This window comes from Trachemys scripta, chromosome 3 (assembly GCF_013100865.1).
Source record: "Trachemys scripta elegans isolate TJP31775 chromosome 3, CAS_Tse_1.0, whole genome shotgun sequence".
NCBI classification, from domain to species: Eukaryota; Metazoa; Chordata; order Testudines; family Emydidae; genus Trachemys; species Trachemys scripta.
This window is the reverse complement of record NC_048300.1, coordinates 93086227-93341465: the sequence shown is the minus strand read 5'-3', so window position 1 is coordinate 93341465 and position 255239 is coordinate 93086227. Positions and strand designations below refer to the sequence as shown.

The 255239-nt window shown below is 41.9% G+C and overlaps 4 protein-coding genes and 1 pseudogene across 16 annotated transcripts; 3 read left to right on the top strand and 2 right to left on the bottom strand.

Moving 5' to 3' along the window:
* The first annotated feature begins 19032 nt into the window (after positions 1 to 19032).
* AKAP12 (A-kinase anchoring protein 12) lies at positions 19033 to 144263 on the top strand. 3 transcript variants are annotated; one of them, XM_034765422.1, is made up of 5 exons: positions 19033 to 19344; positions 89497 to 89614; positions 126299 to 130410; positions 130471 to 132620; positions 140498 to 144263. In XM_034765422.1, the coding sequence occupies exons 1-4, from the start codon at positions 19219 to 19221 to the stop codon at positions 132610 to 132612; spliced, it is 6498 nt and encodes a 2165-aa protein (XP_034621313.1). In that variant the 5' UTR covers positions 19033 to 19218; the 3' UTR covers positions 132613 to 132620; positions 140498 to 144263. The 3 variants fall into 3 exon arrangements, with proteins under 3 accessions (XP_034621313.1, XP_034621312.1, XP_034621315.1); XM_034765421.1 differs by having other exon boundaries at positions 126299 to 132620; XM_034765424.1 differs by lacking the exons at positions 19033 to 19344; positions 89497 to 89614 and adding an exon at positions 104618 to 104888 and having other exon boundaries at positions 126299 to 132620.
* Positions 121124 to 121283, top strand: LOC117875674 (annotated as a pseudogene).
* Positions 144264 to 156311: 12048 nt separating the features above from the next.
* On the bottom strand, positions 156312 to 166260 carry ZBTB2 (zinc finger and BTB domain containing 2). Its single transcript, XM_034765420.1, has 3 exons — positions 166072 to 166260; positions 161690 to 161872; positions 156312 to 159294 (listed from the first exon to the last, which is right to left on the bottom strand). Exons 2-3 carry the CDS (start codon positions 161860 to 161862, stop codon positions 157932 to 157934), a joined length of 1536 nt encoding a protein of 511 aa, XP_034621311.1. The 5' UTR covers positions 161863 to 161872; positions 166072 to 166260; the 3' UTR covers positions 156312 to 157931.
* A 17793-nt stretch (positions 166261 to 184053) lies between these two features.
* Positions 184054 to 223611, bottom strand: RMND1 (required for meiotic nuclear division 1 homolog). Of its 9 annotated transcripts, none has more exons than XM_034765414.1 (12): positions 223537 to 223611; positions 212475 to 212983; positions 203230 to 203338; positions 198644 to 198719; positions 197498 to 197537; positions 194968 to 195068; positions 193589 to 193695; positions 192624 to 192688; positions 191919 to 191995; positions 190624 to 190744; positions 184851 to 184967; positions 184054 to 184291 (listed from the first exon to the last, which is right to left on the bottom strand). In XM_034765414.1, the coding sequence occupies exons 2-12, from the start codon at positions 212967 to 212969 to the stop codon at positions 184259 to 184261; spliced, it is 1341 nt and encodes a 446-aa protein (XP_034621305.1). In that variant the 5' UTR covers positions 212970 to 212983; positions 223537 to 223611; the 3' UTR covers positions 184054 to 184258. The 9 variants fall into 9 exon arrangements, 8 of the variants coding, with proteins under 8 accessions (XP_034621305.1, XP_034621303.1, XP_034621306.1 ...); XM_034765412.1 differs by lacking the exon at positions 223537 to 223611 and adding an exon at positions 223449 to 223504; XM_034765415.1 differs by lacking the exon at positions 223537 to 223611 and adding an exon at positions 223449 to 223503 and having other exon boundaries at positions 212912 to 212983.
* Positions 223544 to 233400, top strand: ARMT1 (acidic residue methyltransferase 1). Of its 3 annotated transcripts, none has more exons than XM_034765417.1 (5): positions 223544 to 223634; positions 226543 to 226648; positions 227933 to 228174; positions 229846 to 230011; positions 231058 to 233399. In XM_034765417.1, the coding sequence occupies exons 1-5, from the start codon at positions 223594 to 223596 to the stop codon at positions 231823 to 231825; spliced, it is 1323 nt and encodes a 440-aa protein (XP_034621308.1). In that variant the 5' UTR covers positions 223544 to 223593; the 3' UTR covers positions 231826 to 233399. The 3 variants fall into 3 exon arrangements, with proteins under 3 accessions (XP_034621308.1, XP_034621309.1, XP_034621310.1); XM_034765418.1 differs by lacking the exon at positions 223544 to 223634 and adding an exon at positions 223696 to 224377 and having other exon boundaries at positions 227937 to 228174; positions 231058 to 233400; XM_034765419.1 differs by lacking the exon at positions 223544 to 223634 and adding an exon at positions 223696 to 224414 and having other exon boundaries at positions 227937 to 228174; positions 231058 to 233400.
* Positions 233401 to 255239: the final 21839 nt, after the last annotated feature.

Sequence of the window (255239 nt, the reverse complement as noted above, 5' to 3'; positions counted from 1 at the left end):
TCGGGCAGCCCCCATGCCTCCGGACCCTGCGCCGCTGGAGCCCGGGAGGGGAAGTGCCCGCCAGGGGAGGAGCAGAGCCACCGCGGGAGGGGAAGTGCCTGGCCGGCATTTTCCCGGACATGTTCGGCTTTTTGGCAATTCCCCCCAGACGGGGGTTTGAGTGCCGAAAAGCCGGACATGTCCGGGAAAAAGAGGACGTATGTTAACCCTACTTTACATAATCCTTGCTGCTCTTCAACATGGCTTCCATCCAAGAGAATATAATTAGGGAAACAGGGATTCCAACAAAACAGCCACAGGGACCGCCTCAGAATGATTTGTAGGGTGGAGAGTGACCCCCATGAAAAGGTTAATTTGAGAAGCTGGTAAGTGCATGTCATGCTCTCAGAGTGTGAGCTGCAAATGAGTCTGGTCATCTGATGTAATAACTCTAATAATGTGTCATTGGCTGTGTGTCCTGTCACTTGAAATCCTACATTGGAAAGCTTTACATAAGCGCTTCCCTAGTGTACAACTCAAGTAAACTCTTAGGATGGGATTTTCCAAAGCACTCAGCATTGGCCTACCTCTATCCACACTGAAATCAATGGGAGATTTACCATTGACTTCAATACAAATAGAATTAGGCCAGTGAAAATGTTTGAAAATCAAACACTTACTAAAACACAGTTTTTATTTTTCTTACTACCTTGTGGACTTTGTATTGCCATTACTCTCAACTCAACCATTTGTAAATTATCAAACTGGCCAAAGTGATTTATTGTGCTTCTGAATCATGTATTTGATTTATGAAGAGTTGGCTGATGCTCAGCAGAACAGTTCCGGATAATGATTGATAATAGCTTTATCACTGCTGTGACATTGTGCTGGACAGATTTTTTTTTTTTTTTAGCTTCACAATCACAGGATGGCTCTCTAATTTCTTCCAAGCACAGACAAATGCAACAGTGACTTGTAGACAAGCAAAGCCACTGTTTCTCTGGAGGTAAATTATAGAGTGACATCCACACCCCAGAGAGAAATTGTTTATCTTTCCTTAGATGGCTACTTGTGTACTTGGAACACACATTTCTCTCCAGAAGTTTATTGCTTTGTCATAACCTCTAACCCTGCTAGTAGAGTAGCTTTGCATAATGTGAATGTTAGCTATAAGGACTCACTTCCCAAAGGTGGGAGTACAGAGCCATGGCTGAGATGTGTCTGTACCTAGCTGATTTCTTGCTATGTAACAGCCTATATGGGGGCTCTAATGTATGCTAAGCACTGATATGGTGCCTGGACAGCCACAGGCTCATGAGAGGAGGATGGATCATAATCATGATGATGACTTAAAGCCACTTTTGCCTCTCTCACCCTGGACTTTTGCCAAACAGTCCTCTGGTCAGACTGGAAAACTAGAGTCATTGCCCCTAAAAAAAGAACAGGAGTACTTGTGGCACCTTAGAGACTAACAAATTTATTAGAGCATAAGCTTTCGTGGGCTACAGCCCACTTCTTCGGATGCATATAGAGCCCCTAAAGTAGCCTTCCAGAAATATACATACATTTGAATCTAAGCTTGCATGTTTTGAATGACCATGACAGTGCCCAGGATAAACCTGTGTATTTGGATTTGCCTCACCAATCATTGCAATGGCAGCCTTGAATTGCTAATTGCACCTTTAATGGCCCTAGCATCTTTAATATTAATAAGATTGGTGCACCTAGGCTTGTAGCCAGCCAGATAAAGCAGAATCAATTTCTGTCAGCAATGCTTCCACTCCCCTCCCTGCCCTGACACGCACTCACACACACTGAGAATTCAGTCTGCTAATTATATTACAAATTGCAGGGACAGAGACAGACCAATGATTAGCAATTCAACCTGAAAGTGAACACTGGCACAGCAGCAAAAGAGATAATCAGCAAGACTGGTTAAACCTCTTCAGTTTATTTTGCATTAATTTTATAAAGCAAATTACAGTGTATTTGCAAAACCCTATGAAAATGACCTCCCCCCCCCATTTATCCTCCTTTTCCTCTCTCTCACCTTTCTGTTTCTCTCTGCTTCCATTTCCTGCCTCCCCCACTGCTGCCATATGTCTCTCCTCCTACCTGCCCCATCCTTCCTTATATTTCCCTCTCTGCTGATTTCCCTTCCTTATACTTCTCTGCCTCTCTTTGTTTCTCACCCCCTCTTCTCTTCCCTCTCCCCTCAGTAATTTTCCTTCTTCACTGGAGACATATAAAATATTGACTTCCAGCTGAGTGAGGCTTCACACAACTGCTGCCAGTTAAAGCAGGGAAAGCTTCCTGTTGGTTTACCTGCTACAAGGATGCCAGGTTGAGTCTTTATCTTCATAACGAAGGTCAGCTGCACTCATAAGAAGTCCAATAACCAAATGGGAATCTTTGTTTAATGTTAATCTGCTGTAGCATGTGCCCACCAGTTGGTAAATACAATTGTTGTCTCCCTTCTGTGCTATTGCACATCTTTCCCCCAACCCCCTCTGCTGCTCGTCTCTCTCGGCCCTGTCTACATTAGAGGTTTTTTGTTCAAAATATCCCACCGCTGCTACCAGCACTTCAGTTCCACTGCTGTAGGTAATGTCGGGAGCCCACAAATATATGGACTGTTGGCTGCCCAACAGTGTTTCAAGCGCTGTGTTGGTAAGATTGATGCTTAAAACACAGATGGTTGGTCCACACTAGGGCTCCAAACACTGGTAGAGCTGGAATTGGTCTTGGCAACAATGGGAAATTTTTATAAATATTTTCAAATGCAAATAAAGCCAGAGTCAGGATATTTGGCTCTATTCTCAGGCTCTACCCCAGGCTTCCTTTGTGACCTTTGGCATGCCTCTGAAGCTCAGTGTCTCAGTTTCATCATATCAGTGTTTCCAGGCTTTGTTTATGAACCACCTCGAGAGCCTCTTGATTTAAGATGCGGTAGAAGAGCAAATTATTATTATTTTTATTCTTTCTCTGCCTCTCTGCTCTATTTCCTGCCCTGCTTCTTTGCAACTATTGGACATTTAAAGAAAACACGCTTCCCAGTGAGCAAGTTCTCTACAAATGTGGATTAGACTAAGAGGTAAGAGTCCTGAGGTCACTCCCAAAGCCAGGTACCCACCTGGCTGCGTGTAATGCTGTTGCTGAGTTTCAAGGATGATTTAGAAAAAAAAATACATTTTTTCTAATTAACATAAAAAACAGTGAATTCTGAAGATCACGAGAAGATCATATGGTTTTCCAAATCCTGCCGTTAATTAATAGTGTTTTCAGTTGTGCTTTTAGAATCTGCAGTTTGAATCAAAGCAAGAAAGGGTGGAGAGGAGAGAAAAAAAAGATTATAGAAAGAAGATGACCTGCCTGTGCAAATCTTAGTTAATACAGAGAGGCCTTGATGTGTCCCATTCCATAGCTAGTTGAGAGAGACAGAAACTTTTTTTCCACTTGAAGTTCAGGGAACACCCCCAGTTTACAAGGGAGTAATATTTCTGCCAGATATGAAAGCAGTTTCTAATCTGCTTTGACCTTGCTCAGAAATTCAAGTCCAAATGTAGTAACACAGAAGCTGACAGGTCAACCAAAAGAATTTGTAGGGGGAGGAGGATCTTACCCCATCTCTTCCCCCTCCCCCCCCACTTGAACTCTTATCAGGATTGTTTGAAATGCAATGGTGGCTCAGCTGGCAGTAGAAATAACACCAGCTATGTTTATTTATTCTTGCTTTAAAAAAAAAATTATGTGGAGGGCAGTTATTGGACTGATCCAGAATTTACTCCTGCTCTTAAAAGCCATGTATATTTTTTACAGTTTTACAAACATGTAAAAAAATTACCTTTTTACATGTTAAAAATTGAGAAGTTTAATTGCACATTATTATTGTTACGATGAGTTAGCATTTACGCTGAGCCATAACTGTGCAGGATGCTTTAACCGTGAATGGACATTGCCCCTGCCCCCCCAAGGAGTCTATAAACAAAGTGCCTGATCCTGCAAACATTTATGACTGGTTGTAGTGGTTAATAATGTGAATAGTTCAGTGGGATTTACTGCCTGTCGTGGTGAAGTCAATCAGACTACTTATGATAGTAAGGACTATGTCTAGTGTTCATAGTGCTAGAAGCCTTTAGGTGGATGAAACATAACATGACAAGAAATGGCATCAGGCAAGGGAGTGGGAGTGAGGTTTCTATAGTATTCAGTTAGTATTTCCTGCAGCCTTGTATGCAGTATTTGTTCCATTTTCTTTTATTAAGTGGATATGGGAGTTTGAATCAGTGCTAGCATCTTGCCATCAACTTTGTGTTCTCTTAGCAGAACTAGGTTTTTTGTTTCTTTAGTTAAAGACCAGTTTAGGAACCAATGAGAAAGTAGGAGATCATTCTCATCGTTCCAGTAGTTTTATAATAATCAATAAATAAAATGGTGCCTTCTTCTTGGACTGTCTTGGACAAAAATAATTTGGGGCTGTAGAAATAATCCACATATGCCCCCTCTTCTGCTTCATTACTGTATCATCTACACGTATGCACACGCATATAAATACACACACATACATTACATTGGCCCTAGAAACCAATTTTTAATGTACTTAACTATCACCTTGATACACTGAATTACAGATTTGCTTCAGCAATAATTTTAAATGTCTGGAGGTTGCTTCTTCACTTTAAAAGTGATAATAAAAAGCAGCCCTTTTCACTTCTGCAGACAAACATTTTGACAAGTGATCGAAGGCTGTCAGAGCACAGGGGAAGACTGGATGCCTGTTAATGCTTTACCAGTCAGGGTATGTCTACACACAGAGTTTTTGCGTTGTAAGTTTCACCGGTAATAGGGAACTGGTAAAAGTAAAGCGCTGGTTTGGGTACTCACTCAATTCCTCAGGCATCAGAGAGTGTTTACACTACCAGCACTTCCATCGCTGATGAGAGCAGCGCTGTAGGGCAGCTATCCCACAGTGTTTACACTACCAGCACTTCCATCGCTGTAGAGCAGCGCTGTAGGGCAGCTATCCCACAGCTATCCCACAGCTTGATAGGGCTTGTGGGAAGGGGGCGGGGATGAGCGGAAGGCATTCTGGGTCCCTGCTCAGTGCCCCGGCCTGCCCTGCTTCATGTCTCAGGAGCCCCATTACTACCTGGTTTCTTTCCTGGCTTTTTTTTTAAAACCTCCTGCTGTCTGGCTGCTTTCCCCGCCACATCTACAACCAAAGGAAAAGGGAGCTTCAAACTTCCCGGGGCTTACAGGGGGAGGGGCGGAGGTCCGTGCGTCAGAGCAGCGGAGATGCTGGCCAGAGTGGTCGCTTTTGGAACTGTGGGATATGCTTCTGAGGCCAAAGAGTGTTTACACTTGCATCTGAAGAAGTGAGGTTCTTACCCACGAAAGCTTATGCTCCCAATACTTCTGTTAGTCTCAAAGGTGCCACAGGACCCTCTGTTGCTTTTTACAGATTCAGACTAACACGGCTACCCCTCTGATACACTGGTGGAACGTGTTTTCACTTTCACAGCAGTACAAAAAGAATAGCGGTAAGAACTGTATGCCTCTCGTGAAGGTGGTTTTCTTTTTGCGGTGAAACTTCTGAGTTTCACCGCAAAAAGTCATTAACAAGTGTAGACGCTCCCACGGTTTTAGCACAAAAAAAGGGACTTTTTGCGCTTTAAATGGTAAGTGTAGACATACCCTCAGTAATGGTGGGACTGTGCTTTCTGCTAGTCTGGCAAAAACTGTAATGTGGACTATTCCTCTTCGCTTTTTTCCTCACTCCCTCTGTCTTTTCCCCACTCCAGAAAATGCTTTGCTGTTCTCGACTAACCCACATGCAGCTCACTGTATTCACTTCCCAGATTATTACATTTAAGGTACTGGAAATTCAGGAAGTCTGATTCTCAGTTTCCACCACATCAAGAACACAAAGGAAGTTTAGGCCCTTAAACCCGAAGATACCAACTGCTTCTGCACTAACTGCAGAGCTCCCCAACGCTCTCAGCCCCCAGGACAGCACAGCTCCAAACAGCCTGCATTGCCAAATGCTCACTCCATAGCCACAGTCCTCAGAACCCCACCTCAACGGGATTCCACATTTTCAGACAGGGACAGTATTAACTTACCTGCTAAAGTCCTGTGGGCTTGGTGGGGTGATGACATTGTTTAGATGTAGAGCATTTCCCTGCTGCATGTCCTCCTTTACCGCTGAACCTGAATCCCACAGAGCACCTACTGAAGGGCTTATATGGGGGAAACAACGCAATAGAGAACTTCTACCAACTAGATTCACTGTTCCCCTGGAACACTGTACTAGTGACTCATCTCTCTTTCCCTTAGGAACAATAAGAAATTAGCTTACAGATTAGGTTCAGGACCATCCAGCCTTTCTAAGTGTAGTTCCAAGATGCCAAATGATGTCATCTGAAAACTGGCATAGTGTGGAGATGTTTACTAGATGGCACATCTGTCATTCAAATGTACAGCCTCTACCAAAGGAAACTTCCATTCAGGCCTGAAATTCAGCTTGTGTTACTAATATTTCTCTTTAAATTGCACACTTATGGTAAGAATAATTTATTCAATATGCATCCGACGAAGTGGGCATTCACCCACGAAAGCGTATGCTCCAATACATCTGTTAGTCTTAAAGGTGCCACAGGACTCTCTGTTATTTTTTACAGATCCAGACTAACAAGGCTACCCCTCTGATACTTATTCAATAATATGTCTCTTCTCTTGAACATTTCAGAAGCTGAAATGTATTGGTTTTTGTTTTTTTTAAAAACCTCTGAAATTTGTCTGCAGTAGTTAGATCTAATGAACTAATGGATGATTTTCTCACAGCTTGTTCTCCAATTTTATTCCTTTCCAATCATATCCTTCACATGGTCTTGGAGAATGTTGGCTACAATCAGATCTTTTATTTTTCTTCACTTTCTTCCGTTTACGCATTTAAATTCCGCTTCTCAGCATTTTTTGTTCGATTGACAGACACTTATCAACTTTCTAGGTGCATGTTTGTTTCTCATAGCACTGTGATTTCTTACCATAACTGGCAATGTCTGCAGGTACCTAAAGCTAACAGTTAGTTGGTGATGACAGCTGATGATCTCTATATTCTGAATCCATATCCATGGTCTGCTCCATTGCACCTTCACATTTCTAGGGAGTACTTATATGTTATATCTACATCAGACTTTTCTGCCAAACATATTCCAATGTCAATACCACCAGTGCAGGTTCACTGTGTATACCATCACTGTAGATAGGGGTTCAGGCAGCTGCGGAAGCTTTAAGCACAGTGACCCAGATCCTCAAAGGTATTTAGGCTTCTAACTTCCACTGATTTCATTGGGCGTTCGGAGCCTAAATACCTTTAAGGATCTGGGCCAGTGTCACCTAACCCTGCTTATAGACAGTCTAGATCAGGGGTCTCAAACTCAAATGACCACGAGGGCCACATGAGGACTAGTACATTGGCCCGAGGGCCGCATTTACTGACACCTCCCCCCGCCGCCCTCGGCCCCGCCTCCCTCGGCCCCGCCTCCACTCCACCCCTTCCCTGAGGCCCCGCCCCTTCCCTGCCTCTTCCCATCCCTTCCCTGCCCCCATTCCAACCCCTTCCCCGAAATCTCCATCCCAACTCCGCCCCCTCACTGCCCCCAGGGGGTGCAGGAGGGGTGTGGGGTGTGGCGGGGGCTCAGGGCAGGGAGTTGGGGTGTGGGATGCAGGAAGGGTGAGGGGTGCGGCAGCGGGTCAGGGTGCAGGGTGCGGCAGGGGGTTCAGGGCAGGGGTTGGGGTGCAGGAGGGGTGCAGCAGGGGGCTCAGGGCAGGGGGTCGGGGTGCAGGAGGGGTGGAGCAAGGGGCTCAGGGCAGTGGATCAGGGTGCAGGAGGGGTGCGGCAGGGGGCTCAGGGCAGGGGGTTTGGCTGCAGGAGAGGTTCAGGGGGTGGACTCTGGCCCCACGCACACCAGGGGCAGGACAGGCTCCTTGCCTGCCTGCCCTGCCCCCGCACCACTCCAAGAAGTGTCCGGAACCTGGGGAAGGAGGGGCGCAGGGTGTGTGTGGCTGTTGCTTCAGGCACCACTCCCAGCAGCTCCCATTGGCCGATCAGAGCCACTCTAGGTAAACTCTGGGAGAGGGCGGGGGGCCGTGAGTTGCTCATGGGGCCCGCGGGCCGCTTGTTTGAGACCCCTGGTCTAGATGACCTGGTGCTTCAAATGCAGTCAGCAGTTTGTCTTGTTTACAATAGTGCTGCCATCGTTGCTACCACTGGTGGAGCTGCACAGGTGATATCATTGCTAGAAACTCTTAGGAAAAAAAGGCTTGTGTGGATACGTCTCTGTCTACAATACCCTAACTTTTAAACCAGATGAAGAAAAATATCATGCTTTAAAAGAGTTTATATCTACACTATAGCTCTAAAAATTTGTTTTCAGTTGTGTGGAAGAGCTTGTGAACCCTTCCATGGGAGTCTTCTGACACATGGTTAATTTGAACATAATAGAGTTTGGATGTGGATTGTACTTTAATTATTTTTCTGATCTTCTGTATTACAATATTTGATACCCCTGCCTTTCTCAGATGATACTTTATTTATCTTTTTGACCATTTTATTATACACCTCTACTCCAGTGCCTGTATATCACTCAAAAATTTCATTATTCACAAAACTAAACATCTGCTTCCTCACCTAAAAGACTTTTATTAAGTAATTATGTTGTGTATAGTTTATTTCTCTCTGTTGGCACCTAAAGTGAGACTGCCGACTAAAAATCTGCTTTGCCATATATATCAACACAGATATGAGGAGATTAGGGTTATTCAAGATAGAGAAGCCATATGTTGGGACAACAATGCAAAGATCCAAGGCCTTTAAGAAAATCAAATAATGTGGAAAATATATATGTCCACTTATGGCAAGACCCTCAGCTCCATTTAAGATATTGTAAATATCCGAGTAGCAAGGGGTCAGAATAAATTAGCTAATTTGTAAGTAAACCTTAAATTATTTTGTTCAGTTTAAACTACCTCGCTAAGAGATTATAGCTGAAATAAGAAAGGCAGAAAGACTGGGGATTTAGCTGTATTTTTATTCACAAAATTGTTTTTGTCCCGGGTGATGGAGGTTTTGGAGTGTTGTCTCACAGAGAGTCCTTTAGTAAAGAGAGTCATGGAAGAGCTTGCCAAGGGGATAGTACTTCCTGTTTTGTTAGGGCAGGGCAGACAGAACATAGAGTCCATTACATTTAGGATAAATTGTCCCATCTGAAATGTGGGAACAGACAGTAATGTTTAGAGAAGGCAGGTCAAAGGTAGAGACATGTAAGAATTTGAGCATCATGTGGTGTTATCTGGTTTTATGGAAAAGGAGCACAATCTGATCCATATTAAGGAGACTCCTCCGCCATACAATGGCCCAGTCCTGAAACTCTTACATGTATGAGTAAGAATTACTTACATGAATGATGATTGAAGGACCTGTTATGTCATGGCTTGTTATGTGAACCATCCGCAACATCGTCCATGGAAAAAGATCTTCACCAACAGAAACAATCGGGAAAATGAACTGTTATTGATTTCAATGCAAAATAAATTGCATACAAATAATCTATGTTAAAATTTGTTATTTAGATGGCAAAGTCAGGAATTAAAAAGTTAGGAAATGCCATATTTACAGTAGCCCATACAATGTGAAAGCAATTCTTTCACTTCCAGTCTCCCTGACAAGGCCTTGTGTAATGTCCTACCAATTAGAATGTAGCAGGTTAATGCATATAAAACAGTCGCTCCCTTTAAAATATGCTGCTGACTTTTGGGGCCTGATCCTGCATCATTGAAATGAATGGGAGCTTTGTTATTGACTTCAGTGGCGCAGGAACTCTCAATGGACTGAGGGAGACCTTGCTTACTTTGCGATGGGCCACAGTGGCAATCAGGCTGGAGAGCTCTGTGACATCTGGGAAAAAGCAGCTGAGGATAGAGAGAAAGCAGCAGCGGGTGGGGGAATAGCGTCTGCCAGCTCCACCACCCCCAGTGGAGTTTGAGGATAGAGAGTGACCAACAGAAGCAGGTAGGGAAACAAGGTCTGTCAGCTCCACCCTCAGTGGCGTCACAGCTGTTTGGGGGTAGGTAAGTGTTGTATTAATTGAATATTGTTATGTTCTTAGACTTGATGAACTAACAGGTCTTTCTCCCCCCTCTAGCTTCTATGATCCTAATTTTGAACAGGAACAAATGATTTCCATTACTTTGCACCTGCAGGAATCATTTACACCTGTAAAATTTGGATGTACGGCATTGCCAGATTAGAATGGTAGTGTTTTACACCCACCTTGCACAGGTGTAAACAGCTGCACAAGGCATAGCGCAAGGGAGAACCCAGAGAATGAGGTTCCCCAGTAAGAGGGGGAAGCAAAAAGTACCTTAGAAAACAGTGATTAAACCACAGGAGAAGGTAGTCTGTGCATTTTGTTAATAATTAAGGGCCCAATTCTGCCCTCATCCACATACTCACATTAATTAGTACCTTACTACAAGAACAGTGCCACTTATTTCAGAATTTTATTTCAGACTTGTGCATTAAAGAACTCAGATTAGGCCCAGTCCTACACTATTAATATCCATCATGTTGTGCAGTACCTAGTTAGAATATCTTTGTGCCTGACAGTTAAAACAAGGGTTCAGCTTCTCTCTTATCAAAGGCTCTGGGTTCTTTGCAGTTTATTAGAACTAAGTTATGTCACAGGGATTCAAGCATTCAATGGCTCAGACCACCCTTCTCCAACCCCTCTCCCTGCCTAATGTTCCTATGTGGTTTATTTTGATGCATGTTGTGTGTGCATTTGGGGAGTGAGTTGTGAGTTCCAAGGTTGGATGTGTGCTGACAAAGATCTAGAAGGGGCTGTCCTCCTGTTTCTCCTTGCTGATTTGTCATTGGAAGCAGTCTCCTGTTCTGTCAGCATGTTTCACTGGAAAGTGGCCTTTAACCTTCAGCAGCACACTTCCCTCTATCATTGGCAGTGCACCTGATGCCATCAGCATGCCCCATCAGACAGAGAATTGATACCCTTCTCCATATTAATTATGGGGGTCCTCTCTAACTCCCACAACAGCTTCCTTGAGCTGCAGTCTTGGAAAAAGAGAGGGTGATGGTAAAAGATTGTATGAGCCCAAACTGTTTCAGCAACAAAAGCTGCTACAACTAAACTACAACACCTATATCTACCACGGGAAGTGATTCTGACCCCTGACATCACTATTAGGATGACTGAAGGGCATACCACCTAAAATCAGGTAGAAGAGGTTAGTTTGAAGGGGGGAAATGATTACAGTAAATTAAAACATGGAAACAAATAATGTTGTGGGGGGAAAAGATTGTGGTTTCACTCCAAATGAATTCTGAGGCAATAGTTATAGGATCAAAAGAGAGAGCAATTTGTACGACAACAAGGCATACAATCATGAATTTTGGAAGAAGGCTATAAAAGTCACAGACCCTGAATAAGGAAGCGGCAAAGAAGAAGAAAAAGAGATTTTGGATCAAAAACACTTTTTAAGACCCAGATTCTGCAATCAGAACTGTAAAGGTAGACTGTCAATCACATCCGTGCAGAGCTCTATCAACTTTAGTGAGGTTCTCTGTGGGTGCAAGGCTTTGCCTGTATGGATCCATTTTCATGATCAGGGCCTTTATTTGTAAAGCAGATACTGCAGTGCTCACTTTATTTCACAACAAACATTCATCAAAGTGTTTCTCATTCAGAACCACAGAGGTCAAATCTGAAATTTTAAAATGCAGTCCCTTTTTTAAGTTATCGAAGCATAAAAATATGACAGCTATTTTCTTAAACCATGCAAACCATCATTTTCTCATGCTCAGATCATTTTAAAAAATGAATGGATTTTCTTCACATTTTCTAAATTTGTCTTTGGAGTAAGAGCAAGCCTGAGAAATTGCAGCTGAAAAAGTAATGTATATACTTGTTCATAAGCCGAATATTTTTGGTAAAAAAGTGAAGCATCAAAGAGCGGGGGTCGGTTTATAAACAGGTCTACACCAAAATGTGATGATTTTAAACTCTATGGAATTATTGAATTGAATATCTAATACATTGTCGTTTTGTTTACCTGGAGTGTCTGCAAGCATGGAGCCCCTCAGCTCTCTGTGGCCGCGGTTCTGTTGTGCGGTGTGTAGTTGATGATGAGTATTTGCTTCAGGCTGGAGGGCTGTCTGTAAGCAAGGACTGGCCTGTCTCCCAAGGCCTGTGAGAGTGAGGGATCGTCCTTCAGGATAGGTTGTAGATCCTTGATGATGCGCTGGAGAGGTTTCAGTTGGGGGCTGAAGGTGACGGCTAGTGGTGTTCTGTTACTTTCTTTGTTGGGCCTGTCCTGTAGTAGGTGACTTCTGGGTACCTGTCTGGCTCTGTCAATCTGTTTCTTCACTTCCCCAGGTGGGTATTGTAGTTTTAAGAACACTTGATAGAGATCCTGTAGGTGTTTGTCTCTGTCTGAGGGATTGGAAACGCTAACCCAGGAACCAAACCCTGCAATAAACCCCGTTGCCAACTCTGTCCTGTAGTGAGTCGGTATTGGTGAACCGGGAAGTGGGCGGGCTCACCCGCCTACTACTAAAGGCCCCTCCCCCAGCCTAGCGGGAGGGACCACTGGACCCAGAAACCAAATGATTGCTTGGGACAACTAATAAAAAAACAGGGAGCGAGGTGACAGTTAAAGGTTCAAAATCAAGGAACCGGATGGGGACACCGAGCAGAGAACCCCGGACAGCGCCCACTGCTCCTCAAAGGTGGCAAGGGAGCCAGCGGACGCTGCCCAGTGGAATTCCGCCCGGAGACGTGAGACTAGAGAGGTACGGAAGTAGGCCCCACAGTCGCAGAGCACCCCCTCGTCCAACATCCTCTCCCTGGTATTATAGATGGTGAGTTTGGCCAGGGCCAGGAAGAGGTTGACGAAGAGGTCTCGCGTCTTAGTGGGGCCACGGATAGGGTGTGCATAAATGAACAAGTGTGGGGAAAAGTGCAGCCAGAACCTCAACAAGAGGTTCTGGAGGAGCCGGAACAGGGGCTGCAACCTGACGTACTCGAGGTAGGCGTGTGCCAGGGTCTCCCTCACGCCACAGGGTCGGGCTTCCTGTATCTTTCAGGACTGCAAGGGCTGCCGGGCGAGACCCTGCAGCCAGACACGGCACTACCAGCAGGTAGTGAGTCGCTGTGGCTCCCCGCCGCCCCTGAGCGGGTCGAGCTCCGGCCAACTCTTGTACAGTCCGCATATCTATTCAAGGGACACCATCATAGGACCCAACCACATCAGCCACACCATCAAGGGCTTGTTCACCTGCACATCTACCAATGTGATATATGCCATCATGTGTCAGGAATGCCTGTCTGCCATGTACATTGGCCAAACCGGACAGTCCCTACACAAAAGAATAAATGGATACAAATCAGACATCAATAATTGTAACATTCAAAAACCAGTAGGAGAGCACTTCAGTCTCCCTGGACATTCAGTAACAGACTTAAAAGTCGCCATTCTTCAACAAAAAAACTTCAAAAACAGACTTCAACGAGAAACTGCAGAACTGGAATTAATTTGCAAACTTGACACAGTCAAATTAGGCCTGAATAAAGACTGGGAGTGGCTGAGACACTACAAAAATAATTTTCCTTCTGTTGATACTCACCCCTTCTTGTCAGCTGTTGGAAATGGGCCACATCCACCTTGATTGAATTGGGCTTGTTAGCACTGATCCCCACACTTGGTAAGGCAACTCACATCTTTTCATGTGCTGTATATTTATACCTGCTTCCTGTATTTTCCACTCTATGCATCTGATGAAATGGGTTATATCCCACAAAAGCTTATGCCCAAATAAATTTGTTAGTCTCTAAGGTGCCACAAAGACTCCTACTTTTTTTTAATATTATAATAATTCATGTTGTACTATATGTTGGTCTCTGCTATTCTGTGTAGTATTTCAAATACAGAAAGATGACAGGATAGGATAAAGAGCTTGAGAATGTATATGTTACATCACCAGTTTGTTCCATGTCTGTTAACATGCACAGGTTCCACCTTTACCCTGGGGGAACCCCACCTCCACCCACACACTGAAGGAAGTGCTGGGAGCTGGATTACAGTAGCCAGGCTGTCAAGGGCTGCCACAAAGTTCAGGGGGAAGTACAGCACATTGGGAACTTGAGTGAGTTTTTGGGACTGAACTCTGAGTAACTACCTTGGGAGCAAACCTTGAAGGAAACTCTGAGTGCTAGGTGGCTTGTTTCTTGCATGTAGGAGCATTAAACCCATTAATTTTAATTCTGAAATGCTTTGGGATATGAGTTCAAATCCAAATCCCACACCAACATTTGGACTCATCATCCCCAGTGCTGACACTTCAGAAGGGTTAGCAGGAGAAGGGAGGACCCTTCACAGTTATAGTATAGTACAGTAAGAGCTTGTTTCTTCTCTAGAAGATGGTCACATCACAGACCTTAGCTCTCTCAATCTTTTTCACTCTGACTGGGGCTGGAGGGTTTTGTATGGAGACAAACTTTTTCAGGTGTTGGCCCCTTTAAAACTGGCCAACAGAATGTCGTCTTTTGAAGAGATGAGGGTTCCAGTACAGTTGAGACAGGTGGATTGGGCTGTGTCGGCAGATGGGCTGTGGATCCCTGATCCCACCCTCCCCTAGGGGAAACCAGGCAGGAGGGGCAAAGCTTGGAGGAAATTTACAGTGAAAGGAACCAGAACAAAGGCAAAGTGTTAAAGAGAATCCTCAGAGGAGGAAAGACCAAGGAGACAATAGAAAAAGCGAGCAAGAGACAGACGGAGAAAGGAAGGCAGGGAAGACAGGTGAAGTGAAAATGTAGATATTATTGCTAGACAAATCCTGTGCACTCTTCTCTAAAGTATTAGTGTTTATATAATATAAAGTTGTGACCTTGATCATTGCTAAGTTCTGGTCCCTGCTCTGCCACTCACTCCTTGTGTAACTTTGAGGGGGGTTAGCCTCATTATAGTTCAGTTTCACCACCAGTAGAAATGGACATAGTACCCATCTAGCTCACAGAGTAGTTGTAAGGCTGTTTGTAAAGTACTTTGAGCTCTTCAAAGTAAAAGCACTGACTTAAGTTTTCACAGTATTATTATTGTTGCTATTATATTTGAATCCTTATGAAATTAGGTATTTTTATTTACTAATCATGTATATTTTATTCTTAATCAACGGTAAATAAAGGAAAATTAACAGACCAATTGCTCGTTTTGAAAATGGTATTTAGTATTAAGAGCAGTATTATAGTAATCAAGTGTTACATTTTTAATAGTTATTTTGAATATGTCTGACTTCTAATTAAAAAGCTGTCTTTTTAGCTGTTTTGCCTCATCAAATTGTCAAGATAGCAGATTCCTTTTCAATTATTCTTTAGCATTATATTTAAGACATTTTTAAAGTAATCATTTAACAATTAGAATATATTACACTTGAGTTTCTCTTAATATCAAGGTTTCTGTTGCCCATTTCTTGTTGCTCTGTACAAGTTAAAGATTCCTTGCATGACCATTCCTGAAACTAGTAAAATAAATCCTTGCTGTCTCAAATGAAACAGGTTCTAATGTCTAAGGTTATATTGAAGGGCATGTAATGCCTACTGTGTTTTTTACACAGTCACTGCTGTGCTAGTATTTAATTAATTATGCAGTAATGCATTTTGACGTACCTTGAATATGAAAGGCAACTCTGTAAAACCAAATTCTGCTCTGTTGAATCCAGATGAGATGAAGAGATTTTTTTACTCTCCCTTTAGAACTCATGAACAGAGTTGAGATTAGTTTAATAAAATGTCCCCCCAGTTGTAAAACTAGGGCATATCATTCTGATGGGCTATTTAATTTGAGAAAATTACTTAAAACAAAAGGAAAAATATATTGTTGCCCTGCCCTCCTCTACCCCAAAAACCTCTCATATTCTTGGGAAAACGACAATCCAGTGTTACAGTGACACAGTCACTGTGGTGCTAGTAATTAGGAACAAAGTGACGTTAAAAAAATTAGAAGAAAATTTTAGGAGGTGTGGCAGATTTTATGTCCTCCTACATGGCACATTTCACCACCAATGTTATTTCCCCTTGACAGTTGCTATTATATATGATAAACGATCCAATACTAATTTCCTTTTGGCCAAAAAAATAAAAGGAGAATTAAAAAAAAATACTTAATGGAATCAGTTGATAGCTCAGCAGCACAATGGACTCCTGCTACCATATACAAATGTGGAAATAAATGTTGGTATGAAGTGGAGAGATTTCAGTTTCAAAACAGGAAGTGTTGATCCCTTTGTGATGATGTAAGACAATTATTTTATTCTATTAAACTCAAATGAAAAGACTGATGTAGATTTTAATCATTAACTAATGGGTATTGATGCAGTGGAGTGACAGTTGCTCCAATTGCCATTAGAGATCTTGTACATTTTGAATTGTTTAAAAAAAAGGACTGACTAATGGGCATAAAAATAGTTTTAAAAAATGTATGCCTTGTTTTTATGACTAAGCTGGGGTTTATCTGAAAGAAGATTGTTTTTAACTTTTTACACTGAATAACTTTATACTTTATTCAGTTTATCATTTGTCTGAGATGGGCTGTAAACTCTTTAGGGGAGGGAACTTGTCTCATATGTTAAAACACAACATATACTTACTGTGTTCTCTAAATAATATTGAGTTTATCCAGCAGGCTATTTGGCAGATTCCATCTGGTATATTTTAATATAAGTATTGTTTCTCCTTTGATATTGATACTTTTTGAAAGTACTGAAAGAAGGCATGCTTAAGTATTTAATATGCTGGTCTAGCTGCTGTGGCATGGGAAAGGAAGTTGTGTTTGTTTAGTATCAGGACAGAAAATCCCATGCTCGTTTTGTTCACTGCTGCAATTTAACCTGGCATGAATTAATACAAGAGAACCTGTTCTGCATGAAAAAAAAAAATCTGTTTATATTTTTTCTGAAGTTGTATCTAAAGGTTTGGGACCTTGCTTTGTTGGATTTGTCACTAGCTTTCAAAGAAGCAGCAGTTTTTCAACATGATATCAGGAGAAATTTTACTCTTTTTTTTAAACCGTGCTTTACATTTCAGAAGCTCAGCAAAGGCAAGCAGAAAAAAATGTCTTATTTCAATGAAAAATCTTAAAACCATGGTCTCAAAAAGATAAGCAAATCATGGCTATCTTTAAATTTTCATTTACACTGCTTTATTCTGCACAAAGCATGATCCTGCAAGCTGACCCGCATGGGTAGATCCCTGCAAACACAGGGAGCCCCTCTGGCTTCAGTGGGGCTCCACATGGCTATAAAGGGCCTGTGCAGCTCAGCATGCAGGATCAGCGGTTAACCTACTGTATACTTCCTCATTTGATAGCCTATGTAAGTGTATGTATTGAAGCTCTCAAATGAGGATGTATACAGTAGGTTAACTACTATCCAATAACTGTTTACTCACTTTGACACTTTAAAATCAGCAGAAGTTTGGAACTCCTGACCAAACATCTAGTTTTTTAAAAATAACTGCTACAGTGCTGTCTCCTTAGATAATAATAAACTGAATAATCCCCACTTCAGCCACTAGTTTCTATTGCTGTTACTCTACTTCCCCAACCCCTTCATCTTTCTAATGTGGAGGGCTTGGTTGTGTTTTACTGAAAACATTATGAATGTGGGATTCCTTCCTTCCTTCACTGTCTGCAGCTTATTTCAAACCATGAGATAAAATTTTCCAAAACTGCCTAGATTAAAGGTTTGTTTCCTTTGAAATTTAATCTCCAACCACCTAGTTCTATATTATTTATATTACTGTAACTCCTAGAAGCTCCAGTCATGGACCAGGACCCTATTGTGCTAGGGTCATCTCTACATCTACCAACTGACACTTACTTACATAGTGTTTTTTTTCCCCAAAGAGCTACCAAAATGGGTCACTGAACATTGTACTGTGATCACTTCACTTTACCCATTGCTGAAATGAGGTGGAACACAGCAACCATTCTGCGCTAACAGCATGATGATCCATCATTGTAGGTGAAGTACTTTTTCAATTGAAAATGCAGCAGAAATCCAGAAAAATGTGTATATAATTACTCTAACTGGAATTCAGTCAACACATCTCAAGTGTCAGTTCCTACATTATGAAAAGTACCAGGGGATCTTTTATATCTGCAAGTGAACAAGGTCTTAGTTTGAAGTCCCATCTGAAAGACAGCCTTACCAGCATCATTTCAGTAGTGTCTGCTGAGCTAACAGTGCTACCACTGTGCAATGCATCTTTCAGCACCTACATTTTCTTTGGTAGTCTCTCAGCTATGTAATGAGCAGGCTTGATGCAGCATAGTTCAAGGGGTTCTTAGACTGTAAGCCCTTTGGGGCAGGAACCATGTCTTCATATGTGATTGCACACATGCTAGTTCAATTGGGGCCCTGCTCCTGGATGGGTACATTGCAACACAAATGTAAAATAACAAATCATTTGACAGGATCACAATTTATTAATGCCTCAGTTGGCTTGACTGCATCAAGCCTGTCCTGATCTTCTTACACCACAAATTCGGTGCTGCGCTGGCTGATGCCTCCAAGAGAGCAGCCACCTTTTCTTTGCCTTGTCCTTGGCTGGAGGGAAGATAAGAAAGGCTTAGTCAGAGACCAAGGGGCAGGAAGGGGGAGCGCTGTGCTTGTTTAGCTGAGAGCCGAAGGTCAGGCACACTCCACAGCTCCTTTCTTTTTGCTCTCGGGGATGGAACTAAGGCCCAGTACTCCAGTACCATGGGGGGATCTTTCATCCCCCACCTTCGCCACTCACTGAAGCGATAGCCTAGGAGCCCTGGCTAACCTCCGCGCTGGGGAGCAGGGGCTCGGCCACGGCTGGGTCTCGTCCTCCTTATCAGCCGGAGTGGATGCTGCAAGGCGTGTCCGGGGCTCTGCTCATGTGATGGAGCCAGCGGGAGAGACGGGCGGGGGGACAAGGGAGGAGGTGATTTTTTTAAAGGAGTTGGCAGGAAGCGGGGCTGGCTCCTTCATTCGCAGGCTAGGCTCACCCTGAGCAGGAGCGGCCGGAGCCCGCCGGGGGCTGCCGGGCGGACATCCCCATTGTTACCGGTGCTGGGCGGACTCCCCCAGGGGCGAGCGGACAGAAGCGGGGCGCCGGGAGAGCGGCAGCCGCACACACCGACATGGGCGCGGGCAGCTCGGCGGAGCAGCGGAGTCCGCAGGACGCGCCCACTGCAGCAGCGGAGTCCGAGCCTGCCAGTCCGGAGGCGGCGGCGGCGCCGCTTGAGCAGCCCGAGGACCCCGCCAAGGTACCAGCCTCGTCCCTTGCAAAGCGGCGGGGCTGAGCCCGCTGTGTGCGTGGGGGGGGGAAGGGGGCATTCCCCCCCTTACACCCACCCGCCGGCCGGGGCAAACTTCCCGCCCGCCGGCGGCTGAACACCTGCCTCCGGCACCCGCCCCTCCCCGCGCGTGGGGGCGGCCAAGTGTAGTGCGCGGCGCGGCGCTTTCCCGCAGCGCTCTGGGGTTGGGAACTGCGCTAGCGGCGGCTCCGGCCGCAGTCCTCAAACTCCGCCCGCCCCCCGGCGGCCAGCCCCGCGCCTGATGCGGCCCGCCAAGGGGGCCAGGGCCGGGAGCCCCCTTCCTCCCCCACGCGCCGCGGCTGCTGGTAAGCTCGGGCGGGCCCTCTCCTGCATTGCCCCTGGTAAGCGCCTCGCTCACCTTCGGGCGCTAACTACATCACATTGCATCTGCTCCCTGCAGTGCAGCTGGCTCCGCTCAGCCCGCGGGGGCAGCCTCTCGGGGGGAGGGGTTACCACAGACCCACCCTTCTTCAGCCCCTGCGTATGTGTGTGCTTGTGGGGAGACCCCACCCAGTACCCGGGGCTACAGCCGCCTGACTGCGGTGCGCTCCTGCAGTCAGCGCTCAGTGGTACCCCGTGCTCGTGCTGCTGCTCTCTGCAGTCTCCTCTCCTCCCCACGGAGGATGCAGGTGGGAGGCGCCTCTGGTCTGTGCGAAGGAAAACCAGCAAATCTATGGCTTTTCCAGCCTCTCCTGCCTTGACAAGTTGGTCAAACTCGACAGCAGCCTTCCCTGCCTCCCCCCTCCCCTTTCCCTACGTTATGACAGCATCTGTGCTGAGTAAACACCCAACTGGAGATTCTCACATCGTGTCATACATGTGTGCAACATGTACAATTTGTAAACTAAAAATAAAGTTGGCAATAGTAGTTAGTCCCTAACGGTAGTTTCCATAATCCTTAATGTATTCCCATAGGAAACGTAGTAATCAGCTAAAGTGAACCAGCACAGATGAGAATGTAAGTGTCTTAATAGATGTGTTGGAGAATTGCAAGAAATTATTTTAATGTGTTTGCGGTTTACAGTAAGTTATGAACGAATACATTTTCAATGTGCTGGAACACTTTCTTGATGGGGGGGTGATGGGGGCGGGAGAGAAATTATGTGCATCAAGGATGTTTTCATAACATTAGCTTCGTTTTTAGATTGTTCTATATAACAGAGGGGAAAAACTACGTATTGATGCAGAAGTTATCCAACTTTTCTGGTTCTTCAGAGCTGGGGGTCTTTAAAGTATGAGCATTCAAAAATTCTTTTAATCTAATGTGTGGGTGTGAAAGCTTGAGAACTGGTTGTGGCTTGGTTTCCTTAACCTTGTGATTCTGATTTTAGCTTTCAGCTACAATTTTCCATAGTTCCTGGCCTCCAGTAGACCTTGCTTGCATGTTTTGACAGATTCAGTAGTGCACATTAAACTTTAATAGCTTTAAAATCAATGTTAGTTTATAAGATATTGTGGTATTTTGCGATAGTAGTTTTGTATTCAGAAGCCAAAAGTTTACAGCGGGCAAGATGATTGTTGTGAATCTTTTTGGTAGACATTAATGGCAGAAATAATTAAATATTTCTGAAATATCTGACAAAGGTGATTGAAGACAACATTACTTTACTCTGGAGAGGAAAAAATCCTGAGATGGTCAAGCCAGTATCTTTTCAAATTATATGAAAAATATGTTTCACAGTCAAGATAATGTTAATATCTAAGAAGGGACATAAAATTCATAATCATTAATCCAATTATCAGAATAAAGACAGGATAAAATAATTTTAGGTAATCTAAGTAATGCCCTTTTTGTAGAGGGCCCAAGGCTATCTAAAAGTAACTTTACATATATATTTTTAAATTGTTTTTTTCCATTTTTCTCCTTAAGAAAAAATTATTTCTAATTAATAGAATTAATCTTTTAATCTAGAAAAAGCTGTGAAAAAGGAATCCTCCTTTATACTTTTAACTGTTTTTATTAATAATAGTTTTGTTTTATTGATAATGGTTTCATCTCTGTAAAATACTATTTTACAAAATTTAATTTAGGTCTAATTTAACAGTTTTGTCTTGCTTTGTTTTCCATAGCCTGATGGAAGATTTCTTTTTCATGAGCTTTAGCTTTGTTCCCTTTTGTAACCTCACTCCACTAAAAATCTCACCTACAAAACATCTTGTTCGGTGCTTATTACAATATAAATAGTGTACACTTTTGTACAGTATACAGAATACTACAGTAAAGTAGTATATAAGTGCATAGAGCATTTTTTTCATATTCATTCCATTCAACCCTTTCAAACTGGGAAATTACCAGACTATTATGCTCGTATTTCTTTTTGGTTACAACCTCTTTTACTGTTTAAAAATTCAAAACTATTAGAGAGCTAATTTGTTTACTGAAGAGCTGCTAATATGACAACTTTAAAGGAATGATCTTTTTGAGTATGTTTTTATTGAAACACATCAACTGAAATTTTGCAAGCTGCTTTTTAAAACTAATCCAAATTGAGTGAGACTTGGCAGGTCAATTACAGGCCAAAGCACTTGGAAAATCAACTCTTGAGATCCTGGTTAGGGCCCAATATTATTTCAAAATCTGACAGAGGTTTAATTTTAGTTCTTCCAACACTTAAAATGACCCAGAACATTAAGTCATAGTTTCTCAGAATTTAGTCTGGTCCTGTACTAGATCAACATTTGTCTTGCTCACTTCTAGAGAGTGCCACATTCATATTCTGGGTTGGGTGTATTGTTGCAGGCACCACAGGATATCAGTTTTCACAATATGCTAATATAATAATCTTCAGTAGTGCAATTCAGCCAGAACATGAGTACAAAACCATTATATTGTTTTCAAATGTTAGAATTATAATTGAAGAATTAATAATTAATGCAACTACAATTACTCAGTATGATTTCTGTCCAGTCAAGTAAGTAGTAACATGATAGTGGATGCATTCATCAGCCAATATATATTTTTTTGTCTTATCACATCCATGGTGTGCATATATTTGTTGATGAATGTAGGAGAAGTATTTTAAATGTAACTATAAAATATTAATCTGTCAAAGTCAATAGTTCCATTGTTACTATGTTTATTTGATATGGTACATCTGCATAGTATAGAGTTATAGTTGCAAAATGTTTGACCGCATAGACAATAAAAAACAAAACCTTTTATTGTCTGTAGCATCCAAAATTTTGCAACTATGACTACATACTAGCCTGTAGATGTATCAAATAAACATGCTACACTATGTGTATGAGGAAAGAGTTTTTACAATTTCCCTAAGGCTTCCCTTCTTTTCCTCCTCCTTTCTTTCCCCTCCCACCTGCTTGGTGGTAGCAGGTTTTAAAAAAGAATCTGCTGCCAGTGGTATTGCTCAGCTTAGTTTTTTGGCAGTAGTATGTTTTCTTGCTATTTATTCTTTGAATCCCACTACTACTGCCAAGTGGCATAATGGGATCATCAACAGTGAGTTCTCTTTTGAAGTCCAACTATTATCCATTGTTCTGTTTTATAATTTCACTTACCACATGCCCATCACTTCTGCCTCATTTATATCACTAAATCACAATTAAACAAAAGTTAAGTCTTGTGTTAGTTTTGCCATTGACTTCAATAGGTCCAATTTCACCCTATGACACACTGGTACTGACAACCTGGTGATTGCATTGGTTTCCCCACCCAAATATTTCCTAGAATAAGTCTACGCTAAAATAAATAAATTATTTTTTTAAAAAAGGTGTATCCTTAACTCACATTAGCATCTTGGATTAAAATAGGGGAGAAGACATGGTAACTGAGCTTTTAACTCACGTTAACAGTGCAAGTAAAAGCCTATAGAGGGAAACTGAGGTTGAACTTGAACTGCTCATCTGAGTTGCCATGTCTTCACTGCTATTTTAACCCAGATTAGCTAAACTGAGTTAAGAACACACCTGTTGTTGAAGTATTGTTGTACCCCTATTATAGACAAGGTGAAAGTGAACCTTTGCACCTCACATTTAACAAAACTCTTGCTCTGTTGGACCAAGCTGGGAGGTGAATTCCAAAGTCAAAGACTTTCCACCATGAAAGCTCAGCCTCTGAACACTCATATCTAGGGGCTATTGGCAAGAATACCTTTGCTGGTTTCATGGTATATCTACACTATGGAGACTATACTGGTGTAGCTATGCCAGCATAACTGCATAGTGTAGATGCAGCCTGCACTGACAAAAGTTTTTTTTTGTTGGTGTAGGAACACCATCTCCACAAATGAAGTTAGCTACTGGAGAGACAAAGTGGATGAGGTTAATATCTTTTATTAGACCAACTTCTGTTGGTGAAAGCTTGTCTCTTTCACCAAGAGAAGTTAGTCCAATAAAAGACATTACTTCACCCACCTTATCTTTCTCATATCCTGGGACCAACACTGTAAACAGTGAAGCATTCTTCCATTGACATACTGCATCTATACTGGAGGTTAGGTCAGTATAGTTGTGTCACTCAGGGCTGTGATTTATTCACACCCCTGACCAATGTAGCTGTGTTGACCTAACTCTTAAGTGTAGACCAAACATCAGTTATGGCAGAGGTACAGAGCAATGTTTGTTAGAGTACTTGTATAATGTGCTCGGTATGGTCAATCCCACTAACAAAATGAGCCATTTCACTTTTTACAAGTGTTTTTTAAATGTAGTCCCTTGCAGAGTACATTACATAATCCAATTATCTCTTAGATATGGGAAGGGAGACACTCAAAGAGATTTTAAATTTCACAGCTCATATACATTTTAGTACCGTATATACTCGTTCATAAGCCAAATTTTTTTAGTAAAAAAGGGAAGCACCAGAGAAGGGGGTCGGCTTATGAACGGGTATAGAGAGGGAGAGGTGGGACACAGCCCCTCCCCCCAATAGAGGGAGCAAGGAGAGGCAGCACAGCCAGCAGAGCCAAAAGGGAAGAGGCGGGGCCAGAGTCTCTCCACTTCTGGCCAGGCTGCTCTCCCCCTAGCCTCTGAAGCAGCTGTAGCTCTGGGGCTGGCAGGCTGTGCCCGTGCCGCTCGGCCCTGCCCCCCAGAGCAGGCTGTGGCCACGCCGCCCGGCCCGCTGGAGCACACTGCGGCTGTGCCGCCCAGTTTGGCCCACTGGAGCAGGCTGCGGCCACGCTGCCCAGCCTGCTGGAGCAGCTCCAGCCAGGCCAGAGACATCCTCTCCTGGCCCTCCCCAGATAAGGTGGGAAGGGATGGGATGTGGAGAGTGTGGGGGTCCCGGGCTAGGGTGGAGTTATGTGGGGGGTGGTCACAGGGGTTACTCCCGTGGCCCCCAGCTTCTCCCCCCAAAATTTCCCCATGTTGCTGTCCCGGCCCATCAGGGTTAGCAGCTGGTGCGCCGGGACACTTTGTTTACTTAGGTTTACCGCCATGCCTGTGGATGCTCGAGGTAAACAAACCATCTCGGCCCACCAGTGGCTTCTCCTGATGGCCCAGGAGCTAAAGTTTGCTGACCCCTGAATTATAGGGTCGGCTTATGAACGGGTCATAAAATTTTCCATTTTTACTTATCCATCTTGGGGGGATCGTCTTATAAACGAACTGGCTTATGATCGAGTATATGTTTTGATACCACTTCAAAATTAAAATTAGAATTTACCATTTAAAACTAACTATTGTTAAATAAGTGCTTAATTAAAAATACCCAACTGTATGAACATGCCATAATGATTTGGCTGACCGTGGCTGTATAGTCCAGATGTACATTGGCTAGGAGAGGTATATGGTTTTCAGGACCTTCATCAGCCAACCAGACAGACAGTAGCATTCATCCAAACTGCTGTATAAACACCAATGAAGTAAAACCAATAGGATTATCTTTAGTTATTAGGAATCCTGTTAAACAGATCAGTATAATATCAGAAGGTTTTAGTGAAGCCTGTTATTAATCTATTACATATATTGGCTTCTATATTTGAACTGTGTTTTCTGACAATTTATGTAGTAAAGAGAGAGAATACATGTGAAAATATAGGTCTTTGTTTAAAATTTAGACTAGTAATCTCAACTGATCTTGGTGATATGGAGTGTAAAGAAAGGGGATTGCAACAGTTTAGTTGGGCCTAAAAGGGTCATTGTGTTGCTCTTGAAATTCAAGCTACACTCTCTTTATATCTTCCATGTGAGTGCACAGTAATTTCTCCGCAAAGCAATTAAACTGTGTTTGAAAGAAAAGTGTATTTTCGTTTTTCTTCATTTTCTTAGTTATCAAACATCTACAGAATTTTTTTGATGAAGTGGGATTCTTTGTGGTATAGACTTATAAAACTATTGATTTGTGTGAGGCACTCAAGTGGGAGAGGCCAAAAAGAGTAAGAATAGAATTATGTAAACTATTTTTCGGTCTTTGAGTAATAATGGAACTTATCTACAGAGTATATCTTATTTCTATGAACAGTATATTTTGATTCTTTCAAGAAGAAAGAAGGACAAAACTTAAGTGAACTTTATGGGGTATTATATTCTCTTCAATTCTGAAAAGTATGAAAATAAAGTTACTGAAAAGACTGGAGACTTAAGATGCTGTATGTACTGGAAAAGTAGGCAAGTTTAACTATAAATAGATTTTAAAACTGATCTAGTTAAGCTGATGCAAACTTCTAATGTAGACTCACTTAAATGGTTTAACCTTTGCTTATATCAATTTAGCTTAAGTGTGTCTGTGTTAGATTTTTTTTTTTTTTTAATTGATTTAGTTAAACAGGTGCACTTTTCTACTAAGGGCAAATCCTAAAGGACCAGATCCTCAACAGGTGTAAATCATTATGGTTTCACTAAAGTCAATGGAACTACACTGATTTATACCATCTGAGGCGATAGCTTCAAAGGGTCTGTTACCCTGCAGATACACAAAACTCCCCATTCGTTAGGAGATAACATTATTTTAAAGAGGAATTTTAACACTACAGCAGCCTTAGGAAAAAAGTCTATTTTTAAAAAATATACTCATCTACTATTACTCTGTATGCCACTGGTGTAAATGAGGTGAAATTGTTTGTATGTCAGATGAAGTCCTTAACCAAAACTTGTTTTTCTTGATTTTGCAGTGAATAATAATTCTGTGTTTGACATTTAAATTATTGTGATGTCACTAACAGAGTTATGACTTATGAAAGGATATATATTTATGTCAGAAATGTGAAAGTTCTTTTCCTCCACCGTGAACATTTCTTCTCAGCCTCTTCCCTGAGCATTGCAACATATAACTCTTAGTCTTCTAGAAAATCACTGGAACAACAATGGGATCCACAAAGCCTGAGTTAGGCACTTAGGCTCCCTATTTAATGCAGGGGAGAGAGCAAAGCACCTAAAATGCAAGTTACAAAAGCCAGCACGCTAGCCACAGGAAACAGCAGGTGAAGGTGTTGGTGATAGTGCCCACCTTATACACAGTGGACAGAGTAGTTTTTGGAGTGATATTTTTGTATTTTGGAGAAAAGATGTGCTTGTCAAAGGCTCAGCATCCTGACCCTTCAAGGTTCTGGACCTCTGCTCCTTCAGCTAAGTTGTAAGAACTCCTGTAAACATTCCTGAGCCCCAGAGAGGTCCTCCAGCAAATTCCTAATGGTGAAAAACAAGGAAAATAATTTTTAAGTAACAAAAATAAGTTCAGGTCCTCTCCTCCCCCAGGTCTTTGCTCTACATCATAAAAAAACCCAACGAACAAAAACAAGCAAGAGCACAAACTTAACTTTAAAAAATCCTTTTGTAGTTTGTTGTTTAAGGTTCTGCTCTGAAAAGTGACTAAGGAAAAATGGTACTGTAGGTTCCGTATTTATAGTCATCACTGATTCTGGAACAAGATCAGTCAATTCACAAGGAAAGAGATTTGTTTTTGTAACCTCTAGCACTGTAAACTCTACCTGGTCTCTGAAAGTGAAGCTGTGTCCTATCATTCTCATGCATCATCACTATTAATAAAGTTCTTGCAAGATAAATTACATCTTCATTGACACCCACTGATCCCTGAAAGTAGCTGAAAAGACAAATGGTTGGCTTTACAGTATACTACACAAAGAGTTTTAGTCTTGTAAATGCACAAAACAAGTGGCAGCTAGCAAATAAACAACTACCAACAAACTCCCATTCCTCTGACATCATTACATTTCCATCTGCACACATTGGTAATGTACCCTCATCAGATACCCTTACCCACTTGATAGGTAACGGAGGAGTATATCTCCAGCAGTCACTCCCTAAGGCTGTAAAAAGCAACAGAGGGTCCTGTGGCACCTTTGAGACTAACAGAAGTATTGGGAGCATAAGCTTTCGTGGGTAAGAACCTCACTTCTTCAGATGCAAGTAATGGAAATCTCTAGAGGCAGGTATATATCAGTGTGGAGATAACGAGGTTAGTTCAATCAGGGAGGGTGAGGTGCTCTGCTAGCAGTTGAGGTGTGAACACCAAGGGAGGAGAAACTGTTTCTGTAGTTGGATAGCCATTCACAGTCTTTGTTTAATCCTGATCTGATGGTGTCAAATTTGCAAATGAACTGGAGCTCAGCAGTTTCTCTTTGGAGTCTGGTCCTGAAGTTTTTTTGCTGTAAGATGGCAACCTTTACATCTGCTATTGTGTGGCCAGGGAGGTTGAAGTGTTCTCCCACAGGTTTTTGTATATTGCCATTCCTGATATCTGACTTGTGTCCATTTATCCTCTTGCGTAGTGACTGTCCAGTTTGGCCAATGTACATAGCAGAGGGGCATTGCTGGCATATGATGGCATATATAACATTAGTGGACGTGCAGGTGAATGAGCCGGTGATGTTGTAGCTGATCTGGTTAGGTCCAGTGATGGTGTTGCTGGTGTAGATATGTGGGCAGAGTTGGCATCGAGGTTTGTTGCATGGGTTGGTTCCTGAGTTAGAGTTGTTACGGTGCGGTGCGTGGTTGCTGGTGAGAATATGCTTAAGGTTGGCAGGTTGTCTGTGGGCGAGGACTGGCCTGCCTCCCAAGGTCTGTGAAAGTGAGGGATCATTGTCCAGGATGGGTTGTAGATCACTGATGATGCGTTGGAGAGGTTTAAGCTGAGGACTGTAGGTGATGGCCAGTGGAGTTCTGTTGGTTTCTCTTCTGGGCCTGTCTTGTAGCAGGAGGCTTCTGGGTACACGTCTGGCTCTGTTGATTTGTTTCTTTATTTCCTTGTGTGGGTATCGTAGTTTTGAGAATGCTTGGTGAAGATCTTGTAGGTGTTGGTCTCTGTCTGAGGGGTTGGAGCAGATGCGATTGTACCTCAGTGCTTGGCTGTAGACGATGGATCGTGTGGTGCGACCGGGGTGGAAGCTGGAGGCATGAAGGTAGGCGTAGCGGTCGGTGGGTTTTCGGTATAGGGTGGTGTTAATGTGGCCATCGCTTATTTGTACGGTGGTGTCCAGGAAGTGGACCTCCCGTGTAGATTGGTCCAGGCTGAGGTTGATGGTGGGGTGGAAGCTGTTGAAAGCATGTGGAATTCTTCCAGGGTCTGATTCCCATGGGTCCAGATGATGAAGATGTCATCAATATAGCGTAGGTAGAGAAGGGGCATTAGTGGACGAGAGCTGAGGAAGCGTTGTTCCAGGTCAGCCATAAAAATGATGGCGTATTGTGGGGCCATGCGGGTGCCCATAGCAGTGCCACTGGTCTGGAGGTATATATTGTCACCAAATTTGAAATAACTGTGCGTGAGGATAAAGTCACAGAGCTCAGCAATAAGTTGTGCTGTGTCATCATCAGGGATACTGTTTCTGACAGCTTGTATTCCATCTGTGTGTGGGATGTTTGTGTAGAGAGCCTCTACATCCATGGTGGCGAGGATGGTGTTTTCTGCTACAAGACAGGCCCAAAAAAGAAACCAACAGAACTCCACTGGTCATCACCTACAGTCCTCACTTTCACAGACCTTGGGAGGCAGGCCAGTCCTCGCTCACAGACAACCCGCCAACCTTAAGCATATTCTCACCAGCAACCACACACCGCACCATAACAACTAAATCCCTTAAAATTGCCCTGTCCCTAATAATCTTTCTTTCTCTGTCTAATCATGAAAGGGAGATATACCCTTCAGAGTTCCTTCATTGGCTTTGCATTGGTGTAACTAATAGGTCCTACTTATGTGCAGGAAGAAACAGAATCCAGTTTACTACCCCTTGGCTGTGTTGGCTAACCTGGGATTGTGGGTGGAGTTATGGTACAGTGTCACTGCTATTTTTCCCCCACTATGTCTTCTGAGCTAGGCAATAACTGCTTCTGCTGGTATTTTATAGAGATACCAGCAGATTTGAACAAGAGCTCTTCTCCCTCTGAAGCTGTTTGACAGAGGACTCCCCTTCACCCAGTGAGAGAATCCAGAGACTGCGTTAAGAATTAATCTTTTATTCTACCCTTCATTCTTACTACCTCTCTTGAGGCCTTCAAACCTACTATTCTTGCCCAGCACCCAACAGTGGATCTAAGAATGTCCTGTCACTCTTTGGGAGGATGGGCTTTAAAGCTATATCTACATTAGGGAAGCTTTGCAAAAAAATTCCTTCCCATCCTAACACTGGTTCAACTTCACTACTATTAGCAACACTAGAAGCCCTAGGATAGATGGACCACCAGCTGCTAAAATTATTGTCAGTATTGTGTCATCTAAAACTACTTGGAACAAGTCAAATTGACATGATACTTAAAATGCTCGTGATTTATTCTAGTGCTCCCAATGTTCTTAACAGTGGTGGGTTGAACTAGTGCTAGCAACAGTGCAAGTTTTTTCAAGGCTTATCTAACATATCCTTGTTTAAATATATTTTTCTTGACAGGGATTTTTCTGTTTATATTGAATATTTTTCTTTGAGAAAATGACATCTGAATTTACATCTGAACTCTCGTGGGGGCCAAGATATGGGACCATGTGGTGTCTTTACATATAGTAAATGGACACAGTATAGTTATTTGTAAGCTGTGTTTTGCTGAAATGAAGATGGGTACTCATTGTAAACTTTAGTACATATGCACTTCTTGAATCAGAACCAAAGAGCCTTCTGTTCTATGTGGAGAATCACTGTTATTAGACAAAGGACCAGGATAATTTCCTTGAATATGCGCTGAAAGTATGACTAGAGATTCCCAGCCATTTGTGTAGCTGTGCCTGATAAACAGTCTTTCCATGATGGGGAGGAATGCAAGGAATGCTTAAGTGCTCTTGGATGTAGGTCATGGTTTATAAAGCTTTGCTTTAGTGAATAGAAGTTCCTCGGAAAGTTCTTGTGATCCTTGAAGCCTGCTATTATCCCTAATATATGAGATTAAATTATAAATCTAATTGGGGATTGAATAAACTTTATCAACTTCTAGGGATTTTGACCATGACATAGGAAAATCTGTAACAGGTTACTTGGTTTTATTCTGCTTTCGCTAAATAATAAATTAATAGAGGAATGGTAATTCTCTTCTTTCTATTATTTGCAAAATAAAAGGATTGAGAACTCTTAGTACAGAAATGATTAATTTGTTTTGGTTAATTTTTTTAAAAATAAAGTTACTACTATTCAATAAAAAATAAATCTCTAGAATGTTCTATAGCTGGGGTCAGCAACGTTTGGCACGTGGCTCGCCAGGGTAAGCACCCTGGCGGGCCGGGCCAGTTTATTTACCCGCTGACGCAGCAGGTTCGGCCGATCGCGGCCCCCACTGGCCGCGGTTCACCATCCTGGGCCAATGGGGGTGGTGGGAAGCTGCGGCCAGCACATCCCTCGCCCATGCCGCTTCCCGCCGCCCCCATTGGCCCTGGACGGCGAGCCGCAGCCAGTGGGGGCCGCGATCGGCCGAACCTGCCGCGTCAGCAGGTAAATAAACGGCCCGGCCCGCTAGAGTGCTTACCCTGGTGAGCCGCGTGCCAAACGTTGCCGACCCCTGTTCTATAGAATGGTACTCAACTGGGGGAAAAACACTGTATGTCTGTGGAGAAAAATACAGGACAGAAAAGAACTGAGTACATTGGATATGGAAGATCAGTTTGTCATCTCCATTGGAATTCCTATACAGTCTTATATTTCACAGAAGACAGAAGCAATAATTAGGCACCAGTTCCAAATTACTAGTATCAAACTTACCTTTTAATGTCAACACTTTTATTTTTGTCTGATCCCTTAAGGAGTTTTAAGAAGATACTCAACAGAAGCATTCTCAAATGTTTGTAATGCTTGTAACAGCGTAGCAAAGCTACTCCAAAAATATTTCACTTTTAATGTTTTCATTTAGTAATGTCTTCTTGTCAGTAGAAGTTAACCAGTGTGGCTCTTATCTAATCTGGGGGATAAAGGGAGGCATGGAGGAAGTCAGGAAATCAGAAATGCAAGAACAAGCTCTAATGATCTTTAAGAGCAGTTTATTGTCACCACCTTTACAGTACTTAATTTTTAGAGCTAAGCTTCTGAGCAAAAACCACTATATCCGCTCAGACTTTCACTATTTATAATCTTTACCGTATTTACTGCAGCCAAAGACAATTGGACTACTGTGGAGTTAAATGCTGAAATTGATTTTACTCTTCAAACTCTTTCCAGATTCTGCTATGAATACTAGTTGTATTGTAACTGTATCTGAACTCTAATAAAGAGCTGGGTCAGGTCAAATGGCATTTGCATGATCAGAGTTGAAATTCTTCTTCAGCCAAATATTAATGTCATCCAATAGTTTGGATTGTTTGGGGACTTTTTGTTTTTGTTTTGTAATGCTCATGAAGCATAGCAGCTTTGTGGTTGGAGGTGATGAGGACACATTCCCTTCCTTAAATCAATGCACGTGACCATGTCTCTGAATCGCTAATCACTATCTTTTCTGGTAATCAAGCTCATTGGGGTAGGGTTTTAAATGAACATTCAGTAGATGCTGTACTAAAGTGCAACAAAATCTGGCAAAAAAAGTGTGTGTTGCTTTTCGGAGGTGGAACAGTGGAGTACTTTTGGAGGTTATCCAGTTTTCTTTTAAAGTAAACTCTGTTACACTTTATAAAACTTGATTCTTAGAAAACCTATATCTTAAGCCTAAATTAACCTGCTCTGTACCATATTTAACTGGTGGTATAAGGTAAATGCTGCATGTAATGAGAGTTCTTCCCTTGAATGCCAGAAAATGGCTTTTCTTTTTCAGAAGCATCTGCAGGATTTCTAATGCTTGTAGTATGTAAATTCTTTCAATTTTTAAGAGGGCTGGAAGAGATCATCAAGTCTTGAAGGTTTTAGAATTTTGATAGGTACTACAGAATGATCAAACCACCTTGAGATTCAGGTTCCATCTTCTTGTCAGTGGTGAATGGCTTAAGCAGCTTTATTACCAATAGAGAGATTAACTACAATGCAATTGCTTTTTTTTGTTCAAATCCATTTTATTTCCTTTCAATCCCTGATGAAGAGTCGGCCTGTAAAGCTACAGGAGTTGTTCCCTTGCTTTTTGCCAGTCAGCAAATGTTCAGTATGACCAAAGCCATGGTGGTAAAAAGATTAGATTAAATATTGCTCTCAATATTTCTGCATTTAATGCACATATATTGGAAATTAGGAGACATAATCAGGTATTAGAGTAATAATAGGTGATTTGAACTACCTGCATGTAAACTGGTCAAATATTATAATGGGGCAAAGTTTAGAGAAGCAATTTCCAACACGTTAAACAATTGTTTCTTGGAAGAGTTAGTTCTAGAGCAAACAAGAAGAGAGGTTATTCATAACGTAAGTAATATTAAGGAGCTGGCTCAAGGAGTAACAACAGTTGAGCCACTAAATAATAACAAAAAGCTGGCCAAACCCTTAGCTGAGCCAGAGTTCCTCTCTTTTTTTTTTTTGGTAAGGAAGGATGTAATCATTCTTGGCTACTGCTGCCACCTGGGTAATCAATATCTAACAAGAACTCTAAAATGGTGGATCTGCTTTGCAGTGAGTGGCATACACCATCCAGTCTCTTGTTTCAGCATTTTACACAGAGCTGAAATTCCAGACAGGACAGAGAAAATGGATGCTTTTACTGCTAATCAAAATAATTTTTGGCCTATGCAAACATGTGCTGTGGTAGGAACCAGGTGACCATTAATTCTACACTTACTACTTCCATTGGTAGGTATTAATTCTGTACCGCTTACAACCCTTATTACTAAACAAGGCCTTATATCCCACCAAGCGGTTACATAAGTTTGGACTAGATCCAGCTCTCTCATATTGCAGGCCCAAACTCCAGTCATTTAGTCACATGTCTTGCAAGAAGAAGCTGCCGTTTCTTTGTCCTTGGCTATGCTGTCTGTAAAATGAATCTTTTCATGTACAGTAACCCACTATTCCACTGTCAGGCATCCTCCTTCTCTGGCTGGTTCACATAAAATAAAAAACTTCTTCTGGTGACAACTAATATTGTTAAACTTGTAGTGCAAAGGGTAGAACTGTGATGGAGTGTTGACATGAGGGAGGTGGTTCAAACTCTGTTAAAGCTCCAGGAGTGGATGGATGGTTACATGGAAATATAATTTAGAAAGGGTGGGCCTGTGGTTAAGGCATGTGACTGTCACCTGGGAGAACTTGGTTCTGTTCCTGCCTCTGCCACAAAGTGCTGTAAGATGCTGTGTTGTTGACACCCACAGTGTTGCAGGTGGCTGCTAACTGTACGTTTTGTAACATGCCCACACAGGAGGCAGCAGAATTAAGGTTGCATGAGAACTGTAATTCTGGTATTTCCTAATTTTCTAGTGTATGACTTTACCTACATAACTTTCCTTTTACATATGACTGAGGGTTCTAATGTATATGTAATATATTGCTGGCCAGAGTGGTTAACCAGTATTCTGGGTCTTGTAAGATTTGTTTCCATTAGGAAGAGAAATGGATGAGATGAATAAAGTATTTCTTAGGTGCAATCTTGTTTATTTACAAAGAATGTACACAAAGTCATGTATCACACAACTACAGTAGAAACAAACAGAAGGCAGTTTCCTTGCTCAGAAATCCAGATGTGCCCCAAAGAGCTCTGTCCCTCTGCTCTCTCTTTGGGATGCTCTGCTGCCTCTCTCATTGTCTTTTGGGCTCATACACACACAGCTGCAACAATCAATCTATTCACCCCAGTGTTTGCAACTAGTCCCGGGAAAACCTCTAAGGCATCTCGTTTATAGAGCACTTCTATAACAGTGGTTAATTTTTTGTAGAATAAATTAATTGCATCTATGTTTACAGGCTGACAACTTCTTATTGGCTAAACTCATGTACTTTTTAAAATAAAGGTACTTTGGTAGCAGATGTATATTTTATCTTGTCACTGTTTCTTGATCAATCAAGACATTTTGGAATCCAAGAATGAGTTATTTTACTTCTCAGGGAAATTAATAGATATACACAGACTATTCTAGTCTAATTTATGTACGTATTATGGCAAAAAATGTTAAAAGAATGTTAAAGTTTCAAAGTCTAACACTAGCAACAGATGCCACTAATTTAATTTAAATTATCTCAGCTGGGAGTTGGGAGTTCTGGGTAAATTGTAGATTGGCATTTTAAATGTTTACAGCTAAGTTTTAAAGTCAATGGCTGTTAAGCTGATTGAATCTGCAATATTTAAATCATTAATATTTTAATTGTAAGAGCTAGAAACATAGTTATTAGAAACCAAAGAGAGCCTGGACTTTGAGAACTACAGGAGAAGCTGTCTAATTGCATTAAAACTGAAGAATTGGTATATTTATCATGCCAGTAGACTTAGATTTTTCTAGCCAAACGTAACAAAAAATTTGAGTGATCTTGTCCTTACATTAGCACTGACAGATTATCAGTCATACTATTAAAAAAGTATGATGCAAGGCTAGTGTATATCTTACTCCCCATTATGATTCCTTTTATAATAACCATCCTTCTAACAGCACCTCTTCTGAAGACTGACTATCTGACTCCCACAGATGGTGTTATGATTAGTATGCAGTTAAATGGCTGTGGTCAGATAAAGGTTTCGATTAAATGATGGAACTCTTTTCATAAGAGCTGGAAATGAATACAGACTAAAGTGTGCTGTTGATTAATGCCAATGAAGGTCACCTATCCCATTTGTTCTAATGTTAGGCTTAATTTCAAAACAGTTCTGATAGTTGACTTACTTTTATAATCATTTTAAAAAATTTACTGGCAACTACTGTTAATTCATTTTTTGTTGCCTAAATAAATAAATTAATTGGTATACAATTTGTTATATGCATGAACAGTGAAATTGTCCCACTACTGATTATATATTTGACAAAGAAGTTGTGCAAATCTGGTTATTAAAGCCATATTAGGCACATCTCTATTTGCAAATTAATAGTTCCTGAGACTAATTACAGTTCAAGTCACTGATATCGTACGCAAGTTCACTAATAGCTTATTTGAATACAGCACTCAATAATGTTTGTTGCTTTTAAGGATTAAAAGCTACATAAGTTGGTCAACATGTTCTCTTCACTTCTCCAAACCCCTTTGAAATAAAGCTGTTGTCATGAGATCCTCTATCTGTTACAGGAAAATAGGTTCTAGGTACCAAGAACATAAGTGTACTTTCAGAAGCTTTAGTTTGATGCTGCACTTTGTGTGCTCTAGGTAATCTATATAGTAACTCTGTGAATCATCACTTAATAAAGGCCCATGATCAACTGTGTATTTAATTGCTTTACTGTATGAAATGGAAAGATAATTTTCAGAGCAGAGTGAATTGCTTTTTCTCCTACTATTTCACATTCTGTCATAATTTATTCTTGATATGAACAAATATAGCTATTTTTTAGGGGAAATGTAAAGGATGTTGATAAATTATTGTTCAGTCTACGAGGCATTAAATTAAAAGACGTATGGTGAGGAATGAGAAAAGGAAAGCCCCTGGCTCATGGGATTGGTAATGACCTTTCAACTTTTAGTTTTTCCAATTAACCCAAGTCTGCAGTAGTTTTTAAAGTACACTTGGGTTTTTTTCTGTGTAGGGTATTACTGCTCAAGGCCAAGTTGAGCTTCTTATCTCTTCCCCAGTCTATCAGTGGTGGGTGAACCCCAGCACTGGGGAGGCTAGCCCACCGGTCCCACCCCTTCTGCCCAAGGCCACGTCCCCTGCATGCCAGAGCCCTGAACCCCCCTCCTCAAAACAGGAGAAGCCCCAAGTGCCTCCCCCGCCCCCGTGACCACCCACCCACTCCAGCCACACAGACCAAGCCCCTGACCGACCACCTGCCCTTAAGCGCCAGGCCGAGCCACCAGCCACCCCAAGTGCTGGGTTGGCCCCAGCGCCAGGTTGAGCTGCTGACCCCCCTGCCTCTGACGGCCTTTCCAGGTGAGTTGCCAGCCTCCCCACCAGTGCTGGGCCGAGCTGCCGGCCCCCCAAATGCCGGGCCAGCCCCAGCGCTGGGCCGAGCCACCATCCCCCCGAGCACTGGGCTGGCCCCAGTGCCAGGCTGAGCCTCTGGCTGCCCCCCCGCCACTGATGGCCCCCGCAGCCGAGCCGCCGGCCCCAGTGCTGGGCCGAGTCTCTGCCCCTCTCCTCCGAAGGCCCTATCCCGGCCAAGCTGCTGGCCTCCACCGTGAGCGCTGGGCCGCGCCGTTAGTCCCAGTGCCCGGCTGCGCCTCCTCACTCCCCTGCCTGCCGCTGACTCCCTGCGTTCCTCCTCACTCCCCCGTCCCCAAGAAGGAGGGACACGGGGAGCAGCAGGGACCTCCAGAGGTGGGGGAGGAGTGGAGGAGACATGGCAGGCACAGACAGGCAGGCAGCAGCAGCAGGCGATGGGGGCCTTAGGGAAAGGGGGGGGCCCCAGTGGCCCAGGTGTCCAGCAGCGGGTTGGCGGCAATGCCAGGGAAGGTTAAGCCTTCCCTGACCTATTATACCCACCACCCATGCAGTGGGCACTTTTTCTAAGAAACATGCCTCTACCTGTACTACTCCTGGGGTGGAACTCTGGAAGTTCACCTCATTGTAGACTGGATCACCAGGCTACACCACCTCCTATTCCCACCATGCTGTCATGGTTACAGAGCAGTGCCTTACACCTCTTTGCAGACCCTCACAAATGCACCCTTCCAGTGACAGGTTTCACTGCCTTCACCTCTCTCTCTGGGTGGGACCCTGTGGTTCTATAATACTTGGACTGGATTCCAGCATGGCAGCCCCATTGCTTCCAACCATGGAAACACAACAGGCCTAACTGTATTTGACACCTACAAACCTTCCAAGAAACTGTGACCAGCAACTGATTAATATGATTCAAAACAGCTCCTTCCAAACAAACATGTTGTCTGTTCACCTAAAGGTACAAAGCAAGCAGAGAAAAGGTTTAAAACCACAAAACGGCTAACCACCAATGCCTTACCTAAGCTATCATTTCTTTGCAAATTTAGGAAGTTTCCACTTAACCCAGACACTCACACTGCAGGGCCAGGAGAGGCAGTTTCCCCTACTGCATGCTCTGTCTCTCTTGTCAGCGCTTCACCTCAAGCATCTATTGGCAATTCCCCCTCCTACGTGCCCCCTCCAACACCTCCCTCCTTTTCTTTCTTCAGAGCGTGCTTTTAACTTTTAAACTCAAGGCTTTGGACTTGTAACTTTCAGCTTGTCCAGCCATTGCTCCCTAGCTCCCTTGAAGTTTTACCTTATCTCTGACTATTGTTTTGTTGTTCTTGCTTTTCCTAATAGCCTCTAATAATTGATCTCTGTGTAGTCCAGTGGTCCACAAACTGTGGGGCGGGCACAGAGGAATGTTCGGGGGGGAGAGGTGGGCGCAGAGGGTCCAGGCCAGCACTCCACCTAACAGCCTGGATGATCCATGGTTAGACCCTTGAGAAGAGTGTTGCTACAGGGAGGTTCAGGTTGTGCTGTTAAATAGTAACTACAAGAGCTTCTTACCTGGCCAAGTGGAAGCAATTCTCTATCTGGTCCTGACAAAGTGAGATTTCATTGCTCTGTGCTTCCATTCAGCATATCCTGGACTGTCTGTTATTCCTAAAGCATAGGAATAATTGTTGATAATTGTTCTGTTTTTTCCAATAAGATGTCAATAAAATTTTTGAAGGGACTGGAATGGTTGTACCCTCAGGAACAGGTTCTAGTTCCCACAGGGGACTTGAACTTGGTATTGTCAAAACTTATGGACCCTCCATTTGAGCTATTAGCTACCTGTTTCTTACTATCTTTTTTTATAAAGTTGGCTGTTTTGGTGGCTATCACATCAGTCAGGAGGGTGGGTGAGCTAGGAGTTCTAGTGCCCGGTCCTCCTTACAGTTTTCTTTAAAGATAAGATTTATCTGCATCCTCATCTGAAGGTTGTTTTGGCAGCAGTGTCTAACTTTCATATCAATCAATTGATTTATAGGCCGTCATTCTTCCCAAAGCCAAGTTCGCATAAAGATGAAGAGAGGCTTCATTTCTGGATGTTAGAAGAGCCTTAGTATTCAAGCAGTTTTGGTTGTCTTTGCAGCTGCTCATAGCAAACAAGGACGGGATGAAAGGGTTCCCAGTCTCTTCTCAGAGGATATTGTCTTGGATAGCCCTCTTGTATTTAAGATTTCCCCACGAAGCAGAGTAACAGCACATTCAACAAGATCTCAGGGAGCTTCTGCAGCCTTTCTGACTTAATGTGCCTATCCTTGATAGTTGCAAGGGAGCAACCTGGCCTTCAATACACACTGTTGCATCCCCTTATGTCATCTTTCAGCAATCTAGAGATGATGCCAGGTTTAGAAGAGTAGTCCTTCAGTCTTTACTCAGATAGCACATAGTATCTGTCAGGTACCACTGGGGGGGAAATTTCCAACAAATGTGCACTGCGCCTAGAGTAGAATGGACATGTGCAACACATCTTGAAGAACAATAGTCACAGAAAGGTTAGTAACCATTTTTTCACAAGGTTCTGAATACAGCGGTGAAACTGACTAATCTTGTTTAACATTGCTCTCATGCTTGACAAAGGTATAAGCAGCTGTAGAAATACTGGAGTTGTGTCTGACAGTGAATCAGTTTGCAGCCAGTTCATGTTTGGATGATTATTCTCACAAGCCTAAGGGCCATAGTAATTTAGCTTTTATTAAGAGGGGAAAAAAAACAAAACACAAAATATTGATGGATTGAGCACTAACCCTTAATCTGGATATATTCCCAAACCCTGCCTCTGCACTGCATTATATTCTCTAATAAAGAGGTGTTGTCTTTAATTTTTATGCAGTTATCAGTATTCTGGTTAGTCAAACATTTTCTGTCAGAACTGCTTGCATAGGTAACCATACTTCTGGCATTTCCTAATGTTTGAGTACTTAGCTTTGCAACATTAACCTTCTTTTAATGTATGTGTGTCTGTATAATGTAGTGCTTTTATAGGTCATCAGAATATTATATAACATTAAATCCTAACTGTACTCATGTAAAGTGTGTGAATAAAAATTATTCCTATTTTACATACGTGGGGTAAATCGACACTCAGAAAAGAGCTTTGTCCAGTACCCTGGATTGGAAATAAAAAGTCCAGTATTCTGTTCTAGGTTCTGCCACTGATTTGCTGTGTAATCTTAGGCAAGTGGATGAGTCTCCGTGCCTCAGTTTCTCCATCCCTAAAATAGGATAATAATGTTGACGAATCTTGGTAAAGTCCTTTGAGATTTATGAAAGAAAAGGGCAGCATAGATGGTAAGTATTATTAGTAGGCAAATCCCATAACAAGTCTTTGCCAGATCTCGAATTAGAATTTACAAGTTTCTATCTACCTATCTCTTGCTCAAACTACTATACTTGCTGCTTACTAGATTTGTGTTCAAAAGATGATTAAGTTGCAACAGTATTACATATTAACAATTAAACATCACAATTCTGACCCTGTGGTTTTGGAAATCAATTTATTACTACTGCTGAAAATCAAGTGATTTTCAGCAGTAGTAATAATTCTAACAATCAACTGTTTTTGCATTTTTCTGTAGACTGAAGTGAATTTTTACATTAAAAGGCAAAACTCTTGAATTGTAGTCTTGTAATGATCTTCTCCTTCCCTTCCCATCTTCTCCCAAAGCCACAGAAGACTCATAATTAAGGCCCTGAGAAAATCACAGATTTTTTTTTTTTAATTCATGAGTGTCACAGGTATATGTTTGAATTTCCTGGGATATGCACTGCCACTGAGTTGCACCCCCAAATTGCTATAATTTTTTCCAACATGTGAAAGACAGAAGCAGGCATCCCTGCTTCCATCTCCCTGCTGAGGGCACAACTGCTCCTGGGGGGTTAAAGGGCCATTCCCGTCCTGGAGAGGTAAGGGACAAGGAGGTGGTGGCTTGTTCTATTTTGTGGAGAGGGGAGGGGCAACACTCCGGAGTGGGCGTGTCTCACCACATGGTGCCTGCTGATCTAGTTCAGTCTGAGAAGGGAAACTGGGGCTTGTTCTGCACTTAACTCCAGCCCATGTCACTGCTGCAGCTTCTTTTCCTGCCAGCCTGGAGAGGGCAGCGCTGACAATGCAGCCATTAGGAGTCCTGGCCCAGCCTTTCCTGCTCCACAGCAACCACTGGGAGGTCAGGGGGAGACACCCCAACGGGAGCTGGTGAGGAGCTGAGACTGGGATCCATCCCCCCTACACACACCCTGATTCCTCACACACCTCCTCCTGATCCAAGATGCAGCAGCACTGGTTACTGTGCTGGCTGTGGTGCAGGGAGGGATCCCAGTCTCAGCCCCTGCGGTGTCTCCCTTGGGCTTGCAGGAGGCCACTGTTGGGCCAGCTGGGCCAAGGCTTCTATTTACCATGTTGTCAGCACTGCTCTCTCCCTGGTAGCTGGACAGGAAGGAGTAGCAGTGGCCTGGGCCGGAGCTGAACACAGAGTGAGCTGTGACTTGATCCCTACCCTAGGGTGGCCAGCACCATGTGGTGAGATACCCCACCACCACCAAGCCACGGCCACCCACTTCCCCCAGGTACTCCCTGGAATAGGCCTGGCAATCACTTCCCTGACCCACTGTAGGATGAGACGGGCCTGCTAACCCCCAGCCAGCAGCTGTGCCTTTAGTGGGGAGGCGGAAGTGGGAATGCCGCTGTTGGAAAAATCATTGTATGGGGCTAATTTCACAATTTCCATGCAGTCCATGAAATTGTGATTTACACAGGGCCTTATAATACAGATGATTTTTTTTAAAAGAGCACTTTGAGCTCTCACCCTCTTTTTTGTTTTGCTTTATTTTAATGGCACATAGAAGTCACTGGAAAATGGAGTTAACGCCAATCCTCCATGATTGCTAGATTGTCTGGTGGAAATAATGTAGAGTTAAACAATATATTGTATTTCTTTTCTATGTTGTCCTAACACACTTGGTTGTTGTGTCATGTGCATGGTAATACTTCCCTTTCTTTTAAGTTTTTCTTAATAAGAAACTGATACACAAGGGAAAATGTTGTCTCCTGAAAAGGCATGTATACAACACCAGGCATAGTACTGAATACCCAATGGGAAAACTGTTAATGCTGATTGGAGAAGCAAACTAAGGTTTTTGGTCAATCTGTATGGAAATTGAATCTGTGGTGCAGCTGTCCTCTTACTTTTTCTACTAATGACCTCAGAAAATAATATGATCCCTTGTTGTGATCTATTTAGTTGATGCAGGCAGTAAAAAACCAAACTGAAAGTAATGCATGTAAATACAGAATATGTAATATTCCGTATGAAGCAGCACACACACTGCAAGCCTGGGAATACTTTGCTTAGTCATATGTTATGGAGTTTTCAAGTATTTAGCTTTTAGGAAAATTTGGAGATTGGTTACAGATTATGCTATGGCCTGATACAATTCTGTTTGCCAAGGAAAAATAAAATTTCCAAAAAGGTAAAGAAATATATTTTAATCAATAAGACAATGATAAATGAATGTGTTGGGCTTTTTCTATCACTAAACGGGATGTAATTTGACAGTTTAAAAAACTCCCAAAACAAAACAGCTTTGAAACCATTGGTGAGTGAGTTGTTCTATTTTAATTTAACAACTACTTTCATTTTCCCTATAAAACTGTTTTGAAAAATTCATTATCTAAAGATACCACTCCTGGGTCTCTGCGATCGAGCATGAGACTGACAGAACTCATTAAGCACTTAGGACTTGATCCAAAAGTCCACTGAAGTAAATGGGAGATTTTCCATTTATTTGGGTGGGCTTTAAATCAGGCCCTTAAAGTTCTTTTGGCCCCAAAGGGCAATGGTAGCAAGGTGAAGCTGTGAGCCAGGCGGTCTGCTGTGTATCATGATCACCTGCTCATCTTAACTGCTGCTCTGGGAACTTTTTAGTATGTCCCTTGTTGGTCACTGTAGCCCTGTCTTTACCAGCTGCTGCTGTAGTTCTCCCCACAGAATTACAGAACTGTGAAATCTGTGTCTTTTGTGTTTTGCCACTGTACTGTGGTGCCTTATTTTGTTTTTTGCTGCAGAGCCAGTAACTTTGGCACTTCAGCAACAGTTTAATAGTAACTGACTTTGTGCTTTGGTGCTATGGTTCTGTTGCTTAGTATCCATGTCAGCACTTTGGCATTTGTTGTGGTTATAGGACTATATTAGATGTTATGTTGCACTCCATGGGTAGTGCTATGTTTTAAGTGCCCCGATGCTGTGTCTTTTGCTCTCTAGCACTCCAGTTCAGTGCACCATCTCAATTTCTGTGGAGTTTTGTTTATTTTTGTTTTTTCTTCTGTTTTAGTTTTTTTCTGTTGCGAGATGTTCCCCTTGTCATTCCTTCCTCAGAAGCAGGGAAGATCACTCACTGACTTCAGACCCTGTTGATAAACAGTCCAGTGTTTGTTGTCTCATTTGCTTCAGAGTAAATCACAATATTGTGAGATCCCAGATAAGTTTGTAGCTGTTTCCTCAGGGGCTGAGAAAATGTAGAGAGTGCCTCTGTTTCCCACTCAGAATACTCCAGTGAGATTCTGGTAAGTCTGCTGCAAGGCTGGCCCAAAGAGTAAACTCTTGAAGCTGGAGTCAACCAATACTGCCAAATTCTGTGACTGCCATGTACGTAAACTCAGCTTTTTTCCCCATGCTGTGCCATCTTTGGAACAGAGGGCTTTGTCAACACTTTTGGAGCCCTGTTACTTGAAGCTGGTGGTACTGAGCTCTGGAGCATTGGCCGAAGAGGCCAAGACATGGGGTGTGAAGAGAGAGCCAGCAGGTCTCTGACAGACCACTATCATAGCCCTGAAATCCAAGTGCCTTTATTACAAAGCCACCTGATTTCTCCCTCTTTCATATATGGCTTTGAGGTAGAGAGGGAGATGGTGATTTCCAGTACCGGTACATACATCCAAATTCATGGAACTTGTTCTCTCTGTGTGCAAAACTAATCCGGTCTGCTGGGAGCCTGGATAGGAGGGAGCTTTGCATTGCATTGAGAGGAGGAAGTGTGAGGAGAAAGGTTTGGTGAACAGTGTACAGCAGGGGTCGGCAACCTTTCAGAAGTGGTGTGCCGAGTCTTCATTTATTCACTTTAATTTAAGGTTTCGCGTGCTGGTAATACATTTTAATGTTTTTTAGCAGGTCTCTCTCTATAAGTCTATATATAATATAACTAAACTACTGTTGTATGTAAAGTAAACAAGGTTTTCAAAATGTTTAAGAAGCTTCATTTAAAATTAAATTAAAATGCTGATCTTAAGCCGCCGGCCTGCTCAGCCCGCTGCCAGCCTGGGGTTCCATTCACCTAGGCCGGCAGCGGGCTGAGCGGGGCCTGTGGCCGGAACCCCGGCTGGCAAGGGGCTGGCAGCCAGAACCCCAGGTTGGCAGCGGGCTGAGCGGGGCCGGCAGCTGGGACCCCAGCTGGCAAGAGGCTGGCAGCCAGAACCCCAAGTTGGCAGCGGGCTGAGCGGGGCTGGCAGCCAGAACCCCAGACTGGCAGCGGGCTGAGCGGGGTCGGGACCCCAGACCGGTGGCGGGCTGAGCAGGGCCGGCACCCCAGACCAGCAGTGGGCTGAGCGGCTCAGCCCACGCCAGTCTGGGGTTCCATCCGCTGGCTCCTGCCAGCCAGGGTCCCGGCTGCCGGCCATGCTCAGCCTGCTGCCGGTCTGGGGTTCTGGCTGCCGGCCCCTTGCCAGCTGGGCTCCCAGCCACTGGCCACGCTCAGCCCGCTGCCAACCTGGTGCTCAGGGTGGGGGGTGGGGATGTGCGGGGGTGCAAGAGTCAGGGCATGGGGTGTGGGGAGGCTGGGTATGTGTGGGGAGTGCAGGAGTCAGGGCAGGGCGTGTGGGGAGTGCAGAAGTCAGGGCAGGAGGGCGGGGGGGGCTGGGTATGTGTGGAGGGTGCAGGAGTGAGGGCAGGGGGTGTGGGGGGCTGGGTATGTGTGGAGGGTGCAGGAGTCAGGGTTGGGGTCATGGGTGGGATGCAGGGAGCTGGGGTGCAGGGGTCAGGGCAGAGGGCTGGGGGCGTGTGAGGGGTGCAGGAGTCAGGGCATGGGGTGTGGGGGGCTGGGTATGTGTGGAGGGTGCAGAAATCAGGGATGGGGTCGTGGGGGGGGGGATTCAGGGGGCTGAGTTGCAAGGGGGGTGCAGGGGTCAGGGCAGAGGGCTGGGATCAGGGGGGTGCTCCCAGCCCCCTGAGCGGCTCACGGCAGGGGGCTGGAGGGATATGCCCCGTTCCTAACCTCTTCCCCCTGCCTCTTCTCCGCCTCCTTACCAGTCTGAGCAGCGAGGGCGCTAGGGCTGTTCTTCTCTCCCTCGCAAGGGCCATAGGCGGCAGGGAGGAAGAGGAGGCGGGGCTCGACACAGCATGCTGGGGAAAGAGGCGAGCCTGCCATACAGCAGCAGCCGGCAGGACCAAGCTTGCTTCTGCCCCCTGCCCTTGCCAGAGAGAGTGATAGATTGCTTCTGCGGAGAAGAGCAGACTGGGTCGGGCAGGATTTTTAATGGCATGCTGCTGCCTGCCGGGGTCCGGCTCAGCCCGCAGCTGGGGTTCGGCAGCGAGCTGAGTGGGACGCCAGCAGCGTGCCATTAAAAATCGGCTCGCCTGCTGTCTTTGGCACGCGTGCCATAGGTTGCCAACCCCTGGTGTACAGGCTGGCTGGGATCTATGTGAGCTTCCTGATTGTAGACTATCCAGCCAGCCCAACAGTTACAGAGCTGGGAATATGTAATAACAGGTCTCTACCATGTAATTCTGTTTCTCCCCTGCTTCCTGAATAGCCCTGCTGCCCTAGCCTGACTTAATGTCAGTGGTTGTCTGGGAACTGTGAAGAGAGGAGTTGGAAGGAGAGAGGTAGTAGGCTGTGCAGTAGGGCCAGGGAGACCGCATCAGAGAATGGAAATACCTCAAATTCTGTCTCATCCATTAGCTTCTCTTGGCATATGTAAAATTTGGTATGGCAATATGACCTGGGGTTCTGATATGATGGGGGAATAACTTTTGATCTGCATAATTTTTAAATTCCAAAAGTGGCTTATTTTTGAAAAGTGGTGCTAATGTAATAGCATGTTACTTTGTAGGGACTCTGCTTATAAAGCAATAATGAGGCTAAATTCAAAACTGGATGATTTTTTGTTTGTTTCATATGCTCTAGAAATGTTTTCTCAAGAAAATGTCTGAGAAAACTCAATTGCCCCATTGTGAAAAATAGGAAGCCTTGGTTTAATCATTAAATGTAGTGGCAGAGGGGATTTTGATCCTGTTTGAAGGGCCTGATCCAATATGTGCTGAATTCAGTGGAAGATCTTCTGTTGACTTTAATGTAAGTTAGATCAGGCCCTCAGTGCAATCCTAACTACACCTCTACCCCGATATAACGCGACCTGATATAACATGAATTTGGATATAACGCGGTAAAGCAGCGCTCCGGGGGGGCGGGGCTGCGCACTCCAGCGTATCAAAGCAAGTTCAATATAATGCAGTTTCACCTATAACGCAGTAAGATTTTTTGGCTCCCAAGGACAGCATTATATCAGGGTAGAGGTGTAATGAATTTCCACTGATGTCTTCATACATACATGCATACATATATACACACAAACAAAAATTGGGCAGTTTTCAAAATATTTTTGTTTTACTGTCTATCACCTCACTTTATTCTAACCCATTTTTCTGTCATTAAAAACTATTTAACCGGTACTGAAAAAAAGCTGTTTAAGATTGGAGGACTGAAAAAATGTTTCCAAATTATTTAAGTTTTATCCAGAAAAGGCTATTGTTGGAAGGATTTCCTTGTCAAAACTGAGTAAATTTATTAAATTAAAATTGATCTTATGGGATGTTAAATATGATGGTGTCAACTATGTATATTATATTATACATTCATTTTTAAAAGAGTTATGATTTGTCACTTTTTTCTTCATATTTATGTTTGCAGTTGTTGCTCTTTGTAGGATGGTTAGAAACCACCCCCCTGAGTTCTTAGCAATAAAGTTGATGATTTAGGCCCCAATCCTGAAAATACACACATGCTTAACTTTAAACAGGTAGGTAGTGTCATTGAACTCTATGGGGCTACTCCTGTGCATAACGTTAAGAGCCTGCATATATGTTTGCATGATCAGAACTTTAAACTGTAATCATGCATAGTGTCCAATTAGAAAATCTTTCCGATTACTGATTCTTAGCAAAAATAGGTTCCTGGTTTCTGGTCACCATGGGGCCAGATTTTCAAACATATTTAGATGCCTAAGTGAAATTAGTCACTTACTACAGTAAATGACATTGTGACATATTTATAAAGCTTGAGTTGACCTCAGAAGTTAAATGTCTTTCTCCTATTTTGCATATAATTTAAAAAAGCAGCACCCCTTTAATTCATTAATTTGAGGAAAAAGCATTTTTAATTTATTTAAATTACTTTCAAAGATTATGTATAATCTTAGGCTTTAACATAGGTTGCCATGAGTTCATATTTAATTTTAAACGAGGTTATTTTTAAAAAGGAAAATATACTTAATTTAAATTAAAAAAAATCTGGTTTTTTTTTTTTTGGTATTTTAATTATTGATTTTTATCCATGATGGCTTGAAGACCAGCTGAAATTTCTTGCATTTGTTGAATGGCCACATGGAAACTAACTAAATAAAATACCCTCTTGTCTGTAAGGCTTTTCTTTCTAAAAATGTCTAGGTTTCATTTTGTCAATATCGTTATGAGTAATGTTGCCCTTGTCAGGAGGAGAATTGTGATAGCATTAGCAAAGTTGAGTCTTCAATGAATTTGGAGAAACTCCTTGATATTTTTGTCTTGCTAAACCAAGTTAAAATTCATTGGCTAAGGGCTTGGGTCAGCCACTTTTTAAAAATACATACCATTTGAATCGTTACATCAAACTTAAATTGTAATTGTATTTACTTGCACATAAACATTCCTAGCTTTCCTGCATAGACAGTGCTGCATATTTCTTTAGCTAGCCTATCTCTTCATAGTTTGGATGATCATGTAGTATTTTTTAGCTGATCTGAGCAAAGGTGCATGATTACAGCTGTCTTAGTAAGCAGTTCTGATAAGGATGAGGCAATGCAGTTCCACTCTGTCTAGCTCTTCAGCACACTCTTGCAGTTATTCAGTGTGACCTCCTATTGTGTATAGTTTGCCTAGCATCACACAAAGAAAAAGGATAGCTTAACAAAACTGGGAGTGGCTGATTTTAGATTACGAAATATGATGAACTATCCAGGAGTCTTCAATTGAATATTTGTTGTTTTTTTTCCACTTTAAAAAATCTTTCATTTGGTTAGGGTCTCAGAAATTTTTCTAACGCAGACTTTTTTCCTAAATTTATAATATAATATATATTATATATGATATATAATATTTATATGTGCCAGAAGATCATTTTTATGTAAAGATATTGCATAACCATTTTACTTTTTTTATTTTAAATAACATTTTAGTAATTTTTAAAAAGCAGAAGACATCCTTTCTTTGCTCCTCCCAGCCTCCCACCAAACACAAAATGTTCATAGTGTAATTTTTAATGCCTTTTCCTTTGTCAGGGTTAGGAAGAGGGTAGGACAGGGCTGGACACTGGGTAGATCTGTGGGAGTTTCAGTGACCCAAACTTAGATTTATTTAAAAACTTGGCTTGATTGTACAAGGACTATAAAGTAACTAAAACCCTGAAAATAAAGATGAAAGAAAATGGATCCTCCTTTTCGTAGTGGCAACTACTTCTGCAGCTGTTTAAAGGTGAGTTGATTCCAAAAGCTTGAGACTCAGAGAGGACTGTTGTTTGTGGATTTAGCTGTAAAATATGGTTATTAATCTGTGACTTCAGGGAATTTGTCAGTATCCAGTAATATTGATATGCAGAGCAAGAGTGCTTATTCATCAAACTCCCATGTACATTTATATACAAAAGAGAGAATGGAATGTCCTCTTGCACTTGTAAAATCAAATTTATTTTCAAGCAAGCACACACAAGCAAGGGAGAAAGGGTGTGGTTGGAAAAAGAGCAGAAACCTCTTTGGGGTGCCCTGTTTGTTTTTGTTCTGTTTTCTGTATTAATTATATCTTTCTTGGTATTTATTTCAGAATTGTTCTAGGTGTTGGTGGGGGAAGCCATCTCAGTTACATCTGAAGTTTAACTCAGTGGTAGGATACCAAACTCACAGCCATTGGCAGAGGCAGGATTAGAATTCAAATCTTCCTGGTTTGCATAAGTTCACCCCTCTGTGCCTCAGTTTCCCCCACTTGTAAAATAGCCAATGATTAGGGCCCTACCATCCACAGTCCATTTTGGTCAATTTCACAGTCATAGGATTTTTAAAATAATAAATTTCATGATTTCAGCTATTTAAATCTGAAATTTCATGGTGTAATTGTAGAGCTCCTGGCCCAAAAAGGAGTTTGTGTGTGTGTGTGTGTGAGTTTGCAAGGTTATTGTAGTGGGGGTTGTGGTAATGCTGCCCTTATTTCTGTGCTGCTGCTGACAGTGGCTCTGCCTTCAGAGTTGGGCAGCTGGAGAGTGGTAGCTGCTGGCCAAAAGCCCAGCTCTGAAGGCAGAGCTGCTTCCAGCAGCAGCACAGAAGTAAGGATAGCATGGGTATGGTATTGCCACCCTTACTTCTGTGCTGCTGCCGGCAGAGCTGGGCCCTCAGTCAGCAGCCGCCACTCTCTGGCTGCCCAGAAGTAAGGCAGCTCAGAAATAAGGGTAGCAATACTGCAAACCCCCTAAAATAACCTTGTGACACCCGCCTGCAACTCACTTTTGGATTAAGATCCACAATTTGAGAAATGCTAGTCTCCCCCGTGAAATTTGTATAGTATAGAGTAAAAGCACACAAAAGACCAGATTTCATGGGGGGAGATCAGATTTCACAGTTTGTGACTTGTTTTTCATGGCCGTGAATTTGGTAGGGCCCTACCAATGATACATCTTCAGGAGCTGTGACTGTATATTCCCATTTGAGGGAAATGCTGTAGATTTGTTAGTGTATCCCCAATAAGTCAAGACTATAAATACATAGTTTATTCAGGTTTTTTCCAAAAACACATATGAAGATATGTGTGTGGGGGGAGGGGGGATTCAATAATTTAAAAATAAAGCCCTACATTTTCCATAGGGTCTCCTTTCTTTACCAAATCTATGCAACGCTTTTTGGTAGCACTTCAACATTTTATATTCCATGTTTATTGCAGAAACATCCTCTACATTCAGAACGTGGAGTGGTAGTTGAACTTGGACAATACATGCTCTGATTAAAATTTACTTAATAATCTTTTGGTTTAATATTAAAATGCACATTTACAATTCAGGCCTTAATTTTTTGTCTTCACTTAGTAAAATGGCAGGTACATTCAAAGTACAGTATTCACCAGATAGCCAGCATTCTATCACTTTTGTATTCATCAGAATGTTGTGTTTTAATCCAAACCTTGAGTGGGAAGGAGAAGTTCATGCCTATCAGCAGCTCTGAAGATAATGCCCTGACAACTGTCAGTCTTTCCCTTGGTGAGATACCCATGTGAAGTTGCACTCTATATGATTTTATGAAAGTATGCTGCTGAGTATGAATATAATGTAACTAAAATATGCTTCATCCAAAAGGTCTCTTGTAAGATATCATTACAAAGCTTATAATCTACTGAGTGTGGTCATCCTATTTGTATAAATGTATCACTCTTGTATCTGAAACTAGAAATATGAAATATAACTTTGAGGGCCTACTGTAATTATGCAAAGTGTGGGCCATTAATGGTGGTTTGGAATCTTGATGGCTGCCATCAACCAAGACAATTGACTGTGGATGACTCTGTTTGCAGGCAGGCCTTCCTGTGAGTCAGGCTGGGAGGAATGAAGGCTTGGGGTGTCACAGGACATGTGACCATGTCACCTGGTACTGAAATCCATCTTAAACCTGGTGCTTTTCCATTTAGAAGGGAGGGTGGGGACCCAAAGAGACAAAAGATTCCCGCCTTGTGCCAAAGCCACATAAGGGGGTGGAACCGAACAAAGGGGGCTGCAATCATGAGAAATCCCTGAGCTACCACCTGAGCTGGAACAAGGGCTGTACCAGAGGAAAGTATTGTGCCCAGACTAGGAAGGTGTCCAGTCTGTGATAGAAGCTTATTGAAACATTTCTGAGGGTGAGATTTTATCTGTATTCTGTTTTATTACTGTATTAGTCATAGGCTTGCATGTTTTATTTTATTTTGCTTGGTAATTCACTTTGTTCTGTCTGTTACTACTTGGAACCACTTAAATCCTACTTTCTGTATTTAATAAAATCACTTTTTACTTATTAATTAACCCAGAGTATGTATTAATACCTGGGGGGAGGGGCAAACAGCTGTGCATATCTCTCTATCTGTGTTATAGTGGGCGAACAATTTATGACTTTACCCTGTATAAGCTTTATACAGGATAAAACAGATTTATTTCGGGTTTAGACCCCATTAGGAGTTGGGCATCTGAGTGTTAAAGACAGGAACACTTCTTAAGTTGCTTTCAGTTAAGTCTGCAGCTTTGGGGCATGTGGTTCAGACCCTGGGTCTGTGTTGGAGCAGACGGGTGTGTCTGGCTCAACAAGACAGGTGCTGGAGTCCCAAGCTGGCAGGGAAAGCAGGGGCAAAAGTAGTCTTGGCCTATCAGTTGGCAGCCAGAAGGGGGTTTCTGTGATCTAACTCATCACAACCCATTTGAATGATTGATTTTGAAATTTGATGCTTCATGTTATTCATGCTAAATAGCAGTGAAGGGATTAAGGTTATGTCTACACTTTGAACTCGGGTGTAATTCCCAATTTGAGGAGACATATTGGTGCTAGCTCTGATTCAGCTAGAGCACTAAAAACAGAATGTGACTGCGACATGCCCTGAGTATATGCCTATGGTCTTGGACAGTACTTGGAAGGCGAGCCCCTCACACCAGTCAGGCTGCTGCAGCTATACACTATTTTTAGTGCTCTAGGTTAACCAGAGCTAGCACGAGTATGTCCCTGCAGGCTGGGAATCTCCACCAGGGGAGGTACCCACAGGTGGGTCTCATCTCTCCCCCAGAGTGGCCGTGCAGGGGAAGAAGAAGTCTTATCCCTCCTCAGCCCAGCCTGGCAGATAGGAATCTCCAACGTTCCCCGCAGCATGAGGGAGGTCAGACCCACCTCCAGGAACCTCCCCCAGATGCAGAACCCAGCTCTGAAGGCAGTGAAGAATTGAGGGTGGCAATCCAACACTCCCTTACAACAGCTTTGGGACACCCCCCCTCCCCCATTCCCTTATGAATCAGGACCCAATGGTTACAACACCTTGAAATTTCAGATGTAAATCGTGAAACGGACCAATTTTAAGACTCTGTGGCTGTGAAATTGACCAAAGTGAACCGTGAATTTGGTAGGGGCCTAGTAATGGGAAGCCATCAGAGGTGTTTGTCTGCTTTCCTTCCTACATGCAGGTCAACTAATAGCTGAATTAACCCTCTCCTTGAAAGTCATATAAAAAAGTAACACCATAACAAACAGACAATACTCATAAAATATTACAGGTAGCTTCCAATTCCTTCACAATGAACACATTGAGAACTATGATGAAAGGTGCTATAACAGGTCTGTAAAAATGTACTAGATAACAATTTGCCAGAGGTTAATACAAAAATATGGGAAAGATCACAAGTTATGTCCTGGAGTACTGTCTGGAGAGAGAAACCCACTCTTCTGACCCCATCCTATCTATTGGGAAGGTGGTGGGACTGGAGGGAAGGAAGGAAAATGTGCTGGGCTTCCAAGGAGGGTGCTTTCCCTGGACCTTGCTTGGAGGATCTGAACAGCACTAATAAAACTGATTTATTGTCAATTTTACTCTATGCTTGAGAAAATTATAGGTAGCCAAGGAGCAAGTGGTGGCTGTTGGAGGAGTGGGGGGTGGAGGGGGAAACCAGCCAGTTGGTGGGGTCTCAGGGCACAATGCAAGCAGAGCAGGCCCGGACCCCTTCTGAGAAGGGGCCCGTTTCCTTGGTGCTAATGGTGCCATTATAAACCCGGCACTGACCGTGACTGCTCTGCTCACTGTTTTGAACTTGGCTGTCCTGCAGGCAAGAGTCCCACCCCTCCCTTTCAAAGCTCCGGGAAGCGTTGACAACCCTCTGCATGGAGAGCTCACAGAACTAGAACAGGAGTACTTGTGGGATTAACACATTTATTTGAGCATAAGCTTTCGTGAGCTACAGCCCACTTCTTCAGATGCATAGAATGAAACATATATTGAGGAGATATATATATACACATACAGAGAGCATGAAAAGGTGGGAGTTGTCTTACCAACTCTGAGAGGCCAATTAAGTAAGAGAAAAAAATTTTGAAGTGATAATCAAGATATCAAACTGTCTGTACTGGGTTAAGAAGTGTGAGAATACTTACATGGGGAGATAGATTCAATGTTTTTTAAATTAAATAAATTAATAGAGATATCCTATCTCCTAGAAGTGGAAGGGACCTCAAAAGGTCATCAAGTCCAGCCCCTTGCCTTCACTAGCAGGACCAAGTACTGATTTTTGCCCCAGATCCCTAAGTGGCCCCCTTAAGGAGTGAACTCACAACCCTGGGTTTAGCAGACCAATGCTCAAACCACTGAGCTATCCCTCCCAACCATTCCCAGGCTCTATTCAAGCCTAAATTGATTGTATCTAGTTTGCATATCAATTGAAGTTCAGCAGTTTCTCGTTGGAGTCTGTTTTTGAAGCTTTTCTGTTGCAAAATTGCCACCCTCAGGTCTGTTACTGAGTGACCTGACAGGTTAAAGTGTTCTCCTACTGGTTTTTGAATGTTATGATTCCTGATGTCAGATTTGTGTCCATTTATTCTTTTGCATAGAGACTGTCCGGTTTGGCCAATGTACATGGCAAAGGGGCATTGCTGGCACATGATGGCATATATCACATTGGTAGATATGCAGGTGAATGAACCCCTGATGGCATGGCTGATGTGATTAGGTCCTATGATGATGTAATTTGAATAGATATGTGGACAGAGTTGGCATCGGGCTTTGTTGCAAGGATAGGTTCCTGGGTCAGTGTTTTTGTTCAGTGGTGTGTGGTTGCTGGTGAATATTTGCTTCAGGTTGGGGGGTTTTCTGTAAGTGAGGACAGGTCTGTCTCCTAAGATCTGTGAGAGTGAGGGATCATCTTTCAGGATAGATTGTAGATCTTCGATGATGTGCTGGAAAGGTTTTAGTTGGGGGCTGAAGGTGACAGCTAGTGGTGTTCTGTTATTTTCTTTGTTGGGCCTGTCTTGTAGGAGGTGACTTCTGGGTACTCATCTGGCTCTGTCAATCTGTTTTTTCACTTCAGCAGGTGGGTATTGTAGTTTTAAGAATGCTTGCTAGAGATCTTGTAAGTGCTTGTCTCTGTCTGAGGGATTGGAGAAAATGTGGTTGTATCTTAGAGCTTGGCTGTAGACAGTGGATCGTGTGGTGTGTCCTGGAGGCATGTAGATAAGTATAGTGGTCAGTAGATTTCCGGTATAGGGTGGTATTTATGTGACCATCGCTTATCTGCACAGTAGTGTCCAGGAAATGGACCGCTTGTGTGGATTGATCTAGGCTGAGATTGATGGTGTGATGGAAATTATTGAAATCATGGTGGAATTCCTCAAGGGCTTCTTTTCCATGGGTCCAGATGATGAAGATGTCATCAATGTAGCTCAAGTGGAGTAGGAGTGTTAGGGGACGAGAGCTAAGGAAGCGTTGTTCTAAGTCAGCCATAAAAATGTTGGCATACTGTGGGGCCATGCGGGTACCCATAGCAGTGCTGCTGACTTGAAGGTATATATTGTCCCCAAATGTGAAATAGTTGTGGGTGAGGACAAAGTCACAAAGTTCAGCCACCAGGTTAGCTGTGGCATTATCAGGGATACTGTTCCTGATAGCTTGTAGTCCATCTTTGTGTGGAATATTGGTGTAGAGGGCTTCTACATCCATAGTGGCCAGGATGGTGTTTTCTGGAAGATCACCGATGGATTGTAGTTTTCTCAGGAAGTCAGTGGTGTCTCGAAGATAGCTGGGAGTGCTGGTAGCGTAGGGCCTGAGGAGAGAGTCCACATAGCCAGACAATCCTGATGTTAGGGTGCCGATGCCTGAGATGATGGGGCATCCAGGATTTCCAGGTTTATGGATCTTGGGTAGCAAATAGAATACCCCTGGTCGGGGTTCTAGGCATGTGTCTGTATAGATTTGTTCCTGTGCTTTGTCAGGGAGTTTTTTTAGCAGATGGTGTAGTTTCTTTAGGTAATCCTCAGTGGGATCAGAGGATAATGGCCTGTAGAATGTGGTGTTAGAGAGCTGTCTAGAAGCCTCTTGGTCATATTCCAATTTATTCATGATGATGACAGCACCTCCTTTGTCAGCCTTTTTGATTATGATGTCAGAGTTGTTCATGAGGCTGTAGATGGCTTTGTGTTCAGCATGGCTGAGGTTATGGGGCAAGTGATGTTGCTTTTCCACAATTTCAGCCTTTTTTTTGTAGTGCTGGTAGGGAGGATTCTGTGGGTTAGTATGCAGTTCAGGGGTATGTTGGAAATATTCTTTGAGTCGGAGACATCAAAAGTAAGATTCTAGGTCACCGCAGAACTGTATCATGTTCGTGGGTCTGGAGGGACAAAAGGAGAGGCTCCAAGATAGGACAGACTCTTCTGCTAGGCTAAGAGTATAGCTGGAAAAATTAACAATATTGTTGGGTGGGTTAAGGGAACTACTATTGTGGCTTCTTGTGGCATGTAGCATTATCCTCCGATCCCACTGAGGATTACCTAAAGAAACTACACCATCTGCTAAAAAAACTCCCTGACAAAGCACATGAACAAATCTGTACAGACACATGCCTAGAACCCCGACCAGGGGTATTCTATTTGCTACCCAAGATCCATAAACCTGGAAATCCTGGATGCCCCATCATCTCAGGCATTGGCATTTTCTGCCTGATTGCCTGACGAGCCTCCCAAGGCTTCCATTCCCTGGCTTTGGACCAGTCCAGACTCCTGGCTCTAGGGCAGCCCTCCAGGAAGACTACTTCAGAGTCGAGGCTTCCGGGCTCTCAGAAGTGCTTGGCTTCCAACCTGGTAGGGTGCCAGCAGTCGGGGAGGTAAAAGAGAGGACTTGGAAGCTAAATTTAAATTACTAGGAAATCACTTCGGTTTAGCAAATGTATGGAAGCTTTCTCTGAAATGCTTCTTTTTCCCCATGTTGAGCAACTTTAGAACTTCAAAAAGAATAGGAGTACTTGTGGCACCTTAGAAACTAACAAATTTATTTGAGCATAAGCTTTCATGGGCTACAGCCCACTTCATCGGATGCATGTAGTGGAAAATATAGTAGGAATATATACACAGAGAATATGAAACAATGGGTGTTACCATGCACACTATAAGGAGAGTGATCAGTTAAGATGAGCTATTATTAGCAGTAGAGAAAAAGAACTGTTTGTAGTGGTAATGAAAAGGGCCCATTTCCAGCAATTGACAAGGAGATGTGAGGAACTGTGTGTGGGGGGTGGGGGAGGGAAATAAGCATGGGGAAATTCCTGTCTCATTCCTAAATGGTCAATTTTCAACATGTAAAATGGGTAATAATGGGATGCCCAACAACTCTGTACTAAGACTGGTATATTTGATTATTATAGCGCCACAGCACCACTATAGTTAAGGTTGCATCATGACTTTTGTTTAAAGGTCAACCTATCTAAGTCACCTAAAGTTGACATGCTTAGTTGGATTCCTTTGATATTTGGTATGCATCAGGATGGGTGCAGTTTATGTCTACTGACCCAAATTTCAGGTAATTTGAACTAGGGTGTGCGGAGATAAAAGCCCAGAAAAATATAGCTATTTTTCAAAAAGTTTCTAGATGAGTGTTTGGGGTTTTTTTTCTTTGTTTTTCATGCAGAGCTAGAAATCGAACTATTTGATGTAATGGTCAAAATGGTCTTAATCTGTGAGTTTTACCCAATGTAGTGCATGGCACCCACTAAATCTTTGGAGGACCCGGATTGAGAATGGTATTTTTAAAATGTACATTTTTACAGTGCACATGCATCAAAAGAAAAAAATGGCTAGAGGGTTTCTATTTCCCCCTTCCACTTTATATGCTTTAACAGTCCGACTCTTGTAAGTGCTGTAAAATCTGCATTGTTACTTGGATTGCTTTGATATTGATAGCATTAGTGATCCAAATTTTGAGTCTTTTGACTGAGGGATTCCTGTACGAGTCCCACCCAAAAAAACACCTGGTTTCCTTCTGTTGTTTTGTACTGTTAAACTGAGAGGTACTAATGATTGGTAAGGCTACAATTTTGTCAAACTTTTTAGTAAAACTCATGGAGAGGTCACAGGCAATTAACAAAAATTCACGGAAACCGTGACCTGTCCCTGACGTTTACTAAAAATGTCCATGACAAAAAGGTGGAGGGAGGAAGGTCCAGCACCCCGCCCTTGCTCTGATTGGGAGCTGCGGCCCCTGCCCCATGGCTGGGAGCTTGGATGGACCCCCGCCTGTGGCGGCTGGGGAGCTGAGGGTATCCCCTGCATCTGTTGGGACTGGGGAGTTGCGGGGGATCCCCCCACATTTGTGGGAACTGTGGAGCTGCGGGGGATCTCCCCTCGCACCCGCGGGGGCTGTGGAGCTGCTGGGGGATCTGCGTCCACAGCGGCTGGGGAGCTGACGGGGGATTCCCCCGCCATACCCTGCAGCTCCCAGCCAACACAGGAGATGGGGGTACCCTGCAGCTCCCAGTGGCTGTGGCCTGAAGTCACGGAGGTCTCTGTAAGTCACGGATTCCGTGACTTCCGCAACCTCTGTGACCAAATTGTAGCCTTAATCATTGGATGACCCCACATATCATTGAGACTAATGGCTGTGACCTCATCCTTCAATTAACATTGCTAAGGATAAGTTAATCACGAGCCCCCACCTAACACAAAAGAAGTTTTAGAGTGAGCCCTGGTCTACACCAGTGGTAAGCTGGAGCCGGTTTGCACTGGTTCAGCGAACCAGTTGTTAAATTTAGAAACTGGTTTAGAACCGGTTGTTAAAGAGGTGGGCAAATTCCGGCCCACGGGCCGTCCTTGTCCGGCCCACCTGAGTTCCCGGCTTGGGAGGCTCCCCCGGCCCCTCCCCCACCTTCCCCCGTCTCGCAGAGCCTCAGCGTGCCGCGCCGCCGGCACCAGCGCTCTGGACCGCTCCTGGGCAGCTCTGCAGCTCCTGCCACTTTGAGCGGCATAGTAAGGGGGTGGGGCTGCGATCTCCAGTGGGCCGCGCGGCATCCATACACGCTGCCCTGAGCAGCATGGTAAGGGGGCTGGGCCGGGCTGGGGCTGGGAGGAGGGGTTGGCTAAGGGACAGGGAGCGGTTGGAGGGGGCGGAGGTTCTGGGGGGGCGGTTAGGGGCCGGGGAACGGGCGGGGGTTGGGTAGGCGTGGGAGTTCCGGGGGTCTGCAGAGGTTCTGGGGGGGCCGTCAGGGGACGGGGTACAGGGGAGGTTGGGTAGGCGTGCGTGGGAGTTCCGGGGGTCTGTTGGGGTGGTGGTGGATGGGGTCAGGGCAGTCAGGGGACAGGGAGCAGGGCGAGTTGGGTAGGGGGTGGGGTTCTGGGGGGCAGTTAGGTTGTGGGTTCTCGGGATGGGGTAGTCAGGGGACAAGGTGCGGCGGGGGGGGTTGATGGGTTGCAGGTTCTGAGGGGGGTAGTCGGGGGCAGGACGTGGGTGGGGGTCAGATCGGGGGGGACAGGCTGTTTTGGGAGGCACAGCCTTCCCTACCCAGCCCCCGATACAATTTTGCAACCCTGATGTGCAAGGCCGGCTTTAGGAAGTGCAGGGCCCGATTTGAACAGTTTCGACGGGGCCCCGGCGGGGATGACTAAAAAGCTTGTACTCACTGGGCGGTGCTCTGAGTCTTCGGCGGTACTTCGGCGGCGAATCCTTTACTCGCTCCTGGTCTTCGGTGGCACTGAAGGACCCGCTGCCGAAGTGCCGCCGAAGACCTGGAGTAAGTGAAGGACCTGCCGCCAAAGTGCTGCCGAAGACCCGGAGCAAGTGAAGGACCCGCCGCCAAAGTGCTGCCGAAGACTCTGTTGAGAACCGGTTGTTAAGATTTTGGCAGCTCATCACTGGTCTACGCTACAAACTTATGTTGGTATAATGACACACCTGAGCAACACAGTTATACTGACCACACTCCTGGTGTAGATAGAGCTATGTCAATGGGAGGCTTGTACTGTCAGTATAGCTGCTGCCTGTCAGAGAGGTAGAGTGTCTTCACTAAGCGCTACAGTAGCTCAGCTGAACTGGTGTGTGTGTGTGTGTGTTCCAAGATCTAAGGGTCCTGTACCACTGATCACTACAGGAGTTAGACCCCCCCTCCTTACCCCGGCTTCTTCATGTGAGCTGGGTTTTGGGACTTGCCCTTCTGGGAAGGTATGAAGTCCTTCTCTATCTCCCTTCCCCTCCCCCCTCTTCCCCCAGGATCTGGGGAAGTCCTGCCCTTTGGGTGGAGAGCTGAGAACAGGCACAGTTCACGCATAGCACTGGCTCTAAAGCACACAGGAGGGGGATGGAAACACCCACTGAGGTGAATGGAGCTGTTCACATGTCTCAGAGCTATTGTTTTGGGTTGTATTCATTCCCATGGCGATCTCATTCACATTGAGATCAACAGGCCACTTCACACCTTTCAGAGCCTCCCATGGTGCAGATGAATGTGCAAAGGTGCCCTTTCCCTCCACCACTGCTCTGTCCTTTCATTCTAAATGTGCTAAAATCCACATGCTTTTATCGATTTTCTTGAAATGTGCTATACCTTGTGAGAGTGCAGAATAGTGTTTTGGCAGTGAATTTGCTGTGTTGTTGTAGCCATGTTGGTCCCAGGATATTAGAGACAAAGTGGGTGAGGTAATATCTTTTATTGGAACAACTTCTGTTGGTGAAAGAGACAAGCTTTTGAGCTTGCACAGAAGAGCTCAAAAGCTTGTCTCTCTCACCAAAAAAGCTGTTCCAATAAAAGATATTACCTCATCCACCTTGTCTCCGTTCAAGTAGTGAAAGCCGGATAGGAAGCCAAACTTAGAAATACAAAGGAAGAAGTGTTAGAGTGTGATGGTAAAGCCTGGATTTGTTAGTAAAGAACAGAAAAGAGAAGTCAATGATAGTGCCAGAATTGCTAAGCTGTGTGCACAATGATGTGCCAATGATGATTGAGAACAGGAAAGAGGAGAAGGTTTAGGAATCAAAATAGGATTTCAAATTTTGTTGGTGTTTGACTTAAGTGTGTTTGGTCTTTAACTGGATTCTAAGAAGTGTTCATATTCAAGCATTTTGTTCATCTCTTTCATTAAAGTTAAAAACTTACCACTGATCACTAGAAGGAACCATTAGCTTTTATTTTGTTCACTTGTATCAAGCACTCCTTGACCATGAGAGCTATGTCAATAGAGACGGAGGTCTTTCTGATACAGCTGAATGTACATCCCAAGGCTAGGATTATTCTTTAGGTGTCATGTTCAGTCAAATATGTTGGCAGTCAAATTCCATTAGGCATTACTTACACAGAAGTATTTTCATAAATCTTAAAATTGGGGTGTATTTTTGGAAGACAAATATTTGTGAAAATCCATCAATAAAAGAAATCTAAATCTGTTTCCAAATATGCTATAAAACATTGCTGAATTCTAGAAATACCATAGCCTTGTTGTGCATTCTTTTGTTAATACCTGAGACAACTGACAAAATTAACCTTTGAGCTTTATGCATGAGCCCTATACTGAATAGTGTCTGTAGCTTGTTTAAAGACCCGTACAAACAGATGGAACTAACTGCAAAGATAAAACAATAAAACTGACTGCACACAAAATACTTTCAAATGCAAAAAGTAAACAGTGAAAAAAGGGAAATAAGTTAAATCACTTTAATTTATAGTAATCTTAAGTGCCCATTGTACCAACAGTAGGCAACAAATGTCCAAACAGAATCTTTTTTTCAGATGATGGCACCCTATTTTAAAATTAGCATATCATGTTGTAATTATATGCTATTTGGCATTACGACATACATCATCATTTTATCAATTAATTGCTGCTATCAAGCATACAAAGTGTAAATAGGGTATATAAAAGAACAGTTTAACAAGGTTCTATTATTGGAGCTGAATTTTTAATTTTTTTTTTAAATAATCCATGCCATTTTGGTACTGCTGTTTTCTTTTTGCTCTTCATATAGAAGACATTGAAGTCACTTGGTATCTCTTTATAGATCTCTCCTGCTGACATCATCTTCTCTTGATGCTGACTGTTTTTTTTAGTGCCAAAGCTGGAATAGCATAGTATAACATGCAAGCCAGGGTGAAAAGCAGTTTGCTGCACATATTCTACAAAACATAGTGATTATTATTGGACAACAGGCAATAATAGGAAAACTTCCTTCCATCCCTCCCTCCCTTACCTTAATTTTCAAAACCTAAAAGTATACTGCTGTTGCCATGAAAATCAGACAACAGTGCTAAATGCTGCCAATGGTCTGGAAGAAGACTTAGCTGAAGAATGACCACTGACTGATTCTTGGTCCAGTTAGGTATCAGAGGGGTAGCCGTGTTAGTCTGGATCTGTAAAAAGCAACAAAGAGTCCTGTGGCACCTTATAGACTAACAGATGTATTGGAGCATAAGCTTTCGTGGGTGAATACTCACTTCGTCAAATGCATGCTATAGGGTGCCACAGGACTCTTTGTTGCTTGGTCCAGTTAATATCTCTCTCTGTCATCTAGCTATTCAGCAGTAACTATTCTATGCCACCTGTTCCAGGCTTTGTCCCTGTGTAGACAAGCCCTTAGAACAGTAAGAAGTTGTGCAAGCATTGACTCTCATCATGGAGGAACTGAAGATGTTTGTGGTTTGTTTTAAATATGTTCAGTGAGATTATTTTGATGAGACACTTGAAAACATGGTGCTTAAAAAGAGTTAAAATACTAATGGTGAGAGAGAACTTGTAAATAGCTTTCTATAAACATTACATGTTTGTGCTAAAATAATCTTCTGGATGTAATGCCTTTATTTGTTGTCTGCTCTGTTAGATTGATGTCCTTTTGCCTCCATTCAACTTGTGTCATGACCTACCTACCTGATTTAGAGTACTGTCAGTTTTCTTCTACATAAAATAAAATCTGTCTTCAGTAACCACAAAAACAGCTAGCAGAAATCATTTGCCCAGTTGAAAGATCAACCAGAACTGTATTGGAAATCACTAAGGATGCTAAAAGGTGTTTTAAAACAAAGAATTATCTAGTGTAATACAAATTTCACTGTCCTTTAGAAAAAGTTGCGAGTTTGGTCACTTGTTTTGATCTGACAGCTTTTTGTGTGTGAAAGAGACATTAAGTGATAAATTGGTATCTTTTTTTGCTGATTAAAAGATGTAACATAAAATAGCAATTAAATAGATAAATAAAATATCATTATACCTATCATTGATATTGTTCTTTTCATCTGTAGATCTCAAAATGCTTTAGAGATGAGGGTAAGTAGTATTATTCCCATTGTACAAATGAGGAACCACTTGCCCAAGATTACACAGCAACCACAGTACAAATGTGAATTTATATATATTAATAAGCTTATATAATATATAAGCAAGCATCATGTCTAATAATAATGTATGTATACTTTCAATGTGAGAGACCAGTATATATGTAAAATAACATTATCCTAAACAAGGGAATTTAAATAAAAAAACATGTTTCCCAGGAAGTTGGGATTTGCAAAATATACAATAGTTAAAATTTAAATAAATGTAATATTCAAGTTTCCCAGAACATGGAACGGTAGAAGGGCTTGTCAATGTCCCATATTTCAAAAGCTCATGTTAAGTATCACCTTTCTGACATTTCCCCCCCTCCCCATCAAAACTCAAATTTTTGATGAAAATTTTTATCGAACTCAAAGTTCAGGAAATTTTGACCAGCTCTACATGTGTGTTTTTTACCTCCTCAGATGAGCAACCACCTATTCCAGACATTCAGTGAACAGGTTGTTTATACTGACTGATAAGTTAGGTTCATGAGAAGTTTCTATTATTCTTTCTTCTAAGTGGGGCTGCAAAAAGGCAGTGGAATAGCCAGATGCCTGTGATGTTGCAGCTATCCTCAGCATTGCTAATTAATAGTTCTTGAGTCCTGGCTGGAGAGTACCCAGGAAAGACGAACACTGAGAAGTTGGAATTGTTCAGGTAAGAGACGGAGAGTCTATGGAGGTGATGATCCTGTTAGGTGCTCCTGTACTACAGTGATGAGATTGATAGTGCGGAGATCCGCATACCACCTAGAAAGCCTTTCTGTAAGGAAGGAGCTTATCCAGGCGTTGAGGGGAAAAGTGATTGAGGAGAGGAAGAGAACGCATTTTTATAAGGAATTCTGACTTTAGTTTGGATGTGAAAATTAGATCATTCTTTTTATATGACATGACATTGTCTTTTCTTCCTCTGCTTGGGAGAGACTCCTTTGCATGATTTCCCCCCACCCTACACATTCACATTAGGGGAAGCTGCATAGGCTGCTCTGCCTTTCCAGAATCTGGGTAATCTGTGAGTTAGCTGGATAGAAATTGCTTGTCATTGTGTATGTGCATGCTTATAGTGCAGTTCTACTCTGAAAAGTGCCTATGTGAAAAATAACATCTTACTCAGGAGATCTGCTCCTAGCATGTATTCAGAGACCTATCTGCTTACTGCAGTGGCAACAGTAAGTTACATTTACTGCTGTTACCACCTGTCAGTCCTGCAGAAACAAACAGGTAAATGAGAGTGAATTGTGTTCTTTTCTGACTCATGCACTGGATCTGTTTGTGACCCAGGGAGCCCCTCAATGCCAACTGGCAGAGGGCACATCATAACATATATCAGGCCCAACATCCTCATTGCCCCAACTCACTATTATCTTAACCTGTATCTAAAAGGTGTCATGTAAAGTATCATGTGTAAACTGATAACATACTGGTCATTAATATTAATGAGCAGGCAAGGCTTTTAAGACACCCTACCATAGACAAAGGAATGTGGTTCTGCCTGCTTGAATGTGTCTCCAGTGTAAATTGAGCAGGGAGAGGCAATGAAATTACATGCACATGCAAGGTAAACAAAGCCATCAGGCAAACCAGTGGGGGTGGGGGGTTGGCGAGCTAAGACTCTTGATGGGGGACGAAAGCTGCCTTCTACCTCCTCCTGAAGCCAGGTCATTGAAATATGAAAGATACAAGCAAGGACAGAGAGCCATTTTGGTTTCCATTACTGGGCAGATACAAAGTCCAGAATTCTTGTATATCTGGGAAAAGTAGTACCTTTCACCCAAAGGGTTGAAAGTCTCTGGAAACTGAAGATAGGTGAGAAACCTGCTTACACCAAGACAGTAACTTACTGAAGTTAAATTTAGTCACTGGAAAGCCTATTTTGTTTGTAACTTTTCATATCTCTTTCACGCTTACTAGAAATCACTTATTCCTATGTTCTTTTCTAATAGACTTATTTTTAGTTTTACCACAAAACATCTCAGTGTTGTGTATTTCAGCTAAGTGTGGGCCTTCAGCTAAACTAGCAGACTGGTATATATACTGTCTCTTTGGAAGCAGAGAATGTAATATTTTCTGTGAGGGTCTAGTGAGAGTGATTGGATCTGCAAGGGAGGCAGTTTTGGGAAAACTCAAGGCTGGAAGGGCTGTTGGTTTCACCCTGCAAGGAGTAACCAGGCTGTGAACATGCTTGCTGCTGGTATCAGGGCTCTGAGCCAAAGCTGCACAGCTCAGAGGCACTCTGGGTTACAGGGCAGGTGGTGACAGAACCACTTACTCGTCCGGGTTGAACACCAAAGTGGCACACTGTTGATTAAGGGTTCCATTTCATGGCCATTTGTGCAACACCATTCTCTTCAAATGATGCCTTCATTTACAGCTGTGCAACACCACTGAAGGCAGTAGGGTTCTGTAATGGCATATTGTAAGGACTGTGGAGTTGCACAGGTACAGATGAGTTTGAAGGATGTAGAAGATGCCTGTGTTGTTTTATAAATATTAGCTGTCCATCTATTTGTTTGATTGTGTTTGTGGTGGTTGCTATATGATTACTAAGGGTATGTACTGTATATACTCGTTCATAAGCCAATTTTTTTTAGTAAAAAAGGGAAGCACCAGAGCAGGTGGTCGGCTTATGAACGGGTATAGAGAGGGAGAGGTGGGACACAGCCCCTCACCCCAACAGAGGGAGCAAGGAGAGGCAGCAGAGCCAAAAGGGAAGAGGCGGGGCCAGAGTCTCTCCGCTTCTGGCCAGGCTGCTCTCCCCCCAGCCTCCAAAGCAGCTGCAGCTCTGGGGCTGGCAGGCTGTGCCCGTGCCGCTCGGCCCTGCCCCCCAGAGCAGGCTGTGGCCACGCCGCCCGGCCCGCTGGAACAGGCTGCGGCCGCACTGCCTGGTCTGGCCCACCGGCGCAGGCTGCGGCCGCACTGCCTGGTCTGGCTTGTCGGAGCAGGCTGCGGCCGTGCTGCCCAGCCTGCCGGAGCAGGCTGCGGCCAGGCCAGAGACATCCTCCCCTGGCCCTCCCCAGATAAGGTGGGAAGGGATGGGATGGGGAGAGTTTGGGGGTCCCGAGCTAGGGGTGGGGTCATTTGGGGGGTGGGCACAGGGGTTACTCCCCTAACCCCCAGCTTCTCCCCCCCAAAAAAATTCCCCACCAGTTGCTGTCCTGGCCCGTCAGGGTAAGCAGCTGGCGCACCGGGACACTTTGTTTACTTAGGTTTACCTCCGTGCCTGCGGACGCTTGAGGTAATTAAACCATCTCGGCCCACCAGCGGCTTATCCTGATGGCCCGGGAGCCAAAGTTTGCTGACCCCTGAATTATAGGGTCGGCTCATGAATGGGTCATAAAAATTTCCCATTTTTACTTCTCCATCTTGGGGGGGGGTCGGCTTATAAATGAACCGGCTTATGATCGAGTATATACGTATTCACTGCAGAGTTAGTCCAGGGTAGTCTACCAGTGATGGAGCATCCGACATGGGACTCATCTAACTGTGTCCACAGTTGTGCAGAAATGGGAAATCTCATGGTTCTGAGTGGTACATTAAACTGGCCTTCTCTGTGAATTCATTTGCAGGGTGCGCTCTCAAGCTCCCTCTCACTGTCTGTGGCAGTGATAAGAGAACAATCCTGAATGTAAATAACTTCCAAGGAGAGTTACTCATTATTAATGCAGACTATTCTGAAGGCAAAAGCAAATAACATTTGGCAGCAAGAACTTTTAATGAGACTGTCATTAAGGAATTCAGTCTGCAGACCACAAAGTGATTCATCATCAGACTGACTTCTCTGTCTCTCTGTTTGTTTCTTGTCCACTACACATAAAAATATCATTTTGGTACATTTCCCCAAATTATGGGTCTTACTGATACTACTCCACAGCTTTACCAGAAGGCTGATGTCAGCTTCTGGGCAACTGGCAGTATGGGAGGAGGATTTCTTAGAGTCATAGAATAAGGCCAGAAGGGACCATCAGATCATCTAGTCTGATCTCCTGTACATCACAGGCCTCCACCAGCACCTGCACACTACACCCAACAACCAGAATTAGACGAAAGAATTACAGCCCACAGGAGACTAGACTATTATTTGCTACAGGCAGAGAATAAGAGGGACCGAGGTGCACCAATACCCAATGACCGCACAATAGCAGGGAAATGATTAAGTGAGCAGATAATCCTGGCAAATTACCTGCACCCACACACTGCAGAGGAAGGTGAAAAATCCCCAGGGTCACTGCCTGTCTGACCTGGGGAAAAATTCCTTCCCGGCCCTGCATAGGTAAGATTGGTGCATGTAGATCGTTTGTTTTGTTATGCTTTGATTTCTACTGTTGAGAATAAACAATTGAATATCTTTTTTTGAAAAGGCTATTTCATGGTGGGGAGTTCCTATTAAGTACTTATAGGGCAGGGCCCCCATTGCTATAGTATCTGAGTGCCTCACCATCTTTAATGTATTTATCCTCACAAATCCCCTATGAAGTAGAATCCCCATTTTACATTTACAGGGAATTGAGGCACAGAGCGGCTAAGTGACTTGCCACACACAGGCTCTAGGCACCAGCAAAGCAAGCACATGCTTGGGGCAGCCCATTTGCAGGGATCCAGCATGGGAGCTGAGAACCAACAGGGGGCCCTGGGATCTGTAGTTCCTTGGTTAGCTCCTTGCCTATAGAGCCAGCCCTGGAGCAGGGAAACAACTACATTTCCCAGCATTCTCCTGGCCGCTACCAACAGGAAAGAGGGAGAGGGAGTGAGGTAGCTGAGACCTCATGCTGCAGCCTGCTATGAATGGAGAGCTGCACTGTGAGTAGGGATACCATATTTTAGGGTTACCATATCTAACAAATAAAAAAAGAGGACCCTCCACGGGCCCTGGCCCCGCCCATTTCCCCACCCCCCAGCCCCGCCCCATCTCCGCCCCTTCCCCGCTCTAACTCTGCCCCCTCCTCCCTCACACTCCCAGCCACGCGGAAAGGGCTGCCCGAGCTCTACCGGCTTCACGGTTTGCCGGGCAGCCCCCAGACCCTGCGCCCCCGGCCGGCGCTTCTCCAGCGCAGCTGGAGCCCAGGAGGNCTGGGAGGGGAAGCGCCCAGCCGGGGGTGCAGGGTCTGGAGGCTGCCTGGCAAACCGTGAAGCTGGTAGCGCTTGGGCTTCGGGCAGTCCTCTTGCCTCCGGTCCCTGCGCCCCCAGCCGGGCACTTCCCCTCCCGGGCTCCGGCAGCGCAGGGTCCGGAGGCATGGGGGCTGCCCGAAGCCGGTAGCGCTCGGCTCTTAAACAGAGTTAGGGAGGAGCAGAGCCGCCGCGGCCGGAGGCTCTGCTCCTCCCCTGACTCTTCAGCTATGTTTAAGAGCCGAGCTGCCCCAGTGCTACCGGCTTCGGGCAGCCCCCATGCCTCCGGACCCTGCGCCTCTGGAGCCCAGGAGGGGAAGTGCCCGGCCGGCGGCTGGGGTCCGGAGGCAAGGGGGCTGCCTGAAGCCCATAGCGCTCGGGCAGCTCGGCTCTTAAACAGAGCCGAAGAATCAGGGGAGGAGCAGAGCCGCCGTGGGAGGGGAAGTGCCTGGGCGGCATTTTCCCGGACATGTTCGGCTTTTTGGCAATTCCCCCCGGACGAGGGTTTGAGTGCTGAAAAGCCGGACATGTCCGGGGAAAAAGAGGATATATGGTAACCCTACCATATTTTAACATTCAAAAAATAGGACACTCCACAGGGAGGGAGGGTAGCCCCACCCTGCCACCATCCACTCCCTCCGATTGCCCCACAGAAACTCCAACCCATCCAACCCCCCCGCACCCTGTCCCCTGATCACCCCCTCCCGAGACCGCTGCCCCTAACTTCCCCCCAGGACTCCAGCCCCTATCTAAGCCTCCCTTCTCCTTGTCCCCGACTGCCCCCTCCTGAGACCGCCCCAACTTCCTCCCTAGGACTCCACCCCCTACCTGTCCCCTGACAAATCCCCGGGACTCCCATGCCTATCCAACCGCTGCCTGTCCCCTGACTGCCCCCGCAACCCCCGACCTATCTAACCCCCCCTTCTCCCTGCTCCTGACTGCCCCCCCCGAACCATCCAACCCCTAGCCCCCTTACTGTGCCACTCAGACCAGCATGTCTGGCTCCACGCAGCGCCAGACACACTGCTGCATACATGCTGCCGTGCTCCCCCGTGGAGCCACAGCCACCCCCACCCCCCAGCCTTCCAGATTTGAACACCTCAAAATTCAGGAGTGCTCAAGCTCAGTTTGGGCAGCTGTTATTTCATTTCTCCCAAATCAAATATACTGATCCACTGTAACTTGCTATAGAAAAAGTAGGATAAAATGGAGCAAGAAATGCTTCCCAGTGGTTATTAGGACTGGAATTGCTATTTTCAACAGCCATTGCCTTTTTGTTTGTTTGTTTGTTTGTTTGTTTGTTTAAAAGGAAGACAGTGATATTGCATTGGCAAATTCCCCATAAAAAGAAAGAGTGGAAGAAAAGAATAATAAAGGCACCTCAACTTCTCATTTATGTAGGACAGTCATATAATATGTATCCAGATATCCTCCAATCACACAAGCTGAAAATTGTTCCACTTTACTGCAATTCTGTAACCATATGGGAACCAATCCTGTCTGTGTTCTGTGCACATGTAAAATTCAAGCTAATGACCTGCTGTGGGAGCGAGTTACCAGTGACCCAGGGCTGCGGCGGAAGGAGAGTGCAGGTGGGGGAGAGGGGGAGAGAGCCCAGGGCTGGGGCGGCAGGAGGTGTGTGTGTGGGGCAACGGTGGGGGGGAATGAGGGAGCCCAGAGCTGGGGCAGCAGGGGGTGTGGGTGGGTGGGTGGGGAGAGCCCAGGGCTGGGGCAGCAGGGGGGTGCAGTGAGGAGCCCAGGGCTGGGACGGGGGGCAGCCAAAATTTTTTTTTGCTTGGGGCAGCAAAAAACCTAGAGCCGGCCCTGGCCACACAGGAAGTCTGTGGTAAGCAGGGACCTGAACCCTGGTTACCCAAGCCCTAGGCTAGTACCCTAACCACTGGACCTTCCTTTCTCTTTCTTCCTATGTCATTGTGTTCCCACTGGTCACAGAGCCCAAAGGGAAGTCATGCAGGGAAGTCAAATCCAGTCAAGTTTGATGAGGTATCACAGTCGGTACACAGGTGAGCTGGCACCCTGGGGATCCAGTCTAAAGAGTGGGAGAATGGCAGGATTCCATCCCAGAGAGGGCTTGTCACCAGGAGGAGAGATTGCACTCAGAGGGGTCAAAGATGCAGATAACCCTGAACTGTGACCAAAAAAATCACAGCTTGACTTTCAGATCCAAGACTGAGTTTGTCAAGGTTGACAGTTTAAAAAAACAAAACACATTTTCCCCTTATAAACTGAGTAAATTTGACCTGTACGTCATTGAGACACAGTAAATGTGGAACTCCACAATGCTACTTTACCAGATTATTTTTCATAATAGAAACACACTTCAGGGTGTTTCTTCCTTGCCTCAGACTTATTTAGAGCATCAAACTGACTACTAAGAATGAAACTGGCAAACAAACCTGGTGTACATTAGAAAATTGAACTGGTTTTAGAGGTTTATTTTGCAATTGGGCCCCCTAAACTAGTATTGAAAATTGTTTAAGTGGTAATGTACACAGTATAGTTTCAGAATGAGTGACTGTGACTTGGTTGCATTATCAAAAATCACTTTGATGAGTGCCACATAATCAATGGATATGGCATAAGTTGCACTGATGTACTGTGACAATGCCTATACTGAGTGTCAGAGGAGTTAACTCAATTCTAGGAGTAATTCTAGTGCCTGATGTTAGCAGAAAAAACAGTAGAACCATTGGAATGATCTTATCTGAGGAAAGATATGAGGTCTAGCAATACTTCCTGCTGTCTTCAGAGATCACAGGAATGGTCTATTGTAGGGTGACCACCTGTCCCTAATTGGGTGGAACAGTCCTGAAATGTACATTTCAAGTCCTGATCCCGGGCTGGATGACTCTGGGACATAATTTGTCCTGGATTCCCTGCAGCGCCACTCTGCACCTGCCTTGAGGATTGGGGCAGTGCCAGCCTCTTCCCGGTGGATGGAGCTGAGGTGGGCCTTAGCCCCCCTCACCAGGAGGCCCTGCCCCCTCCTCTTCCCCCTGAGGTCCCGGCCCTGGGCAGGCCAGAAATTTTGAAATTTTTGTTTTGAATTTTCCTTTGGAAAAAAATTTTTTACATAGGAAATTTTTTTTTTTCAAGCAGCTGTGCTACAGGTGTGCCCATGAGCTGTGCTGGAACAGCCACCTAAAGGGAAACTCTTTTATATGTGGCCTCCAGAAGGAAATGGCAATAGTGAAATATGGATGAGGCACAAGATACCCCTTACTGGAAGCAATGGCTTTAAAACATTGAGCTTCATACGATCCTGGCTTGGTCACGTTCAGGGGCCCAGACCAAAGAGTGGGGATCTATTCCAAATGTATCTTTGGAAAATTACAGTTTCTGAGTATCAGAGGGGTAGCCGTGTTAGTCTGAATCTGTAAAAAGCAACAGAGGGTCCTGTGGCACCTTTAAGATTAACTTACTTGCATCTGAAGAAGTGAGGTTCTTAACCCACGAAAGCTTATGCTCCCAATACTTCTGTTAGTCTTAAAGGTGCCACAGGACCCTCTGTTGCTTTTTACAGTTTCTGAGTAGTAACTTGATTATCCTACCTGTGCCTTAAGACCAGCAAGTGTCTGCTAGACAGTAAATATTTGGGGGCTATGTCTTTTCCAAAGAGGTTACCAGCTGAGATATCAGAATGTCTTACTGTTTGAGTGCCTGACAAATAGCAGCTGTGACAGTCTTATATCTGCTGTTTAAACAGCTGTGTTCTGGTGACAAAGCTGAATCTGTCTTAAAAAATAAGCATGCCTCCCATTACTGAATGGTAAAACCAAGCTTACTCAAGAACCAGAGGAAAGTCCCCAGACTGTCTAAGAGCCCAAATACTTATTGATTAAAAATGACTCAAGTTTGAGGCTATTTGGTGTGAATGGTGTAAGCAGGCTTTAAAAGGGGAGAAGTGCAAGACTGTCTGACTTTCATTTACAGGACTGAGTCTTCTGTTTAGCCAAGTGATAAGTTTAAGAATCTTCTTGTGTAGTGACTTTTCTTAAATAATCCACATTCTTATGGCAGATACAGGTCTGCACCTCTGCCAAAGCAAAATGTTTTGGAGACTCTGCTACTTTGGGTGCTTCAAGATGATGAAATTCCTATTGTCACAAAGATCTCTCCCAGCACAGGGTTTGTTTGATCTTATAATTCTTATGCTATATTTTAAAATTACAAATCTCCATACTGGGAATAGATAGTGATGAGTGGTCCCTTAAAAGGCAAATGAGGGCTAATTAGTGGGGCCCTTCCAAATTCACGGCCATGAAAAACGCATCCCAGACCGTGAAAGCTGGTCTTTTGTGTGCTTTTACCCTATCCTATGCAGATTTCACGGAGGAGACCAGCATTTTTCAAATTGGGAGTCCTGATCCAAAAGGTAGGGCCCAACTCTGCAAGCAGCAGCACAGAAGTAAGGATGGCAATACCATACCATGCCATTCTTGCAGCTCTGCCTTCAGAGCTGGGCTCCCAGCCAGCAGCCGTCGCTCTCCAGCTGCCCAGCTCTGAAGGCAGAGTCGCTTCCAGCAGCTGTGCAGAAGTAAAGGGTAGCAGTACCGCGACCCTCTCCCTAATAACCTTGTGACCCCCCCAACTCCTTTTTGGGTCAGGACCCCTACAATTACAACACCGTGAAATTTCAGATTTAAATAGCTGAAATCATGAAATTTACACATTTTTTTCCATTTAAAGTGCAAGATCTAATGTAGATCAGACAGAGGCATTTTTATCACCATAACATCTAAATCATAGTGGTAAAGGCAGTGTTGCCAATTCTCATGATTTTGTCATGAGTCTTATGACTGGAGTCAAGTGGATATGTGATGATTTCAGCCTTCATTCTTAAAGAAAAAGTAAGTTTCTAGCCCTCATGGCTGTGGAGAAAACTTCAAAATGTGATCCCTAAAGGCTCAAAAAGCAGAAGGCAAATAAAAAAGAACAGCAAATCTATTATTTTTATACAATCTCATGATTTTAAACCCAGTCCCATGATTTTTGGGGCCTCTGATTCATGAGTTTTGAACATATGGGATTGGCAATACTGTAACGGTAACAGCACCCAGCCAACACTAGAGCTTGCACCATTACAGAGAAATGTTTGAGATCTGGCTGAAATTTTTCTATTAAAAAGATAGTAAAAAATAACCTTTTTTCAAAAATTTCAAGAAAAAATCCGTTTTCAGTATTTTCAAAGCATTTTTTTATTTTATGAAATAACACATTTTCAGGTTTTGTTTTTTCAATTACATAAAAGTATTATCAATTTTTTTATTCCCCCGCACCCGACCAACTCTAAATCTTAACCATTTTTTTTTTTAAAGGAAGACAAGAGCTCTGTGGGCAGAAATATTGACACTAGCTATAAATTGTGGAAGAGAGGGAGGTAGGAGGAGAAACGTAGACTCCCGCCTTAAGTGTGCACTTAAAAGAGTCAGAAGTGTCACCAAAAGTACTATCAAGATACCGGATTGGATTTTTACTCCTTTAGGCTCCGATACCGCAAATCCTGACTATAGGACTACTCATTGAAATTAATGGGAATAATCATGGTAGTAGAGTTAAGTACCCGCATATGTATTTGAAGGATCATTGCCTTATTTTAGCTCCACCAAGAATATCTACTGCCTTGAGCACCTTTTATTGAATGATTTTGTGCTGAGCCAGGCAGACTGCTAAGAGCACATAAAGTTTAGAAATGATCTAAATTCATTTTTAAAAATGTTGCTATTTAAGGATGGTTTTTTTTTAAAAATGTGACAATGTGTGATAGAACTGCAAATTGAATAGCTCGTCAACAAGTGAGCTTTAAAAATCAAACGGGGGGGAGGGGGTATTGCAGTACATTCCTGTTACTTTGGTCAGTTGTTCAGACAGCTGGATCTGGCTATTTTAGCAATCTAATGTAGAATCAGTATAGAAGGAGTAAAAGAATGAGGCAAAATTAACTCTGGTGTTTTTGGGTCTGGTATGAGGAATCATTGGAATAGGTCTGGGTCTGGATTGAGGAATGTTGGGAATGATGGTGATTAGTAATGGAGAAGGATGTGGTTGCATCCTGCTTCCCCATTGAGAATAATTAAACTTGCTCTATCACCCAGTTATAGGCCACGAACCTTTTATTCATTCCGGTACTGTGACATATTCATTTTTCATTTCTGTGTGCTGTTTGTGGAAGAGTGTAGTAAAGTCTAATGATTTGCATTACACACAATAGAAAATAGTGTGCTGATTGTAGTTGGCTGCATCAGGAACTTCAAGGGTTTGTGTAATAGTCCGTGTGTATTTTAAGATTCTTAACTTGACATCTGTGTTTCACTTCGTTTTCTGTGGTGGGGTGTAAGGAAAGGATTAAAAAAAAACCTTGTTGCACATGATGTATTATAGTGACACGATAAAAGCAGAAACATTACATCAGTGAAAATCCTTTGTCTTGAGAATGAATAAATTGAAGGACCAATGAACTGAATAACCGGTTCTCTTTAGTTTCTTATATATGTGAGACACCACACTCATTATCTGTTTCATAATCCCAGAAGAGCCATGAATAGGTCCCTCAGAAACCTGACAGATGTAATAACTGCATGTGTTTGTCTCTGTACCTGTAGATATATATGCAGAACTGAACTAATGAGACTCCCTCCAATCCTCTTGTTCTTACCCTTACTTTTGTCTTGGAAGTTCTCACTCATCTCCCAAAACTTTGACTTCATTTATGTCTAAACTATATAACAATTCCCAGTGGAATTAGAAACACTGTTGACTAAATTAGACATAACTGAACTAAATTGCAGCTCAGATCCCTTCAGAGAAATGAGGCAGTTAATGGGACTGGAAATTGAAATTAGTTTCTCTGAAGTACTAATTCAGTGGGACAGACTGCACTGACCCACAAAGTAAGGACTGTGAGAGAATACATTCATAAAAGAGCCTGTGCAACTTTCCCTGAAAAGAGGATCTGCTTTAAAAAGCGAACGTGTCATTTTATGTCCTTCTTTTTGTCTTTGCTATAATTATTACAAAAATATCTATATTCTAACATGAGACTAGTTTTTTCTCCTTTGTGGTGTGTGCTTTTGTTTTGTTTTAATTATTGTTTACAGAAGTAATTTTTTCTTTCTTTTTTCTTTTGTTAAGCAAAGCATTTTATTTGAAAATCTTAAAATTCAGCTCTCCTGGTAGGCAAGAAAATTAGTTAAGAACAATACATGTGACAACTTTAAGTCAAAAAGGAGGGGTTGGGGAGAGAGATCTGAGAAAAAGAGAGTAAGAGGAAAATATTGCACTGGAAGATGAGAGGAAAAGTAGGGGTACATTTAAAATCCAATCAACTTTAAAAACACCAAGTCCATCCTATACTGAGATTTCTTGTCAATTTCTAGTTGCTAGAATGATGCTCTGATTCTAAAGGATTTGAATAGCTGAGATGATAAGAATGAGAATTTCCCCTCACTGAAGTAAAAGTTACTATTAATCTTTCATTTATTCAGTGCTTCTCAAACTGGAGGATCTCAAAGCACTTTACAGATTTAAACTGATATATGCCAAAATCATTCAATGGCCAAAATTCAAAAGTATCTTTGGGGTGAAACATTGCAGCTGTTTATTAGTGTATGGTTGCACTACCCAGCAGCTTAGGATGGAATGGAAAAATATTTCCATTTGAAACTTCAGACTTTAAATTTAGGAAGTAAAATGTAATTACCAGATATGATTTTGGTTGAAACTCTGAATTAATACTGTTATTCTTGCAGAGATTGCCATGGATCATGAATAACCACATGAGGTCACCTCAGTTTTTTATTTTATCCAAAAGACAGCACTTTCAGCATCAGATTTCCCTGTTATCACACAGTAATATTGGTTCTTCTTCAAGTGATTGTTCATGTCCATTCCAATAGGTGTGTATGATTGTCGGAAGTTTTTACCCTAGTGGTACCTGTCGGGTTGCCTGTGGAGCCCCCTGGAGTGACGCCTTTGTGGCGATGTATATACATCCCTGCCGACTCACCGCCTGCTCAGTTCCTTCTTAGCGCCAGTGATGGTCGTTGGAGCAACTGGTCTCTTGCTTTAGCAAGTGCTTCCTAGTGGTTTTCTCTGTATATAGCGGTTACCCTTCATCTTAGTTAGTTAGTCAGTTAGTTGTTAGTGTGTTTAAATTGGGGGGTTCCCCCCAATATTTTCCCCCATCACCGGGGCATGCCGTGGCCCCAAGGGTTTAAGCTATGCGATAGGTGTGGTAAGCCAATGCCCAGAGGGGATCCGCACGCTGCTTGTCTGAAGTGCCTGGGAGAGGGTCATTTTGCAAGACAAGTGCACCTTCTGCAGAGGCTTCTAGCCCAGAACTAAGAGGGAGAGAGAAACTATCACCTCAAGCTCCTCTTGATGGAGCCGGCGCCCAGCAGCCTCAGTACACAGTGCGACTGTAAAGAAGAGACTAATGTTTAGCTATCTTTGTAAAGTGTTTTGAGAACTACAGATGAAAAATTACTAGGTAAGTACAGAGCATTATTGCTATCCACATTTTTCATCTGGAGTAACTCAGGTACAAAGGCTCTGTAATTAAATATGCATTTCTTCATACTGACAGTATATTCGTTAATTACATGGGCAGTGTAAAATTTATTATGCTGTTAACTAATAATTTTCTTAAGTGGTTGGGTGTTGTAAATTATACTGTAGGTGGCAACAGTGTTTTCACTTAGCAACCTTAACTTGGTTTTCAATTAAAGCTCTTTGGTTTTGGAATTGTGGAAATAATTGCATTACTTCTAGTAATCAGACATATCAGGGCAGTATTTCCTAAAGTGGGAAAACAAGATAGTAGAATTAAAAGCATATTTATCAAAAACATATCTGAGTATGACTTCAGTTGATAGAAGGAAAAAATATCTTCTGCATAATAGAACTGTGTCTAAATATATGGCAGTTGAACATAGTTGATAGCTCATTCTAATGTTATGTAATCTTTTCACATTATAGGAGCATTAACAATGGGTGCCTGCTGAAAAAAATGATATTAATTTGTTTTCCCAGCCCTTTCTCCAAACAGTCACAAACCAGAATTCAGAGTAGCAGCGTGTTAGTCTGTAGCCTCAAAAAAAAAAAAAAAGACAACTCCCACCTTTTTATGTTCTCTGTATGTGTATATATATCTCCTTACTGTATATTCCATTCTATGCATCCGATGAAGTGGGCTGTAGCCCACGAAAGCTTATGCTCAAATAAATTGCAAAAAGAAGAACAGGAGTACTTGTGGCACCTTAGAGACTAACAAATTTATTAGAGCATAAGCTTTCGTGGACTACAGCCCACTTCTTCGGATGCATAGAATGGAATATACAGTAAGGAGTAAATTGGTTAGTCTCTAAGGTGCCATAAGTACTCCTGTTTTGTTTTGTTTTACAAACCAGAATGTGAGTGTTGTATGTAGTGTATCTTTAATTGATAGTAGTCTAGTGGTGTGAGTCAAGTAAAGAGAAAAACACTTTCCATTGTTTGGTGTGTTAATTAAAACCTTTTAAAAATGTACTTTAGTTCCACAAAAACAGAAGTGCCGAGATTTAGATTAACATCTTTGTAAAGGGCGTGTGCATGGTTTGTGGTGATTGTGGCTATGTTTAATTTTATTTTATTTTGCTGAATCATGGGAGGATAGCCTGGACTCAGAGAGCAGTCTAGTAGATCCATTCAGCTGATTGGTAATCATAGGTTAGAGCAGTGGTTGTTGGGCTCAGGACCTATTTGTTAATTTTGATGATCTGTTGCTACTCAGCAAATAGCTTTTGTGCAAAAAACATCTACCTTACTAAATATTCTAAACCACAATATATAATACAGACTTTAATGTAATAAGTATGCAGGATGTACTATAGCAGAGGCTCCTGTCCAGCGAGGCTGGCTGGGCTCAGCTTTCCATTCCAGCCATTGTTACTTACAGGGTTGCAGCCATCACTTTGGTTTGGCCTGGCTCTCCTAACCTGGAAGGGCAGCCTAACCTGATTTGTGTAAGTGACATTGCGACCTGGTGCATAGGGTCTCATCATGACTTCACTCTGCCCCTCTGTCGTGATGACAGGGAGACCAGCTAGGCCAAACAATGAGCAGTGCTGCAACCCCATGAATCAGATTGCAACACCCAGAGAGCCAAGCCCAGCCAGCCCTGCAGGACTGGAGCCGCAGGAGCCGCTGCCACAGGGTGGGTTCTGCAGCACCAGCCCTTTCTCCCCTCCACCACTAGGGTCCCCCTCTCTACTGAGGGTAGGACCTGACCCCTCTCCCCAGACCTGATCTCCTCCTTCCTCCCGGGCCTACCACACAACAAACACTTTGACACATTGAGGCAACCCAATTTTGGGTCGCAACACATGGGTTGAGAAACCATGGGTTAGAAGTTGGCAGTTTGGATCTTTACTTGTGATTCAAGCTTCATAGCGACAGCAGAAGAGCAGACTAAGAAAATACACTATTTTTTTAAAAAATGGATGGATCAGTGTATTATTCAAATGAACCTTAAACTTTCACTGCCAATTAAATTGTACTTTTGTTTTTTTGCCATGTTTTCTTTTTTTACTATGCCATGAGTGATTGTCTGAGAAGAATGTAGAACGTGTATAACGCTATCCTCTTCCAGGATTTTTGAAAATCCTTTTGCAGTGAGTTTTGTCTTTATACTAGTAAGCTATTTGCCACAATAAAATGATATCCACTGCAGGAACTGGATCACCTCAATTTACTTAACTAAAAATCTTATTCCATCAGACCTGCTGGTTTAAATGAGGGCAGCTGTGGATGTGGGGTTCACCACTGAATTCTGTCTGAAGTAACTCAGGTTTGCTTCAGAGAACACTGCAAGCCCTCTTAAGCTTTGGAATGGAGATGAGCTTAATTGGGTTAAGTCTGTGAGGTAAAGGAGTTATATTGAGGCCCAAGTGTTTTGGTGAAGGGTTAGCTGCTGGTTTTGTTCTACCTGTAATTTGTGGCAAAGGTACCGATGACATATGATAGGTGCTTTTTTATATATTTGTAGGAATTCAAATTAAATAAATAAATATTCCATTATACTTTACAGGTGCCCTTCATGTAGGCGTCAAGAAATCTCCTCTTCTGAAAAAAAATCTTCTTTAATTTAATAGTTTAAAATAAACACTTACTAAGGCCAACTCTTGTAATTTTTCTGATCAGAGTATACCCTGGTCTCGCTACTGTACTTTCAGAGGCTTATAGCTCATTCTTCCATAAACAGTGCTTGGGCTGAAATTTTGCATTCCTTGGCCAGACTTTGGAGGACTTGGAATGTGAGGACACAGCTACAGCTCAGATTTCAACTTCTAGCTGTGATGTCTCATTTCCAGACAAAATGCTGCAGGAAAAAGAGGTCAGTGAGGACCTGTTATTTCTAATTCCAGCACAAAAAACATACTTTCCCTGGCACTTCCAATGTATAACCAACGACAGTGCATAATTTTATGTCATCTAAAACAAATTCAAATTCACAACAATGTCTCCGGCCGCATACTTTTCTATCTACAAATAAACAAATGGTAGATTTTGAGTGCACGTGTGTCTATAGAGAATATATCTTAATTTAGCTGTGATTGGAGTTAAGGTTGTGTGTTTGAGTGAGAAAAGAGGAAAAGGAAACTCAAGAGAGTTTGTGGTGGTGAGGAGTCTGCAATATTTGAGTGTTATAATACATGAATTATTATTGCCTTGTGGTTTCCTTGAAATGTAGAGATGGTGGTAATTGAATTTTACTTTAAGTAGCCTTAATTCTGAGGGCCTAAAAATAAATGCATGTGCATGAGCGTAACTTGATTCATGAGTAGTCCTATTGGAGCCAATGAGTCAACTCATTTATGTAAAGTTAAACATGTATATTTGTTTGATAATTAGGTCCTTGGTTACCAATTTTATTTATTTGTTATTTAATTTCAATTCTGAATGAATGGTCTGTACAAATGATATTTAGCAGAACAAATTTAAATTTATTCAAGCAAGCTTGGTACAAAGAAATTATGAAAACACCTTTTTAAAAGTATATAATATCCTTTGGTAGATTTTCATTCAAGAATCTCAAAGTACTTTACAAACATTAAGTCAATACTCCATCTTTATTACTGCCTTTAGTATGTTACAATGGAATTTAAAAGCCTAAATTAATTCTGTGTAGACGTGCAAAAGTCTGCAGTTCCTCATACTCAGGAGTACTACTCATTCTAAGGGGCCTGTGTTTTACATTTGCAAACAAGAAAATGTGAGAATTGGGAATGTAATCTGAGTGTTGAACCCTTCTCTATTTCCCCTCTTCTATTTAATATCTGGTCTCAGCATGTAATGAAAACTGTGAAGCCAAATTATTCCATCTGTGGTATTATGCTACATTGGTATCCTTTTTCATAAATCTTGTAGCTGTGAAGGGCAGTTTTGAGAAGCCTTGGAACACCACCAGGTGGAATCAATTTGACTTAATTAAGGGCTTTTCAACAGACTACCATGAACCCTAATACACACTTTTTTTTTATTGAGGAAGCCTAGAGTGTGTCAGTCAGAGACAAGGTGGGTGAAGCAATATCTTTTATTGGACCAGCTTCTGTTGGTGAAAGAGACAAGCTTTTGAGCTACACAGTGCTCTTAGCTCAAAAGCTTGTCTCTTTCGCCAGCAGAAGTTGATCCAATAAAAGATATTATTTCACCCACCTGGTCTCTCTCATATCCTCAGACCAGCGCAGCTACAACAACACTGCAAACAACAATGGAGCTTTCTCAGACAGAGGTTTGGCAAATAAGTGGGTCATTGAAATAAGAGGCAGACTTAACACCTTTACCAAGTGCTTTGTATGCTGATTTGAGATTCCATTGCAACAGGATATTTGTTAATCCAAAGAAATAAACCTTTCAATTCAAAAGCTTGTTTTAACTGGTTTGGGAAGGATTTTTATCATCCAAAGTGTTGTTCCTTTTTCCACCCAGTTTGGTGCTTCACACATCCAGAGATTATTTTGTTCTTTACTTTGTTTGAAAGGTGGCATTTAGCAAAGGACCCTTCATTTAATTAGCAGGTCTTCAATGTAGATGTCACATGAGTGTGACTAGGTATTGAAGGAAATTATATGTGACTAGGGGAATTTTAAACGTCTGCTTTATCTACAGGACAAACTGACAAAACAGGGGAGGTGTACACACCACAAAGCTACTTTTGGCGGCAAAACTCTGCTGTTACCTCACCCATTTTGTCTCTCTAATATCCTGGGATCTACACGGCTACAACACTGCAAACAACTTTTAAAACAGAAGCAGTTTGCAGTCACTAACCGTATCTCAAAGCTCCATTTCTAAGGCCTTGTCTACACTACAAAATTTTGTCGGTAAAAGTTATGCTCCCGAAGCAGCCTGCTCTGCCTGCCTGCCTATGGTTCTGTGATTCCCTCTGCGTTCTCTCACAGCCTCCTCAACTGCCGGGAGCCGCATCCTGAGCAGCTCTGTGAGCTCTCAGTGCTGAGGAATGTCAAAGCAGCACAGCAGTCTATTCCCCCTTCCGTCCCACCCCCCACTCCGGCCCCGCAGCACAGTCTGCCTGCCCCTGTATTCCTAGTGCAGGGCAACAGGAGCATTCCACGTTAATGATTTAATCTTTGAAAGGGGAGGGGTGCATGCCTGCAGGGTAGCAGAGATCAAAACAGTGAGCAGAGCAGTCAGGGCTGGAATTGTGGGATACTGGGGGAGGCCAGTTATGTCGACAAAACAAGCAGCAGTGTCTACACTGACACTTTGACACTTTAACTTTGTTGCAAAAGCTTTATGCCTCTTGTTGAGGTGGCTTTATTTTATTTATTTTGGGCCAACTTCTGTTGGTGAGAGAGACAGCTTTGGTGTGACCACCGTATGGAAGAAGTCAAAGACACTTAGGTTATGTCTACACTCAAGACCTTACTGTGGTACAGCTGTACCAGTGCAGCTGCGCCACTGTAAGATTGCTCTTGAAGCCACTCTATGCCGACAGGATGGAGAGCGACATAGCACTGTGCACACTACCACTTATGCCAGCAAAATGTATGTCGTGTTTTTTCACACCCCTGAGCGACATAAGTTGATTCCGCCTGGTGGTGTTCCCAGGGTCCTGCCATTCATAGCTACAAGATTTTTATGAAGAAGCTCCCCAACCCCAAAGAATCTCCCTTGGCTGAAGGGAACAAGTCACTGACATGGAAGGCCAAGAAAAAAGCCCACAGAAGGCTGCCTCCAAACGATAGACTCAAGGAAGAACCTCAACTAATTGCCTAAGGACCTGCAAGGACCTGGCTTCCTGACATTGCTCCACACCCCAGGATTGTGGCCCAACCCTTCCATATCCTGGGGACCATCAATCCACAATAGGGGTCTGGACAACTGACAGACCTGCAGTAAAAGAGCACCCTGGACAACCAGTTAGCTATAGCAAGACCATGAACTGCTAAATTTGGGGTTCTGATGTAGGTCAGGCCCTGGATAGACCCCCAGCCTCCTCTGAAACTCCTCATGCCATTGTGTAAGGTAAAAAGGTGTGTGGTGCAAGTCTCTCTTGGTAGTGGATATTGATTCTAGTAACCAAGATTCCATAGGGCTGGTGGCATCTGCTCTAGCACTGCCGTGGCTTCCGGTGCTAGTGCTCTGAATCAATCATTGACTTGCAACTAAGGGTATGGTTACACTGGCAAGTTTCTGTGCCACAAGTTATACCACTTTTATTAAAACACTGGAATTAAACCGCTGTTGCGTGTCCACACTGCTCCTTGTGACACTGGAGCGCATCCAAATTAGCAGCTCTTGCAATGGCAAAGACAGCAGTGCATTGTGGTAGCTATCCCACTGTGTAACTGGCCACAGGGTGCTTTGGGAAGGGTTTGCAATGCCTCATGGGGCAGGCACAGCATCACATGATGCGGGTTTCCCAATCCCATTGTTGCATGGGCATCCTACTACATTGCCAGCTGCTTTTCAACTGAAGTTGGAGGGGGCAGGGGAATGTGTGATAGGGAGTGTGGGGGGGAGGGGGAAGAGAGACAATGTGTTCTGGAGGACAGAGAGTGTGCCAGCATGCTGTCTTGTAAGTTCAGACCGCGGCAGGAAGCAACCAGTCCTGGGGGAGGGGGAGGGAGATAGGGTGACCAGATGTCCCGATTTTATAGGGACAGTCCCTATTTTGGGGTCTTTTTCTTATATAGGATCCTATTACCCCCCACCCCTTGTCCCGATTTTTCACACTTGGTGTCTGGTCACCCTAGAGGGAGAAAGCCCGACATCAGCTCCCGACACACACACCCACACACACCCTCTGTGTTCATGGGACAGCTCCGGAGGCCAATTACAGCCCTGGAGCCTCTGCACAAATAGCCTTATGACTCTTGACGAGGTGGTTTTTTTGCAGCGCTGCAACTCAGGAGTTTCTACGTACAAAGTGGCTTGGCAGTGTGTACACGTCTGCAGTTTGAGCACAAAAAGCTGCTTTACTGCGCAGAAACTTGCCAGTTTAGACAAGCCCTGAGAGAACATCCGCTATGCCGTTGTTAACCCCAGGCACATGCTTGGCCGTGAAATGAATATTGCATGAATGTTTCTGTTTGGTGTTGTTAATTGTTAAACATCTCTACACCAAAGAGAGAGTGCTTAAGGATTCCATGCAGGTGGGGTCACTACTTCCCCTCCCTATGAAGGGCTGCTGTGCCCCATGCTAGGAAGGCAAATCTCTCACTTTCACAGGTGGTGGGGAAGACATGAGCAAAAATAAGCCCTGGTGTCCTGTCCTTAAATCCAGCAAGAGTGGAGTTATATGCATTCCAGCTGCTGTCAGGGAGTACAGAGGAGACAGACTGAGACAAGTCTCTGCTGAGATCACAATGTGCACATTTGACAAGCATGAACCATTTGGAGCAAGTAGGACTCCATTTCTGGGGTGGTTCTGCTCATTCAGCACCCGAACTGCACTCCCCGTGCTCACTTGAGGGCACACAAGGAAAAAATTCCAAAGTTGAGCCATTTCCACCATTTAGGTATCTAGTAATGAGTGTTCAGTTCATCTAGCAAATGACTGGTGCACTCACACAGTAGCCAGGTCCATGAAACACCCATCTGACTGGAAGAATTCTTCACTGGCACTGACTGATGTGCTTGAGCAGGAATGGTATGCAAGGACAGAGATAGATATACTGAAAGTCATTATTAAGGCATAGTCTAATAATCCAGGCGTTGGCTACAGAATGGGGAAGCTACCACCTACACTAATGCCTTGCCTTGAGGCTACAGTTAGGACATGGGGCTCAAATTCTCCCATTTAACAGACCAGACTGCAGCCCAGCAAAGCTGAAGCCTGCATCATGCTTTGGTGACACGTTCAGTCTCATGAGCACTGAGGGACAGAGGTACATCAGGAAAAAAGAAGAACAGGAGTACTTGTGGCACCTTAGAGACTAACAAATTTATTAGAGCATAAGCTTTCGTGGACTACAGCCCACTTCTTCGGATGCATCTTTGTTAGTCTCTAAGGTGCCACAAGTACTCCTGTTCTTCTTTTTGCGGATACAGACTAACACGGCTGTTACTCTGAAGGTACATCAGGGGCTACCATATTCATCCATATTCACAGAATGGCAGAAATTCTAATGTAGAGGCAGCTCCTAACTTGACAAGCAGAGTCACTTTGGCTCTATAAGCAAGGGTTCATTGGAGGGGGATGTCTCTGCTGAGACACTACCTTCTTAAGCTAAGCTTACAATCAGATCAGTTCTGCAGAGTCTCACATACAAGCTCCTTCCCGCCAGTGTTTGCTCAATGGATGATTATCACAGGGCTTTTCTAACATCATTCACTAGATAATCTATTCATACCTCTATTGTCTTGGTTTCCATTGGCAGGGTGGGGCTCAGCAAGGTGAGGGAGTAGTCATTTGCCTTCCAATTGCAAATGATTGTTCTCCTTCAGCTTGTACATTAGAATTTAAAAGGCTGCATTCTCCTGGACAAAGATTCTTGAACTTAAGGGGGAGGAACAGAGATAATGAGTATGTTCAGGAGTGGAAATGTCCCATCTTTGGAGTGAGACACATGATACAGTCTCCACAGTCTAAGGTCCTAACTACAATAAGGAAGTTTGCCCTAGTGTAATTATGTAAATGTGCAAATCCCATAACTAAAGTGCATCAGTCTGAAGCAGTGCTTTAATCCATTAAACTGCTGTAGGAAAGGACCGTGAGTCTATATTTGGAGTGGAAATGGACACTTCCGAATAAGTGTCTGATTAAAACAATCTTGTTGCCCACATCTCATCACCAGCAATATTAACACGAGACATACTACCTATGGCCCATGATGGAAGGTTTCCATTTTCACATCCAAAATTTCTACGTTGTACTTATGTATAGGCTACAAGCATTCCTAGTGTCTCACAGGAGATTAGGGAGAGACCACAAGCACAGACAAATGCACAAATAGAAAGGAGATCTGTACCAGGAGCAAAAACCAAGCCAGGGAGCCCCCAGATCAGGACGATCAGCCCAGCAACCACACTGCCCTGCTGGAGCAATAATGGGCCCATGGTAAGAACCAACTAAATTAGCACAGAAAGACAGAGTTACCAGGTAAAATCCACCCCACAGGTAAGGGGCAGACTGGGCTCACTCACACATCCAACAGCAGCTGCCACCAACTCAAGTCCTGCAGACCTCATGGGCATGGCCCATAGCCTGAGGCAGCCAGAAATCTCCGCCTGGGATCTGCCCAGGTCATGGGACTTAGCCCTCCCCTCCCAAGGAATTCCTAACCTCACAGCCTCCCCGAGACCTGGGAGCACACAGGAGAGGGGAGGCATCCTTTACCTTGCCGCCAGAGTTGGCCCACAGCAGCTTCACACGGGGTACCACAAAAGTGAACCACTCTGGGATAAAGTGATTCAGGCACAGTCCCACCAGCTTGCATGCCTGCTGGCCCACATGCAGCATCAGGAGGCAGAGCCCAGGGAGATTGTCCCACTGAGTCCTCATCTGGATGGGCACAGCAGAGAGGGTGGGGAAACAAGCAAACAGGACATGTTCCTGAGTACCTAGCTCTGATCATGGATCTAAATCTTGTGCCAAATCTCATGAGATCTTTTGGCTCCAAATCCTGTGCTGAATCCTGCAAGATCTCAAGCCTACCCCAGAAGTCCCATGGAGGCTAGAAATCCCACAGGACCTGGCCCATTCTGTTCTTTGTACCATCTCCCATTGTGGGAGCTACCAAAACACAATCCTTGCCAGGCAGAGGGGCTCTCTTTGAGCTTACACAGAGCTCTTCAAGAGACACAATCAACTGGATATTTAGTTAATTTCAAAAAAATTAGTTAAAAGTTTCAGGTACCATCCTAAATCTCTCTGCCAACTTTTGTGCTTTTTAATAAATTTATTTCATTTTTTTTTTTAAATCCCTCTTACTGTGGAAGACCCACAAAAACAGGTTAAATTGCCTATATACAAAATACTGTACAAATTACAGAAGCTGAAATAGGGAGATTTTTTTTCTTTAATTGTGCCATTATAGTAATTTTAGGTGTTATTTGTAATGAACAATATTGGGGAAAACATTTCATGCAGAAATATGACTGAGTGACCTTTTACTTTTATATTCATTCACTTGTAATTTGTTCCTAGACAAAGGTAACATATGTTAATTGCCTTATGCTTAATTAAAAATCAAGCTGTAAACCTAGTTAGAAAGAATACACAGCTTTGGTCATTTACAGTATTCTAGTCCTTGAACTGGTGGATACGCAGTTACATGCCGCTATGTGTATCCTGCGTATCATCTCTGGCACCCTGCGTCCGACTCCACTCCACAGTTCTGAGCAATATTGCTCCTCCTCATATCAGACGAGAGGTTGCCCCTGGCAAGTACTGGAGAAAGTATGCACCAACTGAAGCCTGCCGCTGCACAATAACCTTTTAAAACCACCAGCTGCATGGTTGCCGTCACATCACCCATTATGGTCTCATCCTCCACGCCAGGATGTTAGGGTGGAAACACTTTGGGGAGAGGAATGGGATATCTGTTATAATCCCCAACCAGTTCCTCGTTGCTCGCCTGGTTTTGACCTGCCCCGGTACCAATGGTCCCTGTTGAACAGGTTCGGGACCAGGCAAGGTCTCTGTGCAGCCAACCAGTATTGCTGGGGCCTTCGTTACAGCCCTTTGTGTAGCTGTGGCGCGACACAGCCGATGACGCACATTGTCGATGAATGCCTGCTGACTAGGTTCAGCAGTGGCCTAGAAGAACTGCATCACACCACTGAACATGCCATCGCTTGGCTAGACGACTATGCACATGCTAAATAAATAAATTCCTTGAAGCAATATAAATATTTTTTTCAGAGAGGTATAGTCTATATACATGACTGGGAACCGAGCTCTCCTGTTCTAATCCTGGATCTGACACAAAGTCCCTCGTGAGACTTCCCTACAATAGGAAATTGGGCCCCAATCTTGCAAACACTTAAGCCCATGCCTAATTTGACTACGAGTTGTCTCACTGATTTCAGTTGGAATGGTTACAGTAGTAAAGTTAAGTACCTTAAACATATAGCAACTGTGGTGACGACGCAGGAAAGGAAACGGAACTCCAGGTCTGTGGTAGCCGAAAAGCCCCTCTACCTCCAGGAACTTTTCCTGGGGTTTCTTTACTTACTTTGTTTACAACACTTCTTAGTGGTTACATTTCTGCGCATAGAAAAGCCAGGCAGTATACATGCACATAAGATAACGAACCCATCTCTTGAGCGCGTGAATGCCAGCTGCGAGGAAACAATCAAATCAGCCAAATAAGTTTCCCAAACACAAACGCTGGATTGAAGGTCACTCCTGCCTCGTTGCCATGGGAGCAGTTTGCCGCGCCCGTGGGCTGGCGATTCGGGAGCTATGCATTCCTACAAGCAACAGTGAAAGTTGTTAGGTAGACATGGGTATTCTTGCTACCACTGTGTCATCTAGACTTGCTCTTAGTGTGGTTAGATGAGCTGGTGGAATGAACATTCTGCCACCAGTGGAGCTGCCTGCCCCAGTTGCAGTGTAGTGGTTGAGGTTTCCCAAAAACTGCAGTGTAGACTCCATTGACATCTTGCCTTGGGTTAGTTTTCCTCGTTTACTCAACTGCAAAATGGGGATGATGAATGGGCATTGTGCAACAAGCTGGGTCTAAACTCTGTAGTAAAGCACCTTCGTTTCTCTGGTACTTCAGTGCTAAATTTAAAAAATGGAAGGTTTAGCTGACTGATTTAAATATGAAACTGAATAATACAAATATATTGTATGTTATTTTAGTTTATTTTACTCTGCCCCAAAATTTCCATGGTCAATATACCTCATGTATTTGAATTGACAAGTCAAATCTCCATTGTTGATGTTTAAGGCTACATTTTAGTCACGGGTATTTTAGTAAAAGCCATGGACAGGTCTTGGGCAGTAAACAAAAATTCATGGCCCATGATCTGTCCATGGCTTATACTATATACCCCTAACTAAAACTTGGGTGCTCTGGGGTAGGGTGAGGCCCAGGGGTGCTGCAGGTATTCAGGGGTAGGAGGCTGGGAGTGCCATGGATGCTTTGGGGGCATGGGGTGGGGACAGGCCTGCTGCTGGGGCGGGGGGAAGGGGCGGGCAGCAGCGCATAACCCGGGACCCCTGCTGCTGCTGCTGAGTAGGGGTTGGTGGGGCTGGCAGGCTCCCTACCCGGCTCTTCGCCTCCACGGAAGCAGTGACACATCCCTCGGCTCGTAGGTGGAAGCGTGGCCAGGGGGGTCCATGTGCTGCCCTAAGTGCCAGCTCCGCAGATCTCATTGGCTAGGAACTGCAGCCACTGGGAGCTGCGGGGGCAGTGCCTGTGGGTGGAGGCAGTGCGCAGAGCTAGGAGCTAAGGGAGGGACATGTCACGGCTTCTGGGGAATCCCCCCGAGGTAAGCGCTGCCCAGAACCCTCACCCCTTCCCATGCCCCAGCCCTGAGCCCCCTCCCACATCCAAATTCCTGTGGATGCTAGGGGGCAATGGAACGAGATTGCCCCAGCAGTGCAGGCTGGCTGGGGGTGGGGATGCCCGAGCTGCTCAGGCGGCCCCCCGGTGAGCTGCACCAGCCGCTGCAGAAGACCTGGAAAGTCATGGAATCTGTGACCTCCCTGACAGACTCACAGCCTTTTTTATGTTGTCTGGGAGAAGGAGAAACAGCTGGTTTAGGCATGTTGGCAAGGATCAGTTGGAGCTTTTATAATCCTGGAAGGTGTGAGAGTGGTTTTCATTTTGGATACATAGCGATTGGTTGGGGCTTAAGGGTTTTTTTTTGGGGGGGGGGGTGTCATGTGACAATCTTGAAGAAAGGGCTTGAACTCCTAGATCACCTCCCAAAAGTTGCTTCCCCAACAGCTGACATGGCAACAACGTTGTTGACATTTTAAATGATCATTGATCTCCAGAGCTAACCCCCTACATTCCCCGAACTGAATGCTGAAAATCAATCTCTGAGCTACTGTTTCAGGCTGTTTGTAGACCCAGGAAGAAACCACTGCATCAGTCAGATTCAGTTCACATTCAGGAGTTTTTCTTCTCAATCATAAGTATTAGAATCTTAAATTATTTCTTAAATACAAGGTTAGATTCTGCTGCACAATTCTGTGGCAAGATTATGGGTTCTTCAGTAAATCCTATGCAGCAGACTAACAAAATATATGATCCCAGATACCTACTTCTCTCACAGAGGTGCTTTGGTGATTGAATGATTTATTAAAGTTTAATATTAATATCTTTAAAAAAGAACAGCGCTATGTAAGTGTCTAGTACTTCTATTTCCCCAAATCCATATGTATATAAAAATGAATTTGAATGTGAAACTATTTCTAGGAGAAGTGGTGAATTTTTTTTATTATGTGAAAGAAGAGAAGGAATGATACTTTGAGCTTGAAAATTATAATTCATTTTATCCTTATCCCTCTCTTTTTTTTCCCCTTCCACCCCACCCTTGTCAATACAGCTTTTACAGAAGAATGGACAGATATCCAACATTAATGGTATAGCAGAAGAGCAAGTGGAGCTAAACCTCCAGCCAGGGGAGCTGAATGAACAGCAGACAGAAACATTTGTAACGGATGGTAAGTAAAAGTCTACAGTGAATGGACTAGGTTACAGAGCATTGAGGATAGCTTGACGGACTGGGAAATAAAATAAGAATCTACTAGCCATTTCCTATGGAGCACTGAGTTCTGGTTTTGTATCACCAGTATTTTTAGGGGTGGTATTGTCACTTCAGGGCACATTGTCACAAGAGCTTTTCCTTCACCAGATAACGAATCCTATTACAAATGGAATCTGTGAAAATTTCCCAAGCATCATGTTTCAGGAGTGGTTTTTCTCCACTTCCACAAAGAGCACTCTAATCAATCCTTGCAGTTGCACTGTCTCTGATTGCCTTTCCCACAGTACCCGGAACAGCTCTTGACTCAGTGGATTGAGGTAAATTGGGCAAAATATTCTGGGAGATTAAGGGGTTCAACTTCCATAACCTGGTAAGAATCACAGCCATTTCTACAACCTACTCTCACAGTAGAGGCCAGGTTGGACAGTCTGGTAAGAGGCAAGCTAGCACATCTGAAGGCACGTTTGCTTGTTATGTTTGTTAGCTGGCTATGTTGTAGTCCAGGGGGAGCTACAACATATATATATCATATGTGTTACCAGGCATCTTAATGGGGCTTTTCAGTCTTTTTCAGCTAATACAATTGAAAAAGACACACTTTTTGCCTGTCAAGACAGGCCTGAGAGAGTGCAGATTCTAATTTCCAGCATTGTATTATTTAATAACACAGAGGGGATCATAGGACAGGGCTGTGTTTCCAAGTGCTCTGAGTTACTGCATTTGCGAGATTTTTATTAAAGTTGCAATGTTTATTTTCACATAACTGCTTTACATAGAGTCTAGTTACAACTATGTCTGAAAGCCTGTACATGTAGGGCTGGGCTTTGTATCACAGGATTTGTGTTAGTTGCTATCTGGTTAGAAAGAAGGATGCAGTGCCAAAAAATCTTGGCCTATGTCTACACTGCAACACAGTGTGGACTACGGGGGCGTGAATTGCAGGGCGCACCAAAGGGCTGGACGCTAACTGCCCCGTGTGGATGCGCTGGCACAAACTAAATGGTATCCAGTTTGTGTTAAAACAGGCACCATGTAAGCAAGACCTTAATAGCTCTAAAGAAAGTCCTCAAATCAGGGCATAGTAAATCAGATTTTTTCCACTCAGCTGGAGGAAGCACTGTCAGTTTGCTTCTCTTGAAGCTAGAAGTTTGTGCTGCCTGGGCATACATGCTCCTTTCATGGGAAAGAAACTCCTGCATACTTATCCATCAGTTCCATTAATAGCAAGAAGCTTTTCCAAAGTGAGGAGAGGCAAGAGTGTGACAGTCTCTTAGACCCCTTTTGACTCTAGGAATATTCTTCTTGAGGCTGCACGTAATAGTGAACACTCATCAGATTAATGATGTAACCACAAAGGAGCTCTCTCGCAGTTAGGGCCAACTTGTCCTGTGGCACTTCCTTCTGAACACCTGGTTACTGAGGAGTGTAAGCTCTAGAGGCAAGATTTCAGTATTTCTGCCTTGTGTCTGCTTGCATCTTGGAGGAAGTCTGCTTATGGATATTTCAGCCATAAGGAGAAAGGCTTTATGGTATGGTATACTCGAGGCCATGTATTCCTTTAACTATAGCTAGGCTTGGCAGATTTTCCCCCCCCCTAATTTTGATAATTAATATCAACTTTCATTTGTAAGATGTTTCACATTGTTTAACATTTTTTTTTTTCATTTTTTAAACTATTTTTTACAGTTGCTGGAAATTAAGGGGGGATAAGGTTGGGATTAGGGCTAAGGCAGCACTGAGAAGAGGGCTGGAGACAGCTTCTTGCACAGCCAAGGGGCCCAAGACACCAAGGTGCAAGGTGTGGGGAAGGCTGCAGTCCTGGATCCGCAGAGCAGAGGCCCTGTGCCAGGACTGCAAAGAGGAGGAAGAGTACTTTTTACAATATTCTTCTCATCCCCAACACCCTCCAACTTTTGCTTGTCTACACTGGCACTTTACAATGCTGCAACTTTCTCACTCAGGGGTGTGAAAAAACAGTGATGTAAAGTGCCAGTGTAGCCAAGCACCACCCCTGGGAACCGCGCTCCCATGTATCTGGTAACTATTCCCCTCGTGGAGGTGGTTTATTTAGAGCTCTCCCAGCGCTATGTCGTGACTACACCAGCCATGTTAAAGCGGTGCCGTGGCAGTGCTTTAATGTTGCTAGTGAAGACATGTCCTAATATTACCTTGGCCAGTCTCACTGTAATCTTTCAAACAAACGCCTTTGTTTGCTTAACATTTTCAGTGATTTCATGTCCACACATGAAGACTAACCCTGTTGATAGTGACTTTGACACCCAAAGTGAGCAAGTGGCAGTCTGTAAGGACTGATAAACTTGATATACAGTTGAATCTTCTCCCAATGGGGCATCCACTTGATCTAGCTAGCAGTTTTTTAATTTCTGTCTCTTCAGCAGGTTGTCATGTCAATCACAGAAGCTCCTATCTCCATTTAGATAATATGGAAAGGTCTTGAAGATTACACTTTGAAGTATACTAAAATTTTTAGGAAATCTACCTCGTTGCTGTCCCTGGCCACCAACTTTCTGGGCATTATTGCCCTCTGATACACCAATATCATAAGGAGATAGCAAATTACTTTCTTTACTGTTATAATTAGGGCTGTCGATTAATTGCAATTAAGTCACATGATTAACTCTAAAGTTAATTGTGATTAAAAAAATTAATCGCGATTAATCGCAGTTTTAATCACACTGTTAAAAAATAGAATACTAATTGAAATTTGTTAACTATTGGAAGTTTTTCTACATTTTCAAATATTGATTTAAATTACAACACAATACAAAGTATACAGTGCTCAATTTATATTATTATTTTTATTACAAATATTTGCACTGTAAAAATGATAAACAAAAGAAACAGTATTTTTCAATTCACCTTATACAAGTACTATAATGCAATATCTTTTTGTCGTGAAAATGCAACTTACAAATGTAGATTTTTTTGTTGTTACATAACTGTACTCAAAACAACAATTGGCAACCTGCGGCCCGCACGTGGCCCATCAGGGTAATCCGCTGGTGGGTCGCAAGACACTTTGTTTACCGTAACTGTCTGCAGGCATGGCCGCCTGCAGCTCCCAGTGGCCATGGTTCGCCGTTCCCAGCCAATCCACGTTGCCCACCACTGATGTAAAACTTTAGAGCCTACAAGTCCACTCAGTCCTATTTCTTGTTCAGCCAGTCACTCAGACAAACAATTTTATTTACATTTGCAGGAGATAATGCTGCCCTCTTCTTGTTTACAATGTCACCTGAAAGTGAGAACAGACGTTCGTATGGCACTGTTGTAGCCGGCATTGCAAGATATTTACATGCCAGATGCACTAAAGATTTGTATGTCCCTTCATCTTCAACCACCATTCCAGAGGACATGCTTCCATGCTGATGACACTCGTTAAAAAAATAATGTATTAAATTTTGATTGAACTCCTTGGGGGAGAATAATATGTCTCCTGCTCTGTTTTACCTGCATTCTGCCATGTATTTCATATTATAGCAGTCTCGGATGATGACCCAGCACCTGTTGTTCGTTTTAAGAACACTTTCACTGCAGATTTGACAAAATGGAAAGAAGGTACCAATGTGAGATTTCTAAAGGTTGCTATAGCTCTCGACCCAAGATTTAAGAATCTGAAGTGCCTTCCAAAATAGGAGAGGGACGAGGTGTGAAGCATGTTTTCAGAAGTCTTAAAAGAGCAACACTCTGATGTGGAAACGTCAGAACTTGAACCATCAAAAAAGAAAATCAACCTTCTGCTGGTGGCATCTGACTCAGATGATGAAAGTGAACATATGTCGGTCTGCACTGCTTTGGATCGTTATCAAGCAGAACCTGTCATCAGCATGGACGCATGTCCTCTGGAATGGTGGTTGAAGATGAAGGGGCGTATGAATGTTTAGCATATCTGGCATGTAAATATCTTGCAATGCCGGCTACAACAGTGCCATACGAACGTCTGTTCTCACTTTCAGGTGACATTGTAAACAAGAAGAGGGCAGCATTATCTCCTGCAAATGTAAATAAAATTGTTTGTCTGAGTGACTGGCTGAACAAGAAATAGGACTGAGTGGACTTGTAGGCTCTAAAGTTTTACATTGTTTTATTTTTGAATGCAGTTATTTTTTGTACATAATTCTACATTTGTAAATTCAACTTTCATGATATAGAGATTGCACTACAGTACTTGTATTAGGCAAATTGAAAAATACAATTTCTTTTGTTTTTTACAGCACAAATATTTGTAATAAAAAATAAATATAAAGTGAGCACTGTACACTTTGTATTCTGTGTTGTAATTGAAATCAATATATTTGAAATTGTTGAAAACATCCACAAATATTTAAATAAATGGTATTCTATTACTGTTTAACAGTGTGATTAATCAGGATTAATTTTTTTAAACACTTGACAGCCCTAGTTATAATCAGTGGGACCACAACTGAAGGTCATATAATGCCTTTCATTCTGAAGTGGGATTAGTAAAATTAGTAATCTCGAATCATAAATAGCTTCATTGTCTCTGCCTCGTGCTTTTCTGGGTTCCTTCTCCTAGTACTGGTGGGGTCTGAAAAGGAAAAAAACAAAGCAAAAGCTTGAAAGTAATATTAATGCTGGTTCTGGCAGCTCCCTGTTGCAAGAGTCTTTCCCTGCAGTGGAGAAAGACTTTGAAAGCTCCCAGTGGCAGGGAAATTTTCTAGCACCTTGGAGGCAGTGGACCGCTAAACTGATAAAAATACCAGGGAGGCACTGAAAAAAATCTGCCAACATACAAACAAACAAGGCTTCTTACAGCAAAAAAAAGGAAAAGTTGCTGTAAGAAGCCTTGTTTGTTTGTATGTTGGCAGATTTTTTTCTTGTTTTTCACTTTAAAAATATAAAAATAAAAACCGTTTGTTATAGGGCAGGGATGAATTTCCACCGTGGGTCTGCATCTGTGGCCTCTTCACTGCTTAAAAATATATATATATTTTTTAACCTTGGGGTAATTAACCCATGTGAGTTATCCTAATGAAGACCAGACACTTTAGTTTCACCATGGATCAAGGTCAACCCCGGTGTGGGAGCAGTGCTGAACTTGCCTAGTTTACTTCACAACCTTGTCTTCGCCATGTTTTTACCTCAAGATAGCTCTCATGCATTAGCTGTCCCAAGATAAAAAAACAAAACAAAACATTTTTTTAGCAGCAAAGACGAGGCCTGTGACAGCTACCTGAGGTTCTGTCCTTTTTTTGTCCTACATTTTGGCAACACTGGCATAGAATTCTGACTCTGAATGCAGAAGTCTCCAAGTGATGGTTAGTCTGGGAAAAACTGTATCACCACAGCAAAAAAAAATAAAGGTTTTAATTTTAAGAGAAACCTTTTAATTGACCTGACAGGATTATGTTCATGGATGCTCAGTCATGACAAATTCATAGGTAACCCCATGTTTTTAAAAAACAAACCTGCAACACAATGGCATGTGTTTAACATCAGTAATTGATTTTCTTTGGAATATGTATTATGCTGTGGAAGAAGGCTTAGTCTACATATTTAATAGGAAATAAGTTAAACGTCAGAGTTTGGTACAAGACAGTTGTAACCACAAACTGCAAGCAATCCAATGTACACAACCTTATAGCAGGCACATCCGTGGACTCCAGGAGCCCTTCAGAGATGGCTTCATTGGCTGCATATTTTACTTTCCCAGAAATAGTGAGATTATTTTCTCTTTTTTAAAAAGTGCAACATATTTAATAATCTGGTCCTGCAAAACTTCTGTTTTTTAACTAGTTTTCCTTTCCCAAGCTACAATACTTTAATGTATTTCGGAGTGGGAATGTATAGGGAAAGGTTATGGTATTTTGGACAAGGATAATCTGCAAAATTTATTCTATGAACCTAAAACCATACCCAGCTTTAAGCATAATTTGGCACAGAGCCAGGACTTGTTCTTAATGTTCTTTTAAAAGAGCTTATAACCAAAGAATAATTTACAAAGTTGATGGGTGAGGAAGGCTAGCAAACATGCTGTGTTTTCATTTGAAAGCTAAGGCCTTTCTGCTCCCTTCCTGTGCAAAGGCATCCAGTGGAAAAACAAAGGAATGAAAATGAAAAACCTTTATAGTTCCCTTAGTACAATCATAGTATCTGTGCAATATCTCCCTCTGGTATGCAGAAATAGCAGAGATGGGTGTGGAGTCTATCCTGTTCCCCTGTGACGTGGCATCTTTAGTAGCAACTGGAGTCAGTCTCTGTGTTCAGGCTCTGCCTCCAAGGAGGGATATTTGTGTAGGGGTGTCCAGCCTAGTTTACTTCTTTATCCATCTCCCCATCGCCATCACCACTGATGTTCCACTAACAATAACCGCGGTCTGTCTCTATAGCAAGACAACTTTCTGGATCTGTGTCTCTTTACAGGCCATGGAAAGTAGGTTACAGTATTGCCAACTCCAAGCATTCAAAATTAATGCTCTAGGCCCCAAAGTCTTGACATTAGTTTAAAAATTGTGAGTCTTTTAATAATCAGTTTGGGTGTTCTTTTTATTTGCCTTCTGGGTTTAGAGCCTTTAGGTTACATTTGAGCCATATTTTCAAGCTTCTCTCTTCAGCCACTAGGGCTAGAAACATACTTTTCGATTTTTAAATGAAAGCTGAGATTCTCAGATAATCAACTATAGTTGACATGTGGTAGAACCACAAGTTTAATGGTAAAATATAGATAGATTATGGCTCGATCTATATGGGCCTTTCAACAGAATTTAAGAACTGTGCTTAAAAATGGTCTAAGCATATTTGTAGGCAAACAGCATTCCAAGCCTGATTTGCCTAGCCAGTGTTGGTGGGAGGTCAGACTGGGTTATCACAAGCATACTTTAGCCAGGATCCTAGACTAGGCCACCACAGTTGTTCTAACATGACTGGCTCCTACCCCACATTGCTTGGCCAAACTGTGCTGGACCCAGGTATCTACCCCCAGGTCTATCACTTCTGTCTAGCTCATTGAATACTAATTTTGGTCTCTAACCCTGCAAGTCCATGCAGGCAGATTTCTCCACTAACACAGAGACCCTACTGCAGGGCAGCTTGCAAAATCAGGGCCTTCGATAGCAGATATTTATAGAGCAATAAGGGAAGGACAAGCAAATCTTAAGGCATCTAATTAAGAAAATTGTAACGAAGAGATGCAAAAATAATACCGGGGGGGGTGGGGGGGAATGGTCTACTGTTATACAGAACGTGTAGAAAACTGCTCATATGTAATAAATTGAAGTGATTAAATAAAGCACAGTGTTTTGTTTGACACCATTTGGTTTTCTCAAATTAAACAATGTAATAACAAATTCAGACAAAATAGTTGTGTCAAATGTAAAGTGGGACTTGTCCGTATTCCATATGTTTTAAATTTATCCTGTATAGCAGAGTTCTGAAGAAAGACTTACAAGAGTGAAATCCTGACCTCACTGAAGTCAATTGCAAAACTTCCATTGGGTCCGGGATTTCGCCCACGGCATTTTATTTGCTGTATATGATGCCTACATACACTACTAATTTAAATTTTGCTTTTTACACGTCTAGACAGGCATTAATTTTAGTTGGACAGAATGTTTATAATCCTGTATACCCAGGAGGTAAATTGCTTTTAATATTTTAATAAAAAGATAAACTTTGGATAAAAAAGGAGTTGTAATAGGACAGTGTTATCTTTATAGATTAATGCTAGTATATTAAAAAAAGCAATATATTTTTGAGATCTTTTTACAAAACAAAGATATTTAGAATTCTTAATGGTAGGGTTTAAAATTATCTTCCCTAAACTAATTATGAGAGATTTAACTGCTGTGTTTCTGTTCTTTCTTGTAGTTAAGGAATGAAAATTTCAGTCTGGTTTTTATTTTGTCAGCAGTCGCCAACATAACATGTGCACACTTCTATCATAAACAGTATCATTGGTAGCCCTTTAAAATAATTATCCCTCAATTTTAAGTGCCTTTACTGTTAAGGGTCAAATTTTCTGCTTCTGTGTGGTCTGGTGCTTGTCTTTCCTTGTTGTTCTGTTGGAATATATATATATATAGAGAGAGAGAGAGAGAGAGAACATCATATTTGCTTCCTATATATCAAAATTATATTTAGGGAAACTATATTTTTAATTTTTTTAACTTTATTCACTACTGGCTAAATGTCCATAATTTATTTTCAGAAGTTGTTCTAAAGGCAAATCTGTGTGCCATGTGGTTGTCTATTCTGGATTATGAAGGGAAAAAATTGAAGCATCTCCCATTTTTCAGCCTCTGTTGGTGTAGGGGTCCCTCGCTCTCCTGCTCGGAGAGAGGCCACTCCGGCTGGCCCAGTCTGGTCCGGACTAGAGTCTGCAGGGTAGCCGGGGGCTCACAATAGGGCTAGGCGATCAACTGTCGCTACCAGGCTTCGACCTGGTGGTCAAGTGGTCAGCCCCTCAACACAGTCTATGAGAGGTGGCTCCGGCCTGGGCAGGCCCCAAGCAGCCCACAAACAACCAGTCTTCAAGGGCGGGCTCTGGCCTGGATGGAACCCAGGCAGCCAGCAAGCAAACGGGCTTTACAGGGCTGGCTTTAGCCTGGGCGGCGCCCTGGTAGCAACAAACAAACAGTCTCTCCAGGTGAGTGATAAGGGAGCTCCCATCCTGGGCTAGAGCCTCATTGCACCATGTAGGGGGTCAACAACTCAGGGTGGGGTGGCAGGGGGACGCAGGCCCACCCTACTCCACCTCATCCCAGCCCAGGGCCCTGGCAGGGGCAGCCATCGGTAGGGATGCAGCCACAACACACCAAGAGCTGCAGGGCTGCCAACTCTGCAGCTAGCTGCTCCAGGGCTGCCCCTGGGCTACTTCCTGCCTCCCCGGGGTTTGGTACCTGCGGCCTCCAGGCCTCTTCCAGCTCCTCAGGGTAAACCGTGGCAGGTACTCCATGCCAGTCCTCATCCATGTCGGGGGATCGGGAACTGCCAGGCACAGGTTCCTCTCATGGCACCAGAGACCAGGCCAAGCATCCTCCTCCATTGCAGGCTCTCCCCAAACTGTGCTGCAGAGCCAGCCTTTTATACTTCCAGCCACACCCCAGTCCTTCTGGCGAGGGGGTGGGGCGATCTAGGCTCCACCCGCCAAGGGGCATGAAGGGGTCCCTCGCTCTCCCGTTCGGAGGGAGGCTACTCAGCCTCACAACAGTTGGCTAAACTTCTCTTGTGTGTACATTTATCTCATTCTTCATAGTTTGAGTCAGTGGACTTTGTATTGGACAACTTGGCCACATACTGATATTTTTAGTATGTGTGAAGAATCTGTACAATGAATGGAATATTTCTGTGGGTTCCCTGTATCTGAATGGTTATTGAAGGTGATGTATCAGTTCAGCTCATATTTTTACAATACCATTCAATAATTTTCACCCATTAGAAAAATTATCCATCAGATTTTAAACCACAAAACTAGTTAAACTCCTAACACAATATTTTTAGAGGAAACAAGGCACTGTGTACATTAAGCCTTTTATGATCAAAACACTTACCATACATTTACATAAACTATAAGTTAATCTTAAAATATAGGGTTCACTTTCTTCCATTTCCAACAATGGGGTCTCCTCAACAATACAAGTTGTATGAACATGTTACATTAAGGAAAAGAGACTAAACGTGAAAACCAGAAGGAATGTCTCTAAATTCACTAAGGAAAGAGAAATAAAATACACCCATTAAGTCTTGTTTACAATAAACTGCTACTGAAATAATTAAGGACTTAAAAATCAATTTTATTTAATTCTTAAATTGGTTTAAAACTAATTATATGGTTTAGAGCATTCCTGCAAATTTACCCATATAAAAGTTAAACCACTGTAAATCAAGTTTAAACTGATACAAGCATCAAACCACACAATTGAAAAGATTCAACTAAATGGTTTAAAAATCACACTTTTAGTTAAATCAGTACAATTTTGTGTCTAGACAATACTCTTGGCTGAATGTCCACAACTAGTTTTCTGAAGTTGTCCTAAAGTGTCTGAAGGGGTCCTAAAGGCATATCTATGTTTCCACATGTGTTTACTGCAATTGTCTGTTTCACATGGATCTGTGTTGTATTTATAGACGCCAACTTCCCCTCTACTCAGTGGGTGCTCAGCGCGCCCTGCCCCGCCCCTGCACTTCCTTTGCCCTACCCCCATTCCACCCCTTCCCCAAAGTCCCCGCCCCACCCCACCTTTTCTCACCCCAGCCCCGCCCACTTCCCACTCTCATTCCACCCTCTTCCCCCAAGTCCCTGCTCCTGTCCTGCCTCTTCTCTGCCTCCTCACCTGAGCAAGCCGCATCCCCGCTCCTCCCCCTCCCTCCCGGAAAGTCCTAAGCGCCGCCAAACAACTGTTGGGCAGCAGGGGGGCGGGAAGTGCTGGGAGGAAGCAGGAGAAGGAGGCGGGGCGGGAGGAGCTTGGCTACCGCTAATTTTTCCCCTTGGGTGCTCCAGCCCTGGAGCACCCACGGAGTTGGGGTCTATGGTTGTATTTGGCTCCCTCATTTTATAACTGTCATCGTCCATAGATGGCAAAAACTCAGTGATTCAGTGCAGAGATTACCTACACTGACAAGATGGATTCTCCTGTCAGTGTAAGTAATCCACATCCCTGAGAGGCAGTGGCTAGGTTGATGGAAGAATTCCTCTGGTGACCTACTACTGTCTACACTGGGAGATTAGGTCGGTATAGCTACATTTCCACGGGTGTGGATTTTTCTCACCCTTGAGAGATGTAGTTATACCAATGTAAATTTCTAGTGTAGGCCAGGCCACAGGATTGTTTATTCCCAAACTAGAGATTGTCTAGCTATATCTATCGGGGGGGAAAAATCACATCACCTAACCAATATAATTATACCAATACAAAAATTGTGTGTAGATCAGGCCTTAATCTAAAATAAGTGTCCTTATAGATTTTCACCAAAACAACAAAATTGCTTTCAACCTTTCCAGACTACTCTACCCCTTTTAGGAGTCTGATTTGCCCCCAAATTTTACCTCACTTAAAAACTACTTGCTTATGAACATAAAACACAAAAATACAAAAGTGTCACTATTACTGAAACATTGCTTACGTTCTCATTTTTACCATATAATTATAAAATAAATCAATTTGGATATAAATATTGTACTTACATTTCAGTGTATAGTATAAAGAGTAGTATTAATAAGTCATTGTCTGTATGAAATTTTAGTTTGTACTGACTTCGCTAGTGCATTTTATGTAGTCTGTTGTAAAACTAAGCAAATATCTAGATGAGTTGATGTATCCCCTAGAACAGTGGTTCCCAAACTGGGGTTCGTGAAATGTTACAGGGGGTTCTAGGGGAAAAAATTCCCTAATGGTGGACACAGCTGTCCCTAGGAACTCTGGGCAGCATGTGACCAGTAGCCTGGAGCCTCTGGACTTCCAAGAGCTAAGCAGATGAAAGCAAGTCTATCTATCACACTGAGGAGATTTAAACTTCAAGACTCCTTATAAGAAATGGAAAGGGAGGTGGATATTTTTTGCTGTTTTTAAAATGAAATAGGCAGCGAGTATTGTTTTTAAAATTATTATGAAGAACAAGTTTAAGCTTTGTTGTAACTGGACTGCTCAAGATCTGAATGCTTGTGTAGGAGGAACTCTTTGAGTTGGCTTCTTAAATACCTTCATACTGTTTCACATCTGATACTCCTTGATGAAACATAGGAGCCTTGTCTTATAACAGGCTTATTCAAATTGATACAAGCTATGAAAGTGAGTTCTTGGAAGAGTGTTGCCATTTTAATAATGTAATAAAAATACTGTAATGATAAATAATTAATAATAAATAGTGTGTAATAAGCATATCATAAAAACAAATTTTATATTTCCAAGATCACTGCTTTTATAATTTATACTTGGGTAAAGGAGAAAATCCCTGGAAATAGACATTTTTAGGAGGGGGTTCGTGAGACTTGACATTTTAGTGAAAGGGGTTCACAGTTGTTAAAGTTTGGGAACCACTGACTTAGAAGACCTTGAGAACCACTGTTCTACTTAAACATTCCCTGATTAAAAAATATTTAAAAAACTGTACTCAGGAAGGCCTCAATGCTGTTTGTGGTTTAAAAATCCTCTAAAGGTAATGATTTACCACAAATTCTGTTCAATTAACTTAATAGGGGGTCATCTGTATTGTATGCTGATGATTTGTTTTTATTCTGAATCTTCTGGGTTTTTTTTATCTTGATAGATAGTCTCTTTTCATTGTAAACCCAGATGCAGTAACTAATCAGATGAACTCCACAGCTTGTCCCTGATTACTTTTGAGAGAATAGATCAAAGTGGACTATCTCTAAATTGAGTTCTTTGACAGTCAGCCATGCTCTGTTTCCATGGCTTTACAAACATAAAAACAAATTAAACAAGCTTTTACCCATTTTCATAAGGGCTACTTTACAACTATGTTTTTTTTCCATTGTCTGACTACTAGTACATATTCTCTTCTTTTTACTCTACTCTACCTGTTCCTCCTGTATAAAAGAGCAATTATCAGCAAATGCCATCAACTGCCTTGCATTCCTTTAATTATTAAATGGGTTGTAAAGAATACAAAGTTGTGTGAGAGTTTGCCTAGCTCCATGATGAAGCACTAAGTATTTGTGGAGATTAATATTTTGCTCCCAAATACAGCAACTGCCCATTTCACATGGATCTATGTTGTATTTGTCTCCTTCATTTTATAACTTTTCCAAAGATGGCAAGAACTTGATGTTTCTTGTTAAGAGTTTACTTTAAATTGATGGGTTCATCTTGAGGATGGGTAATCTCTACACCTCGCATTATGGAGGGAAAAATTACCTTAAACTTTAAGGTATGTCTTAAAAATTAAAACTGAAGTAAGATGTAATGAAATCAGAGATCATATAACTGTTCAGGCATTGGAGCTCATGGTTCTAGAAGCAAAACATTTCTAAAGGCCTGTTTTTTTGTAGATACTAAGCACCAGCAACTTTAATTTATTTCATTTGGAGTTGTGGATGCACAGAAATTTGAAAACCAAGCATTTAAAAAATATGAAATTTATGACACTAAAATGCATGATGAACAACAGACTGGAACTTCCTCTCAGAATCAAAATTGGAGACCAAATTGGTCAGCCTTTTTCTTGCTGGAAACTGGCAGCATGAAGATTGTATTTGAGCAGTTTGGCTTATAAATCCTACAAATTCCCTTATAATTTCTACTCTTCTGGTTGTGCTAGTGGTGTTCCATTATTTGGATCTAATTAGGCTCCTACTGAAGTCAAGAGAAATAGGATTGGGCCTAGTTGGTAATAAAATCTGTATTAAAGGGGAGAACAAACGTAATCCAAAAACATCCAGAGAATTGCTCTTTAGAAGGGAGGAAGAGGAGTGGGGTTATGAAAGGTACTGAGAGGAAATAAAAAATCCCCACACAAAGTGAAAACTATTGCTACTAATGGCACCATTTTAAAAACAGCTGCAGAGCCAAGTATTGGGAAGCCAGTTTCTCAAGTAAAAAACTACATTTCTGAAATGTTGATCATCAGCATGCCTGCCTTCTCTGGACCAGTAGAGGGTTTTCTGTGTGGCCTGGGGCATATGTAAAGAGAAGGGGTGGAAGCAGGGCCCTAGCAATACCTCTCAAACATTTGAGGAACATTACTCATTTGCTCTAAAGTTCCCTACGTTCCACAGAAATTTGATGTCCCCTTTCTTTTATTGTTGGAAATTATTTAAAATGAGAAATAAAGAACCATGAAACTGAGGTTATAGGAAGGAGAAGGTTCTTTAGAGTAGATGAATGAATCCCAGTGGTGTTGCAAGGTTTCTGCTGGATTATTTTTTTCTGTCCTTTATTTTTGGATCTTTTTTGCACATGGAGTTTACATTTAGGTCTTGGCACCTTGAGATGTATGGGCTCCATGCTGTATTAATTTTTTTTTATTGCCCCATGTAGCTTCAGGATTTGCCATGGCCAGCTCAGAGTTTCTGGAAGTGGGGGCATAGAGGGTAGGTTGTAGTTAAGGGTAGAGGGTGTTTGGTGCTGGGGGTTAGAGCTATTGTGGCAAGAGAGGGCCTCTGCATGGATGGCCCTGGCTTCTCATGGATCACCAGGATCCATATAGATCCCAGGAAAATCATCAGATTTGGGCGTGCAACTACCCTTCTTGACAGGACAATTTGGGGTAAATTTTACATTTTGTGTAGAGATTTCCAAGTAAAAAGTCTCCTCTGTGCCTTTTAACCACATGGGAGGGGAGAAAACAGCTTCATAGATACTAGCAATACAAAACTGTGTTTCTAATATACTTAACAGTAAGATGTACTTGGCTTTTAAACAGGACTTGGGAGGTAGGGGAGAGATCAGAGACTGTTTTTGTGTTCAAGATACTTGAGAGGTTTTTTAAAATATATGTCTTCTGCTAAGAAAAAGGGTAACAGACTTTATAGCAAATCTGTAGTAGATGTGTCCCGTCTAGCGGTCTTTTTCCCAGATACCTAGGCAGGCAGGTTGTAGTGAGGAAAACAGCCTGAAAGTGGAGGAAGTGTTTTGGGGTTGTTTTTTCCCTTTGCACCATTTTTCTTTAAATTGAGAAGTCATTCTTAAGTAACCCAATTCAAAATAGTATCCACATTTTAAACACTGCCTTGATATTTGGGCTGGAGAGAGAGGACTAGAGGAAACTAGTGTAGCAGACTTCTGGAATTCCCTCACAATTTTTTTTTTTTAAAAGTGTTCTCTGACATAAAGATTTAAAAGTAGTAAAATATTGGGAACAAAGTAGTTAAGGTGTATTTCAGCAGTCTTTATTTAAACAATTCCCAGGTCTCCACATGAGGGGCTGGGCTGCTGGCCAACAACAGGAACTGGAGTGGGCAAGGGGAGGGGTTTTCCTTAAAACGAACCACATGGTCTGCCTACCCCAGTCAGTTGCTTCTAGTCCTAAGGCGAACAGCTGAGAACCGAATGGACCACAAAGGACTGTCTATCAAGTAAGAGGGACTGTTGCAAGGCAACTTCAGTTTGCTTTCCTCACAGGCAGTGGAGGAAAGATTCCGTCTGCTCTTGTTAATGCAAGAGGCTGTTTTGCTGTGTCACTCTTGATTACACTGAGTCTTCACAGGACAGAAATAAGGGAGCATCATACTCTGGGGAGAAAATTTGTCATCAGAGTTGTTTTAAAAATGCTGGGGACCATAACGATTACAGGTAGGAGGAAGTGGTGTTGCTAAACTGTATGTGTTGACTATATTGATTATTGGCTTTCTGTGTGGTTTGTGCCATCCAGGTGAACTTACGCTGCAAGTGTTTTGGGTTGTGTGTGGGGTTTTTTTTTTTTTTTTTACTGCCTACAGGGATGGCTCAGCGTTTAGGGTGTGGCAGAGAGTGTCCTGTGCACACAGGAGTGCTCCTTTAACTTTCACAAACATTTTTTTATTTCTTAAAACTTTCCCGGTAGCGTGCGGGGCGGGGGAGCAGAAGGGGGACGCACTTTAGAGAAGTTGGCTTAAACATTTTATCTGAATAAGAACCATTGCCAAGTTTAGAGTATATATGTTGGAATTTCTTGTCACTTTTAATAGGACATGTGATATAGAATTTGTAATACAAGAACAATTGATAGGCTCCTGGGTTTCAGAGAAATAATGACTTATGTTGGAGTAGCAGAAAATAAACTAGCAGCTGAATTAAAGGATAAGTGGAAAAGAAAAACTAGCCATGACTGTCTTGAGTCTGTTGATAAGTACGAATCAAGAGATAATGTAATACAAAATTATTATCCTTTAGACTCAAATTAGTTACATGGAATTGAAACAGATGTATGGAAGGGGATATAATTTAGACCCTACTAAAACATTAATGTGTCTTTGTTGCTTGATAGTGTTTAATTTAAAATGGCAAAATAAAAATTGCTGTTTGAGAGTAGCTTACAAAAAAGAAACCTATATTAATTTCTCTATACATTTGAGTTCAATCACTAGAGGTTTTCCTTGTGTATGTAGATTAGTACTTAATAGTAGCATTCAGGGTTTCTTAGAAGGCATTCTAATGTACTTCTTGCAACCTTGAACTCTGAAGAATTTAATGAACTTGTTAAAACTTTGTTTTACATTGAACTTTATTATGAATGACCAGTTTTGTTATATCAGCTATTTTCCCATACATCAGGTAGATAACTGTTTTGAAAAAAGTTTGTTGTTTTTGATGTGTCCCCTCAGGCATTGTTTCCCAGAAAACTTGGATGTTTAGACTTTACATGTTTTATGCAGTCTAGTATTTGTCCCACACTCATACAGTTAAGTGCAGTATAAGGACTTTTAAAAACAAAAATAAGTTTATTTTTTAAAAAAACTCCAATTTCATTTTTTTTTTTAACTTCTGGAAGGCAAATGATCACCATTCACTTCACTTTGTTAATTAAAAAAGTACATTCCTTGCTCAATTGTTTGTCTTTATGATAGTAATAGTAATAATAGCTATTGAAAATGAAGTGTTTGACTAAGAGTAGTGTGAAGAATGGAACTGTCACTCCCTAGCCGTTAAACAATTTGTATTTTAAACTACATCTTAAAGAGATCAACATTTTTGTGGGCGTGTCAGGAAAATACTACAAATTGTTTGTTTGGCTTTAATGAAAGGTACTACAATTTAAAAACTGGGGATTTTGAAAACACCTCTTCACAGAGTTGTTTGTGCAGATAGTCCCTTCTTGTGAAAATTAAAGTGATCAGAAATTTAGCCAGAGTATGAACAAAACAAAATTTTATTACTTCCTCGACTTACTTGCGGTCTCTATGAATTTTGCCTTCAGCTGATTACTAAAGAAATTTTTATAATCTGTTCCTATCTTAACTCTTTGAATAACTATTCATTCTCCCTCATGGTATTTACTTGAGCTAGTAAATGGACATGACAAATACCTGAATCCTGGCTTTTCATGTTTGAATTGTTTTATCAACGGTACAGCATTTCTACTGAGGATAAAACCTCCAAAAGTCTAGCTGTGGGAGAATTTGAGCCTGGGGGAGGATGGTATGTGGTCTGTAACAGCTGGCGGGGTTGGGGGAAAGAAGGGGGTTCTCTGGCTCAAGCTTTACTTGGCGCTGTTGTTTACAATGGGGTTTTCATTAAACTAGATGCTTAATGAGCTTTATTGCACGCTGAGTCTATCCTCAAGGGCTCTTTTCTTTTATTGCTAGTAATTAAAGGCTAATTTATGTATTATTTATTTTTGAGGAAACTTTTTTATAGGGTCACAAGAATGATGAAAGAAAGGAAAAAGATAATGAACTACCAAACTGACTTGGGTAAATTGTAGAATGATTGCATTTGAACTACATTTTGCAAGCATTTAAACTTGCTCATAGGACTAGTTACCATCTGAATGTAGAGGTCTACACTTTTTTTTTTTTTTTTTTTTTAATAAGAAGGAATATGTGAGCTCACAGTATTGTAAATTAATGTAAATCCATGTAAATCTCTTGTGCAGTTTGCAAGTAATGCTAAAATTTATCCTTCATTAAGATGTCCTGAGAAGGAGAACTTTCAATCTGGTTCTCATTGTGAATTGGCATTATTCATTGTTACATTTCAGAAACATCCTGATTTACATTTATAACAACACTCTTAAGTAAATACTATGATATATAACTTTAAATTCTTGTTTGTCCCTAATGCATCAGGTATTTTTTCAAATATCTGAGTAGTAGTGTTACAACTATATGTCATATTGGGGAAACTAAGAATTTTTTTTAAATACCTCTGAACATGAGGAGAGTAGCCAAGCTTAAAACCCAGCTGTCATAATTATTTGTAGCATGTTGGTTTGGTTAACCTGCTTAGTAGCTAGGATGACTTAAAAGCAGAATGGTTGTGAGAAATTCATTTAGCAAAGAATCTCTAAATACAGTAAGTAACTGAAAAATTGTTAGCTCTCTTAAAGAGCATCAAAACAACTTAAATGTGTTTTAGAAATATTTAGATAAAAATATAAATATGTTGTTAAATTGGTAAAATACAGTATCCCATGGCAGGAATTTCATAAGTCAGACCTCAGTCTGGAGCAGAGTTTTACAGCTATATCATAAATGTCTGAAAATAAGGTGTTTATGATGGAAGGCAATACCATAACATTAGTAATGCTTGTGCTTTCTTTTAAGTTAATATAAATTTAATTACACCTCTACCTGGATATAACGTGACCCAATATAACAAGAATTCGGTATAACAAGAATTCGGATATAATGCGGTAAAGCAGTGCTGGGGGCGGGCGGGCCTGCACACTTTGGTGGATCAAAGCAAGTTCAATATAACTAGATCGAAGCACGTTCAATATAACGCGGTTTCACCTATAACGCGGTAAGATTTTTTTTTTTTGGCTCAGGAGGACAGCACAGCACAGCGTTATATTGAGGTAGAGGTATACCTTCATCAGGACCATGATTGTGCTTTTTCACAGAGAAACAAAATGGTAATTGACTTATGCCCCCCCCCCTTATTTCTTTTATGTAAATAAAAAAAAAAGTGTGGGATTACAACATTCAACTGCTTGACTACCAATTTGTTAAACACTACTAGGAGCATCGAAGGTGGTTTGAAGGTGGAGTCAACCATGAATTTGTATTTAAATCTCTGAAATAAATCACTGGAAAGGTCATGGATTACAAGTATTCATTGTGAAATCCAGTGTGTAAATCTCCTTTAAATGCTAATTACTGCTATCTACAATGAAACCCCTCCCCACAATTAGGCAAGGTAAATCTGTGCTCAAAAATAGGTGAGTGGATAAGAGTGGTGACGGATGTAGTATAGACTTTAAAAGGAGGTATTTGTAATTTGAGGGTGTAGATGTAAATATAGCCATTGGAAGGTCAGCAAGGAGAGAAAAGACTTGCAAAATACCTTGTCAAGAATCAGCAGTGCTCCAGACTGCGGTACATTATGCTCTTCAGTTTAAAATTTAATATAGCTCTTGAAAAAGTCATGTCTAAAATCTTTCCTTTAAGTTATTTTATTAGTAAGGCTAACTGACTGATCATCTGATTTATTATTAAAAGCTATACCCTCAAATCTGAGGTCCAAAAAAATCCCACACCTGGGGTTATAAAACAATATCTAATTCTAATTTTCCATAATTAAAATTGAAATCCACGGCTTGTCTTTTGCTTGCTAGAAAAAGTCAAATTGACTAATATCTACAAATAGCTATCCTATCAAACAAATCTTTGCAAAGTAAACATCTTTTTAAAGTATATTTTTGACATGATAGACCATCAAGAGTTATTGCTTTTACAAGACTTATAAACTTTGGACTCCTTTCATAATTTTCTTTTCATGCTTCTATTAATAATAAAAGCTAAACAAGTCCAACAAATACATGTAAATAGTAAAAGGTGTGAATTAAACTATCAGAAGCAAGGAAATCTGTCCATCCAAATTCATTCTTAAAATTGCCCTGTTGTGTCTGGCTGTTGTGAGAGTGTCAGAACAGTGGGTGGTTTTTACATGTCACATGTGTTGTAACTCTAGACACAATGGAGGCAAAATACTGTTAATATCCTTTATGCCTTGGGTTTAAGCCAGAGACTTTCATTTATACTCATGATACCCCAGTAATCACAATATATGACCAAGAGCAGAATTTGGCCATTAATATTTAAACATTTAATAAACTAAGACCAAAAAACCTTGTTTGGAGTCTTTCAATGACTAGTGGAGTTTGGAAGAGGGGTGTTGGGTGTGTATGACATATATCTGATGGATTTAGAATGTAGGGAATTTATGGAAAAAATCCAGGGCTGTGCTACAAATCCTAGGGGGAGAAAACTCAACCAGCTCCAGATGTTGACATGGTTGACTGCAAGAACATGAAATGCTGCAGATTTAACTGTTGCAGCCTGAGATGTTTTTTTCTCTCTTCCAAATACTATAAATGGAATACATTCTCACCCCTAAAGGGAAGGGAGATGGTAGGACGAATTAAGAAAAACTGCCAACAGTATCTGCTAACTTAATAGAAGATAAATGCAGAAAAGGTTATTAATTCTCTATGTTGTTCATTGGATTTTAATGAGATAGGAAATGACTGAAATATGTATGAAAATCTTAATGTTGTATCAATACTTTTTCAGTTATATGTTGCTGCTAATAAATTCTTATCCTCCGGACACCTAGCTACCATAAAAGTTTGTAAAATCAAGCATCCTTGCTCCTTAAAGCCCACATAAAATACTATAATGCCCTTGCAGTTTTATTAGAGGTCAGACTATACCATTCAATTAAAAACACTTACCGGTTGATTTAGGCAGTAAAGTTCTGGGTAAGTACTGAGCTGATGCATTGTGTGAGATGACCCATGTTCTTATGACCCATGTCTTGTCACTCCAGCAGCACATTGTTACATGTGTGGTATACGGGGTGTTTGTGGTAAAGACAGTTTTAGCCCTCATCCTAAATATTTGACTTACCTTTTTTATTATTATTATTATTATTATTAAAGGATGGAAGTTATTTGAATGTACACTTTTTGTACTCATCATTTTCTTCTAAGTTTCATTTAATGAAGTATTGAAATTAGGGGTAGGTATTTAATCCAAATGGCCTTGAAAATTCTTAATTATTATAAAATTGCTCAAGTAATTTTAAAAAGCTTACTACATAGCCCACAAACTACATTTAGAAATTTTATTCATTAATGCTTACTACATATCTGTAGCTTTCATAGTAAATATACAGCTCTATTTTTATCTTCAAAGCATTTTACAGACATTGTCTTAGTATGCTATGAACAATAGTACTAAAAAATGAGAAGTAAAAACACTTTAAGTGATTACCATGCATATAAAGCAATGCCTTTATGAACAGCAGTCCTGCATCTGTCAGACTCAGCAAGCACTCCATCTTTAAAACAGAAAAAGCAACTGATTAGTTCCCATTCTGGTCCGGTTTCTTGTTAAACTGAAATTAAACTGTGTATTTGGGTTTTAAGAATACCAAAAAAGAACCCAAACTGGTAAACTTGTATATATTTTCTGCACCTCTAGTTTTGAAAAACTAAAGAACCAATTTAACCCTTTGAGACAATAGTTAATTCTTAGGGTTCAACACTTCGCAAGGGTTAAGAAGAGCCATTAGGAGGCCTTGTGCCTTGAGGGACAATTTCTAGCTTCTAGGAGGCTGGTCTAGGTCAAGATTCTTGCCTAGAATGAGTCATCACTATACTTATTATCCTTGTTCCTGCTGGCCCTTCCTGCCTCTGGCACCTCCAGTACCAATCTGCATTCCCCAAATGCCCTCTCCTTTACTGATTCCTCCTTCGATCTGCAAATCATCAAGGAGAAGCAGGGTTTCAGTCTGAGAAAGAACAAGCATGTTGCCTCAAGCATTGCAGATTAGAGAGGTTGATGGAGAGAGCATGAGGCTTTCTGACCTCTTTGGGTACACCTACACAGGAATAAAAGACCCATGGCATGGTCATGGCTGGCCCAGGTCAGCTGAGTTAGGCATAGAGGGATCAGGCTGCTAGGCTAAAAACTGCTGTATAGATGTTTGGGCTCAGGGTAGCTCAAGCACTGGGCTCAGAGAGTCCCAGAGCTCAAATGCCAGCAGTATACATCTACCAAGCAATTCTCCCCCCCCCCCAGCCCCATAACCTTTGCTCCATGAACTTAATCAGTTGACTAAGGGCCAGCTAGGTTTGCCAGAGGTCCGGTTTTCCATGCCTGGTTGAAAAGGGACCCAGGTGGCTCCAGGCAGCATTGCTGGCTGGGCTGTTAAAAGTCCAGTCCTGGGGCAAAGGAGGAGAAAGACCCAGGAGGAGAAAGACCCAACTCTCTCTGATTTTCCCCCCCCACACACACAATTTTGCTGCTTGCTACCTGAAATTGAGGGTTTTAATCATAGAAACATAGAAACTGTTAGATCTTAAACTATAGCAATATTAAATTACTTCTGTTGTCACAGGTTGCTTTCCCCTCATTTTACTAATCATTTTTCAAATATCTGATACATGCCTCGTATTTGAAGGGCCCAACCCTTTTCCCTTTGGGAAATTCCACTCATACTTTGTGACAAGCTTCCCATTAAACTATAGTTTTGTGGAAATGACTTAACTGAAGTATGCTTTCTAGGGCAAAGAATGAATGAAAGAACGATTTTCATAGATTGTTTGGGTTTCTTTCTTGTTTCCTCTCAGCATGTGAATCGTATGGCTTTAATTTTTTAAGATTTAAAAACCCAGAAAAAAAATCAATAAATCACTTATTCACGATACTCATTTTTCACTGGGGGTTAGAGAAAGAGAGTTACCTGTGTCTGGTAAAGTTAATTGCACTAAGACCATTGCTAAGCCCTTCCTACCTAGGATTCTCAGATAAATATTTTTGCTTGTGGAATGCACTGAAGTCTACAAAAGACATACATTCCCAAAGGGAGAGTAATCCCAGATTCTTTTAGAAGTGTTTTATCCCAATTCCTGCCCTTGCAAATTATTCAGTTTGAACTTTTAACGACTTAAAAATTCCACGGGGGCAAGGATGTTACTGGATGTTAGACTGTACAACTGAGGTTGTACAGTCCTGTGTGTATAATTAAAAGGAAGATTTTTACTTGTCAGATAAATACAATTGCCATTAGAGAGTCCAGTTGTTGAATAAGCAGTTGTCTGTCATTGAGCTATTAAATGTGGATATGAATACTACCTTTTTCTTCCTAGTTCGTTACTTGGGAATCTTGTAGATGTATTTTTAGGTTGGTTTGTATTCCAATCATATCCACAATGCACTGTTCATGCACAAAGATGCAGTCTCTTCCAGAGGGACATAGAAGCTTAAGTCACTTTTGAAAGTGTGACTTAGGCAGTTTTGAAAATTTTACCCTTTGTGCCCTGTTGCAGAATGACTGCATTTATCCAAATGTCTGGTGAAGAATAATACTTGTCCCAAAGTTGTGGCCATTTGACTTTGATCTATTTTTCTTTGTGTATTCTTAGCATTCCAGTCAGATCTACAGAGCAAAGGAATGCACATTCTCATCCTTTTAGTTTCACCTCTTACACAATATCAGGGGTCTGGTAGAATAATTGACGTCAAGTCTCATTGATTTAAATGGGGCCAGGATTTCACCCTTAATGTCCTCTTGTATACAATGTTATCTGTCATTTCAGATTCATTGCTCAAGGATCTTCCCCTGCATCTCAAAGAAACAAACAAAGCCTAAGATATTAACTTAGGGCTAATGTAATTTGACAAACCATTAATGATACTTAAATCTTGATATTACCTATTTTTGTATACCATGAACTTCAAGAGAGGCAGACACATGTGCCTGATAAACTATAGAATAGCTGTAAAAATGTTGCTGTACTGCCATCTGCTGTTCTTTTCAGTAATGTGGTAATTGTCTGGTGTTTCAATGCTGCAATCTGAGTCCTGTCATGAAGCATGCTGGCAAAGTTTTCAATGTGGAAATATGTATTTTGATACTTAGCTACTTTAAACTGTGGCATTTTTGTATGCATGCATAATTACTTTGCTTCTGCTTTGGCAGGGAAGAGCTCAAATGTTAAGGTAGGTAAGTGGCAGCTGAAAAATTACCAGCAGCCATATTCATTTTGAAGATACTTTTTCTCCCCCCCAAAAAAGCTCTTGATTTCCTGCAGAGTTGTCTTCCACTCACAGATGGAAGAGCGGATACTTCCAATTATTTGGCATCTTTTCCATAACTGCAAAGAATTCCAGCCATTTTTCTTTAAATGTCATGAATAATCAAACTGTGGATAAATATAATCTCAGGTTTGATGGATATTAACTGTCACGCTGTCTGGAGTTGGCTGACAACTGAGTGTCTACCTCAGGGCTGACTGTCAGAAAACAGGGCGGACACCCTAAGCTGGTGGAATGTTCCATAATTAGACTTCACCAAGCCAGTAACAAATGTGAACTCTGGGATCATTCTGGGTTGCTTACAGTCCCGAGAGACCAACTGACCCCAGATCAATTGGTACTCTAGCTTCTGCTTCTTACAGAAAACAAGATGACAATGCCACCACACGTCACACTAGGCTTTTCCATGAGCTTTTCGATGATGGAGAATGAGGAATGCATTTTGAGTCTTTGACCTCCAATCATCACATGCACAGTGACCACTTGCTTTGAAATTAGCTCTTTTCTCTCACAATTCTTCATTTGCATTCCACAAGGCTTTTCTCATTTGATGGGTTATTTAGTTACAGGGGTATCCACAATGTAAATGTTTACTACATTATAACAGGATACAGATAAGTGAAAACAATGCAAATAGCACCCCACTAATTTTAATGAAGTTTAAATACCAAATACACTCTGATACATTTAACAATCATTTTGATCTACAGTAGAACCTCAGAGTTATGAACACCTCGGGAATGGAGGTTGTTCATAACTCTGAAATGTTCGTAACTCTGAACAAAACGCTATGGTTGTTCTTTCCAAAGTTTACAACTGAGCATAGACTTAATACAACTTTGACACTTTACTATAACGAAGAAAAACGCTGCTTTCCCTTTATTTTTTTAGTAGTTTATGTTTAACACAGTACTGTACTACATTTGTATGTATGTATTTATTTTGTCCCTGCTGCTGCCTGATTGTGCACTTCCGGTTCCAAATGAGGTGTGTGGTTGACTGGTCAGTTCGTAACTCTGGTGTTCGTAATTCTTGAGTTTCTACTGTATACTAATACACAAGTGAATTGGCCTGGAGCTCCGGTATCAGCTGGCACCTGGTCTGCAGCTTCACACTGACCATCCCTTCAAGACCTTGTGCATCACATACTCAGAGCTTGTCTACACTTACAGCGCTGCAGTGGCACAGCTACCCACACCCCTGGGGTTCTCCCATCAGTGTAGGTACTCCATCTCCCAGGGATGCAGTAGCTGTCTACACCAGGGGTTAGGTGGGTATAAATAGCTACATCACTCAGGACTGTGGATTTTAGTTATACCACCATAAGTTTGTAGACCAGGACTCGGTGATGTATCAATTTCAGAAAGGGGGGGGGGGAAAAAAAAACCATGAAGGAGAAATATCCAAGTCAGATTCAGACTATAAATATTGGACAAAGTCTCAGAATAATGAGGAAGGAGTAATTGCGTACACGGATTTGGGAGGTCAAATTCTTTTGGCCAGCAGTGTCCATTGGTCACACCTGTGCCCCAGGTATCCTCATGCACCCCCTTACACACATGCATAAATGGCAGAGTGGACCCAACTATCTCTCAGTTACTTACCACGTCCACTTATTTTGCACACTGCAATTTTTTCCCCTTAGCCTTGTATATAATATTTAGTGTAGCTTTCTTTAATATCTGTTTTTATATGTAATATAAAATTTCTGTTGTTCTAGATCTCCACAGCCCTCTCTTACAGGGTTTCGCTGGGATTTAATACCTATCCTTCATGTGATGCTTTGATGCCCGTTAATGATGGGCATATCTGGTGCTTGCTTTGTCTTGGAGATATCCTGGGGCAGTGTTCCATCTGTCTTTCTTTCTCCAAATAGAGAGTGAGGGAAACATATCTGAAAATTCGTCCTAGATTAATCAATGCAGGCCTCCTCAGTCTCTGAGAGCTACAGTCAGTCCTCAGATACTGAGTCAGTCTTCGGTAGTGTCCCAGTTTGCCGTGATACCACTCAGTTCCCGGGCCACATCCACCTATAGGCAATGTCTGTCACAACATTAGTATTGATGTCTAAAAGGAGCACCTGAAGATGAGCCCAGGCGCAGGTCATTGTCCCTAGCATCTGGAAAAGTGATGTCACTAGCCACATGACTTTATTTATTCCAAGGCTTATAAACCTCTTAAAACCTTTCCAATGGCAGGGGATTCTCAGAAATAACTTGTTTGCCACTGACCCAAACAATAAGTGTGAGATGTTTTGTTCCAGAGTGAGTTTAGGTCTAGATCATCCCTGGATACTGGGAGGTATGTATGCCTTTCCAGTGATTCCTGTGATACCAATGGTATTGAGGAAACTGAGGCAAGATGTAGGACTGATGATTATGATAGTCCCAGCATGGGCCAGTCAGATCTGGTAATCCGATGTGATGAATACTCTGGTATTCACCCAGTTCTGGTATTCTTATGTGATGAATCTTTCAACACAGCCACCCCCATCTTCCTATTGGCTCTGCAGAACAATGATCAGATCCTGCACCCAGCTGCAGCTTTATTTCACTGAAAGAAAAGCTGTTCAGCTAAGGTTCAGAACATTCCGCTCTAGCGCAGGAAACTTTCAACCAGACTTAGTTATAAAGCTAAAGAAGAGGTTTCTTATTTGGACATCTCAGTACCAGATTTCTCCCTTAACATCACCTATTTTAGGAGTATTGGACTGTTTTCTAGGACTGAAATAATCTGGAATTCTCAACAGTTCCTTAAGGATCCATGAGCTGCAATATCTGCACATCGCCCCTCAATCCACCCTGTTTTCTCACCCGACAGTTGCAAGATTCCTGAATTACCCCATTTATGTTTTTTGTCCCCATTGAGGAGCTCCCTTCCTCTTGGGACAACACTATTGGTTGCTGGGTCTTCTGTTTGAATCCGTAGAGGCCTGTTCCCTGTACCACTTATCAATGAAGACTGCCTTTCCTTTCAGCCGTTACATCAGCTGAAAGGGTAGAGGAGATTCAGGTCCTCAGGACAGGTCTTCTTTATACAGTTTCATAAGGACAGGGTAACTCTTGGACCTCATCCCAAGTTTTAGCTCAAGGTTGTTTCAGAGTCCCAATGAATCAGTCCGTAGTGAAGACAATGCCATAGAACAGTGGTTCCCAAACTGGGGTTCATGAAGTGTTATAGGGGATTCTTGGGGGGAAAAAATTCCCTAATGGCGGACAGAGCTGTCCATAGCCCGGGCAGCACGGGGCCAGCAGCTTGGAGCCTCTGGACTTCCAAGAGCTAAGAGGATCAAAGCAAGCATATCTGTCACACTGAGGAGATTTCAACTTCAAAACTCCTTATAAGAAATGGAAAGGGAGCTGGATATTTTTTGCTGTTTTTAAAATAAATAAGCAGCTAGTATTGTTTTTAAAATTATTATGAAGAACTAGTTTGAGCATTGTTGTAACGTGCGCTGTTTGCCTGGACTGGTCAAGACCTGAATGCTTGTGTAGGAGGAACTCTTTGAGTTGGCTTCTTAAATGCCTTCGTGCTGTTTCACATCTACTCCTTGATGAAACATAGGAGCCTTGTCTTATAACAGGCTTATTCAAATTGATACAAGCTATGAAAGTGAGTTCTTGGAAGAGTGTTGCTGTTTTCATAATGTAATAAAAATACTGTAATGATAAATAATTAATAGTGTGTAATAAGCATGTGATAAAACACATTTTATATTTCCAAGATCACGACTTTTATAATTTATACTCAGGTAAAGGAGAAAATCCCTGGAAACATTCATTTTTAGGAGGGGATTTGTGAGACTTGACATTTTTAGTGAAAGGGGTTCACGGGTTGTTAAACTTTGGGAACCACTGCCATAGAGATTTGGTCCACAACTTCTACTGGAGGGGATTGTTTTCAGTGAGGAGTTTAGTCCAGGGTGCTTGGGATGCTGAATGTATTACCGGTCTGGTAAACATCTATCGTGTCTGGTAAATCACCTGTATTTTAGATGACTTGGTTTAATTTGTTTCTAGGCAAGAAGTGCAAATGATCAACCAGTCTGTGTAGGTGGCGCTCAGCTCTTTTGTGCCCTCAAGAGACAACAGCAAAGGAGACTGGCCCCATCCTCAAAACAACATCTCTAGATGCATCCAAACCAGGACCAGGACCAGCACCACCACCTACTTGTCATCCTTAAAGGTGGGGGGAGGGAAATAGAGGAATGGAAATGGGAGTCTGCCTTTACTGGGAGGGAGAGCTGGTTTAGGTGGTTTTGGTCTAACAGAGGGTTAGGCTCAGCTCTAGGGAGGCATATCTGTTGTGGCCTCTGCTTGTAGCATAGGTTCTTAGCCTATGGTCCTGTCTCAAATTTATGGGTGGGGGGAGCAAGGGGAAGGATAGAGATGCAGCTAGGTCATGCAGTGGTCTCAAGAAAGCAGATTGTCTAAACTCTTTAAGTATTTGTCGGGAGGGGGGGATGTTTTTTGTCTAGTTTTTTAAGAAAACTAGAATTTGCATTGATTTAACATAAGAAATAAGAACGGCCATACTGAGTCAAACCAATGGTCTATCTGGCTCAGTATTCTGTCTTCTGACAATGGCCAGTGACAGATGCTTCAGGGGGAGTGAACAGAACAGGGCAATTTATTGAGTGATCCCCATTCCCTGTCATCCAGTCCCAGCTTCTAGCAGTCAGAGGTTTAGGGACACCCAGAGCATGGGGTTGCATCCCTGACCATTTTGGCTAATAGCCATCGATGGACCTATCTTCCATGAACTTACCTGATTCTTATTTAAACCCTGTTATACTTTTGGCCTTTACAGCATCCTCTGGCAATGAGTTCCACAGGTTGACCGTGGGTTGTGTGAAGAAGTACTTTTTTTTTTTTTATGTTCATTTTAAACCTGATGCCTATAATTTCATTGGGTGATCCCAGTGCTTAATTTTGTGCCGGGAATTGCCAGGGCTGAGCCTTGGCATATCTAGGCTTGGCAGTTCATAGTCCCGGCACCTAATTGCTTGAGCCCAGCACCTGTTTCATTACAAATTAAGCACTGGGTGACCCTTTCATTTTACTGAATATTGCAAAACTTGCATGTAAGTATAGAATTCTCTCTTCCTTTGTCAATGTATGGGAGTTCATGCAGGTATGTAATTCCTGTAAATGCTAATGAGAACACAAGTGTAATCCCTTCCTCCACTGATGGCATAATAAACCTTTAAGAAAATTACTTCCATTGGTCATAGAAAGCATCTCAGAATAAAATTTCTTGGCTTTCAAATCTAGCCCAGGTTGGTGGTAACCAAAAGCTGCTGCCATCTGATGGCTGTTTGATAGCCTATGTGAAATGAGTGTAGTGGTCTCAATCTTACTTCTAGAGAACAGACTTCTATATGACCACAATCTAGGGTTACCATATTTCCACAAACAAAAAAGAGGTCACTGGGGGGGGGGAGGGGAAGCCGCGCCCTAGCCCCGCCCCGCCCCATCCACTCCCTCCCACTTCCCACCCCCTGACTGCTCCCCTCAGAACCCCAACCCCCCCTGCTTCTTGTCCCCTGACTGCCCCCTGCTGAGAACCCCCTACCCTAACTGCCCCCTCCCAGGACCCTACCTGTCCCCTGACTGCCCTGACCCTTATCCACTCGCATGGGTGGCAGGGTTGTAGAAATTTTGGTGGTGCCCAGAACCCCCCACCCCACCTGCCTAAGGCTCTGGGAGGAGGGGGTTGGGTGGGGGGAGGAGGTCTGGGGTGCAGGTCTTGGGCTGGGGATTAGAGTGCAGGAGGGGTGCAGGTTCTGGGATAGAGTTTGGGTGCTGGGTGCAGGCTCCGGGCTGGGGCAGGGAGTGGGTGTGCAGGAGGGGGTGAGGGGTGCAGGCTCTGGGATGGAGTTTGGGGGTGAGAGGCGGTGCAAAGGGAGGGGGTGCAGGCTTTGGGAGGAAGTTTGAGGGCAGGAGGGGGTGTGTGGGAAGGGGGAGGGGGATTGGGAGGGAGTTTGGGGATAGGAGGGGATGCAGGGGTGAGGGCTGTGGGTCTGGGGATGAGGGGTTCATGATGCAGGAGGGGGCTCAGGGATGGAGCAGAGGATTAGGGTGTGTGGGGATGAGGGCTGGGGCTGGGGGGTTTGGGGTGTTGGAGAGGCTCAGGGCTAGGGTGGAAGGGCAGGGTAAGGGCAGTCTGTCTTCCCATTAGTGGATGGGGGCACTAGGACCCGGGCGGGGGCAGCAGACAGCAGTTGTTGCTGGCTCTGGTAGTACAGGCAGACAAGGGAGAGGCAGACAGGGAGGGGGGACCCACGGAGGGGGGGATGGCAGGTGGAGGCTGGGGACCCATCCAACACTCCCCTGACTCCCCCCCCTCCCCCCCCACTCCTCTTACCATTCTGGCTCCACGTGGGTCGGTTTGTGTGTTACACGGGACTACAGAGAGGGAGGGGGGAGCAGGGGAGGGCTCTGGCTGCTGGAGGCCAATGGGAGTGGGTCAATCGGCCTAGCCGCCCAATCAGCAGGCACACTCTGCATGGAAGGGAGGGAGGGAGAAAACCTCCCCGGACATTTTAACCTTGTTACCAATTCCTCCCAGACGGCTATTTAGAGACGCAAAAGCCGGACACGTCCAGGGAAATACGGACGGATGGTAACCCTACACAATCACTGTAACATTTGGCGCTATTTGGCAACATCAAAGACGAAGGATTTAATGGATGGAAGTGCTAAACAAACCTCTCACTCTGAGAAGTGGTTCCTGCATGTGTGGGTTATAGCACAGTAACAAGGCTAGCTTGCATTGCTATTGGCCATGCTTATTGTGCCTGACCTGTGAATAAATAAAGGACTTTCAGGGATGTCAAGTCATCACCTGTCACCAGCACTGAATTCCCAAAACAAGGTGTTGGGGAGGGAGGAAAACATTTCCCCCCACCCTCCAAAAAAATTTCTCCTCTGCTCTCAATGTCAGATTTGTGTTATAATCCAAAAGTATTCATCTAAATACACAAGATACCTAATATTAATTAACAATATTCTGACAAATCTGGTAGAATTACATGATCTTAATAAAGGATATTAAGTAATTTCTAGATCAAGTCACTTTACTTCCCAAAGTTAATATAATGGAAGCTGTACAACTTTGAATCGCCAAGCTAGTTGGCAAGATAAGGTGCTGCATTGCAGATGAGTGTAAATTTAGTAGTTTCTGAAAGTCTGTGTATGTATCAATAGTTTATTCTGGGGCTGGCTGGAGATTGAAGACAAGTGCATTAAGGGACTGGCCATTGATTATCACTTTACTACAGGTTTTTCTGCTCAGGAAATGCATTTAATGTAATGCAAAACAAAACTGCTGACACAGTTATGGATGATACAGTTGTTAGAAGATTCTAGATCAGGGATCGGCAACCTTTGGCCCACCAGGGTAAGCGTCCACAGGTTCGGCCGATCGCAGCTCATATTGGCTGCAGTTTGCCACTCCAGGCCAATGAGGGCTGTGGGAAGCAGCCCGGCCCGACCGCCGCTTCCCACAGCCCACGCTGGCCTGGGACAGCGAACCACGGCCAGTAGGAGCCGCGATCTGCCGAACCTGCGGACGCGGCAGGTGAACAAACCAGCCTGGCCCACCATGGGGCCTACCCTGGCTCTCCCTAACTCTGCAGATGGGAGAATAGTAGCATCTTCACTGAAGCACTACAGTGGCACAGCTGCACCGCTGCAGTGTTGTCAGTGTAGACCTGCCCTTGGATTTTTCATGCCTTTTCTCTAAATGGGGGGGGGGGGGGGGAAAGAGTTGTTTCTTCTAGTCTAAGTAGCAGTGGCAGTATCGTAGCCAATGAGGTTAATCCGAGGCGCGATTATTGCTAATTGAAAACTTTTCCATTTGCCTCTTGGAAGCTGAGGGTGTGAGAAAGGAGGCCTTACTTGTTTTGTTTATTTATTTTTAATGGAAGTTTAGTTGTGAAATGAGGATGGCAACTCCACTGTAACTTCTGCATGCCCCTCACTTAGCCACATCATCATATCAGGGAAGGCAGCAGTAAAGTAATGGTGTGCTTCCTCCTCTCCCACCTTTCAGTCGCTTTCATACAAGCCAGGAGAGACTAGAGAGGGGAAGGGACAGAAAAATTTTCCCAGGAGCTAAGCAGAAGTGAATTTTCAAATTTTACAAGGTCTTTGTTTAGCCAAATGCAGATCTGAAATATGATGACCATCTAGCAGGGTTCAGGGACAATAGTCTAATAGAAATACAAGCCCCTTTCACTTCCCAATAGCAGTGTGCTGGCTGGCTGCCTCACATCTGTAGCCCCTGAATCTTGCAGTGAAACTTCTCCCTTCCATTGTACTTGAATTTAGCATCTACCTCTGATTAACAGAGAGAGTTCTCATAGTAATAGGTGTCTGGTAAATTTTTCAAACCTTCTCTAACAGATCTTCAGCATACAGCCTCTGGATCAGGAGTGATCTAACCAGTTTTTATTCCATTTGACACCAGTGCAGTGTCATGCTAACCTCAAGAAAATTACGTTTGACTTGGGGATTGACTTTTTTGTTGTTGTCAGGGATGGCAAACTTCTAATAACTGTCTACCAACACTTTTTTTTTTCTTTCACCCTACTGCAGCAGCAGGAGTATGTAGCTGATGGTGTAGAAGTGGGGAGAGGAAGTAGGTATTGTTGGGATGATATCTGAGAGGAGCAGGAAGAGGTACACGCTACTGACCATGCGTCCAGGGTTTCAAGGCAGTCCCAGCTCTTCTGCTATATCTCCAAGCTTGAGTGATATCTGGGACAACTATGAGACTTACCAGTTTTCGTCTTGACTCTCTCTGACAGTAATGACGAGCCAGAACTACCCCCATACCAAGTCCAGCAAACTGACATTTGCTGTAAAGGTGGAGAAATTAAGCTATCTTCAGAATTTGAATTTAATTTAGTTTTTAAAGCTGAGGAGGTGATTGGAAAAGAGAGTGTTTTAAAAGTTGGAAAATAAAGCAAAATGAGTGGGGAAGAGTGGTTACAGCTCTGAAGGGGAGATTGAGGGTGGGAAAAGAGAAACTTTGAGTCACTTGCAGCCCCAGTGGGTGGGAAGGAGAGCAGAGTCACTACTACTTCCCTGTCTCCTGTTGAAGCATTGGTCTAATTGCATCTCTCATTTTGCTCCCTGGCATGCTTATAGCTTCAAGGTCATATTAAGGCATGCTGAATAAGAGAAATGCCTGCTTCCTACCTAGAATATCTGCCTTACCCCACTAGGCTGATTTCTCTGCATACTTGAAAGGATTATTACTTGAACTCAATCTCCTAGCAAGAAACCAAATTTGACCCTTCCAAGTAAAGCTGGGAGTGCTCTGACTGTCCTGTCTATTAGATATTTAAATGTTGCTATGGTGGCTTTGATGGATTTGGGAGGTTAGGGGGTGGTGGAGTTTTTGCAACTTATGCCAATGCGGTCATATTGTGTTTAAAAATTTGAAGCTAGCATCTCTTTGTGTATGCTGTACACTAGTGTCCAACACCTTGAATAATCATTTCCCCTCGTGCAAAATACTTACTCAGACAGCATGATTCTGTTTTATACCCACTTTACACTAGTATAAATGACTATACAAGGCCCATTTTTTCTAGTTAATCTCCACAAAATAACTTCTGGAAGTTTTGCGTTTCCAGGAGTCAGACGTAATTTACCTTCAGAGAACAAGCAGTGTAGATAACTAACTACTGCAACTAAGAAAATTATTTATGATGCGATAACTCAGCTCACCTTCTCCAGGGTCAGATTTTGTCATTTAGCATTCAGATATCTTTTTCATTTTATTCCTTTCACATTATTTTAAGAAATTAATGAATGTGGGTGTGGAAACAATGGCAGACTACAAGCAAATAAAACCTCCCTCTCAACATACTATAAAAATAAAGAATGTAATTTGTATAACTACCACTTCTAGCAGTTAACAGTTTTAGAATTCCAGCTGGAAAAATTCCCAGTAATCAAATGCTAGAAGCAATGACTATCCTAGGAGTGATAATTATAATTTACCTGTAAATCTTCTCTAAAGGTTAAGAACTTTCTTCATGTCCCTGACACTTTCCTAAATCTCATTACAAGCAGGCTTCAGTTTGGGCCTCCCTAATAATAGAGTATTATACTTGAGCCACCAGATTAGCTATGATTTAACACTTACATATTTGACTTAATTAGTATATTCTTCTAGGATTATGGGTTCATATGGTGCTTTTTATTTTTCACTTTAGCCTAGTGCTATAGTTTCTGTATACAGTAAACTGCAGAGATAATATAAGGGTCTAATTGCCAGGTTTTTGGATGTTTTTTTTCCTGTAGTGTAGGGTGCCAACCCTCCAGGATTGTCCTGGAGTCTCCAGAAATAAAGATTTAATATTTAATTAAAGATTGTCATTATGAAATCTCAGGAATACTTCCAGCCAAAATTGGCAACCCTACTGTAGTCACGAAATAAGTTAAAAACAAAAATGTATAGTTAATTCAGATAATAAAATATGAACTTCTTCAAAAAATAGAATTCCTTGTAACTATTTCTATATTTGCTTTAATTTTTCTTTGCCAGTGACTAACTTTTATATAGTTGTGTGCTCACATAAATACAACACATTTGCTTCTCTTATTGTCTCTTACATAGTATTTTCATTTTCATCTCATGAGAGTTATTACAGAACTACCTTAATAAATACAAAGAATATCAACATGCTACTACTATGAAATATTCTGAGCTAGTTCACTTTTTAAAAATACCTTCAAAATTCATTGATCCTTCTTGGATATGAGCGCCAAGGCCCTCTCTCAGGGTTAAACTGTTGGAAGTTTCATAGATTCATTATTTGAGTGAGTTTTATACAATATAACCCCGATCCTACAATTGGATGCAGACGGGTAAACCTTTGTGACACTCCTGCCCCAGTGAAGCCAGTTGCTCTTCATAGGTGCAAGGATCTATCAGTCTGTATTTGATTGGAGGACCAGGGTTGACATTTGTTGTTTGCAACTTACTCTGTGCGATTGCGTTTCTTCAAAGCAAAATAGCTGTAAGCTGGTATTGTTCGCATTTAGCAACAGCAGGGTCAGCACAAGGTCTTATGTTGATTATATGGAATTCAATCATTTTAACTGTCATAAGTCAGTAGTTATGAGTGGAACACAATGCATTCCTGCATTCATTTCTTGTGTGTATGTGTGTGTTTTGGAGTCTCTGAGCTTTTCCTGTTACTTACATTCCAGTCCCCCCTCCCCCCAGTTTCATTTTAGTTTTCCTGCTAAGTGCATTTGGCCATTAGGTAGCATTATAATCTTATGGTCTAAACATTAGAGTGCATACACTGCATTTAAGTTTACAACTGCTGTCTCCCTTGGGTTGTTGCTAACCGTACTGGCAATATACTAATAAGGACACAGTCATTTGCACATTTTGCCAAAACAATTATAATGTACTATATAAATCAAGAACCCTGGCACTCATCCAGAAAGACTACAGTGCCTATTAGAATTCTGGTTGTACACTATGTAAGGCGTAAACTAAACTGTCTCCACCTACAGGCCAAATGCTCTTAGCAGGAAAGCTGTAATGAGATTTGCCCTCTTTGATGATCTGTAGGAAAGCAGGAAGGGGGACTCAGAGACTGACATGCACAGAAGCAGGTGTCAGCATGTGGTGCAGAAAGGTCCATTGTAAGTAGAAACTAACCTAAAATGTTTGTTTGAAAATCTTACTTTTTTTTTTTTTGTTAATTATAAGGCTCTGGAAAATCTCTTGTGGAGGGGAAAATAAACATTTTAGTTGTATTTTTATTTAGAGCTAAATTGTGATTTGTTTGTGTGGCAGTGCAGGGGAATAAGAGGGCGGAAGACACCGCATTCCCTTGCATTCTACCATACTTGCACAGGGAGGGAGATGGAATGACTAGCTTCCTTGGGGCTTGTACTCCCACTCCTGCGCATGGACCTGAGAGTGGTAGGGAACAGGAAGATCCTGGGCTATCCCTATCCTCCATTCAATACTATAACCAGCACCACTGCACCAGAGGACATGCATTACATCGAGTGCATAATACAGACCAGATGGAGTGTACTTGTTCTCTTTTCCTTCCCTCCCCACACTATTGTACTTTTTTTTTAATCAGATGTCCTCTGCCTTCACTGGGGCACTCCTCTGTCTAATGGGGGCAGGAAGCAGTTAAGCAGAGATAAAGCTGCTAGGATCTGAGATTAAAACTGGGTTCTTGCCTTCTCATGTATCTTCACCAGCTTCGATTCTGCAAGCCAAACTATATTCTTTTACACCTCTGCAACCTCACTGATTTGATAAGCTGTTGCACTGGTGAGTAGATAAGATCTAGCCGTCAGAACATTTAAATATTGGCGATGTGTGGAAAAGGAAAGAACCCAGTTTGATTTGAAGATCTCAGGGTGAGTTTGCAGGATTGGTGCTTTCATTCTTGATGCTATGCTCTTCTCCTAACTGGGAAGGAGGTTGAGCATCTGCTTCAGAAAAAAATACTAATGTCATATGTATCTTCTAAGTAGAGGCATTACTGAAGTGAACAGCTGTTACCCAAACAAAACCTGAGTATTGAACTTGTTTTAAACTCCTGAACTTTGCTTGCCCAGAAAGAATGAGAGTGAGCCTAGAATGTTCTGAATGAGCCTTCTGTCAAGCACAAGACCAATCCAGATATGATTTTCTTCACCTCTTACAAATGAGGGGAAACTAGGTTTATAATAACTGCTGATAAACCCTTAATTAGCAGACCTCAGAGGTGCCACCATACTACTGGAATTTATATTTTACAAGATCACATTAAAATGTAAATTCATATCTGTATTAAAAGTTGAAGTATGTATTATCTTTTGAGCGATTTTAATACATAATTTAGAGAATTAAGATGGTAAATCTAATTTGTTTCTATCTGATTTTTACTTTTTTTTTTTTTTTTTTTTTTTTTAACAGTTGGACAAAGAGAACCTGCGAATGTGACTGTAAAAGAAGAGCTAGCTGAAAATATGGAAGCCATGCTACCAGAATCAACCGATAAGGATCATGTGGAAGACGGACAGAAGGATGTTCAAGAAGCTAATGAACAGTTGCCATCAGAAGAAGAAAAAGTAGAAGAGCTAGAACAGCCCAGTGAATCTCAGTCTAATGATGTTGGATTTAAAAAGGTTTTTAAATTTGTTGGTTTCAAGTTTACTGTTAAAAAAGATAAGACTGAAAAGTCTGAACCTGTTCAGCTACTGACTGTAAAAAAAGAGGAAGCAGAAGTGGCAGAAAATGGAGCTGGAGATCATAAAGAAGTCAAGCTGGAAATGGTGGAGGAAGCAACAGAAAGTGAAGTGACCCATCCTGCAGAAAAGATTGAAGAAGAACCAAAGAGAGAGGAAAGGAAAGATGAATCTCTTCCTGAAAAGGTAGCAGAAAGCCCAAGTGAGGAAGCTGAAGGAAATGAAGAGGCAGAAGGAAAAAAAGAACCTAGCAAGTCACCAGAGTCTCCAACAAATGGATTAGTTAATGAAACTGCATCACCACTAAGAAAATTCTTTACTCAGGGTTGGGCTGGGTTTAGGAAAAAGACAAGTTTTAGGAAGCCTAAAGAAGATGAGCAGCAGACTCCTGAGAAAGAAAAGGAAGAGCGAGAAAGGGAAGTGGCAGAGATCCCAGTAGAAGCACGTGAGAAGGAGAAAACTGAGAAAGAAAAGGAAGAGCAAGAAAGGGAAGTGGCAGAGATCCAAGTAGAAGCAAGTTTGAAGGAGGAAGTTATTATTCCTTCTGAACAGCCACTTCCACAAGAGACCGTTGAAAGTGTAAACAAGGAATCTGAAGTGTCCTTTGAAGAAAAAGTAGACCTACCCCCTGAAGAAAAACCAAAACCAGTGAAAGAATGTAAAATATCCTTAGAAGCAAAACCTGAAATACACTTTGAAGAGAAATCTGAACTACCAGCTCCCACGACCATGGAAATATTTGGTGAAAAATTAGAAAAATCTAAAGGCAAATCTAAAGAAGAACCTGAACCTGAACCTGTAGCTCCAATGACAACAGAAGTGTTTGATGAAAACATTGAGAAACCTGAACCAAAAGCTCCACTGGCAACTGAAATCTTTGATGAAAAGTTAGAGACAGAGGAAGAAGTTCATGTTAGCACTACAGTGGCGAAAGAGGTTAAAACAAATGAGATAGAACAAATGCTCTCCTCAGCTTCTGAACAATCAGTTGAAGGAGATGGTGAGCTACAAAGAATTCAACCCACTGAGGAACAACTAAAGGCCAAAGAAACAGTATGCATAGTAGTAGATGACCACATCAAGCAAACAGAATCAAGCCCTGAAGATGCAGCAGCATGTAAGCCTCCAGAAGGCATCACGACTGAGGTTGAACTGTTGTCATCACAAGAGCGAGCCAAAGTGCAAGGCAGCCCCTTAAAGAAACTTTTTACAGGAACTGGCTTAAAGAAGCTTTCTGGAAAGAAGCATAAAGGAAAGAGAGAAGAAACTAAGCCAGGGGAACAAGTAGAACAAATTCAACATTTAGCTGATTCCCCAGAAAGTCCAGAAGAACAGAAGGCAGAGAGCTCTGCCTCTTCACCTGAAGAATCAACAGAGCCTCCTTCTGTGGAGAAAGCCATAGATGCAACACGTGTCACTGAAACCGAAGAAGGAGTAATTTCAGATGTAGAGAGGAAAAGAGAGTGTGTAACTCCTTGGGCATCGTTTAAAAAGATGGTGACTCCCAAGAAACGTGTCAGAAGGCCTTCTGAAAGTGACAAAGAAGAGGAAATTGATAAGGCAAAGAGTGCTACCTTGTCTTCTACTGAAAGTGCAGTCTCTGAAAATCAGGAAGAAACTAAAGTAAATGGTGAGGAGCAGAAGCTAGAAAAAAGCACAGAAGAGCCAAAACGAAAGGTTGATACTTCTGTATCATGGGAAGCCTTAATTTGTGTAGGTTCCTCTAAGAAAAGAGCTAGGAAATCCTCCTCTTCTGATGAGGAAGTAGGACAGAGGCTTGCTCAAGAAGGCCAAAAAATAGATGAAGTTGGCCAAAGCAAAGAAACTGCACCAGACACGATCCTAACTAGTTCCCAAGAAAGTGATCAAGGACAAGGAAGTTCCTCACCAGAACAAGCTGGAAGTCCATCTGAAGGAGAGGGTGTTTCAACCTGGGAATCATTTAAAAGATTAGTCACTCCAAGAAGAAAATCCAAAACCAAAATGGAAGAGAGAACTGAAGAATCTGTGTTAGTTTCCAGCATAGAACATTCTACTTCAGATGGTGAACCTGGAAAAGAAGAAACATGGGTTTCATTTAAAAAATTAATACCTGGTCGTCGGAAGAAAAAGTCAGATGGGAAGCCAGAACAAGCTTGTGTTGAGGAAGCTGGAGAAGAGATGACAGAAACCAATGAAGAAGATTCTGATGTTCCAGCTGTTGTTCCTTTATCTGAGTATGAAGCAGCTGAACAAGAGAAAATTGAGGCCCAACAAGCAACACAAACTGAGGCAATAAGGGAAGAAACTTTAGATGAAAAGAGAGCTGAAAAATTAGAAGATACCTTAATTATTGAGCAATTTAATGAAGGACTGGTTCATGCAGTTACTGTGACTGTTGTAGAGGGGGAGAGAGCAGTTACCAGTATTGAAGAAAGGTCACCATCTTGGATATCTGCTACTGTGACAGAGTCCATTGAACAGGAAAAAGATGATGAAAAACAAACTGAGCAGATATTTGAAACTGAAGTTGTTGTAGAAAAGACAGTGGTGGTTTCTAAAACTTTGCCAGAGTTGAGAAAGGACATTAGTGATGATACTATAGTAAGTGAGCTGGAGTTAACCTCAGAAGCATTGACAGCACTGGAAGAGGCAACAGAAGTTTCCTGTGGTGAAGAAGCAACAGAAGTGTCCCTTGCAGAGGAGACGACTGAGATGGTTTCTGCAGTGTCACAGTTAACTGAATCCCCAGATACTACAGAAGAAGTTACACCTGTGCAGGAGATAGAAGGGACTGAGCAAAATTTAGAAGAATTAAATAAACAAACACAGGAAATTCTTGAGGAAGTTGTAGAAAGAGTGAAGCTATCAGATGAAGTACAGATGATTAGTGAAAGAACTGTGACTGGAGTCATAATTCAGTCAGTGCAGAAAATTGGATCTGAAATGAAAGATGAAGTTACAGTCCTATGCAAAGAAACTGAGTTGGTTGAACAGTCCTTAAAGAAAGAAGAACCTGAAGAGGCTGACATTCAACACATAGAAAGTGCAGGAACGGTTCGAGGCAAAAATGAAGCTGACGAAAGCGTTCTACAGGAAGTATCAGAGATGAGTGAAAAGTGTGCAGTGATGAAGGAACACATAGAAGAAGCTAAAAGTCTGGATAGATTGGCAGATGAAAGTCAATGGCAAGAAACTGAACAAGCATTTATAGAAAGACATGAAGAAACGTCTGAAGTAGAAAGGATTCTAGAGAAATGTAAATTGAAAGAGGAGGAATGTTACAGTAGTGTCACAATAACTACCAAGGCAGAGCATGAAGTGAAAGCTGAGTATGTTACAGTAGTAAAACAACAAGAAATTTCAACTGGAGAGGCCAAAGTGAATTTAGAAGTAATAATTCCAGGTGAAATCACAGATGAAGGTGCTCCAGAAGTGGATGGATCTGAAAGTGAAACACATGAAGCAAAGCTTGAGCTGTCCCAGGAATTTAAGCAAGTGGTGGACATGGTGCCTAACTTAGAATCAAAATGCATGAAAGTAACTGTAACAGAAGCCCCTTTGCAGAGTGAGACAGAAGATGCCATGCTCTCTTTGGAATCAAAACGTACAGAAGCAACTGCAGCTCAGTCCCCCATACAGAGTCAGGGGACTGACATCCCAGTGCAGAGTGAAAGGGAACATGCCAGGGAGGCCTTAGAACCAAGATGTACAGAAGCACTTGTAGATGAGGCCCCTGGGCAGAGTGGGGTAACTGAGGTTCCTGAGAAGAAAGAGGTGGAAGATGCCGTGCTTATTTTAGAATCAGAATGCACTGAAGCAGTTTCATCTAAGGCTCCAATGCAGAGTGATGTGACTGAGGCCGCTGTGCAGAGTGGGGTGGAAGATGCTATGCTTACCTTGGAATCAAAGGGCACTGAGGCCACCGTGCAGAGTGAGGTGACTGAGGCCACCGTGCAGAGTGAGGTGGAAGGAATTGCTACTGAGGGGTTGATGCAGACTGAGGTAACTGAGGCTCCTGTGAAGAAAGAGGTGGAAGATGCCGTGCTTATCTTAGAAGCAGAATGCACTGAAACAGTTTCATCTAAGGCTCCAATGCAGAGTGATGTGACTGAGGCCGCTGTGCAGAGTGGGGTGGAAGATGCTGCGTGTATTGTGGAAAAAGAATGCACAGAAGCACTTGCAACTGAGGCTCCCAGGCAAACTGAGGTGCAAGATGTCGTGCTTCTCTTGGAATCGGAATGCACAGAAGCAATTGCTGCTGAGGTCACTGTGCAGAGTGAGGTAACTGAGGAGGCCACAGTGCAGAATGAGGTAGACGATTCCAGGCTTACCTTCAAATCAAAATGCACAGAAATCACTGCAATGGAGACCGCCATGAAGAGTGAGGGAACTGAGATCCCTATGCAAAGTGAGATGGAAGATGCCCTGCTTTCCTTAGAATCAAAATGTCCAGAGGCAGTTGTAACTGGGGACGCCATGCAGAGTGGGGTAACTGAGGCACCTGTGAAGAGAGAGGTAGAAGATGCTGTGTTTACCTTAGAATCAGAACGCACTGAAGCGGTTGCAGCTGAGGCTCCCATGCAGAATGATGTAGAAGATGCGCCATCTAACTTAGAATCAGAATACCCGGGGGCAGTTGTAAATGGGGCCCCTCTACAGAGTGACATACGTCCTAAAGAACTGCCTGTGTATGGAAAGGGAGATGAAGAGGAGCCCATGGAAGCAAAACAAACACTTCTATTGACTGTGACAAGTTCAAATGACAATCAGCAAGAGGAAACCAAGTTTGAGCTGATGACGGAAGTGGAAAAAGATTTGTTTGAACCTGGAAAATTGGAACTTGCAAGCGGTGATAAACTTTATTCAACTCCAGTGCAGCAAGAGATTTTAGCTATGCAGCTGGAAGATACTGGCTCACCCATTCCTACTATTGAAAGCTCTGAGGCTCAAAAAGCATATGTGCCTGTAACAGCTGCAGCAGTTGAAGAACAAATCATTGCAGAAACTGTAACATCTATGGAAACCTCAGCTGAAACTTTAGAGTCTTTAGCAGCAGTGCCTGAAAAACTATTTTCTGAACTAGTCCAAGATATTACCATTGCTCATTCAGGAGTTGAGGCTGCAGACAGTAGGAGTGAAGAAACTGCAACACTGTCAGTATCAGAGATGACCGCTGCAATGGTGGATGGAATGACTGAGGAAGCAACAAGCTGTACACAACCTGATTTGGTCCACAAAGATTACATGGATGACGCAACCCAGGGGAAGGAGCAACAGAAGCCAGAGTGTAGGGAAGAAGCTGGGGAAAAAATAGTTTCTCAAGATAAAAGCCCATCTCTAACCCACGTAGAATTCGTAAAAGATGTTCAGTCTGTCACTATAGAATCTCAGAGTACAAAAATTGTATTAAAGATCATTCAGACTGTCGTTGAAAAACTTGAAAGAACAGAAGAGCCAGCTGCTGTGTGCATGGCATCTGAATCAAAGCAGCAGATTGAATCAACAGATGGAAGTCAAAATGGTATAAATACAGCTGAAGTTCAGGAAAGCGTACAGGCTCATCAGCAGCTTCTTGTAAAAGGTGAAAAGACAACAGAGGGTAAAGAACGAGAGTTCCAGCAACCAAGTACAGTCAAACATACTATTGTAACTCAGTCTGCAGAGAAACAAGCTACTCTAGAACAAACAGAAGATGTGCCATTAACTTCTGATATGTCAAAAGAGGGAGAAATTCAGGATTCAGGAAAGACTGTAGCTGTCCCTGAAGATGTTTCAAGTGAAAGTTTAGGGGCTCAAAAATCAGCGATAGATATGAGTGTTTCAGAAGACTTATCCAAAGAGACAAGAACAGACCAACCAAAGCTAAAGGAAAAAGAAGCGGGGCAGACTGTGGCCACCCAAGAGAAGTATATGGTTCAGCAAACACACCTAGAAAGGAAGGAAGACAAACATAGCCAACCAGTGGAAGACATGAAGAGACACACAGAGGAAGATGTAAATAATCAAGAATATGCATCTTGTGGGAGTCCACAATCAAAGTCAGAGCTCACCAAATCTTGAGGCCCAATGTAAGAAGCATTTTCATTACTTATTTCTTGGTAGCATTATTCAGAAACTTTTCATTTTTTCATTGTTACTGATTTGATACTGTGTAGTGCCTTTTGCACGCATCAAAGACCTCCTCAGGATTGCAACCCAGGGACCAAATTTTCAAATTATTTTGCCTAACTTGAGACCACTAGACCCATATTGAATTACCAGACACTTAGATCAGTGTTTCCCAAACTTGGGATGCCGCTTGTGTAGGGAAAGCCCCTGGCAGGCCGGGCCGGTTTGTTTACTTGCCATGTCCGCAGGTCCGGCCGATCGCGGCTCCCACTGGCCGCGGTTCGCTGCTCCAGGCCAATGGGAGCTGCTGGAAGCGGCGACCAGTACATCCCTCGGCCTGTGCCGCTTCCAGCAGCTCCCATTGGCCTGGAGCAGCGATCTGCGGCCAGTGGGAGCCGCGATCGGCCGGACCTGCGGACGTGGCAAGTAAACAAACCGGCCCGGCCCGCTACGGGCTTTCCCTGCACAAGCAGCACCCCAAGTTTGTGTTCATTTATGTCAGTGTTTCCCAATCTGTCGGGGAAGGGTCAACACTGCTTTTGTAAAGGGAAAGCATATCTCCCCAATCTTTATTAGAATTCTTTGGAGAAGGGTGATTCAGTGGATACAGTGTACTTGGACTTTCAGAAAGCCTTTGACATGGTCTCTCACCAAGGTTCTTAGGCAGAGTAAGCAGTCATGGGATAAGAGGGAAGGTCCTCTTGTGGATCAGTAACTAGCTAAAAGAAAACAAAGGGTAGAAATAAATGGTCAGTTTTCAGAATGGAGGGATCTATACTGGATCCAGTGCTGTTCAACATATTCATAGATCTGGGAAAAGGGGTAAACAATGAGGTGGCAAGATTTGCAGATGGTACAAAATTACTCAAGATCGTTAAATCCAAAGCAGACAAAAGGATCTCAGACTGGGCAGACTTGGGTGACTGGGCAACCAATTGGCAGATAAAATTTAATGTTGATAAATGCAAAGTAATGCATATTGGAAAACATAATCCCAACTATACTTACAAAATGATGGGATCTAAATCAGCCGTTAGCACTCAAGAAAGAGATCTTGGAGTTATTGTGGATAGTTCTCTGAAAACATCCATTCAATGTGCAGCGGCAGTGAAAAAAGCTAACAATGTTAGGAACCATTAGCAAAGGGATAGCTAATAAGACACACAATATCATTGCGCCACTATATATTTCCATGGTACGCCCACACCTTGAATAACTGCGTGCAGTTGTGGTCACCACATCTCAAAAAAGGTTTATTAGAATTTTAAAAGGTACAGAGAAGGGCAACAAAAATGATCAAGCTTCCATATGTGGAGAGATTAAAAAGACTGGGCCTTTTCAGCTTGGAAAAGAGATGACTAAGGGGGGAATATGATAGAGGTCTAGAAAATTGTGAATGATGTGGAAGTGAATAAGGAAGCATTGTTTACTCCTTACATAATAATAAATAAATAAATAAATGGGTCACCCAATGAAATTAATAGGCAGCAGGTTTAAAACAAAAGGAAATACTTCTTCATAGAATGGACAGTCAACCTGTGGAACTCATTTCCAGGGGATGTAGTGAAGGGCAAAACTATAATGGGGTTCCAAAAAGAATTCGATTAGTTCATGGAGGATAGGTCCATCAATGACTATTAGCCAAGATGGTCAGGGTGTCCCTTGTCTCTGATTGCCAGAAGCTGGGAGTGAACAACGGTATGGGTTTCAGTGGTAGCCGTGTTAGTCTGCATAAGCAAAAAAAAAAAAACAGGAGTCCTTGTGGCACCTTAGAGACTAGCAGATTTATTTGGGGATAAGCTTTCATGGGCTAGAACCCACTTCATCAGATGTATGAAGTAAAAGATACAGGAGCAGGTATAAATACATGAAAGGATGGGGATGCTTTACCAAGTGTTAAGTCAGTCTAATGAGATAAATCAATTAACAGCAGGATACCAAGGGAGGAGAAATAACTTTTGAAGTATAAGAGAGTGGCCCATTACAGACAGTTGACAAGAAGGTGTGAGTAACAGTAGGGAGAAATTAGTATTGGGGAAATTACATTTAGGTTTTGTAATGACCCAACCACTCCCAGTCTTTATTTGGGCCTAATCTGATGGTATCTAGTTTGCATATTAATTCCAGTTCTGCAGCTTCACGTTGGAATCTGTTTTTGAAGTTTTTTTGTTGAAGAATTGCCACTTGGGGTCTGTTATTGAGTGACCAGAGAGATTGAAATGTTCTCCTACTGGTTTTTGAATGTTATGATTCCTGATGTCAGATTTGTGTTCATTTATTCTTTTGCTAGAGACTGTCCGGTTTGGCCAGTGTACATGGCAGAGGGGCATTGCTGGCACATGATGGCATATCACATTGGTAGATGTGCAGGTGAACGAGCCCCAGATGGTGTGACTGATGTGATTAGGTCCTAGGATGGTGTCCCTTGAATAGATATCTGGACAGAGTTGGCATCAGGGTTTGTAGCAGGTTTTGGTTCCTGGGTTGGTGTTTTTGATGTGTGGTGTGTAGTTGCTGGTGACTATTTGCTTCAGGTTTGGGGGCTGTCTGTAAGTGAGGACTGGTCTTTCTCCCAAGGTCTGTGAGAGTGAGGGATCGTCCTTCAGGATAGGTTGTAGATCCTTGATGATGCGCTGGAGAGGTTTTAGTTGGGGGCTGTAGGTGATGGCTAGTGGCGTTCTGTTACTTTCTTTGTTGTGCCTGTCTTGTAGTAAGTAACTTCTCGGTACCCTTCTGGCTCTGTCAATCTGTTTCCTCACTTCACCAAGTGGGTATTGCAGTTTTAAGAACGCTTGATAGAGATTCTGTAGGTGTTTGTCTCTGTCTTAGGGATCGGAGCAAATATGGTTATATCTTAGAGCTTGGCTGAAGATAATGGATCATGTAATGTGGTCTGGATGAAATCTGGAGGCATGTAGGTAAGTATAGCAGTCAGTAGGTTTCTGGTATACGGTGGTGGTTATGTGACCATTGCTTATTAGCACTGTAGTGTCTAGGAAGTGGACCTCTTGTGTGGACTGGTCCAGGCTGAGGTTGATGGTAAGGTGGAATTCCTCAAGGGCCTCCTTCCCATGGGTCCAGATAATGATGTCATCAGTGTAGCGCAGTGGCTCTCAAACTTTTTTACTGGTGACCCCTTCCACATAGCAAGCCTCTGAGTGCGACCCCCACCCCCTTAAATATATTTAAAAAATGTTTTTAATTTATAACACCATTTTAAATGCTGGAGGCAAAGCGGGGTTTGGGTTGGAGGTTGACAGCTCGTGACCCCCATGTAATAACCTTGCGACTCCCTGAGGGGTTCTGACCCCAGTTTGAGAACCCCTGGTGTAGCGCAAGTAGAGTAGGGGCGTAAGGGGACGAGAGCTGAGGAAGCGTTGTTCTAAGTCAGCCATAAAAATGTTGGCATATTGAGGGGCCATGAGGGTACCCACTGCAGTCCTGTTGACTTGAAGTTATAAATTGTCCCCACATCTGAAATAGTTGTGGGTGAGGACAAAGTCACAAAGTTCAGCCACCAGGTTTACCGTGATGGCATTGGGGATGCTATTCCTGATGGCTTGTAGTCCATCTTTGTGTGGAATGTTGGTGTAGAGAGCTTCTACATCCATAGTGGCTAGGATGGTGTTTTCTGGAAGATCATCAAAGGATTGTAGTCTCCTTAGGAAGTCAGTGGTGTCTTGAAGATTGCTGGGAGTGTAGGGCTTGAGCAGAGAGTCTACATAGCCAGATAATCCTGCTGTCAGGGTGACAATGCCTAAGATGAATGGGGCGTCCAGGATTCCCATTCTCATTGCTTGCCTGTTCTGTTCATTTCCTCTGAATCACCTTACGTTGGCCACTGTCGGAAGACAGGCTACTCTGGGCTAGATGGACCATTGGTCTGACCCAGTATGGCCGTTGTTATGCTCCTATCTAAAAACATAAATAAGGAGCCTTATTTTTAAAAGTTGTTGAGTACTCACAGCTTCCATTGTCAACAAGAGAACGTGCACCTCTGCAAATGAGGCCACTTTTATTCAGAAGCAACAGATCTTTTGGATGAGATGTAAAGCAGAGGTACTACTAAAACAGCTGTATTAGTCAACTTCATGGGTAATTATTCTCCACTTGCCTACTGTATTATCCTTCACCTGCTGTCCCTCATGAGTGCCAGTTGGAGCTGTGCATACTCAACACCTTGCGAAATCAGAAATTCAGGTGCAGCACAGCACTGTTTCTTTTCTAAATGCAGTAAGAGAGCTATTCTCTCCTACAGAGCCCCTCCTCCTTCTTGGGTAGTACAGTTAGAGTTTGCTCCACTTCTCATTTTTAGTCTTTGCTCATCCGTGAATAGGGGGGAATTCCAGCAACAATCCTGGGGGTAATATGGGACATGCAGCTATATTACTGTCATCTTACAAGCTAAGCAAGTTGATCTGTATCTAGTCAGTACTTGGATGGGAGACCTCCAAGGAAACCCCAGTTGCTGCAGGAAATGCTGAGAATTCATTAGTGGCAGTCTTTCCTCCAGCTCAGTACTAAACTGTTGGTGTTAATTGAGACAGAAAACAAAAGTTCTAACCGTTTCTATTGCCGTTGTCATTTTGCCTCTGAAAATTAGAGGCCAAATCATCAACTGGTGTAAGTCAGTTACTCTGTAGACTTCAAATAGAGCTGTCCTGATTTATGTTAGGATCTGAACTTAGATTTCCAGAAGAATGTAACTTGGGAACTGGCTAATTTTCAAGTTTAAGAAGTAGCCACTTGAGTGTTGGACACCTGGGAGGGAAGGTAGGTTTCTGGCCACTGGAAGATGGGTCTGCTTCAGGACTTTTGAAAGGAAAAACACCTACTCATCCTTTGCTGGGAGTCTCCTCCTTCTCATCTTGTGTTCCTAATGTGATCCTGCTTACCTTGCTACTAGTTAGTACCCAGCCATCCTGTTTGGCTGAAAACCAGCAGCGCAAAAACCAGTACAGAACCTGTGAAGCAAACTGAGATAATGAGGCTGTGATGCTGCCACCTTCCTGTTATATTAGGGTTCTGTGGAAGTGAGAGTAGAGTTCTTGCTCTGAAGAGAACAACACTTGAGTGAGATGGGGATTCTGCTGGGAAATGAAGACAAGAGATGAAGTACTGAAAGAGTCCCTTTAGTGTAGGAAAAACTCTAAAAGCTATACAAACACAGTAGGGAAATGCAGCCACTTCTTATATAAAACTCCAGTCAGTGTCAGCTGGTGGATAATTATGAACAACCTGACAATAATAAACCAATGCAGCCATGTCATTTAAGCTTCTGTGATGTGGGATTTAAAAATAACTAACATGTTTAAATTCTGAAAGCTATGTTGACAGTATCTTTAACTAGAATAATCCAGCAATATATACCTGTGTGTTGACTTGCCTTTCAACAAGAATTGAAACAAACTGGAGAAGGTGAAAGTTCAAGTTCAACTGTCTATGGCCAGAAAATTGGTATAGATTCTAGAATGGGTTAGTTCATGGGTAAGCATTTGAGTTTCCAGGGAAATTTGGAATTGTGCCCATTTATCTGCCTTTCCCCCACTTAAATGAGTCTGCTAACAGAGGAAAATTTGTTGGGTATATCTGGGGAAGAAGTTGGATTTTTATCTGAAATATGAAGTTAGGTGGACAAATAGTTACTGAATTATGATATCCTAAATTGTGTTCATCTTTTTTTTTTTTGCCATTTTCCTAAAAAACAATGGAAAAGGGGAGAGAGAGAAGAGTTTAACTGATTTTTCAGGTCTCCTATTTCTGATGTAGAGTACAGGACAAAGTGGCTACATTCCAATTTTAAATCTTCATATTTAAATTAGTAATGTCAGAATGATATCTCAATCCAGAAGAGGTTAAAATAGGCTGTCAAATGACCAATCACTAGGGTAGCTTGTCAATGTAGAAAAGAGAATGTTTACCTATACTGAAGCTAATCAGACACGCTGTTGAAAACCATTAAAATTAAATGAAAATGTAGTGATCATCACCCTTGAAAATTCTTCTAACACTTCTTCTTTTTGTCAGATTCTAGATTTAGAACATCTATTTAGGGTGTGCCTCTATGTCTCCTTCTACCCTCTCCCTGGATTCCCTTAGGTGCTCCATTTCTGTGAATCTTAGGAGTTCTGCAGGAGGGGAGTGTGAGTGTTCATGTAGTGAGCAGGGGCGGCTCCAGGCACCAGTGTAGCAAGTGCATGCCTGAGGCGGCAAGCCGTGGGGGGCAACCTGCTGGTTGTTGTGAGGGCAGCCGGCAGGCTGCCTTTCGTGCCATGCCTGCACGAGGTCCGCCAGTCCTGCGGCTTCAGCGGTAATTCGGCAGTGGGGACGCTGAAAGTGCGGCACCTGCAGACATCCCGCAGGCATGCCGCCAAATCCGCGTGGCCAGCGGACCGCCCGCAGGCGTGCCACCAAAAGCCGCCTGACTGCTTCCTTGGGGCGGCAAAAATCATAGAGCTGCCCCTGGTAGTGAGGGTGTTGTGTTGTAATGAGTGGGCTGACCAGAGCGTCGAGCTCAAGGAGGGCTGTGAAGATGATGGTACAAATGTTGTCAGTGGGGTACGGGAAGTGTTCACTGGAGAAAATGGGGCAACTGAGCGAATAGTGAAGGTTTTGTGGAGGCAGCAGAATGTGGGACATGCAACAAGGGCAGAATGGGGGTCTACGGGGCTTGTCACTGTATTCCTATATCTCCCCCTCAAATCTAAAAAGGCTCTCAGTGCTTTCAAAAGATGAGCTTAAATTCCCAACTCTGTTAGTCAGTAAAAATCATGGACTGAACAGAGACACCGGATTTATGCTTTTTACCAATCTGCAACCCACTACCCTCCTCATTTTGTCCTATGACTGCAGAACTTAATGGGCCACTCTACCTTATATTATGTGCTAACTACTTATGCTAAACAATCTTATGCTAAACAATCTGTTCCAGGTTGCATTTGGCTGTGTTGCTCAATACCTTTCACAGACCTGAAGACGAGCTCTTTGTACGAGCTCTAGAAAGCTTGTCTCTTTCACCAACAGAAGCTGGTCCAATAAAAGATATTACCTCACCCACCTTGTCTCATTTAAAATGCTTAAGGGAGCCCAACTCCTGTGCACCTCCGAAGGCCCCCAGGAGTCCAGGCACCTTTCATTTTGGACTTTGGGAGATACACAGGAAGAGCAAAGGGAAAACTCCCATGCTGTGTTGCCCTACAATCCTTTTGCTTTCTCCATCTGGCTCCTCCTCTCCAGCCACATCCTAAGATGTTGCTCATCACAGCCTTGTTCCAGCAGAAAAGTCTGACTTTTGATTAAGTGGAATGAATCCCACTTAAACAATTGCCACTTGTTGGCTGGTGTAACAACTTCTAAGATAATGATTTAGGGCTGTGGTTCTCAAACTTTTGTACTGGTGACCGCTTTCACACAGCAAGCCTCTGAGTGCGACCCCCTTATAAATTTAAAACACTATTATAAATGCTGGCGGTGAAGCGGGATTTGGGGGTGGAAGCTGACCGCTCATGATCCCCCAGGTAATAACCTTGGAACCTCCTGAGGGGTCCCAACCCCCAGTTTGAGAACCCCTGATTTAGGAGGTGAAGATTTTTCAAGTGAATTCTCTTTAAGGGGAGGTAATGGTCACAGGTCATCCTTACCCTTACCGTCAATTGTGTTGAGCTTAGCTTTTTCTTTTTAAACTGGAGGATGTTAACTGATTTGATGAGGTCTCTCTTCAACACCACTCCTGAAGAACAGCCTCACCACTTAAGGAAATTGTGAGGGAGAATAGAAATGACTTGAGAGAGAAATTTGTGATTAATAAGGCTTTAATATTTTTATTCTTTTATTTCAGCCGTTCTGTTAAATGTGTGTGTTACATTTGGAGAGACCAGAATGTGAAGAAGGCAAGAGCAGAAAGTGGAATCTGCTGATTGGTCTGTAGACCAATATTTCTGAATTGTGAGATTAGACCATCAATATCTGACGTCATTCCTTGAGAGTAGCTGACAATCCTGAGGCAAGATCAGGAGCTTTAGTCATCACCCTCTACTCTTTTCAAGACTTCTTTATTTTTGTTTGATGAAATGATTGAAAAAAGTGATGTCTTTGATTTAAATGATTTCCATAGCCTATTGGCAATGCCCAGTTTCTATTGTTCCAGATTTCCCCCTTCTAACATGCTTCCAAAACTGGAGTATAATTCTTGGTGTATTTATATGTATATCATAAACCCACTTCTGATTTTAATGTATATGTTCTCTATCTTATGTTAAAAATACAAAATGATATACATTTTCATCATTATATGAGACTAAGTGCATGTGACCATGGTGAAGCACTGTGAGTGAGCTACAGCTGGCCACAAATTATCTTCATGAAATTTAGGCAGGTTTTCCACTTAATGGAAGGGTGTAAGAACTGATATTTAAGGCATTATGCTAGTTGTTATTCCTGCTTCCATAAAAGAACATTCATAATTGAACAATTCCTACTTGGAAACCTACTGATGTAAATTATTAGGCAGAAGTTAATTTTGCATCACTTCCTCTATAGGAAGTGCACTGTAATTTTATTGAAAAAATTTAAAGTTCACTTTATTGCAATTTGATTTTTCTGACAGCACCTGGTGGAAGCTGGAAGTCCTTAAGAGTTACAAATTTATCCATTTCAAATTGTTCAGCAACCTTGAAATGGTGATTTCAAGAAATTATTGTGCTTAAATCTCTGAGACAAAATATTTCAGCGTTATGAAGAAAAGGATTAACTGTTATTATTTTTACATTCTAATGTTACCCTGTCTCCTGGACCACACAAATGCCATGAAATGAGACATGTTCCTTTTAAAAAAATGTTTTGATAGATACTGGATTATGTCCGCTCCATATTTATGCCCACTTCTTTTCAGAACAGTGTGTTTCATTATGCTCATGTACATTTGGCAGATCGTGATTTCTGAAAATGATTTAAATAAAATCTTTGCTTATACTTCGCTCTGTTGGTTTTAATTAAGACTTGGCAAACCTGGATCAAAATATTTCTCAATTTTGTCAGGTGTTAAGTTACAAGTGTAGATCAGTGCATACATAAAACTGGGCAGGCTTGAAATATTAAATAACTGAACAATTATTAAGTGTTCAAAGTATTCTGTACCCAACCTTCTAGGCACAGAGCAAGCATGGTGGGTCGTCAGTAGTTTTAGATCTGGTTTCTAAAATAAATGTTATACGTTGCACTTTGTGAACTTCAAACCATTCTGGTTGAGCAAGATGTTGACCAATAACTTCATTATCCTATCTATATAGTAATTTATTTTAAAATGAACTATTTCCTTCTAGTGTACCAAATGTTCTTGTTACGTCAGGTGCCTCCCAGTCTCTGGGGCTGCACAGTGTGCAAGCAAAGAAATGTGACAGATTACACTGTTGTGATTGCACCATCTGGTGGTGGTTTTCTGCAACTTGCAGCTTGTTACTCGTATGTTAGCCAACTAATTCACCTCTGGCAAGCAGATATGGGTTTCTCCTAAAATGTGTATAAAACATCACATCTTGCACGGCATCTGCTAACAAAATATGGCCATGTCTGCACTTACAAGCTTACAATGGCACAGCTGTACCAATACAGCTGTGCTGCTATAAGATTGCTCATATAGCCACATTATGCCTACGGGGGAGAGCTCTCCCGTTGACATAAAACCTGCTTAACGAGTGGTGGTAGCTATGTCAGTGGGACATAATGCTGTGTACCCAAGTGTTTATGCCGGCAAAGCTTATGTCACTCAGGGATGTGGGGTTTTTTCCACACCCCAGAGCGTCAAAAGTTTTCCCGACATAAGTGCTAGTGTAGACATGCCTTAGTCTTGAGGCGAAAAGTGACAGGATCCTTGTGCTGTAACTGCTAAATGAGAATTCCAAATATCAGCATATTCCCACTGTATTTGGCATAAACCATCTCATCACAAAGTATTGGAGCAGGGAGATATTGGTCATCAGGAGTTAGAAACACAAAGTAATTTCTGCAGAAATATCCAGTTATGTGAAGTGTTTATAGCTATCTTCTGAACATTTTAGGGTACATGAGAAAATGGAGGGTTGAATGTATTTTTGTTAAAAAAAAAAAAAAAAAAAAATTAAGTTTTACAATTCTTCTCTTTTCTTCATTTTTACCATCTCTCCCCTCATTCCCTTGCTACTCTCTGTAACAGCACTCAAAGTGCTTAGCCCAGGAACAATGTTTTTTTAAAAAAAAAAAAAAAAACTTGGAGAAATTTTAGCAGAAGTCTTTTTTCCCTTGATGGTTTTAACTGTAGTTGAATATCACTTCAATCCTAAAATTGGGAAACTATTCTGAGTTAAGAGCAGGTCTCTAGTAACTTGTACTACAGGCAGATGCTGCTGCAGTAAAACATTTAACCTGGGACACCTTAACCCTAAAGAACAACCTAGTGCTCAGAACCTTGGAATCCCTTCTTTCAGCTCACTCATATTTTAACAGAAGTTAGTCGTGCATGTGAGACTCGAGGCTTTATATAAATGTTTCTCCAAGACACTTTGATACTGTACTTAAAATGAATTAGGATCTTCACTCTGCTATGAGGACTTTGATTTTACCTGACATAATGCACATGCACGCTGTGTGTGTATAACATTGAAAGGAGAGGTTGGTATAATTAACGGATGGAACTCTGGGGACGCCCAGAAAAAAGCAGTGTCCTTTAGCTCTCTAAAAAGTCAGTATTCTCCTACAAAGAACATGGCAGGAAGGGCCTTATTTTTGGCCCAATTATAAATGACACCAATCTGCATTGTCACCAGTGCAACTTGCTAGAGTACTCCCATGAGTGCAGAATATAAAGATTTTTCTTAACTCACAGAAAAATATATAAAAGTTAAAAAATGTGATCTCAACCAATCCAGTCGGTCTTTCCTACCCCTTATCTTTGGGCATGAATTACAAAAGTAATTCTGACAATGGCTGTCAGTTCCCAGAGTTTATGTTGCTTGCGTTATTTGTGCTTTTTATAACACCATGCAAATGTGAAATCGGTTACGTTTGTACAAAATTATATACTTATGTACGTTAAGCCATATTGCAATAACTGCAACAGGTAAAACAAAATAACAATAGCATGACCTGTGTAACCCTTTGTAGTTCCAAAGCTGTTAATAATATGTAAAGTTATTTCTTGTCTAAATCTCATTTAAAGAAAGCTAGCGTTTATCACAATGGAAATGGTCTGTTGGTAGAAGCTGAGAAGCAAGTGCTTAAATCTTGCTTGTTTTTTATATTAATCCTGGGCCTAGCTAAGCAATGCAACAAATGTGAACTGTATAACCAATGTTTCTCCTTGTTACAGACATCTATAAAATAGGGCACCATTAAGACCTTCCTAATGGTGCAAGGAACATCTCTCTACACACAGATACTACTTTGTTCCAGCCAATTGCTTTGGCCCCTGAAATACTCAGGCTGCAACCTGTAGCTTGTGCTTAAACTCCAAGCTTGCAGCTTCCTCTAATCCAATGTACTGGGTTTAAAAAAAATGTTGATTTTCTATTTTCTGTTTTTAAGGTAGATTTTCACTGACTAAATAAAGTACAACCACAAGTTCATTCTAATATGTGTACGTGTTTTGTAGTTTCGACTTCCTTCTTGCAAATGGTTTCTCTGTTTATTAAATCTCCAGACACGAGAATGAGTTTTGCTTCTTGATAACTGACAGTGTAGATTGACATCTCATTCAGCTTTAGATCTGAATAAAAAAAATTATGATTACATTGAAGCTTCAATTGTGTGGGTGTATGTATTAATGGGTATATGTAATAAGCTATTTCAGAGGATTTTGAAGAACAATTTCCAGATTGAATTCAGGCTTGGTGGTTGTATTCAATGAGCAGGAAAGGCTATGGAATGAATTGTACACTTGCCTTGTGTAGCTACTGAAGTCAGGCAAAAATAAGGCATCAATGTGACTAAAATTACAGCATAATACTGACATTGAATTGCCACAGCAAATATGCAAATCCCTCTGCACTGGCTCTCTGATCAGAATTTTCAAACTGTTTCCAACAGCAAAGGGGTAACTCAGCTTCTCCCTTGAGATGATACAAATAAATAACAATTACATAAAAGAAGATTTAAACCCAAACATGGGGACTATCAAATTATAGAAAAAAACATGTTGGGGAAAAAATACTTTGACTCCTGACCCTCCTTCAGCCTATCCTAGCAGCACTGATTTCAAAAGGAAATTATAGTTGCATCTGTAGGGCAAGCAGCATCAGGCCCTAGATTGCATTGGCCTCCCTTTTTATAGGACAGCAAGGTTTGCATCCTCCCAGTAAGTCTTATGTTGACATTAGTTTGTAGCCTCTCCCTCTCAATTCAGTTTTGAAACCCAGATTAAAACAACTTTGCTATGGTGGAGTTTTACAGATTGGTTTGTGTGTTTTTCTTTTAAAACTGAGACCATTTAATTTAAAAAAAATAAAAAAAAAAAATAAAAAATCAGTGTTGGCCAGTATGTGGTGGTTATTTGGTTAATAAACTCTCCCTTTGTCCTCACTACTTGTGTTGTCCGTACATGTCCTTTTGTGGCCCTCATCACCACAGTGTCTAAGCCCCAGGCCAGGAAATGGTTGTTACCTTATCAATAGCAAGCATCCTAATTATTAAACTGAAGTGCTCAGTAAATGGGATGCTATTACACTGGGTCCTTCCATCAATTTTTCTCAAAGGTTAATGTTCCCAGTTTCTAGCATAATAGGCAGTGAACAGACACCATGTTACCTTAGTAGGATGGTGCTGTTTGGTGATGGTGAGGGACTTCAGTGGAGCTACACCACTTAACACCAGCTGAAAATTTGATCCAATTATATCTTTAGAGTGAACACTTACATTGTGCCTTAGCTGATTATATATATATATATATATTATACTATAAAACATCAATTCCTATTGCCCATATGAACTAATGTATAGAATAGACTAGAGTAAATCTACTAAGCAAAAGCTTATAGGCAAAGCTGGATTTAAATATAACCTGAACATAAGGAAAATCCTGCTGTGGCTCTGAAGACTTCTTTGGGAACAGAACCACCATGATGATACCACATAGGGTGGGAGCAGGACTTTGGTATGACAGAAACAGGATGGAATTCAATTGTACAAAGCACATGGTCATGTACTTAGGGTCCAATAAGGGTGTCTTCGAGCTGGGGGGGCTTGTCAGTTGGATGCAATGGAGGAGGAGAGGTCCTGGTCTGTTGGTCAATCACAGGATGCTAAGCCACCTGTATGATGCAGTTGCGAAAAGGCAAATGTGCTCCTAGGCTTTATCTGGTGAGGCATTTCCTGCAGAGCTAGAGAAGTATAATGCCATTGTACAAGGCACTGGTGGTGTCAGACCTCATTTGGAATATATACAATTCTGGTCACTTGTGTTAAGGAAAGAGGAATTGCAGTTGGAACAGGTGCGGAGAAGAGCTACTGGGATGGTCAAGGGAATGGAGGGCCTGTCTTAGGAAAATGGAAGAGCTTAGCTTGGTTAGGTAGCAAAAAAGGCTGAGAGGAGATATGATTTCTTGCTATAAATACATGAGAAGGGTAAACAATGGCCTAAAGGCCAAATGTTGATACAAGAACAAATGGATATGAATTGGCTATGCCTGCAAAGAAGGTCTCTAACCATCAGAAGAGTGAGGGTCTACAGCAGCCTCCATATAGGAGTTGTGGGGATGAGCAACCTAGTTTTAAGAAAGAATAGGACAAATTTATAAGTGAGAGTGTATGATGGGTTCCCTGTAATGGAGGGGGTGCAGGGCTCACCAGTATTAGGGCTCACTTCCAGTTTATGCTTTATATTCCTAAAAGCTCGGGCTTCAGCCAGACTTGTAGAGGTCATGAAGGAATTTTTTTCTCCCCACCAATGTATTCTGGAATTATTTTTTGTCTCCTTCCTCTGAAGTATCAGGGATGGCTATGGCTGTAGATGGGATAGTGGGGTGGGCCAGGGCTTTGAGGTGGCACCAAACAGTCTCAAGTGTGTAGCTGCCTGGTTCTTGCTCACATGCTCAGGGTCTAACTAATTCTCATAGGCGGGAGTGGGAAGGAATTCCTCCCCCCCCCCGGTCAGATTGACAGGCCTAAGTCTATGGTAGTAAGTGGTGAGCAACTTAACTATAGGCCTCACTACCTGCATGACCTGTAACATTCAGCTGAGGATGGCAAAGATTGCAAAGCCCCAGCTGAGACTGGCAAGGAGGCTCTTGCTGTTGGTATTGTTGGAGCGCACGGGACCTGATTCTCCACCCCCTTGCACCTGCACCTTGCAGAGTCAGTCACACCTGTGCAAAGTGAATACAAAACATGAGCAGATCTGTATGGTAGTATTTCTCACCCCTTTTCCCCAGGTCAAGGCAGTGAAGAATAGCCTCCTCCCCCCAAAGTCTGAAAAGTTGCTCTTAGCTGAGTCGGGTTTTAGACTTCACTACTTTTCAGTCCAGGAGAGCAAGAATCTAGTGATCTGCAGGACAAGATAAACTGATGTTGTTTAGCATTTCATTAATTTTTTGTTTGTATTTTAATCCTTGTAATTAAAGTTCTTATGTCCATGGTTACAGGCACTGTAGAAGTTAGCAAAATAACAGCTCTGAACCAGCTTATTTGAGGTGGTGGTGTTATGCAGAAAGACACAGATTACAGAGGATAATATTTATTTGTTGTTTGAATTCCTCTCTCCACCAGCATAGTATTTAGTCTTTAAGGGGATCAGCTTCTGTACCAAATGACTGAAGGATAGCTAATGTGACATCAATTTTTAAAAAGGGCCCCAGAGGTGATCCCAGCAATTACAGGCCAGTAAGCCTAACTTCAGTACTGGGCAAACTGGTTGAAACTATAGTAAAGAACAAAATTGTCAGACACCTAGATGAACATAATTTGTTGGGGAAGAGTTAACATGTTTTTTGTAACAGGAAATCATGCCTCACCAATCCATTAGAATTCTTTGGGTGAGGGGGCGGGTCAACAAGCATGTGGACAAAGGGGTCCAGTGGATATAGTGTACTTAGATTTTCAGAAAGCTTTTGACAAGGTCCCTTAAAAGCTCTTAAGCAAAGTAAGCTGTCGTAGGATAAGAGGGAAGGTCCTCTCATGGATTGATAATTGGTTAAAAGATAGGAAACAAAGTGTGGGAATAAATGGTCAGTTTTCAAAATGGAGAGAGGTAAATAGTGGTGTCCCCCAGGGGTCTGTACTAGGCCCAGTCCTATTCAACATGTTCATAAATGATCTGGAAAAAGGGGTAAACAGTGAGGTGGCAAACCTTGCAGATGATACCAAACTACTCAAGATAGTTAAGTCCCAAACAGACTGTGAAAGCTACAAAAGGATCTCTCAAACTGGGTGACTGGGCAACAAAATGGCAGATGAAATTCAGTGTTGATAAATGCAAAGTAATGCACATTGGAAAACATAATCCCAACTCTACATATAAAATGATGGGGTCTAAATTAGCTTTTACCACTCAAGAAAGATCTTGGAGTCATTGTGGATAGTTCTCTGAAAACATCCACCCGGCGGCACTTAAAAAAAGCAAACAGACTGTTGGGAATCATTAAAAAAGGGATAGATAATAGGACAGAAAATATCGTATTGTCTATATATAAATCCATGGTATGCCCACATCTTGAATACTGCATGCAGATGTGGTCATCCTATCTCAAAAAAGATATATTGGAATTGGAAAAGGTTCAGAAAAGGACAACAAAAATGATTAGGGGTATGGAACTGTTTCCATATGAAGAGTAATTAATAAGACTGGGACTTTTGAGCTTTGAAAAGAGACGACGGGGGGGGGGGATATAATAGAGATCTATAAAATCATGACTGGTGTGGAGAAAGTAAATAAAGAAGTGTTATTTACTCCTCATAACACATGAATTAGGAGTCACCAAATGAAATTAATAGGCAGCAGGTTTAAAACAAACAAAAGGAAGTAGTTCTCCACACAGCACACAGTCAAAACTTGTTGCCAGAGGATGTTGTGAAGGCCAAGATTATAAGAGGGTTCAAAAAAGAACTAGATAAGTTCCTGGAGGATAGGTCCACCAATGGGCAGGGATGGTGTCCCTAGCCTCTGTTTGCTAGAAGCTGCGAATGGGTGACGGGATGGCTCACTTGATGATTACCTGTTCTGTTCATTCCCTCTGGGGCATCTGGCATTGGCCACTGTCGGAAGACAGGATACTGGGCTAGATGGACCTTTGGTCTGACCCAGTATGGCCATTCTGAGGTTCTTATGTTCAGTTCTTGGCGTCAGGCAAAATCAATTGAGACACATATGGCTCTTCCACAGAGATGCAGTAGAGTTTGCAGAAGCCCCACCATTACATCTGAGTAGCCTAGGGACTGCCTCTGCTCCAGGGTCTGGGGGCTGACACATGTCCCCCCATTAGAGATCTCCAGTGTCTAGCACTACTACTTGGCCTCAGATATTACAGTAATGGGAGCCATATAAAGAACTAGAAAGACAGGAGCTGAGGCAACGGTTTGCCCCTACAGATGGAACCCTCATTGAATTATGTAGACATACCACCTGAGGGGCAGCTGCAGAATGAAGCCGTTATATAGTAAAGCGAACAGCGAAAGACTGGTACACTTACTGAAACAGCCTTGATTTCTGACCCTGGAAAGATTTGCACAGGTACTTACCTTTAGGCATATGAGCAGTCCCATTGACTTCATCAGACCAACTCACACATGTAAGTTTAAACACATAAATACATAAATTCTTGATGGGTTGGGGCCATTTTTGTTAAATAGTTGAAATATGGCTATATAAATAATGAGCATTCAGCAATGAATTATTCTGTTTATTTGTTCCCCTGAAGTTAAAAATAAATTGCAACAAACAAATATACAAATTTGTTGGCCTCAGGATTTTAATTTTGTTCTCTTTTCCCCAAGGCCATTAATCAGTTTCCAGGAGCAGAGTCAGTGGCCAAGATTCCACTCAGTTAAGCCTAGCAAAATCAGCTGCTGAGGCAATTGGCTGGCAAGCTCCATTGCCGGTAAAACCACTTAGACTGTCAGCTTTTTGTTTGTACAGCACCTAGCACAATGGGCCCCTGCTCTCAGTGCTACTGCATTACAAATAATAAATGATCGTTAATGTTCCTGATGTTGGCTCTACCTACTTCTTCCATGTCTACCAAGAAAGCAGCTGGGGAGTCCATCTTTGGGTGTCCGTGATGGCCTAAGTGATTTAATTAATTAATTATTTAATTAATTAAATCAAATAAAGAGGCTTTGGGAAAACCAGAGAATTCAACACAAGCTTAATAGGATCAGTAGAAGAAATAGCCAGACTCTCACTTCTTCCTTTATGAGAACCAGTTGCTTAGGGAAGTCATGCAGACAGAAAAGAAATGGTTAATTATAATTCAGCCCTTAATTTCAAAAGGGATAAAAGAATTGGATGAGGAATTGGAATGACAAGCTGACAACCCAATGGGGGTAGACTAGAACTCCATAAAGCTTTATGCGGGCAAACTTTACTATCTTTTACTGTGCCCTCAGTAAAATATAAGTAGAAACCAACTACAGCTAGAAAAAGAATTTAAGTGTTTGAGAATAAGTAGAGCCTTAACTCAGAGTCAGAAAAAAGGAACCAAGTAGACTACTAGTGGTGGCAAGGGTAAAGCATAGAAGTTATTTAAACATATAAAAAATTCCAAGGGAAAGTGAACAAAGATGAAGAAAATAGAGACCAACTTCTGGATCTGCAGATGTAGTTGCTTGAATGCGTTTATAGTTGAATTTAGGAATCCTGTACCAATCAGAAAGCTGACCAGCTGGAAGAAATTCAACAAGCAGAGACTTTCAACATCCAAAAGGAACTAATACCAGGTGCAAACCAAAGTATGTGAGTAACATTTTCCTTTGCACTTACCTGGGCAGGATTTACATAGTTTCCTATGCTCTTTTATTCTTTCATTTTGACAAATAAGTTACAAAATGTGGTTTTGGGCTTTTACATACAAGGCCTTACTGTGCAGACTTTAGTCATCTGAGTAATCCTAGCTCATGCCAGTAGCCCCATTGACTCCAGGGAGACTACTCACCTCATGAAGACTTGCATGATCAGGCCTATAGTTAGTTCATGCTTCACAGTGATCGGTGGACTAATGGTAGTTGGGGAAAAAAATAATTCACCCTGTCTATGGAATCTTTCTTCATTGTCAGGATTTTCATATTTGGTTACAATAGGGTCCCCAAAATATTGCCAAAAGATGCAGCAGCCTAAACAATGTTTTTCACAAAGCAGGTCCACAAGGTGGAAACCCAGTTGGAGTTGTCTACTTATTCTGCTTCCTTGGGCAGTAATTTTGCTCACATTTCCAGGGGATTGCACTGATTCAGGAAGATTTTTCTCTTCTTGGCATTCTTCCATTTTTGTAGCTTAGCCTCTAATGTTTTATTCTTTTCTTTTTCTGGTTTGGTAGTAGAATTCGATTTCACCATCCCAGATTGGATCATTTGGTGCACCTGTGATTGACTGACTGAGACAATGGCCTGCTATACACGGCAAATATTGGTACAAAAAAACCCTCCAAACTTTATTGTCTGGGGAAAGCTAACTTCCTTGTGTAGCCTAACGGGATTTTAAGGACAGCATAGGTCATAGGATTGTCAATAGGAGAAGGAGAGAGTAGAGGTCAAATCCACTCATGAGTAAGCAAAACTAGGGGAGCCTAAGCTAGTGTACCTTATGCATGGAAGGGCTAGAAGGAAAGGGTATAGATCCTAACACAGGACGGGGTATGGATTTGGAGGTACAAGTACAGTCCTTTGTCATCCACCCATTAGCAAATAATTCAATCATTTAAAATCCTCTAAGTAGATCAGATTCAGAAGTGATGTATAGAGGGATATAAAATACACATCAATAAGCCTGTGTGAATTTAACAGATCTTATTTGCGTGTAAATTACACACAGATGGGGCCAGAAGATGTAAATTGTCTGCGGGTTGGCTACACCAGGAAGTTATTCTGCAATAAGGTAGGGTGTGAATTTAAAGCACTATGGATATTTTGGAATAATTCCATGTATGGACATTTTTATTCCAGAATGTTCACACAATGAGCTATTCTGGAATAGCTATGCCAGACAATTTCCCCATGTAGAGAAGACCTTAGATTTGTGTCAAATTTAGCCCCTATGTCTAACCATATAGGTGGAATGGTATGGCTTTAAAACAAATGGTTCTTCCACAGACCTTCCCAGTTCCATGCTGAAGGAAACCCCCACCAAGTAGCACCCTGCCTCATCATCAGCTCACCAGGGCAGCGTTCAATATATTTTTAGGGCCTGAATTAATTCTTGCTTCAGGGGTCTGCTTTTATTGAGAAAAAGTGTTTGAGGATTAAAAAAGAAAAAAATCTCTTAACAAGATGGCTCTTCTAGGATAATAAAATTTTAATCTCTGGATATCCAAGATCTCCTAGTGCTAAGGGGATGGACTGGGATCCTGTCACACTATGGATTCCCTGTCCAGTAAGTAGAGGGTCACTTACTCTGTGCTTAGACCCATGCTAGCCCATCTTGTGCTTCTCTCCCCATGGAGCACAGTTTGTGAACAGTTTGTAACTATTAGGTCCTGTCTATGCTGTAAAATCAACAGTGTCAAAGGTCTCCGTTACAACATGGGAGTTCCCCAGTGCTTAAGGTAGCATGGTACAGCCATGTCTCCAAACGTGAAAGCCTTGGATATAGCATACAGTTACGGAGCACTTTTAAGATATGTTTTGGACCTGTCTAAATTTGAATAGTATATTAGCTGCATCTGGGGAACTTCTATGTTGCAAAAGCCCCCCTGATACTGATGATTTTTCAGCAGAGGGGAGATGTTAGATGTGAACACAAACCATCTAAAAATGTGCAAGGCTGTGATCATGTTTGAAAATGGCTTTAAACACAGAGCTCTAGTGTGACACGGGATAGATGATCTAATAGGTCTCTTCCATCTTTAATTTCTGTGACTGGGTCTTGGAGGAGATCCAGCCTGCCTTTCTCAAGAATGCAAAACAAACTAAATTGAGTAAGTCTTGGCAACAGGTCTACAGGGGCTGGCATGTACATAGACTTCTCCTTTGTCTTTTACCAAAGTCCACTAACAGGACACATACTCTGAATGAGAAAGAGGGGATGGAAATGTAATGAATTGATTCACTGAGAATAAATTTTACTAAAGTATATGCTTTACCTGTTAACCAAATATCCAGCAAACTGATACAATGCAAGATCACAATGCTGTAATCTTGTCTCCCGTTACCCCCTAAACTTTTCACAGCCCCTGCAATATTAAATTAACTCAATTGTTCTCCTAATCCTTCTGTCCTGATCATGATCAGTTCATTCCAACCTGACCGCTTGCTCGTCCGCTCATGCCCATGGTTGATAAAGGAAAATATAAGGAAGCAAATGGATTGGTTGTGATGAATGGAAAATAATAATGTACTAAAAATAGAAGCTACCAGTTCAAATACAGAAGAATGTCCAAGGAAAACATCCTGTCTCAAAAGAAAGAGACCAAAGAGACTGACTAGTACGATGTGTCAAGAGGTTACATTCAGCCCCTCAAATATTTTTCATACTCCTTCCCCTGGCTCTCCCTATGCTTCCCTAGATGCTCCTACGGGGATCCTTAGTTTCTCTTTTTCTAAAGAATGAAAATACCAGTATCTGCTGTTTTATTCTGATGCTCCTGCCTTTCAAGTTTGGCCAGCACAAGGTGCTACACCACTTCAGACTGCCCCTTGTAGCTAAATGCATCTAGGGACTGGCCCTGGCATCACTGAATGGTGTGCGTCAAGCTTATAAGGCAGAAGGAATATGAGTGGAGAAATTAAGTAGAAGCCATTGGGATGTTCATATTAAATTTCTAGTAAAGCACAGGGGAAAGGTACTCAGGGTGGTGGTCTAGAGAGTCTAGACAAGAGCAATCTGGGTAGTGACATGAAAGGGGAAAGAGGGATTAACATAATGCCCTTGTGCCTGTCTGGAATTCTTGCTAGCTGCAGCAGGGCCACATTTTGGAACTGTAATGCTTTACTTTGTCTTGCAACAGAGCTGCACTTCAAAGAATAAGTGAAGTGAGTTGGGTGGTTTCCGTCTAGTTCCATGGAAAGCTGTTCACGCAACTGGCCTCCCTTGCTGGCGGTCTCCGCAAACGCCAAAATTTAGCATGGATAGTGAATGACTCCGCTAGAGGTGGTCACTGCTGACCAGGCTAAAGCACGTTAGTGGGGAAGGATGCAAAAGATTCACTGCCCTTTGCTCATGCTTTTCCTGTGTTTGACTGGGATTTTGTTATCCAGGGTTGACTGTCAGGCATCTCTTACAAGCTTAGCTAGATAAATAAAAACACATTAACATGGACAGACACCCATGCCTTAGTAGGACAATAGCCCTACTAATATTTGGGCTCATTTTTTATACAAACTGACTGCCTTTATCAATAGCAGTCTTCATTAGACTAGCCCATCATTAAAACTGTGAAATAGTAAGTAATTTTGTTGTCTGGGGTACATTCCTGAGATCCAACTCTTCACACCCAACATCTTCTGGCTATGGATATTTAACTGTCCAGAAAGCAAAAAAAAAAAAAAATCTATATAAACTAGCACTATATATTTTGGAGAGTAGCAAAATATTTTCTAAGTGATAGTGAATCTGATGCTTGTTCCTGAGACTCCAACTGTTTTGTAGGGTTGAGTGTTACTGAAATAAACCTGAGGACTTTTATACTGCAAAGTTATTTTAAATAACATTTCACAGAACAATTAGTTTCTTTTAGACACTATTTTATACCTATTAAAATTGAACTGAAAAGCAGACGACTTTCTAAAAAACAGGGCAGTAATTTGTTGTTTCTATGCAGCGAGCACCACCAGCAGCAATGCTTGAACTATTAGTACATAATGTGTTAGTAAAACTAGCTTTTTCCAATGAAGTATCTTCCCTTGCACAATTAGAAGGGTTATTGGGAGGCTAGAAGACTATGGCCAAAAAGAGACTTAACAGAAAGGTGATAAAAAGAAGATCTTTACTTGTACTGTACACAATGGTCTTAACTTTCAGAAGTGCTAATCATCTGCTGCTTCCATTGTTTGCAACTGGAGTTGTGGGTGCTCAGCACTTCTGAAATCAGGCCATAGGTGTGTTTTATCTTTTAAACTCATGCACCAGCCCCACTGGCAACAGTTATCTTTTTAGCCTGGTCTACACTTACAATTTAGGTCAACATAACTACAGTGTTCATAGGGCTGAAAAATCCACATCAGCGTGCTGTAGCTAGGCCAGCCTAACCCCCTGTGTAGCTGTAGCTACGTTGACGGAAGCATTCTTCCGTCAACCTAGCTACTGTTGCTTGGGGAGGTGGTGTTCTACAACCGCTGGAAAACACCTTCCATCGCGGTAGGCTCTGTCTATGCTACAGGGTTATGCTGGCATAAGTATGATGCCATAGCTATGCTGCTGTAGTTCCTGTACTGTAGACCTGGCCTTTGGAAACACATTGGCGAACACTCCTATTGACTTAAATGGAGCCTGGATTCCATCCCGCACATTTAAGATTTCCCGCAGTATTGTTTTCTCTAATTTGGTGATCTCTTCAATTTTACCACTTAGGTAGATTTAATGAAGAATTCAATCACAGCCTTCATTCTATGTAAGAGACTTATATAAAACCTTAAGTTTCACCTTGGACTAAAAAGGTTAACTCAGATTGGATTTAATATACAAAAAGGTGAAGAAAATGTATTTACACCGAAAATCTGTACTTCGTCAATGGAGTTTCATAGTGCATTTATAATAGCGTACAAACTATTTTTCACCAATGATCCCATGTTTTGGTGACCCTGTAGACTGGAATGTTCCTGACCTGAGGTGAAGGAAAAAAAACAGACCACTGAGACAAAAAATTCAATGATGTCACTATCCAGTGTCAGACAATAACATGGTATTTAAAAATAACTTTTATAATGGGTACACCCATACAAAACATTCTTCCTCTCTCTGTCTCCTTTTAATGGCCAAGTTTCCCTCCCTCCCTCCTGGAAGAGGAGAGCTCATCAGAATGGGTTTGAACAGCCGAAGATATCTGTATACACCACTTATTGGTGTGTAAGGAGATCTAATTTTCCTCCTTTGGGTGCACTTCAGATAGTGACCACCAGAACCAGTGAAGATCAAATTACAGAAAAGTCATACTATCAGTTGAAGTCCCTAGCAGACACAAACTGTCAGCACTGAAAGTAGGGAATAAACAAGAAGACATAGCACGAGATTATTTTGATATAGTATAGCAATTCATAGGGGCACACATCATCCTTGAAGGTTATACTGTGCAGTAATTTCTTAATTTATTTTAGTTCTGTCTGTCTATCAGAACAGTACTAAACTTAAGGTTCAGGTGGTACTTTTGCTCTAAATCCACTATTTTTAGGCAGGTGTAATTTTCTTAAATAAGCCATTTGTTTGCTTATATGAAAGAGTTTTATTAACATCTCATGCTTCCTACAGCTTTTATATTGCTTCAAAAAGAGTCCTGTTGAACAGATCACAGGCCAATAATCTTTGAGCAGACTCAAAACAAATCACATTCCATTTAATTCAATTTTTATTCAATGAAACGATGTATAAAAACTTACAAATCTGAGAACTTAACTATACACAAAATAGGATGATACTCAGTTTAAACATATACACAGAGCAGAGCTATGGTTTGTGCCTTGCCCTTTTCCCCCCTCCCCCCACACTGCCTCCATTTATGGTGGGGCACTTACTCTGCCTACATAAGCTTTCCTATTGGCCCAATGACTGATCAGTGGGCTTCCTTACTGCTGTCAGCTTAGTTTTTAGGCTACTGGCAAAAAATCCAGGCATCTATAAAAAATTAAATATAAAAATCAGCAACTTGATTTTAAATACAAAGATGCAGTGCTATCCTGATGCTATGGTATTTGCCCTCCCAGCGTTTGCATACTTTGCCTTGGAGTCTAAAGTAATGGGAATCCCTTAAACAACAGAATTCACTGGCCAGCACTGCAGCTTCACTTTTAAAACAACCATGATCCATAGCCACCTCTCCCTCTGTCCGCTGCTAGAAGGGGACTATATTAAACAAAGGGCCAAATCTTTTTCACCTTAACTCATGCAATTAGACCCACTGAAGTCTGAGACTACTTGTGTGAATAAGGTGATCAAGTCTCCCCTCTCCCCTCATATCAGGAATGACTCGGATCTATTGCTACAGCACATGTGAATGCAGCACTGATAATTGCACAGTGCTCGCTAGTATGCAATTTCTCTGTTCTCTAGTTTCCTCCATGTCTTGGATGACAGCACTAATTATATTAATTTCCATTCAAACACGATAATAAAAATGCACACATCCTGGGGCAGTTTAAATTTAATTTAAAAATAAGGGTTGTGTAAAATGGCTTATCTGTCAAATAACTAAAATTTATGGATATTTTTGGTTGAACTTGAAAGTAGATGACCAATTGTTTAGATAGGGTGTGTGCATTCATTTACCTGTATATACCAAACACACAAACACACACACGCTTTCTATATATACATATAAAAAGATTGCCATCACATCATTATTACTGCTACTTTAGTCAAAGTTGACTAAGTAACTAAATTTTCTTGAATGGACATAATGTCAATGATGATACCTGAAATACATACCCCAGGGAATACTTGAGGAAAAACTAAAGGCTAAAAACAAAGTTTCCTGGGTTCACTGTGAAAAGTTTTAAGCCTTTTTTAGTTATCTTACAGAGTTTGTACATGTAGCTCTAGAAAGCACGCTGCATCATCTGCTATTTCTTCTCAAAAGGAAGACTTGTTACCAGAGAAAATAATTATAATTAAATATATATATATATATTCTTCGTTTACCAAAATGGTATTTTATTTCTCATTACACACTTCATTGCATCTAAGTATGCATTTAAATAATCTAAAATCTGTTTAAAATCTATTTAAATTTGAGTTTACTAGTACTATCGACAAAGTTAGATGAATTCCCTCTACACACTTTCCTTTGTATTAAAATCAATTATGTTGTGGCTTGAGGCAAAGGCCTTTTATTTATTTATTTGTGGGAGGAGCAAGATCAATTTTTTTTACCATGCCAGTGTAGTTCTGGTTGCAGGGGGAGTATTAGTTTGATACAAATGACTGAACTTTAAAAAATTGATAGGTTTCACCTTCAGTCTAACAACACTGCTTCCTGCTCTTTTTTGATGGAGGTTAACACTGAGTTATCAGTCTCTGTAGCTTCTGTATCCTCACTGCCTAGCAGAATGGATCTATCTTCTTCTAGAGCAAAGACAGAGTTTTGATTTTGGCACGAATGTTTGACCACTTCATTGGGAGTTGAAAATGTTTTGTCACACAAGTTACATTTGTAGGGCTTGTTGGTCTGTACTAACATGTTGTCCATTTGACTGCCTTCCTCAAAAGTACACAGTTCCAGAGTCTGTTTGTCCACCATAGTATACGTATCCATGCTCTGATTTAGGCACACATGTCTGGCTGCTTGGTTTGCCCTGCAGAAGCTTTTGTCGCAAGTGCTGCACTTGAAAGGTTTGCCAGTATGTATGTACATATGCTCCCTCCAGTGGCTTTTTTGAATAAATTTGCGTCCACAGATGGAACATTCATATTTCCGTCTTTTAACTTCTCTTTCTTGATCTGCCTGCTCCAAGTTGTCTATGTCTGCAATGTCTGATGGTGGTGGTGTTTCTGCCTGCTGCTGTCCATCAATTATTGGGGAATCTGAGATCTGTTGCAGCTCACTGTCACTAATCATTCCCGCTTCAGGCACTTCCATGGCATCTTTTTCAGCTGCATTATTACAAAGAGACAGGGAAATGCTACTTTCTCCCTGTTGGCTTGATGTGAAGGGTACTCCTGTGTGGATCTGGAGGTGCTCACGCAAACTGCTTCGCAGATTGAATCGACGACCACAGAGGTGGCAGGCATAGTATTTTGGGAAGCTTCCATTCCTTTTCATAATACTTGGCTTGACATGTGCTATTGTGAGTGAAGCAGGCTGTTCATCTGAAGAAGATGCTTCCATGTTGGCTTCCTCCTCTGGAGGAGAACTATTACCAGCAGTGGAAACCAGTTCTGGAGACAGTGAAGACTGCAAAGGGTCAGAAGTGGTCATATTTGTCCGGGTCACTTGTGGCAGACTTGAAGCCAACTGTGAGAGCTGTGAGCCCTCAGACACTGGTTCTTGGCTCATCCTGGAAGGCTGTGGCCTGGATTCTCGCCCAAGTTTGTCAGTTGCTGAGGTAACTTTAGTGGGATGTCTTGTCTGGTGATCTGCAATTTGAATGCCATATAAAGAAGAGGCTAATGGAAAAACTTGATCTGGATGAGAAAAGGTACCCTGACTGGCAAGGCTGGCCTCTTGAATCAGTGGATATGCGTGCAGAAACTTTATTCCCTGTTCTAATCGAACTGGGTCAATGAGCTGAGGTGCCATCTTCCCAGTATACATCAAATGCAAGAGATAGCTGAAGATATCTGGTTGTATGTCAGTTGCTTTCAAACGGACACATTCACTGAAAGAAAAATAATTGTTTAGTAAACAATGAGATAAGGAAAAGTCTCTAGAATCTAATCTAGGTTATTCAAGTCTGAATAAAAAATAATTAGTGTTATATGCTTGAAATACAAACCTAAAATGTATTACAAAATTTATTTGCTTTTAAAAATGACCTCCTCATTTTTAACTGAATTTTAGGTCATATGTGCAGGAACCAATTCTTGCATTTATGCAGCACCATAACTAAACATAACACTTCTACAAGTGCCAGGCAGAAACATAGGGAGATTTTTGAAACACAGGGAGAATCACATTTGTTGTTGTTAAATTATAAATGTGTGAATGCTAAAAGTGCAAGTGTAAAACAATAACCTATAGTCCCCATAGTTCATACCAACCTGCAATTCCAGTAATGATTAGTTTTGCTTGGAAAGAGAGGGTGTAGCTTGTCATAAGAGACATGGTTTGTAGATGGGGCAAAAGGCATTAATTTATTTGGCCAATTGAAAAATGGCAATCTTATTCTCAGTAAACCAACTGCTTTGAAACATAAATGTGTTCTGACAGACCCTAAGATAATAATTATTTTCTGCTGTTATGAAATTGCTGTCCCACACAATATATTCTGCAGTTTACAAGGATGTGTTTTTTCCCACTAGTCTTGTATTAAAATCTTGCTAATGGCTAGATTAAATCCTATCAAAGTATTCTTACTTACAGACAATTCACTTTAAGTGGCGGATTGCTAAAACGAGAAGTGTAATTTGCACATTGCAAAGCACTGAAACAATTGGGAGCTTTTATTCATTACTGTTTCATTACATCAGAGGTCACTACGTGGGTTTCAATGTACAAGATGAATATTAATGAAATTCAAGAATTTGTCAATAAAAAATTTGACACATGCTTTTGGAGGCTAACTAGAAACTAGATCATGCTACAGCCAATGTTTTCTCTTTAATTTCCCAGCCCTTTTTTGGTTAAATGCAGCTACATTTAGGCCATAATCTTAAGAAGCTGTTTTCACATGTATACAGCATAATATTACAATTGTTTATAGGATTACCTACTGCTGACTCTAGGCAGAGATTGGGGAGGAGACAGTGGGGGGCATGATAAAGGGGCAATGGATTAGAAGGGGTAGGGCCTGAGGGCAAGGACTTTGGCATGGAGCCATGCTACCTGGTCTTGGAATGAGGGGCTCTGGAGAAGGGAAGCAAGAGGTTAGGAGTCGGGGGCGATGAAAGGAATGCAGGGGACTAGAGGACAGCGATAGGCAGAGACTCTTATTCATGGTAAACTTTAAATGCTTAATTTTCTAGATACAAGACCTTAACCATTTAATCAGGAGTATAGTCCTGGTTTTTAGGGCTTTTTTTAAGTGCAGGTACTCTGCCACTGCCACCAGGAAGCTTCTGTATAAAATGGCATCGGCCATTTGGCATGACCTCACCCATACAGTGAGTGAGGTCAACAGTGCTACAGAGTATGGGAACACTGTTCCCACAGGCTCCTGCCCCACTACCTTCAATCTGAATAAGAGACTTCCATCTCTCCATAGTCCGCCACTCCCATTTTTTCCCCAGGTATAACTTCCGCCTCTCCAGTTCTTGTTAAAATATGCACCTTGATGGGTGTTAGAACTATCTGAGTTGGCTCTCTACCTGTGGACCTTATATACCAGATTCAAAATTTTAGTGCTAGTTCAAAAAACTTTAAGAGTTAAGGTTGAACTTGTTCACTGAAGTCCAGCTAACACCCAATAACAATACTTGCTTTTCAAAAATTCTACCCTTAACACCCCCCCCCCCCAAAAAAACATTTTTTTACAATGTCTGGAAATAAACAGCTAAGGGATGCAGCCTGTGCTCCACTGCCATGTAATCCTTCATTGTTCACTATCACCCCTCCAAATCTTAACTTTGTAATATTTTTGCAATTTTTATGGAGCAAAGATAAAAAACAAATCTCTAACCGATTTTTTACAATACCATTTCTCACACTCTCCCAGTAATTAGTTACTGGCTCTTGGGTAGTCTTTTGCAGATTTGAAGAGATAAAGTTAAGTTTGGGTGGATGACAGTGACCAAGAACTACAGTGGAGACGAGGCTGGCTACCTTAACTATTCACTTCTAGATATTCTAATATGTGTTTGTTTTTTAATGGTGAAGAATTTTTGTTGAAGTATAATATTAGGTTTGGAGGTTAGCTGGACTCCAAAGAAACACAATTTCAACCTTGCCTCTTCTTGATGAAGTTCCTTGTTTGCAAATAAGAATAGATTTTGGGATCTCTATGAATATTAACAAAAAAATCAAATGAACACTTTTTTAATGCGTCAGAATGTAGCTAGACTTTTTTAGCCAACTTAAATGAATAACATTTTAACAGTCAATATTTCTATAGTTACCTGGTCTGATGAACAAACAACATCTTAAAGTAGTTGGAGAAAGAAGCAAGGACAGATTTGTGCGCCTTGAAGTAGACATCACCAATAGCAACCGTGCAGTCACACAGGAAACCAAACTCCCTCTGTGCATTTAGCTGCTGTAGCAGTATAAGTCCGTGGTTGGCCAGATCCATTTTTCACACTCTGAAAAGCAAATGACATTTATGTAAAAGTATTTACTTAACAGTAGATGTACATGAACATTCTTTTTCAATATACGTTGTGCTTCTACTGCACCTTTCATGCAAGAGTATCAAGGTGCTTTATAAACAGTGTCTTTTAAGTAGGTAAATATCCCCATTTTATAGAGGGTTGACTGATTTGCTCAGGGTCACATAACAAGTCAGTGGTAGAAATAAGAGTATTAGAGTAGGAGATATCTAAGAGATAAATATACACAATCCAAGAGAGGGGAAAGAGAGACAAAAGAAAGATGAGCAAGAGATGAGTTTATTTTTACAGGGAGATTGTATTGAGGTTTTTTGCTACTAATTTATTTATATAAGTATAGTCTGGTCAGTTGGTAGACCTTTATCTTCTCAGGATTTCAATCACCTCCATCAATACCTCAGTGTGGGTAGAGGAGATCACTGACACACACGTGTAAAAGTAAACACCTACCTGCAGGGCAACTGAAAATCCAAACAGGGCTTGGAAAACCTCACTTGCCCAGGGTGAGTGATAATTTGGAGCAGGCAAGAGGAGCCAGGGATGTTATACTTGCTGACTATTTCCCGGAGGGCAAACCTGTGAGCAGCAGCAGCTCAGAGGTTGATGTTGTAGTAAGGGGGAGGTGGAACAGGAGCAAAGCAGTCCAAAGGTGCCATTACTGATTTTGTTCAGGATTAAGGAGGTGAATGCAGGAAACAGTGCAGTAGAGAAGCAGCTCAGGAGCTCCTACTACTTTCTCAAGAGTTGGAGGCAGAGTAGGGAGTGCAGCATCCTCTAGGACCCAATGTTTTTAACTTTTGGGACAGGGGGGGCCAAGAAAGCCTTTGAGTGGATGAGTGCGTGTAAGTGAGTGCGTGGGTATGGCGGAAATGATAATGGGAAGAAGAAAATGAGTAGGGATAAAGTACAGGAGAGAGACTTTGGAAAGAAGGGAGAGATGGAAAACAGAGAACAAAAGACAGTAGGAAAGGGAGGAATGGGTATAAAGCAGTGAAATGTGTAGGAAGGAAAACAAACATCCACATCAATTAAGAAAAACATACATGATCTATAATAGAAAAAAATATATACAGTGAAGCCAGGAAGGGGGAAGTGTAACAAGACCACAGGACATACAGAAAGTTATGTTTTCCAAAGTTTAATAGAACATTTTAAACAATATTACAACAATGCACAACTGTATTTTCCCTTTCAATTTCAGGAGGAGAGGGATGGTGGTGTAGGTATTTCACCTTAGCTAACAGGTTTAGTCATTGGAGTAGTAGGTATTAGAAATTTTTCAAACCTGCTGAAGGACCAAAGTATTATAACACTTTGTGACTTCAATTAGCCACCAAGCTGCTTGAATACATTGCACTGACACAGAAGTTCATATGAAATATGATCACCTCATAAACAAACTAGGGAAATATAATGTAGATGGAGCTACTATAAGGTGGGTGCATAACTGGTTGGAAAACTGTTCCCAGAGAGTAGTTATCAGTGGTTCACAGTCAAGCTGGAAGTGCATATCAAGTGATGTCTGACAGAGATCAGTTCTAGGTATGTTCTAGGTCTGGTTTAGTATCTTCATCAGTGATTTAGATAATGGCATAGAGCAGTGGTTCTCAAACTTTAGCAACCCAAGGACCCCCATTTTGATTTTAAAATGTTAATGGACCCCCAAACCTCCCACTCAGCCCCAGCCCCTGTCCCCACTCCACCCCTTCCCCTTCTCTTTCCACCCCCTCCCCCAAGCACACCTCTTTCCCCCCCCAGCACCTCCTGCACCCCGCTGAGTGCAGGGGACTGGACTAGAAGATCTCTTGAGGTCCCTTCCAGTCCTACAATTCTATGTGTAAAGTGAGTCAGGAGTGGGGAGGAAAGAATGCAGTGTACAAAGGACAACTCTGTTATGAACACTACTGCTTAATAGGAAAAAATTAGCTTCCCATCATCATAAAGGCCATAAAGCACACAAGTTGGCATTTGATATTTGTGGCTCTGCAAATATAATAGATCAAATATTTACTTTTGAGAATTTAACAACAACAAAGCACATTCACAGTTCAGGTTCCAATCCTGTAAGGTGCTCCACTCAAGTAGACTCTGACAACATGGAACACTTTGCAAGATCAAGCCTTCACTTTTATGCAATATTTTTGTGAACATCTCAGGATTTACAAACTAATCAGGGCTGGGTCCAGTTTGTACTTGGATAGAAGACCTTTAGGTAAGATAGAAGGTAGTAATGATCCAGGTGGTGGCGGCGGCATCTGTTAAGAGGCACTCTATTTACCTTTCACTACCTAAGCTGGTCCTGGATACAGTACTGTTTCCTTTTCTAAACTGTAGAGTCAAGGTAGCTATTGAACGGCTATTATATTCCATCCCAGAGCTGGCTAATTTAGTATCCAGGATGGCATGATCTCAGTATGTGTGTACACCTATCACTTTTATGGGTACTCAAAAATGATAGTGTTTTAGAATCAAAGGCACTAAAAACTAATTCCATTTTCACACTCACCCTGGTGAAGGGGAAAAGAGTGAGGAAACAACCTATTTTATTTTGTTTTTAAACGATATCAAAGTTGTTTTCAGCCTAAGAAAATTCACGACATTATATGATCACTAAGTTGAAGTATAGCTAAATAAGGCTGATATAATAAATCAGTCTAATAATACAATTTTGTATTTTAAACATTTCCACATGGAAATATCTCTGTGCTTAGTATTTATGGAGAAGATCCTATTACTAAGTTGCTGGCAGTATAGCTTGGATGGGCTACTTCGTTCTGCTGGTGATCATTTCTAAAGATCAGTTTTTGAAGTCATGTAAACTGAGTAACAGATAAAAAACATAATTCACAGAATTATGCAAACCCTTTGCAAACACTTAAGTCTGGTATGGAGAACCAAAATATAAAAGTGAAAAGGGAGGTCAATTTAATTATAAAGAGAAAATCATGGCAAATAACCGTAAAGAAATGAAATAGGGACGGGGTTGCTCTGGTAGCAAGTCAGGACGTGGGAAATCTCTCACCGATGGAAGGGCTGGGAGACTGGAGCCTCTCAAAAGGTGCCATGGGGTAAGGCTGGTTTGCTCTATTAGCCAGAATACGGTAAACACCCTTATTAACATCTGGCCCCCGCGCAGGCCCCAGCCCCAGGCCTGCCGAGCTGCCCCGGGCTCACGCTAGCGGTGTGCGGCTGCAGCGCCTGGGTAGGACACCAGCAGCTCCCGGAGCGGAGGCAGCGGGGCTCTGGCCGGGCTGGGAGCGGCCTGGGCCTGCAGCGTGGAGCCCTCAGTAGGGCTGGGCCCAGCTGCTGGGAGCTCAGCGGCACAGCACTCCCCTCCCCCTCCCCCAGCCCCGCGGGCAGCGGGCTCTGGCGCGCGGGGGGGGTGGAGTCTCGCGGCTGCTCCTCCACCCCCTCAGGCGTCACGCTCGGCCTGTGGCAGCGGGGACTGAGGACGCCTTCTCATTGGTCGCCGAGGCGGAAGGTTGAGTGGCCGCGCGCCTCTCTTACTGGCTGGGCCCCGCCCCCTAGCGCACGCGACGCGCCCTCCACGCGCGCACGGACGGGACGGAGCCGGCGCAAGCAAGACGCAGCGCGAGCGGAGCCGCCAGGGCGCGCGAGACGGGATCCACCGCTGCCGCCAGGGCCGCCCAGCCTGCTGAGGAGAACCAGACGGAGCCGCCCCCTCCGCTTCGCGCGGCTCCCTCAGCCCTCGCCCCTCCCCCACGCCGGATGCCGCCGCAGGGGGCCGCTCCGCTTCGGGCGCGAGGGGCGGGGAGAGCGCGCGAGGGCCCCAACCGACTGAACCGAGCCCCGCGCGGGCCGAAGGGGGGAGGGCGCGCGAGGAAGGAGACAATCTCCCCACTTCCCCGCGCAGCCCCCATTCCCCTCGCCCCGCGCGGCCTGGATGGCGCGGCCCGACCCGGTCGGGAGGCCAGGGAGCTCCGGCGGCGCCAGGCGCTGCTGCCGCCCCCTGTCCCTCGCCGGCGCGGCCGCCGCTGCCCACTCCAGCTCCCGCGGCCGGCCCGGGCCCGCTCCCCTCTCACACAATGGCGGGGGCCGGGCCCAGCCTCTCCCGCCGGAGCCCGCGTTCTCCCGGCTGGCTCGGTGCAGCGGGGATCGGGCACGTGGGAGCGGCCCCGGCCCCCCTGCGGTCCCGGGCGCAGGGCGCTCACCTGGGGGCTCGGGCCGCTGTGGCGCCTGGTCCCGCTCGGGCCGCCGCCGTCTCCGCGCCCAGCAGCAGCAGCAACAACGGAGTCAGCGCGGCGGCGGCGGCGGCTTTTCCTGTCCGGTTACGTTAGGGTCACATGACCGAGAGCGGAGCACAGAGGCTGCAGCGAGGAGCCCCCGCCGGGGGGGAGGGGAGGCGGCGAGCGCTGGTGGCGGCAGCAGCAGGAGCCACCCCGCCCCTCCCCTCTCTCTCTCGCGGCGCCCAGCACAGGCCGTACCGGGCCGGGGCTCCCCGTTCAGCCCCTGCTCCGAGCCGCCAGCCACAGCTCCCCCTTCCCCCGGCCGAATGGGACCCCGGAGCCAGCCCTGCCGCGCGTTATTGTTGGGGAGCTGCCCCTTTAAAAACCGGCGGGGGAGGTGAAGCCCGAGTGTAGCTTTCCCCAGCCCTAACCACATCCTGCTGCTGAGGGCGCAGCCTCTCCTGGGGAGGGGGATCCAAGGCCTGGCTCATGTCGGGGCCTGTTTCAGACACAGCAGACCAGAGTGGCCTGTTTGGGGTGGAGCAGTGCAAAGCCACCGCTGTTCGGTGCCACACACCCACTTCATATTCCAAAACTCCCTGGACCTGCCTACTTTGGACTTGCTCTTTCTTTCTGTGGGGCTCAGCCAGTGAGACCACCTTGCGCTGTGCAGGAGTGCCCCTCTGCCAGGGTGGCATCTTCAGAATTATACTTGAAACTGGGTGTGGATATTAAACTGAGTTTAAAATGCAGTTTAAAGTGTCCACTTAAACCTTGTCTACATTATTAAAAATACCCATTGTCAGCACTGGGCAGAACTGATCCAGTGCTGGATGTGGTTTAACGGTAAGTGTAGCCAAGGACTATCTGGTTAGCACCAATTCAGAATCCACAGTAAAGTCTTGGTCTGGTTCTGCTCATCAGCAACAGGCACCTTTTGCGATTAAAACAAAGCTTTAAGATGTATCTAGATGGTTTTATCTATTGCAAGTGGTTGTGCCCTTGCTCAGGTCACACTGGTTAATGTGGAAGTTGATATAACATCTGTTGTAAAGGTGATGGTAAAGACCCGTCAAAGCAGAAACTACAGAGTATAGTAGGCTTTACTTCAGTGCTGGGTTTTAAAGGTACATCTACACAGCAGTTAAATACTTGTGGCTGGCCTGTGTCAGCTGATTTTGGCTTGGGATACATGGCTGTAAAATTATTCAGGCTTGGGGCTGAAGTCCAAGCTCTGGGACCCCGCTAGGGGGAAAGGTCCAAAAGCCGGGACTCCAGCCTGAGCCCAAATGTCTACACTGCAATTTTATAGCTCTACAGCCTGAGCCCTGCAAGCCCAAGTCAGCTGACAAAGGCCAGCCTTGGGTGTTTAACTGCTATGTAGACATATCCTAAGAGGTTAATTTAGGTAAGACAGGTTTTATATTTCATAGGACTGTCAAATACATAATACATAAACTCTGCAGTCTAAAATATTAAGTTAAAACATGGCTCAAGTATAAATGCAGTTGGAATGTCTTCATACTCTGTAGTTTTAAAATACTTCTAGTTTTAAAAGTATAGAAAATCTTTCATAAAAGTTTGCTCTGCAGCTTTTACACTTGTGACTGTGCCCATTTCTTGTAGTGGGAGGGAAGGGAGAGGCAGTACTGGAGTGAGACCTCATCTTACTAAGATTTTATATATTGTGCAGAACACTTGTGTATTACAAAGTAGCATAAATAAATCTGAACAAAATACATTGATGTTTGATGTGATCCATGGTCTTTGAATTGTTTGTTTACTTATTTACAAATTTTAATACATTGCAATTGGCCATAGACATTAATGTGAATTGAGGGTGGACTTTCCCCTTTGGAAAGAGTGGGGGGGAGTCATCTGAGAAATGAAAGTTTCCCACCTTCTCAGCAGTCTACATGTATTTTTCTTTGCTGTACTTCTGTAGTCTCCAAGTCCAGACCTGAACTTCAATACGTGTGTGTGTATGTATGTATGTTATGAATAGAGCTGGTCAAAAAATAGATTTTCTGCTGAAAATTTCAGGTTTTTTGGCTGAAAAATCAAAAGTTTTAAAGCCGAAAGCAAACATTTTTCACCAAAAAATTTCAATTAGTTGAAAAATCTAATTTTCCATCAAAACAATTTGGTGGAAAAATCATTGACCAGCACTAGTTATAAAGCTTTACCCTCGAGGGGGCTTGTCCTGATGTCATTAAAATCAGAGGAAGTTTTTCCATTTGACAGGAGCAGGATATAATACCATGTCAACTGTTTGATTTTGATCCGTTATGGAGTAAAGAGAATTTTCTGATGGCTGTTAAGTAGCATGGTGGGTGAACTTACTTGTTTCAGCCCAGTTCTTAGAAGACAGGTGTTCACATTACTAACTACTGTTTTGCAGTCTACATAAAAAAAAAAAGAGGCCCATGTGATGCACAAATAATGGAGAATATACAAACTTTTCACCTGTAGAGCCAGTCATGATTGAGACACAGTGGGCAACTGCAGTTTTCAGGGCTGTCTGTCATCACATTTTACAAGCACTAAATTGATGGAGGGCTTTAGCCTGCAAATGAATGTCAAGATATGTCTCTTAAGTTTGTGTGAAGTCCCACTAAAGTCAGTGGGTCTCTGCATGTATGTAGGGGTGTGCTCAGGTTGGATCCATAAGGAGAATCTAGCCTATAAAATCTGAATTATAAAACAAATCTTAAATCAGACTTTACAGTAAGTTTAGAAAAAAATTATTTCAGTTGGTTTTGTGCTCACCAAACTCAAAGTTGGTAGTCTGAAACATGTACTAACGTTCAGGTATTGTGCATAAACAGAGTACTGTATCATGCCCTAGCTGTATGTATGTGGTTGACTGCAACAGCTTTGAGTTGTTAGAGTCCATGAGTAAATGTGTGATTTAAGCTTATACAGCACATATTTAATTAATAAATGGGAACATTTCTGATCTATTTGCCAGAATGGTCTGTGCTCCTTTTGACAGTGCTTCATACTTGATTTGACTATTTGAAATATAAACTAACCTAGCTGATAAGCCAAATGTTTGAAGTTAGGGAGTTTACACAAAACACAGAGATGCTACTCTCACTGAGAACAACAAAACCATCATAATTTTAAAGTGAAATAATTATCATAATTCTCTAAATGGGCTACTCAGAAGAGGGAAACAAATACATTTCTGGCAAGCTTTCTATGTATTGAAGGCTAGGGCTTTGAATGCCATATTTAAACAGTTTTATACTGGTGTTACTCCTGTGGCTTCCATGGAGTTACTCATTCACAGCAGCATAAGAGAAGGAGAATCAGGCTCTAAAGCTGGAGGAAAATGTAAATAATTGTATTTAATAGTTAGATTTTCATCAACAGTTTATAGACCACTGTAAACTTCAGTTCATAACATTTTCTCAATAATGGTAATCTGATATCTTGGTGTAAAAGGACCTTTGGTCTGATCAAAGCCCATCAGTCAATGGAAAGATTCCCATTTGAATCGGAGCCATATGGTGTTTCTAAAAGCAGATTTCTTCCACTTTGTCACTGAATACTAGATGAATAAAATGGTTTTACTTTCCTTGTACGACTTTTGACAGGCACAATCAAACTGACTAAATACTGGCCTGATCCTGCAGTCTTACTTATTTGAGTACAGGACTTGAGAACAGGAATGACTATTTGTGTGACTGTGGGCTACAGGCTCCAATCCAATCATAATATTAGACTGTATTCTGACCTGCCAAGTATCCAGCATCCAGATAAGAGATATTACTTACAAGTACTGCATACTATGATTTAGATCAGTGGACACCAATGATGGTACAGGTGCTGGTGGGATGATGAAGATGCATGTTGATCCCATCGTCAATGCATTGCAAGTAAGAATTCAGTTGAGCAGTGGGAGAAGCCTGGACTAGACACCCAAACCCCTCAAGTTAATTTTTTATTTTTGGTAAATGTAATAATTAGTACTAACACTAAACTAAGAGACTACAGAACAGCTCTCAGTGCCAGTCTTGAGCCTGCTGTGGGGTGTCTAGAATCTGATGGTCCTATTGACTTTAATCCAGTTCAGCCTGACTGATGCTAATTATTGTTTCCATGGGTGCCCTCAAGAGATGTCTGGCACCATTTAAACCTAAAATAGAGTCAGTGCCTTGAATAACCACTTGCCTTCCTCTTTTCCACTCAAACAGGACAGTTGTGTCTCTCAACGAAAAAACCCTGGCCCTAAATGGATTTAGTACTTACCCTAGGTGATGAGCGGTGGTAGTTCTGTGTAGATTATAGCTTGTGTATTTCCAGGTAATACTGGAAAGGTGTGGCATCTTTCCTCCTTCCCTTGAGTGTTACTGGAATTCACTAGCCTCAGTTCGGTGAACAGCCTATGTGGCTGTTGCAACCAGTGCGTACCTGAGTCTGAGAATACACCAAGTACAGTAGTAGCTTAAACCACCTCTCCTGTATCCTGTGTCAAGTGGAAGACTGGAGGATTGGAATGCAGGTCTCCATCTCCAGATTCAGCCTCCTTTCCAGTTTAGCTTCATATTTGAGCCAAACTTTCTCTCACTGTACTCCAACTCAGAATATGACTCTGCACTCCTGACTAGAATATGACACATTTCAGAGAGCTACTCTATTATACACCAATGTGAATGACTGTATACTTTTTGTAAGAGAGGGAACAAATTAATATACTAAAAAAAATACTATTGCCTTTACTGAGTGCTTCCATACTTGTATAGTTAAAAGCTTATGCAATTACTGAACTCTTCAGTGGAAAAAAACATAAAATCGCACCTGCTTAACTGAATAGCACTGATAAGTATTTACAGTATTGCATAGTTTCCTCCAAATTGTAGCATACATTTAAAATTAATGGGATACTGTGCATGTGCAAAACCAATTTGAGTGCTTAACTGGTCAACATCCACTTGAAATCTAGTTAGTATTTAAAAACAAAGTACTTTCAGGTATTATATTTCCCAATTTCTATCATTTTACAATCAAATGTTTCCTGCCCAGTTGCTCTTTGAAAGATCCACATAAACAACAGAGGAAACATTGAACATCTCTGGAAGAGAACTATCAAAAGCCTAAAGTAAACTGAAAAAAAACCAATTTTTTTCCCTCTAATCTTTTATAGGCAATTTTCAGTTTCTTATAACAACAGGGTGGGGAAAAAAAGTGACTTTTTAAAATTTGGTGGTGTCACTTCAACTTCTTAATTATATCTTGTAGGAGAACTTGCATGATAGAAACTTTCAGCTTGTAAAGGTTAGGCACTGGGATTGTATGCATAGTCTTAATTCTTACAGAAGAAAAGTTGTGTGAAATACAAAAATTAAATAAAAAAACAAAAAAAAAAAACCCCTCACACTCCAGAGACTAGCAAAAATTGGTTGCTTCCTAAAAGATATTCTGGAGATTTCTGGAATCATTTTAGAGTGGTTGTGTATATGTAGATGGTGTTTGTGTAGGTTGCACTGTAGTTCAAATGCTCCTTATGTTTAGGAGATTTTTCTTCTGTTATGTGTATGTTTTCTTCAGAAGAGATCTCAGCATCCTTGCTGATTGTGTGGAAATCTATTCAAAATTTTTTATAATCAAGTTTCTAGTTTAGTTTGTACTTCTCTCATCACAATGTCATTCTTTAGTAATGAATCTTGGGGGCTTCTGTGGTGCTGGGCATAGAAATTGAGGAAAGGGAGACTGTATTTTCTGGGTTCTCAGTGCTATCCCTGCTGGTCCCCATGCAATGTGGAGGGGCATAGGGGAAGGAGCAGAGGGAGGGGAAAGATACAGGGGCAGGAGCAGAGGTGGGGCAGAAGATAGGAGAGACACAGCTAAGGGAGGTGGCGGGAGTGAGGGAGGATAGGAGCACAGAGGTGCTGTGGGAGAAGATTGACGGGAGCAGGAGTTGGGGAAGATAAGGACAGAAGAGGATAGGGTAGGTAGAATGGGAACAAGAGCTGAGGGGGACAGCAGAGGCAGGAATGATCTGTAACCCCTAGACACTTCCCTTCGGAGCCTGGAATGGAACCCAGGAATCCCAAATTTCACCATTCCTGTGCTGTCTAGCAGCTAGCTGTGAAATTAACTGGCAAGGTGTGTCCCCTCCTTTCTAGTGGAAGAGCTATACAGAAGACAAGAGCTTTCTATTACTGTCATTTACTCCCTTAGTTCAAGTAGCAGAGGATGTGCTTGTGCATCTAAAAATCCGAATCTTGCCGATGACCCATGTAAGAGTTTAATATGGTTCCATATCATATTTTTTCTTCAATTTTTGTTTTTTAACAAACAGAAAATTACATTAAAAAAAACTACATTAAACATTACAGCTGCAGAATCAAGTACACAAAAGGTAGTAAATGACCTATTTTAAGTTCATGCAGTCTTTATTTGGCTGCCTTCTGCATATCTATTTATAAATCTTTATATATGTAATTTGCTATTTTTCCACAGGACACTTGCCTCATTCAGTGCACAAGATGGACGGTGCTTGGGGGATAAATCAGGGCTGTGTAAGAATAAGACTGTTGTCTCTAGGACCCTGCCTCGTTTGTTGCAGAAACTGGAAAGGGTGTAGTAAAGGAGGCAAAGAGGCAGGCTGGTCTCATGGTTGAACAAGTTGAACGCTTCCCAACAGAACTAGATTCTCTCCCTGCCACTGCCCCAGAGTTTAGGCAAGTCATGTAAACCAAAATTTTGGCTGATGACTGCTCCTAATTTTCTGATGACCAAAGCTGAGGGATTTGTTTTGAAGTGCTGAATACTCACAACTGCAACTGAATTCAAGGGGAGTTCTGCTCTATGCTATTTAATGCTAGGTTCTCTGAAAAATCAGGCCCAAGGTTTCTCAAATTGGGTTTCACGCACTTTTATTTGGCATGTCTGGCTTTCATCTCTGTACCCTCATCCTCTGTGTAAAATGGAGATAGTACTCTTCACCTCACAGGGGTTTTGAGAACATACATTCATGAATGGTCTGTAAAGAAAGTGGGTACTATGATGTGAGTACCATAGCATAGTCTATGTGGAATATCTGTGTTCAGTGCAGCTTGGATGATACGTAAATAATGCATAGGGCCATATAAGAATGATGATTAAAAAAAATTAATAGCTACCCTGTTAGTATTCGCAAAAATACAGACTAACACGGCTGCTACTCTGAAACCTTTTAGTATTGTGCATCCTGTGCACTGTGAGGAAAAAATAGTATACGATCATGTAATAGATGCCTATATAATGCATACATACATGCAAATGGGCTGCATTGAGATTGCACAGGTAACTTTACTTCTGGCATTTCCTAACTTTTAAATGCTTGACTTTGCAACTTTAATGTTTTCCTAATGTAATACAGTATAATCATAGGACAAACCACTGGAACTATTTAATAGGAAGAGGTGACCAAACTAGCCATTGCTTGACACTGTTTGCCCTTCTTGCTTGTTTATATATTTCAAAAAGGTGGTTAAGTGCATATGTCCACCAGGTGAAGAATTAGCAATTTAGCTGAAACATTAAAGTCTACAGACTTAAAATGCATGAGATGCTGGTAGGTTAATGGATTATGCCCAAAATGGATAAGAATTGAATTTAGGAATGGGAAAAAAACAGATTGTTGCTAAAAGAATGAGACCATTCAGTTTACAATAAAAACACCTACTAAATTTAACTTCTAAAGTTAATAGTTGTCCCTTATTGGAATCAAGTGGTATCTGGTTACGTTTGTGACGTTGTGCAGTCTATATGGTTTTATAAAAACATGATAAGTGAATATAATGTAACTGGGATAGTTTTAGAAAAATATGGTTAAAAAGTGAATATAACGTAACTGGGATGTGCTTCATGCTAAAGGTCTCTTGTAAGGTATCATTACAAAGCTTATACTCTACTGAGTGTGATCATCCGATTTGTATAAATGTACCACTCTTGTATCTAAAACTAGAAATATAAAAGATAACTCTGAGGGCCTATTGTAATTATGTAAAGTGTGGGCCATTAATGATGGTTTGGAATCTTGATGACTCCCATTGTCTGCAGATGGCTGTATTTACCTGTGAGTCTTCCTGTATATGTGTGTGCTGGCAAGTGAGTAATGAAGTCTTGCAGTGGCATGTGATCATGTCACCTGAACTGGAATCCATCTTTATCCTGGTGCTTTTCCAGTGGGGGGTGGAAACCCAGAGGGACAAAGGGTTCCCGCCTTATGCAAAAGATATATAAAGGGGTGGAAGAGAACAAAGGGGAGGGAGGAGCCATCATGAAGAATCCCCTAGCTATCACCTGAGCTGGAACAAGAGCTGTACCGGGGAAAGAATTGTGCCCAAGTCTGGAAGGTGTCCAGTCTGAGAAAAACTTACTGAAGCATCTCTGAGGGTGAGATTATCTGTATTCAGTTTGATTAGGCATAGATTTGCGCATTTTATTTTATTTTACTTGGTGACTTACTTTGTTCTGTCTGTTACTACTTGGAACCACTTAAATCCTACTGTCTGTATTTAATAAAATCACTTTTTATTTAGTAATTTACTCAGAGTATGTATTAATACCTGGGGGAGCAAACAACTGTGCATCTCTATCAGTGTTATAGAGGGCGAACAATTTGAGTTTGCCCTGCATAAGCTTTATGCAGGGTAAAATGAATTTATCTGGGTTTAGACCCCATTGGGAGTTGGACATCTGAGTGCTAAAGACAAGCACACTTCTGTGAGCTGTTTTTAGGTAAACTTGCAGCTTTGAGGCAAGTGATTCAGACCCTGGGTCTGTGTTGGAGCGGACTGGAGTGTTTGGCTCAGCAAGACGGTGCTGGAGTCCTGAGCTGGCAGGGAAAACAGGAGCAGAGGTAGTCTTTTGCACATCAGGTGGCAGCTCCCAAGGGGGTTTCTGTGATCCAACCCGTCACAGTGGCGTAGTCGAGCAGGATCTGTGCACAGCTGATTGCTTTGAGATACTGGTAGTGATTTTAAGTGAGTTTTAAGTGTGGTGGCTGGAGAAAAGACAAAGTGGTTACTGGTTTGTTATTTTCTGTTTGCTTATTTTGGGAAAGGGAAGTAGGGACAGAAAAGGAAGCAAAATAAGTAAGACGGAAGATCAGAAGAAGCTAAAACTACACAAGTTGCAAATTGCCCAGAAAGACTGAACAATGGGCGCTGGGAAAATCTCTGTTAACTAAGAAGCCCCTGAGCTGAGTGCATCTCAGTTTCAGTGAACTGCAGATGGGTGTGGCCCAACTTCTGTCTGTGCTGAAGCTGACTGGAGTATCTAATTTAGCAAGACAGGAGGGGACGGANTTATTTAGTAATTTACTCAGAGTATGTATTAATACCTGGGGGAGCAAACAACTGTGCATATCTCTTTATCAGTGTTATAGAGGGTGAACAATTTATGAGTTTGCCCTGCATAATTTATGCAGGGTAAAACGGATTTATCTGGGTTTAGACCCCATTGGGAGTTGGGCATCTGAGTGCTAAAGACAAGCACACTTCTGTGAGCTGTTTTTAGGTAAACTTGCAGCTTTGGGGCAAGTGATTCAGACCCTGGGTCTGTGTTGGAGCGGACTGGAGTGTTTGGCTCAGCAAGACAGGGTGCTGGAGTCCTGAGCTGGCAGGGAAAACAGGAGCAGAGGTAGTCTTTTGCACATCAGGTGGCAGATCCCAAGGGGGTTTCTGTGATCAACCCGTCACAACGTTTATTATTAATATAGGAACAACTCTAGGCTAGGTTCTTCAGCCATATAGAAAACACGATTCCTGCACCAGAGCTGTTCTGGAAAATTTTATAGGCTGCCAGTGTAGCCCTCCAGTTGAGTCCTTCATATCTGTGAATGCTCCTGTGAACATTCAAACCTTTCCCAAACAAAGGTCTTAGGTAACAGTAGCTGAATTGTCCCAAAAGCAAAATCCTCAACTACTGCATAATCACTGTGAGTGGGTGACTACTGTACTGTAGTGCAAAGGGGATAGGATAGAAAAACTTCCTGGAAGGCAGGGAGGCCAGTGGCTTATCTGGAACCAGGGGAGTAAATTCTTAGTAGGGCAGAAGGGTGGATCTCATGTCATGCAGCTTTTCCTGCCCCTTGGACTAGTCTGGCACCCTCCTAGAGAAGCCCACACCCAGGTTAAGAAACACTGCTTTAGAGAGAGCACAGAAGATTGCAAAGGGGTGCTTTTCACAGTAGTTTATCAGTTTGATTCCAGTCTAAATTTAGTCCTGCCCAAAAGCTTTTACTAGTTGATAGTAGTTGGATGGGTTATGTGTAGGGTGACCAGATGTCCCAATTTTATAGGGACAATCCTGATTTTTGGGTCTTTTTCTTATATAGGCTCCTATTACCCCCCCAGCCCCATCCCAATTTTTCACACTTGCTGTCTGGTCACCCTAGTTATGTGGAAAGAATTAATTTCAGTCCAGTTCCCGGAAGACTTGTTTAACACCAGCATATGTATGGTAGCAAGAAGTCAAGAGAAGGAATGAGTAAACAAGCATGGGTAAAGATTAAAAATGGGACAGGGATAATTCAGGAAATGAGGATAAGTTTAGGTTTAAAAATGCTGGTAAATCTGAGGTGATATGGTCCCACTATTTGGAATAGGATTATGCCTGTGGATTCTCAATACAGATTTAGATAGTAGGGCTTTAGGCAGACTAAATTAATGAAAAGATCCCATAAAAAGGTTCAGTAGAGGCAAAATGAAGGAATCATAGCAGTGTTTTGGAGATGGTGATTTGCAGATTGAAGAGCCAGAAAGGAAAAGTGAAGGTTACTTAACTGTAACTGGAGTTCTTCAAGATGGTTCTGCATATTCACATTTAAGGAATACTACGCCACCTTGTGGTATAACCTCTTCTAGCAATGTCAGTACCCCTTCCCCTCCAATCCCGTTGTATTGAGGGGCAAGGCTAAATAGGGAGCGATAGTGCCCTCCCACCTCCGTTTCTTCCACCACCACGCCAGACTCAAGAACATGGACTAGAGGAGGAGAGATGGGAAGTATGAAGATGCAGAGACAGCTTGGAGTCCAGTTACAGGACTCGTGGGAAAGATTGATAAGCAGGGCTGAAACTAACCTAGAGGGAAGAAGAGTCCTAGAACATAAGAATGGCCCTATGGGGTCAGACCAAAGGTCCATCTAGCCCAGTATCCTGTCTTCCGCCAGAGCCAGTGCCAGGTGTCCCAGAGGGAATGAACAGAACAGGTAATCATCAAGTGATCCAGCCCATCGCTCATTCCCAGCTTCTGGCAAACAGAGGCTAGGGACATGGTCCTAGTTGAATAAAGACTAAAACACCTCCTTGTGCCCACTCTAAAAGCCAAATGCAGAGCATAGTGCTTGCTGAAGGTGTGTACCAAAGTCCAGGTTAAAACTCTGCAGATCTCAGCAAGTGGTATCTGCCTCACACTAGTGAAGGAGGTAGGCACAGCTCTACAGGAATGTGGTCAAATTGAAGCAGGTACACAAACTTTTGCGAGCCTGTAACACTCACCAATACATTGCTTAATCCACCAGGAAATAGTCTGGGAAGAAACTGTGTGCCCTGTGTTGGTCTTAGCATACAAAACTAACAGTTTAGATGTTTTACGAAAACTCTTAGTTCTGTTAAAATAATAGGCAAGAGCCCTTCTAGCATACAATGTATAGAGAACAGATTCTCCTTTATTAGAATGTGGTTAAGGGGGAAAAGTGGTAAATTAATAGACTAATGAGAAAATCAGACACCACCTTCGATATGAACCAAAGATCAGGTCTAAGGACCTTGTCCTTATGAAAAAAAAATAAAAAGTGGATCAGCCATTAGTGCATTCTAGTTACTCACTCTCCTGGCTGATGCAATAACAATAATGAGGGCTGTTTTGAAAGATAGATAGATAGATGATTAAATGAACACTCAACTGCTGGCTTGGAAATTTTACCAATGTGGTCAAAACCAATTTGAGGGTTCCAAGAAGGGACAGAGCATCTAACATGAAGATACACTTTTGTTAAACTTTTCATAAACTTTGTAACCAAAACATGAACAAACAGCAATCTACCATCAACTAAGGTATGATAGGCAGAGAGGGCTGCCAAATGGACATTTAAAGCTGAATTAACTTACCTAAAAAAACAGGGGTTCTCTAAGTATTCCAGAACACAAGGAATGGAGGCAACTATAGAAGAATCAGACTTCCTCTGCATCCATGCCTGCAATCTGGACCACTTTAGAAAACAGTCAACTAGAAACTGCTACTATCTAGAGTTAACTAGTATGTCCTGCATACAGAGACAGATGACTACTCAAGTGCAGAGTCAAAGTCTGGTTGCGCATGCCATCAGGTGAGGAAGAGTCCCCCCTCCTGGGACACAAGAGATGGAGAGAGAGAGGAGGAGCATAAAGACACTGCTGGATAGCTTGATATCAGTAAGCCACTGTTGACGTAGCCACAGCAGAGCAATGAATATCATTCTTGCCCTGCCATGATGTATCTTCCTTATCACCTTCTGTCTCAAGGGAAAAGGAGGAAAGATGTATATCAGACTCTTCCCCCATTGCAACAGGAAAGCATCTGCTAGAGATAGACTGTCCAAGGCTGCTCTGGAAGAGAAACAATGACACTTTCTGTTGAACTTCATTGTGAACAGTCAACAGTTGGTCAACCCCATCTGGAAAATATGGTCTGATCCAACTGATCTTTCAGGGACCACCTGTGCATCTAGGCGCTGTCTCTGCTGAGCCAAATTGCATGTTCTTCCTGCTTGACCACTAGTGTAGCGAGACTATAACGTTCTGAGACATGGTGATCAATAACTGAAGACTGTCACAACCTGGAGCGTAGACATGCTGGGCCATCCATTGCTGCACGAGTCTCATGGTTAGCTGGGCAGTCACATAGGTAGTGGCTGCCATGTACCCCACGAGATCCACAAGACGACTCTTACCCTCACTGTAGGGCAACTTTGAGTCTTTAATAGACATTGCCTCACTTTGAGAAATCCCTCCTCTGGCAGAAAAGCTCTCCCTTTTACTGAGTTCAATATGGTGCCTATAAAAGGAATCCTTTTGATTGACTTTGGAAGGTTGAGAAAAAAGGCTAGGTCTGAGAAAAGATTGTTCGTGGTGACCATGTAGCTCAATGGGTCCTTGCGTACAGTGGCCTGCAGCAGCCAATTATCCAAATAATTGTAAACAAAAATACCCTGATTCTGCAGATACATCACTACCAAAGAGAGGCATTTTGTAAATACCCTGGGTGCTGGGGAAAGGCCAAAGGGGAGCACCTGGTATTAGAAATGCCCCCCAGCCACCACGAATCAAAGTTACTTTTGATGATTTTGGCGAATTGGGATATGGAAATACACATCCTTTAGATTGTCATGAACCAATCCAGGATCGACAACAAAGGGATTATGGAGGCCAGAGCAGTGTACAGAACTAAAACTTCTGGATGTACTTGTTAAATTCCCTCATGTGTAGCATCAGCCAAAATGCCCACTACCCCAACCCTTCCTTTTTACCAGAAAATATCAGGAGTAAAACCTCTGAGGTAAGCAGGAAGCACTTTGACTGCTCCTATCAGAAGCAACTTCTCCACTTCTGGGAGAAGAATTGCCTCATCTGAAGAGGACGGGTAAGGGCATTTTGGAGAAAGCAGTCTTTCAAATGGTACAGCATAGCCTTTTCCCGTGATCTCTAAGACCCATTGGTTTGATATAATCTGTTTCTATGTATCGATGAAGTGGGCTAGTCTGTCTCCAAACACAGAGGCAGAAAAGTTCTGGTTGGTTGGTTGGTTCCTGACTCTTAAACAGCTTGTCAAAACTGAGGCTTAATTTTCTGGGGTGAAGGAGCTGACAAGGAAGTGAGCTGTTTGGATTTGGAAACTTGTTTGAAAGGCCTTTTTCTACAATGGCTTTGAGAGACTATGCCAAATGGTGTTGGCATTTTTGATATGACAAAAAGTAGAACCACCAAAGATTGGGGGTAGATCTGCATCTAGTATTGGAAAAAGAGAGTGAAGGGCCTTCTTTGAGTAGATAGACTCAATCCCAGAGATTGAGCTGTCAATCTTGTGTCTTTTAGTTTTTCTAATAAGTTGTCAATCTTTTCACTGAAAAAAACCCTCCCCTTCAAAAGAGAGATCCTCCATCTTACTTTCTAATGTCCATAGCTTGAGGAGAAGGATCTAAGCCAGGCATGCCTCTTGAAGGTCACAGCCAACACCAATGCTCTAGCAGCAGAGTCTGAAGCATTGAAGAAGGCCCCAAAGGCATGTTTGGTCACAATCTGACCCTCCAATAAGACAGCATTTGCCAACCTTCTGTCATTAGGCAACTCCTGGGGAAAAAAGCAACACTTTCCCCCATAGATGAAATTGGTAATAGGCCATGTCTGCCTAATAGTTTGCCACCCTGATACCAATGGATGAGGAGGAAGAGGAGAATGCCTTTCTCCCTAATGAGTCAATCTTTTCCCCCTTTATCATTTGGGATGGAGTGTGATTGTTCAGACCCTGCCCTGTTGCTGGCAGCAGTCACCCCCAATGAATTGGGCACAGGGTGGGTATTGAAATAAGAGAACCCTTCAGAGAGTATCTGGCATAATTTGCCTTCTTAGAGACAGATGGACAAGAGGTGGGATTGGACCACACAGATTTGGCTGGCTGTAACAACCCATTGAGGATGGGGAGTGACAGTCTACTATTGACAGTAGAACTGAGGATATCAAATAGCAGGTGGGAAGTCTCTTCCACCAGTACCGAAGGGAGATTCAAAATGGACACCATGTGATCCATCAAATTGTGGAACTACATAGCATCCCCACGAGAGGAGGCTAAAGTCACTGCATGTTAATTTGGTGATGGGTCAGGCTCAAGGTCAGTTTCTAAATCAGCATTTCTCACATGTGGCCACCGGAGGCTTTTCGGGTGGCCACAGCCTAACTAGCTAGCAAGTCTTAAAAAAATAAGCAACAAAAAAAAAGCAAAAGAAACAAGAACATGCAAAACACATTATTTGTTTCTATTCTGTTTAGGTCCAGTAAAGAACATAGAAAATGACATTTTTTATTATTGAGTCTGCAAAAAAACCCTACATAAATAAATTACAATGATGTGGACATGTATATGTGCATTGTCATAACTATAAAGGGAAGGGTAACAGCTGTCCTGTGTACAGTACTATAAAATCCCTCCTGGCCAGAGACTCCAAAATCCTTTTCCATGTAAAGGGTTAAGAAGCTCAGGTAACCTGGCTGGCATCTGACCCAAAGGACCAATAAGGAGACAAGATACTTTCAAATCTTGGGGGGGGAAGGCTTTGGTTCGTGTTCTTTGTTTGGGAGTTCGTTCGCTCTTGGGACTGAGAGGGACCAGACATCAATCCAGGTTCTCCCCATCTTTCTAAACAAGTCTCTCCTATTTCAAACTTGTAAGTAAAAAGCCAGACAAGGCGTCTTAGTTTTACTTTGTTTTCTCAACTTGTAAATGTACTTTTTACTAGAGTGTTTATCTTTGTTTGCTATACTTTGAACCTGAGGCTAGAGGGAGGTCCTCTGAGTTCTTTAAGTTTGATTACCCTGTAAAGTTATTTTCCGTACTGATTTTACAGAGATTATTTTTACTTTTTTCTTTAATTAAAAGCCTTCTTTTTAAGAACCTGATTGATTTTTCCTTGTTTTTAGATCCAAGGGGGTTGGATTTGTATTCACCAGGAGTTGGTGAAAGGAAGGAGGGGGGATGGTTAATTTCTCCTTGTTTTAAGATCCAAGGGGTTTGGATCTGTATTCACCAGGGAATTGGTGAAAGGTTTCTCAAGGGTTCCCAGGGAAGGGAATTAGCTTTTGGGAATGGTGGCAGCGGACCAGAGCTAAGCTGGTAGTTAAGCTTAGAAGTTTTCATGCAGACCCCCACATTTGTACACTAAAGTTCAAAGTGGGGATACAGCCTTGACATGCATATTTATTTGTTTTTCCTAAAGGTAACTTAGTATTTTAGGAAAAATTGTCAGAGCAGCCACCAGCAATAGTTGGTGGCTGCATTCTGAGGCCACCAAAAATTTTCTTGGGAGAACCCCTGCTCTAAATGCTCCTGGTGAAAGACAGGCTTTCACTCTATTTCATCATCCTCAGAAAGAGGTATCATTGTAGCATCAATGGATCTGGGAGTCAGAGCTGAGGATCTTTGTGCTTTTGGCTTTTCAGATGAAACATCACCTCTCCATCCATGCGGAGGATAAGTGAAGCGATCGTGAGGTGGCCCCCAATAAGGCCCCAGGACTGCCAGTCTCCCCAACAACAGGGAGTCAGGACCATCCCGACAGGGGTGGCCCAAAGAGTGGTCCGAACCTCGCTCCAGTTCTTTGTATTCTTCCTCTGTCGTCCTCCTGGAGAGATCTAGGTCTGGAGAGTGTACTGAGCATAGAAATGGATCCAGAGAGGGGAATGGAGAATCAGCTCAGTGTGAAGAATCTGTATGGATCCTAGGAATCAGAAAGTGTTCCAGGGAAGATCCAGCAACAGGATGTGGTCTCATCTTACTAACAGGAGATGAAGACAACTATCCTGAAACTGAGGCTATATGCCCCAGTGGTTCTCAAACTTTTGTACTGGTGACCCCTTTCATATAGCTAGTGTCTGAGTGTGACCCCCCCTAATAAATTAAACACTTTTTAATATATTTAACACCCTTATAAATGCTGGAGGCAAAGCGGGGTTTGGGGTGGAGGCTGACAGCTTGCGACCCCCCAGGTACTAACCTCATGATCCCCAGAGGGGTCCCGACCCCCAGTTTGAGAACCCCTGCTTTAGGCACTGTGTGCTTCAAACCTGGATCCAAAGCATGGACCAGAGCCGAAAGGTGGACTTGGACTGCTTGCCATAGTAACAACTTTCTGGAACTGAGGAGGTAACCAGACTGACACAGAAACTGGATCAGGAAATGACAGCAAATCTGAAGATTTGGACATCAACGGATCCAATGATAAGTGGGCTCATCTTTTTCATTACTGAAGCTGGGGGTGAAACATGTCTCCACTTTGCAACTACAACTCCGTCAGAATTGTATGGATCTGATAGCTCTGATGCACAGGAACCAGCACTGCTAACATTGGCTGTCTTGCTCCTGTGCTTTTTCCTCAGTGCCACAGCATCTGAATCCAAAGGCATTGACAGCTCTAGTTCAAAGGCATTATTTAAATCCATCTTCCAAGATCTGGAAGAGGCAGTTGGAACTGACCCATGTCCTGCAGCTGCAGGGGTTATGTCAGGATCAGATTGCTGTGAGGTACAAGGTTTGGTACTGGCAAGGGTGGCAGAACTGTTCATCGACCTTTCTGCCAGAACCGGGGCATTGGGATTCAACCACACGCTTCTTGGTTCAGCCTTGTATCATTCAGGGGCTTGACTATGGGAGCTGCAGGAACCAAGTCTGGCCCTGATTGGGGCTGCAGCTGCTTGGATCCCTTCGGAATTGACAGAGAACACTGGGGCTGAGACTGACTCTTTAGACCTTTGAACCAAAGTCTGAATGGATCCAAAGGGTCTAGCCTCAAGGGCTTCCTTAAGCAGAAGTTGTTGCAGTTGTGAGTTCTTGGGGTAAAGGTCTGACAGATCGAACATCCAGAAGATGAATGGCCTTCTAGACATTTCAAGCAACAAAATGTGAAAGGAAGACAAGCTTTCACCAAAAATGGAAAACAGGGGGTAGGTGTATCAGTATCTTTTTCAGTGCTCAAAGGGAGCAGGCAGCAAACACTTCAGTACAGGGGGAATGAGGGGGGAGAGGAAGCAGGGGCAGCAGCGAGGACTTTGGTATCCATGGACCAGAACAGGCTGAGTGAGTCCCCTCCATGATGACTGAGACAAAACTAATGTCACATTGGAGACATTTATTGACACACAGCATTTCCTACTCATTGCAGAAACTTCACTTAAAATGGATAAATTCTATAGATTTATATCAAATGATCAGTTGTCTAGTAGTGCTGAACCTAACTTACAATTTATTCACTAAGTTCACAGTTTATTTGAACAGATGTACATTTATACATAAATACATTTATTTAGTAAGACAGCATTTTCAAGAAGTGTACAAGAAAATAAAGAGGTGGGAGCAAGGAACTTTTTTCTGTTGTGAATATGGTCCTGTCATACTTTTCTCAGATGTTCTTAGCTTCTGCCATGGTCAGAAAACTACTCGGGCAAGTTCAAACATGACCTGCACAGTAATGAATACAAATATTAATAAGGAGTTGCATAGTACAAGTTCTCTTTAATACTACAAAAAAGGTAAAGGGTAAATGAAATAATTTGAAAAGATGGTCTATAGATAGCTGCAAACCAAAACAAAAGGCTCAGTGATGATACATGAAATAACCAAAACTGAAGACTTATTCCTACAGGCTACATAAACATAAACTATGCCACGATATTTCAAGTCATGCTATGTAAAATATACAGCTGCTTACACCTGCAAAAATAAATAAATAAATAATAAATTAATGGAGATATCCCATCTCCTAGAACTGGAAGGGACCTTGAAAGGTTATCGAGTCCAGCCCCCTGCCTTCACTAGCAGGAACCAGTACTGATTTTGCCCTAGAACCCTAAGTGGGCCCCTCAAGGATTGAACTCACAACCTGGGTTTAGCAGGCCAATGCTCAAACCACTGAGCTATCCGTCCCCTATAGGTGACTACTGCATCATAATATTTTCATTATTTAATTTTCTTCTGCAGAGTGATGATTAAAAGCGTGGCAACTGAACACCAAACTAACCTCTATAGTGATGAGTATGACTATCATCCATTCCAAGCGCAGTGCACGTTTTTCATTCAGGTGATTTCGCATCAGGTCTGTCAGCTCCATGCAGTGCTGAAGTTTCTCATTCATTACCTGCAGCAAAAACATGTGTTTTCTGTTGAAGAGTCTGCATTTGCAGAAAGCCTGAGTTAAACAACTTCTATGAAATCATTAAGGAAAGCTAACCAAACACAGAAATTATCTAACTTAAACATGACTGTTTGGTTTCCAGGCTGATACAGATTTTTCACTGTGCAAAAGTGTACAGCACAGCCCCTTGTGGTATACCACACAAACACAGTAGCAAGGTTTTTAATGAAAACACCTTGAAGCTAGTCTGTCAATTCATCATAAGGATGATGAATGTCCAGTAAAAATACACGTTCATAGGAGCCAAGATGAATAAAATTAATAGGTCATCTATGTAATCTAAATCCCTAAAAATGCAAGAAATTAAGTAAGGAAGCACAACTCATGTGGGTACCCAATAGACTGTCCATTAAAAAAAAAATCCTTACCCTTCAACCAAACTGAAGGGGTGGTTTCTCTCAGTGCTTCAACTAATTATTGAATAGGCATTTTGAGTTACTGGAAAAATTGAATGCTCAGGACCTCTGAATCTGTGTGATATAAATCCATCGAGCATATTGTAATAGTGATAAGATAAACAGTTGGAATTTAAAAAAAAAAATCTGTGATTTTATAAGTATTCATATCAACTTTTAAAAAGGCAAAGCCTGTTTTATATGACTAGCACTGAACCCAGGAAAATGCCACACAGTCACCAATGTCCTACAATTGGATTCCAGGTGAAATGTAAGAAGTTGTTTTGAACTCAAAAAGCCCAATTGGTTTGAGCTCTTACTACCTTCAGAGACTGCCACTTGCCCCAAATGAAACTGTGACAAGTGATCAGCTGAAGCACTTTTGTTAACATCTCCCTGGTTTATACAGAAAATGAGGAACGGTTACTTAGTGTAACTGACTGAGTGTCTTCAAGATGTGATGCAGATGTGTATTCCACTTAAGTGGGTGCACATCCAGTGTACCAAGGCCAAAGAATTTTGCCTAGTGTTACCCAAAGGAGGCAGCAATGGTACCTCGTGCCCACAGCCCCTCCCCCTTGGCTATATGAGGCAATGCCACCTCGACCCTCTCAGTTCATTCACACCTGAATGCCCAGAGACTAGACTCTGATACAGAAGGGATGGGGTGGGGGATTGTGGAATACATGTCTGCATCACATCTCGAGGAACCATTTACAGTAAGTAACCGTTTCTTCTTCTTCAAGAAGATGCAGCTGTGTATTCAACTTGTGTGACTCAAGCAGTACCCACCTCAGGAGGTGGGGCTCAGTTTACCTAAACCAGTGGTGCCCAATCTTATCACACAAGAGTGCTACATAAACCTAAGCACAACCTTGTGTGGCCAAATAGATAGGCCAGATAGATATATTTTAATAAGATCTAAAGGAACCTGTATTGATTTATATTTTAAATTCAGCTTGTTTTGTATTTATTTAGATAGAAACAACCTATGTACAGTATTGTCTATTTAAAAAACAAAGAAATCCGTGCATAAAACATTTATCAGATGAATTATAGTAAACAGGAAAAAAAAAAAACCAGTAATGAATCGGCCATTAGTATATTGTGTTGAAGCAGGCCGTGGACCTTATGAAATGCTCTAGTGGACCATGTATGGCCTTGGGCCATAGGTTGGGCACCCCAACCTAAACAAAGACTGCAGAACTGGCCCACTAACATTTGCATCTGCTTTGGATGATGTGGTAATGGCAGAATGGTTCGAAAACATATGTACTGATGACCATATTGGCCTTGCAAATGTCCAATATTGAGACATCACTGAGGAACACTATTGACGTAGCTTGCGCTCTCTTAAAATGAGCTCGACCCACTTGATGCTTTTATAGCACCTTTCATCCAAAGTCCTTGGAGTGCTTTACAAACACTAATGATTTAAGACTCTCAACATCCCACCATTAGGTAGGTATAACTTCCTTTAGCTCCCCACCATCCCCAATACTATCAGGTCCATCATAGCCAGAAACTTTTAAACAGATTAATAGGTCAAAGATGAAGTAAGCAATAAGGCAATGTCTGTGACACATCTTTGGGTTAGTCCACCTGCTGATGCAGTTCAGGGCAGTACTGAGAACAGTGAACTGAGCGATTTACTGGAGCAAGGTGAGGTGTTGCCTTCCAAAACAATTATGGAGAAGGGGACCTCTGTAACTTCAGAGTTTCCCTATCACCCACAATGTATGCATCTAGCCTATTCAGTATTCACACAGTGAAACCTGTCTTGACTTTGTCACTGTCTTTTTACTTAAGCAGCTGTGTAATACAGTTTGGGGTTGAGAAAAGATACCCAGCTCTTCTTCACAGGACTCAACACCATTCTTACCCTTTGGTGTCCACTAAAACTCCTCTTGTGTCACAACCAATACTGTTGGGGAAACAAGGTCCCTCAAATGGAAGGTACTTTAAGTATCCCAAGAATTCAGAGACTTCGAATATTAAAAGGCTCTGGTTTAATTTTCTGTTGTATCTCATTCATGGTTTTTTTTCCCCTTCTGTGACCGTCAATGATTGGGATTAAGAGCCTGTAACTTCCACTGAGATCAACAGTAGTTGACTTCTGGTTCCTCATTGAGGTCTAACCTGCCATAAAGACAGCACCAGCATGCTTTTAATCTGCCAAAGGCACATTCTACGGTCATTCTGCACCTGCTCAGCCTATTATTGAAGTGCTCCTTGCTGCTGTCCAGGTTTCCGGGGTAAGGCTTCGTGGGCCATGCGAGTAAGAGGTACGCTGGGTCTCCCAGGATCACTATGGGCATTCCGACATCCCCCACTGGAATCTTCTGGTCTGGAAAGAAAGTCTCTGCTTGCAGCTTTCTGTACAGGCCAGTGTTTCTGAAGATGTGTGCGTCATGCACCGTCTCAGATCACCTCATGTTGATGTCAGTGAAACGCCCACGGTGATCCACAAGCTCCTGCAATATCATAGAGAAGTCCCCCTTCTACTGATGTACTCCATCACAACATGTCCCGCCGCAGTTAGGGAATCCCATTGCAGCAAAGTAACCACTATTTCACGCACATTCCCAAGAGTCACAGTCCTTTGTAGCAGGATGCGATTAATGGCCCTGCACGCTTGCATTACTGCAACCCTAACGGTGGACTTACCGACTTCAAACTGATTCGTGACCATCTGGTAGCAGTCTGGAGTTACCAGCTTCCACACAGCAATTGCCACGCACTTCTCCACCGAGAAGGCACCTCTCATTTTGTTGTCCTTGTAGGTTGCTTTCCACATCCGAAAGTTCTACAGCCACTGCTTGTCATCCCAGACCTGCATAACGAAGTGATCCTAACACTCAGTGCTTGTTTCCCGAGCCCAAAAGCAACGGTCCACCATTTGCAGCTACTCTGTGAATGCCAAAAGTAATCTGATGTTGCTTCTTTCCATGGCACACAACAGGTCAGGCACCTCTGATTCCTGTTCATGATATACTGAATGATCAGCCGCAATGTGTTCATAACAGTGACCACAACAGTAGAGAGCAGTGCAGGATCCATCCTTTGAGACAGAGATAGCAGGCACACAGTAAACTGGGGCCATTGAAAAATGCCACAAAATGCATTCGGAAGCCCATGGAATGATGGAATGGAAAAAAACTGCATCACGAGACACTGAGCCCACAACTCCTAGCTGAAGAAGGTGACAAGTTGCACAGTGGGATAGCTACCCACAGTGCAGCAACTATGGACATGCTCTGCCGACAGGAGCATTGTGTGAACATGCACAAGCAATGTAATTATACCGGTTTTCGATCGTCAGCAAAACTTGTGTCGACAAAACTCTGTAGTATAGACAAGGCCTAACTAGCATGTTCATTTTATTACAGCTCATTCTATCAATCGATTAAGGTGTCACAGGAACCTTGTTTGGCTTAGCTAAAAAGATTGCTTCACACCTCAGTGGCCTTTTAACTCCTCTGTTTCTTTAAAACACTTTTACTTGATAAAAAAAACCCAAAAGCAGAAGAAAAAAATTAATTTGCTTCTTTACATATTGTTTGGTATTTTAGAACAAAAGAAAAGCTCTTCCTGTTAAAATGTAAACTTTATTTAAAGGCTTGGAAAAAATACTCTTTACATGTAAGCCGGAATGATAAAGGTTAGCTGTTTGTCATGGCCAAAAATGGGGAAGTATCATGAATTTGTCACAGAAAAAATGCAAATAAAAAGCTTATAGAAGAGGATGCAACTTACAGGCCCCTATTATTTTGTACAAAATATCTTTTTGCAGTAAATAATATTGAACTTTTATTAATAGTTTAAAACCATTAAAAAATCCAGATCACTCTCTCAATCTCTGCTTCACTGGACAGAGTCAAATTTATAACAACTCATGGAATAGTCTTGCTCAGCAGAAGACTAACCAGAATCTGTCATGGGATAAGAGGGAAGGTCCTCTAATGGATTGGTAACTGGTTAAAAAATAGGAAACAAAGGACAGGAATAAACTGTCAGTTTTCAGAATGGAGAGAGGTAAATAGTGGTGTCGCCCAAATGTCTGTACTGGGACCAGTCCTGTTCAACATATTCATAAATGATCTGAAAAAAGGGGTAAACTGTGAGGTGGCAAAATTTGCAGACGATACAAAACTACTCCAGATAGTCAAATCCCAAGCAGACTGCGAAGAGCTACAAAAGAATCTCTCAAAACTGGGTGACTAGGCAACAAAATGGCAGATGAAATTCAATGTTGATAAATGCAAAGTAATGCACATTGGAAAACATAATCCCAACTATCCCTATAAAATGATGGGGTCTAAATTAGCTGTTATCACTCAAGAAAGATCTTGAAATCATTGTGGATAGTTCTCTGAAAACATCCACCCAATGTGCAGCAACAGTTAAAAAAGTGAACAGAATGTTGGGCATCATTAAGAAAGGGAGAGATAATAAGACAGAAAATATCATATTGCCTCTATATAAATCCATGGTACACCCAAATCTTGAATACTGCATGCAGATGTGGTCACCCCATTTCAAAAAAGATATATTGGAATTGGAAAAGGTTCAGAAAAGGGCAACAAAAATGATAAGGGGTATGGAATGACTTCTGTATGAGGAGCGACTAATAAGACTGGGACTTTTGAACTTGGAAAAGAGACAACTAAGGGGGGGATATGATAGAAATCTATAAAATCATGACTGGTGTGGAGAAAGTAAATAAGGAAGTGTTATTTACTCCTTCTCATAACACATGAACTAGGGGGTCACCAAATGAAATTAATAGGCAGCAGGTTTAAAACAAACAAAAGGAAATATTTCTTCACACAACGCACAGTCAACCTGTGGAACTCTTTGCCAGAGAATGTTGTGAAGGCCAAGACTATAAGTGGGTTCAAAAAAGAACTAGATAAATTCATGGAGGATGGGTCCATCAATGGCTATTAGCCAGGATGAGCAGGGACTGTGTCCCTAGCTTCTGTTTGCCAGAAGCTAGGAATGGGCAACAGGGGATGGATCACTTGATGATTACCTGTTCTGTTCATTCCCTCTTGGGATCCTGGCATTGGCCACTGTCAGAAGACAGGATACTGGGCTAGGTGGACCTTTGGCCTGACCCAGTATGGCCATTCTTATGTTCTCATGTAGTTACAAAGACTTGTTATGGGTGAGGGAGAACCTCCCAATTGCAAAAAACTTACCTTAACTCTGCGATTAATGCTGAGAAACTGACAGGTTTTGTCATAAAGCTCTTCAAGGTTTTCTCTGTCCCAGTAGAAGTCAGGAGTTATCAACAGGTCTGAACTCAGATTTATACAGTGCCTAAAGAGGGATGGTTATGGTAGTTCAAAGTTCTTTTGGCAATTAAAGATTCAAATATTTATAATGCTATTTCAAAGCAATGATTAAAGTTTATTCAGTTTCCTACCAATTTCTATAGTGTTTATTTTAAAAACATCAACTGTAACTGTATGAAGTATTTCCCCTTATTCCCTATAGAAAATACAAATCCGGGGACAGGAGACTAATACTAAACAGTAAGAATTGCTTAAATTGGTTGTTCTGAGAATACTGAAAGTCACTAGATCCTCATGAATGAGTCACTTTTTGCTATACAGCAATATCAGTATAGACAAATGGTTCTGAAATAAACAAACTTATTGTGACAGAATGCCTAGGCCTGAGGTGCTGAGCACCTACAGGAATAGACTTGAGTGGGAAGCACCTTCCCATGCCAGGCCTTTTGTCACAACAGCATCAAAGTTACTTTGGAATATCTTCCACCTCCAGCACAAAGCAGATATTGAATGCTGGTTATCAGGATCACTAACAATAACTTCCTCCAGCCCACTGGCAATAGGCTCCTCTAGGTGTGGATACGAAATCCAGAGCCTTAGCAGGTAGCGTTCATATCATAGCTGTGTGTCTTCATAGTCCTTTTTTCCCCTTCCACCTGTTAACTTACTGAATTTAAGTTGTATGGGACATATATAGTAATGTGTATTACAATCACACTTATGTGATTTGTGAGAGGGCCACAACAAAGGAATAATTTTTATCACAGTAAAACTCCTCAGATCTTGACTTAAAAATGGTCAGTGATGGAGAATCCACCACAACCCTTGCTAAACTATTCCAATGGCTAATTAGCTGCACTGTTCAAAAAGTACGCCTTATTTCCAGTCTGAATTTGTCTAGCTTCAACTTCCAGCTACTGGATTGTGTTATACTTTTCTCTGCTAGATTTAAGAGCCCATTATCGAATGTTTGTTCCCCATGTAAAATTGGGGTGTATAAATTGGGTTCAAATTCTCCTTTAGCCTTCTCTTCATTAAAGTAAATAAATTGGGCTCCTTGAAATTATCACTAGAAGGAATGTTTGCCAATCTTTTAATCATGGGTCACAGAGGTTCTTTCTTTCTGGCGTAGGACTATAAGAATCTATTAATATACTTTTTGAAATGATAGGGTGTGAGCCCTTAAAAAAAAAGTTTACCGTAAGGCAAAGAGTTCCCCAATTTTCTGCATTACATCAGCATGAGAGAGTTTCACTTTTTTTCTTGATTTTAATATCTGCAGAGAAGTTAGTGGTAAATCGTTAGCCAAAGACATTCCATAACTGCTTATTTTATTTAAATAAATAAAAAAAATCTTGAGTCCTACACCCTGAGCATTGTACCAGTTGTTCAAAGTATTCCTTCTGAAGTGCACTACTGCACATTTATCAACACTGAATTTCATCTGCTACTCTACTGCCCATTTACCTTGCATTGTTAGGTCGCTCTGGGGAACCTTAGTCTTCTATAGTCTTGATTTACCTAAATAATTTGGTAACCTGCTGTGTCACATCCAACTGGTCAACCTTTTTCTAGATCATTGATCAATATATTAAACACCACCACTCCTAACACAGACCCTTGGAACACCCCTTGTTAAATTTTTGCCAGGCTGAAAATGGACCACTTATTCCCTTTTATTCTGTTTTGTCTCTATTTAGTTTCTAACTTATGATAGAACTTTCTCTCTTATCCTCTAACTACTGAGCTTTCTTAATTTCTTCTTTTGAGATGCTTTAAAAAAAGTGAATACATTGTTTTTAAAGAGACAGGCTAGCCATTCAAATGCTTTCCCAATATCTTTTTCCTGATAAAATTAATTCTTTACAAAGAATTAAAACAAAACAAGTAAACAGAAATTTCACCTCAGGAATTGACTGGATAGATTCCACAAAATTATCCAAGGATGATTCCCAAAGGGCCAGTTTTACTGCAACAAAAAATTAACAAAATAGGACCTTACATCTCATGTGTTGTCTCAGAATTCTAGTAACCATAAAACACAGTGCCTATCTGCCAATGTTTCAAGATTCCATTAAACTGCAGTTGACTTTTTATGACTTGAATGGTCTAAATAACCAGCCATTCAAATAACTATCACTCGCTCATTAGTTTTAAGTCTATAAATATATATTATCACTTGTAGCTGTTCAAGGCTTGTGTTAGAATAACTAATCTGGGAGTTGCCTGACATTGCTCTGCAAACACAGAGAGTCAGAACAATGTTTCTGCAGTGTTCGTGTTAATATTTATTTTAATGAAGTAAATTTCCTTCTGTTTTTGGTGAAGTTGGTGTTCATAAAAGGTGCAGACCAGACAGAACTGGATAAAGAAGTCTTCTGTTTATCTACAGAAGATGTTCAGCATGCATAGGGAATGGCAATGCAGGCATACTCTATGTGCTTCAAGCACAAACTGCTGCTATCTTCTAGTTTATCTAATATTAGTAGAGTATTTAGGGTTGGGGAAGGGAAGAGATGTAAATTGAAAAAAAAGTATGTTTCCTCAAGCATGTTGTTTTAAAAGATTTACCTGTGATTGCAGTAGGGCTCCAATTTACAAAACACACGTTAAAAACTATGAGAGTACTCCTCCCATTCAGCCTCTGGCAACTTATGTGCATATCTCACTTTCATGAATGAGAGTAACCCATGTAAACAACACCGGATACCCAACAGGGAAAACAGACAGACATTCACCATTGGATACATATATAAAGTTTGCTTAAGGTCATCTTCTCCCTCCATCCCTGTTATTGTATATGTCCAAATTTGTGATGGCATTTCACAATCTTAAGTAAAATTGGACACTACATAAAGTATTAGCTTACCAGAAAGGCAAAGAGCATTTGAAAAGGCAAATTTCTGCAGAATTACTTCATCAATATCCAGGTCAGAATTTAACAAGATTTCTCCTCTGTGGAGCTTTGACTGGCCTCTGTAAAAACAGGATTGAGACATCTTCATTGACTAAGTCACCTCTAAAAATGAATAGTCAAGGTAGAATCCTTTACACAAGGAAATTCCTCATGCACCTTTTTAAAATTTAAAAACATGGAACAATGTATATGATTGCTCCATCTCACTTCCTTGCATTTTGCTCTCAGTCACAATTAAAGTGACAGAAAACCCATCTAGAGCACTTTCTTCAACCTCTACACCAGCAACTCCTCTGCAAATACCTAATATTAGTATCTTCTACAACAACTGCAGCACTACTGGGAAAATTCAGAGAAACAGCAGGACTATGGACTTCTCTTTCCCACTCACTCCTCCTCCCCTCTTGTGCTTTCTCTTTCTAATTCATTGTTCTTGTTTTTGTCTCTCCTATTCTGTTCTGTCACTCTATTTCCACTCCTTTCCCTTCTTGAATTGTGATACTCTCCCCCCGACCCCCAATAGCTCTCTTCAGTGTGTCAGCAGCAAAGCAGAAGTCATGCGTCCTGCAAGTTTCAAGGTGCCTTGCATAAGTCCCACCTGAGAATCTGGGAAGCATCCTGAAATTTAAAGTACAAATGCTTGTGAAGGAGAAGCTAAAAACAATGGAACAATTCAATAGTTACAGATTCCATAATTTACAACACATTCAGTTTTCCATTGGCTATGAAAATGGCCATCTTATGTAGCAGCATTGTACTACAAAAGACTAAATACAATGTATTCTATGAAATAGCAATGATTTGCAATGAAAAATCTTTCTGAACAAGAACTTTAGCTCATCATGATCTCAAGATATGATTTAACAAGTAACAAAGTCAAGGAAGGTCACACGTCTTCTTCCATGATATGCCCGTTTTACCCCTATTAGAAATTTATGTTTTCAGTGTATTTCAATGTATTTAAGAAGACAAGATACTCCTTGTGATGACCATTCTGTATCAGAGCTGTCTCAATGTGCACCTTTCCTTTATATCGGCCCTCATAAGGTGTAAGTTTCTCCATTTGAGACTGCTGAAGAGCACTTACAATTGTGAAGCCATGGAGTTCACTCTAATACCTTAGTATGATCAGTAAATAAAATCAAAATCACAAGTAATGCTGCAAAGCAACATTTAAAAACAAAACAAAACATTAATGCATACTCCATTAAGACCGATGGATTTAGTGTTTGTAGGCCATACTATTTACCCCTCAAAACACTTATCTTACTCCTTTGGAGGAGAAGTACAGAAGGAATGTTTTTGGATAACGGATGCATAAAAATACTTACTCTCCTCTCCTATAGTTAATTTCTTCATTCTCCCAATGAACCAGTGCAACTTCATAAGGCTGAATTTCATGCCGCTCCAGCACTTGCATTATTTTCTTCATCTAGGAAAAAGACAATTGCACATTATTGAAATGGTTAGCAAATACTACACAATTGCCCCACATAAGTCTTCAAATATTGAATACATAAAATTAAAGCAATACGTTGATGTTTATTTAAAGAATGTTAAAGGTGTGGTGAAAATACCTTTTTGCATTAGGATAAAGTAACCATTTTAATATCATTTTACATCCCATTCAGAAAATCTTACATAGTACAAGACTTTCTGACACTGTACATTTTAGAACAGAAATTCTAAACTAATCTGGCCAAAAGATTGTGCCATCTAGGCACTTATACTATACTCACTGCTAGGGTACCCAAGTTTTAAACACTTATCTCTTCAAAATAAGGAGAATAGTGGAGCTTTCAATGCAAAATTTTAGCTTCATCAATATCTAATAAAGCAGTTTCCAGAGACAGATAATTTAAAATCAGTTAGTACCCACACAAAACTATAATTTTCTCTGCGGTGTTAGCTTTCTTTATTGCTTTCATAATATTTATTGACAATATACATGATGCTATAAGAAGTCATTGCCATATGTTTTTATGGAGAGCTGCAATTTCTGAAATATTGCCATATCATTTTGAATTTCATACTGAAGTGTCTAGTCTGCCAAGTATTCCAAGAATTACTGCTAAAAAAGGAAGAGAAATTCTGATTTGTATTGCTGAGATAAAGTACCTTTCATTTTTATAGCAGTCATAATATCTATGGCTGTGATCTCACAAGATCCTGTAGGCTAAGCAGGATCAGGCCTGATTAGCATTTGTATAGACCTGTGGGGAGAATCCAGTGCTATAGGACTTTGATATCAGTGATTCAGTAGGCAGCACAACTTCCCCTTAGAAAATACTGAATACTTGGGCCACAAGACACTTTGCTGCTGAACTTTACTGTCTCTATTTGTTTAGCTAAGAAATCATAGGCTTGTTCTTTGCTGAAGCTACTGTCATTTACATGAGACCAAAAATCCAGGTTCTAGCTGAGACGATCATTAAACTCTCATGGAACTATACTCAAAAAGTAGGGCTGCTAGCCTTCGTTTTCCAGCCATTCCTATTTGGTAATTCCTGTCTGCCTAGTTAAATGCCCCCATTCAGTTTACAAATCGATGCAGTTTTTCTCTTCGTTTTCTAAGCTGTCATGCATCGTTGCTGTATACTGTTGTGTTCCATCGCAGAAGTGGCTACAATTCACTGGCAGCTTGCTTATGTCTATTTGGGGTCTGATTCAAAGCCCACTAAAGTCAACAGAAAGATTCCCATTGACTTAAAGTGTACGTAACAGCTTAGCTAAAATCTTCCTTGTAGAATTCTCAAGAGAAATCAGGAGGCAGGTGCTAAATCAGTCTTGGAAATTAAAGACAGGCCAAGGAATTAAGCAAAACTTCCAACAACATCCAGGGACCATATGTAGTATTGAAGGTGCCCTTCAGTTATACTGGTATAAAGGCACTTATACTAGTGTAGATTATTCCAGTAGAGGAAGGGAAATAAACTACACTAGTATGTGGCACCATTATACCAATGTAACTGCATTTCATACTAGGGGTTGTGCAGGTGTAACTATTTTGGCTTAAAAAAATTAAAAATAAATAAATAAATAAATCACACCCCTAACCGACAGTTATACCAGTACAAAAAGTGTGTGTACACCAGACCTTATATCTGCTTCTCTGTCGCTCTAACTCACGTGTAGTTTAAAAAAAAATACTAGTGAAAAGTTAATTAGAAGTGGGTATAAAATGCTCCCATTCTGCTCCATTAGTATTTTACATCCACTTTGTACTGGTGTAAATAACTGTACAAGGTGCACAGCAACAAAGAATCAGTTCCATTGTACCCAATTCCAGCTGCAGGGGAAGCTTAAGTTGGTACATGGCCAGGATATGGGATCTGCAGTGATTGCAAGAGATGAGGGAGCTCTGATCTAAGATGACATATCCAACAGCACAGTGCCCCAAAATATTATCCAGGTGCAGTTCAGTATTGAAAGAGAAGGAAAGGTGTCACATACTGAATAATCATCTTGAGGTTTCTTGTTGTTACACTGCTATACTGACCTGGCTTGACTCCAGTTAATTTATGAGACGTGACTGGATTTTAGCACCAGGTGGCATGGTCTGCAAGGCATCTTAGAGCTTCTACTTTGCGGTAACTGGGATATTATTTTCTAATGGTAGCACTGTGGAAGACCTGCCCACCTTATACAAGCAGGCAAGATGTGAAGACTACACAAGAACAATCCACACTTGTCTGATGCAGTCCCAAGTGGCTGTCTTCACTGAGGAGAAGAATTTAATCCTCTCCTCGCCTCCATAGGTCACCTATGCAAAACCCATCTGCTCCGGCTTTGCAGGAATGACAAGAATTTCACCTTAATCAGCTTTGATATTTAAATTATACAGCTTCTTTTTCTACTTACAGTTTTCTCTTCCACATTCCAAAACACAACAGATCCTTCCCTGTGTTAACAGAACATAACGATGCATTAGGCTTCAGGGTCAGATTACATTGTTTTGTACACAAAAGTGCTTTAATGCTACAGTCATGTTGTCAGGAATTGCCTTTGTATAAAGTGAATCAAGAAAATTTACAATGCTTAGTTTTCATATGGTACCCATAACAGATGCTGTTAATCATGCTTTAATTTTTAATACAAAAAATACTCAAATATAGTTTTAAAGTCCTAATTATTTAATTACTTAACATGATGTTTCCTGGATCTCCAGAAGGAAACACTTATTTTTTTTAACATACTGTAATTAAAATAAAATATGTGACCGATATGGCAATTTCCTGCAATAGGCTGGACACACTTTAATTCAATAAAATTTAACTTATTGAATTAAGTTTCAGTATCTTACAAGTTCATTGTATTAAAAATAAAAATGTGTAGCATTATTGGGCGATTATATGCAATGTCCAAAGGGGGAGATATGATTAACATAAACCCTGGGAAGCGTTATTCGCGTCAAAGGACTATTTGAAACAATGGACTAGACAAGAATGAATTTTAAAGATGTGGGTTTCCCAGGAAATCTCTAGGGGAAGGTGTATGCAAATGTACTCCCTCCAGTTGTGTAACTCAGCCTTTTGAAGCTTCACCCTGAGAAGGGGACTTTTGTCTGCTCATTACCTGTTACATGAGGGCAATATCAGAGGCCTAACAATGAGAAACTCACAGATTCATGGGGTGCTTGTTCTGCATTAACAGCTGTTATGAACTTGTAACCACAGAAAACCCCCTTGGTGGGGATGAGAGGGCTGGTCACCTGCCAGAACCCCTGTTGGAGTTAGGATGATCTCTGGTAAAGTTATTAGCATGTGTGTAGATTTATAGCCTCTGAGGAGAAGCAAAGCAGGTCTGCTAAGGCAGTCTGACTTTCACACTGTAGAAAGACGTGGGGCTCTACCCAAGTGAGGTGACTGCTTGAGGAGCCTGAAGCATAGAATGGGTACCCTTGCCAGACTATGAGGAGGAAATCCAGGTGCATTTGCCCTGAACTCTGACAAAGTAGCTTGCTACATCCACATATATCATATGTGGCAGGCTTGGTTTGCAACTTACCTGAAGAAAAAGATCATACCAGGATCATATTCTTTTGCAGCGTTTTCTGTGCCAATCACCAAAACATTTGCTGCATCTAGTTTAAAAATAAGAGGAAGGGAATAACACTTTAGAAGGCAGAACAGTTTCTGTATTTTAAACCTGTTTAACATTTATAACTAACTCCAGTTTTAACAGTCTTTATCTGGGAACAGTACTTCCAAAATAAAAGTACTATATTTTTTTAAAATAGAAATGCTTTCAAGGAGGGAGTACAGGAAGCGATTACAATATATAAAATTGCATGGGTTCTCAAAAATGCACATTCATTCCTGATTTTGATTCTGCATTCTACTAGCCTAGTTCCCTTTAAAAATTGTAGTGAAATGTAGACTCATGAAGAATATAGGACATAGGATGGAACTGATGGCACTGGACAACAAATGAAAAATAGGAATGGGAGTGAGGTCATAGGTGTAAACAAGGGAATCAGTTGGGGGATACCAAGCAGAGAACCCTGGAAAGTATACACTGTTCTATGAAGGCGACCCAGGAGTCAGTGGATGCCACCCAGAGGAATTCTAACTGATGTGAAAGGAACAATGATTTGCCCCCACAGTTGCAGACAACCTCCTTGTTGAGCTTGCCAGCCCAGAAAACTGAAATCCTCTTTTCCCATACAGAAAGGACAGCAAAGTCCAGGTCTACACTAAGTTTTGCCAGCATAGTTATGTTGATTAGGAGTGTGAAAAATCAGACCCCATAACAGACACAGCCATGCTGCCAAAAGCCCTAGTGTTGATGCAGTTTTACCAGCAAAAAGAGTGTTTTTGCTGCTATGGCTTATTTCATTTGGGGAACTGGGATAAGCTATGAGGGGTTGCTGGTGTAGCTATACCAGCAAACCCTTTCTAGTGCAGACAAGACTTAAGATAGTAGCCAAATGTGTATCAACCCCAATGTGACAGAATCACTTCTAGGGCTGGGGTGAAGTGTTAAATTCAGTGTCTGTGCCTACTCAATCCTTTGCCTTATTGTAAACTTACTTGGGAAACAAGTATCTATTAGGGCTACTTGAGGTGGTGACTGTGTGATGTGGATTCATTTCCAATGGAAACTGAATTGACGCCACCAACTGACTTGACATCGGCCACTTAAAAGCCATGACTTTTATCCACTAAGACAGTCAGAATTAGGAAATTTGTAGTGGTTGATCAAGTCTCAAACGCTAAGCAAAACTATTACAATATCATCAGTGTTCTTTGATGGAAGAGAGTATTTGTCAGCGTACCCCTTCATTTTCCCACTTTAAAATATCACTGCCCAGTTATTTCCTCTGTATTTGTTATACTTCCCATCACGGTTAAAATACATTTGACATAGGATAAATTTGGCTATCATGTCATATCATGGTATAAGCGGGCACAAATCCCATTTCATTTAATGGGAGTTTTGTCTACTTATACCATGCCAGAATTCAGTCCCGTGTAGTTACCAGAGAACTACATGAACAGAGAATGAGAGAGAAAAGATGAAGAATCATGTAGTAATAAATTACTAATTATGTGGGTATTCACCCACGAAAGCTTATGCTCCAATACATCTGTTAGTCTGTAAGGTGCCACAGGACTCTTTGTCGCTTTTTACAGATCCAGACTAACACGGCTACCCCTCTGATACTAATTATGTAGGCATTTCAAAAGTTTAGACCTAGTTAGGATAATCCATAACTTCCCATCTCCATATCCCACCAAATACTTGTTTTCTCCATGTTTATGGTCTTCTAGGAAAATCTGTGGTAGTCTGCCACTATAGTATTTCTAAGGTGGTAAGTAACAATCAGCATTGATTTGTCAAGAACAAATTGTGTCAAACCAACCTAATAGCTTTCTTTGAAAGGGTAATAAGCCTTGTGAATAGAGGTGAAGCAGCAGATGTGGTACATCTTGACTTTAGTAAGACTTTTGATACGGTCTTGCATGACCTTCTCATAAACCAACTAAGGAAATACAACCTAGAGGGAGCTACCATAAGGTGGGTGCGTAACTGGTTGGAAAACTGTTCCCAGAGTAGTTATCAGTGGTACACAGTCAAGCTGGAAGGGCATATTGAGTGGGGTCCCACAGGGATCAGTCCTGGTCCAGTTCTGTTCCATATCTTTGTCAATGATTTTGATAACAGCATAGACAGTATGCTTATAAAGTTTGCAGATGATACCAAGCTAGGTGGGGTTGCAAGTGCATTGAAGTGCAGGATTAAAATTCAAAATGATTTGGAAAAACTGGATAAATGGTCTGAAGTAAATAGGCTGAATTTTAATAAGAACAAATGCAAAGTACTCCATTTAGGAAGGAACAATCAATTGCACACAAACAAAATGGGAAATGACTGCCCAGGAAGGAGTACTGCAGAAAGGGATCTGGGGGTCATAGTGGATCACATGCTAAATAGGAGTCAACAGTGTAATACTGTTGCAAAAAAAGCAAAACATCATTCTGGGATCTATTAGCAGGAGTGTTGTAAGCAAGACACAAGAAGTAATTTTTCCACTCTACTCCAGCTGAGGTCTTATCAGCACAGAGTATTGTGTCCAGTTCTGGGAGTCACATTTCAGGAAAAATGTGACAAATTGGAGAAAGTCCAGAGGAGAGCAACAAAAATGATTAAAGGTCTTGAAAACATGATCTATGAGGAAAGATTGAAAAAACTGGTTTTGTTTAGTCTGGAGAAGAGAAGCCTGAGGGGAGACACCATAACTTTTCAAGTACATAAAAGGCTGGTAACAAGGAGGAGGGAGAAAAAAATTTCTCCTTAACCTGTGAGGATAGGACAAGAAGCAAGGGGCTTAAATTGCAGCATGGGACATTAGGAAAAACTTCCTGTCAGGGAACTTAAGTACTAGAACAAACTGCCGAGGGAAACTGTGGAATCTCCTTAGTCACTGGAGGTTTTTAAGAGCAGGTTAGACAAACACTTGTCAGGGATGATCTAGATAATACAGCTTGCAGTATTCAGGGGATACTTCTTAAATTCATAATACGGATCAGGGCTGGAAAAGTTTATCAGACACTCAAGGGCCAATAAAGATCAGGAAAAGAGCGTCAATGATTAGGGAAAGTGCCCTGGTGAGAAGTCCAGCCAGCTGCAAGGAAAGGGGAGATTGTTGGGATTCTAACCAGGCTGCTGTCCCAGGATCTTGTTCTGGGCTTTTAAGATCAGCCTCACACTAGAAAGTGCCCAATAAATATGAAGCGTCTAAACTTTCTGGCTACTGGAAAGAAGCAGCATTCCCTCCCTTCCTCCTGCCCCAAAGACCCTTGCAGTGGGATGGGTTGGTTGAGGATATCACCACTGCTCTACTCAGCTTCCCACAAGAGATGTCTTCACTATTCTATTCCCATCCCAAGCTTCTCCCCCCAATAAAAAGCAACGTCTCATAGCTTTTCCAAGCAACAGCAGAGCGAAAGACATGTTTTTACTTTTATCTGCAGGGCTCTGACTAACATCTGTGAAACTGCCAAGACTGGTCAACTTTCATTTTGCTGCAGATTGGTAAAGTTATGGGCAGCTATAGAGGAATTAGAACCGTCTGTAGACAAAAGATGACAATCTGCATGTAAACTACTGCTGTGCTATATTCATAACTATAATATCTAGAAACTTTCACATGGAAGCTTAATTCTGCCAAATTTGATGGCAAAGGACTACTTACTAGAAAAAGCTTCATACTTGCCAGTGACAAGTAGATTGCAGAACAGATAGTATATTGCTGCATTCTAGTTTAGACCTTTTGTAATCAATATGTAGGTTACCACTTATTAGTTATGTTATCTTCTTAACAGTTACCAGCTACCTTCTTATTTTAGCACTTCTTATAAGTGACAGCCGGTCAAAAAATTTTCAGACTAAAAATTTTTGTAGTTGGAAAGTAGGGTTTTGTCAAAAGATTTGAGAAATTTTCATTTGACAATTTATTTATTTCTGAAATTTTTCAAAATGAAGAATTTTGGTTAACAAAACCCCCACCATTTTTTATTTTGTTTAAAAGTCGTGGGACAACAGCTGGAATCTGTTGCAGAGGAAAAGGAGATCTCATTCTCCCTACTCTCCATGCTGCCGCTGCAACCCTCACCAGGAAAAATGGCATAAAGGAAGAAGAAGACGAACCATGAAAAACTTCATTTTGTTTTGAAATGTTAATTAGAAACAAAACAACCTTCCATTTGAAAATTCCTGTAAAAATAGAAATTCTTTTATCAAACTTTCAAAATGATTTTTTCGGGGCAATTTATTTTTGGTGGGGAGGAGGGATTCTATTTTCCAACCAGCTCTATTATGTCATTTTTGGAAAATCATAAGTTATTTGCAAGTGCAGAGAATGTTGCTCTGTCAAAAGTTTGTTTTGTTTTGTCTTCAGTTTTGTTTTATTAAGAAAATTTTGAGGGAAGGCAATTTTATTCGAAGGTATCAAAATATTCCCTGATACTATGTCAAAGATAAAGTACATATGAAAGTGTAGAAAATAATCACTACTTTTCTATATAGCTCACCCATATTTTGTACCCAAAATAAGATAAAGCTGCTCAAAATAGGTTTTAAAAATCTACCTCTAGGCAAACTTGTTATTTCAACATATCCATATGAAGTCAGGTCATGACATAGATTACCAAGATGATATTCATCTGCTGTTGCGAAGGCTGTACACTGCATCAGATCCTGTGCCAAAGGAATACAAGTTTGGGTTAAAAAAAGGCTGAAGTGACATGTTTACAGGATATTTGTTTGGCTCTGTGGCCAAGTTTGTTATATGATTTGACATTCATTTTTCCAATTTAAATTTGTTATTTTACTCTCTGTGCTACGGACACCTTCATTTGGCACCAAAGGATGGCTGGTAAGGTAACCAGCTTCACATGTGCCCCCTTTGTGTAATGCACAGAGGTCAATGCATGCACAATGGCTCATCTTCCTCAAAGACTCACTTGCTGGAGGCGTGTTCTGCTGTACTACCTTTACCTCATCCTTCCTGATTGTGCAGGCTCTCTGAGAAGCTCAGACTGAGCACCAGGGCCTTTTTCTGTGACAAAAGCCAAGCAGAGGTGTGGCTCCATTAAGACCTTGGACTGAAGGGGCAGAAGGAATCAGTCAGTCTAAAGCACCTGGGTGAATGAACTGCTGTTCATCACATTATCCCTATGGAACTAGCAGAATGGTTTGGACAGACTTGAATATCAACACCTAGAAAAAGGCCCTGTAACAAAATTGAGGACTCTGGTTCTTAAATGTAGTTCTCCAGTTTCCATTGAAGACAGCATCCCCCACCCCACTAGCTGAAGGATTTGCATCTTTAAAAGAGGAAACCTGGAAGAAGAACCTATTCCTTAGCATCCATGCACGGAGTCAGTCTTCATGGGCTCTTAGGAATGTAAGAACCACCTCACCTACTGTGTCTGCACTTAAAATTCAGCTGAATAGGAGACTGTTTCATACCTTGTGGCCACAGCAGCTAAACAGAATAGTGGTACCACTAATCACTGAGGACTTGTTTAGTCAATCCAAGGACTTGCAAGTAATCCATCCATTCATCCCAGTTTCTTCCACAAAAGCTGAGACTACCACAGATGAATCTGCACTGCCATGGCCGAGATATTTCTACCAGCACCCTGCTGCAAGTATTTAGTAGTAGCTGAAGTAATATTAAAATCCATTCCTCATGACAGAGTATAAGGAAACTGAATCTCCTTGATAAGAAGGCTTATTCCTCATCTACTCTGTGAATGAGGATGACTAACTGACTTACTCTTCTGGCCAGATGAGACTACTTCCAATTGAACAAGCTGAAATCCTTCACCTGCCAGAAGACCTAAAGAGGGAACCTAAAGCCATCATTCCAAAAGGCAGGATATAGTCAAACACCTCTCTAAAGGCTACTTATGATGATTTAGATACAGCAGCATGCTCTTTTACAACTGCAGTGACAGTAATTTAGCCTGAATATTTGCAGAGTTCTGGGTTAATTCAAGATATACCAAAGGAAGAGTAGATGATGTGCTTTTCAAGGACCAGAGGTGATGCTGGTGGGTAGAGAAAAACATTTTCAAGAGGTTTTCAGTCACAGCACAGTCTCCATTGGTGGATCGTACACATTCATAATTGGTCAATTTGGTTAATAGTTTAGGAGTATTCTTGGATTCCTCACTGATGCTAAATTGTTCCATAGAAGCATTCATGAGCAATGCTTTCTATCACCTCCAACAGGCTAAGAGATTCTGTCCCACCTTGGCAGATGATGGCCTGGCATCATTTATACAAGCCTTAGTTACTTCTCAACTGGAGTACAACAATGTAATATACCTGGGCATAAAACCTTCAACACTCAGGAAACCCCAACTAGTACAGAATGTTACAGTGTCTCTCCTCAGTCACACAGGTTACTGTGAGCACACAAAAGCTGTTCCCTGCTCTCTACACTGATTTCCCATAGAACCATATTCAAGGTCTCAAGTCTTTATCTTCAAGGTGCTCCATGGCATGGGCCCAGGATATCTAAGACTGCCTAAAGCTCTTGGTTGACAACCACACTGCTCTGGCAGTGGAACTCTCTACAATAAGGGTAAAGCTCATCTGTGCAGGAGACAGAACTTTCTAAGGGGCCAGTCTGAGACCATGGAATGAACTCCCCCAGGAACTAAGGACCATTACAAACCATACCACCTACTATTACAAGTGCAAGACACACTTTCTTGACATTGCCTTCTCCAACAAACACATAGCAACATCTATATTAAAAAATTTTTTAAAACAGTTCTAAAAAAGCCCTACACTATATATGCTCCTCCCTCTGGGGAGATTATGAGAGAACAAACAACATGTGACAGAGGTGTAGTCACACTGTTTAATATACTATTGGAAGGCACTCATATACCATGACGTAAGGGCCTATGTAGAATAAAACTTAGTGAGGAAAACAAATGACACCTTGGAAAAATACTTCAAAGATTTTCCATTTCAGGGTGGATAAAAACAGATTTAAAAACTCCACAAACACAGAGTTTTTCATTTAAATAGGTTTATATTTATAAAGAAAAACGTATGAAAAAATAAATTTGAAATTATGATAACCTATATTAAGGTCTAAACTTACTATAATTTATTGAAATAATATAAATAAAAATATTCAAGCAGTATGTGTTTGCTGCCAAAGTTTTAAAGAAAGTCAACCCACTGGCTAAGCATCTGGAACCAGACTTTGTTGAAGTGCTAAACCAGCTTTTAACAAGAGTAGCCTCTTCTGCAGGTACAAAAAAAATATTTTCTTCCTTTTAGTTTATGTAACTGTTCAATTCAATGACTAGCTCATTCTAAGTTGAGAAACTGACTGGGAGCTGAAAGATCAGGAAAGCTAATTTTCCTCTTCTAAACTATGAAGGTGTAAGGATGAGATCTGCTAGTTCTAAAACCTTGCAAGACACGGTGATCAGAAACAGTACAATCCCTAACCATAGATACTTTGTTTAATAAATCAGTTTTAAATGCAAAACATCTTTTGATAAATTTTTCTTCTGCATCCAACACATATAAGGTAGCTTTATTTAACTAATGAACAGCAATTTAAAAATGTTATTGTGCATTTTAATTGATTTCCAATTTCCAACCAAAGGCAGCTTGACATCAATCACAAGTAAAAAAAATAATAAATAAAAAAAAAATCAAAAAAATCTAGTGAATCAAAAATGGTGAATGACATTTCTTAACATAATAAAAACATAAAAATTAAGAATCTGAATAAATGTATGTTAAGCTATGCAACTGCTTAAATGTGTGTAGATATTGTTTATCCCCATGGTTAGCAAAAAGAAGTACCAAATTTAGTGTAAAAAAACTATATTTTGTTGCAACTCAACATGTTTCAATGATTAACCAACCAATGAGAATCAAACTTTTAGGAAAATAATTAAAAACAGAAATGCAAAACAAGATTAAAATTAATTACTTAAATCAAGGTTTCCTGCTTGCCAGTTTAAATCGATTGATTTGAATCAATTCACCCTGCTCCATTCATTGGGACTACATCAGTCATCTTGCAGAAGTCAGACATGCCTTTAAGGAAATGTATGTAGATGTTAAAAAAAAGTGTGTTCTTGTTGCAGTGTGCAGGGCCAGCTCCAGGCACCAGCTTGCCAAGCAGGTACTTGGGGCGGCCGCTCCAAAGAGGGGCGGCCGCTCCAAAGAGGGGCGGCATGTCCAGCTATTCGGCGGCAATTTGGCGGACGGTCCCTCACTCCTGCTTGGAGCAAAGGACCTCCTGCTGAATTGCCGCCACAGATCGCGATTGTGGCTTTTTTTTTTTTTTTTTTGGCGCCGCTTGGGGCAGCAAAAACCCTGGAGCCGGCCCTGGCAGTGTGTTCTGTGTCAACCTTTCGCTGGGTTACAAAATGTCAGCACTCCAGTAGGTGGAGCTATACATTACGAAAAAACACAGAAGTTATTTCTGAAATAACAAATGTTTTTATTACATCTGAGTTTGTGTGACTTCTGGCATAATGTTTTGAAATGTGCAAGCTTCCTCTGAAAGAAGTACTATTTCAGTACTTCAGACAGTTTGCTCTGCTTTTTGACAATGGAAAAATCACAGCTGCACTATGTATTTTTACATGCACACTCTGCTTATGAAAGTGTCAAAATTAAACAATTTGTTAGTTTTGTATAGTGCCTTTCACAAGCCTCAGAAGGTATGTCTACACTGCAATGTAAGCCCAGGGTTTGTGGGACTCAAGTCAGCCAAACTGTGTTAGGGAACTCTAAGCTTGAGCATTTACATTGTATTTTAACCCTGCATTAAGACTTTTCTAACCTGCGCTTGAACTTAGGGCTCTGGCATCCGCATGGCAGTGTGCAGACCCAAATCAAAGTAACCATATTCCAGGCTCAAGCATAGGCTTACTTTGTAATGTAGACATATGCTTGAGCCTCAGCTCAACAATAACTCCCTCTTGCATCTACCCTGCAATTGCACTAATTCAGGGCTTGAATCCAAGGCTCCCAGGACCAGCTGGAGAGTCTGACCTCATAGAATAAAATCATAGAATATCAGGGTTGGACGGGACCTCAGGAGGTCATCTAGTCCAACCCCCTGCTCAAAGCAGGACCAATCCCCAGACACAACCCTAGGTTTAGCAGGCCAAGAGCCTAAGCTGTCCCTGTGCCAGTTATCTGTCAAGTCAAGCTAGGACCCAAGGTCCAACCCCAACTGCAGTGTAGATGCAGCCCTGCTTGACTTGGGTCCCAGGAGTCATCCAGAACTATCCCACAATACCACAGAACAACTTCCTTAGTTCTCTCTATCCCAGCAATCTGCAATTTACTCCACTGAAAACAGAAGCCACTACCACTTGGCGAACAGCAGCAGCTCAGGTCAGCATTAACCCATTCTCTTCTGATCACCGATCTGCAAGCACGGTATCAGAGAGCTGGGAGTGCACAGACCAAAATTGACTGCTCAGCAGGCTGTGTTGGCAGGCTATTCAAACTACCTGTACATGCAGGGTGGGCAGTGAACTTTTCCCACAGTGCATCACAGTCCTAGAGCTAAAGCAGCCACATTTTTGGGGCGGGGGGAGGGTCACTAGGGACTCTGGGATACGGTTACTTTGACTCAGGTCTGGACACTTCAGTGTGGACACCAGAACCCTAGGTTCCAGCAGAGGTTAGAAAAGTCTTAACGTAGGGTTAAAATACAATGTGGACGCTCAAGCCAATGGTGGATGACCTAACACAGGTCATCTGACTCAAGTTCAACTAACCTTGGACTTACATTGCAGTGTAGACATACCCAAAGAATTGCAAGGTACATGCTATTATGTATGAATCACTCACTAACAAATTACAACAACCTCTGCACATAGTAGGGTGGCTAGAATAATAATGCTAAAACACTACATAACAATTTAGGGACAGGAAGTGGAGAAGAATACCATCTCTCCTTAAAGAAACAGGAGAATTTATGTAGACAGGCATTAAATTATCCATACTGAAATTCATATATTACATTGAACCATATGCCCTATAATCTTGCAAAAAATGAAATGGAAGCTTAGATGGCTAGACAATATTCATACGTACGTTTTCAGCCTCATTCCACAGATAGCCTATTCTACAGCACCACCCTCAAGCTGAAGTTCAATAGTGCAAGCCACTAGGAAAGATTGACAGTTACTGAATCAAACACCACTTTTTACAGGACCTGGGTTTTTCTTTGAGATTTCCTATCTAAGTACTGTCCAGGTCTGTCCTGCTTAGCTTTCCGGTGTACAAAAATCACCACCCAAAGGGTTATGGTTATAGGAACAATCTGTTCCAAGGTGTTTCATACCCACATATTAGATTCACTTTATATACTTGATTCCTCCAAGGAACATGGTCTTTGTGGTTAGATCTTAGACCTTGGAGTCAGGAGATCTGAGTACTATTTCTGTAGATGTCCTGTGTGACTTGGGAAGTCATTCCACCTCTGCCTCAGTTTCCCTACCTGTAACATGGGAATATTATTTCCCTACCTCTCAGAGATGTTGTGAAGATTCAAATATTAATGAAGTATTTGTAGATCCTCAGATGGAAGTCATTATTATGATTTACTGTTACTTGAAAAATTCGTCTGAGTATAGTTGTTCAGTTCAAGGGGAAAATAACATAACAAATCACCCACAAAACCCCAAACTACCTTCTCTTTGAACAGTGAGTAAACTGTATCTCGAAAGTTTGGATCCTGACAATGTAAGTTACTAAAACAAAATATTTACTTAAAATGGAAGTTTTGATATCACAAAATTATTTTTACCATTTCTACTTTGATCTTTCCCAAGTCATCTGGTCTATTCCTGCCAACAACCTTTAAAACTGGTTAATCACTTACATCCTGTAAAGCAAATATATAGTCCAGATACACCCAAGCTGCTGAAGAGAAATATAATTTATATCTCTGTGCTAGCCTGGCTCCTTAGCCTCAGCGGTGGGGGATTAATCCTGAAAAAGAACAGGTTGTAGTATGTGCACCTGCCTACCTGCTCTACAGAAAGGAGCCCTGATGATGGAAGCTGCCAAGTGATATGTTTGATCAATATATTCCCCATCCCACACTCACTTTGTGGGCTGCACTGGTCCCTAATAACTCATGCAAAGTTGCAGCAGCTTCCTGCCTCAAGGAACCTTTGGATTGGGTTTCTACTGGCAAAAACATAGGCGATTCCTGGACTGCGATTTGTTTTGGTTTTTAGATATACTTCCTGGCAACAGTTTTCTACTGCATTACATCCACCTTAGAGCACTAAAAAGGAGCTTTTACCTAGAATCCTTATCTCTTGAAATAAACATGCATGTGTCTAAATAAATACTGAAGCCTGTAACCTTTCAATAATGTGCCTATTAAAGAAAACATTCTACCTTTTCAATATTTTTACTGTCACTTTTGTGGTTGCCTAGCATTAGCTTCCTGTCCTTGACTTAGGCCATGCTCACACAAATATAGATTTTTCAAACAGTCTAAAAGGCTAAAAATGGTCATCATGTAGCAAAATTTTAAGTATGGTCTAGTATTTGCTGAGAAATGGGTAGCAAAGATGTCTACAGACCAGTGTTTCCCAAACTTGGGACACTGCTTGCTTAGGGAAAGCCCCTGGTGGGCTGGGCTGGTTTGTTTACCTGCCGCGTCCATAGGTCCGGCCGATCGTGGCTCCCACTGGCCGCGGTTCGCTGCTCCAGGCCAATGGGAGCTGCTGGAAGCAGTGCAGGCCGNCTGAAGCCTGTAACCTTTCAATAATGTGCCTATTAAAGAAAACATTCTACCTTTTCAATATTTTTACTGTCACTTTTGTGGTTGCCTAGCATTAGCTTCCTGTCCTTGACTTAGGCCATGCTCACACAAATATAGATTTTTCAAACAGTCTAAAAGGCTAAAAATGGTCATCATGTAGCAAAATTTTAAGTATGGTCTAGTATTTGCTGAGAAATGGGTAGCAAAGATGTCTACAGACCAGTGTTTCCCAAACTTGGGACACTGCTTGCTTAGGGAAAGCCCCTGGTGGGCTGGGCTGGTTTGTTTACCTGCCGCGTCCATAGGTCCGGCCGATCGTGGCTCCCACTGGCCGCGGTTCGCTGCTCCAGGCCAATGGGAGCTGCTGAATGCAGTGCAGGCCGTGGGACGTACTGGCCACCGCTTCCAGCAGCTCCCATTGGCCTGGAGCAGCGAACCGTGGCCAGTGGGAGCCGCGATCGGCCGGACCTGTGGACGCGGCAGGTAAATAAACCAGCACGGCCCGACGGGCTTTCCCTAAACAAGCAGCATCCCAAGTTTGGGAAACATTGCTACAGAGTATTGACAGTTGTTATTAAGGGATTTCTTGATTGATTTGTTCCGATTGAATACAACAAATATACACTACACTGGCATAGTACTCATTTTTATCCTGATGCCAGATGGTTTCTTAAGAGCATACTCGTTTTTCCTTTTGAATGATTCAGTCCTCCTGCTCTGTTGATGCAGTTTCTATCTTTTGCCATCATTTGGGAGTTATTTAACCAACAAGTCTGCAGGGCTTTGTGACAAACGCTACTTTCATTTATAACTGTCAGACCAAATCTTCCTCACCAAGCTTATTCAAGTAGTTCTATTGACTTCAATGGAACTTCCCACATGAATCAGGGAAGCAAGATTTGTCCTGTCATTAACTGTATCACAGACATTAAGTGCAATGATGTGCTTATTCTCAGATCCAGAAACTAGCTATACAAAATGTATAGCCATCCTTTCCCCAACCCCTAGGGAAATGTAAATGCAACAACTATGCACTAATTCAGGATTGATTATAGGAAAATATCATGAACTTCTAATGAAAGGAACATTTTTGCGTAATTTATTTCTCTATAGCTTGACACGACATAATTATCCCTTTAAAAATAAGAATAGCAAAATCAGACTCAAAAAAGAAAAAATGTTATACTGCTGTTACCTATGTAAACAAACTTCCTAAGTATTTTTGCTTATTTCTTCCCTGAACTGAAATTTTTTTAAACCAATTTGGATATTTATTCTGTGTACCTTCATATTACTTTTTTAACAGAAGAAAAATGGAGAAGAGTAAGGGTACGTCTTCACTTACCGGAGGGTCCGGTGGCAGGCAATCGATGTTCTGGGATCAATTTATCGCGTCTGGTTAAGACGCGATAAATCGATCCCGGATCCATCCCGGAAGTGCTCGCCGTCGACGCCGGTATTCCAGCTCGGCGAGAGGAGTACGCGGCATCGACGGGGGAGCCTCCCTGCCATGTCTGGACCCGCGGTAAGTTCGGACTAAGGTACTTCGAATTTGCGTACCTTAGTCCGAAGTGGGGGCTTAGTGGGGACCAGGCCTAAAAGCCTTTTAAATGGTGTCAGTTGATCACTGAGGCAGAAAGAGAAGAGTGTTCAAAGATTAAACAATACTGAAGATCAGATTTGGTCTTTCAACACCTCAAGAGAGGGACACAAGCTAAATCCAGTTAAAAAAAAAAAATCTTTATAGCTCATTCAGTTCTAATATTGTTTTCTTCTCACCATTTGTGCAGTTTGCTTGCTGCATCTGCCTCATTTTAGACAATAACATTCTTATTTCTAGTGAATTTCACTTTTTTTCTTCTATTAGCATAGTCCTACTGTTTGTGTTCACAATTATGTATGTGAATGTTTAAATCCTCCTCCTTCCACCAAAAGAGAGTGCACTTAATTTTATGAAAAGTATTTGTTAAAAAAATTGGGACCTAAACTAAATTGACAGTGTTCCTTTAACATTCCACAGACAACACAAGTTTTATACTTTACCTCAGTTTCTGATACTAGTGGCTGGTTAGCTCTGGATGGCTGTTTGGTCCTAGGTGCCTTCGGTGGTCTCTTAGTTGGCAGAATACTTTGTTTTGGCAGTATTTTACTAGTTGATACAACTGAATAAGATCTTTTTGGCATTTTCATAAACTTTCTAACACTACTTAGTCCATGCTTGTATATCACAGTCCTTAGAGTATCAAAATGGTCCCTGAATGGAGGATAAACTTCTCCGATCTGGTAATTCACAATCTTTGCTTCTGACCTTTGCCAATTCTTGAGTCGTTCACACAGGTTTGTCAAGCAATAGGTAGCAGTTTCAGGAGTGCACAAGTTCAAGACTCTGTTTGGTGCTAGAGTTCTGAATGATGCCCTGACCACATCATTGCTTAGTTTTAACACTGGATGCCTAGGTTTATGAAGGCCTTGGCACTCACATATTTTCATTAAAACATGGGAACATCTATCCAGGAATCCAAGCAGTTTTACTGTCATCGCTTCACTCTGAACTGCATAAAAAAAAAAATTAAAAGATCAACTCTTGGAAATAAATCACATTATGTTCAGTTGTACTTAAAGAGAAGAGCCTATCAATATTCTTCTTGCATTCTATATAAAAAAATACTGATGGTTCTGAATACTTTTCCCTCACGTGTGATATTCTTCCTGAATAAGGTCAAAATGCATTTCTTGCCCAGCATCCGCAAAAGACAGGAAAAGATAATGCAATGATTGGAAGTGCCTGCCTACCAGCTAGTATAACAGTTAGATTCTCAAACCCTTACTCACACCAAGTAGCACCTTATAATGGAATAGGCCCCATTAGCTTCTACTCATGGATTAAGACGCTCACATTGACTAGAACATCAAACTATACAGACCTTATAGTCTGAATACTGATCTCCAACATTTAGATTAGTTAGTGAACACTTGCTAAAGAGAGGTCTCCTACAATACACGCATGTTGCCTGACAATGCCAATTACCATGTCTCACAAACAGCCCAACACAGATACAAGTGTTGCAGTTATTAATCTATCATACAGAATCCCATAAGAAACGGATACCAATTAGGTCAGTAAGGCCTCGATCCTGCAAGTTATTGCAGAAGAGTGCTTGAATTCCACCCCATTGATTTTGACAGGAGTTTGACATTGTCCAGTAACTAGCTAGCACTAACCAAAATAAGATCAGTTATGCTAGAATGAGAGAGAGTGCCTGAAGATTTTGGACCACATCATGTGTGCCAATATGAATGAGCTGCCAGAGTGTTCCAAAGGTGGTAGATTTAACATACTGCTAACACTTCATGGAGCACATTCCATTTATAAACAGTTACACAACTCTCAATCTTTTCCCCACCTGCTTTTCATTACTTAGAACATTTGCCTGAAAATACAGAATCTGTTTTCAGGCAAATAACCCTAGTAATAAAAAGCAGAGACAGAAACCCAGCAAATGTTATATTATGAAAAAATTGCCTTTTTGGAGAACATTTTTTGAAAAACCTCCTGCATAGAGGCATCTTCAGTGGGTCTTTAGGCTTCTTACTAGGATAAGGTATGCTTTTCCCTCATAGGGACATAATGCACAATTAAATTAAAACTGCACTTGCTTAGGGTCTTTTTTTTTTTTTTTTTGGAACGTGTTAAGTTTTTCAAGAATGGGAGCAATCCTAATGAAATATGCAAATTAATATTACAAGTATACCTAACAAGAACCCAATTCCCAATCATCCAACATGTATTTGAAATAATACTTTAAATTGTCATGTTCTTGTGCATGAAGAATGATGTACAAAAACACACACTGTAACAAGACCTTGATATCCATAAAAAAAACTAGTACTGTGGAATCCATGTTCTAAACTTCTGAATGGAACATCTAGGTGCTAACATAATACAAATAATAAGCACTAAGCATTTTCAGAAATTCTTCCACCATTTGTCTATACCACTACTGTTCTACCAGTACTCGCAATGGTGGGAACGTTAATGTGTTAATGTAGACTGGATGCAGACAGCAGAGGTTAAAATGCACTACTGTTCTTCCATTACTAGCACTGCTGAAACTGCAGTGACCAATTGTGCAAGAATTTCTGAAAATATTCAATGGAGACACAGCCTGTACACCAGTCCTGTAAAAACATATGTGAATTCAATAGGACTACTCCCAACATTAAACATTTTTGTAGGTATTTGCAGACATGTGGGATGGGGGGCTTACTCATGTGTTGTGGCAGAACAAGAGAATCAGTGGACCAGTTGTGTGTAGTTGAATTGTACTATAGGCAGGATATAATTAGGGGCAGAGACCTATATGAACTGAGTGGGGGAGAGGAAGTTTCGATCATTTCTTAGGTTCTGACTAATGGAAGAAGACACAGTAGGCATCTCCTCCCCAAAGGACAGAGTTCTTTTCTCAAGACAGAGAGACTCAGCGTACATCTACATAAGCACTGCAGCAAAGACGCTTCCTACAGCAACAGAAGGGGTTTTTCTGTCAACAAAGGCAATCCACCTCTCCAAGAAGCAACAGCTAGGTTGATGGAAGAATTCGTCCTCTGACCTACTGAATCTACAGTGGGGGTTAGGTTGGCTCTACCACACCACAGAGGACTTAAAATTTTTCACAGCCCTGAGCGACGTAGCTAGGTCGACCTACATTTGAGGTGCAGACAAGGCCTCAGTAATGCAACTTGATTCCTGAGACCCTGTCTATATTGGCAAGTTTCTGCACAGTAAAGCAGCTTTCTGCACTGTAACTCCCTAGGTGTACACACTGCCAAGCCACTTAGTGTGCAAAAACTGCACAGTTGTAGTGCTTTAAAAAAAAACCCACCCCAACAAGAGCTTTCTGCGCCAGAGCTACAGCACTGTGGTGCCAGTGTAGACACCATGGTCTATTATAGTGCTGTGATTGGCCTCTGGGAGGTGTCGCACAATGCCTGTTCTCGTCTCTCTGGTCATTGATTTGAACTCTACTGTCCTGCCCTCAGATGACCAACCGTCATCCCCACCCCGTAAATTCCTTTGGAATTTTGAAAGTCCCCTTCCTGTTCGCTCAGTGACGCAGGCAGTGGTCTCAGTGCATCTTTCCAGGTTGCCATGCCTGCTCCACACACCAGGTGATCCCCCGCTTGGAGCAATACCGAATTGCTGGATCTCATCAGCATTTGGGGAGAGGATGCTGTCCAGTCCCAGCTGTAGGAATTATGACACCTGTGGACAAATTTCACGATGCATGACAGAAAGGGGCCATGACCGGGACACATTGCAGTGCAGGGTCAAAGTGAAAGAGCTGCGGAACGCCTACCACAAGGCGCAGGAGGCAAACCGCCGCTCCGGTGCTGCGCCCATGAGCTGCCGGGTCTACAAAGAGCTGTCCGCGATACTCGGCGGTGACCCCACCTTCATTGTGAAGACCACTGTGGATACTTTGGTGGCTCACGTGCCAGTTGAGAGTGGACCGAGCCAGGAGGAGGAAATCTGGTACGAGGATGTGGAAGGGGACCCAGAGGCAGAAGATGACTCGGAGGCCAGAGATGCATGCAGCCAGGAGCTCTTTTCTATCCTGGACAAGGCTAGCCAGTCACAGCTGTTGGATGTTGGTGAAGCGCAAACAGGAGAGGAAGCCCCTCGTATGTGGATTTGATTTTGGGAATCACTGAAGCGAGGAGTTGGCAGCACGAGGGTTGCAGAAAGCAGGCTTGTCTCCCACCACATGTCTAGTTGGAGCGGCCGAACAGGTTGTTGATTGACTCTCTCACTTCATGGGAATCTCCCTCAGAGATCTCCAGGAAACTCTTGTGGAAATAATGGGCAATCCTCTGCCACAGGTTCTTCGGCAGAGCTGCTTTGTTTCTTGTCCCATTAACATTAACTTTCCCACGACACTGTGCCATCATGGGGGGTGGGGGAGACCATTGCTACACACAAGTGAGCCGCATAGGGGCCAGGGCGGAAGCCGCAGTCTTGGAGAAGACCCTCCCTTGATTCCCTGCTCACCCTCAACAGTGAGATATCTTCCATAATGATCACATTCTGTGGAAAGTGGGGGGACAGGAATGGGGGGGGAAGATAGCTCAGTGGTTTGAGCATTGGCCTGCTAAACCCAGGGTTGTGAGTTCAATCCTTGAGGGATCTGGGGCAAAAATCTGTCTGGGGATTGGTGCTGCTTTGAGCCAGCGGCGGACTAGATGACCTCCTGTGGTCCCTTCCAACCCTGATATTCTATGATTATCAGCCCCCCCCCCACCCACACACACACACAAGCCATGTGCCCAGTGTACAGCAGGGTCCAGGAAGAGTGATTTACCCTGCCCCTGCAGTTACTCACCATTTGGGGAGTCTTGTGGTTCATGTGTGCTTGCCTGGCATCAACCAGTTAGTGACAGGTGTGAGAGTACTGGCTGTGTTTTAAATCAGTGTTGTGTGTTGCAAACAATACTGCTTCTGTAAAATCTTGCGTTTAAACTTCACAGAGATGACCATGGGAGCCCAGACTCCCTCTTTGTTATTGGCAGCTGAATGGCTGAGCAGAATTAGAAAGCAGCCAAGAACTAAGGAGGACTTTCTGGGTGATGTTATGATGCACTCTGCCGCCAAGAAACAGGAATTGAAAGAGTGGCAGGACAGTGAGAAGAGGGACTGAAAGGAGAACATGGCATGCCAGAATAAAGCCACAGAACGGCTCTTAAAAGTTATGGAGCACCAAGCAGACACGCCCAGGCGATACTAGCTCTTCAAACCAAGCAGCTCCACACCCACCCTCGCCTGCAGCCGTTGTCACAAAACTCTTTCCCATGCGCCCCCCAGACACTGCCAACATACTCTTATCAACCTACTGGCTCCAGTCTGTACCCGCGGCATTCCACTCCTTCCCCACTCACAGTCCAGCACTGCGGACTTCCACTACCCACTGCACTCAGCTCCCATTCCTCTGCAGGTTGGCCCTGCTGAAGTACAGTACCCGCTGCATTGTACTCCAAAGGAGAAGGTTGGATATGATCCCTGGACATACACAAATCTTTAGCTGTCCCAGAACCCCTCCTCCTCCTGGGAGCTTCCCATTCCCCTCACTGCTGTTTTTTTTGTTTGTTTGACTCTCTCCTCCAATTGTTGTCTTTTAATAAAAGAATTGTGTTGGTTTGAAAGCAATCTTTATTCTATTAATTGAAAGCAAAATGAACCATGCAAAGCAACATACAATTATGTTAAACCCACATATTGCATCATGTGCACCAATCACCTCTTAGCATTACAAGCACTGCAATCCTGCACATAGCAACAAATATTAGTGGCTCAGCTTCAAATTGCTGCCTCAAGGCATCCCTGAACCTTATATCCCCACGCTGTGCCCTTCTAATAGCCCTGATCTCTGGCTGTTCAAACTCGCCTCCAGGTGCTGCGGTCCAGTCCTGAGTGAAGCTTTCACCCTTCCCTTCACAAATGTTATGGAGCATACAGCTATAAGCATAGGAATATTGTCATCGGCCAGGTCCAGCTTCCCATAGAGGCAGCGCCTGCGATTCTTTAAATGGCCAAAAGCACACTCAACAGTCATTCTGCACTTGAACCACTCCTTGCTCCTGTCAAGTTACCCCGTGTATGGCTTCAAAAGCCATGGCATTAAGGGATAGGGGGGATCTCCCAGGATCACAATGGGCATTTTGATTTCCCCTACAGTGATCTTCTGGTCTGGGAAGAAAGTTCCTGCTTGCAGCTTCCTGAATAAGCCAGTGTTCCGAAAGATGCGTGCATCATGCACCTTTCCGGACCACCCTGCGTTAATGTCTGTGAAAAGGCCACGGTGATCCATAAGTGCTTGGAGAACCACTGAGAAATACACCATGTGATTAATGTATTCGGTGGCTAGGTGGTCTGGTGCCAGAATTGAAATATGCATGCCATCTATCGTCCCTCCGCAATTAGGGAAGGCCATTTGTGCACAGCCATCTACAATGTCACGCACGTTGCCCAGAGTCACGGTCTTTCAGAGCAGGATGCGATTAATAGCTCTGTACGCTTCCGTCAACATGAGTCCAATGGTCAACTTTCCCACTCCGAACTGATTAGCGACCGATCGGTAGCAGTCTGGAGTAGCCAGCTGCCATAGTGCAATCGCTACGTGCTTCTCCAATGGCAGGGCAGCTCTCATTCTCATATCCTTGCGCCGCAGGGCTGGGGCAAGCTCATCACGCAGTCCCATGAATGTGGCTTTCTTCATCCAAAAGTTCTGCGGCCAGGGTGGATAAAAATCAATGATTAAAAAAAAAATTTTTTTTTAATTGGATTTTTTTCATAAAAATGCTTTTTGAAGAAAAATCCTATCTAAAGATACATTATAGCTCAAAGATATCTCACCATGGAATAGGGATTATAAATTTTAATTTTATAGTATGAGAGTATATTCATGTAATGTTTAAGAATTTTTTTGTAAATGAGTTCCAATAGTTCATGGATTAGGGACCCAATCTTGTGGGGTTCCAGAGTCTTCTGTATAGATTATTTAGGTTAATATTTCTATCTACCCAATGGGACTCAGTGCTCAGTCTAGAAGATACCATTAGAGATGCTTAGTTTTGCAGTTCTCAAACTGTAGATTTGTGTCTCCAGAGATAACATGCTTGTTAGCAGCAAAAATGTTTTAAAATAAAATAAATAAATATTCAGAGGTGAGAAATAATAGACCTCAACCCTATTGTCCCTGGAATTTTGTGTACACAGAGTTAATACCTTACCTCTCTCTAAAAGTGCAAAGTTTCAAACAGTTCAATTAATAGAAGATCTGGAGAAGGAGAAGAAGTCTGGAGATAAATGTGAGAAGGGAGGGACAGGCAGTAGAAACAAAAGTGAAACTGTTTGAGCAACATATTCCAGAAGTCTTGAGGTCTTTCTGAGGGTAGCCTTCATTGATTTGAAATCTACCATACCATTCTCTCACTAGAAGGGAAAACCTATAATGGCAACAGGCCATAAAAGAGACCCAGTTTGGGAAGATTTTAACAAAGTTCCTCTACCTGTTGGTAAGACAGGCATGCGTGCAAAATGCAAACAGTGCAACAAAGAAATGCAACGCCTGGTTGCCAGAATGAAACAACATCATGAGACGTATTCCTTCTTAGGAGGAAGCTGCGTTGAAGATGATGAAAGGAACATATCTGAACATGCAGGATCTTCAGGTTGGTAAACTTTTTTATTTCATACTTCTTTCTTAAGGATTGCCTGTCTTCCTTCTGGACTATTCTTGAATTCTCATGTTTGAGCAAAAAATATAGTTGTTACTCTATGGTACTATCTTTTTTAGATGCAGTTGTGATAAAAAATAAATCGCTGAAATAGGCAGATCTTCCTTTTACAATTTCACCTTTAAAGTAGTACTGAGTGTCAATGAATGCAATGAGTAATACTAAATGAGCAGTATAGTAATAATAATTAAATAACCACATTGACTTATTTTGTTTAGGAGAATCCATCTTCAACATACAGAATTCTGAAGACTATCCACCTTCAAGATCACCATCATTTTCTATAGTTTCAGAGTTATCTGCCAATGATAGTGTTTCAGTCACAGTATATCGCCTGTAGCAAAAAGAAAAAAATCTCCATCATCCAAAAACAGCCAGAGATAAAACTTTGTGATAAGAACCAGCAGATTACAAAAAGAGGCAATTGATGAAACAAATTGCTCAGTTTGTTTATACAACAAACTCTCCTTTCCGAATGATTGAGAACCCACACTTCATTAACATGGTTCATTCGTTAAAACCAGGATACAGTCCACCCAACAGAGCAGATGTGCAAAAGGTCTAGAGGGTAAAATTGTTAACCTGAGTCTTGATGGCTGGAGCAATGTCCACGATGATCCTGTTGTATGTGCTTGATTGATAACAGAAGAAGGGAATGTCTTCCTTACAGAAACAATTGATATATCAGGAAATGCACACACAGCAGAATACTTACAAGAAGTAGCAGTAAAAGCTATAACAAACTGTGAAAAAAAAATCAAAATGTCTAGTAAACAGCTTGGTCACAGACAATGCTGCAAATGTATCCAAGATGAGAAGAAATTATTTAGAAGAAAGTCCCAAGCTAATAACATATGGTTGCAGTGCTCATTTGATGCACCTCCTGCCAAAGACTTCAGTGTTCCAGAAATAAAGGCTAATGTTGTTGAAATTGCAAAATACTTCTGTAACAACCACTTTGCAGCAACTGCTCTGGAAAAAAATGGGAGAAACCAAGCTAACTCTCCCACAAGACGTGCGATGGAACTCAGTAGTGGCCTGTTTTGAGCATTATATCAAGACTGGCCTAATGTGATGATGGTTTGTGAACAAAATTGTGAAAAAAAATAGATGGCACCGTCACAGCCAACGTTCTCAACATTGGGCTTAAAAGAAATGTTGAACACACGCTGAGTACCCTGAAGCCTATTTCTGTAGCCTTGAACAAAATGCAGGGAAATAGCTGTTTTATTGCTGACGCTGTTGAAATTTGGAAGGAACTGAGTGAGATCTTAAAAAGAGAAATATGCAATGACAAAGTTAAATTACAAGCATTAAAAAAACGAATGAGACAAGCACTATCTCCAGCTTATTTTCTTGCAAATATTCTCAATACTTGTCAAACCTTAACTGCTGAAGAAGAGGAGTTGGCTATGACATGGACATCCAGCAATCATCCCTCCATAATGCCAACCATAATAAACTTCAGAGCTAAGGGTGAACCATTCAAGAAATATATGTTTGCGGATGATGTTTTAAAAAAAGTCACACCAGTGAACTGGTGGAAGTCACTTAAGCACTTGGATTCAGAGACTGTTAAAGTGATAATATCACTTTTAACAGCAGTAGCTTCTTCTGCCAGTGTAGAAAGAATATTTATTCCTTTGGACAAATTCATTCCAAATTGAGAAATCGTTTGGGACCTGAAAAAGCAGGAAAGCTTGTTTTTCTATTCCAGATTATGAACAAACAGGAAAATGAAGGTGAAGACGACTGAGTTAGCTGCAGAAGCCAATATTTTAAGTTTCTGACGTTGACCTGGCTGACATAGTTGATTTAATTTTTGTGGGGTTTTTTTTAATATTTTATTTAACTATTTTAGTTAAAAACAATTTTAACAAAAACAAACCTGATTTTAAAAAACTTGAATGTTTAACAAAATTCAAAAATTCATATGCTTGTTTTGTTAAAATATTGTTTGTTTTCTGTTGAAGAAAAAAATCCAGAATACATAACGTTGTTGTTTAGTTAAATAAAACAATTTAAATATCTGTCTGGTGATGTTCTCTTTCTAATACAGCATGGCAAGAAAATCCTCCAAATATTAATGATTAACCTGTTGAACTGGAGATAGTTCACTTCCCAATGACTTCATAAATATCTGCTTCAATTACCTTTGGTAAATGAAATAACCAAACAATCATTCATTTTCTGATATAGCTGTAAACCTAATCTGAAAAGTTTTCAAAATAAATCACTTAAAAAATGTATAGTGTGTACCTTCTAAAAATGAAACCTACATCTATCTCTGAGTTGTGAAGAATATGTACTAAGGTTGTAACAACCAACAAGAATGCACTTTTACGTAGAAATCCATGATTTAATCGAGTCTTCCTGACTAGCGATTTAAATCAAATCCACGCTGTCTGTGGCCACTGTTCATCATCCCAGACGTGCATCATGATATGATCCCGCCACTCAGTGCTCGTTTCCCGAGCTCAAAGGTGGCATTTCACTGTGGTCAGCACCTCCGTGAATGCCACAAGCAATCTTGTGTCATAACTACTATGCGTGGCGAGATCAATGTCGCACTCCTCGTGCCTTTGTAGTTTAAGGAATAACTCCACTGCCACTCATGATGCATTGGTCACAGCGACCAGCACACTGGTCAACAGTTTGGGACCCATTCCTGCAGCCCGAAGAGGCATGGCATGCAGTACACAAACCATTGAAAGATGGCGCCAAATGCGGACAGAAACACAGCGATTGCTGGGATGCAAAGCAATGCATCACGGGGCACTGGGACAGGACCCAGGATGTCCCACGACCCCCTCCGCCTTCCCACAACTCTTAGCGGCAGAAGAGGAAGAGATGCTCTGTGGGACATCTACCCAGAGTACACCACTCCAAATACCGCTGCAAGTGCCGCAAGCATGAACATGCGATTGTGTAGGCAGCTGACAGTGTGAACACACAACAGCGGTTTCCCTTCAGCGCTCTCTGAGCAGCACTGTAACTGCAGCTGCTGTAACTCTGCCAGTGTAGACATGCCCTGAATTGTGGCTTGGGGCCTTGGTGGTTGTATTTCAGCACAGCTGTGATGTAGGAGCAGCTGCAGAGTCCTAACCTACCTCAGGCTCCTGAAAGGGGAAGAGCCCCGTTGGGCAGGGCGCATGAAAGGGATGTACTAAGAAACCCCTCCCCCCTACATACATCTGGGCTGGAGCTGGGGCCTGTGCTTTCTACCAGCCTGTTGAACTGGCACAGGCCATGGCAGTCACGGCCTAGCACAGAAACGCATATGGCTTCGCACACTCCCTCCAGGCCTGAACACCCCCGGGGCCTCAGTTTCACCATCTATAACACGGGGTGATAACACCGACTCCTCGGTAGGGCGCCCCGTGAGCTACAGGGGAGGAGCACGGCTGCGGGCGGCACAGCAGCCGCCGGGAACCCGAGCCGAGGGAAGGCCAGCGCCGCCTTCGGCCTCCCCTTCATAAGGCCCAGCCCGCGGCGCTCATAGCCCCGGCTCAGAGCCTCCCCCCAACGGGGGCCGAGTCTCCGCAGCAGCCGTGCCGGGGGCACACGGGGGAGGCCTGACAGCCCCGCGCGGCTCTGTTCATACGGAGCGGGGGTCGCGCCCTACCAGTGACCTGAGCTTCCGAGGGGAGGGCAAGGGGGCGGCTCGTCTCCCGGGCGCGCGGAACAGCAACGCCAAACTGCCCGTCCCTGCACCCGGCCACCGACCTTCGGTCCCCACCACACCGCGCGCGCTCCTCCACCAATCCCGCCCCGCGGGCTGGCTCCTCCTTCCTGCGGCGCAAACAATACTTACTGAAGACACAACGAGGCGTGCTTGCGTCATTTCCGGAGCGGCGCCGCAGGGGGGAAGATGGCGACGGTGCCGGCTTCGTTGGCGGGCAGCTTCCAGGGGTCCGTTACTGCTCAGTGGGGGGTTCGCAAGCGGGGTATCGCTGAACCGGGGCGGGGGCACCTGGGAACGGGCCCTCGGGGGACGAACCTGCCCTGGGGGCTGCGTCCAGCAGCTTCCCCCGCAGAGCGCCGCGGCCGGAGAGGGCGGAAAGTCGAACCCTGCCCCGGGTCGTGACTCCCCGCCAGTCGCGGCTCGGCAGTGTGGCGGGAGGCCGCTGGGCCGGCGCACTAACGGGGCTCCCTGGCTCGGGGGCGGCCAGGGCGAGGGCGGGCTCCTGTGGGGCCAGGCGGAGGGCGAGGTGACCGAAGAGTCCGAGAGCCGGGTGTGCAGTTCCGCTGTAGCCTGAGCTCCGCCTCCGTACGCGGGGACACGGCGCGGTCCGACAGCTTCGCTCGCTGTGCAGTGGCCTGGCCGTGAGGCCAGGCTGTCATGGGCCCTTGTTGCGCCAGCTCAGCTGGGGCGGCTGTCCTGGGTAATTCGCCCTTATCGCTGGTCTCCCTCCCGCACAAGCCCTGCGGGCATCCTTGTCAACCCGCACCCCCTGCATCCTAGGGGGCACTGCAAATGCTGTATTGGTAGCAAGGCAGAGATGTACAGACGTTCCCCCTGAAGTGAAACTGCTCTTCTGGCCAAACCCTGAGCTCTCGCCCCCTCCCCCAGTCGGTGCAGTTACGCTGGGGGCTCCAGCGCCGGTACATCTGCATGTATTCAGTACCCATTGAGGTGTTCCTCCAGATGGATGGTTAGTACTAGGATTATGATGGGTGTTAGTCTCCCAGGTTTGTAGGTATCTATTAAAATTGTAGTTTAAGGTTATTAATGCATGTTTTGTGACAAGTAACTCAGTGTTAATGTAAGTTGTTGCACTGTGGCAGATACCAGCCACCTTTGTCAGCCTGTTATCTCTGTCTTATTACTGACATTTAGTAAATGGAGGTGCCTGCTAATGACTAAAATTGACTTAAAATATTGCTTGAATTCCTATTTTTCTTTAAAGGTAGGTGACTTATTGAGGTGAAATTTCACACAGGGTTAATTCTTATGCCCTTTGAGCTTTTCCTTAGTAGCTTTGGTTTGGTTTTTAATAGGAACTCTCTGAAACTGGGTTCTGACAAAAAAAAAAATGGGGGGGAGTTTACCTTTTTGTTATTGACCAATAGCTCTTCAAAACATTGTCTTGCTACAAAAAAATTGGTAGAGAGGTGTGTATTCTGAGGAGATCTGGTGTAATGTGTGGTTTTAAAAAAAGATTGGATTTAGGGTTATTAGTTATTACTAAAAGTATATACACTGCATATGCTGGCTTAATGGTTCATTGAAATAAGGGACATATGAAATCTTCCCCACCAGGAGCTACAGTTTTCTTCAGATTTTATCCTCCAGCAGCAGAGAAAGGCTTATGTAGTACAACAAAGACCATGCATGACCACCTTAATTTTGTCCTGTCATGACAGAAGGCCGGACAATCTCCCTTTAGCAATCCTTCTGCAGCTAACCCTTTACCTTATACCTGATATCCATAACTAATAGTATTGAGGGAAGAAGTGAAGGAGGAGAAATCTGGCAAAGGGTATGTGCAGAAACAAAATGGGCGGGACAGAGTTGAGGTTGCAGTGCGTGGTCTGTGTTCGATATTTGTGGTGGTGAAGAAGTGTGAGTGGAGGAACAGAGGCTGTATACTTTAACATACCCTAACTTTTCCCTGATATTGTGAGTTTGGGTCAGGTATGTTGTGGGGTTAGCAGTCCTGATTGCTTAACAATGAATTTTTGTGTGTATTAAAGTAACCATATGTATAGGATTGCATATCACCCTATCACTGTCAAGCTTAGGGCTACAATGTATATACACTATTATACTATCATCTGAAAAGGTGACACAAGTGATGCCTGTCAATTTGTCTCCTTGACAAAGCTTCTTTACAACAGTTGGAAAAACACTTAATGGGATGAGAAGCAGAGCTATGGGAAGATGGCAGTGTTATTTTGTAGCAACTCTCGAGGCTTTGAAATTTGTTTTTGTTCTTCATTGGAACACCACCACCAAAAGTATTCCTTTCGAATTTTTTTAGAAAAACAATTGTCAAGGGGAGTCTGCCTGCATGTCGGTTACTCTACAACTTGGTGGTTACGACACTGGTCTGGAATGTGAGAGACTCAGGTTCAAGTCCCTGCTCTGCCTGATTCAGAGCCAAGGTTTTTCATCCCTCAACCCAACTAGAGTCTCCTTCCGGACCCCAAAACCTTCCCAACGAAAGCTTAGTGGAAACAATATGTCTTCATGAAACGTTTTAATTTTGACAAAACATAGTTTGCTGAATTGAAATTTAAATGAAAATGTTTCGACTAGTTATAGTGAGTGCTTTAACGCATGTCATTTTGTTTTACTTATTGCCCTTCTTCAGATCTGGTTTTTATTCATCCAGGTAAATTGCTTTAGGAACTGGGTATGTTGTAACATAAATGGAAGTGTAGGGTAAGTCTGAGGTTACTTTGCTTTTATTAGCCAGGGTCAATAAGATACAAGGTTAAAACAGTGTACGTTTCTTCTAATGAGCTATTTGGGCACTTGAACCTACCTCCTTTGATTTCAACATCTGATAGCTGAGCATTCTCAGTGAAAGGGTGTCTTACACTGGAATTCACTGGTTCTTCACTGGTCTGACAGGGCCAAAGTATTTCTTTAGTCCATTAGGATATGGTGAAATTAAAAACTAATTTTTTACATTTGCTGACTCCTCCCTCTAACTTCAAAAGAAGCTAGCAAAACAAATTACTACATTTTATATGCTATCCTTAAATGTGATTGCACTTGAAAATAAAGTAATGAATAAATAGGGAAAAGGTATTAAATCTGTTAGTGTTAATGTAAGTAATTAATGTACTGCTTTGATTCTTTTCTTGTTAGATCATTTGCATATTTTTCAATTAAGGACAGGCTGCCTCAAATCCTAACTAGGGTTATTGATACTTTGCACCGACATAAAAATGAATTCTTTGAAGAACATGGAGAGGTAAGAGTACTGTTGTTTTGTATTATTTTTTCTCATACTGAAACTTCTTGGAGATCTTTGTTTTTATTCCTGTTTTCCTCATGTTGTCTTCCCTCTTAATTTTTCTCATGTGGCCCTCCCCCTTTTCTCTCATCCCTGAGTTGTCTTTTTCCTCTCCTTTCCTGGTTATTTCTTATATTTATTAATGTTTTTTCTTGTCTTTCTGGCTCCTGAAACTTCCTCAGTTTTCTCTGTTGTTTGGCTACATGGTGGTATGTGGCATATCCATCTTGGCCTTTGTGGGGATGGCAAGGTTTCAGGCTGCTGTTCTCATAGACCTGTAGACTTTAATGTCAGAAGAGACCATCATGATCATCTAGTCTGATCTCCTGCACATTGCAGTCTACAAAAACAACAAGGAGTCCGGTGGCACCTTAAAGACTAACAGATTTATTTGGGCATAAGCTTTCGTAGGTAAAAAAACTGAAGTGAGGTTTTTTTACCTACGAAAGCTTATGCCCAAATAAATCTGTTAGTCTTTAAGGTGCCACCGGACTCCTTGTTGTTTTTGTAGACTGCAATGTGCAGGAGATCAGACTAGATGATCATGATGGTCTCTTCTGACATTAAAGTCTACAGGTCTATGAGAACAGCAGCCTGAAACCTTGCCATCCCCACAAAGGCCAAGATGGATATGCCACATACCACCATGTAGCCAAACAACAGAGAAAACTGAGGAAGTTTCAGGAGCCAGAAAGACAAGAAAAAACATTAATAAATATAAGAAATAACCAGGAAAGGAGAGGAAAAAGACAACTCANGAAAGCTTATGCCCAAATAAATCTGTTAGTCTTTAAGGTGCCACCGGACTCCTTGTTGTTTTTGTGGATACAGACTAACACGGCTACCCCCTGATAATTGCAGTCTACAGAACGTAATCTGCCCACTACTGTAATAGACCCCTAACAGTTCTCCCCAGTGAACCAGGCATATTGTTGAACAGAATGGAGAATAAGCGAAAGATCCTGCCCTCAACATAGAATCAAATAACTTTCATGGCATATGGGGATTCTTCTAGCTTGGAAGGTGTGAAACTGTAGTGAATGTCAGATGTAGAACAAAAGCTTCACTTAGCATCACTTAGACTTTTGTCTTTGTTCAAGTGCAAGATCCCGAGAGTCTGATATTATTTGATTTTTAAGATTCAAAACTTATTTCCCTTTGCAGTAAAATTTAGTATGTGGTTATGCAGGAATGTATTTTTGGACTAGGGATGCTTTTTTTTTATTTTCCATTTTATTTCAGAAAGGCATTGAGGCAGAGAAGAACACTATATCCATCCTCTCTAAGTTAAGGAATGAGCTGCAAACGGACAAACCATTGGTTCCCTTGGATGATAAACTCCCTGATGTTCCACTGTGGAATCAATACCTAGAATATCAACAAAATTTATTAGATGGAAATGAACAGCCAAGCTGGTTTCAGTCCCCTTGGTTATATGTGGAGTGTTACATGTACCGCCGCATTCATGAAGCACTACTTCATAAGTAAGTATACACTCTAACATGAGTTACCCTGTGTATAGTTCTTCTGATTTTTTTTTTGCATCTGAGAAGCAGAAAAAGGGGAGTAAGGAAAAGGGAGTAAGCTTAAAATTAAGCAATTCTGTTTTAAAGGTTCACCATCTTTCCTTTTCTTTGATTTTTTTTCTCCCCCACCCCGGATTCACTCACTGTCTTTGGTCATTTTGTTTGTGCTGAAGACCTTGAAGTTTATTAAGTCAGTTACTGCTCCAGTTCTTGTGATTCGCTTTGCTGAGACATCTGAGCCTGACTTTTCAGTTTCTTGAGGAGTAATTCAGGTTGAGAATTAAGTTACTGATGCTTCCTACAGGATTATTAGTTTTAAATGCAGACCTTTCTTACAAATGTAGAGCAGTAGTCTTTTTCAATGTTCTACTAACGCCACTGCTAGAAGTCTTAGCAACAGTTTACGTGGTTAAGGTGCTAATGAGGCTTTGCTTCCTTTGCAACATAGCATAATTCAAACTCTGATATCCTTCTCTTAATTAAGTAATATGCGAGGTTGAGCTAATATTTTCTGTGTGCCCTCTAAAAAAGTTAAACTGGCTGGTGTTTTTCATTTGAAAACAAAGGGCCAATCCCGGTTCTCATTTGAAGTTAATGGCAAAACTCCCATTAATTTCAACAGGAATAGTAGGAGGCACTAAAAGATGAAAATGTGGTGGCAGTAGGGTTAGTTGTAATTACACATACGGATACACTTCTTACCTCTGATATTTTTGGGGAAAATTTTCAAAAGAGCCTAATTGAGTTAGGCCTCTATGCCCCACTGACTTTCAGTGAGACTTAAGCACTTCTGAAAATTGTACCCTTTTTGTGTAGAAAAATACGTAAGCCACAATATTAAGAATTCAGTTCTCCAAAACAAAGCTTCACCCCACATATGAAACAAATAATGAAAGCAGGGCTTTGGAGTGGAGCTGCAGGTTTTTGCACCGCTCCAAAGCCCTGAATGAAAGATCATAGTGTGAAAGAAGGCTTCTAAAATTTTCACTTGTTCTATGTCACACAAAGATCTCTGTAAACTAAATGGGAAAATTGTTTTTAGTTTCCAAAATGAGGTGGGGAAAGAACATTTTTCCAAACCAGAAAATGTCAGTTTCGGTGTCAGTTGCACTTTTGGGAATCCATTCATTGTATTTCCTGTTATTTTGGAATTGTGTTCTCTAAATCTCCCTCCACACCAAAAATGAAGAATTCTTTTGTAATCTCTTAGGGAAAGTTAACAACATGAAGGGCTTTTTTGTTCATCAAATCAAAATCCTGGAGGATCTTTGACTAAAACTTTTTTTTTTTCCGTGGTATACGGAGTCATTTGTCAAAAAAAAGTATTTATCTTTTCCAATACATTATAAAGGTAAAGTGTGGTTGGTTGGTTGGTTTTTAAGTTTAACAGAAGAATTATCATGCTAAGTTTTAGAATGAAAAAGTTTCATCTGGACCACAAGACCAATCCCTTCCCTTCATAAAGGAGCCATGTAGGAGTCTGGCATGCCACATTACTCTACAAGTTCAGATTAGGACCCCAAGTTTAACATTCATCTAAAAAACCAAGTTATGTTTAACACTTTTGCTGCTGCTGTGAGAGAAAATGGAAAGCGCATTAATATTCATATCTTTTCCCTTCTATTTTAGTCCTCCTATTGATGACTATGATGTATTTAAAGAAGCAAAGGTTCAAAGCTTCTTTGAGTCCCAACAAGCTATTATTGCCTTATGCACTTACTTGCAGGACATTCTTAAAAACATTGAGGACCTAGATGAAAAACAACTTCAGGAAGAATTTTTTAAGCTGCTGCAGGTAAACTTGGCATTTCCTATTCACAGTTTCTGCTTGTGGCAAGTTACAAAATTTGAGTTCTGCAGAACTTAAACTTTAAACTTGAAAAAATTTCTAGGCCTTATGTTTGCAAATATCCTATCATATGTTGACTGATGCAGTTTACTGCTGAGTCTGCATTTCTTGTGCCTCTGCTGCTAGCTAAAGATCTGAGCAGCAGAGTGAAACTAACAAGACTCTGGTTAGATATAGTGTTTTTGAATAAGATCACATGATTAGCCATGTAATTGACAAGAATCATGTCAATTCCATGCTGCTGGTGGTCTATTACATGTTCCAAGCCCTGCTTATTCTTTTTCATGTACATCCAGTGTTGCCATCCCCAAGCATTCAAAGGTCACAAGTCAGGCTCCAAAAAGTCATGAGATTTGCTTAAGTTATGCTTTACAAAAATTATTGTTGTGGTGCTGTTTTGTCTCTAACCATTAGGGATAGAAACTTAGTTATTTAACTGAAAGTTGAAGTTCTCACAATCTCATTGCCCTAGGAGCTGAGGCTTTAGGAAAACACCAAATACCATGAGACTTATGATTTTATTAAGTTGGCAACGCTACATACCTAGCTGTTTGTTGAGACTTCATAACAGAGCACATTTTCATATTCTTGCAATATAGATCAACTTATCAAACTCCAGGTAATCAAAACTCACTTATCCTCCCATTATTAGTCCTATGTGTACTCCTGCCAAGGCTTTTTGGAGTTGTGTATATAATATAAATTTCTTTAGCTCTGTCAGTGTGTTTATACCAAACCTAATCTGTCGTAAGCCCAAGATAAAGATGAGAAAGAGGCTTGTATTTCCCCCTTCCAACTCATTTCTGGTGTGTCTGTGGAAGTGAAGAGTATTGTTTTGGTTTCTCTCCCAGAAATCATTCTGAACTCTTTATGTACAAAATGTTGAGCTTTAATAGGGAGTATGTGTGTGGAGTCAGGTCCCACTGTCTCTAGAACAAAACAAAATACTACAGAATAATGAGATTTAGCAAAATGGACTTTTTTCTCTTCAGGTTTCATTGTGGGGGAATAAGTGCGACCTCTCCATTTCAGCTGGTGAAGACAACTCTCAGAAAGCCAGTCCTCTAAAATTGCTGGACAACTTGAAAACTTTCATCTTAGTGGATGATACGGAAAGCATTTGGTCACTGCTTATTAACAACAAGAAAAGAAGAACTTCAGAAGAAATTACTAGAGTTGACATTGTCCTGGATAATGCTGGATATGAACTTATTACTGATCTAGTACTGGCTGACTTTCTGTTATCATCAAAGTTAGCAACTGAAATCCATTTCCATGGAAAGTGTATTCCATGGTATGTATCGGATACTACAAAACAAGATTTTAACTGGACTATTAAACAGCTGCAGTCCGCTAATAATAGGTGGATGTCTAGGTGTGGGATGAACTGGGAGGGCAGTATTAAAAAAGGAGTTTGGGTTTACCATGATCACATGTTTTGGACTCTGCCACATGAATTTTGTAGTATGGCTCAGGTTGCTACTGACTTGTACACTGAGCTGCAGAAGTCACATTTAATTATTTTTAAAGGTGATCTGAACTACAGGAAACTAACTGGAGATAGAAAATGGGAGTTTACTGTTCCATTTCATCAAGCCTTAAACAAATTTCATCCTGCACCTCTTTGCAGCTTGAGAACACTAAAATCTGATGTTCAGGTTGGTCTGAAACCTGGACAAGGTGAACAGCTTGTGACTTCTGAACCTGACTGGATGATATGTGGGAAATATGGAGTAGTTCAGTTTGATGCATCTTTGTGATTCAGCTGTGAGGTTGATAATTTACCTAGGGATAGGTTTAATTTGCACTGTTTCAGAGAGCTGTACTTTTGCTGTTCAATTTTGGGCTCTTTGTTTACCTGCTTCTGGCAAGTGGCTTGTTACTACTGATTTACAAAAGATGTTGTGCAACAGTTCACAAACTTTCCTTTTAACACTCAAGTTATTAAATTGTAGATATTTTATGATCTAAAATGTCAACGGATGTTGCAGATGAACTTGACTTCAATTGTTCCTAAGAATACTTTATTTTTCAGTAAGTAAAGAGAATTAATGCTCAGTGGAAGTTACAATTTATTTTAGGAACTGGTTCCACCTTGGCATGCATTTACTGTTCCAGTACTGTTAGGCATTTTCAAGTGCCATATGTTGCATGGTATTTAATTTTTTTGAATGCATGAATCTAACTTCTGGGTTTTCTGCATCACTGCAGCAGAGGTCTTATTTTAAAGCTGTTTGATTTGTCTCTCTCTCTCTGAGTATTTTACATAAATTGACAGTGTTTTCTCATCTGTGCGGTCAATATGTGCAAATAATTCTCTTTAATAGTTTTTGCCATTCTGAAAGCTAAGTAGGTGTAGTCAGCAGTGGGTTAAGGAAGGATCGTTTGGGGTGAGACCATGATCCTGTAAAGAAGACTCAGATGCCCAACGGAGTCAAAGCAGTAAGACACAGGTATGTCGTGCCAGCTAGCTGTCTGCCAAGTGGGGTAGTCTCCCCCAACCCCCCCCATGACAAAGTCAGACTCTGAAATTGGGAGTAAGAGTCCATCTTTAAAGATGTTGGAAGAATTGTTAGAGACAAGCCAGGGGTATGATTTCCTCCCCCACTCTGCCCCACTTCTTGCGAACACATACTCAGTCTTGCTCTCACAGCTAAGTTGTGCCTTTACTGCTGCTACCCTGTGCGACTGCAACTACAGTGCTGTTTATACTTGCACTAGCACAATGAGAGCTAGCCATGAGTATGTGTAAGTGAGAAGGGAAACCACACCCCTGGTTGTGAGGGAGCAGATATCTTGGTAAACTCATTCAGGATTTCTGCTTAATCCTTCTTTGTAGTAGAGATGGCACAGGTAGCAATATGTACAATTACATTTGTCTGACTTTCCATTAATGATGCAACCCTATTTTAGCTGCTTATAACACTGCAAGATAGATCTGTTTCAGCTGAGATTTCTGTGCTGGGTGTCTGCCTCCTGCTGATATTTATTTATTTTTATTTTTTAAAGTTTCAGCAAAAATGGTTCAGCTTTTCTCAGAACAAGGTTAGGGGAAAAAATATTGAGCATTCTCAACCCAGCAGCCCTATGCTGGAGAGGATTTTCCCTAGAGTTCCTCCTCCCAGCAACCAAATGTTGGGAGCAGGAACTGAGCGCAGTGGTATTTTCTCTCCTATGCTTTTGTAGTCCATGCAGTGAGGTGGTGGCAGTGGTCTTATTGTAATAGAGGGGTGAGAAGCTAGGCCTAGGGAAGGGGTAGGGCAGGCGGTCTCAAATGAGCTGGGTGTAGTGGGGATGCTGCATGTATTGAGGGGGAGGGGACTGGGACAAGGCTAGACGGGAAGGACAAGGGGAGAAGGGTATGATGCGAGGAAGAAGTACGCACTAGGGTCTAACCATTATTGCACAGGCCCCTCAAAACATGGACTAAATCCCAAATTCCTGTGCTGTCAGCAAATAGCAGTGCAACCTCCATTTCATCTCCCTCTAATAGAGAGTGCATGTACAGGGTGACAACCTACCACTGCAGTGAATTACTGTTAGCTCAAGCAGAAGATCTCTGTGAGGTGGGTCTAGAGGTTCCTGCTCTGCTGATGACTGACTGCTTGGGTCTCACTGTGAGCCACATATTGGAATTTTTTTTCCCAATTTGCTGCTTTTTTTTTTTTTTTTTAACTTAGGATATTACAAATACAAAATCTACAGAAAGAACATTAAGGTTTAAAAATGAAGCACTCAACAGTTAGGAAATACCAGAATACCAGGAAGATTTGTCCTGTGGTTAGGGTGCTAGCTTGGAACTCAGGCCTGTTGCCTGCTTTCACAGATTTTCTGGGTTACTGTGGATATATCACTGAAAGTGTGCCTCAGTTCCCCATCTGTATAATGGAAATAGTAGTATTTCCCTACCTCACAGGGGTGCTATGAAGCACTCAGGTTCTGCAGTAACAGTGGCTATATAAGTGCCTTAGCTAGAATTAAGGTTCCCTAGGCAACTGTCATTCTCTTCCCCCACCCTTGAGCATATGTTTTGATAGTCTTTAATTACATGACATCGTTTTTTTTTTTTTTTTTTTTTTTTTTTTGCACGGTACCTCTACCCCAGTGCTCACTTGAAGAGCAGCTAGTGGATTTCATTTTTTGTCATTGTCCAGTATGTGACCCCATGCTTTAATTACTGCACACTATTCAAACCTTGCTCTGAATATAGAAGTATTAATCAGAGTGCTTCTCAAATATGAATGAATGTTTCAACCTCTGAAGTTAGGTGGTGGTATTCCCATTTTACAGATAAGGAATTGAGGCAAAGAGACTAAGGTAAAAACATACACTAACTTTGGGTGTACAATTTAAGATGCCTAGGGACTGACTTTTTTCAGAAAACTTAGTATTTTATAGAGCTTTATATATTCAGAACACATCTCCCATTTAGCTCAGTTGCAGTTGTGAGTGCTTAGAACTTCTTCAGTCAGACCCCTGGGTATCTTATTGGCCACCTTGAAAATGAGGAACACAGTGACCACCTGTAAAAAGTTTAGTTTAAGTGTCTTGCCCAGCATCACCCAGGAACTCTATAGTAGAGACTCCAGTTCTCCAAGGAGCATTCCATCCTCCCTAAACCATGAAAATAGCCTTTCTCGTCCTGCATTCCTCTGCCTCATTCACTACACACCTTCCAACTTCCTCAACAATTGAGGCAGGGATCTAACAGCTAAGAGCATCATTAGCAACACAACCACTAGTCATTCTCGGGACACATCCTGAACACTAAATGAGGAAGGGTGGAAATAATGGTATGTAATAATGTAATTACAAGACGCCATCATAATTCACACCCTAAAGGAGGCCACATTAAGATTACACAGGCAACCTTAATTCTGGCACTTCCTAATTTGAAGGCTTGACTTTGCACCTTAACAATCATTTAAGGTAGTTTTTATATGTAATACTGAATACACAGCAGAACCTTAGTGAATTGCTACTGGGCTTGCAGACTAACAGTGTTGTATCCCATGCAAACACGTCATAGTAGGCCCTACCTATTACAATAAGATACTTCATCAGAAAAATGTGTTTAGTTGTTAGGAGCAAAGTATATTGTGAAGTATTTTCCTGAATGTTTATTAATCACTCCTTTGTAATACGTAACTTGCAGTATGCTTGTGATTAGGGGGAGCCTAGTAATTCTTTTTATTAATGTAGGAACAAAATAGAATGAGGATATACTTTTAATACCTCTATTTAGGGAAATGCTTCCTGCACTTGCATTATGTCTATGTAATTATTCTAACATTGATTGCATATTTATAATGACCTAACAGCTCACTGGGGATTTCTAAACCAATTTCTTGGGGTTTTCCTTGTGTGCCATTTGAATTTTCATAACAGAGAAGGACATTTCTAATCATCACCAAGATATGGGCATTTCCATCCACCACCTGAGCAAGTGTAGCTCTAATTCATACTTTTTGAACTACAATGGTGGCTCTTACCTATAATCATACAAACTCCAGGAAAATCATTTGTTGCACACACAGTTCGCAGCCTCTGGAAATCAGTAAGTCAACATTAATGTATAAAAAGTTGTAAACATATTTCTCAAAAGACAAATCAGGTATTAAAAACATGCAATACATTTATAAACTTGAAACTCAAGTATGGGTTTCTTCAGTAAGAATGATTTATGCTGAACTGTAATTTCCCTTTCATCAAAATAGATATTATTTTGTCAAACCTTAAAAAGAATCTTCAGACAGACAACACTTAACTTTTGAACAAGAGTCTTACAATACATTTCCATTTGTTTTAAAATGTTAGTCTGTGTTCCTTCCACTTAATTATGAATATTTTTGAATGGAAAAAGCAGACCTTTTTATATAAGCACAGGATTAGAACTGCAGCAATCTTTCTTTTCAATTTATACTGGTTGTTTATAAGCTTTTGTACTAAAACTTGATTTTAGTGAAGGAAAAGGTAGATTTTTCCTCCAACACATCCTGTCCAGCTTAGTAAAACTTCCATATTTCTCTTATTTCAAGAATTGTTCCCATGTTAAATGTAGGACATGTAAAAATGTGGGCAGTCCCTTTGCACCCCAGTGTGGTGCTGTAGATGTGCCCCATCTTAATTTCCCCTGATTAGGTGGCAATAGATTTCCATTTTAAAAGCCCAAGGCAAGGAGAAGACAACACAAAAGAACAAAATGGTATGTCCCTTTTAAAATAAGCTTGTGGGCAGCAGCAATTGCAACAAACATTCATAAGTCCTCACCTCCAGACCTTGGTTGAGAGCTCTCACCTTAAAGCCCATAATACCAAGTCTTTGAACCCTGGTCTACACTACCAACTTATGTTGGTATAACTGTCATTCCACGCCCATGAGCAATGCAGTTATACTGACCTAACTCCCAGTGTATATAGTGCTATGTTGATGGGAGGTTTTCTTCCTTTGACATAGCTACCGCCCCTTGGGGAGGTGGAGTACCTATGCTGATGGGAGAAGCTCTCCCATAGACAGAAGTAGCATCTTCATTACACGCTACAGCTGCACTGGTGCAGCTACAGCACTGTAAATATAGACAAGCCTTGAGTGTCATACGGCTGATCCTCTGGAGCCTGAGAGAAACCATCACCCACTGCAGCATGCACAGGTTCTTCACCTTCTCTTCCTGTTTATATATATCCCAGCCATAGGGCAGAGCTTCCTTGATTACACCCTAAGCTGTTGGCTGCAGCCTGTCCCTTAAAGGGATAGTACGCTCCTTCATAGGGCATAACCAAAAAAGAGAGAAGAGTTCCTAAAAAATATATATAAAACCAATTAGTTTCTGCCCAATAGCTTTTAATGTTAATTCATCTTGCAAGTTAAAATGTTTAAGGATGTGGTGCAGTAGCCCTAAACCTCCTTCAACTGCATATATGCTAATGACTCTCTCTTCCAAAATATAATACCACATGCCAAATTTCTGTTACCTTACAACAGTGTTTCCCAAACCCAAAGGAACTCCAAGAACTTAAAGGAAGAGAAAAACAACTTAATATTTTCCCACTAAGCATAATTGAAGTCTCTCCCCAACAATTCTCTTAAAATGTACTAGTCTATTGCTGCCATCCTGAAGTCTCTTATCGGTGTATATATGGTTGGAATTGAAACAGTTCCTTGCAAGTTCAGACAAAACTTCCACTTATACTTAAACCACTTAACTCCTTGCTCCCTGACAAGTTGGAATCGCTCAGACAACAGAGAGAGAACCGTCACTCTAGTTAACTGAACAAAACATTACGGTTGTTCTTTCAACTGAACATTGACTTAATACAGCTTTGAAACTTTACTCTGCAGAAGAAAAATGCTAATTTTGACCATCTTAATTTAAATGAAACAAGCACAGAAACAGTTTCTTTACCTTGTCAAATCTTTTTGAAACTTTACCTTTTTTTAGTAGTTTACATTTAACACAGTACTGTACTGTACATGCTTTTTTTGTCTGTGCTGCTGCCTGATTGCATACTTCCAGTTCCAAATGAGGTGTGTTCGTAACTTTGGTGTTCATAACTCCGAGGTTCAACTGTAGCTAGTACAAGATGTTTTACAGAAAAGGGTAAAAGCTTCCATAAGGTGATTAAAGTGATAGCAAATAGACCAAAGTTGATTACCTAGCAAATAAACAAAAATGCACACTAAGCCTAATATAATAGATAGGGTTTGAATTAAGCAGTGTCTCACCCTGTTAGATAGTATAAACAGCCTGCCAAGGTTTTCTACACAGGCTTCCTTCTTTCCTGCCTGGGACCAGCACTTCCCCCAGTTCAGTTTTTGTTCCTCAGATATTCTTTTTTGTGGGGAGTGAGGCCAGTCATGATGTCATTCTCCCCCTTTTATATCTTTTTTTTCAACTTGCTGGAAAGATCTTTTGCTGTGACCTGGATCAACCCGTTCCCACTGTGTAGTACTAGCTCTGAGAGAGGTTCCTGTTGTACCCAGTTCCTGCGGTAATCCTTGTGTATTTCCTCAATGGGCCATCAACATTGTTTGGCCTTTTCATTGTTGTACCTGAAAGTCTGCTTGTGGGTGTTCCCAACCTCACAATATGTTACAGGAGCACATACATAGCAAAACTTCATAACTTTATATATGATAGCACATACAACTTACCAGGATATTAATGTTCAACAGATTAAGACTTTTAGAATAACGAGTAGTCTGGGGGCACCTTAAAGACTAACAGATTTATTTGGGCATAAGCTTTCGTGGGTAAAAAATCCACTTCTTCAAAGGCATGGAGTGAAAATTACAGAAACAGGCATAAATATATATTGGCATATGAAGAGAAGGGAGTTATTTTACAAGTGGAGAACTAATGTTGAAGGCTAATTTAGTTAAGGTGGATGTGGTATACTCCCAATAATTGAGGAGGTGATCTCAATATCGAGAGAGGGAAAATTGCTTTCGTAGTGAGCTAACCACTCCCAGTCCCTATTCAAGCCCAAATTGATGGTGTTACAATTGCAAATGAATTGTAGCTCAGTAGTTTCTCTTCAACAATTTTTACCCCATCATCAACCTCAGCGTGGACCAGTCCACACAAAAGATCCACTTCCTGGACACTACAGTGCAAATAAGTGATGGTCACATAAACACCACCCTATACCATAAACCAAATGATTGCTATACTTACCTACATGCCTCCAGCTTCCCTCCAGGACACATCACACACTCCATTGTCTACAGCCAAGCTCTAAGATTCAACTGCATTTGCTCCAATCCCTCATACAGAGACAAACACCTACAGGATCTCTATCAAGCATTCTTAAAACTACAATACCCACCTGGGGAAGTGAGGAAACAGATTGACAGAGCGAGATGGGTACCCAGACGTCACATACTACAGGATAGGCCCAACAAGGAAAATAACAGAACACCACTGGCCATCACGTACAGATCCCAGCTAAAACCTCTCTAGCGCATCATCAACGATCTACAACCTATCCTGGAAAATAATCCTCCAGTCTCACAGGCCGTAGGAAGCAGGCCAGTCCTCGCTTGCAGACGCACCCCTCAATCTAAAGCAAATACTCACCAGCAACTACACACCAAACCACAGAAACAGTAACTCAGGAACCAATCCCTGTAACAAACCCCGTTGCCTTCTCTGTCCCTATATCTACTCTAGCGACACCATCATAGGACCCAGCCACACCATCAGAGGCTCAGACACCTCTACTAATGTGATATGTCATCGTGTGCCAGCAATGCCCCTCTGCCGTTTACATTGACCAAACCGGACAGTCTCTACATAAAAGGATAAATGGACACACATCAGACATTAGGAATGGTAACATACAAAAGCCAGTAGGAGAACACTTCACTCTCCCTGTGAAGATTTAAAAGGAGCCATTCTTCAAACCAAAAACTTCAGAAACAGACTTCAAAGAGAAACTGCTTAGCTACAATTCATTTGCAAACTTAACACTATCAATTTGGGCTTGAGTAGGGACAGGGAGAGGTTGACTCACTACAAAAGCAATTTTCCCCTCTCTTGATATTGACACCTCCTCATCAATTATTGGGAGTGTACCACATCCACCCTGGCTGAATTGGCCTTCAATATTGGTTCTCCACTAGTAAGGTAACTCCCTTCTCTTCATGTGCCAATATATAAATTTATGTAATTTTCACTCCATGCATATGAAGAAGTGGGTTTTTTACCCACAAAAGCTTATGCCCAAATAAATCTATCTTTTAAGATGCCACCTGACTCCTTGTTGTTTTTGTGGATACAGACTAACATAGCTACCCCTCTGATACTTGATGTTTAGAATGATACTTCACAAGGCATACCTTGTAGAAAACACATAATTATATCATCATGGTGAATATGGGGTGCAGGATGTCACAATCATGTCTTCCTATGTGCTTCTTACAATGCCTAACTCAGTGAGGCCCCAATTCTGGTTGGATCCTCTAGATGTTACCATAAATAATTATTGATTTGTTTTGACATCTTGAGCAATCCCATGCCTCCTCTTTATTACCTACTGTCATGATTCAGAGCTGAGCTTCAATGATGATCTCTGTCCCATTCTCGTGGTGGGCACTCTTTTCAAGTGACAGATGTCCATCTGTACTTCTCCCAGAGTGGAACTCCACAGTTCACCTCACCTTAGATTGGTTCACAAGGCTACACCACGCTCTGCTCCCACTATACTGCCCCAGTTATGTATGGTGCTTGCTGCCTTATACCCCTCATGGGACACCTTTTGCTACCTTTGTTTGTCTAGATGGAACCCTGAATTTCTACCTCTCTCCGACTGGATCCCAGGGCAGCAGTCCCCTGTTCCAACCATAGTAATACTACAGGTCCAATTGTACTTGGCACCTGCAATATACTTCCCTTCCAGAACCTATGACTAGCAGCTGATTAAAGAGATTCAAAACAGTTCCTTCCAAACATATGTACTGTCTACTCAAACAAAGGTTCCGTTGTGCTGGAGGTTGGGCAGCTCCCACCAATCATATCTGTGATCTATGGGTGAGGCTAAGATTTTTGTTACAGATATTTTTAGTAAACGTCATGGACAGATCACGAGCATTAAAGAAAAATTCATGGAGCCATGATGTTTATTAAAAATATCTGTGACAAAATAGGGTTCTATGGGTCCCCACACAGCCCACAGCGGGGGCCCTTTAACCACAGCAGGGGCAGCTGCAGGGTGGCTGGGAGCTCCGGGAGTCCCCACCGCGGGTTGTGTGTAGGAACTCCGGGGTCCCATGCCGCCTGCAGCAGCTGAGTGTGGAGGGAGCCCCCTGCCCTCTCCCACCTGCAGCAGCTGGGGGTGGTGGGGTACCCCTGCCTCCCACAGTTCTGGGATTCCCCCACCACCTGCGGTGGACAGGAGCTGTGGGGTTCCCAAATAGCTCGGGGTTCCCCTGCTGCCTGCAGCTCAGGGCTTCCGGTGGCAGCTGGGAGCTATTGGGTTCCCTTGCCACGTGCAGCATCCGGGAGCAGTGGGGTTCCCCCGCTGTGGCTGGGAGCTCACTGGCCCTGCAGGCAGTGGGGGACTCTGCAGCTCCTGACCATCACAGGCTAAAATCATGACTTCCACGACCGCTGTGACTAAATTATAGCCTTATCTATGGGCAATCGCACCACCTCACTGAAGCTATTGGTCATGACAGCTGCCTTCCACAAATGATGGAATAATTAAATGCCTCTCTATTTAGTGATAGCTGAAACAATGGAAAACCACGTCTCAAGAATTAGACTGCATGCAAGCCTGGACAGTTGCTGGGCCATGTGGCCAAAGCGGTTTCCCCGGGTCCCATACAATATGCTGGGGTTGGGGATTTAATTTGATTACAGTTGTGTGTCTGATCAGAAGCAGCTAAGAAAGCATACAGAGAAGGCAGTAAGGAAGCCCTAGAGACAGCCAGAATAAAACATACAGCATGATCCTGAGAAAAAAGCTGAGAGTGCTTGTGGGGAGAGTGCTGCCTGGAAAGAGGCTTGGAACTGTGAGCAAAGAAATTGTCTCCTACTATTTGATTCCTACTGTGTTCAGGGAAAAAGGACAGTATGTACATGCTTTGTAAATAAATAGGATTGCATCAAAGAAATACCTGACTTCATCTATTTCTCCTCCTAATGGAACAACCCCCAAGACATCTGTTTTTTGTTTTATTTGTTTACTGTTTCCTCTTTAAATTTTGTAGTCCTCTTAATTTAGGCATATTTTACCTCCTGTGGTGTGTTCTTTCTATTGGCTTTACTCAGGCTGGAGTTCCACTTTTTGAAAGACATCCTTTTAGTTTGAATAAACTTATGTACCTTGCCCTTTAACCTCATTGTGTTTCTTCTTCCTGTCTTATTTAGATATTTGCATAACTTCAGCACCTCAGTTAAACTGAAGTATAAGTAGCCTCCACGCTGATTCCAAGGATTTTAACTTAACTTTTGTCTTTATGATCTTTCTAAGTAGCTTTCTCCTTTAAAATCTCTATATAGATATAAATATACCTTTCAGTGTGTTACTATGGTCTAAATCAAGAATAAACTTTTTCTGTTTCAAAACCAGCTTTTCAAACAAGCAACCATCTTGATGAGTGTTGTTTTGTTTTTTCCCTCTGAACTGTCTTGATTTGACTTTTGCCCAACTAATATTTGGGTAGTTGTAATTACCAATTTTGTGGCCTTCAGTTTCTTTCAACTTTGTGCACTCATCAATATTCTGAACTGGAAACCAGTATCACAATCCAGTGTTATGTTTGTATTCTGATTATATAGGATTTCTCTCCATAAATATTCTATTACATGATCTAGTCAAACCCCTTTTTTTAAATTTCATTAGAAACCATCATATCTTTTAAGACCTACTTTCTAGTCTCTACAAACTAGTCTGGATTTTGAGTGTGATTCTTGAACCTCAATGCATTACAGTATTCACCCAATGTCATCCCATCATATTTTAGAACATACTTTAAATGCAATGTAAATGTAGTATTTGTTGCATCAGATAGACTCCTCTCTTTCCTTGTTGTTTCTTGCCAGTGTTCCAATGCAAACTGTTAAACGCTAGGTTCAATCCACAGTTACTCTGCTCCAAAAAGCAGGTCTGAAAATATCCTAATGAAAGTTATTATTTAAATATTTGGATACTATTCTGGATTATAGTTATTTAATATCTCCATGCTGATTGGTAAACTAGATAATGTTATTGCAATATGAGAAACATTTTGTAAAATCTTTCCAAGGGATATAAATTTTTCCAGACAATTGAGACATAGCTAGCTTAAAGTTGCAAAACCAAGCTTTGATGCCAAATGAGAGGGGAATGATCTGTAAAAATAGGCTGCTAGTACACAGAGTTTTGTCTGCCCTTGTTCTGTCCAACTCTCATGAAAAATAAAATAATTGCTATAAGCCCCTTTAAACCAACAAACACATTTTCTTAGGTGTTTCATAAAAACAGAGTGGAAAGTCCTTTCAAGCTATATGCAGAATTAGTCCACATCAGTACTTGGATAGGTTACCTCCCAAGAGAACCAGGGTGCTGATGATGTGGTGTTGGTGACTTAAGTGGCATTCTTCCTTCTAAGTCAATACTGAGCAAATGCTCCATTGTGATGATAGGGATTAGTAAGCTGCTCAATTTGCAAGTCTTTCAATAGGGACTGAAAGCTTGTGATCAGTGAAAAATTTAAGACTTTTCTTAGAATAGGGTTGTTAAACCTGTTGCTTTAGGTAATTGCATTGTCTACTCTAAATTATTCGTACAGTTTTGAGTGGATGGTATTTTATTTCCTGTCCTGAATAGCTGTATACTACTGTGCACTGTTATGAGGCTGCCATGTTCCATACAGGTGGCTGTGTTTCTATTGCTGGTGAAATTATTCCTCTATACATTGTAAAGCACTTTGTTTTTTTTAAATAAAAGGCATTATGTAAACATGTTTAGTATTTTATTGAAAATACCACTAAACAGCAGTCCTTTAGCTGAATGAATGCTTCCTTGATATTTTCTCAAAGGAGTCCTAATGAGGTGTATTCAGATAGAACAATGGTGGCTATATCATGAGGTCCTGAGGATGTTGGATAGAAAATATAGAAAAATGTCAGGTCTGTAGCTGTGACATGGATTCAGTATTCTCTCCTTTTTTCCCTTGCAGAAAAATATTTTTTTAAAAATAAAAATCTAGACTTTTGTAGAAATGCTCATTCCTTTTCGGTACCCACTTGGCTATTGTTTTTATTAATGAAGAAAATCTGGAAAGAGAAAATACACTTCTTAAGGAATGGTTGGGGTTTGGGGCATTCCAAGGATTAGAGGCCTAGACTGTTCCCCTAAAATAGCATCCTTGAATGAGTGTACTACTCAATCCGTAAAAACGGTTAACCATTGTTTGTAGTGGAGCTGATTTTTTTTTTAATTATGCAACAATAGATGTAGCATGCCACCTTTTGAGAGAAATCTTCATTGCACTTCATTGAGTAAACAAGTATTATTTTTAGGAATTTTGACGGTTTGCTGTTTGTCACAGCTACACAACAGTGGACTGATTTGTTTCTTTCGTTCTTAAATCTGATGTTTTTAGTGTTCACTTTTTTGGATTATCCACCATCATGCATGCTATTGTTCTGAGGGCAAGAGAAAGACAGATGTTCAGGCTTATTAAGCACATCTGTATTCCTGTGAAACATGATAGTATAAGGCATAGAGTCTGACCGGAAGAGCTTTTCTCTGTGGTTAGTCCATCCCATGGCACATCCTGAGTCCACTCCCAACCAAATTGTTCAACCATATCTATTTGGGTTGTATTAACATTTTTGTAAGGCTGGAGGAAATGGCTTACTGGTGTAAGCATCAAGCTGAAAACACTAAACTGAAATTCTGGCCCTATTGAAAGTCAATGGCAAAACTCCTATTGACTTCAATAGGGTCAGGATTTCATCCTGGAAATAACAGATTTAAATCGCCACTATAGTAAATTCTGCACTGCATTTTTTGTTCCTTCCAAGGCAGATGAATTAAATTTCATGCAGTTCACTGCATAATCTTTAGGATGATACTTTAAATTTAGCTTAATTTAAAGCTTAAAAATACCCCCCCAAACCCACACCTTTTTATAAAGCCTAAGGCCAATAGGCATGTTTACACATTTAAAGAAAACAATAAAACTGAACACCCACCCCTAAGGCTGGCCCTATATCTTAGCCCACAGAACCTTGCTTAGCTAGAGGAAGGGCCTTGCATCCTAGCAGATATATTGGGGCCGCCTCCTCACCACATCAGCCGAGGCTTATGTCAGGATAGGACAGCCTTCCTTAGAATTTGGAGTACAGCAAGCTGATGCTTCAGCCTCGTGAAGGTATCTTTGTCTGTAAGTCTTGGAATTCCTGCTACACCAAAACCAGTTCAAGAGAGACTCTTCCAAGATTAGGTTTCAGAGTAGCAGTGGTGTTAGTCTGTATCCGCAAAAAGAACAGGAGTATTTGTGGCACCTTAAATTTGTTAGTCTCTAAGGTGCCACAAGTACTCCTGTTCTTCTTTCAAGATCCTCTACCATGGTTTGAAATGGATCACTGCAGCTTTAGTAAAGGAACCTGATTTCCTATTAGACTGTACCGAAGGAGACTCAAGCCCTGGTGAGGATGTTCAGTTTTGCTTCCTATCTAACTATTTTGCTTAAAGCAGAATATATCTCCTTAGGCAGGGGTTCCCAAACTGTTGTTGGCACCTGGTGCTGGTTCCTCTGGTGCTTTCACCAGAAGTTCTTTTTGGTGCATTCTCAAAGAGTTTTTCCTAAGTTCTTCAGGATTTGACTGTTCAGGAAACAAAAGAATACATTCAGCTATCCAAAACTCTATGTACAATACTCCCTTTTAAATCTCTAAATATAATTTTACTTTTATTATTTGTGTTGCAATAATGCTTAGAGGTCTCAGTCAAGAACTAAGGCTCCATTGTCCAAATGTAATAAATCGTAGTCCATGTCCCAAATACCTTACAGCCTTGGTTTATGGAACAATGCGATTTCATATGCTGTTGGAAAAGAAACCTTTGACCCACAAGAAGAATTAAATAACACCCTCAGTTAAGGCTCCAGCCCAAAAGATGCAGATCGCTTCCTGTGAGAGATAGATTGCCTTCAACTCAAACTTAATTGAGGGCTAAGAAAGCACCTTGTTTAGTTACAAACCTACCTTACAGTGAACATGTACAAATTATATTAAGATTCACATTCATATTTTTCCTTTTAATTTAAAAACTGGTATCAACCTAATTTATTCCTATATATCCCATTTTAATCCTAATAATCAGTTGAAAAAATCTTTTAGATCCTTCTAATTTCTTACAGGGAATTTTTTTACATTATCTAACATTAATATACACTCCATTTTAAATATAAATATTAATATGTATGAAAAATAAAATGTTCTGAAATTATTACAGGAAAATATATTCAAGGTATTTTAAATAAACTTTTAAAGCTGGTGATTTTATATTCAGAAGTTCATTTCTAAACTTCTGTCTCAGTATTTTTAAGCTTTTACTCTGTTTTGTAAATAACTTTAACAACCTTGTTTGACCTTGTGATAGAAAAAGGCTCCTACTTTTACTTTTCATTTCATAAAAATAGGTTTGAATTATAACTCATGATTGAACACTGCTAAAATGTGGAGGGAGGAAAACAAAATCAGAATTTGGATTCAGGTCTGAATTCATAGTTGGCTCCCCAGCACCGAAGAAAGGGCTGATCTCACATCCCAGGATCTGAGCATCCCAAACCGGATGTGTGTCATATTTTCAAAAAGAATGTTTGATGTATAAAATCCAAGAGGTATCAAATGTTGCAAGGGTTTGTGCAGTCCCCTCCCAAAGCTGGAAAAACTCAGGATTTGGATTTTTGTTTGTTTGTTTAGCTGTGTGTAACAAAAACAAAACACTAAATCTTAGGTTTAAAATGAAGCTAAAAACAAGCTTTTAATGTTTTTTTAATATAATATGCTTTCCACCCCACTTCTTTTCTTCCTTTGGTATCTACTTATTTTAGGCCCAGATAGTGCAAACACCTATATGTTGATTTCAATGAAAGTTAAGCACACTTTTGCAGGATCTAGGTCTTTATATTCTACAGCAATCATCACTATAGTTTCTAAGTGCTTCCTATGTAAATTAAATTGACAAGGGAGCATCCTTAATGAACATGACAAACTTTTCTGCCCTAGAGGCTTTATTTTAGATAGATCCAGTGTTTTTTTGTTTTTTCCTTTTGTATTGTATTCCCTACTTTTCCTTATATGCCTCACTGTTTTTCTTCAGTCTTGTTCAGTGTTCGTGTGGCCTTTCATCTCCTTTTCCATATCTTTTTTTTATTTTAAAAAAATCTCTCCTCTCTTTTCTCAGCCTCTTTGGTATGGTTTCTTCTTACCTGCCTTTATCTCTAATTTAAACCTTCAGTGTTTTCTCTCCCTCTCTCTGTCACAATCTTTCATCATTCTCTCTCTATTATCACTCGGTTCCCCTCTCCCATGCCCTCTTTCCAAATGCAGGCAATGGATGTGCGCAGGGGGTAGAGTGAATCTGTGGGTCACTTTCAGTTAGGGGTGAGTTGACTGCTCAAGGAATTAAGAGTATTCACGAACTGGATTTGACAGTTTGAGCCCATCTTTTTTTTTTAAATAGCACTAAGGGAATCTTGAACTATATTCGCCAGGTGCACTAACACTGTGTTATGGCCAAATAGACTTGTTTGTCACTTCTGTGCAGTGGAAGGAAGAGTTACTCACTGAGAAGCTCCTTCCTTGGCCTTTGGAATAAAACCAGAATTTTGGCAGATTCCACTTCTCCCTTGCCATTTATTTTTGTGAGGACAGCAGGGCAAACTTGAGTATTCAGGAGAGTTAGGAGAGAACTCAGGTTATTGGTACCCTGGCTTGGTGAGTGCTAAACTCAAGGCTGTAATTTTGTTCATTTAGTCAAAGGAACATAGGAATTACCATATTGGATCAGAGTAGTTTGTCCCTGTTGTCTAACATCCTGGCTCTAGCAGTGGCCAGTACCAGGTACTTCAGAGGAAGGTTCAAGAAGCCCTGCATTAGACAGTAAAGAAATAATGCTCAGAGAGAGAATGTTTCTGCTTAATCTCTGTAAATAGAGGTTGTTTTATGCCCTGAAACATGTCTCCTCTTTCACCACACTAAAGGGCACTTCTTCTTGGTAGGATGAATATCACCTTAGTCCCTTCTCATGTTCAAGATTGAAAAACCATTTCGGTGTAGTCTTCAGACATCCCTATGCCTGAGTCACATTTTCTAATTTCAAGTGGGATCGACTGGGACAGCTTCTTCCAGAGCAGCAGAAATGGTGTCCCATTGTCAGCTGGCACAAAACCAAAGGGCTAGCTGTGGCTTGAATCCTGCAGCCATATAATTTGACTGTAATTTCCTCATATCTCATATACTAACCATGTTTGGGCTTGGTCAGTGCGTGAATGAGAAAGTTCCAAAGAAAATCTTGGCTGCTTCAGGAAGTGGTATGGGTCATTCAAGACTAAACAAAGGACAGCCTGGGATTATGGAGTACTGTGTTTTTGGTGTTAATGTCTAACTCTTGACTATTCATGGCCATGTGATTTTATATTGGCACTTTTCACAAGAGTGAAGTCCAGATGTCCTAGCCAAATTCAAATGGACAGAGAGGTGCTCCCACAATACACCATGAAGCAAGCCTTAGAGCAGCTACAGCTAGGAAGGGTGCTAAGAACCCTGGGAGATGCCCCCAGAAGCCATAGTATCTGACACGTGTACATACCACAGTATGAATGTGCTGGCACAGGTATCTGGACTGCAGTGTGGATGCTCAAAGGTGAGCTTGGAAAAAATGGGTTTGAAAGTGTGGGTCACATGGACCTGGGTTTACTATGCAGTGTAGACATACCCTGAAAGTCTTACAGCTTTAGAATGCTCACCCCCAAGAGATAGAGTACATCTGTGGCCTCTTTCCAGGGAAAACTAAAACTTTTTCCTTTTTTTAATGTGTATTGATTTGTGGCAACTACTATTAAGTGGGCACAGGTATTACTGGTAGATTTATTTATTTATTCAATTGCTGTTTCAGGTATCTGTTTTGTCCTTGCACGATGGATCCCATTTGACATTATTGACTTCAGCTGTATATTTACTAAGTGCTTAGAAGTTTTCAGGTTTAAATGCCAGCCAAATCATTTTATTAGGAGAATGTCACCCTAAGGGTATGTCTACACTACAAATGCTACAGTGGCACAGATACAGCATTGCAGCTACATAACTATAGTGTAGACACTACAGCAACAGAAGGGTTTTCTCTATTGCTGTAGTAAATCCAGTCCCTCAAATCAAGCAGTGTCTACGATGGTGCTTAGGTAAGCTTAATAAAGTCTCTGTGTGAGATTTTTTTTTTTTCACCTCTGAGCAAAATAGATAAGTTGACCTAAATTTTAGGTGTGGACCAGGCCTCAGCTAGCAGCTGAGTGACCACATTGAAAAGCAAACCAAGTCATCTGGTGGATTTGCTGTGGCCCCTTTTATTCAAGGGAAAGGGTGTGACCAAACTCAATTTATTGCCAGAGAGTCAGTCTGTAAATAATGGCATGTTATAGTTGAGGCCAAAAAAGTTATAATCTGAAAGATAAAGTCTAATGTTATTGTGTTTCTGGAAAAAGTATTTCCATAAACGAGTCTCCATATACATTGCTGGTAGAACTCCAATTTGTAATAAATCCACACTGTCTGAATTTTTAGTAGTCAGCAAAAAACTTTTCTAATCTGTTTGTAACTTCCTGTCAAAACTTCTGGCAATCAACTTAAACAAGCAAAAGTGGTCCATCAGAGGAACAAAGGTTTTGGACTCTCTCTTTTTATTAATAAGAATTATAGTTCCCTTTTACAAGGAAGTTGGCATGCTTTTCAAGAAGTCCAAATCATGTCTAAAAGAGGTCATGCAAATCCCACAATCCCCCCACCACTATGTAATAATTAAAAATAATAAAAACAAAAGCCAAACTAATTGTTCATACAATAGGAGCTTGGACCTTGTCCAAATGGAAAGCTGCTTTCTAAATTTCAAAAAAGGGATTATAGGTTTATTTTAGACTTCAGCAAAGTGTTCTTGATGTGAGAAAGGCTTACCAATGGACTTCCATGAGCTGAAAGTCAATTTCTGGTGAAAATGACCTAGAAGTCTAATTGTCTCAGATGATCTTAGTGAAACCTAACTTTTTCCTCTTGTAGCTTGAGATAGAAGTTGGATTCTTCTCCAGTGAGTTCCCTAATATCCTTGATCCAGCCTCCTCTTTTTAAATCCATGGGTTATTTTTTTAAAACAGCTAAATAAGGAAAGGGGCTTTCTTTTAAAACATGTTTCTGTGAACCTTTTCATTTGTTCTAAATTTGTTTGAGGTCACAAATATCAGTTTGCTTTGCCTCTAGATAGTATGGACTTCTGAAACAACCACACAAATTTGAAAAGAGGTTTTTGTGGGAAATAAATAATAAACATGTAAGTGAAATATTTTGAATAAATACAAATTTGTTTTCCTTCTTTTGGCATAGCCAGATAGATATGACTAACACATCTAGTGCCTAATCATACTGAATTTGGTTGTGTTCCTTTATATTAAGAATGAAAATTGCTGTAGTAGAGGAAAGGAAGAGAAAAATCTATTAATTAGAGTTGGTCAGAAACACTTTGCCAAAAAAATGCATTTATAAGTGCATGAATATTTTCATGGGAGAATTTCCATTTTCTTTGAAATTTTGTGAGTATTCAATGACAATCTGTAAACCAAACATTTTTTTCAGTTGTTGACAACCTAACATATATGACCGTTGAAACCATGATGTTTTTTTGACTAAAACATTTCAAAAAATTGAAAATTTGACAAAGTTTCATTTTTCCTTAAATTTTTTTGCAAGGAATAAAACACCAGCTCTAGTATCAATTTTGTATATATTTACATCTTCAATTTCGATTCTGTACCAGTTCCATTTAGTATACTTTTATAAGTGAAGACAGGTTTGGCATATATGCTTTCTCTGCTGATAATGGGGTATCTAGACTATCTTATCACTGTCAAATGAAATATGCTTAATCTCACTAACAACATAAATGAGTCATTTAATGTTGCAGAGTGAGTGACCCCAAAAATAATTTTATTCTAACATAGAGTACAAAAATGAAAACCAGCAGAAACTCCAGTTATGGTAGAATAAGCTTTCTTGATGCTTTTTGAACCAACATATATATTCTTCCTCTTTTGCTTCCGCAGCACCAAAGGATGCTGACCATACTGAGCTTTATGTTTTTAGTCCCTTTAAGCTGTAAGTGTTTTTACTTTAAAAACTTCTACTACTTTCAGGACTCAAATTTTCTGATGGCTGTTCTCACACTCCTGTATAGTAATAATTCTTAGCACTCATAACCTGCAGATCTTCTAGCACTTCACACAGGTGAATCAGTATAACTGTCTGTTTAACGGATGAGGAAGTTGGGGCACAGAAAGTAAAGTGACCTGCATAATAAATGAATGACTGAGTGTAACATGCTCCGGGGTACAATCTGGACTGTTGAACAGCTGTGTCCCTCTAATTCTCTAGCCTGGGGGTGCCTTTTACACTGCTTGGCTGTCAGAACTCCTGGCCAGTTCATACACAGTCCCTAGCATGTAAAATCACTCCCAGCTAAATTACATGAATGCTCTGACTCATGAATTACATAAATCGGGGTGGCCAACCTGTGGATCTGGAGCCACATGCAGCTCTTCAGAAGTCAATATGCGGCTCCTTGTATAGGCATCGACTCTGGGGCTGGAGCTACAGGCTCTAACTTTCCACTGGGCCTGCAGGTGCTCACTGCTCAACCCCTGGCTCTGCCACAGGCCCTGCCCCCACTCCACCCCTTCCCACCCCCTTCCCTGAGCCTGCCGTGCCCTCGCTCCTCCCCCCCCATCCCCCCGAGCCTCCTGCACGCCACAAAACAGCTGATCGGGAGGTGCGGGGAGGAAGGGGGAAGGTGCTGATCAGCGGGGCTGCCGGTGGGCGGGAGGTGCTGGGGGTGGGGGGTGGAGGGGCTGATGGGAGGCTGCTGACATATTACTGTGGGTTTTTGGAAATGTACATTGGTAAATTCTGGCTCCTTCTCAGGCTCAGGTTGGCCACCCCTGACATAAATGGTGACACCCACAAATTCCTAGTCCCAGCTTTGTCCCCCAGAGATGTCCATTTTGTATTGCTCAATCCCCTCTTGAACAGTACAAACTCATAGAAAGTCCATCGTCTCATTAAAGGAAAATGATATGCACAGGCCTTGTTATCTCAAATGGAGTTTCCCACATACTTTAATTCAAACTCATTGGTTAAAATAAAACAATAAGATAAGTTTATTAACTACAGAAAGATAGATTTTTTAAGTGATTACAAGTAATGATGCATAAAAGTCAGAATTGATTATAAAGCAAATAAAAAGGAAAAAAGCACAAGCTAATACCTAATTTAACAAGCTAAGTGAACTGAAAAGCAAAAAGATTTTGTTTCACCATATGCTCACAGCTGTCTATACTGGCTGAAAAGCCTTCCAGCCCGGAACACCGCTCCCCCAGTTCAATGGTGCTTTCTTTGTTTTTACAGAATTGTAGCTGCCATGAGTAAAGATGTGGGGGTGGGAGGGGAGAGGTGATTCGGAGGCCACTCATTCTCATTCTTATACCCCTCTCCCCTCTTTGAGGATTACCCCCAGCTGGAGTGCAGGTGACAAGCAGTCTCTTGTGGATGTAAGGTTTGCACTGTCCCTGTGATGAAATGTAAATTTCTTATTTATGCCTTCCCCCTGCTGGAGAGTTGCCGCTTAAACAGATGATGGTCTTTTAACACCAGGCTGGGTATCCTTTGTTTCTGAGAAATTAGTTTCGGCCATCTTTTCTTAAACTTGGATCATGTTACAACAATGTGATACAGTAGAATTTTATAACTTTACCTGTAATGTTGATAACACATATTTTATCAGGACAATAATGTTCAGCAGATTGAGTTTTCAAATGATATTTCACAAGGCACTCTTTGCACAAAATTTATCATAGTCTTGTAAAAGTAGTGAACATAGTGGCACAGACTGTCACACTGAGCCAGACTAGAACTCATGTCTTTTGACTCCTATGCCAAGGCTCTGTCCACTGAACCATGCAGTTTCACTGAAAGCATTGGAAAAACTCTGATATGTCTATGATCGTTTATGTAGTCTCTAATTTTAGAAAGTACAAATATGAACAGATTTTGAAGGAAGATGCAGCTATCATCACATCCCCATGCATGAAATTTTGTTTTTTAATATTTTTAATTTCTGATATCCTGTAACCAGTTTTATCTTTTCCCCCATCTTCGTCCTCCCAAGTCTATTTTCCTTTGGATCATATTTCATATTTTGATCTTTTGTAGTAGAGTACAAAAAATAGTGTAATCCTATTGTCGTGGTGCCTGGAGTGGCTCACAGCTGAGTGTGCCAAACTCAGATCAGACTGTTAGAAACCAGAGCAAACACCCCAGACTGGTGGTATATCTATCATTAGATTTCACCAAGCATGTAACAAAAGTGTACTCCTGGATCACTATATTACTTTTCCCATGGAGTCACAGACAATCCACTTATGCGCTCTAGCTTCTCTTTACCACCCAGATAAACTGGACTTTGTGATATAAAAGATTATTAAAACAAAATCACCTACATTAGGTTCTTCCAACTCTGAAGGATCGGTCACTTACTCCCAGGTCACTCAGGATCTTACCAAAAACAATGCTGTAGCTAATTCCTTTAGTAAAATAAAACTAAAGATTTATTAGCTAAGAAAAGTAATGAGAGTTATTGAGAGGTTAAAGCAGATAAAATACATTACAGTTGGATTAGGGTTTATAGTCCAAATGATGGCAGAGATGTAGTAGTCTGCCAGTATCTTAGAGTCTCTTCATAAGTTCCTCAGGGCTTCCCAAAAATGGCTTTGGGGAACCTCTGTCTGTTATCTGGAATACCCCCTGATAGCACTGAGATGAATCAGATAAAAATTGCTCAAAAGCTCCAGGATTTTATAGATCAGGGGTAGGCAACCTATGGCACGTGTGCCAAAGGCAGCACGTGAGCTGATTTTCAGTGGCGCTCACACTGCCCGAGTCCTGGCCACCGGTCCGGGGGAATCTGCATTTTAATTTAATTTTAAATAAAGCTTCTTAAATATTTTAAAAACCTTATTTACTTTACATACAACAATAGTTTAGTTATATATTATAGACTTATAGAAAGAGACCTTCTAAAAACGTTAAAATGTATCACTGGCACGCAAAACCTTAAATTAGAGTGAATAAATGAAGACTCGGCACACCACTTCTGAAAGGCTGCTGACTCCTGTTATAGATCTTGTTCACAGGAAGGCAAGCTGACAGGCACCTTCACCCAGCATGGGCTCTGATGGGTAGCTAATGCAGACAGGGCTTCCATTGTTGCTTTGAAGTTAACATATTGACTACTTGCTTTGAAATTAACATTCTACTTCCTATGCATACATAAGTAATTTGCAAAAAGAACAGGAGTACTTGTGGCACCTTAGAGACTAACAAATTTATTTGAGCAAAAGCGTTCATGGGCTACAGCCCACTTCATCGGATGCATGCAGACAACGAGTAATTTGGTTTCAATGATATAATACAATTGCCAGTTACTCATTACAATAGAAATAGATAATTTAAAGCAAAAATGTTAACATTAATTTAGTTTTGAGGAAGTTAATAAATAAATAAAGATATTCTATCTCCTAGAACTGGAAGGGACCTTGAAAGGTCATTGAGTCCAGCCCCCTGCCTTCACTAGCAGGACCAAGTACTGATTTTGCCCCAGATCCCTAAGTGGCCCCCTCAAAGATTGAACTCACACCCCTGGGTTTAGCAGGCCAATGCTCAAACCACTGAGCTATCCCTCCCCCCATATATCCTATATGGTTCATATATCAAGCAAATTCTCATCTTAATGCTAACACATATCGCTGATCTAGGGCTAATTAAGCATATGGGGTATATATACACAATGCAAATCAATAAGTTATAGATACATGAAGACAATAGCGGTAACATTACTTTGAACTATTCCAACAGATGTGGCTTGACCCCACTACAATGCCTCTTGGCATTCTTTTGCTTCCTATCAGCACAAGTGAATTGGTACTCTTAACTAGGGTTACCATACGTCCTCTTTTTCCCGGACATGTCCGGCTTTTCGGCACTCAAACCCCCGTCCGGGGGGAATTGCCAAAAAGCCGAACATGTCCGGGAAAATGGCGGCTCTGCTCCTCCCCTTACTCTTTGGCTCTGTTTAAGAGTCGAGCTGCCCGAGCGCTATGGGCTTCAGGCAGCCCCCTTGCCTCCAGACCCCAGCCGCCGGCCGGGCACTTCCCCTCCCGGGCTCCGGCGGCGCAGGGTCCGGAGGCATGGGGGCTGCCCGAAGCCGGTAGTGCTGGGGCAGCTCGGCTCTTAAACAGAGCCGAAGAGTCAGGGGAGGAGCAGAGGCTCCAGCCGCGGCTGCTCTGCTCCTCCCCGACTCTTCGGCACTTCCCCGCCCGGGCTCCGGCGGCGCAGGGTCCGGAGGCACAGGGGCTGCCCGAAGCC

Bases quoted from the DNA above. Each gene is read 5' to 3' on its own strand.
- AKAP12 (XM_034765421.1), top strand. From the start codon at position 19,219: ATGGGCGCGGGCAGCTCGGCGGAGCAGCGGAGTCCGCAGGACGCGCCC. The intron at 19,345-89,496 runs GTACCAGCCTCG...TTGTCAATACAG, and splicing joins AGCCCGAGGACCCCGCCAAG to CTTTTACAGAAGAATGGACA. The intron at 89,615-126,298 runs GTAAGTAAAAGT...TTTTTTTAACAG, and splicing joins AGAAACATTTGTAACGGATG to TTGGACAAAGAGAACCTGCG.
- ARMT1 (XM_034765417.1), top strand. From the start codon at position 223,594: ATGGCGACGGTGCCGGCTTCGTTGGCGGGCAGCTTCCAGGG. The intron at 226,649-227,932 runs GTAAGAGTACTG...ATTTTATTTCAG, and splicing joins TCTTTGAAGAACATGGAGAG to AAAGGCATTGAGGCAGAGAA. The intron at 228,175-229,845 runs GTAAGTATACAC...CTTCTATTTTAG, and splicing joins CATGAAGCACTACTTCATAA to TCCTCCTATTGATGACTATG.
- RMND1 (XM_034765408.1), bottom strand. The intron at 195,069-197,497 runs GTAAGTAGAAAA...TCTTTTTCCTAG, and splicing joins GGAATGTGGAAGAGAAAACT to ATGAAGAAAATAATGCAAGT. The intron at 191,996-192,623 runs GTGAAATTTCTG...ACTTCTCTGCAG, and splicing joins CTATCCAGTCAATTCCTGAG to ATATTAAAATCAAGAAAAAA.
- ZBTB2 (XM_034765420.1), bottom strand. From the start codon at position 161,862: ATGGATCTGGCCAACCACGGACTTATACTGCTACAGCAGCTAAATGCA. The intron at 159,295-161,689 runs GTAACTATAGAA...TTTTTCTTTCAG, and splicing joins TTGTTTGTTCATCAGACCAG to TGAATGTGTCCGTTTGAAAG.